General features: G+C 46.3%; 2 protein-coding genes across 5 annotated transcripts; one reads left to right on the top strand and one right to left on the bottom strand.

The window, feature by feature from the left end:
* The first annotated feature begins 19,882 nt into the window (after positions 1-19,882).
* On the top strand, positions 19,883-64,662 carry KLHDC4 (kelch domain containing 4). Of its 2 annotated transcripts, none has more exons than XM_084644320.1 (12): positions 19,883-20,068; positions 22,685-22,776; positions 23,864-23,942; positions 26,308-26,406; positions 31,446-31,582; positions 42,710-42,802; positions 43,697-43,856; positions 52,660-52,762; positions 55,505-55,713; positions 56,776-57,184; positions 63,101-63,217; positions 64,063-64,662. In XM_084644320.1, the coding sequence occupies exons 1-12, from the start codon at positions 19,970-19,972 to the stop codon at positions 64,233-64,235; spliced, it is 1,770 nt and encodes a 589-aa protein (XP_084500446.1). In that variant the 5' UTR covers positions 19,883-19,969; the 3' UTR covers positions 64,236-64,662. The 2 variants fall into 2 exon arrangements, with proteins under 2 accessions (XP_084500446.1, XP_084500445.1); XM_084644319.1 differs by having other exon boundaries at positions 64,060-64,662.
* JPH3 (junctophilin 3) lies at positions 57,195-191,995 on the bottom strand. 3 transcript variants are annotated; one of them, XM_084644317.1, is made up of 5 exons: positions 191,284-191,994; positions 159,489-160,266; positions 106,588-106,712; positions 89,602-90,521; positions 57,195-58,976 (listed from the first exon to the last, which is right to left on the bottom strand). In XM_084644317.1, the coding sequence occupies exons 1-5, from the start codon at positions 191,663-191,665 to the stop codon at positions 58,953-58,955; spliced, it is 2,229 nt and encodes a 742-aa protein (XP_084500443.1). In that variant the 5' UTR covers positions 191,666-191,994; the 3' UTR covers positions 57,195-58,952. The 3 variants fall into 3 exon arrangements, with proteins under 3 accessions (XP_084500443.1, XP_084500441.1, XP_084500442.1); XM_084644315.1 differs by lacking the exon at positions 57,195-58,976 and adding an exon at positions 72,777-76,050 and having other exon boundaries at positions 191,284-191,995; XM_084644316.1 differs by lacking the exon at positions 57,195-58,976 and adding an exon at positions 76,142-78,618 and having other exon boundaries at positions 191,284-191,992.
* Positions 191,996-231,997: the final 40,002 nt, after the last annotated feature.

Genomic DNA, 231,997 nt, shown 5'->3' with positions numbered 1-231,997 from the left:
GATGATGACTTTATGCCACCACCAATTTTGGCCACATTTGTTCCAGTGCCCTGCAGGTTAAGGGCTCGCGATCCTATGGCTGATTTTCAAGCTTTATTATGGCGTTTTTCTTTTGGTTTGCTTCAAGACGGTTGTTCTTGTTCTGGGGAATGAACAAGGTGTTGCTGTCGTATGCAGCCTAATGAGAAATCATCAAGCCTCCACCAAAGATACAGAAGGGTTGGATAATTCAAATGATAGCGAAGCAACATTTGTCAGGGAGGCATCAGCAGAGTTCTTTGCAAAGCAAATCTCTGCCTGAGGCAAGATGTCAGACTCTCCTTGCAGCTATTGTACACTTCAGAGCTACCACTTTTTTTGGTTTGTTTGCACCAAAAAGAAGCCATAATACAATTAATGTGAGCAAACAGCTCTGTGTAGAAGAAATAACCGTCAAGGCAGATCGCTATGCTGGTAATTATATATCAGCCTGGTATTTCAAGAAGGGAAGCAGATAAGTGCCTTTTGATTTCGGTGAAGTCAGATGCCGCCTGGGAACACAGTTGAACGGGGAAAGAGGCTTCCTTGGCACTTCTGCCCTTCGTTTATTTTTCAGAAATGTGAAACCTATTCTGCTCTGACAGGTGGCAGCTGAGTCAAGATCAGCTCTTTACAACCACATCTCGGCATTAGCTCAGGTTATTCAGAGTCACAGTAACCCATAGTGGTTGCTCTCCATCTCAATTCTATTCTTGGAGAAGGTGGAGGGAGCAAGTGGAGGAGCAGGTTTTGAGCTGACCACTAGTTCTGGATAGAGGTGCTTGTACGGTCATGCAAAGAAATGGGGTTCAACTCCTGAGAGAAGGCTCCTCTTTCCTAGACAAGCAGGGTCTGCGGGCACTGCAGAGTCAGGGCATTCAGCTCCAGGAGAAAGCACCTCACCTTGTTCAATAGCGAATCCCTCTGGCTGGTTAAGATGAAGCACTGTTGGACTTTGCTCCAGCCCACATCAGTCAAAAGGGAGGTCGCTGCATTGCGAGGCCTCCAGGATATGGGCTCTTCAGCATCCTTATTTCCAAAGGATGTCAAAGTGCTTTAGAAACTATTGTATTCAGACTGTACAAAGCACAAGGAAGATGCCACTCGGCACTCCAAACATGGGGGCTCCTTCTCAGTGGGCATGAATCTGAGGCAGTAGTGAATGGCAGTCACTTTGGAGAGAGCGGTGTTTTTGTTGAGAGAGCCTGTGTGTGTGTGTGTGTTAGGGAAGTGTGAGAGACAGTGAGTGCACTGTCACTTTAAGCCCCCCCTCCCCCCACATTCAGACCCACCCCCACCCCAACTCACATGGAAGTTTTGCTCCTCCTGTCCTGGCCCCGACCCAGCCCACGCCGGAGACCGAGTGGCGCAGGCAGGCAGGGTCCAGGGAGGGACTCCGCTCTAGGCAGCGGTGGGCTGGGACGCTGCACCGCCAGTGACCGGCCGTGCCACTCTGGGATCCCCAGGGCTGGGGCCTTCAGCCAGCTGGCTGAGAAGGGAGGGAGGGGCCGGGGTTAGGGGTGGAGACGAGAGGATTCCAGCCCTGGCCAGCGAGGGGAATGGTGCCCCAAATTTTCGGGTGCCCTATGCAGCCGCCTATGCTGCATATGCCTAAGGACGGGCCTGGCTGGGATGGTCTTGGGCCAGGAGAGTACATGTTGGCATTGTAACAGTGCTTTGTGTCGGTGTGCTCAGGATAGAGTATTTGGTAAAACCGAGGCAGTAGGTGATGATCTTGTCCTCAGAGGCCTGAACAGCTGATACTTTCTCTGATACTCAGGTACTTATCTGAATACCAGGAACTCCTGAGTACTAATTACAGCTCTGACACTGAGTCCTTCTGTGCCCATGGGGAAATCATAGAACCTACATGCCTCAGTTTCCCAATCTGTAACTCTGGGATAAAATTGCTTGCATACAGAGTCTCCAAAGGGCAAAATGCCAGATATGTTTACATTGCTCCCAAGGTGAAAAGTACTGAGAAGGATTGTCCTACAGTCCAAGTGGCTCTGGTACAGCTACCCTCCTCAGCTGATATGAAAGCTAGGATGTTTCCAGACAGCCACACCACGACATCATAATTTATCTCCTGGGAAATTGAGAAGCTGTGTTGAATTTGAACGGCCACTATGGAAAGCTGAATCATACATCTGATCCCTGGTACACACTGTGACACAACAAACGGCAGGTAGCCGAGTAAATAGTTATTTCTGAATGGAATGTAATTCTCAGCTCTTTTATTAATAAAATGGACAGTTTGTGTGGCGTGCGTGATTGAATCTTGTGTGGTTGCTTTAATAATGAAGCAAGTAATGCTCATTTCGGTCCCACTGACAGTTGTTGTAATTAGCCAGAGGCAGAATAGAAAGAGCCGTGACGTTAGCACCACGATCTGCCTATGTACTTATTGTGTTTCTGCCTTTCCAATAAGGTGAATGAGATCACAGGTCGGAAACACGAGATGCCGGGCATTTCTGAAAAGGGCAACGTGGTCTGTGATGTGGGCAATCTGTTGACAGGCATTAATGCAGAACTGCTGTTGCAGCTTGTGATCCTAAAACAAAAGCCTTCCATGCTAAAGATTAATTAGTGGCTGATACACAGATATGGTGCATCATCTCTGTACAAACACCCCGAGACAGATTAAAAAACAGTGTATTCTAGAAATGTGATGCTATCGTTTTAGAGATGAGTCAGAGTAACAGGTAGTCCAAGTTAGGGCATATGCAAGGATATGGACTCCAGAATCAGCCAAAGCATGGACTGCTGCACCAGAAGGGAGAGGAGAAAACAAGGTCCAGCTGGGGCCACCCCTCCCCCCAGCACCTTCCTCGACCCAAGTACTGTCCCGAGGGGCCCCCTCACAGGTGGTGTCTCCCCTCCCCCTGCACCATGTGAGCTTGGCCAAAAGCTGCAGAGGAGCTAGCCAGAGACCCCAGCCAGTACGAACAGAAACAGCCACAGCAGGGACTTTGGGTCCTTCAATTTTCTGCAGTGTTGACTGGACTTTCTCTGCTCTGTGCTGGGCTAATTGGCTGCTTGCTTCTACCCTCCTTCACAATCTCTTCACCCCAACCTCACTCCTCTGACCCTCTTCCCTGCTCCCCTACCTCCTTCCCTTCAATGCCTCTTCCCTTTAGCCGATCCCCTCCTTCCTAAACACACCAAAACAGAAAAAAATCATGGAACTACCATGATTTTGCTACCATCATGTTGTTCACTCTGCTTGGATGTGATGCCCCTTCCCCCATCCTGTGTCTGTCCTGTCTAGTGAGATTAGAAGCACCTCAGGGCAGGGATTGTCATTTTGTTCTGTGTTTGTACAGCTCCTGGCGCAATGGGGTCCCGGTCCATGACTTGAGCTCCTAGGCTCTACCATAACACAAATAATAATAATACTTAACTAAGGGGTATGGTATTGTGGTAAACTAGCAAGTGTGAGTACGTATGACAGTTTTACTGGATGGAATGAGAACTTTTCAGCTGTGTGTCATAGACTCTATATTGTTAACAATAAATGGCGAATATCCTTTAGCTAGAATTGGAGATGCCATCTATGCAAAAAGAACCCAATTACTAATGATCACCATCATCAAGCATCAGAAAATGATGGGCTCAGATTCATTATTAACCTGTGCCATTCACCATTAAACACGCATCTTTTATGCAAGCTGGTCTACAGCATGTTTCTTACCATTAACCAATATGAGCCAATTCAATCTTCACATATGTGCAGTAAGAGAGAAATGAATATAGGCAAATCCTGTAAGATAAATTCCTTTTCCCCCATTCAAATATTCTAATATTCCAGAGAAACACAAATTCCTATTGATCAAGAAGTGCATGGTACACACAAGTCCACCTATTGAGATTTATAAGAATAAATAAGTAATTCATGTTTATTTTGCAAAGACACAGGAAATCTTGCAGGGCTAATCATTTCACTGGGGACAAAGGTTTATGGTCTGCAGCATGATAAGAGCACATATGGGGGTTATCCTATTATTTGTACGGCCAAAGAGAACCAGATTGAATTTGTGTGTGACAACAGACTAAATCCCTCAGTAATTTATTGCACAGACTAGTAAACCTTGCTCAAACCATGCTGACTGAAGCAAAGAAGGCATTAACCAGCTGATCTTACTCTGATATCTGTCATAGTGTTACCCACAGAAAAAATGGAAGTAATTCAGCCCACTCTATGGCGGCCAATAATGATTACTATTTTTATTGTGGCAGCAGGCAAAATGAGCTCAGCTGTATACAAACAAATGTGAAGAGACATTCTGTCCTAAACTGCTTTCACCACAAAGGTGAGCAAGTAGATTTTGTGCCTGGGCTAGTAAATGTTCATGATGATTTTGCAAGGCTGAGGTATCTGTCAATTTTTTAAATACCTAACAAATTAGGCCCCCGCAGCTCAGAAGACTGGTAATAGGATTAAGGTCCCTTTTTTAGGTCATCAGTTCAGATTTGTCCCACATGGGTAGTGACCAAAATCTGCTTCCAGCTGATGGCTGTTTGGTAGCTATCTGAAATGAGTTCATGGGCTTTGTCCATTTTGCAGCGTGCAAGTATGCAAATTCCAAAACCACCTTCATAACTGGTACTGACGGATGCCCTTATTGACAGTCTCTGCAGAGCACAATAATGCGCTTTCATGTGGGTGTTAGCTTGCCCATGCGGTACCTCTTCTGTGGATGAGAAAACACTGGTTACTTACAATTCCAATTCCGATGAAGTGAGCTGTAGCTCACAAAAGCTTATGCTCAAATAAATTTGTTAGTCTCTAAGGTGCCACAAGTCCTCCTTTTCTTTTTGCGAATACAGACTAACACGGCTGCTATTCTGAAACCTCTAAATTCCAACAGTGAATCCCAAATAAGCATTCTGGCTAGGTGAATTGTGCAGCTGTTAATTAAGCTGTGAATGAGAAGGCTCTTCATAACAGAGAGGTAAACAGTTTGGCTTGGAGCAGGACTGGGTGGGAAACTAACATTTTTGCAAAAACAAATTTTGGTTTCTCATTGAAAATTGAGAATGTCAGTATTCTGCCCAGCCCCAGAACAGAGGGGAGGGGATCTTTGCAGATGTGATTGAGTTTGAGAGCAAGGTGGGTAAGAAACCAGTTTCAGAATGCCCTCTTCCTGAATGGACTATCAAACTATTCCGAACTTTAGAAGGGGCTGTATTTGTGCTCACCATATGGTGTGCTGATTATAGCAGCGGAGTAGAAACCAGCATGCCAAGGTTCTAGACGTAGCTCTCCCATTGCCTTGCTTTGTGATGTTGGGCAAGTCACTCACCCTTCCATGCCTCAGCCCGTTTGTTAAAGCCGGTAAAGCACCCACCTGTGTAAAGCATTTTGAGATCCGGAGATGAACCAGGCTACAATAAGCTCTAAGCACAGTATTATAATGTATTAATGGAACTCCAATCAATGTTAACTAGTGAAACTTATATATCAAATGGAGACTAGGCCCCTAAAACTGCATTTATAACCCTGTTCTTTGTGATGAAGAGAACCCACCACCTTCTTGATTTTAGTGAAAAGCCTCAAAAGCAGAATGTGAAACCCACTCTGCATTACTCTTGCCTCTGGAGACTGGTAAGCTTGCAGTTGAGCATGGACTCTTCAGGTGGTTAATTGAATAATTGGCTTCCCTGGTTAACAGAGCAAGAAGTAAACACAGGATTAATATTTTTGTCCTGGCTGGAACCATCTCATTTGTGTTCTATATGGATTTAGGGCAAGGAGGCCCTGACTGCAAGTCAATGAAGTTTGGAGATCCTGAAACAGTTAAAATGGATTTTTTAACCGACATGAACTCTTCTTCACTGGTTTCAGAATAACAGCCGTGTTAGTCTGTCTTTGCAAAAAGAAAAGGAGGACTTGTGGCACCTTAGAGACTAACCAATTTATTTGAGCATAAGCTTTCGTGAGCTACAGCTCACTTCATCGGATCCTGCGCCTGATCATTTAACACCAAGGAAGAATAAACCCACCAATTTTGCAACATGATGCAATGTCTCAGCATTTGTTGCACCACGTGCCGGGGGGGGTCCTAAAGAGGATGTGGCTGCGTTTGTGGCTCTTCTCTGCTGAAGTGCTGACACCTCGTGGGCTGTGGAGGCCATGGCAGCTTGTCAGGTCTCACCACATTCCAGTCTTGATTGCATCAGCCTAAGAACCTGACTCATCAGGACAAATCGGGTGGTGTCTCATTAGGTGCCTCTGGCTGGTGTGTCCTTATGAGCAATACGTCCTTTTCTTTCACTTGATCATTTCCCAGACAGCGTTCCCTTCAGTCAGCCTTGAAACTGGGGTTTATTTTCTAATGAGTGCACTGACATTTTTTTACAGTTTTATTTTTAAATGACAAAGTGGATTCAAAGACAGTGTATAAATTGGAAATGGGCCCAAGCCCCTGATTTTGAATGTGGATCTGATCTTCTGCAAAGTCCAGATTCAGGGTTTTTGTTCAGTGGATTGTAGAGATGTGAATTGGATGTGAAACAAAGCTCCAGATCTGAAAAAGGATCAGAGGTGTTTTGTTGCAGGCCCATCTCTAATAGAAACATTCAGCTCACTAAGCTTCCCTGTGCCCCCATTGTGAGCTGTTATGTGCTAGAAACTCCTGTGTTTCTCAGACTGTTCTGCAGAGACACATGATGTGATGTTACCTAATGGGTAGGACAGTGCTGTTGCAAATTCAGGAAACTGGGGGGTAGCAGAGATATTTGCAAGTCACCCCCATGCTGTCAATTGCTGGGTTTTAATAAATTATTGGAACAAGGAAACCCATCGCAAACGCTCATGTTAATGAAGAAAGACAGGCTTATTCGATCTGATTGTAGTATTGTCAATGTTACAACACATTGCCCAGAGGAGTGTGGTTTGAATGCTTCCTGCTTTTTAAACTTTCCACGTAGTGAGTTTTCCCCCCCAACTCACACAACTGATGATAATCCATCGTATGACTGCCAAAATGTATGTATAAGGAGGGAGTGAAAGGCAGAATGAGATGAAATCAAGACTAACAAAAGAGGAAAGTAGGCAACTGCTTTATCTAAGGCCCTGTCCACACTGTGGTAGAACAGTACAAGTAAAGCCCATGTTTAAGCATGGTTCTTGCTAGAGGGCTTCTGTCAGGGTCTTGCTCATCTTTGGGACAGATATATTTTATCTTTTTACATGCCAAGAGAAGTCACATGGTTTGAATCGTACTTGGCACAGGGCCAAAGGCAAGAGTCAGAACAAAGATACCATATACTAGACAGAACCCTTGGGAAGTTTTGCTAGTTCCAGATTGATATACTGGATACATTACTGTACATCTATATTCAGCAATATGGCCCACAAAACTGATAACTCCCTGCTCTAATACCTAGCTTGTATTAATTAAAGACTTCCTAGGCTGCAGCATACAAGTGTACACAGTGGGCCAAATTTATCTGTGGCGCACTGATAATAATAGAGTTGCATCAGGCATTAATTTGGCCCAATGAGTACTACACTAACGAGAGACAGGTCTGAGCCAAAACCCCAGACTCACACTTTGGGGAAACTTGAGTCCAGCTGTGGACTTCATGTGTAGCCCTGTGATATATAATGGACCGGTACCAAACCCCTGCTGTTGAATGTCCACATCCAAATGTTGCAGGTTCTGCCTATCTTTAATGCCATCCCTTACAAAAGACCATCACTGAACTCAGGCATTCACGTTAGGGCAAACGGGCATGAAGTAGCCATGGACTAGGGCACATCTGGACCCACAGCCCCCAGATTCTGGGCACAGAACCCATTAGCAAAGCCCCACATATTTGGTATTTACAAGAGGCAGGACAACCTGCTTCAGTTGGAAGCAAGAATTTTACATGAGCATTTTGCAGCCCTGTATTAATTGAGTCAGTTGGGCTGATGCAATAGGACAGTGATGTATGTCCCCACTGCTCTTTGGAGAAATGACAGGGAAGGCTTTAGATGATTCTACTGGGTGAGGTACCACTAATGTTAATGGTTTCCACTAGCAAGGAGATCAAGACATTCCCATCGTTGCCGGCACCCAGTGCCAGAGGCAAGCAACAGCGGGAGGCGGGGGGGGGGGGAGGTGTTGGGGTTCGCTGCCCGGTATGCATCACCCAGTAATCACAACAGGGTGGAGAAGCAGAAAAGTTTATTTGAAGCTTCAAAGAAGGTACAGGGAGATTAGAATCTCAAATCCTGCACACAGAGCAGGAAGTTACACAGGCTTTTATACATCCTTTCTTCAGCATACTTATCCAATAGCAAGCTGCCCTAAGTATCCATATAGCCAGCCAATCCAGTTCCCAGCTAGTTCCCTGATTCTCTGTACCAGCTGTTAAATTATACATAAAGCTGCTTTATTCAGCATTGTTCCTCCATATCTGTCTTGTTTGGCCTTGTTTAGTTTCAGGCAGTCTGACTCTGCAACATATTGTTGCAGATCCTCAGCATAGCTGCTGTGAGTGCCTCCAGACGGGGGGGGGGGGGCAAGGACAGTTGGGCCTAATGCGCATAACTGCTGCGAGTGCCTCCAGGTGTGTGGGGGGGCAAGGACACTTGGGCCTAGTGCGAGGGGGGCTTCATCGACACTCGTGGTCTTCCATCCCCTCGAGTTACCTAGTGGCCATGCCCAGTGTCCCCAACACCATCTTCTGAAGGCCTGTGGGGAATTTGCCACTCCAGGCCCCTACAAATGGCTCCTTTTATAGGCTGTTGTTTCATATGCCATGGCAAGAAAACTGGAAACATTCCTAGTTGTATGTGCCATCATATTAGCAACTTGCAGTTTTATTGTAGCTGTGTGGGTCCCAGAATATTAGGGAGACAAGATGGATGAGGTAATATCTTTTCTTGGATCGATTTCTCTTGGTGAGAAAGACAAGCTTTTAAACGTACCCAGAACTCTTCTTTAGGTCAGTGTAAGCTAGAAAGCTTGTCTCTTTCAGCCTTTTTCAAATGGTGTTTTGCTTAGAAATTTAGCTAACTTTAAAACAAAAACAACTAAACAAAAAATAACAAAAATAAAACAAAGGGTGAAAAACACCCCAAAATGACTTGAAACAAAACAAAAAAATCAGTTTTAGGTTGTATTGAATTAAATGTTTTTATGTGTAGATATTTCCCCTAAATTATTTGCTCAGTTCTAGTAATAAGGACTTTTACTGCAAAGATAATTCCCTCCTTCAGCCATGCACTAGAGTTACATGAAATTGCACAGAGATTTTTGGACAAATACAGGCCTGGTCTGTAAAATACTTAGACCTCCAGACCCCACCATCTCCAGTTGGCATGGAGACTCCATCCCATCCTGGCAAATAATGACCTGGCCTCAGTTATTCACAGCTTAATCACCCCTTGCCTGTACTACAGCAGTGCAATATACCTGGTCTTGAACTCTTCAACACTTAGCCAACAAACTCAGGACACTGCAGCACATTATATACATAGTCATATATAAAGTACAGCCTTCTGCACAGCCAACCCATACACACTAGTGACGTCAAGGTAAACTGTAGCATTTTAGACTTTTGGCCCAAGATTTTCAAAGACAGAAGACTAAAGCTAGGCTCCTAAATCCTGCTTTAAGCACCTCAATAAATGGACTGGTTTTCAAAAGTGTTAGGTACCCAGAGAAAGTGCTGAGCATGCCTTGGGCAACTGGTATCATTAGGAACAAATGACTGCTCAGCACTCTTGAAATTCCAGCCATTTGGTTAGGTACCTAGATACGGATTTAGGAGTCTAACTTCAGGCTCCTACTTCTGACAATCTTACTCACACTATATGTTTGAAATGGTGCCTCTGATTCATTGTTTTACATTTTGTGAATAAAATGTGCATCAGTAATAACAACAACAACCCCCCCAACCAATTATTTAAAAATGAAAATGACTTTCATTTGATATCAGCCTGGTTGTGCCCCAGGATATTCTGAACCTTAATACTTTATACAGTGAAGATTAAATGTCTCTAAAGAATCTTAGGTAGCCTAGTTAGTGGATCACGAGCCTGATTAATGAAGAACTTGGAGTGATTTCCCTAGAGATCCAAGCAAGTGCACTTCAGTACCTAGCCCTTTCTTTAAGATGTAACAGAACGTGCATTACAGATATGAGTCTCTTTATAATATCTGGTTTCAGAGTAACAGCCGTGTTAGTCTGTATTCGTAAAAAGAAAAGGAGTACTTGTGGCACCTTAGAGACTAACCAATTTATTTGAGCATAAGCTTTCGTGAGCTACAGCTCACTTCATCGGATGCATAAAAGTGGAAAATGCAGTGAGGATGCTTTTTTATATTTATATGTTTTTATATGTTTTTCTCTCCCCCCACCCCACTCTCCTGCTCGTAATAGCTTATCTAAAGTGATCACTCTTCTTACAATGTGTATGATAATCAAGGTGGGCCATTTCCAGCACAAATCCAAGGTTTAACAAGAACGTCTGGGGCGGGGGGGGGGGGAACTAGGGGAAATAGGTTACCTTGCATAATGACTTAGCCACTCCCAGTCTCTATTCAAGCCTAAGTTAATTGTATCCAGCAGTCTCTCGCTGGAATCTGGTTTTGAAGTTTTTCTGTTGTAATATCGCAACTTTCATGTCTGTAATCGCGTGACCAGAGAGATTGAAGTATTCGCCGACTGGTTTATGAATGTTATAATTCTTGACATCTGATTTGTGTCCATTTATTTTTTTACGTAGAGACTGTCCAGTTTGAGCAATGTACATGGCAGAGGGGCATTGCTTGCACATGATGGAATATATCACATTGGTAGATGTGCAGGTGAACGAGCCTCTGATGGTGTGGCTGATGTTATTAGGCCCTGTGATGGTGTCCCCTGAATAAAGATGTGGGCACAGTTGGCAACGGGCTTTGTTGCAAGGATAGGTTCCTGGGTTAGTGGTTCTGTTGTGTGGTATGTAGTTGCTGGTGAATATTTGCTTCAGGTTGGGGGGCTGTCTGTAGGCAAGGACTGGCCTGTTTCCCAAGATTTGTGAGAGTGATGGGTCGTCCTTCAGGATAGGTTGTAGATCCTTAATAATGCGTTGGAGAGGTTTTAGTTGGGGGCTGAAGGTGACAGCTAGTGGTGTTCTGTTATTTTCTTTGTTAGGCCGGTCCTGTAGTAGGTGACTTCTGGGTACTCTTCTGGCTCTGTCAATCTGTTTCTTCACTTCAGCAGGTGGGTATTGTAGTTGTAAAAATGCTTGATAGAGATCTTGTAGGTGTTTGTCTCTGTCTGAGCGGTTGGAGCAAATGTGGTTGTATCGTAGAGCTTGGCTGTAGACAATGGACCGTGTGGTGTGGTCTGGGTGAAAGCTGGAGGCATGTAGGTAGGAATAGCGGTCAGTAGGTTTCCGGTAAAGGGTGGTGTTTATGTGACCATCACTTATTAGCACCGTAGTGTCCAGGAAGTGCTATATTGATGACATCTTCATCATCTGGACCCATGGAAAAGAAGCCCTTGAGGAATTCCACCATGATTTCAACAATTTCCATCCCACCATCAACCTCAGCCTGGACCAGTCCACACAAAAGATCCACTTCCTGGACACTACGGTGCTAATAAGCAATGGTCACATAAACACCACCCTATACCAGAAACCTCCGGGACCGCTGCTCCCGCCCCCACCCCCCCTGGTTCCTCAGACGTTCTTGTTAAACCCTGGATTTTTGCTGGAAATGGCCCACCTTGATTATCATACACATTGTAAGGAGAGTGATTACTTTAGATAAGCTATTACCAGCAGGAGAGTGGGGTGGGAGGAGAGAAAACCTTTTGAAGTGATAAACACCCATTTTTTCATGATCTGTGTGTATAAAAACATCTTCACTGCATTTTCCATTTTTATGCATCCGATGAAGTGAGCTGTAGCTCACGAAAGCTTATGCTCAAATAAATTGGTTAGTTTCTAAGGTGCCACAAGTACTCCTTTTCTTTTTATATATAGGTGAGCTCACTTTAAGATAGTAATGCCTGCCTTTGAAATGGAATTGCTGGATTCAGGTGCTTATCACCTTGGAGCCAAGTTCAAATATCAGTGCAATCTGCAGAGATGAAAAGTCATTCCCATCTGACAGCTGGATTTAATTGCTCAGCTGAAATAAGCTGCTGGCTTCCCCCGACCTTTTAGAGGAGAGGTCTGCTTCATGAAAACTGCCTTGTCAAGGCCCCTTTATTGTTCGCCTCAGCAGAAAGGTCAAGGATTAAAAGGGCTATGGAAACCCAGGCTGGATGGAGGAGTTTTGCTGCCTTAGACAAACCTAAAACCATAAACTCTATCTGCAGTCCCCCTTACAAACAATTACCAGGCCTTTTGTTGCCCCTAACGCTTTCCTGCCCTGCGTGACCAGCTGTTCCACCTTCTATGCTAGAGATGGTGCAGATGGAAAATGAAACTCCTGCTCAGCCTTAAATTATATGTGGTCTTTTCAGACTGGAGTGAAGAGATATTGCAGAGGTTATATAAGGGCCGCACAGGGAAATTTGTATTGGTGTTGCCCATGCAGAACCTGTTCTGTGGATAAAGAAAACACTTCAGATTCTAGCACCTTCCACATGCACTAAATTAATTTTAAAATTCACAAAATAGGGCCATTTTGAGACAGATTAGATTTTTCAGAATTATAGAAATTAGAGGCTCAATTTTCAAATTTTGAGGCCAAAAGACACTTAAATCCCTTTTGTAGGCATGTGACGGGCATGCATGCCCTGCATCCAACTGCGGGGATTAACCCCTCACTGTGGTTAATTGCCTATTGGGCATGCTCAAAGTGCAACACCAGTATAAGAGGGAGCAGCGTGGCTCAGTCTGGGTGGACTGCTGTAGGGGAAAGAGGTGTGCTGTTCGCCCCCTGCTGAAGGGTTGCAGCCACTTCACAACACGAAGGCCAGCCAGCTGACAGCAACCCTCAACCCCCAGGCGCTGGATGCGACTGAGGGAACTAGGAAACCACAAGAAGCGGGTAGCAAGTAACCCTGGGAGTCTTTGTGGGGAGTTGGCTGGACAACCGGAGGCTAGCTCGGTGTGTTATGGCCGGATCCCCGCCATGCTGGTGGCAGGCAACCCTGCCACTGAGGGGGCCCTGGATTGGGACCCAGTGGAGAGGGAGGGCCTGGGTCTCTCATCCTGGCCTCTGCCCCCCCACTGAGGTGGCAGCCCATCCTGACAGTGACTGACTCTGGCAGCTAGGCCACACAGCCCCAAGCCTGGGGGTGTGCAGGTGCGACTGCAGGCCTGACCCGTGACAAGGCACCTAACGCTTAGTTTGGTGCCTATACTAAAACATCCAAATTTGAAAACTGGTCCCATTGGACCCTTACGGATGGAAAAGACTCTCTGAGGTAACTTATCTGTCTCCCATTTTGTAGACTGCTGTGGAATTCAGCTGGTATTTTATTTCATTATATCTACTGCCTATCTCCAAATGTCTTGGTCCATCCGTCATCCTAAACTGCTCCATCCTCAGCTACAACCTCCTAAAATGTCTGCAACATCGCTGGAAACCATACATAATATGTTTGTTAAAGCCACTCTGTTTGATTCCTTTTCTTGCATTTCAGTCTCTCCTCTGAAGTCTAATTAGATTGCAAAGCACTAAAGAAGCCATGAAATTACCTTGAAATTGAGAGTTAAAGGGCTTTTGCTGATTCATTAAAGAGGATTTGTGAGCCTAGACACTGGACCAAATTTGCTAATGGACCTAAATGGGGTTTTTTTGTGGGTTACATGCCTGTAAAAAGGTTCGTGCTTTTCTCCGTGGAAAAAGTCCTCGTTGCTTTGAAACTACTAAAACTTTGTTTCAAAGTGCAGAAATTATGAGGCAAATGAAATGGCGGCTGTAATGGTGTGAGACGTTATCAGCCATCAATTGTATTACTCAGTTTGAATGAAACAAACTGTTGTCATTGCATTAGGAGCGGGCCAGCTAGTTGAATTGAGTCGTCTCATCCTGGTTAGCTGGTGCTGGGGGGGTCCCCTTCTGGATAGGGAGGGCGTATAGGGACGTATGGGCGTATAGGGACAAATCCTGTCGTTTTTATGTAATCAAAACTCCCCTGAAAGATTTGTCTAGGTTAGGAATTTTTAGAAAGTGCCTAAGATGCACAAGTTCCATTAACCTGGCCTCATAACTCAGACACTTCTGGAAAAACCTCCCCTATGAGCCTGATCCTGAAAAGTGTGGTCATTAAGAGCTCAGGGCACTTGGCAATCTGTTGGATCAAGCACTGATTAAGGCCTGCAGGGTTCAGATGGGGTAAGTGAGGCACTGACTGGGAAAATTACACAGAGTCTACGATAGTCAGGAATAGAGCCCTTGACACCTGACTCCCTGTCCGTTGCCTTAACCCCGTGACTGCCCTATCTCCCTGAGGGATAGGGAACCTGATACATTAGAAGAGAGCATCTAAGGCGTTATATGACGTTACTGGCATTTCACAATGCACATATTGTAATTAGGTCTGAGCCCTTATTGGAACCCTGTCTCCAATCCTCAGCTACTGGAACAATGAGGATTTTCTCCAGCCACATCAGAATATTGTGGTATTAATGTGCAGGGACTTTGTATTGCTCTGCAGTTGTGTTCACTGGTTCTCTAGCTCTGCAAGGACATTGTTCTTTGTTTATACCAAAATAAATGACATTATCCGGGTTCCTAAAAAAACCCTAAGCTTCCCCCACTCATCAGTCCCAATTCACTCCTGTTTATTGGCTCTATCGTCATCCCCACCTTTCCCTAAAATAAACTCTAGGAAACCCTGATTAGAATGTATTTCTCTTCAATCCACCCGTTCAGGTGTGGGAAGGTGGGGCTAGTTTTGTTACACTCATTGCACCACCCTGGTGTCAGTCTTAAACGTCGTACAGTCCTTCTGCTTCCTTGGTGACATAAATTTCTTCCTTGCCTACATGCTCTAGGAAGCTTTAATAAAGGAAAATAAGCCAAGTGTTAGTGCACACAAAGGTGACTTGTGGGGGAACAAGGTATTGCATCCCCTCTGATCTTCAGTGCAGTTATGAAAAACGTTCCAGGCATGAAGGCTCCATGTGGGTTATTCTTTGCTTTGCTGATGCAGCAGCGTTTACCATCCCGTTGAATGAACATGTCCCAGACAGTAAAAAATAACAAAGTGAAAGGGCAAGTTCTTTCTACAGGCCAGTCTGGGCCAGGCTGCCAGATATGATAGTACAGAGCGTCTCACATCATAAAAGGAAATCTGCAAACACTGGCAAACTGAAGCCTCTGTAATGTTCCCTGTCAGCAGATTGTCAACTAAACAAAGGCGATGGGGTGGGAATCTATGCAAGGGAACATCTGTGAGTCATGTCTGTGTCTGGCAGTGTTTATGCATGCACATCTGGCTGCCGTGTGTGTGTGTGTGTGTATGTTTGAGTGAACGCTTGGTGTATGTGTGTGTGGAGGGTGTGACTGCTCAAGCACGTGTTTGGGGTGCACGAGAGTGGGCCTGTTTGTGCAAAGAACTTATCTCATCCCAAGACAGTTCCAGAGAGCCTGGGCTCTTAGCACAGGAACACTGGAATTCTTGTCTCCTATCTCCAGATGTGGCCTTTAACAGACACTTTCAAGGAAGGCAAATCCTATACTGCCACCATCATTATTGCACTTGGAGTTTTGTGCAATTTAATATAACATGGGAGTTGTTCTCCTTGATCCCCAGCTGGTGATCAGCTTATGCTAGGGTTGCCAACTTTCTAATTGCACAAAACCGAACACCCTAGCCCTGCCCCTTCCCCGAGGCCCCAGCCCCTTCCCCGGCCCTTCCCCCAGGCCTGACCTCCATTCACTACATTCCCCCTCAGTCAGTGGCTTGCTCTCCCCCACCCTCACTCACTTTCACTGGGCTGGGGCAGTGAGTTGGGATGTGGGAGGGAGTGACAGCCCTAACTGGGGGTGTGGGCTCTGGGGTGGGGCCAGAAATGAGGGGTTCAGGGTCCAGGGGGTTGGGGTCCAGTGGGGGTGAGGGCTCTGGAATGGGGCTGCGGGCTCTGGGGTGGGGCTGGGGATGAGGGGTTTGGGGTGCAGGAGGGGGGTCCAAATTTTAGGGGGGCTCAGGGCTGGGGCAGGGGATTGGGGCACAGCATTGGGGTGTGGGCTTACTTTGAGCGGCTCCCAGTCAGCTGCACAGCCGGGGTGCTAAGGCAGGCTTCCTGCCTGTCCTGGCATCGCGGACTGCACTGTGCCCCGGAAGCGGCCAGCAGCAGGCCCGGCTCCTAGGCGGAGGTGCGCAGGCTGCTCTTGCCCGCAGGCAATCCCTTCCCCTAGCACCAACCAGCCAATGGGAGTGCGGAGCTGGCGCTCGGGGCAGGGCAGTGTGTGGAGCCCTTTGGCCACCCCACCTAGGAGCCAGACCTTTTGGCTGCTTCCGGGGCACAGCGTGGTGTCAGAACAGGTAGGGACTAGCCTACCTTAGCCAGGCAGCACCACTCACCGGACTTTTAATGGCCCGGTCGGCAGTGCTGATCGGAGCCACCAGCGTCCCTTTTCGACTTGGTGTTCCAGTCTAAAACCAGACGCTTGGTCACCCTAGCTTATGCCTTGAAGCAGATGACTGATAAAACCATTCAGCTCTTGCATAGCTTTGCATTTTCAAAAAACAATAAGATTTTTTTTTTTATAAACCTGTGTCCTATATGGAATCAGAATTGTAGGACTGGAAGGGACCTTGAGAGGTCATCTAGTTCAGTCCCCTGCACTCATGGCAGGACTAAGTATTATTTAGACCATCCCTGACAGGTGTTTGTCTAACCTGCTCTTAAAGATCTCCAATGATGGAGATTCCACAACCTCCCTGAGCAACTTATTCCACTGCTTAACCACCCGGACAGTTAGGAAATTTTTCCTAATGTCCAACCTAAACTGCTCTTGCTGAAATTTAAGCCCATTGCTTCTTGTCCTATCCTCAGAGGTTAAGAAGAACAATTTTTCTCCCTCCTCCTTGTAAACAACCTTTTACATACTTGAAAATGGTTATCATGTCCCCTTTCAGTCTTCTCTTCTCCAGACTAAACAAACCCAATTTTTCAGTCTTCTCTCATAGGTCATGTTTTCTAGACCTTTAATCATTTTCATCACTCTTCTCTGGACTTTCTCCAATTTGTCCACATCTTTCCTGAAATGTGGCGCCCAGAACTGGACACAGTACTCCAGTTGGAGGCCTAATCAGCGCGGAGCAGAGCTGAAGATTACTTCTTGTATCTTACTTACAACACGATATCAGATATAGGAGAGTTTGCACCTTGACTGTTCTACCCACCATAGTTCCCCCTGTGGTGGCTAATTTCAAATGACCCGTGAATCCTCATCTCAACCTATGAAGCTACTACAGAAATTAAATATGGACAAAAAGGTGCTGAGAATGCCATTTCAAGTTGTGGATGATAAAGATCTCCTTAGACCTTGCAACAGGCTGGCTGGCCCATGGGCTGGAGGGCCTGAGGCTAAGCCAACCCTGATCACCGGATGAGCCACACTGGAGGGGAATCAGGTGCTCCCTGTACAAAAGGAGCAGGTAGTTAAGGTGAAGAAAGGAAGCCCAGGAAACTTCAGCTATGGCTGTAGCTGTTGTAGGGAGTAAGAAGGTTCTGCAGGGCCCTGAGTCAACAGGGGAAAAAACTCAAGAAGTAGGAAAGTGTGAGCAGAACTCTCCAGGCAGGGTGGCCTGGGAGAGACCCTGCTCATGCAGGGGAGAGAATGCAGGGGCCCCAGGTGGGAAGGCCTGTGAGGAAGAAAAGAAACATTGGGTTGTGGGGACTTATGAATGGACTTTGTTTTGTGATTGAGTTTTATTTGCTGTTTATTTTGTAGTAATAAGCCTAGTCCCCAAGGAGGGGGACTTTGTTGACCAAGAAAAAGCCTGAAGTTAAGTTTTTGAGTAGCCTAAGAGGGGAAATCGAGGCTGGTTGCCTGGAGAGCAACCTATGGCCACAAGGGGGCTCTGGAGAGTCAGCTGCCTGTCTTACACTACCTCAAAGATTTAAATACCTCAAGCCTTTCTTCCCTTCAAAATCTCCCTAAAATATATTAGGTGAAAGTCTGACTGCAGTAAATTGAGGGGCAAAGCTCTCATTGACTTCAGTGGGGCCCGGATTTCACCCACGGGTTTCTTTCTGAGAGAAAGAAAAGTCCCTGTGTCTGAGCTATTGATTTACACCCGCTGAGGATTTGCCCCATTCATTCCATCTAAACTCTCCTAAGTTCTCGGTTCACTTTCCTGGTATAAACTTATTGATGACTCATTCTAGCCTTAATTATAACCCTGGCATTTTCAAGACTGCCAGCCAAACAAATGTTTAGTGGGATGTGTATTGTCTGCAGCGCTAAAGATTTTTTACAGTTCTCGCTCTGTTTTTTTTATTATCTTGAAAAAGCTGAGATTCAGATTTTAGGGAGATATTCAAAAAATCTGAATGATCCTGCAGTTTCTAGGGTATGGGCTTAAAGTATTTAGCTTATTAGCTGTGTCAGCATTTAGATGTAACCGTGACAGGTACTATGGAAAAACACTGGCAGACAGATTAGGCATTGGTGGAAGACAGCCCGGCCTCACATTCTTGGAGGGTTTTTTATTTATTTTCAGTGAAAATATAATAATTCTACTTTTTTTCTGGAAGTGGAAAAACAATTACACAAGCATATTTTACAGTGGAACCTAATGAAAAGAATCATGCCTCCTTGGATTTAAACTCAGACTGATTTTTACAGTGTTCAAAACCAGTTTAATTTAAAAAAATATACTCTCAAAGTCAAAATGATCACTTTTTCCAATTACAGTTTGACGAGATTCTAACGGGGGCTCAATATCAGTGTGAAACACATAGTTAATAGCAATCCTAATAATTACTAGTTGGTCCTTAGCACCAAAGGGACGTTTATAGAGCATTGGAGTATCGCCAACCCCAAGTTTTCAAAAATCATAAGTCAGGTCCCCCAAAATCATGAGACTGGCTTAGAAAAAGTGAGTTTCTAGCCCTCATGGTTGTAGAGAACAGCTCAAAACCTGACCTGAGTTCCCCCTAAAGAAACAGGAAGGCAAATGAAAAGAACCCCACATTTCTTATTTTTATTAAATCTCATAATTTTTAAGCAAGTCTAATAATTTGTTGAGGCCTGGGTCATGATTCCTGAATGGCTGGGGTTGGCAAACTACACCTCCTAACATTTCAAGTAGCTAATGTGGGTCATGGTGCCATTCAGGTTTGGCCCGTTCCCTCCTCATCTATGGAGGGGCAAACAAGGGCAAACCTGAGTGGTGTTGCGACCCCCATGTGCCAGATCACAACATCACTTGGTTTGGGGGCCCTCCCAACTGGAGTGCCTGGGGCAAACTGCCCTTCTTTCCAGACCAGTGGTTTTGGAGCTCAAAGCTAGGGCTTCCATTACAGGGGAGTTTTTTTGGGGGGGCCCTTATTACTTTTTGGGGCTACCTGCCTTTTGTCTTACATCACACGACTGTTCAAATTAAAGTAAGCCACTTGACAGTCAGGGCCCCCCTGACTTTTTCCCCGTAATTTGGGTACTGGTCAAAGTGGGCTCACAGTAAGCTAGTGGGTGGGTGAACCCCTGGGTGCATTCGGGTGTGCTCAAAGTGACCCTCCCTCCCCCTAGCATGGGGTGCAGTTCTTTGCACAAGCCTCGGGCTGGCCTTGTACCTCTCCCTTTGGGACAGGAAGCAAAGCCTGTTCCTAGCACAGCTGCACCATGGCTTTGCCCAGCAAGGCAGCAAGCTGGTGTGAGAAGCCATCCAGCCCAGCAGATGGCATTCACAACAGCACTTGGCGAGCTCCTTCCTGTCCACCCCAGGCAGGAAATCACCCCTGACTGCCTAGGAAGTGATTGTGCTCAGCTGGGTCGCTCTGCAGGAGCCTCCTGCACAGTGCATCCTGGCAGTGACCCAGGCTGAAAGCATGGGTAAGAAAAGCAAGAAGGAGAAGAAGGTGAAAGGGGCAGAGAAAACAGCTGCTAAGATGGAGAAAAAAGTCTCCAAGAGAGCTAAGAAGGAGGAGGTGAGTGGTGGTGCTGGGGCAGGTCAGGTAGCAGGGGATTGCTTCCCCCACCCAGCAGAGTGTACAGGCGGCTAGTGCAGCAAACACACACACACACACACTGTGCCATAGCTCCTGGTCGTGACTAACTAAAAGACTTCCTTCCCCCATGGTGTTTTATTAGAGCTGCCTTCCCCTGAAGAGCTCACTGCTGCCAATCTCCTCCCGCCCGGGGTGTGTGTGTGTGAGACGCTTAACCCTTTGGCTTGCAGATGCAATATGTATTCATCGTCCCCATGGATTTCTCTGAGGAGACAGCAAGCAACACACACACAAGTGAAATTCAACACAGAACCGTCGCATTTATCCTCATTCTGTCTGGGCTCTTTTTCCTATAACGTGAGCTTCAAACAAGCCATGCCTAAGGGAAAAGTTTCTCTTGAAAGCTAAAGGCCTCTCTTGTTCATGTTATCGCAGATGTCCTAGCGTGCATTCCTCCACACAGTGTCCTGTGTTTGTGAAAGCAAGCTGTGGATATTAAGCTGTCAGTGCACTTCTTGAAAACTCTTCTTGGAAGCTGTGGCTGCCACAGACTTGACAAATTTTGCTAATCTAGCCCTTAAAGTTAAATCTCAGTGGTAGCAATGCTGCAAAAAAGGGATTTTTTAAAAGACATTGCCAGGTTTAAAAAATGTATTGGGAAATGATGCGTTTTACTTAGTGATGTCACAAAAAGCAATGTGCATTTCTAAAGTCTGAAAGAATCCTGCAAATCTGAGGTCCCTAGTCCTGCAATTCACTGCACACAGACGGACAGCTGTGCCTATACTCTGCCTCACTGTTTTCTTGTGCCTGTGTGCAGGGTCAGCAGGCTGCAGGCATACAGCGAATTGCAGGATCTGGGCCGCCCGCCATGCTGTTTGTTTGCTATCTGCACTGCTCTCAGTCTAGACAATAAAAGAAGTTTAGTACGTGCAGGTCCTTGTGGAGTGCTGCAAGGATTGAGCTGCAAATGCCATGGGGAGGTTTTTTTTGTTTTTTTTTTTTTTTTAAATGTTTCAATTTGAATTGACTAATGGAGCAATAAAGAAGAGCAATAAATAAAAATAGTTGGGGTCAGAAAGGCTGAGTTACAGGGTCAGATAAAAAAACCCTAGATTTTATTTAGATTCTATTTATGAAAGAGCTTATCCAAGACCTAAATAAGTAAAACTTGGCTAAATCACGAGTAAGTAAGTGGCGTAACCCTCTACAAATATTTGCAGGGTGTAAACCCCAACCAGGGAGAGGAGTTATGGGCTCAGTCTTGCAAAGTACGGTGCACTCTCATCTGATCCAGTGAAAGATGTAAGCCTGTGTTTAAGGCTAAGCAAGTAGACACTCCTAATGAAGTCAGTGAGACTGTTCACATGCTTAAAGTTAAACATGTGTTTAAGTGTTTCACTAGAGAGCTCTCCTTTTTCAAACAATGCAATTGGCTTATTTGGAAGAGAGAGATGCTGGTATTGAGAGGTACAGATGGTTTTGCCCATGTGGGTCTGGCCAGACTAAAGATTGGCCAGGTTGAAGATTTGCCACGTTACCTGGTTTTTTATAATTTGTATAATTTCTCAAATGGCAATCTCAAATCTTGACCCAAAAGTCTTTTGCCTCATAGGCTCAAAACTTAGAATATTTATTCTGTAGTGGTAATGTTTCACTTGTATGAGCAATTGTCTTATTTGCCTGGTTGGTGGCAAAAACAAGAAAGGGATTGTATGAAATCTATTTTATTTATGGTTAAACATTTCTATTGCTCTTTGAATTTGTCAAATTGATTTTTTTATTTAAAAAAAAATTAAATTTGACCGGAGACAAATTTGACTCCCAGCCACCCTGCTGCTGCAGAATGAGAAAGTTTAAACTAATTGATTCGAGTGTCTTACCAAGGGATCGCAAGTATAGCAAAAAAAGAAAGTTGGACCAAGAAAGAATGAACAGTCCTAGTACTGTTAGGGCACATGGATGGTTATAACTTTCCAACTCTTATCTAAAGAGGAAGGGGGAGTGGGGAAGAGATTTTCTTTGACTCTTGCATAATTCGGGGGCTTTGGTGTTGCGTGCTCTGTTTTTTACTTTACAGAAACTGAAGGAGAATAAAAGATAACACATGAAGTTGTCTCTTCAGATGAAGTATAAATTTGAAATAGCAAACACATTTATCTTTCTGCTTGCACAGGAGTCAGGCCTAGAAAGAACAACAGTGGATTTTAACATCTGTCCGATTAGATCCGCACATCAGTTTCACAAATGCTGAAACAGCTGCCCTGTGCTAAGACTTGTGTTTCAACTACCAGTTGTGCTACAGAACTGCTTACCAGTAAAGGTGAAACACCTCTGTAGGGGTAGGAACTGTGCACTAGCCATGGCATTGTGGTATAACCTGCTTACAAATTCAGCAATATACAGCAGGGAGGACCAGCCTTTAGTGTAGGAGGAAAAAATATATAACCTTCGTACCTCATAGTTTAATGAGGTGAATCTAATCAAATGTAAGGAAAATAGGAAAATCGAACTAGTGGCTAGGGTAGGTTTTCATGGTATGTGGATGACAGTATGTGCCAAAAAAATCATGCCCAACTGGCTGTTTACTTTCAGGAGGATCTTGAAGCCCTGATAGCAGAATTCCAGACATTAGATGCTAAAAAGACCCAGATAATTGAGACAGCCTGTCCCCCACCCTCACCAAGGTAAGAGATCACCGGGAACCTTGACTGTTGTTCTTCAGCAAGTGGTGGCATCAATGAAACTTAAGTTTAAGTTATATCCTGAGAGTGGAGGATGTAGTATCAGGCAAAAACACTTTTATGGAGGGATAAAAATGTATAGGGTATTCAGTCCTCAGAGCATCAAAGGGACCAGTAACACCTCTCTGCTAACAGCTGCTTTTTATCTTCCCTTCAGCCTGCTAAAAAGAGCCAAAGTGGGGAATCTTATCGAAGCTGGTGGTTAGATCTGAGGGCTTTGGGCGGTATAACATAGATTAATGAAGGGGAACCTTATGACTTGGGCTGGAAAGCTGAGGGCATGCTACCCTAAAATTGTTGGTAAAATTGTTATGAGAATGCCTTGTGAGATACAAGATACAGTGGGCTAGTGGCCGGAGCACAGGATCGGTATCCTGGCACTGCAAGGTTCTAGACCTGTAGCTGCCACTGATTCAGTGCCTTGAACGACACTTGACCTTTCTGTATCTGTACCCCCTCTGTAAGGAGGAGATAATGATACTTGCCTACCTCAGAAAGCAGTTGGGCGGATCAGTTAACAAGGAGCTTCTTTGAGGTCTGATCCCGTGAAGTGCTAGATGCTGTCAAACTCCTGTTACATACAGGTGTGGGAATCTGAAGCGAACAGCGGTATCTATGGAAGAATGGTGCAGATAACTTAAAATGAGACAGCCCAATTAGAGCCGTAGCTGCGTGTCATGACAAAGCTAATCTTTGCTCCTTATTCATCAGCATTAAAATTAAAATCATGTCAAAGGCCGTGGTAAATGACAATGTAATGTGTGTTCCTAAAATAGGAGAGGATTTCAGATTAGCCTTTCTGGAAGTTTCCAAAAAGTTAATTTCTTCAGAAAGTTTTTGGCTTGGAAATAAAAAAAAATGATCAGGAACTCGTAGCTGTGTGGGTGATGGAGAGGCACTTTGGCCTAGAGGGGAGACGTGCTAGGGCTTGTTAAATTATGCATCCAGAACTGTAGCGAGTAGCCTCTGAGCTGAGTTACAAATGGTTCTGTTATGTGCTGATGTCTGCCCATCTCTCTTTCTGATGCAGGCTGAACGCCTCCTTGTCTGCTCATCCCGAGAGAGACGAATTGATCCTTTTTGGAGGTGAATATTTCAATGGCCAAAAAGTAAAGTATTCTTCCATTTATCTATCCTTCCCCTCCCTCCCCCATTGCCTTGACTGTAATTTGTACGGGTTTCATCTGGAGCAAAAATTCCAAGCGGAGGTCATCAAATATACATTTTTCTCAGAATAAGAGCAAAATAGCCTTTAATTCCATGCTAATACTGTCTCACACCTAAGCTGAGCTGTGTCGGCAGGATCAAGGAGCACTGGGGTCCATTAAGGGGTCAGAGTGATTGCATAAGCAACAATATTGCAGGGCGTCATAATTTCTCTAGGCTTGATATGGACCATATTTACCCCTCATCTTTGGTTCCTGTTGTACTGTGTGTTTGCCCCGCTTGCCCCACCATGAAAGTGAGATGCTTCTGTTAGCCCAGAAGGGGTAAGCACTGGTGGTCCCTCAACAGTTCCTGCCTCCAAATCTTGAACTTACTTACCATATTCCTGGAGGTGGGAAGCTCCTTGTGCTTCCTGGAAGCTCAAGTCTGTTTATAGTCATCGGGCTTTGATTCAGTGCTACCCTAGCCTGCGTTGGCTGTTAACAAGCTCCACTCACGTCAGTCATTTCCCCTTGCTTTCAATCTGTCATAGCTGAGCACCACCTTTATAGTACTCATCAGAACGGCCAGACTGGGTGAGACCAATGGTCCATCTAGCCCAGTATCCTGTCATCTGACAGTGGCCAGATGCTTCAGAGGGAATGAACAGAACAAGGCAATTATCGAATGATCCATCTCCTGTCATCAACTCCCAGCTTCTGGTAATCAGAGGTTCAGGGACACCCAGAGCATGGTTCTCTATCCCTGCCCATCCTGGCTAATAGCTATTGATGGACCTATCCTCTAGGAACTTATCTAGTTCTTTTTTGAACCCTCTTAAGTTTTGGGCTTCACAACATCCTCCAGCAATGAGTTCCACAGGTTGACTGTGTGTTATGTGAAGAAATACTTCCTTATCTTTGTTTTAAACCCGCTGCCTATTAATTTCATTGGATGACCCCTAGTTCTTGTGTTATGTGAAGGAGTAAATGACACTTTCTTATTTACTTTCTCGACACCAGTAAAGATTTTATAGATTCTATCATATCCCCTCTTAGTCTTCTCTTTTCCAAGCTGAAAAGTCCCAGTCTTTTTAATCTCTCCTCATATGGAAGCTGTTCCAGACCCCTAATAATTTTTGTTGCCCTTCTCTGTACCTTTTCCAATTCTAATACATCTTTTCAGAGATGGAGCGACCACATCTCCCCACAGTATTCAAAGTGTGGGCATACCCGGGATTTATATAAAGGCATTAGGATATTTTTTGTCTTATTAGATATCCCTTTCCTAATGGTTCCTAACATTACCATGCATTTATCAACATTGAATTTCATCTGTCGTTTTGTTGCCTCGTCACCCAGTTCTGTGAGATCCCTTTGTAACTCTTCGCAGTCTGCTTTGGACTTAACTATTTTGAGTAATTCTGTATTGTCTGCAAATTTTGACACCTCACTGTTTACCCCTTTTTTCAGATCATTTATGAATATGTTGAACAGCAGTGGTCCCAGTATAGACCTCTGGGGGACCCCACTATTTACCTCTCTTCATTCTGAAAACTGACCATTTATTCCTCCCCTTTGTTTTCTATCTTTTAACTGGTTACAGATCCATGGGAGAACCTTCCCTCTTATTGCTGGACTGCTTACTTTGCATAAGAGCCTTTGCTGAGGCACCTTGTCAAAGGCTTGCTGAAAGTCCAAGTGGATATATCCACTGGATAACCCTTGTCCCCATGTTTGTTGACCCCCTTATCATGGGCAGCCTTAGGCTGTGCAGCTGTGTTGGGCTCCATCTTTCAGGAGCTTCACATCTCAAACATGCACCCAATCCACCAGCCAGGGAGCCATCCCTGATTTTCCCCACAGTGGTACCATTTTGCCCAGGCACCAGCAGGTTGTGCTGCAGACTGACTTCCCTAAATAGTATCCTTGACATAGAAAGCTGTTCCTCAGCCACATCTCCTGGCTTCTTGGCCCATGTAAGCTGTGTGTGGAGGCTTTTTGCTGTCTGAGGTGACTGCCAGCAGGGAGATGGTGGTTGGACCTTCTCACAAATGGGGTGGGAACAGGATGGTTCCGTCCGCGTATTTGCATAGGGCCCGGCAAGCCGCAAACCCAATCCTGCCTATGGCACTCTGATCCCCTAGCATGAGAGCAGAGTGATGCCATGGACCCAGCAGGCTGGCCTTGTCTTGTTCTTGCTTAGTAGAAAAGGACTGTTGCATTCTTTCAGCCTCTGGTAGAGGCAGGTTGAGAATTTGACATGCTTCTGTTGGGTAAAGTTAAATGGTGAGTTCTGGTGATACCATTTTCCTTTTCCCTCCCACAGACGTTCCTGTATAATGAGCTGTACATTTACAACATCCGGAAGAACAGCTGGAGTAAAGTAGATATCCCAAATCCTCCTCCCAGGCGCTGTGCCCATCAGGTAAAGCACTTAGAATTACTCTTGATGTTGTTTCAGAGTAGCAGCCGTGTTAGTCTGTATTCGCAAAAAGAAAAGGAGGACTTGTGGCACCTTAGACACGAACCCATTTATTTGAGCATGAGCTTTCGTGAGCTACAGCTCACTTCTGTAGCTCACGAAAGCTCATGCTCAAATAAATTGGTTAGTCTCTAAGGTGCCACAAGTACTCCTTTTCTTGATGTTGTATTTCAAGATGCTATGGTAATAGACAGCTGTGTTTCCAAGGGGTTAGGACTTCTTAGTATCCTAGTCACAATGCGATGCCAACATTGTGATCAAGCTGTGGCTCATTGTGCTGAGAAATTAGAGGGATGATCCTTCACTGTGACTTAAATGAGTCAAAGTGTACCATAGAATCTCTATGATAATAAGAGTATAGCAGTAGAAATAGGCTACTGATCACCTGACCGGCATGGTGATGGTGATTGTCACCTCTCTGGGGTGGAGACGCATGTCTCTCTCCCTCCTGACCAGGGGGTTTTAAGGCTGTACAGCTCCCTGCCTTTCACTGTGATATTCCCAGCAAGCCAGACTGCTGAAAATGGCCAGTATCTGCTCCTTGCTTTGTTTCCGAGGGCTAGGACCAGTGTATTGCTTGCAGTTTACAAGTTACCACACAGCTCCTTCTAATGCTACAGTAACAGCATTAGGAGGCCAAAGTCTTTCTAACCTTCCGCAAGAGTTGGGGCCCGCTTGGGCAGATAGTCCTGTGCATTCGCTGGATCAGGAAGAAGAGCCCCAAGTCAGTTTAAGATGAGTCTGTTTATTCAAAAATCCTTTTGGTCCCTTGGTCTCTGGAGAATCCAGTTGGAATGAGTACATGCATGCCTTCCCAGGACATGGTACTTCTCTGGGGGTTGCAATCTGGGTGATTTGCCTTCAGCACCACCCATGGTTTTGGTTCCTGGAGGAGCTGTGGCAGCCCTCCCCCATGGAGCAGGACACAGTCGAACATAAACCATGCAATTAATACAGTGGACCCCAAAGATACTTCAACTTAATTCAATAAAATCTCCCAAGGATGTGGCAGGAAGCTGCCATATCTGTCCCAAACAATTTCCCCACATTCTGCAGAGGCAGCTGATGCCTGTGCAAAGGAAATTATTTTGCAGTTTCCGAGGTACTCCGACCATCAGGCTTCTGTTGTTCCTTCGAGGATGTGCAGCCCTTCACCTCTGAGTTACCAGCTCAAGTTAGGTGAGGGAGCAGTTCGGTCTTCCTCTCCTCTGGCACATTTGCCAATATGGTTGCTTGTCAGTGCCAGTTGTGGAGATGGTTTTTATTACGCAAACAGCGGTGCCCTGCGAATTAGGCCGAGTCCTCTCCCAACTCATTTCACACAGGCCAGCTGTATTAGCTGCCTTCTGTAGAGGGTGGATCTTGGTGCAGGAGGTAATCTGGCCCTGTAGGTTTAAAAAGTTGCCTTAGGAACACGGTATTTGTCAAACAGGATCAGAACATTGGTTCCTCAACCTGCAGTAACATACAGAGACAGTTGTCCAGTGACATGCATGCTCTGGGGTGGGGATCCAACTTTCATTTACCCTCGTGACAGCTAACCTAAACTTCAGACTTGCTCCACGTTGTCCATGTCTCTCCTCTGGTACTTTTACATTCTCCCAGTTAAGCGTGATGAGGCGGACTAAAGCCCCAATCCTCTGCTTGTGCTGCGTGAGTCACCCCTTCACAGACCCCCACTGATTTCAGTCGCGGGCTGCTGGTGCGGTGCACAGTGTGGAACTGGGGGCATAGCTGTGGGATGATTAGCATGGGTTAGGTTTTTTTTGTAGCAATTAGAAAAGTAATATCTTTTTTCTCTTCTAACCCAGCCTCCTCTGATGTTCTCTTCCCCCTATTGGCAAAGACAGAATCACCCTGACGCTCTGATACACCACGAGGGATCTTAGGGGAGGGGCTTTTCAACGAGTACTACTTGGTTTAAAGAACCCAAAGTTGCTTAATAAAACCTTGCCCTTCTGTAGCGCCCTTCAGCTGGATCTCAAAGTGATTTTCAAGCTAGGTAAAGGGCCTGCAATGTCACTGAAATGCATCCACTGCGTTGGCGGGGCAGTTTTTTACATGCGCAGAGCAGTGTAGGACAGGAAAGGAAAACAATATGGAATTCAGAGAGGAGCAGCGTTACTGCTCTGTGTGAAATGTGGCAGGACACCAGGTAAAATACCTGATTTTACCAAAACAAACAAACAAGGGATCTCTGATTGCCACAAGAGGTCAGGATCTTGGCTGTGTGTCTCATCTGAAAGACAGCAGCACAGTACCGCTGGCATCATGTTGGATCAGGTATTCTTATTTGTAGTATAGAATCACCTAGGAGCTCCAGTCATGGACCGGAGGCCTTTCGTGCTCGGTGCTATGCAAACACAGAAGAAAGATAATCCCTCTCCCAAAATGCTTAGAATCTGGGCATAAGAGAAGAGACAACAGATGGAGGCACGCAGACCTAGGGGAGAGTACAAGGAAACCATGAGGCAATATTGGTCAGCATGACAGGCTGTGGTCTCAGCAGGCCGGCAGCTTGAACGATGGTCACATTTCTGTTAGGTTTCACAGCAGACTCAGCTACTGATTCGGAAGGAACAGCGCCACTTGCTGAATCAGCAACTCCATTTCCCGCAGTGCCTGGGTTCCTTATTCAAGTCTTCACCTCGTCCAACTTTGCAAAGCTTGTGAAATTCTTATTATTTAATATTTATATGACTGTAGGGCCCAAAGGCTCCAATCAGGATCAGGCCTCTTTGTGCTGGTTGTGGTACGAATATAGAGGTAGACTTGATCCTTGCCTCAAGAGTTTGTGATGAAATTACACCACCAGGTGAAAGAGCTGCAGGGAAACAGGATTCTAAAACATGGATTCATTTCCCATTTTGCACTGTGATGAGTACCTGAGCATTTTCTGCAGGCAGAAGTATCAAGGATGGGTGACCCTAGAAGGAAGATTCATATCAGTCTTCAGGTTTCTTGGAAGTTTCCTTTCACATATAATGGTCCTATCTGTAAATGCTCACTCCTAAGCGTGGTAATACTTACTACGGTGAGTTGTCCCAGCAACTTCAAATGGACTACTCATGGTAGTAAGTACTACACCCAGGAGTAAGTGCTTGCAGGATTGGGCCCTTTGATTTCCCAGAATCTTTGCACTATACAGACAGCTGTTCGTAGCGAATTATATTTACATAACTTTAAAATCTCCTAAGAAAAATCTTAAAATAGATGATGTTGTTGTGAAACCTTGAGGTACGGTATTGGAGCATTTAAGATTGTATATTCCAGATGGTAGATGTGACAAGTATTAACTAGGGAGTACATAAAATTGTTAATCAAACACAGGCAGGCAAAGCATTTACTTTTCCAAATGGGCTAGGATCTAAATTAATGCATCGTTCATGTGCGTGGTATTAATCCTAGTTACAAGCTGGTGCATTTTTGATAAACCACGAGATAAGTCTGGGAAAGTAACTTCAAATAATACTTTTAAATAGGCATGGAATATGATGTCGTAGAACAAATGCATTAAATTGCCAGAAGCTAGGGTTTTCTTTTGTTGAAAGGAGATCCTTTTTGCTTATACAAGCACTGCTAATCCTGGCTGTTTGAAGTGACAATATCCAGCAGGCATCCGATGAAGTGAGCTGTAGCTCACGAAAGCTCATGCTCAAATAAATTGGTTAGTCTCTAAGGTGCCACAAGGAAACCTTTTCTTTTTGTCCAGCAGGTGGCACTCTCACAATTAAATCTTACTACCAGGCTGACTACCAGGGAATTGCAAGAGACAACTAACTGCTCATGTCATTTTTTGTTTTAATTTTACCTGGAGCGCTTTGTGGTGTATTTTCTGTTTGATACTTAATTACTGTTACATGGGAGAAAATTCAGCCCAGTTAACTGACTAATCTCTTGCCTTCCCTGCAACTTTGTTTGTAAAGCTGGTCCCTCATTAGCTAGCAGTTAAACAGAAGTGCGTCTCTGGATCATCTGTGCATACCTGCAGCCTCGTTTGTTAGCTCTAGCCTCTGACACAGAATCTCCCCTTGGCATGACATCCTGCTGTTCTACCTTACAGCCAATAGGCTTTGGGTGAGAATGGCCACAAACAAATGCTACCAAGTATTTGTGAATCTGGGATCTTGGCTTTGCAATTGATTTGGAGCCATATCTTCAAAGTGGTGCACACAATGACATACATGCTTTTGTACTTGCCCAACTTCTGTTTGCAAATACCAGATCCCCCGTGGAAATCATGTGTTTGTACAAGCACGGAGCCAGGTAGGTATCTACATTACAACATACTTGCCTGCAAATCCATGATGTTCATATGCATTATCTCTCAGCGAGTATAAATTAGGCTTATGCCCAAATCTTGGGAGACCCAGGGCAAGGAGTTGAGCCTGAGTCTCCCAAGTCATAGGCTGGTGCTCAGACTACTGGACCATCTTTCCTGTCATGGTGGTTCCTCTCATGAGGTCGCCTGCCCTTTTGTGGCACATTATCTACAAGTAAGAAGGCAGGAACTTCCCCTTTCTGTATGCCACTGTGTCTTCCCCAGCCAACCTGTGTGTTGTCTATGGGATGCATGGCGAGAGCTGAACGATCGGAGAGCTGCTACCAAACCCCAGTCTCTGGCACGATAGTCTAGAGAGCTTCTCCTCTTGCTGCGGGGGAGAGACTTTAAACATTTCTTTTGAAAGATAAATCCCAATGAATTTTCCCAATGTGAGCCAGATTAACAGACCTGGCAGCATGATGCTGCAGCGAAGGATGCACCAGAAATCTACTGTAGACAATAAGCGATTTTTGAATTTCATCTCCAGATTTCTTGTCCTTCCATCCCTTAAGAGCGACCGTAGCTAAGCGATGCCGCAACAGTTGCTGCTATTTGTCTGCAATGTCGTGTTCCAGAAGCGGCTGCATGTTTGACTGACGAAATTCCTGAGCCCCTGATTTTTTAAAGGCAATATGACGTGTTCTTTCTCTTCTGGCAGGCTGCAGTGGTGCCCCAGGGGGGTGGACAGCTGTGGGTATTCGGTGGAGAGTTTGCTTCTCCTGACGGAGAGCAGTTTTACCACTACAAGGATCTCTGGGTTCTGCATTTGGCCACCAAGACTTGGGAGCACATCAAGTAAGTGAGATGTTCTGAAATTAACCCTGTTGACTTCAGTGGGAGCTGCATTTGCTCAGGCCCCTGTGTGGCTGCATGATTTTCCAGCTGTCTTCAGGTCTACCTTTGTGGGCTCTGATTATTTCTCATGGTGCATGTGCTAGAAAAGGTGGAGATGCTCTGTGACTCCCATGGGGCCTGCATCCAGGAATCAACAGAAAATGAGAGACACGCTCTCAGTGGGCAAAACTGTAGCCCTTTGTTATCGAACAAGTTCTGCAGCACAGCTGGTTTTCTGCATTGTCATTCTCTGCCATGACCAGCACTGTTGTGTGGCTTATTCTCCCCTCCCACTCTGGACAGCGACATCTATCCTATTTTAATGCAATTCCCTTTCATTGCTCCATCCATCTAGGCTCTTAGAGAGGCTTCGCCTTGGTTAAGAGTTTGCTTGGAGGGATGGTACAGCCCTGGGAGGAGCAGGCCTCCTTGCTTAGCCACATGACTACGCCAGAGGGGAACTGAAGGGAATCAACTCTACCTCTCTATTTTGAGTTTAAAAACATGTTTAAATACCTGGCCACAGAGCAAAGTTCTTGCATACAGTTAGCAATCACTGCCCCAGAGAGGCCCAGTGGTGGAATAGCTGAGGTCTTATGCATATGAGCACCTCCCTGCACTTTGGCTACTAGCTTTTATTATTTATAAAATTAATATATATATATAAAGATGCGTTTACAAGAGAGGGTGAGGGTGGCTTTGAGGATAAGGTTATGGACTGAGGTAGAGCAGCTCTGGGTTCAATCCTTGGCTCTACTACTGACCCTCTCTGTGACCCTGAGCAAGTCACTTAAATTTCTCTTTGTCTCAGATCCCCATCTATAAAATGGGGATGATAGTCCTTACTGTGTCTGTCTTGTCTGCTTTGAGTGTGAGATCCTCAGGGCAAGGATTGTCTCTTACAATATCTTTGCATGTATAGTAGGACAGTGGTCAGGGAGTTAAGCCACAGGACTGGGAATCTGGAGACTGTTTCTCTCCTGATTTTACAGCTGACTTGCTGGGTAACCGTCCCTGTTTTACCTATCTGTAAAATGGGAGTAAGAATACTTCCCTGCTTCTCAAGAGGATGTCAGAGGCCTAAGTTGCTAGTATTAATGTCGCCCTTAGAAACCCTGGGATGGAAGGTGCGTGACATGCAGAGGCTGTCAATGACAATGCAAAGAAACAGTTATGGGGGATTCCCGGCATGGGCTTCGGACATTTGACCACTCGATCAGAATCCAACTGATTCTCATTTTCAACAGCCCACTGGAGGCTGAGAGGGAGTTAGTCCTTGATCTACCTATCTTGCTCTTATGAGTTTGGAAAAATCTATGCACGTGTATTGCCCTGCAGGTGACACCCCCCCCCCCCAAATCCACACACACACCCCCCAAATCCAGGTGCTTCTGTGCGTTACTGTTCCGGTAGGATGAAATCAGTGGCAGCAGCCTGGGGTTCCTAAGTAACTTGTGTGGACAGCCCCAGGACAACCCTGCAGTACCCAACAAGTGTATCTGACTCTGCCACAGGAGGTACCCAGCATGAGCTTCTGCACACTGCTGAGATGAATTTAAAGTTTGCATTTCATTAGGGGCCCAGTCCTGCCAGATGTACATGCCCTCAATTCTCATTGACTTCAGGAGGTCCTCAGCACCTTGCCGGGTCAGACCCTACTCTTGTATTTACTTTACCTTTTGATGTTTAGCTTCACAATGATAAACCCACGTGCACTGCACATAGAATAGAATTTAGAATATCAGGGTTGGAAGGGACCTCAGGAGGTCATCTAGTCCAACCCCCTGCTCAAAGCAGGACCAATCCCCAACTAAATCATCCAATGGAAAGAGATCTTGGTTTCAAACTTCCAGTGCATGGTTATCATCAACAAACATGGCAAGGGGGGGAAATATAGTTTTTGCATAACGATAAATACATTACCCTTGAAGTCAATGGAAGTTGAGGGCACTCAGCACTGTGTAGGATTGGGCCCGCATTGAAATACCAGCTTTCAGGGTTAATGAGCAGAAGTACTAGGTACCTCTTCTTGCTGGGAGAGCGTAATACCTCCCCCATGAAAAACTGTCACATAAGAACAGAACAGCTGGTCAGACCATGGTCTGTCTTGCCCAGTTTCCTGTCTCTGTGGCCTGTACTCATGCTTCAGGGGGAGTGTACTGATCAGGGACATTAAGAGTGATCACCCCAAATGACCCCAAGTATGGGCTTGCATCCCTGACCATCATGGCTAATAGCCATTGATGGACCTGTCCTCCATGAACTTGCCCAGTTCTCTTTTGAACCCAGTTGTACTTTGGGCCATCGCACCATCCTATGGCAATGAGTTCCACAGGGTGAGCTGTGCGTTGTGTGAAAAAGTACTTCCTCTTGTTTGTTGCTTGTGGTGATGCCATGCTGCAGTTCACTTGGTTGTGATTATGTTTTGTTGCCCTCAAATATATGATTATAATTAGAGATGTAACTATTTCATAATTAAACCAATGTTCCTGTTTCTATGCATGGGGCTAATCATTGCATCCTATTAACATTTAACAACCCTGAAACTTTTAACATTCAGGATACCTTTTCCCTGGGATCTTATGTCGTCATGGCCACATGGCTTGCAATCCTGTGTCCATTTGTTCCCTTGTTTTGCAGGCAATTTGCTTGCTGGAAGCCTGTCTTTCAGTTTGGTCTGCATTTCATGATAGCACATGTGCTATGCTCCTGATGTTAAAATAAAAACAAAGTGCATCTCTGCCTCCTCTTTGGGAAGAGGTCCAAGATCTGTGTTAATGAGAGATTTCGCAGAGGAGGCTGGGATGGGGGGGAAGATGTCTTTGTTTTAATGCTAACCTGACCAAGTGTGAAAATCAAGTTTCTGCTGTCTTTGTGTTGTTTCATGTGGCATCTTGATTACAGTCTGCAAGGGAAGTGGGGAAGCACGGACAAAGCAGATCAAATTTGCTGTATTACGTTTTTGTCGGAGGTGTGAAACATGGTGCACTTGCTTTCTTTGGAACTTTTGTCTGCTCTCTCAGGCCCTGATCCTGCATGTGTGTAGCTTTATTCATGAGAGTATTTCCACTGACGTTTATGGGAAAGCTGCTGTGAATAAAGTTATACACCTGCTTAAGCGGTTGCCAGACGGAGGCCTAGATGCTGGCTACCTGTTGGGATTATTGTTCCCATGGGGATGGGTGATGCCGGGCATAACCAATCCATTGTTACTAGAAGCCGGTACCTGAATACCTGCTGGAGTGGCATGTCAAAAACCAGAATGAGTGTAGTGGTTGTGGAGTTGCTGGACCAGTGCGGCTACATGGGAGTCATGTTGCATTATCAACTCTCGTGTTATGAGGCTTCAGTTAGCAGTTGCAACATCAGCTTAACACACCCACTGTATAGCCTGCATGGAGATGAATACATGCGGTGGGCAAATTTATCCAGTGAAACAGCAGAGCCCAGCGTATGGGAGATTACAAGTTCGCCTTCTGCCAGCACCTTGACACTGTTGATTTGATTAATCTGTGCCACTGGGATAGCAGGTGGCATTGCGAGAGCACTGCTGTGAAAAAGCATTGAGCAACAAACCACCCCTGTTCTGAACAGCTGTTTCTCCAGCCTTTCGGTGTATTCCTCTTAAAACAAAAACAAAGAAATGGCTGGAAAAATGGAAGACAATTTCCAAATGGTGCCAGAAATTGATTTATTGAGATTACCCTGCTGTGGGCTCTGAAATGTGGAGTGGTTTCAGGTGTCGCAAGCGCACACTGACGGTTCAGTCCATTGTGCGTGAGGTGCGTTCAGTATGTGTTGGACTGCATGGCTTCCTGGAACCATCTTGGAGCACCTGATTTCTACCCTTTCCATCCTTCTCAATAATAGTCTTTTATATAATGCCCCTGGGGCTAAAGTATCCTGAGTTCAATTCCTGGCTATGTCACAAACTTCCTGTCTGACCCTGGGTGTCACTCAGTCTCCTTGTACTTCAGTTCCCCATCTGTAAAATGCAGATAATGCTGCTCTTTTTCTTTCACTTTCCCCTGTCCTGGCTTTGGGGCAGGGACTGTCTTTAGCACAATGGGGCCCTGAATTTGATTTAGGTCTTGCGAATAATAATAAGAGCTTGTGTGGGATTTGTGTTTAGAGTCCTAATAATTTCTTACATATATTTATTTCAAAGCTTCCTTGAAATTCCAAACTGGAATATTTACTTCTGAGTGAATAAAGTGTAATGATTACACAGACTTCATCTGTGACCATAGGCATGTCTCTCAATCTGTGAGTCGGTTTCCCATGTGGAAAATGTGGATAATATTACCTGTCTCTGCTCTTTTTCTGTGTTGTCTATTTAGATTGCAAGCTTTTTGAGGTTCTCTCACTATGTGTAGGTACAGCGCCTAGCACCGTGGGGCTCCAGTCTCTGCTCTTAGATTCTAGGTGCGACTGTAATACAAATCGTAACAAATAATCCCAAAGCCCTTCACTTACTACAATATACATGCCGCACTATTGAATGCAGCCACCTCTGGGGTGGAGACTGATGCATGGTAAATTAGCCACCAGTGGCGAGGGAGATGAAATTTTAGCCAAGGTTACATGGTAACACCATTACCCTCTCTTCGGTGCCTCAGATTCCCCATCAGTAAGATGGGGATAATGATACTGATGTCATCTGCAATGCACTTTGAGATCTCTGGATGAAATGCGCTAGATAAGAGTCAGATGTTATAAGACTGTGACCCAGGTCCCGGGGGAGCCATACTGAGGTTACTTAATTTGGGCAAACGGCAAAGAATGGGGCAGACAATCGCCAAAGCTGGTGTCATTCCAGTATTTAGATCCACCAAGTTAGCCTCATAATAGCTTCTATAATACCTTACTGGTTGGTTACCCAGAAGCCAAAACACAGGTCCCTTGAAGTAACCCAGCCTTAGATCTCCACTCAAGTCATATATGATGAGGGTTACTGAAAATCTTATTAATCGTATCAGAAAGTTCTACCAATCCCAAAGGATCGGACACATTACCTTCCAGGTTAATGAATATTCCAGATCTTACCCAAATACGCATTTACAGCCAATTCTTATTAACTAAACTAAAATTTATTAAAATAGAAAAGAGAGAGAGTATTGGTTAGAGATCACTATACATACCGTCTGTAAGCGAGGACTGGCCTGTCTCCCAAGATCTGTGAGAGTGAAGGATCATTCTTCAGGATAGGTTGTAGATCCTTGATGGTGCGTTGGAGAGGTTTTAGTTGGGGGCTGAAGGTGATGGCTAGTGGCGTTCTGTTACTTTCTTTGTTGGGCCTGTCCTGTAGTAGGTGACTTCTGGGTACTCTTCTGGCTCTGTCAATCTGTTTCTTCACTTCAGCAGGTGGGTATTGTAGTTGTAAAAATGCTTGATAGAGATCTTGTAGGTGTTTGTCTCTGTCTGAGCGGTTGGAGCAAATGTGGTTGTATCGTAGAGCTTGGCTGTAGACAATGGATCGTGTGATGTGGTCTGGATGAAAGCTGGAGGCATGTAGGTAGGAATAGCAGTCAGTAGGTTTCCGGTATAGGGTGGTGTTTATGTGGCCATCGCTTATTAGCACTGTAGTGTCCAGGAAGTGGATCTCTTGTGTGGACTGTCCAGGCTGAGGTTGATGATGGGATGGAAATTGTTGAAATCATGGTGGAATTCCTCAAGGGCTTCTTTTCCATGGGTCCAGATGATGAAGATGTCATCAGTGTAGCGTAAGTAGAGTAGGGGCATTAGGGGACGAGTGCTGAGGAAGCATTGTTCTAAGTCAGCCATAAAAATGTTGGCATACTGTGGGGCCATGTGAGATGGTGAGCTTTGTAGTTGCAAAGAGTTCTTTTGGAATTAGTCCATAGTCCAAAATTGATATTCAGGGTGATCCAGGTGGGACTGGAGATCTCAGTCTTATGACTCAAGCTTCCCTTGCATAAAGCATCAAGCAGATCTGACATGAAAATGGATCAGGACCCAAGCCACCTTCATACAGTTCCAGGCCTTCTTTTGACAGCTTGGATAGGCCTTAGGCGAACAATAGGCAATCATCAAGACTTTGAAGTAGACCTGTTTCCTAAACATCACCAGTAATTAGCTACGTGGATTAACAAAAGGCAATTGCCTGTTTTCCACCTTTCGCGGGTGATTTGCAATATGCTTCAAAGAGAGCTCAATACAGTGATATCCCTATATTTCCAGTTCATTAACTGAATACAGCACAGACAGGAACTGTTTGATTACATTGTTAACTTCTAACAATATATATGTAAACACACAAAAACACAAACATCTGCCAGTATGTCTCTAAAATTTGAATTTGGGTCATTTATCCTGCAGGATGTTTAACCTTTCTGGCATGTGTCACAAAGACATATTTGGGCATCTGGTACAGAGGCAGTGTAGGCAAGACTGTAGTCTTTTAAGTCCCCACTGAAAGAACCACTAGGTTTTGAATGTGTGAACCTGTGTAGGGTGAACAGTTGACATCATCCTGCTGGGATTTGAACTTATGCTTCTAGGAAATCTAGTTATTTCAGTCCTGGAGCTTAGGCCAGAAAGGATGGCTTAGTGATTTAAAACCTAACAGTTCGTGCTACTGGACCTTTAGCAACGTCACAGGAAGCTTGAGACGTGTGGTCTAATCTACACTCTGATCGTTTTGAAATAAGCAAAGACAGAGCCCCACTGCTTTGCGAAGGCTGAGGGATAAATGGAGCCCATGATCCTAATGCCATTGCTGTGTGTGTCACCACACAGATCAAAGCAGCAATATTCACTACCGGACACGTGACTAAGTATAATTATTGCAGCCATTTTTACTTGTTTGCATTTTGCACACACATTTTAAAATTCCAGCAGCTATTTTGAAACCACCTTGTTTGTTTTGTTTGTTTGTTTGTGTTACAGCAGTGCCCAGAGGCCCCAATCCAATCCAGACCTCCCAAGAAGTCATCGTCATTCGTCTAATAGAAACATGTTGTTCAAGATTTATCTGTCAGTTTCTGAGGGAAGGAGTAAGATTAGCCAGTGGTGTTCCTCTGAATTTGCACTGGTGTAACTCAGTTAGAATCATTTATTTGTTGCCCACTCTACAGCAGAACAAAGTTTTAATCAGTTTGCACCTTTCCTTCCTGGAGAGAGCATTCATTTCTAGGCAGACAGCTCTCTATGTGTGGCCCAGTTCACACCCCAAAGTGAGCCAACGAACCCCCAAAAGCCGGGCTGGTATTTCCCTGTATGGCAATCTGTCTAAGCTGTGGCCCCCTTCACTAGAGCACCTGAGCGCTAACAAGCACTGTGATATGTCTCGGTCAGTTTTGTGAAATATGATGCTTTAAATATTTCAGGACAGCATTTTAGGAGCGATTGCTTAACACCCTTTACAAAGCAATCTGGAGCAGTCCCTAGTGGTGCAGCTGCTGCTGGAAGGTTGGGTTTAGTTCAGGTGCCTGCAATCCAAGGATGTTGATACGTTGGCAAAGGTTTAGAGAAGAGCCACGAGAATGATTAAAGGATTAGAGAAATGCCGTATAGTGGTCGACTCCAAGAGCTCCATTGTTTTAGCTTAACAAACAGCTTAATCAAGGGTTCACTTGATTAGTCTGTAAGAATATATGCAGGGAACGAATATTTAATAATGGGCTCTTCAATCTAGCAGAGAAAGGCCTAACATGATCCAATGGCTGGAAGTTTGAAGCTAGACAAATTCAGACTGGAAATAAGGTGTGCATTTTTGACAGTGAGAGTAATTAATCATTGGAACAATTTCCTAAGGGTCGTGGTGGATTCTCCATCACTGACCATTTTAAAATCAAGACTGGATGTTTTTTTTCTAAAAGATCTGCTCTAGGAATTTTTGGGGGGAAATTCTATGGCCTGTGTTATACAGCCGGTCAGACCAGATGATCACGATTCTGGCCTTGAGATCTATGAATCAGTCATTGTGGTTTAGGATGTATTTCAGTGTGGCATTGTCTGAATGACAGCTCTCCTTGCTTATGCGCCCCTCTGCGGGATTGCAGCCAGAAGGCCCAGTTCCCACAAGGATAGGTGGAAGGATGGTTTTGTGGTGAAGGTGCAGACTGGAAGCCAGGCTGTCTCTACCTCTCCACAGATGTCTTTTGTGAGCACAAGCAAGTCACTTGAGGGGCTGATTTTCAATAGAGTAAGCGCACAAATATGCACCTAATTTGTGTGTGCAAATGTTGTGATTTTGTGCATCAGTGTGGTAATTGCATGTGCAAATTATAAATTAGATACTTAACGGATTACTTGTGCATTCAATAGCTGTGGATGTGAACACAGTTATGGTATTTGTGTGTGAAAATGAACAGGCCTTTTGTGCACATATTTGCAATATAAACCTTTGAAAATCAGGCCCTGAATGGCTGTGCCTCAATTTTCCCCTTATGTAAATTGAGGTAAATATCTCCTACCGCATAGGGTAGTTGTGAAACTAGGTTCATTAGTGTTTAAAATCTCTCTGAGATCTTCTGGATGGGAGGTATATAGACCTCCCAAGAAGTCATCGTCATTCGTCTAATAGAAACATGTTGTTCAAGATTTATCTGTCAGTTTCTGAGAGAAGGAGTAAGATTAGCCAGTGGTGTTCCTCTGAATTTGCACTGGTGTAACTCAGTTAGAATCATATTCTCCTTGTCTAGATTAGGTCCTGTTCTGATAAAAGCATTGAGAATTTACAGCATTCTGATATCTGCGCCCATGAAACAAAGCATTAATCATAGACTTGCTCAGCCTGTCTCTGAAATGCGTTTCTGGGCCACGAATAGGGTACAATATTTTACATTATTGCCAGGGTTGCTTGACCAGATGATGAAGTTTCCTGTTTGGTGGTGTGGGTCGTGTTAAACTTTCTGCCTCTACAGACAGGTACATTTTTAGGTGATTCTGAGCTTTTTCTTTTTGATCTTTCCAGGGTTTTATCTGAAAATGATTAAAATGGATAAAAACTGAAAGTTAATCATGAGCTAAGAGCTGAGTGGGATTTTCCTGCTCTTTATTTGTGTGTTGCCTTATTTAGATTATAAACTCTTCAGACAAGAGCGTTTTCTTCCTATGATGCACTACGTTTTCTAGCAAAAAATTCCCAGTATGGGCTGTAGTTGTACCAGTGTCGACAAGACTTCCATAGCAACTGATGGTTTTAACGTTGCCCTGTCCAGACCTTCTCTGGGCAGGGCTAGATGACACAGTGGTTAAAACACCAGTGGCTCATCTGCACAAGTGCTCTCACTTGGGAGCTGCTCTGGTGTTCGCAATGGTGGGAAACTTAGGTTAAAAAAAACCCATAGACTAGAGAGATCCCATATGTCAGTGAAGTTTATAGAACATTATTGGGCTTTATATAAATATGACTGGTCTAGGGCTTAGGGGGGTGTTTGTGCTTATTCAAAGTGCTATTTAACCCTGACAAAATATAAAAGATGGGTGAAATTTTCAATTTAAACCAATAAATTTTGCTCCACTGGGGTTACATCTTGTTAAATAAAACTGAATCTCGCTGAGCATGGGAGAGATCTTAGCTCGGAGAGATCTCGACTCCTAAATGCAGAAATCCATGTGGGGACCAATTTATTTGAAAATCTCTCTGCAGTGCTGTTCTCCCTTGGGATCTGCCTCTGATTTTGCAGATTCCCTTTGCAATTTAAATGGAAGAGAATGGTTTGTTTTGTTTTTATTTCATCCCTCACTTTCTCCAGTGCCATGTTTTGAGGTTGAGGAGGCGGTATTTGGACCCACACATGAAGTTTCAGGATAAAAGTATTTTTTAAAATAAGGATTATATCTTGGGAGTATTTCTGTTTTAAATTAAATGTTATAGAGTAGACATTCATTTAAGGCTCATTCCAACAAGGTGTCTGCTAATTCCAGTAACCACATTTTAGCATCTGTTTTGCATTCTAAATTGCAACTTTTAGGGAGGGGATGAAAAATCTTCTGATCCAAAGCACAGTGAAGGTCAATGGGAGTCTTTCAGTTGACTTCACTGGGTTTTGGGTCAGGCCCCCAGCTGGTATATTAATTGTTTGGAAAACATGGAGTTGATAGCACAGTTGCGTGTGCTTGTTTATTAAGAACAGTCATGAAAATCAGTGAATAAGCTTTTTATCATTCAGAAATGGCAATCGGCTTCAGAGAGAACACTGACAGTAGAAACGTAGAATATCTATGGGACCAAAATTGCCTTGAAAGCAGGGTTTTATTTTATTGTAAACATTGATTTAAAACCCCCCTTTAAAAATAAATAAATAAATTGCACCATGCTCTGGGGAAATCTACTGGCAATTTCGTTATAAGAGAGAAAGAAAATAGTGATTTTTAATGCATGATCAAATGGAAGATGCCTTTAAGAACAAAAGCCTAGAAAACTGCACCTCCTCCTGCTAGAATAAAATACATGAGAGCAATTTTAATTCATTTCTTACCTACATGCTACTCCTCTGGTTGGGTTTTTTATTATGACTAGTGTGAAATTGTCATTGTGCGGGGAATTTGAGGCTAATTTGCTCTTGTCTGTGGAAATCTACCTTGGCTCTTTATAGCTATATAATGCCAATTAAAGGATAGCAATGGTAAATTGAGGCAGAGAGGATAAGTGACTTGCCCAAGGCCTCAGAGAGGAGTTAGTGTCAGAACCAGGACTAACATTCAGGAGTTTCTGGCTCCCAGTCCTTCAGTCAGATCATTAGACCATGTTGTTTTCTCTGTCTTTATCTCAATCGTGGGAGTTAGCTGCTATTCATTAAACTCTCCTGGAAAATTAGCTGCTTGAGTCATAACTGAGAAGGCTTCTAGATCTTGGGTAGCACAGAGACTAGATGACTTAATCATGAGGAATGAAACGATTACTGCAAAATACCTATTATGCAAACACTGAACGGTGCAAGAACACACATTTTTGCAAGAAAATGTACATTTTATTAAGGTAGCGAAATTCTCCGTGCTCTCCTTGCCGTTAGAAGCTGAACGAGCTGAGCCAATTGTTGCCAATATCTTTAAATAAGAACGAACTCTGAAATCAGTAAAAGGAACCCTCACTGATCAGTGCAATCACTTGCTTTTCAGGGTAACAGGGGGGCCCTCGGGAAGAAGTGGACACCGAATGGTAGCCTGCAAGAGACAGTTAATCGTCTTTGGAGGATTCCACGAGAGTGCCAGGTTGGTTGCTCCAGGATTCATAGATTTTTTTTTTTTTTTTTAAGGTCAGAGGCATCATGACTGGATGATCTCCTGAGGTCCCTTCCAACCCTGATATTCTCTGATTCGATGACAATCACCTAGTCTGACCTCCAGCATGACACAGGCCAGAGAATTTCCCCTATTCATTCCTGTATCAAGCCCAACGGTTTGTCATTGAGCTAGAACATATCTTTTAGATATCCAGTCCTGTTTTGAAGATACCATGTGATCGAGAGTCTATCGCATTCCGCGGTCAATTATTTGGTTGGTTAATTACCGTCACGGTTCAAGATTAAGACCGTATTTCCATTTGCCAAGTCTCAGCTGCTGGATCTTGTTATGCCTTTGCCTGCTAGATTACAGAGCCCTTTACCGTCGGAAATCTTCTGCCCAAGCAGGTACTTATAGACCATGATCAACCTCCTCTTCGATCAGCTAGATACATTAAATGAAGAATAGGGTGTTTTGAGTGTTGCACTCTTTTTTGTTGGTTCAGGTGATCTCAAAAAATAGTTAGATCTTTTGTTGCCCACCTTCTTTCTGGTTTAAATAGTTGGGATTCTACTATGTGCCTGGAGCTGCTGGGACTAGTTTGGAAGTAATGATTAATACAGAACAGAGAATCTGGAAGAAGTTTTTGCCACCTGCTAAAGTAGCTTTGTCAGCTGTACATTGATGCTGTGCACTTGTAATTTTTGCCCTTGCAAATTCAAATTTTACACTGTACGTCATGTCATAAATTCATCGGCTGCAGAGGAAATGAACCTGCCTTGTGTGGCCCACAAGGGGCTAAATCTTCAGAGCATCCCCATTGTGTCCCTGAAGTAACATTTTACCCTGTACTAACTGGCAGTCTTTGTGTGCCCTAACTAGAGATTACGTGTATTACAACGATGTGTATGCCTTCAACTTGGATACTTTCACATGGACCAAGCTGTCTCCATCAGGGACTGGCCCTGTTCCAAGGTCTGGCTGCCAAATGGCTACCACTCCAGAGGGCAATATAATCGTCTATGGTGGCTACTCCAAACAGGTAAGAGGCTCCTCTTGGTGAACTGGGGCAGTCAGAGGAAGGATAGCCCACTGGCTAGGGCCCTAGCCTAGAACTTGGGAGACCTGGGTTAATTCCCTGCTCTGCCTGTGTAGCCTTAAACTCTGTGTGCGTGAGTTCCCCATCTGTAAAGTGGGGGTCATAGCGCTGCCCTGGGGTGTTCAGTCGAAATACATTAGAAATTGTGAGGTACTCAGATATTACACTAATGACGCTCAGATAAGGACCTACAATAGGTAGATAAAATATTGGAGATAAAATCTCCGAGCATATGCCAACCACTCACAGGCCTGAGTTCAGAAGAGACCTCCCCAACAGGCAGGTTATCCCATAATTGTCTACTGTAGGGTTTTTTCCACCTCCCTCTGAAGGGTGTGGTACTGGCCACTGTTGGAGACAGGACACTGGAGTGGCTGGGGTCTGACGGTCTGGCAGCTCCTGTGGTGTTTTCTGTAAATAAATGATGTGTTTTTCTGAGACCAGGTTTGCTGGGCCTGGAGCCGTAGGATTCCAGAACCAAAGTTTGCTGGCGGTGTCTAATAAATTCCAGTGTATTATCATTAAATAGAGTGTCATCAGTGGCTGTTGGCCAGCTGGCCAGTGTCTGATAAATGGCCTTTTCCTACCTTGTACTGGTAACAACCAGCATCTGGGAGTTCACTGGCCCTCAACAGGTCATGTCTCAATCACACTGAAGGCCCCAGCTGCCAAAATTGGAGTTGGGGGAGTTAGTAGCAGGCCACAGGGCAGAACATAGGAGGCATCAATACCAATATTTCCCATGATTTTTCAGCTTGTGGCAGATGGGCTGTCCTTTCTTGATAATACCCTCCTGCCCCATCATGCCACCCCAAAGCGAATATAAATGCTCAGTCTGTGCCCAAGAATGTCTTGCCCTCCTGAACCCAGATAGGAAAGTGTTTCTGCTCGGCCCCATTGCCACTAAGGCAGCTACATTCCAATACTCATGGCAATAAGGCAGTAGCTGCCAGCATGCATGTACTTTCTCACAATACTGAAGGGGTTAAGGGAGCACAGCTAGTCTGCAAACTCAGTCAGCCAAAAGGAGACCTTTGATCAGCACCAGGCTTCCTTTGCACGGCTTCTTGCCTTGTTAATCAAGGTAATTTATACAAGCCAGCCCTTTTGACCATATGTTCTCATTGACCAAGTGTCCCTGTCTCCATGCTGGGAGGCAGGAAGTAAACATTTCATTGGCAGCAGTAGCAAAAGGCTCCTGCAAACGCTTTTAATGTTTATAGTGCAGACCGTAGCAGCAGGGTTTGGGTTTTATATCTCAGCAGAAAGGCATCTCTTCCAGCAGTGCAGCGTCGGGGGAGGAGGATGCACTGTTCTTCCAATCTGAATAAATGAACGAAGAAGAGAGGAAAAATATTCCATCTTTATATTTAGAAACATTTGTGCCTCCTCACAGCCCTGCGCTCATGGCTGTGTCTTCTTGGACACACATTTGTTTAAGTGGTAATAGCAATATGGCAGATTTTCCACCTGAATAGGCTTTGTCCTGCTCCTTGCTTTTCTTCCCCAATTGCTCTGAAGACTGGAGAGCAGAAAAACCTGCTTGTCAGATGTGGTTCTGCAGACCACCGAAGGCAGCTGGGATTGGGTTGTGTGCTGCAGCCCATGGAAATTAAAACTTGTGCGTTTTGTTTTGTTTTTGGCTGCTGTACCAATCTGAGCTGCATTGCAATGTTCTCGGGTTACTTTTCTTTTAGGAATTTGGGAAATGAATAGTGTTAGGAGCTGAGAGAGAATGTCTGGCTGAAATTCAACCTTCCTGGTTAAAGCCCAAACAGCTGGCCTTTGTGCAGGGCGCTAAGCAGGGATTAGATTAGAGTGCAGTTCATCATGGACCCAAAGGACAGCTTTTAGACTAAAACAGTGGCAACTGCTGCTCTGTGAACTATCTGTGAGGTACTGGGCTGGTAAATCCAGAGGCCTCTCACGGCACACACGGCCCTGTTCATGACTGTCATGTCCCTTTCTGTATAGTCCAGATGGGAGCAGAGACTATCCCTCTACATTAAGTGATACCTGGGGCCTTGCATGTGTCCCCCACAGCGTGGGTAAACCCAAAGACCTGTTGTATCTTATCCGCAAAATGTGACCCAATGCACTGAACAGAATTAATTTGTGTGGCCTGTAGCTGCCAGCAGATGTCACAGTGACAATTCTTAGAGCTGTCCTGATCGTTTCATTTGCTAAGATGAGGTAAAATAACAGCGAATGGTTGTTTAGTACTTGATGTCTCTGCTGACAGCTGATTATGGAGTTGAGTCTCTAGATGTAGTGCGAAGTCAATCAGCAAACTGTGTATTGTTTAGAATAATTTGAGTATAGGCTCCCAGAGACAATGAGAGGGGTGCAGTTTTGGGCGGGGAAATGCTGTACTGAGAACCAGTGGCTTACTTGAAGCTGGACAAGCACTGAGCAAGACACGGTTCCTGCCTCAGCCACTGAACAAGAGAGACTGCAGTGAAAAGAGCTATGAAAAAACTTAAGCTAGACAGAATGAGGCTCTGCAGCCTGCATGTGTGACAAGCCAAGTGACCAAATGAAGCTCCATTCACAAAGTCAGCAGGAGATTTTTCTTGGGGCCAAGGTCAGAGCTGGTGTAAATGGGTGCAATTTGCATGGAGTTCTCTGGGTCCAGTTCCAATGTGGAGGTTACATATCATGTTTAAAGAAAGCAAGTATCAATTGTAACAGCTTCTCCTTATTAGTGCTGTCTCCGAACAGCTCAGCCATGCGGCTTAGTCGGCATTGCTGGGGGGAAAATGATCTGACTCAAAACCAGGACGTTCACTGTTAAGGTTGGAGCTCCAGCCTTCCAGCGAAGTCACCTCATCTTTCATTTTCCCACGTTGATCAGGAACATTTCTCTCCCCAGAAGATCCTTTTCTCCCCTCAGCCCGTCCACTTGTCCCACCCAGCCTGCCACGTGAGCTGGAAGGGCAGGCATTGGAGGCAGGAAGCAAGGGAGGGGAGGGAATTTGGTCTATGCCGTGTGTTGCTGGTGTTAGCATTAGATGGCATTTGGGTTGGAGGGCCAGGAGTGTATATTCTGCAGGGCCCTGGGATAGTATAGGGCCTGTGGGTTTAAAGCTGCCCCTACAGTGCAGGGAGCTGACCACATAGCTTTAGCCTTGATGATGGATCCTGTTGCTGTTTTGATTCTAGCTGCAGCTTAAATGTTGTTTGCTGTGGTGTGTATATGATGCACAGCATCTGAAATGCACCTGTTGATTCACACGACCAGTCTGTCAGGTAGCTAACCAGTAAGTATTATGGGGACACTGAGATAAAGAGGATGAAGTGACTTGTCCGAGGCCACGTAGGAGCTCAGTGGCAGAGTCAGGACTCGAACCCAAGGCTCTTGACTCTTAGCCCGCTGCTCCAACCCTTTGGCTCCTTCACTCCTGTTCCAAGACGAGTGAAGTGCAGATTGCAAATGGCCAGCAGGTAAAAAGTGAAAAGTAAATATGAATCTCAAAATTCTTTGAGCCTTACTAATCTACGATGTTCCCAGTGTTATTGATAACAATATACCTACTATCTTGCATATGTACTATAGATCTTCATGGTGTCCCTCTATTCAGGTGTATTCTAGCAAATGTTCTCTTTCATTTTCATGCAGGCTGAAAATAGCAGGGGCTACTTCTTTGGCTGCTGTCATCCTCATGCCTCGAAAAGTAACTTAAGGGGATCTTATCAGCTATTTCTGGTTATACAAAAAAAATCCCGTTGGATAATTTATATTCATTCTTCACCCACTGATATTAGTTTTAAGACATTCCCATTTTTTGGGCTTTCTTTTTTTTGTGTGTCAGAGAACAAGAGCTCTGCAGCTCCCGCAACTTGGGCTGTTTAAAGTAATGAGAGTGTGCTATTGCTAGGCAACCTTAGCAGAGTGTGCCTGACTAGAACTCTGAATGCAGCTGGGGGACATCAGGAAGCTATATTGCTACACCTCGCCTGTGAAAATTGGCTAGAAACCGCATTAGGGCATCTTGTGGGGGAGATTTTTTGAATGCACCAAAGTGTGCCATAGGGCATTTTAAGGGGTAGCTTTTTAATGCCTCTTTTTAAAAAGCAGATTTGGTTAGGCTCTCACTTGCTGAAATGCTTACAGGGATGAAATGTGATTGTCATCAGTTGCTGAGTCTCATGAATATCAAAAGGTTCTGTCCCACATCCTGGCCAAGACTCCTGTGGGTTGAACTTTCAACAATGGTCTTTGATTTTCCCCTTGAAATCAATTAAGACAGAGCTGAGTTTCAGTGAGTTCACTGTAGAGTGCCCTGAATTCTTATCCCGGCTGTAAACACTGTGACCAAGCCACTTAATCACTCTGTGCCTCAGTTTCCCCTTCTGTCAAAGGGAGATGAAACTCTTACATTAGGGCTGAGGTGAGTATTCATTAGTGAAAGCTTGCAAAGAACTTAGAATTTGGAAAGGGCTCATATTTATGAATTGTAGATGCAAACAATATAAGGTAGAGATCTAACACTCTGAGTTGTGCTTGCAAAACAAGGAATTGGATGTCAACATTATCTAATGGTGTGGGTGGGAAATTAGAGTGAGTGTGGAAGCCCCTTTAAAAATGTTGACCTCTGTGTGATAAGGAAGGTGCTTAATATTGCCAGGTCAGAGGGTAACTGTATGTTTCTCTTGAATGATAGTGCTTTGGAATCTTGCTTGGTCTCTGTGCATTTAAACAGCGATTTGAAATTGTGTATGTGTGAGAGAGAGGCATCTCTTTAAAAACAAGGAATTGTAACTCCCACTCCACCTCATCGATTTTTTTCAGTCCATGAAGCATTATCATGTTTCATACACAGTGTGTTTACTACAGGGAGCCACATGGTTTTCAGATGAGAAATAATGCAATTCTTCCTCATGGCCCTTATGATATTGGAGCAGACAGCACTCGGAACACGTAATTTCCCTCCGCCCCTCTCCCCCCGCACTGTTCAGATTGTTGTGCTTAACAGCTGTGCTGTTAGCAGATCTACACCCCTCATCATTATGTGCCCCCTACACACACGCGCACACACTCTTGTGCTCCTATGTGAAAAAAACAGCCAGAATATAGCTTGGATTGTAGGGAAAACAACAACATGAATGCTTTATTGTAATTAGATGCTGATGTGGACACATACAGTGTTAATTGAATTGGTATTTGCAGGGTGTTTCCTTGAAGGGAACATTTTCTCTCTCTTTTTTGGGGGGGGTTTGTTTTTCCACTGGAAGCTCCTCCCAGGGAGATGGTTACTAGACTGTCCAAAGCAGGATGCTCCCAGCTTTCTGCATGCTGATACCTGCAGCACAGAGCTCCTCTAATTGCACTCAAGAAATATACACCAAGTCAGAAATGTGCTATGTTGCTTGTTTTTGTTTTGTTTTTTTTTTGTCTTAATAAGAGCCGATGTGGACATAAAGAGCTCGTGCTGTTTCCCTCTTTCTCCCACGATACAAATGTCATCGATGTTTGTTCTTACAGAGTTTCTGCCCTCAGCATCCCAAAGCTCCTACCTGGCTCAGCTCAAGTTCTGCAGCAGGATTAATGACTACTGTGTTTGGGGCTGGATGTTTGTTGTATATAGAGCACTGCAGCCAACAGGGCACCACCCTGAAGGAGGAGAATACTTCCAGGGCAGTGTTTCCATTCAGTGCACCAACAAAATGCGGCACTTCTGGCAAATGATACAATTTCTGGTGTGCTGTCCGAGCACCAGGGCATGTGGTAGGCAAGAAGAGGTTCGGATGCCAAGTGTACACCTGTATTTCTTGGGAGACTTCTACTGTTGTGCTGAAATTCAGGGTAGGGGACATTAAGGCCTTCTGAATCCAGAGCATAATGAATTTCTTGGACAGGAATTCTGAAACACCTGGGAGCGACCAATTTCTTTATTCTCATGCAGTTATTCAGGCACAGGGGATGTAGTAGCAGACAAAATACTTGCTGTTCAGCACCTGGAATCAAGGCTCAAATCTGTCTTGAGGATCTGCATGAGTTTGCGGACAGGAGCTTATGCCCCATAACCACCCTGGATGGGATTTTTCAAATCACTAATTCTGCTCCCATTGACATCAGTGGTAAAACTCTCACCACAGAGTTCAGCCTGTGCTGAGTGCTTTGAAAATCCCAGCCCATGTGTAAATTGACACTGCCTGCTCTGAAGAGGCCAGGGGCTAAGTTGGGGCTGGAGACTGATCTACTCCTTGCTGTTGGAGGGAGTGCCTCCTCTGGCCTTTGGGCCGAGGTTCAGCTGGCCACTGCTGTGAGACTGTAATGTGTGTGTAACAAAGCCGGATTGCAGTGCGCATTGCTGTCTTTCCGTTCACCCTTAGGGACACTAATACTCACCCATAGTTTAAAAAAATACAGACCCTGTTCAGAAATCAAGGCAGCAGCGCTGTTCCCACTGGAGTCAGTGGGAGCCGAATCATGATCAAAGGCGGTTAGCACTCTTCTGCATCCCAGGGACTCCTCTGGGCCTCTTCGGTGGGGTGGGATGGGATGCCATTTCCAACAAAAGTGCTCTTGGGAGTCTCTTGCGGTAGAGGGAGAGGTGGCAAAATCCCAATATCCCAACAGTGGCGAGAATTCTGAGGACAGGAGCTAAAACGGTGATTCTCTCACCCACATGCAAAATGCTTTTCTCTAATACTTCAGGGGAAGAACAGGGATGCATTGGGCTAAGATACCACAGTTCAAGCTGTCCTCTTGGTCTAGAGCTGATTGATGTCAATGGAAAGACTTTCATTCCTTTCAGTGGCATTCGCATCGGCCCCTTAGAGTCAAATTCCGCCTACGGATATGTGTGAGGCTCCCACTGAATTCAGCGGGAGCTGGTGTGGATAGACCTGAGGGCAGAATTTGGCATTTTGGTTTTTAAAAACTGTCCTCCATCTTCCTTCAAACAACCTGCCAGAGCTCATCCCACTTCTCCCACCAGCTGCCCTGAATCTCTCCACACCATCCTTGCAGCCTCCCTGTGCACTCCATCTCCCATTTCAAACCTCATCTGGAAACATGTCCTGCCTCCCTTTCCTCTGTCTCTTCCTTTCTCTTTCCTCTCTCCCATTAGTTTAACATTTGACCCTATAACAATAATCATACTATAATATACTATTATGAATGTATTATTGTTGTTGTAACTGTCTCATTGAACTCACGTACGTACCTGTGTGAGGAACAAATATTTGATACTGGGCTTTTCAGTAGAAAGGGGTAGCATAATCCAATGGCTGGAAATTGAAGCTGGACAAATTCAGACTGGAAATAAGGTGTACTTTTTACAGTGAGGGTAATTAACCATTAGAACAATTTACCAAGGGTCGTGGTGGATTTTCCATCGCTGACAATTTTACAATCAAGATTGGATGTTTTTCTAAAAGATCTGCTGTAAGAGTTATTTGGGGGAAGTTCTCTTTCCCATGTTCTACACAAAGTCAGACTACGATCACAGTGGTCCCTCCTGTCCTTGGGATTCTATGAATCGGAGTATGTTTTGTATGCAAGATGCAGTATGAGATGGAGTTGTGTTGTGTTCTCTGAGACGGGCCTGAGTCAACATCCTGTATCTGAACACTCCTGAATTTTAGACCAGACCATCCTGGCGTGGGCCCACTTCCCATTGCGCTCCATGGATCCAGTTTGCAGAATTAATCTGTTGCGTGCAGAATGTTGAATGCCACCACTGCTGGGGGGACGAGAAGTGGGAGCTCAAACTGAGGGATGGGTGGCTAATGACATTATTAAGAGATCTCCCACGGTGGCATTGCATACTGCTACCTTCAAATAACACATGGTGCTATGAGCACTGAAGTACAGGAATTCATAGGATAAGAAACAAAAGTGGGGGAGTAGAATGGCATTTAAAACCTTGCATCTAATTACATCTGCTGAGGCCTGGTCCTGCTCCCACTGTAGTTGGTGGGAGTTTTGCTGTTGTCTTCAGTGAGACCGGGATTGGGCCCCTTGTTTTATTCTGTTTAACAGAGAAAGCCAAAGGCTCCCAGGACCTCTGAACGCTTACAGTGACAAACGTAGTCAAGGTGCAGCACGCAGAAGGCTGTCCTCACATCAGGTCCTGTTATAACTGGCCGTGGCCATGTAGGGGATCTGAATGATCATGTGGCAGCTGTAATTAAGCATGACCCGGGAGAGCAATAATGGAAGTTCAGGAGAACTTGAACCATAAAGTGATAATACTTTCAGCTTCTGCTGAGTCTTCTGACTCAGAATCCCAAAACACCTTACAAATGCTGGTGAATTTAGGGTCATGACACCCCTGTGCAATAGGTGTCATTGTCCCAATTTCACAGATGGGGACACTGAGGCACGGAGCTTGTAACTTGCCTGAGAGTCTCTCAGGAAGTCTGTGGAAATATTAGGGAATAGATCTTGGGTTTCTTGATGCCACAGTAATGCCCTTCCTTCTCTCTTTATAAAATTTGTCACTACCACTTAAAGCTACTTCCTTCTTGTTGTCTCTGACTTGCATGACAAGTGCCTCCCTGGGAAGGAAGTCATTGAAGTTATTGAGCAAGTTAGTTAAAGGCTGGGATGCACGGATACTGGGCCTGATTGGCTACTGCCTTGGCCCTTGTGTTGTCAGTTGCAGCTGTGCAAACTGGGTGTAAAGTGCTACTGGTCTGGTGCAGATGACTGCCAGGTGCAAGGCCACGGAGAATCAGGTTTGCTGGGCCATTGCAATGTGTTTCATTTTGTTTTTTATCCTTCTCCTCTTTGCAGAGAATTAAGAAAGATGTTGACAAAGGCACCCTGCACACTGACATGTTCCTGCTGAAGGCTGAAAGCGTGGGCAAGGAGGAAGGTGGATTGCCACACAGTGACTGTAAGAGGGAACAGGGCTGGGTTGTGGTTGATGCTGAGACACTTTAATACGCCAATCCTCTTTCCTTCTGCATGATAATTTAAAGAAAAAAAGAAAATTACCCAGAATGAAATTTCACCAATTATGAAAACCACCACGTCGCTAGATCTGCCTTGATGCTAAGCGGACCAGATGGACCGCTTCCCCAGGACAAGTTGATTTGAATTTCTCTTCTTTCCAGGAGCAGCTAGAGGATTTGTATCAGGATTCTTGCTTAAAAATGGAAAATACAAGTTGAATGGGAAGATGAGATGAATTGCTCCCCTTCCTTGGGTGATACGTGGGGCTTTTAGGGACAAACCTTTCCCCCACCCGTGCATGCAGGCAGCCTTGTAGAGGACAATGGAAAAGGAATTCTTATGCTGAATAGCCATGGGTGCCTCTGTTCCTGGGGCCCCAAAGCTGCAGTAGATTCCAAAACTGCTGTGCCCCCTCTCTGTAAGGGATTGATCCTATGGCAGGCTTGCCCTCCCCTATGCCTGTTACCCCACATGCCAGTGGCATGGCAGTCCTTGCAGGGATGGGATCTCTGGCACAGAGAGGACGTGTGATCTTTGTGCAGGTTCCTCCAATGCTGCCCATCTCCAAGCAGTGGAACCAGACTGGGTCACTAATGTTCACAGACTTGCAGGACCGTAGGAGCAGTACAGGATTTACTCCTTTTAAAGCACGTTGTTGACATACAGGACAGAAACAGAGTAACTTAGTCAGTGAAATAGCAAAGCTGGGATTGGAGCAGAGAAAGGGTCAAATGATGCTAGGGCTGCTGGTTTCCAGTTCAGCTGAGGAAGGGGAATGCAGTAGGGTGTGTCATTGCTACTCCTTGCTGCGGTGCCTCTGCGCACAACCCAAGCCAAATACTAATAAAGGTTTTGGAGCTGTGATTAGTACTAGCTGTGAAGTGTATGTAGTGTATGGGTTAGGACGAGGGCTGAGTTTGAGATCTGGCTCAGATCTGAGTTTAGGACTGAATCCAAAGTTCTCCAGTGTTCTGTGACATACAGATTTGGTTCTGACTCAGCTCCAGGTAGCAATGTTTGCCTTCAGATCTGGCTCTGGATCCAGCCTCCATCACAATGGGGCAGGGAGGTCCATTGCTATGGTTCAAGCCTGCCTCTGGTTAGGCCACACTTTCAAGTTCTGGAGACCAAAATGTAAATGCTAGCTCTTGTCCTCATGCTGTTGGGTTCGGTGATTGCTCATCTGAGTTTTCATTTGTGCACGCAGTAAAACCCCTGTGCAGTTTTTCCCAGTTGTCATTCTCTGCCGACAGGGAGGCTTAGGCCTAGACTAGTTGAGGGGAAGGGAAGGGCTGTGTTCGAGTTAGAACTGGCATGCATGTGCTCCCAGGCTGCCCACCTCACAGGCTGCTGGGGTTCGGGGCAGCTCTGAGCCTCTGAAAAGTTTCGTTCAGGTCAAACCAAAATGTTGTTGGGATTTTTTTTCTGAAAACAAAATTTTGGAATGTCCGTTCCCCAGAACAGTATATGTACAGCTCTGAAAACCTGGCCCTCGCTTGTTTTCTTGTTGATACAGAATCTGTGTCCTGTGCATACAGGGTGAATGACTCATGTATCTAGTAGGTGTTTCCCATCTCTACCTACTATGATCTTTCCTGTTTAATATCCACTAGCCACTGTGTTTATAACCAAATGAGTAAGCTGGATAGCGTTGTCAGTTTGACAAGTCAAGGCTTAATTCTTCCTCTGCGCATCTTTCAGCAACTGTCAGCTTGCCGGTCCCAGTGTGAACCCTGTTCTCTCCCCAAACACACAGATTAGGCATGTTACTCTTCAGTGACCCACGGCTGTATTCTGTTTTGCATGGCTACCAATGCCCACTCAATCCTATATAGGCTATGGCATTTGCGTCTTGCATTTCAGAGCTGGAATGGAGCTGCTAAAAATTTGGGTTAGAAAGGTTTGGAGGGGGAGGACTTGGAATGCAGGCTATTTTCCACCCTGGGGTACTGCTTTTAAGTGTGACCTGAAGTCTCTGTTGAGTGAGCCTGGTATTCTTTCCTGGAGGACTAGAGCACTTAAAAGGCAACATAGACTCTGGCAACATAGGCCCTGTCTGCTGGGAGAAGAGACCCGGGAAAGGTACCAGAATGAGGCATGCTTCCCAATCATCCCTAGAGACAGCTTTTTTTGTATTCCATGGCTAATCCCCTACTTGCTATGCACTCTGTGGGGTAAAGTTTGCATTGTGGCCGCTTATGGCATTCTAGGCCTGCAAATAAACAGAGGAATTAAGTCCGACCTTGCCAATGTATTACCTGTGCTATGAACAGAAATATGAGCTCCTCCCTTCGTTAAACACACTCGTGCTTTTCATGATTTCCGTCTTCCTCCCGCCCCTCTCTGAAAAGCATATCTCAAAGATGGCTTTCTGTATTAAAGAGCAGATGTACAATTTTTATTTGCACACACAATTGCTTTCTAAGGGTAAAGAGTGGAAAATGGAACATATGGATTAGCTGGGTGATTAAACTGGCAAATGCAAATCGTTATGATTAACATTATTTAAAGAAATTGTTGAAGACGCTGTGAAATATCTAAGGAAACCAAAATAGGTCAATGAGATTCTTGCTGATATTGCTATAGAATTGAAGGGCCTTTGACGTTTTGAAGCAGCTGGAATTTTCAGCCACCCACTGTGTGAATTGACTTTCTTTGTTTCCTTCTCTTTTTCCATTACCAGACAAGTGGGTATGGAATCGGCTTAGCCCATCAGGTGTGAAACCCACTCCCAGGTCTGGCTTCTCTGTGGCAATAGGCCCCAATAACCGGTCCCTTATCTTCGGAGGTGTGCATGATGAAGAAGAGGAAGAGTGCATTGAAGGAGACTTCTTCAGTGATATTTATTTCTATGATATGGGAAAAAACCGCTGGTTTCCTGGACAACTAAAGGTATTGGAAAAATATATACAATAAATCCTCCCTTTTTATCTTAGGCCATGGAATCTGAAGCTTCTCTGATTTATGACTTTGTTATGGTTTTAAATCTAATTCTGTTCAGAGTATAGCTACACATCACAACTTCTTTGCATATTTGTTACACTGAGAGAGCTATCTCATTATAGCATCCTTGTGGAAACAAAGCACTGTGGCTTTTATCTCAATGTAGCTAGTCAAGGTGAACTCCAGGGTATAGAGAGATACGGTTGAGCTGGACTAGTTACATTGAGGTAAAAACCACAATGGTGGATTTCACAGTGAGATAGCTAACCTGATATAAAAACATGCCTCTTTTTGCAGTGAAAACATAGTGTTTAGCTGGCTGATGAAGGGGGAGATTGAATGTCAAACCTTCAGAGTTGTCGCCCCAGATTTTTGGCATTACTCCAACTGTTTTCAAGGAGTAAACGAGGCCAGATGACCTGAGTCAACTTCCTTCCCCTGACCCCAGTGCTTCTTAGTCTGTTCTGAAAGAGGGAAAATCAGTCACTTAACAACAGGCAAAGCTTCATGAGAAAGTTTGCTTCTGATTTCCTGGCAAACTGTTTTCCAGCCCTTTGGTACAGCACTCTGAAAGACCTGGAGTTCTTCCCACTAATGTGCTGTAATTTAGCACTCAGTAACTGTGTTTTGATTTCTCACAGTGGTGGGTCAATGCCATTTTGTGCCAACCACAAACTAGTGAGGTCTCTGTGTGTATGTGTGAGTGAGTGTGCTATGTTTTTCCTGCCCCAGCATACACTTCTGTATTAATAGAAGCAACAATTGCACTCCACAGATATTCCTATTGGTCATTTCACAGCTAGTAGAGCAGTCACTGTTTGGTTGAAGCATGTGCCCATCTTCTGAGAATTATGGCACCAACAAACCTTAACTGAATCCCCAAATTGCATTTAAGTGCAATGTGTTCACCACTGTATGGCATGTTAGCCATGCTGTACATCAGTGTTGTTCAGATTCACAGTTGTGTACAGTATTCTCTGACTGCTTTTCTAATGTGCTTCCTATCAATAGGGACCTAAATCTGAAAAGAAGAAACGTAGGCGAGGCAAAAAGGCTGAGGCAGAGGATGCTGGGGATGGAGAGGCAGAGGGCCAGGACCCTCAGGGTCCCGTGGAGATCGTCAAAGAAGTGGTGGCAGAGGATGGGACCGTCATGACGATCAAGCAGGTGGTCTCTGCCCCTGAAGTGGAGCTGGAGAGGTCCGAATCGGAAGACGAAGAGGAGGCCGGTGATGAAGCCTCCGGCCAGCAGGTGGAGCCATGCCCACGTTCGAACGCTATGCTGGCAGTGAAGCACGGAGTTCTCTACGTCTACGGGGGGATGTTCGAGGTGGGGGACCGCCAGTTCACCCTCAACGACCTCTATAGCATCGACCTCCACAAGATGGAGGAATGGAAGGTGCTGGTGGAGATGGATCCAAGTAAGTTCCGGCCGCGGGTTAATCCTTTCCTTTGCATTTCAGGCAGTTAGAATACTCAGCGCGGGCATCCACTCGGCATGCCCAGCCCTATAAGCACCATCTCCAGCAGGTACGGCACCTGCACCTCCCAAGAGGGCGACTGGGCAGGTGGGGTTTTCAGCAGCACCATGAAAAAATGGAGTGGCTTTCTCCATAGCTGAAATTAACCCTTCGAATGCTGGCATTTTCCAGAGAGACAGTAGCTTGGGAGGGTACAAATCCATGGGCACCAAGGTACTTCACAGTTATTGCCATGCTGCATGCTTGGGCTGCTCAGGACTTTGTGGTGAGGGTAGGGAGAGAACTCGGATCCTCCTGCTTTGAAAACGCATGCCCATAATATTTAAACTGAAGGAGAATCCCTGTTAGCTGGGATCAATACAAGTCCTTTGGTGCATGGGTATGTAGTTCTGATTCTATCCAGCAGAGGGCAGTGGTTTGCAAACACATACGTAATTGTGCGCACACACCAGTTAATTACAATATTTATACCACAGACAGTAGGTAGTGGTGATAGCCAGATGACTAACTGCATTTATCTTGCTCCTTTAATCCCACCTGCACTCTTGCCCCTTACTTCATCTCCCGAAAGACACATTCTAAAGTTCTAAACCTCTGAGCAGTTCTCAGATCGCTGCCATCTGCCGCCCACAGAACATTTCTTTCTCAGCCTCCCTCCCAAATATGTGCTGTTTAAGGGTGCCGGACGGACAAAACTCATTCCTGGACTAGCTGCTAGTTTAAGATCCAATATCCCATGAAGCATCAGAGCAAAAAAAGAAGGGGAATTGTGAATAATCTCACTGTCCAACATGATATACTTCACTTTAGTAGACAGCAGGATATCGCACCTTAAAATCACAGCATTATCATGTGCAAATAATGCTATTTTAGATCATGTTGTAGAGGTTTCTAAACTGTTTTATTGAAAGTTTTTTCTCTCCTCTCGTGGGCTGTACAGCTGGACTTCTGAAACTAGGGAGCTGATCTTTGGAGGGCTACAAACAATATCAGTTAAAAAGAAGTGTTCAAATTCTTGAAACCACTGTAGAAATAGTTCTTAAGTCAGATATTGTGGCATGAACAGAACGCATGGTGCTGTGTGCTATATGGATTCCATTGGCGTGGGTGTGGAATGGCTGTATTGCTCATGAGTAGAGAAGTCCGGAGTAAAACCTTTACCCCATAGCTCATCGTTCTGTCTAGGGTACTTATACCAGCCCATTGTATTAATATAGATGGAATAAGTGGTCCTACGGTGTTAACGGAACCTAATCACTGTCCAACATTAAATGGCCTTAAACAAAGTTCAGGGTTTGCTATACACAGACTTCAGCCTCCTTAGGACCATGGCAAACAAATCCTTTTAACCTCTTATTAAAGATACAGAAAAGACAGAAAAAGAGTTAAAGCTTTTAAAATGTAAAGTGTTCACTAAGGCTTTCATTTTAATAACATCCCTTGTTCCTTTTGCCTTTAGCTGGAGAGAGTTTTAAAAGGAAAAAAAACCCCTTGTCTGACAGTCTCTTAGATGGGATCAAAGATAGTAATAACTGTCCGATGGGGGAAAAAGAGAAGTTAGTTGAGTGGAGCTGGAGCTGTTGCTGCTGTTGTTAAAGTCTGATCCCGTTTCATCCCAGGTGGTGTCTGGGATTCAGCTATAGCCAGGAAAGGTGGTGTCACCTCGGTTTTTCTCTCTGGCCTGGTCTGGTCAGAGCATCTCTCAGGATTAGGAGAAGGAAGGTCCGGGGTCCTAGGAGACAGTGGGGGTAGCAGCCATAATAGTGAAGCTCCCTCCAGTAGTCAGTTTTTCTCCCAAAGTCTCCTTCTTCAAGGACCCCCAAAAGGAGTGGTGGGTGAAATAGCCCATACCCCTCATCATTTTGTCCACCAGTTAGGCCTCGTTTCCAAAATACCAATTTTGGTTCACTGATTTCCAGTCTTTCACTTCCCTTGTTCACCAGGCATGATCTTAACACAGCCCTTGTGGTCTTTTTGTTTGGACTAGTGCAGTTCTTCTGTCTCCCATTCATGCCTTTTCCCATCAACATCTCTCGTTAGATGATAAAAAACTTCTGTTTTACTGACTTTCACATACATTTTACGGTTGAACTCACAATTAGAATCAATTTTTAGGCCCAGTTATCACAACAGGCTCCCAAGGCCATAATATGTGAGCGCTTCACGGTCTTTTAATATGTTGGTCCGCACAGCACCCGGGAGGCAGAGCAGGGCTACCATCTCCATTTTATAGGTGGGGTACCAAGGCACAGAGGGTACACCTCCACAGCGAAAAACCCCCACGGCAGCGAGTCTCCGAGCCCAGGTCTACAGAGTCAGGCCTCCGAGGCTTGCACTACGGTGCTAAAAATAGCTATTAGATGTTCTGCTTCACGGTTTGAAACCCACCCCTCTCCCCAGGCTTCAGAGCCCAGAGGTCCAGCCTGAACCAGAATGTTCACAAGTGTATTTTTAGCGCTGTAGCATGATCCCCGTGAGCCCGAGTCTGTAGACCCAGGCTATGGGACTCGCTGCTATGGGGGTTTTTTGGCTGTGAAGACGTACCCTGAGGGTATGTCTACACTGCAATTACACATCCACTGCTGGCCCATGCCAGCTGACTCAGGCTAAGAGGCTCAGGCTAACAGGCTGTTTAATTGTGGTATAGAGGCTGCGACCCTCCCACCTCGCAGGGCCCTAGAGCCCAGATTCTAGCCTGAGCCTGGACATCTACACTGCAGTTAAACAGCCTGAGCCTGCGAGCCTGAGGTCAGCTGACACAGGCCAGCAGAGGGTTTTTAATTGCAGCGTGGACATACCCTGAGAGGCTAAGTGACTTGCCCAAGGTCACACAGGAAGACTGTGGTGGATCATGGACTGGAACCAAGTTTTCCCAAGTCCTAACTACTACATTATCCTTCCTCTCACTCATTGTGTATTCACATGCAGTCTTCAAACTAGCCATTTGTCATTCCTGTCTTTGGAGGGAAGTGAGTGGGGCGAGAGAGGAAACAGCATCCTCGCTTCACAAATGAAGAAATTAAGTCAGTTCAGGTTAAGTGATTTGCCTAAGTCCACCGTGAAAGTCTGTGGCACACATAGGGTTTAGAATTCAAGGGTTCCTGACTCCCTCTCCTGTGCTCCGGCCACTATGCTGTGCACCAATCATGATGATGATAGAGCAGGTTTGTTTTTTTCTCCCAGACAGGCAGACTGGAACAGCTCTGACATAAAATCCTGTTCTCAGCCACAGTCTGAGTTCATGCACATGGCATGGGTCTCTGCATCCAGTGTCCTGCCTGCTTTCAATCTCAACCTAGAGTTCACCTGCACAGCACCTGATACTTTAAGGACAGTCAGAGTTAGCCTTTTTCCAGCACTAATGGTAACTGGGGACAAATCTCACCTAAGCCTACAGTCTTTCAGTAATGGTCTATTTCGGGCCACACGGAAACAAGTGAATCATTGCAGAGCAGATTTCAGGCGGGGCCATATCCTTTAGATTGCTGGCAGCAGGCTCCCTTTACACGCAGCAGAACTAAATTTGGCATAGATTAATCCATACAAGAACCTTCCCTGGCCTCATGACCTCCAGTCGACTGGCCTTATTTATTGTGGGATCACAAATTCTTCCCTTAATCCCCTCTAAAGGAATCAGGTGACCCCCTGGCCCGGGAAAGGGACAAAGCCCAGAGGAGGAGGGGCTGGAGGGAGTTTCAGTTTGGGGCTGGCTGGGACATGGAGTGAAGTGCAGACGTGGTTGTCTGGCTCACTGGCCCCAAAATGGACCAGCTGAGGGGTCCGGTTCTCTGCACCTACAAGCTCTGTGTTAGACCATGTTCCTGTCATCTAATAAACTTCTGTTTTACTGGCTGGCTGAGAGTCACGTCTGACTGTGGAGTTGGGGGGGCAGGACCCTCTGGCTTCCCCAGGAGCCCCACCTGAGCGGACTCGCTGTGGGAAGCGCACGGAGGGGCAGAGGATGCTGAATGCTCCGAGGTCAGACCCAGGAAGGTGGAAGCTGTGTGAGCTTTGTGTCCTGCAGACAGTCTGCTCACAGAAAGGAGACTTCCCCAGAGTCCTGACTGGCTTCATGGGGAGCAGCTCCAGAGCATTGCCCAGGGACTCCCTGACAACTGGTTTACTGCCTCTCCTAATGGTACTGCATTGTGCCCTGAGTGTTTTTTGTGTAAAAGCAGATTTTGCCTGGGGTGAATGCAGGGAGGATAAAGAATTTGGGAAATCTTATGACCCAAGTCTGCTCGCTTTCTATTGGAAGTGGTACCCCACAGCCAGAAATAAAGGGGCTTCCACTTCAAGTGAGCTGTGAGGAGGTGATAAAATCATCAGTGGGGTCACTTTGAAGTCAGTAGAAAGGACAAGAATTGAGCACATTTCAGTATACAGATGTGGTGTAGAGGCTGTGACCCTCCCACCTCACAGGGAGTATACCTTTCAGATGTGTCACAATGACCAGCGTGAAGCAGGGTATTCCACACCTGATTGTCTGACACCCTAGCCTAGACACCCCCCTCTCTTTCAGAGCTCATTGCTGCTTGCTTTCCCTGCCACTAACCATGGCATCTCCTGCGCACCACCAAAGGGATCTGGAAGTCCAGATTTTCAGGGTAGCTTTGCAAGCATGTTGTCTGTCGGTTATTCTCTAGGAGTGGGGCAGTGTCTGGCAGGCGATACTGACTGAGGCTTCTCTGCATGGTGTCTGGAAAGTCAATCCAGGTCTTTCCCCTAATGAATCCACCTACAGCATGTTCACTCCGAGCTTTCACTTAAATCCACCTCAGTACCCACGGCCCTCAGAGAGGCCAGAACCACTGATGATGCTTCCCTGTGCTCCCAGTCAAATGGATTCAGAAATGCTCCCGAGGGTAAAGCTTTAAAAGCCAGGTCCTTGGTTCTCACTGAATATCTTTGGCATGTGATTTTGAGGTGAGTTTAGAGAACAGGTTCTCTGGTAATGCTGTCTCTTCACCCCCCTCCCATTTTCACATCTGTATAACGAGATAATCTTCCCCCACCCCTCTCTCTCTCCTCTCCCTCAGTGGCCTTGTTGTGCAGCTCCATAGCTTCCTGTGTTCGCTCAGTGCCTCTTTGTGCTGCTCTTGTGTGGACGAGGACGGGAAATAGGCTGTAGGAGGGAAACTGGGAGCATGGAAGCTGAGCCCTTGTATTCCCATCCCACGTGGCATTGCACAGTATTGTCAGCATTCTCATTTATTCATATGCATTTATTATTGGTAGAGCAGCCAGCATTGTTTGAGGTGCATTTGTGAAGGCAAGCCTCATGCCCTGAGGAGCTAAATGAGACTGTGGGGCAGGTGCCTATCGTATTTCTTCTTATTATTTTTTATTACTTGTACTATGGTAGCATTTAGAACTTCCAACCAGGATTGAGGCCCCATTGTACTAGGTGCTGTACAGGCATAGCAGAAGACTGTCCATACTCTGAAGAATTCATGGTTTAAATAGACAAGACAAACAAAGGGTGAGAGGGGAAACTGAGGCACAGATGGAAGAAATGACTCGCCCAAGGTCACACGACAGATGGCAGAGTGGGAATTGAACATAGGTGTCCTCATTCTTGGTCAACCCAGGCTCTGAACCATGCTGTCTTCCATAGCTGTTATCTGTCATTTTTTTCCCCTTCTGTTTCATGCATGCTTATAAACACTAAACAATAGTTCAGAACTTGGTCTCTCATGGTGGCTGAGCTGCAGAGTGGCTATGTGACGACTGCTCGGTTCAGAAAGATGGGGCACCTGTCTGACTATCTCATTTTCCCCGTAACAATTCCCGCCACCTTAAGAGGGCTTACTGTGTTTTGTTTTTTCATTGTATATGTTTGTTTTACTGTTGAAGAAACTCAAGAGTGGCTGGAAGAGTCTGACTCCGATGAGGAGGGGGATGATGTGGAAGGTGCAGAGGGAGGTGAAGAGGAGGAGGAGGACTCTGATGAAGAAAGTGAAGATGATGAAGGTAATTATGCTAAAAGGAGTGAGAAGAACACATGGATTGGTAGTTGTTTGGGGTGCTTTTAGCCCCACATCTGCAATTTTGGCTGCCTTGCTCCAGTTTGTGATGTTTTCTAGAGGTTTCAGCCTTGTATCTGATTTTATAAAGTGGCTTTAGAAGTTGAAACTGTTGTGCTTTATTAGTAACCCAAGCCAGCTTTTAATGACAGCTTGAGCCCACTGGGATTTTCCAGCAATAAAAAGCTACAGGGAATTTAGGAACAGATAGTGGCTCAGTGCTTTTCACCTTCAGGGTACGTTTACAAGTGTCAGTCCTCACTAAACCCTCAGGGAGTGAGGTGGTGTCAGGGGTCAGAAATCCGCCGGCTTTGTTGTCCTGTGCTCGGACCACTAATTCCCACCTCTATCTCAGAAAAAGATGCAGGGAGTTTTGCAGGTTAGGGCTGAGGTTCATTGACACAGCTACGCATGGGCTCAGGGTGGGGAGAGGGCATGTTTCAGATCTGAACGGAGGTATTGGAGATAGCATGTTTGCACTCCACATAAGTCTGTTTGCCTTTCCAACCAGCACTATTAGTCTTTTAATTTAAAAAGGTAAAAATCCAGTGGCAAGTTGAGCTTTCCAAAAGAAGTCATATTTCCATAGGTACATTCTGTTCCATGTTTGCCTGTGTCCTGAGGAGAAAAACCATTTTCCCTAGCTATCGATAGTCTTTAAACTATTGCATTAAAATATGTTCGCTGCAGCATCGTCTCAACCGGCCTGGCACATGGGCAAGCAGATTGCTTTCATCAGCTGTTTGTGACCTCTCTCTTCCTTTCTGTTTCCCTCCCATCATGCGCTAGAAGAGGAGCGGCACCCATCTGTTCAGCTTGATGAGAAATACACAGACTATCTGCCCAGGACTGAGCAATACTGGATTAAACTAGCCCGCCACAATATGGGCCCTGATGCAAAGGAGAAGAAGGTGGCGAAATTGGCACACGCGATGGCAAAGACTTTTTATGAAGATTCGGTCTAGATACGCGTGCTGCTGAGAATGAGCAGTGTGGGTGCAAACACCTCACTGGGACAACAGCCAGTTGAACCAGCCATCTAAACCTGATGTACCTCTTACCTGGTATGTACTGTAGGTTCCAAAGGCCCTTGGCTGCTACACACTAATGTCTTGGGCAGTCCAAGGTTGGCGTGCCTATCTGCTCACAGTATATTTCTGCCATTATCACCCTGTAAACGGGCCTTAGAAAACAGGATTGCTGGCCGGGAATGTGTTCTGCTGAGATTGGAATATACATTGTAATTTTGTTGACAGCTGTTTAAGTTGGCTGCAGACAGACTGCTTAATAGAATCAAAACATCACTTGAGGTTCCTAATGTCCTTCATCTGGCCAGGGGCTGGATATGATTTTTTCTCAGTGCTTTCGTAATAAAGTTGTTTGGTTGAGTTATTTTGTGTTTTCCTTAATTAACCCTCCTAAAATTTAATTCCTTTGCACTTGCCTTGCAAAAGAAATTTTGGGAGGCCCTCTTGGGATCCACCAGAATCCCCTTAATCACCCCACTGATATCATTGGTTTTTCTTACTGGGAAAACTGTCTATAGATCCAATTAAGGCTCAAAAGCAAAGCAGTTCCATTTAGGACCCCCGCAAGTTCACTCCTCTTCAGTTTTAACTAAGATCTCTTTCCTGGTGTGAGTCTCTTGTCCCCAAGTGCTCGGACAGTGTGAAGTGGAAAGCCTCCTGATGGCTAGACTGCTTAGTCACTAATAGTCCTGTTTCTGTACTGGGTTGGCAGTTCTCTTGGTGTCGACAAGAGCTGACCAGGTGGATTGAGGACAGAGGTGGGGCAGTTTTACAAGCCTACAGTTTCTTGGAGGGATCCTCTCTGGAAGGCACCCTCCCTTTCTTTCCTCCTGTTTCTGAGTATTGTTTTTATGGAGTCCTGCTGTGACCTGCAGCTCTTTATTGTGCAGCCTGTTTTCCTGCTGGGCTGCAGACTCACCTAGCCACATTTAACTTTTTCTCAGCATCTATTTCCGGAAGAGATTTGAATCTCGAGGGACACTGGGTTATAAATAAAACATAGTATAGAACAGGGAGCTGTATTTTCCAGGGTCTCTCTCTTGCATATGCTCATTTCTAAGGACCTTTCTCCAGCTCTTGCATTTGCATCCATCTCTGAAGGTTTTATTTTAATTCAGAAATATCAACATAAAAATGCCCCAGCATCCCTGGGAGGTTTTTTGAAGGGGGGATCCTTCATCTACCTCTTGATGGGTGCCCTGTGTCATTCACACCACCACGACTTTATAGCAAGGGGACATTCTATCCAGGAAAGACCTGATGAGAGTAACTATGGAGATGATGCCATCTCTTAATTATCAGCAGTGTCTACCTCCCCACAGAGGATTGAATACACAAGCAAATTCACATCTAGCATAAGCCTTTGGCTCCCCTGAATCTGGCCCTGCTGCCTCGGAAAACTGCCAGCTCTAGTAGCTCCACCCACATTTCGTCATGGCAGGGTAAAGGAAGCGGGGTTGAGCTATACGTCTTGGTGTAGTCCGCTCCTCAATACCCTAAAGCACAATCCAGGCCAGCTCAGCAGAAGGGGCACGTTGTATGCAGGCCCTTGTCAGTGGCTTGTCAGCTTGGAATGACATTAGCTCTTTGATATGTAATCGGTTGCTTGGTGGCATTACGACTTTATCTGCGACAGCAACGTGTACCAGTGGTAGCTGCCTTGCAGGGTCACTTTTTTGGCTTAATGGTAGCCCTCCCCGTGGCGTGAGTGGAGGAGGCCTTGTTTGAAAACCAAAGGAGAGTTAGCCTGGCTCTTGCTTATGGTGCCAGAGGTACAGGCCCAAATCTTGAGGTAGCATGTGGGGTGGAAGCCAAAATTATACACTGGTGGAGATTATATGGCCTATGTTATGCAGGTGGGCAGGCTAGATATTCATAATTGTCCCTTCTAGTCTTAATGTCTATGAGTGAACCAAATGTGTCCTCAGAAACTGTCCAACATACAGTTCCCATCACAGGAATGCCCCATGGAGGGAACAGTGGCTGGGCTCTAGGGTCCTGTTTGGAAGAGCTGCTCAAGCTTGGGTGAGAAACATCAACCACTGAGTGGAGGTGCAGAGTTCTCTGCTGACTCTCACAAGCAGCGGGACTTAGGTGGGTCTCATTCAGTTGCTCACCTTCAGCAGCACTGCACAGCTTAGACCCAGGTCCTCCACGGTATTTAGGCTCCTAACTTCCATTGATTTCACCTTTTGAGATGAAATACCTCTGAGAAGCTGAGCCTTAGAGCTGATCTGAAGTGAAAGCTCTGGACGTAGCCAGCTCAGGTGGGAATTAGGGCCAAGTTTAGGTCGACCTGTTTTCAAGCATGATGAAGTACGGCAATGAGAGTGGCTGACTGGCTTATGAGATGGGAGATGTGGGAGTAAATGCTAAGCCCAGAAGGGGAGAGTACTCAGCGGGCTGAGCCAGCTGTCAGTGGGAGGCTGATAGAGAGAGCCAGTGTTTTGATGCTGGGGCCTATCCACGACCCAAAATCCCCCAGCCTGCTGAGTAGTTAAGACAGAAGCATTTTACAGTGGCTACCATCTGCCAGTGGTGGCATCATGCCAGCCACCCCCATGTCTCTCCAGCTGGGAGGCCAAATGGAACGAGTGGTTGCCGGGAGTTCCAAGAAGGCCTCTGCTACTCTTCTGAGGGGAGGGAGCTACAAATGTCAGTGGCGGCCTGGGTACTGGTGGCTGCAGGGCCCATTGCCAAGGGTCTGCTCCCCCGCATCTTTTGAGCAGGCGTAAAAGCTGCACTTGGCACTGGGGAGAGGACCTTTGTACGCAGTGTTGTCGTCACATTAACCCCTTGCTCCTGCCTCCCTGTTAGACACCACCCACTGCCGACGTCCTTGGTGTGGAAGCAGATCTGTAACTAGACATTTTAGTGGCCGGGGTGAGCATACATATTTTTGCCCCCTGCCATTTTTGGGGGGGGGCATTTCTCCACCCCATTTTTCTGCCTTTGTGGCTTTGCACCCTGAGTGGCTGCCCTGCCCTGGTTATGGCCCCATGTGGAAGGATTAGTTCTGAGATGATGATCAGCCTGAAGCCGTACTTGTGACCTGGTTTGTATTGTTTTGTTTTATTTCTGAGCAACTTGCAAGATGGCCTGAATTTGTGGCTTTCAGTCAGGAATCGCATGTATTCCACAGCAATCCTCTTATTTATTCCTTTAAAAGCTTTTATGAAATCGATACCCAAGACACAGACAGACTCGCCGCTAGAAGGATAATGGAAAACATGATTACCCACTTAGCAGCATGTTGGGGCCAGGAACTGAAACGAGAATGTTGCAAAGTATTTCTAGCAAGGATTGGCTGATGGCAGCAGGAGCGATAGGCACAAGCTATGATCCCTTGACGCAGAATTGCTCCTTTTTCCAACAGGAGGAGGATGGGTGTAAAACAGGGTGCTCGAATTTTGCCCGACTAAAGGATACATTGGCAACTTTTCAGGTGCTACATCTAATTTGAAAAAAGTATAGAGCAGATTTTGCCCATCTTTAATTAGGTGCAACCTGTAGAGACTACAAAGGGCAGTGCTTCAGTTACCCAGAGCAAGCGGAGCATTGTAAGCTATGGTGTGTAGACTCTGTGGGCTTCAGCTGCATGTTGCAATTGATAGTGGCTTGGCTTAAAACATCAGGTTACTTAATGTGCTGGGGGAATTGTGGTTGCTGTTGTCCTAACGGTTCCTGACTTGGCTGCTGTGGATGTTGGGGGTGTGAAGTGCTCAAAACTCCCAAGACCCTCAGGCCAAAAATTCTTTGCTCTTCATCCATAGACTGTGAGGGAAGGTCATCATCACTGCCCCTGTTGGACACAGCAAGGGGAAGTGAGGCGCTTACAGTCAGTAGAAGTGCTGGAACTCGAACTCAGCTTGCCCGGCTGCCCAGCTGAACTGTGTTGCCTCCTGCTTTCTTGAAAGGGAAAATGTCTAACTGCACCCTCTGTGGTAGCCCTCCAGGGCGGCGACCATATTACAGCTGGCTTGGGCCAGCATATACCCCCCATCAGGAGTGGGGGGCGGCACTGTGCTATCAGCCCAGAGGCAACCAGACTGCCTATGATGGTGGTGGGGGGCAGCAGTAAAAAAGGGAAGCACATTGGCAGCTGTATCAGGGAGGGTTCTTTCTCTCCTACATCATGCACTCCCTCCAGCCATATCCCTTTAAAAGGGAAGGGCCATGGTGATACCGCTGCCAGCAGGAGGGTGAGGGCCACCACCCCTGTGAGGTGTCTAGTAACTAACAGTGCTGTACACCCAGAGCCCTGGGAGCCTGGCTGTTCCAAGAGCAGGGGTGTGGGGAAAGTGATCCCTCTGCATCTCTGCATCCCTCTGCATCATCCACGTGAGAGCAACCAGGCCTGTTTTGCATGTCAAAATGTTGTACCCTGGGAAACTGTTACCTCTTGGGTTTGGGGAGGGGGACAGGGGCATGAGCATTTTGAATTACTCGCCTGCGCCCTTGCTCCCCGAAACAGCCACTGTGCCCAGAGCGTTGCTGTCACCCACAGGGATAACGGAGGGCGTGCGGGCGTCTCAGTTACAGCAAAAAGCAATGACTCGACTCAACACTGTAAGGAGCCAGTGCCCCTGGTGCAGAGAAACCCTAGACTGTTTTGTGTATCGCTTCTGCGGGGATGTCACCAGGGAATGTGGCTCTCAGGAGAGTGGCATTAGGTTCCTTGAGGCTAATTAGAACAAAATGGAGATTAAATAAACAAGGTTCCATAAAACAAGCTGCCCATAGTATTTAATTGTTAAGATAAAAACATAGCTGATAAGGAAGCACCTTGCATGCAAAATTGCAGGGGAGAGGTGAAAACACAGTGTTCGTGGATACCCAGGGAAGGAATCTACAAGCACTCGCTCCATTAAAAGTATCAGGCGGTGTGTTGTCTTGTCAGTGGGGTTATTAGTTCACAAGGCTTCATCTCACTGCCATTTGGTCCGTTTTGTGTCCCATCCATGGTCGTGCGTAAAGATTCATAGAACCTGCAGTTTTGCTATGTTGCTGATTTTATTGTCAGAAAGTAGCAATTAAAAAATGGCAGGGTCTGGAAGCAGGGCTCCATTTCAGAGTTCCCTTCCGGATTTCGAAACAGATTGGATAGCATGCTTTTTTTTTTTTTTTTCTCCAAGTTTATTTTATTATTTTTGCATCTTTCTGTAGCCTTTGGTTCCTTAGCTGATGAGCAAAAAAATCAGATAAAAAAGGGAAGCCCATTAGCAGCTGTATCAGGGAGGGTTCTTTCTCTCTTTCTCATACTGCCTGGGTAAGACTGCTGAGAGAGCCTTATGCAGCAGATGCGCTAGAGAGTGTGCGACAGTGGTTTGAATTTTTCCTTTTTCCCCTTTATTCTTCTTCAAAGGCTGAATCTGAAATGTGGTTGTGTGTGTTTGTGCCAAGCTAGCTTTTCACTGGAATGGAGGGGGTGGGAGTGGGGGGTGTGAGATGGGAATGGCTCCCTCTTTATGCCTTTACGTTTTTTCTTATGGGAATAAATATATGGAGCAATTCTGTCCTGGGAGAGAAATATTCTGTAAAGGAGAGTTTGCTGAGATTCACTTAAAACAAAACCCACAATGAAGCTCAAATTAGAACCTGTGTGTGTGTGCGCACGAGTGTGCCAGCCAGCCAGAAGGAAAATCTAACCGTGTTGACGCATTTGGAATACTTGTGGGGAGCCCCTGGACCATGAGAATACCTTGCTGCTGCTGGTATTAAAAGGGTGCTTTTGCAAAACTGGGCCTTAATCCTGCTATTGGTACCCCATGGCTAGAGCCTTAAACCACATGGAATCCCATGAAAAGTTCTGCTTCAACCACAGCTTTTGGCCTTGAAGCAGGAATTAATGCAGGGATGTCCTATGGTTTGTGTTATGCAGGTGATTACACTAGAGAATTGCAATGGTTCCTTCTGGCCTTAAAATCTATGAAATCAGTGAAGCTCTGCAGTGGAGCAAGGATCTGTCCATATGGGCCTAACTGGGATCAGGACCCTGAAATGGACTGAAAAGCTTTAATGTGTTTTTATTATTTAAATGAAAGCTTTTAAAAAAAATATAAACAGTCTCCTGCCAAGTTGGAATCCCAACCTCAGCTGCACAGATAATGAGCAACATATAGAAGGGTTGTGCCTTTTTTAGTGTGTATATGTTTTATGTGATTTTTATCTTGGCAGTGTCCCTTTAAATGTATTATGTTGCTCATTTTGCAAAAAGGCTAGAATTTAAACATTTACATTCAGGAAAGAATTTTTTTATTTTTATTTTTTGTAAATAATAAAGCTGCTTTCACCCCCCTCTCCAAAATAAAATAAAGAGAAAAGGCCAAGGCAATTCTTTTTCGCCACTGCATGTATGAGAAAGATAAGACTATATTCAGCATTCCCTTTCCTTTTTAGTCCACACACACAATAATTGCACTGTAACCAGAAAACAGTTGGCATGCACCAGGCGGGGGGAAATGGAGAATAAATGAAGATGCTGACTGAAAACTCACATTTACTTCAGGATTCAGACAAAAGGCAACAATGTAAAGATTAGTGGTTTCATGTCTAGTTGAAGGTTCACATGGGTCGTAGCCCACAACAACATAAGAGATTGTTCATCCTTATTAATTGAGATGCGAATCTCTTTGTGGGTGGGTGGTTAATCGGTAGAAATGAACAAGACTTGACATAAGAGCTTATTGGATATCAGCTGGGATAATGAAGTGCACTGGCTAATCCAGAAACGAACCAGCTCCGTGTGTACTGGCAGAAAGCTATGTTGTTCTGTGACTGGGTCCCTTCTGCAGCTTTGAACAACTGCCCAGTCATTTCTGATTCTCGCGGGTGTTCTTGGGAAAGGTCAGGTGCCAGCTTGAGAAACCTAGAGGCTGAAGTTTACCCCCAGGACAAGTATGGGTAACATGTGGCTCTCTCACACGCGTGCCGCCCAACCAACATGCCTCAGCCCTTCCTCAGGGGACCTCCTCTAACTATGAAGACCTCATTTGATCTTTATGGCACTGTGATGATGGTGTTTACAGACCCCGCACAGAGCCTAAGGAAGGAAAGGAGCTGTACTGGGCAGAAGGGCCCCACCCCTCAGCAGCTGCAGAGCATGTGTCAAATGGAGGACCTGCTCCAAGGTGGACTTAACAGTCAGGCCCGAGGTGAGTGAAGGAGAGGCTGTCCAAAGAGAGGAAGCCAATTCGCAGCCTCTGGAGGCAAGGCAATCCAGAGGAGAAGTGTCTGGACTTTGGGTCAGACCCCAACCAGGAGGGTAAGGGCCTGACCCTTTTCCGTCCCCCATTCCCTGCTGAGGGAAAACAGCGGTCTTCCGAGCATCCAGTTAAAGCGTGAGCTGCTGGGACTGATTGGGATCTCTGTGCTAGGGGTGAGGGGGCTGCCACCACACCTCCAAGCCAAAGAGAGCAGGGAGGTGGGAAGCAGCCCACAGGAGGCCTGCCAGGTGCACCACAAAGAGGTGACCAAGAAACTCTCTCTCTGCCTTGGGCCCTGGGCTGGGACCTGTTGGAGAGGGAGGATCTGGGTCCCCCTACAGCCCTGCCCAGGACTTTGTGGGGGCAGAAGAACTATCGAGCCACAGCTTGCCCACTAATCCTGCTGACCCCTGAGTGAAACACACTACAGGCATGCCGGGTCCTTGGTCTCTCTGGTGAAGCTGCCAGTAGTGGTGGTTTACTGGGCCCGGTTGGAACTGGACTGAGACCCACCAATCTGTGTTGCATAGGCCCTCAAGCTGCCATCAGATAACCGCTTTCAGTCACAAATGACCTGACCTGGATTTGAACTAGTGACCTAGCACTAAACACCTCACATCCCAGTACTCGCAGGTGCTATCCACTCCTCATTTTAAACTAGCAAAGGCACTGCCTGTATCTGCCTTGTCATCAGGCGCTCTTGGCACTGGAGAAATTAAGTGTAGTGAAAGTTTGATCGGATGACCATCTAAAGCCCTTCCTCATAAAACAGGGTCCATTTTAGATACCTGGTTTCCCCAAGTGGCTTTAGGTTCCAGAGGTCAGATAGTAGAGGTGTCAGCAGCAGGGCAGATATCAGTGTGAGGGAGTGGCAGTTAAACTAATCAAGCCATTAAGTCCAGCAGGGATGACAGAAGTATTTGATTTCTGTTCATGGATGAGCAGCAAGAGGTCTGCATGTCTCCAGCCGTGTGTGTCCCAGCTCGCTACCCATGTACTCTCCCTCCTGCTTGGCCGTGCCATGCATGATGACAGCAGAAGAGACGTGTATCTCATAGCACTAGAGCTGGGCAGGACCTGGTTTTCCTGTCCCACCCAAATTTAGAGAGAGTGAGCATTTTTTTTTTCGTTCCAGGATCATGAAAAAAAATTAATCTAGAAAATTTTCACAAAGCCATAATCTGAACAAAAGTTTGGATAAGGTCAGTTGACATGTTTTGCTTCAGTCATTTCAAAAGTTTTCACTTTGAAAATGTCAAAATATGCCATTTTGACCACTCTGAAACCAAAATTTCTTCCAGTTGGAAGACTTTTCTGGCAAACAGTTTCAGTTTTGACAAATCGGCATTTTCTTATGGACAAAACAAAGTCTCAGTGGAGAATTCCCAACTAGCTCAATTCAACAGGTGTTTCCTTCCCTCTGTGTGGTGTTTCCTGCAGAGGGACATTGTTGGCATTTCCTGGCGCCAGGGGCTGGATTGCTCTGGTTCTCACCCACCTCGTCTGGGCTGAATCTGGACATATTTTCCACGTGCAGGCTTTTGAGAAGTGACCTCCATCCTGCCTGCACTGAGTACCATTGATGGGCCCTGCTGGTATGTGTCAAATGGAGAAAACCTTGAGCTGCCAGGCCTCTCAGCAAGAAGGGAAGGACAAGAACACAAAGGTTTTCACAAATGCAGGCCTTGGGCTGCAGAAGCTCATCAACTATTTTAGTTCATGTCAAGAAGCTCTGCTTATTATCAACCTGTTAGGTGGAGATGGGCCCAGTGGCTGCCCTGACCCCCATCTCTAGAGCAGAATGCCTCAGCGTTACAGCTAACCAAGAGAATTGCATTCTGAGATGCTGTCAGGATGCGGAGAGGCGGGGAGGCTGGCGTGCAACAGTGGAATTACTGGTGCCATCAATTCTGATTCGCTGGTGCCTTTCCGAAGCCTCAAACTGCTTTTCCCTATAGTCTCAGCAGGATCACTTTACCTGGCACCAACATGCAGCCACTTCTGGGACAAGACACCGCTTCCTGTCTCTATCCTGCTGCATAATGGCTGCTAAGAAGAAAACCAGATCCGGTTAAAACAAGTCAATCTAGGGGGATCAGTGCTTTGATAAGCCACTGGTGCTTACACACCTGAAAATGGGGCCAAAGGATTTTTAATGACAAGTGATCGGGACCTTGGCTCTGTGTTTCATCCAAATTGGGAGATAAAAGTAATCAGGTAGATGCATCTGTATTGAAATGTATTGATGGAGCTTATACACCCACGCTCTCTCTTGGATGTATGGAAGATGTGTAAGTGAGTGAGGCACACAGCATCATCCTCGCAGTCAGAGGCGTGTGTGTGTGAGAGACAGACAGATCGACAATCTTCATGGCAATGTAAACCACCCAGACCAGAACCTCTCAGAGTGATGGGTCCCCAACAGCTTCTGCCACATTGTAGGTGTCAGATTACACGTCATGGCGAAGTCCTGCGGATCATTTCTCCTCGCAGTCCTTCCTTCCTTCCTGATCTCTCTCCGTCATCACCTTCCTACAAACCCTGCATGCTAAGGAAGGGCCTGATTTTTCATGCGGCACCATTTGACTTCACGCTGACAATCAGCCCCCGATAATGCCTTGGCAAGTGGCATCCTGGGGTCACGGGTGCTGGAGCGAGCGCTCAGCGCGTGATCAGGCATGCGCCTCCTGCCACCGAGGCTGCACTGCTGGAGTGCGCTTAGCTTCCCTGTAACTTAGGTCATTGACAGCAAGGCTTGCCCCCGCGATCCCACATGTACCTCCATGATGCTCAGTGCTCTTTCTGAATGTCTCAAGCACCACGTAAAGTTTATCTCCTCAGCTTGTCTGGATACCTTGCTGACTCACCTGTGCTTCCTTCCTCAGATCTGAATGAGATCTCTTCTTCCACCTGTGCTGTTAGCACTTCCTTTTCACAAGTGTTTATTGGCTGCAAACCAAATGCTGCTTTCTGGCCCCCTGACTTATCCTTGTGTCTGCTCTTTTTGGGCCACACTGTGCATTCCAGTCCCGCTCCAACTCTGATATGTGCCTTCATTGCATGTCACATGGCTGTGGTGCAGGGATTTCACGCATCTGCTTTTGCGGCTGCGCTTAGGGATGGTACCTTTCTTGCAGTAAACCAGCATTAGCTGCGCGTCTCAGCATCTCTGTCCTTATGCCAAGTAATCTACTCCTTGTGTTTGATTTCAAGTGTCTCCAGACAGCATCCCCTCGACAACAACACAAGGCAAGAAACCAGAGCTAAAGGATAACACTGCAATGTCCGCTTCCTTGGAAGGCCAAACCTTCTGACTTCAGTGCTATGGAGCTCCTTAACTCAATGTCAGCTTGTCCTTGAGAAAGTGTAGCGTAGTCCTGCATTCCATACTATCTGCACAACAGAAGTCCATTCCATACAGATCGAGGGTAGCACCCGGAAAAGAGTGAGCGTGTGCATGTGTATATTTGACATTGACAAAGAAGATCCTGTTCAGAGACTTGCAGGCCGGAAGGGACCATTGCGATCTCTCGTCTGGGTTATGCAGGAGGTCAGACCAGATGAACGTCCCCCAGAGCTTTTAACAAAACATCCAATCGTGATTTAAAAATTGCCCGTGGTGTTAAAACACTTGACAGATACAGGAAGTAACCAATTATCCTCTAACACAGGGGTTCTCAAACTGGGGGTTGTGACCACTGAGGGGATCATGAGGTTATTACGTGGGGGGTCATGAGCTGTCAGCCTCCACCCCAAACCCTGCTTCACCTCCAGCATTTATACTGTTAAATATAAAAAAAGGGTTTTAATTTATAAGGGTGGGTGGGGGCTGTCGCACCAGAGGCTTGCTGTGTGAAAGGGGGTCACCAGTACAACACACATGGAACCAGCCCTCAGGACATGAGGTTGGATTGGTTATAAATAGCTGCAACTTTCTCCTTAGGAAAATGAGAAGATCCCTAAGACTGAAAAGCAAAGTCAATTGTCTTCAGAATCGCACAGCTGCTTGCATGCATCTGTCTAGCTACACATTTGAGTATACATGTAAAACAGCATGGAGAGAGAGTATATGTGGATGTGGTGTCTAGATACTATGGTGCTGCATGTCTTAGACATGCCGAAGAGAGAGAGAGGGCCGTGAACACAGTACTTATGAGGTACAATGAGTACAATGGGCTACTTGTCAATAATATTTTTGGCTCTGGGTGGATGTGAAAGCACAGAGCTAAGACAAATTGCTCAACTCACTTTGATTAATCAAGGGATCATTATTTTTAATCACATTGTTTGGGAACCAATTAATATTACTCTTCAGATGTCTTTCAGACCCACTGAATCTTAGACACTTTGCTTGACTGAATTTTTAGTCCCATGGAAACTAGAACATAAGAACAGCCATAGTGGGTAAGACCAATGGTCCATCTAACTCAGCATCCTGTCTTCTGACAGTGGCCGAGGCCGGGTGCTTCAAAGGGAGAAACCAAGAGATGAAAGACAAATGGAGTTAGGTTGAATTTGGGGTAGCCGTATATCGATTCCTTGGAAGTCTGCAAGAAAAGCAGTAATAACTAGTCAGTCACCAGTGTGAGAAACCTAGTCATGAAACCACTAGTACTTTTATTTGATAATGATATGCATTTTTGTGCTGTTTTATACATATCTAAATATTGTACTGTGTTTGCATTTAAATATGTAACCTACTTCTGTAGGTATCTGTGTGTCATGCACTTACTGGAATGTACAAAAAAAGTTCTCTAGAATCTTTACAAAGAGTTGCAAACAGAATTACAAAACACATATCGCAGCATGTATGATTTCCTAGGGCTGCAATTACATTATGTCGTTATTTGGTTCACTTAAGGTCTGCAGCAACCGTTCAATATTAAAAAAGATGAATGGGGAAAAAAATGAAGATGGACCAAAAAGATGGACTGTTCCCCTGGAAACAAAATTATCAGAAAGGTTACTAGGCTTGCATTATCTGCCTTTCATTCCTTCCATCCCACACCCTCAACCCAGAAAGGAAAACAAAAAAAAAAAAAAGGAAAGAAAACGGTAAGAGAGAATGAGCGTGGCAGTTTAAGGAAAAGAACTGAATTTAACTGGCACATGCACTAATCTTTAGTTTATTTCTGGTTAAAAATATAGCAATCCAGTGCAGTGTAATAAAGAAATCTGCTGAAAAGGTAGCAGAGAAACAGATAAAATGTAAGCAAAGCAAAGCCAAGTCCACAAGTCAGGGTTGTGCCCAACACTCTGTATGTAAAATGATGAGACGGATTTGGTCACAGATAAAATCTAGAGGATTGTATACGGGCCATATCTGACCCTCATGACCCCCCTTTATCCAATGGATTTGCAGTGGGTGTAATTGTGGGTCAGATAGGGTTCCAATATGTACTGTATCAGAGAGAGGCAGTTAACTTTTTTGAAGTGCACAGCTGACTTATCCGGCAAGGACAGACTGCATGTGGTCTTGGGGATGGAGGTGGGCAGGGAAAACAGTTAAATTGTTTTTGGGATGTAACAGGACTTCAGGAATTTCCAAGCAACTGAGCTAAAACCATGCTCTTGTCATTGCGACCATAACAGCTCAGGACTGGGGTACTGCATCTTTAATGAATGTGTATTATCGGGGAGGAAGGGGTGGGGGAAAAATCAAGGCAGGCATAGACTCATAGAAGGGTAGGACAGGAAGGCACCTCAGTAGGCCACTTCCATTACGAAGATGTTAAAACAAACAAAATTAAGTGACGTATAGAAAAGAATACATCCTTAGAGGCTGCTGTTGCCAATGACATTTTTTTACAGGGACATGTCGGAAGCTGGAATATATATCCTGCATACAAAGTGCAAAAATACGACATGCTCAGAGCCCAAGCATGATGTCTGAAGCGGTCCATGGCAAGATGTAACAAGCATACCCAGCTGCTCTCCTCCGCTCCTGCAGCTGTTCCAGTGCTCCTCCCCAGATGTCCTTTGCTAGATCAGAATCAAATCTCCCACGGGACAGCTTCCTTGCATTCTCTGTAAGCGCTGGTGTGTTTGTGTAGGGGTGTTGCAGTTCAGGATGGGATAGCTGGTGATTGTTTTAGTATCACCACTCCTGGGGGGATGTGTGGGTGTTTGGGGGGCGGAATTTGGGCTGTAATAAGCTACCAGGCAATTTATGGGGTGAGGAGGGGTGGAGGGAGGGCAGATTTGTAGCTAGGAGAAATCAGCTTTGAACGGAAAGAGGGTGGCTTTGGGCAGTTTTGCTCTGGCTGAGTGAGGACGGGAGGGTGCCAGCAGGTATGATATTTACACCTTGTAATTCCCACCACCACCACACCAGAACTGAGCAAAATGCTGATTGCTTCAGAATTTTTTTAAACTGTAACAAAAATGGGCCACTTTCCTTTCATCCTCTGTACTCAGGGGGGGGGTCTCTTCCCCTTCCCCAAGCACCTCTTTTTCTCCTCCTCATTCCTGCTTTTTTTTTTTTCTGGTAGCAGAGAAGGGAAGAAAAATGTGAGGGTTTTTTTTTTTTGTGGCAGGGGGGTTAGAAGAGGATGGGTGAAAGGGGATTCCCCCCCATCAACTTCACAACAATGGGGTTGAGTGTTTACACCAGAGACTCATTCAACCCCCTTTGCGTCCCTGTTCCATCTGCCCACCCTCTTACCTCCATTTTGCCAGTTTTGTTCTTTATTTACTTTGGAGGGGAAAAAATAACTGACTCTTATTTTGCTGGGATCCTGTCTCATCCTTTCTGGTGCTGGGAGGGTCATAGAGTTGTTAGCATTCTGCCATGCCACACAGCATAGTGTTGTACAAGCAAAGAATTTTGGCTAAAATCCAAAAAACATTACCCAGGAAAAAAAGGCAAACTGTGAGTGAGACTCAATCATTTGTTGTTCTTCTGTGAAAAGACTTGGAAGTTGTCACAGGATGGTTCAAGTCATGATCTTTCACTTTTTTTGATTTGTTTTTGTTTGGTTTTTTTCCCCCGTTCGTACACGTAACTCTTATTTTTTCAAACAAGACAGTCTCAATTAGATGAAAAAGTTAATAAACAAAATGGCGACGCCAATGTTCAGTAAGATCACCATGACTACCAGAATGGGAGCCGAGCCCTGGAACAGAGAAAGAGAAGGAAAGGAGTTACAAACCATGTCGAAATTTGGTGGTTAGCCAACTGTTGGTAGGAAGGGTCAGAATCTGTAATTATACCATAACCCGGCAAGGCATGGTTTGTTGAGGTGCAGAGCACCAGTAACTTCCACTGAAGCTATGGGCACCTCTATGCATGAGACAAAACAGGTTGAGGGAGGGGTAAGTAGTACTTAAGTAGCACCTTCCATCCAAGAATTTCAAAGCACTTTGCAACTGTTAGTGAATTTTGCTTCACTGTCACCTTTTTGAGGCCGGTAAGGATTCTACACTGAGGAAACAGAGACACACAGCAGGTTTTGTGGCAGAGCCAGGAAATGACCCCAGATGTCCTGACTCCTAGGACTTTGTTTTAACCATAGGATCTCTACCTCACCTGGCTTTTGTCCGTGTACAATTCAGTGCAAAAGCAGCTTCTGAGACCTCAGAGGAGCTCGTTGTCATTGTCTTCGTGAAATAAACCAATTATGTTCAGTTAGGGGCAAGTGCTGTGCACCCCACGGGCCAAATGCAGCCCCCGGCAGTCCTATCCTTGTTACGGTGGAGTGAGGACAAAGCTGATGGACTAAAGATAGAGCACGACACACCTCATTCGGTTCTCAAAGGGGGGCATTGGAGCAATCCAGTGCATTGGTGCCAAGTTGTGACCATGATGGGAGGTTGACCGAGAAAGCATATACCTGGTGGATCAATAAGTGAGGATAGCACCTGAGCTTGGATTCCCTCCTGTCATGTACACAGTGAGTCTTGCCTTAAGGGACCAGCTAAAACCAGGTGCCTATCTGAGGTGACGATGGGGAAAAAAGATGGTGCAGAATGGTACTCACTACGCTTTGGGGCACTTTGGGGTGGTCTCTTCGGAGAGTCGGTTGTCTAATAAGTGTGAGCTCCCGTGCAGGGTGCAACACACCCTAGAGGTGGGCCAGCGCTGGGACATCAGTCTTCTGTGCTTGGCACGCTAGGCTGCTGCTCCCTCTTTGAATGCTAAGCCTCTGAGTGGGACTGCTGCTTGCCTCGACCAACATGGTTCGGAAGAATCCAAGTACTGGGGCAGGCTAGAATGCAAAACTGAATGGGAGGGGGCGGGCACTGGATGGAATAGCCGGCACCTTTGTCTCAGCTGCTGCAGTTGGGTAGCACAGGGAATGAGATACACAGTAGGACAGCCAGAGGCCCTGAATGGCCCCCACTCATAGTCATTTTTAATTATACAGATTTGTTTATTTCATGAAATGGCGCAATTAGTTCCCTGCTTCTCCCTCCTTCCCTTCCTTCTTCATTATAACAAGGCTCATCTGCCCATTCCGGTTGGAACAAGGCAGGGGTGGATGCCCTCATTAAGCCAGTCTTCATACCACAGTGCAGATCTATTTAAAAACCTCCTTGCGAGACAGAGATCATTTCTCCTCTGGAGCTGCTTGATTCATTTCACATCTGGGGAGGCGGGGGCCCAGGGGAAGGAGGACAGGGAGGATGGGGCTCTGCCTTTGAAAAGCTCAAGCTTGCTGGAAAGGCATATGCTGTTGCGTAGCAACGAGGTCAAAGGAAGCCAACCAAATGGAAGGATTTCTGAGGGAGCCTCCTGGCAGCCAGGTAGCTGCTCTGGACTGGTTTGTGCAAATCTCTTTGCCTGTAGCCAACCCTTTTGGGTGCCGAATTCCTTCTCTGCTTGCTGCCAAGTTGGAGCGAGGCTAAATACTGTGATGCAGATTGTTATTCACAGTGCTAGCTCCATTTCAAAAGATGATTGGGTTTCACATGCTTTCCCCTTGGATCAACAGGATAATAGGTTGCTGATGGGTATCAGTTTGGTTGTTTCTGCTGGCAGGGTAGCACAGTGATGCAAAAACCCACTGGGTCTCAGCCACTCATCAGCCAGTGCAGGATGGCTCCCTAGAGCACGTTCTCTAGCCTTTGGTCCAGTCACCGTTTAAATGTCCCAAGTGACAGTGTTTCTGCCCCTTTTCCTATTCATGTGCTCAATCTAGTAGATCAAATTAACCACATACAAGAGGCAAACTTACATGCCAGCCAGCCTGAATGCTGCTCAGGCAGATGGCATGTGGTACCCTCTCTGTGCTTCTGTCTCATTGCTGAACAGAGTTGTAGAACAGGACCAGATGTGGCTAGCCTCAGCATTTCTTAATTCTCTGGTCACTACAACTTTCCCCTCTTAAATGCGAGAAAATGTAACCCTGCAATCCTTCCTGAGACCAAACTCCCATGGCAATCATGGAGTTCAATGGAAAGTCGACTGGAATTTTACCCGAGTAGAGGCTGCAGGATTAGGCCCTTAACGTGTGTGCTGGGATACCAAAGTCATGCCCGTGAGAGGTCTGTCAGCTTGTGAAACAGGTGAGCTGAGTTTAAAAATTACCTCTGCGTGTGCAGTTGTCTCTGGGGATTCCTTGCAAAGGGGGGCAGCTGATGTCTGACATTCTTTCAGCCTACAGCTTCTCTTTGCTTTTCACATTTGCCCTTTCTCTACCCCTCCTGAGCTAACTCCAAGGAGGACTATGCATGTAGTGATCTCTCCGCTGGGAATGGCCCACCCATTGTAAAGGCGTTGGAATGTCTTAGCAGAGGGGCCAGATTTCTGATAATATGCTAGCTAATCGAATAAAAAGTTTTGTGACCTTTCAGAGCTTTTGCTTCAACTCCAATTGTAAACTTTTAAATGCTGCTTATGCCTGGGCTTCTGATGCGACAGCATTGTGCTTGAACTTCCACTAAAGGTCTACGTATCCCCTTCCTGTCCCCTGCAGTCACAGGAAGCTGACTGTCCTGGGATATGTGTCATCTTTTCCTGATTCCTCTTTGGTGCCCTGGAGGAAGATGAAACACTCTGAGGCAAGTGAGCCCTGGAGGAAATTCAGGCCTGTCCTCAAGCTGGCAACAGGTTGGTAAACTCCCGTGAACGTTTTAGAACCAGCAGATAAAGTGACTTCACTGTACTGTAGACCATGCTGGACCTTTAACAAGGGAAACCCATATTGAGACAAAAGAAAAAATCCCTTTTACTTTGAGGCCCTGTGATTTGAGATGCCACACACAGCTCTAGCCGTTCAGTGGCATTTTATTTAATTCTTGCCCCACTTTAGCTATCTGGTAACTGATCATTCGATTCAGAGAGAAGCCCAAATCAAAACCTGGGACTGACACGCCTGCAGACTTCGGGGGGGATGGGCCTTCAGAGCCTGAGCTGTTTTGTAGCTAGGGCTCACATGTCATTTGAGGGCAGAGTACTTTATCCCAGCACCTACAAAGAGCCACTGCGCAGAACGGTAAAGAGAGATGTGCTGGTTCTAGGCAGTGACACCAGGAGCTGCAAGGGGTTGTTTTATAATTTCCAGTCCCAATCCCTTGTAAAGTCAGGGCACAGTTTCAAAATTTCACTCCGCAGCCCAGCATCAATGCACAGATTTCCAGACTCTGCTCTACCACGAAGCAGCAGTGTAACTACATGCAGGGTGAATAGCTGGCTGACCACATCCTCAGAAGGGAATTATTATATGGATCCTTCTTTCACTCACTCGCCTTTCCACACTGGGGATGGTAAATTTCAGCAAGAAGATGAAGCAGCTGAGCAGCTCAGGGGCCTGATTCGCTCTTATATGAAGGCCTCTTTACTTCTCCCTGGCAGTGTAAAGGGGCATGGAAGGAGGGGTAAATTATATTGTTGCCAGAGAGGTGTAAATGGGCTTTAGTGAGAATCAGGTCCTTGGCTTTTAAATTCATGACTTCCTGGGCACTGGGGATGTGGATCAAGAGTGATGCTCTGTAAGAAATAAAATGGACCCCTGCTATGAAATAATAATTAATCATAAATATTTTGGGAAGTCTTTATGTTTTGAATGTAGTTTCCAATCTGTCTCTAGCATCAATGTAGTAATAATCTCATCACTGTAGTATCTAAGCACCATAATTTCTGTCTCATTATCCTGTTTGTGTCTAACTGTTATACAGCAACCCAAGTGTCTTACTGGGAATATGGGGGGCCAGGGAGGTGTACCTCACAAATAAAACCACAGCATTGTTAATTAAAATATGAACAATCCATTGTTGTTTGTTATCACAGAGTCCAACCTTTGTTATCTCTGCCATGGAAACTGTAGTGTGGTTACCTAGGAATCCTTCTGGGATCTCTTTAGTGTAATTATCAAGGATGCTGCTCAGCAGAAAGCCTCAGCACTGGGAAAATGCTGAAAAATCAGCAGCTGGATGTCGTTGTTGCTGAATAGTAGCCCCCATGCAATCTATAGGAACATGTCACTGCTAAATAGTTAAAGAGCATTTACCAAGTAAAACATGGGGGTAAATTCTCATTGACACCTGTGCAAAGAGGGACCCCAGTAAGTGAGCACAGGAGTAACCAAGAAGAGAATCTGGCCCCCAATGTAGTTACATAAAAGAAGCAGTCACTTGGTACCAGTGCACAATAAAATAGGGCATTACTGAAAAGCCATATAATACTGCAGCAGGGCGTAGTTAGATGGCAAGTGGATCCATTGTGGTTTATGGTCTCGGTAAGAAACACTGTCTGCTGTTCTATGGGATCTGTACTGATGCCCATCACCTTAGTGTCTGAGCACCTCCCAGACTAATAGCTTGGCATAGCAAGATCTCTTGCGTATTTCTTGGAGCCTCTGCATCATCTCTCTTGCCTGGTTACAGGAAGGGCTGTATGTGAAGGCTGGGGTATGGTGAATCGGTGTGCTTCTCCAGAAGTAACGGGTGCTGTGTAAGTAGTAGACACTGATAGTCAGAATGTAGAGATAATAGAAATTTGATCCTCAGTCCTCAGTCAGAAAAAATTCCCGTGGACTTTCATCAGCCCTTAGGGATTAAGCCCTGGAGCCATGACAGCTATTTATTTGTGTGTGTGTGTTTGTGGGGACCCATCCTGCAAGGTGCTGAGTACCCTCAAGTCCCAATGAAGTCAGCACATCACAGGACAAGGGCCTTACATAATATGCATTTTTGTGTGTGTGAGAATACATTTTATTTACATAGTGCCTAGCTAAAGAAAACCAGCTTGGAGATTTTACAATAAAACAAGAACCGATTAAGGGGCTACATTTTCAAACACGCATTCCTAAATTGTACCTGTGAATTTTGTGTGTCTGTGTGTTTGCAGACGTAATGTAATTCCATCCTACTTATGAGGGTTATATGTATTAGTGCACCTGCACATTCTGCCAGCGTGACTTATGGGCCCATGTTATGGCGAGCTGTAGAGCTGGGTGTGAGTTGCAGGTTCTAGATCCAAATGCCAATGTTTCCGAAGTTTGGGGGTGATCCAGGATTTTAGTTGGCTGAATTATCAGGAGAGGGAGCCAGCCACAAAGCTGAGATCCAGATTTTGATCCTAATTATTGCGTAGTTGCAGTGGTGGTGGGAGTATTCATAGTTCGGGGGTTGGGTGAGGCCCATCTTTAAATATTCACTTCAAAAAGACTAAAACACATACAGGATGACAATAAAAATGAGGCTAAATCCTTCAGCTACATCAAAGGCCTCCTGATATCAAAAGGGTTTTGAAAGGACAATGTCAAGTTGAACATAACACTTCTGTCTGAAAACTATTTACCAAGAGTTGTTAAAGTAATCCCTGAGATGGCTGTACATGAAAGAGATTAGAGGAAAAAATAGTATTTCCTTGCCACCCACCCACCCCCAAATGTGTTTGCTCTGTGCATTTGACAGCACTTTATGCAGAGGCAGTTTATGGATAATTTTATGGATAATTCTCCATGCCTACTGACGAGAGAACAAGAAGTAATGAGCTTAATTTGCAGCAAGGAAGACTTAAGTTCGGTATTAGGAAAAACTTTCTAACTCTAAGGACAGTTAAGCAGTGAAAGAAGTTAAGTGTGGACTCCCCATCAATGGAGGTTTTTAAGAACAAGTTGGGCAGATGCGTCAGGGATGTCTAAATAACCTTAGTCCTACCTCAACATATGGGGATGGACTAGATGACCTCTTGAGGTCCCTCCCTACGTTTCTGTGATTTTATAATTTTACAGTTTGTTGTGTATAGTCACTGTGACATAGTTATCCACTGGCTTTAAAGGGAGGTGATAGGCAAGCATGGACCAGTCCTGGCTCAGCCCTAAACCAGGGCATTCTGGGGGATGTCATCTAACGGGACTAATACGTGGTCGTCTCAGGAACAGATGACAGGAATCAAGTGGCTGCCGGACTATATATATATGGTCAGTAAAGAGAGTGCTTAGGGAGACATTGGACCTGTTGTGAGTGTCTCTAGGGAGGGAGACCTCAGACATGAAGTGTGGTGCTGTGGAAGTAGCCTTGAGAGAGGGCTGTGGCAAAAGGCTGTGGTGAGACAGGAGGTCTTGGAAGGCTAAGATCAAGGCCTGAATGTGGAAAGACCCCAGGAACCCCATTGCCCAGATATGCAGATAAGCCCCATTCACACCAGTGTAAAGCAGAAAAGGGGCCTAAGCCAACGGCCTGGAAGACAGTGGAAGTCTTTCCCTAGACTTCAAAGGGCATTGGATCAGGCCCAGGCAGAGAGACAAATGTGGGTGAACTGAACAGCCATTCAGAGTCCAAACAATGTTCGCGTTGACCAGCCCAACCTGCCAAATGACAGCGGGAGCTGGGGGTGGGAAGAGACCTTTACAAGCAGCCGCTAGGAGAGATTCACTCTCAGTCGCCCGTCTTCCTAAACGTCAGGTGGAAAGAGTCTCTGTTGGCGCAGGGAGTGGGTGTTAGTTCATTACGGAGGCAGCAACCGGTCGCTATTTTTATCACTTGTTTTGTATTCTTTGGGACTCAAGGTGACTACATTTTCTCCATCCTGAGGTGCAATCCCTTTAAAATGCTTTGAAAGCCTCTGAAAGAGCTGAGAAAGGAACATTTGTCACCTACGTAGGCTGGGAGGTTCTATTTCTGGGGAAAGCTGCTGGATTTCATCCGCCCTGCTTCCTTCCCCCTTTAAGCATTGACTCATATCACCTTCTTCTCTCAGGTATCCTCCCCCTGGCTCAATACCTGGCCAAGCAGCCTTCGCTGACACCCTCATCACTTCCACTGTGATACCTCAGCAGAGGCGTGCTAATTACAGGCTGGCTGGCTCCCTTTCACTTTCCCTGATGACAGTGAAACATGCTTAGGATATCTCAATAGAGAATGAGCCTCTTAAAAAAACAAAACCCGGCGGCCACTGGAATTTTTCTCTTTCTGTTTATAATGCCTTGCCGGTCGTTGAAATTGAACAGGGACATTTCTGTGGTCTAATCAAACAAAGCTCCCATAACAAGAGTTGTCCTTGAGTTGTTTGAAATAAGACAGGATTTTAGCGAATAACTGAGAAAACCAAAGCTGCATCTGACAACATCTGGGGGTGAGGGGAAATGTGTTAGAGGTGAACACAGATTTTTGGTAGCATGGATTGTACCCAAAAGTGGACAGGGCTTTTCTAATGAACATCTGTGAAAGGAGAACGTCAAAGGACCAATTGTTCGTCCTGCTGAAATCAAGAGGTGGTTTGTCATAGACTTCATTGAGACCGGAATTTGTCCCTGTAATCGCTTCATCTAAATAAATGTGATCATAAAATATCAGCTTTGGAAGGGACCTCAGGAGGTCATCTTAATCCAACCCCCTGCTCAAAGTAGGACCAATCCCCATTTTTGGCCCCAGATCCCTAAATGGCCCCCTCAAGGCTTGAACTCACAACCCTGGGTTTAAGCAGGCCAATGCTCAAAGCCCTGAGCTATCCCCTCCCTCTGCTAGCACTCCTGCTAAATTACGATAATCTAATGAAACTGTCTGGTATCAGTTCATGTCTGAATTCTGGCCTGACTGAGGTCCCACAACACTCATTAGCTTGCCTGGGAGATGCAGCTGTTTAGCCCCTTTGCAACTCAAGTCATGTATTTATTCTCCCCTCCCTAAAAACATGATGAATTTTGTGCTGATGAGTAAAAGGGCTGCTGGCATTTTAAAGACTCTGTTCCTCCATACCTCCCCAAAGATTAGTTCTCTTTTTCAAAGACTGGTCCAGAGGCTACAGAAAGCGATGGACCACTCAAACGTAGGACAGATTTCTGCATCATACAGTCCCCGCAACCTGACAATACAGGAGCCAGTACACGCCCATCCATGTCCAAATGGTGGCAAGCCGCTGCATGTTGATGTGAGTTTGTTCTGGGTGTGCAGGTCCACACACACACAGAAACATCAAGGTTTGGGGTTTTTTTACTTTTTCTTTTAAATTTTTCATATGAACTGAGTACTGGCTTGAGAGCCCTGAAGACTGAAATCCCCTGACTACTCACAGAAAGCACATGCCAAAGCAGCGCATGCTGCCCAACCTCTTCCTCCCCTCGCCGGTTGTTCAGCCCTGGCCTGGAGGGATCACATCTAGAGGGAAGGCACCGCCTCCACAGCATTTCAACGCCTTGGGCGCTCCTATAATGCTAATAACAAGGGGTGGGACTAGTGCCAGCTGTGATAATGGCTTCGCTGGGAACTGACCTGAACCCACCCTGTTCACTTCACATAGGGCACATAATCACTATTGGATGGTCATTACTTGTGGTCGTTACTGCGCTGGGGCTGGATTTGGACTGATCACCCAGAGGAGAGAAGCTACTGCAACTAGGAGCCAGTATTCTGGTTTCAATAGTGGCTCCTGTTGAGCTGGTTTATGGTCGATTATTTTTAAAACCGCTTGTCCTGCAAGAGTGATGCTCAAGGATGTTCTAGGTAGGTCAAAAATAGACCTGCCCAGCTAACAGCCTCCCTTTCTTCCACTTTCGGAAGCAACCCAGTTGTCTTTGAGATGAGAAATGTCTTTTTCAGCAAACAGCTTCACAAACGACAACGCTGGGCATGGCAGAAAAGCAGGGCCGCTGTGCAAGCTGTCCGCTGTGTGGGAGCGCACGGACTTTTGCAGGAGCTGTGGTTTGCGTTCTGCAAAACCTCTCTGCCAGGAGGCTCTGCATCAGGACTGCCCACGTGCTGGAGGCAGCCTGCTGGAAATAGGAAGGCTTGTCTAAAACTGGCATTCTAAGTTGTGCTCTGGGGAGGCTGGATGGACTTAAAGCTGCTTTGAAAAACTTAATGCCTGTCTGGGAAGTCCAGAGTGGCAATGCTTTGCACAGGTTTGGGGTTCCCACTCATGAACCCTGTGGCTCTGACGGCACAGAGCTAAAAGGTGCTATGTCCTTTTCCTGGTTCTGATACTGCTTCACTGTGTGATCTTGGACAAGGGGCTTAACTGCTCTGTGCCTCAGTTTTCCCATCTGTAAAATGGAGCTAATCACACACGGCTACCTTTGGGTATAGTGAGGCTAAACTCACTAATGTTGGTGAAGTGTTTGGAGATCCTTGAAGGTGCAACATGCTATATGTATGCAACATTGTCTTGTTGTTATGCTGTGGATGGGTGATGCTTTGTGTCCTAGATATACTCGCTCAACAAGCTCTTTCTGATTACTCCCTCCCTGTCCATGCCACTGGAACCAAACCCTGTTAATGCAGAAAACTCTTTCTAGAACAAAGAGTCACCAGCAACATGGGTTATTTAAATCCACATATCATCTATCACTCTGTATTTCATTAACTTCAACTCAAACCTTCGCCATCTGTTCCACCCTTGGTTATGAATGTGAGAAAACCAAACATGGTGCTTCACAGTTATAGCACTTAGAAATATGATGTGCATTCGAATGGCTTGTCTGTGCATCTTTACATGCAGGCTGTGCCTGCTAGTTAGTCAGTAATAACTGTCTTGTATTAATGTTTGTTTAGATCTGAAGCCAGGGTTTGAGCGCCAGTTCCCTGTGTGTGTGATCTATATCGTAACTATGTCTCCAGCACATAGGTTGGGTTCAACTCCTGTGAACTGCAGAAGCTTGTCTAACTCTGGGGGAGTATATGATGTACTGAGTTTGTGTGCATAAGTAACGTCACCTGCTAGATCCTAGCCCACAACAAGGGCTGGATTTCACCTTTAGCTCCTGTGACAGAGCCCTGTGCATTGGTGCTAACAGATCAGTTGTTTAGGCCCTGCTCCCTGCAGATATTTAGGGCCAGACAAAGCACCTACACGCTCCCAGTGGCTTCCATAGTGTTTAGTGCTATGCAGCTCACTCCCAGGAGTTAAACTAGAATCTGGATCATCCCTTATCCAGAAATTCAGAGAACAGTCCTAATTTTCTTGGGCCTCTTCCATGACTGTCGTATAGCACAATTAAAGGATCCCATTCGTTTCAGGCTTTGCAATGCAACATCACTATGGCACAAGAACATTGCATCACACTTGGTGATACACTGTGCTGCAGTGACATAACATCACGGTACACTGTTGCAGTGGCATGAGGTAAAGATTCAAATACAGAGATGTTGCAACTGGGTTATTTCATATTGTTGGACCAAAACAAGGCTTTGCCAGGCCTAGCGATAAAATGGTATCAACAAGAGCTGCATGGACCTGCACTTTTTTGCTGGGTGAATTTTCATATAGGCAGGAACCTGATAATTATTTTGTCCTTTCTGAGGGTGCTGGGTTTTTATTGGGTGGAGGGAGGGTGGTTTGCAACGATTCATACATTTGATCAAGTCTGAGTCCTGCTGGGATTTAATTGTCACAAAATTTTATCTTGTAATAAATCACATTTCCCTGCTTATACCCTCCCACACCTAATGTGGAAAACTTGCCATTTCCCCAGAGACATTTTGCCAGTAAAGCAAGCTGCAAAAACCACCTTTCAATGTACTTGATACCTTGTGTAGAATGGGAGGTGGGGGGAATTTAAGGTACTAAAGGTGGTTGGTTGGGGGGGGGCAGTTTTTCTCATGGTGTAAATTTTCTTCCACACCTTTCTAACATTGCAACAGTTCTGAACCAGCTCAGGTTTGCCTTGGCATCTGCTTCCTGAGTCAAGTTCAGTGACACAAGTTTGTCTACTTACCGTACTGGACTTGAGCTCATCCCCATTTTCCTCCTCGGATTCTAGTGCAACAGGTAAGGATTTCTGTGGCGGGGAGAAGGTTAAGTCCCACCTTAATAGCCGGGGTTCCGCTTTGTCCCCGAACCTCAGATTTTCCAGTTTCTGCACTGTGGGCTCAGCAGAGGAAGCTGGCCTGAAATTCTCTTTGTTCTGGGACTTAGACCTCAGTCTCTGAACCCGAAAGCCCCGGTCTTCCCCACGGTGTTCCTCAGCCAGGCTCCTGCAGGCGCCTGCTTTACTATAGTGTCTTTTTTGGGTGTGAAACTCTTGCATGTAAGAATCCATCCTCATGAGGGGTTTCATTTCCATCTCGTAATTGCTCAGTTTCTCCTCATCCAGCTCAAGCAGCTTGGCACTCCCTGAGCTGTGGTTGTGGGACCTGTGGTGGGAAGTCCAAGAAACTGCAGCTGGGGAATCTGTCCACCTCTCTCTTTGCTTGTGGTTGGAGGCCTTATGTTTGTGCCCTCCACTCCGGCCTCCGTAATCTTCAGGGATGGAGGCAGACCCCAAATGACTGCTGCGCAGGGTCCCGCTTCTAACGCCACGCGTCCCGCCTGCTTGGTCTTCGCTCCAGCTGTTGGGTCTCAAGTAGTCTCCGCCTCGTCCCTCCAGCAACATCTGGATCTCCCCACCCCTCTCTTCGTCCACCGACACCTGCCTGGAGAAATGGGCGCTCTTGGTCCTGCAGGTGGGGCCCAACGGCGGAGTGGAGGAGGGGCTGGCAGGGAAGCTTTGCAGGGGGCTGTCGTCGGGAGTGAGGTCAGAAGGGGTGGTGCCTTTCCTGTACAGCTCTGGGCTTTCTTGCTGGAGCGGGGTCCCTGTGGAGAGGACCTCGATGTCGTCGCTTGAGTTCTGACGCTTTGGCCTCTGGCACTCGAGCCCTTTTAAATGAGGAGAGAGAGAGAAAGAGAGAGAGAGAGAGACAGGGTTACTGCTATTCTGTGAGAGCATCACAGGGCCTTTCAGGGTAAAGAACAGGACTGACCGTATCGGACACCAGAGGTCAGGCCCATGACAACAACCTTCTCCCTGCTCCAAGACCGACAGAATAGACTTGGCTGGTTTCAGACTGTGCCTGATACTGCCCACAGCATCCAAAGTGCTGTACGTTATGACGAGCTGGAGCCTGGCAGGGCAGGGATCATGCAGACAGGCCCAGCAGGCACCACACATGTTCTGCAGTGGCTCACATCATAGCCTGGTGTGGGGCAAGGGAGTGCTGGCTGGGGCGCTCGGGTGATCTGCCAGGCATTTCAAAATACCTTCTTCTGTCTGGCCAACTCACCTGTGATGTGCAGATGGGCCCTGGAACAACACTGATGCTTTGTCCTTGTTCTCTTCCCTTTGAGGTCCTTAAGGCACAGAGAGGCCAACGGTGTTCATAAGGCCCCCCAGGGAAAAGCTGTGGCTGGATCCCCGATCCTAGTCCTGGGCACTAGCCACGTGGCCATTCTCTGCCCATACCACTGAGCATCTCATTCACAGTATGTACGTGAAACCCCTTTCTCTTCCCTACTACCGCACGTCCAGCAGTGGGACTGAAGTCCACTAGACAAGTGGGCTACCCATCTGAATTGGTTTGACAATGCAAAGGTCATTTTGTCTGGAACTGGCAGGACTAGAGATGAGCTTGAATCAAACCCCCAGATTGAAACAGCAAGGAACTTAGGGAAAGTTCAGAGCCAGATCTGAACTTGACAGTTGTCCCCTGTCTCTACAATGGGTCCAAACATCCCTGCACTTTGAGAGCATTAGGGTCAGGATTCTGAGCTGAACTTTACTCTGAAGATAATCTAAAGTTGCAGGCTTCTGGAGCCAAATGTAATAAATTTGTTAGTCTCTAAGGTGCCACAAGTACTCCTTTTCTTTTGACTGAGGCAAGACTCTGATTGAGAACTGGCCCCCCGGAACTGGCCCCAGTTTTTTTGAAGGGCTGGATGATGTTATAGACTTATAGGCAGGGCAGTAGTTCATGACTAGCATACTGTGCTTTCAAAGCAATGCACCATGGTGGCCCTGAGTGCCTAGGAGACTTGAGACTCACTAGGATGAAATGCCTGTTCACGTTCCATGAGAATCCCTCTGAGTCTCCATTATTGCTGAATCTAGTTTATGAGGAAGTAAGCAGAATGCACCCTGATGCCACCCCACACAGTGTACCCTGCAGAGTGCATTTCTGCATGGCATCTGCATCCTACACACATCCTCATCAGCCAATCAGCATTCAGATTCCCTCCCCATTCCAAATTTTCAAACCCTACTATTTGCTGTTGGAAGGATGTGGTGTCTTCGATTTAAGCTGTTTGGATGAACCAGTACTCTGGCCAGTTATATTAAAAATAATACTTTGTAGTCACATGTAAGGATCTCAAAGCCCCTCACAAATTAGTTAACTCAGCCTCATAACTCCTCTGAAGTGCCCAGTTTTATTATACTAATTCTGCAGTAGCGGAAACTGAGACAAAGAGATTAAGTGACTTGGCCAAGGTCATGCTGTGAGTCAGTGGCAGAACTAAGACTAGAACCCAGGCATCCTGCCTCCCCATCTCCTGCTCTACCAATGTCACTTTGCTGCCTCCATTGTTTACAGACACATTTGCACTCTGCTTGCTCTCACAGTGGGCTTCTCAGAAAAACCAACTCCATCGCACAGTACAGCAAGAGGGAAAATGTGACTTTGCCATGCTTGGGCTATGCTGGTGACTGCATTTTCCAGTAGGACCTAGTCAAGTGTGATGGGACAGCAAGATAAATTTCACATGTCAGCCTGATTACTCGGCTATGAAAGCAGCATTTTATTAATCCCTTAACAAACACCAGTGAGTCCAAGGAAGCAGTGAAAGCCAAAGGTTCTTAATGCTCGTTTAACACACCAAAAGCATATTTGTTCCCAGCTAAAGCCATGCTAAGTTACATGAAAGACTTGATATCTGTATTAACTGCCTTACACCCCTCAAATACACCTAATTGCAATTGCTATGGCTAGATGAGAAATGAGTCTCAAAAAGGAAGAACTCAATTTTCTTGCCATGGTTTAAAAATAAACGCTATGAAATGCCTGCTTTAATTTCTGCCTGATCCTGCTGGATAATTTGCTTTGTGTCATCTTGTTCCTCCTCAAGCACACAAGAGAGACTCTAGCTCAAGAAGGCAAGCCAGGAAAGAAATTATGGTCAGGAAATAGCAGAAGTCTGTTTGCTGTCTCTGAAGTAGTACTGGACTAGACTCAAGCCATACCTCAGATTCAAGTTATCTCCTTGAAAGATGTCTCCAAGCAGAGGTTACTTCCAGAGCAGAACCTTTAGCCAGGTTCTTGGGAATATTAACCTGAGCCTAGATAAGTGATGTAGTATGTTAACATTTTATTGTAACCTTGTCTTAATGAAAAGTTTAAAAAAAAACAAAAAAAGTGCAGTGTGAGTTCACCCGAACAAAAGGAAAGCACTCTTATTTCGTAGCTTAGACTTGGCAGAAGAATCAAGTGGTCTCTAGCTCAACTCAAAGCAAACAATCTGTGAGCCCATGGTTCCCCTTTTAGCACAGACCTGAATCCACAACGTACCCAGATCCAAATCATGATGATGCTTAGATCTTATTTTTATTATTATTATTGCAATAGCACCTAGAGGCCTCAACTGCAACTAGGGCTCGATTGTGCGAGGCGCTGTACGGACACAAAGTCAGAGACAGTCCCTACCTCAAAGAGCTTGCAATCTAAACAGACAAGACAAAGGAAGGCTCATTATGAGAGCTAGTCAAAAATTTTCTGTTGAAATCGGTTTGCAATGGAAACCTGGGTTTTCAATTCAATGATGCCTTTGTGAAAAGTGTCCACTTTCCACAGAAAATTGTTTTTTTTTGAAAAATGGCTGAAAACTGAAATATTTCAGCTGAAAATGGGAGCTGTAATGTCTTATAGGGGTTGCAGTTTGCTCCTCTTGCCCCCGTTCTCCTCTAGGAGCTGGGATCCCCAGTTGGACTACATCTCCCATAATGCACCATGAACAGGGACTCCTATGCACTGCTTCCCCCAGTGAAGAGGGGGGAACCATGATGCATTATGGGAGATATAGTCAAGCTGGGGATCTCAGCCCTCAGAAGGGAACTGGGACAAGAGGAGTGAACGACAATTCCCATGTTCTCTGAAATAATTTGATTTAAGAGTTTTCATTGAAAGTTGCCAGCTCAAATTATTACTCCTGTTTGCCATATGGGGAACTGAGGCACCGACAGATTTAAGTGACCCCACAAGAAGGCCGTGCCAGAATCAGGAATTGGATCCAGTTCTCCTAAATTCTAGTCCAGGGCATTAACCTCCCTTTGATATCCTTCCTTCTTACTCTGTCTCATGAGAATTCAGTGAGAATTTGCTTGAGTTAAAACTAAGTGGGGAGCTCAGGGTTGGCCCCATATGCAGTGAGAGTGAGGATGTACATCTCACATAGGAGTCCCTTCAGATTGCTGTTAGGAATTGTCAGACTGGATGAGACCGAAGGTCCATCTAATCCAGGATCCTGTTGCTGAAATGCACCAGCACCAGATGCTTCAGAAGAAGGTGTAAGAACCCTGCAGTAGCAGGTAGGTCTCATCCTGGTCTCTAATAGTTAGACATTGGCTTAAGCCCTGAAGCAGGAGATTTACTATTCCTCCCAGAATTTTTATTTATTAATTATTCCGGCTCTGGATATTCTTGTTGTCTGTATAAATATCCAGCCCCTTTTTGAATCGTGCTAAGTTCTCGGCCTCAACAATTTGCTGTGGCGGTGAGTTCCAGACTAGTAATGTGTTAAGTGAAAAAGTATTTCCTTTTATCGGTTTTGCATTTGCTACTTTTTAATTTTGTAGAATCTCCCCTTGTTGGCCTCCAAAGGGTACAGCTCCTGAGAATAGTCTGGGCATCTCCCTCACCAAACTGAATTTACCATGGGTGCATCTACAGCATAGAAATGGGGTTCCTCCACTTCAGGGACAGAGGCCAGTCTGTGTGTGTGGAATGAACTTTTACCCTAACCTCTTTGTTCTTCCTGACTAAACTCTAAAGCACCCCTTACCTCCCCCACCCCCGCAGGGTGCTTCTTGAACATCCTTTCCTAGAGAAAGCTTAAAACCAGGGGCAAGATTTCTAGAATCCAGCAGCTCCCATTGCGCTCAGTGGAGGAGTGGGGGATGGGAATTTCCCAGTGTTCTCCAGGAGAGTCAAGGGTGGGAATTCCCCAATGTTCTCAAAGGGGGGCAAGGAGGGGGCAGGAATTCCTCATTGTTTCTCAAGGGGGGGAGTCGGGGATGGGAATTCCCCATTGTTCTCAATGAGAGCTGCTGAGTGCTAAGCACTTTTTAAATTTGTCCCAAATAAGTTTCCTTTGAGAGCCTTACTGCTTCTTTGCATCTTTTAAGGACAGGTGATCAGTGTGGCAGAAAGACGTAATCTTGGGCCTTCTTACACTTTGAGCTTGTACCCACCTCAGTCTGCCAAGCCACTGAGCCAGCTCTCCCCCCCCCCCCAAAGTGTCCAGATTAATTTGTTTAGATGAGGTTGGGGGTTATCTGGCCAAGCCTAAACAATGTTCTCCATATTGCACATCCAGGCTGCCTGGTTATTGCCGCCCCTTGCGGGAGGTTTAGGTGGACTTTAAACTTCCTTGTAAAGTTGGAGGTCCATTTGGGAAATCCATGCCTGCTGCATTGGGGTAAATAGTGGCTTTCACCCTGTAATGGGGTCGACTAGGTGTGGAGGCCCCCTACTGGAGGCCTCACGGCTCTGCATCACCCTGCCCCAGAATAGAGTAGCGGAGAAGTCCTCCAGGCAGCCTAGAATGGCTGCAGAGAACCAACCAATTGGAGGGGCTACTGGAGCGACCAGTCAGGGGCCAGAAGGGCCATATAAAAGTCAAACAGGTGTGGTGACAGTGTAGTTTCTGCCTGGAGCTTGAAGAGGGAGGACCAGGTGCACTGTTGGCTGGTTGACAGGACTGTGGACAAGTCAGTGTGGACAGGCTGAGCCCAGAACTTGGCCTGACCAGCTGAGGGCAGTAAGACTGAGCCAATGGAGGGCTGCTGAAAGCACACCAGCTGTGGGTACCAAGATGTGTCCCAGCTGGATTGTTGAAGAAGGCAGGGACTCTGGGAAGAACCCTTAGAGCTATGGCCCCTTACCAGGGCTGGGGAAAAAACCTGAGACTATACCCTGGAAGGGGGGGACAATGAATGCACCCATGAAAAACTATGCAAGGGATGCTTAATAAGCAATGTCCTGTTCTAGGAGACCTCCTTAATATATCTTTTCCTGTACTGAGTATAATTCTGCTGCCCTTTTATTAGCTCAGTTAAGCCACTGCTCTTTCTCAGTCCCTTGATTAGTGGTTTAAGACAGGTCTCTTTTCTTAATGTGATATTCTCATCTTTAGCCCTTATGTAATATACAGCATGCCAGACGGCTGCACTTTGTGTCCATATTAACCCACCACCCTGGGTAAAAGCATTCAGTTGTTCTCTGAAACATGGGTGTTGCCTTTAAAAGAAACTTGACAGCAGCGCTGTACAATCTTGCCGGCTTGCAGCATCCAAGAATGTTCAACAATTATTATAAGCTAAAATTAGCATTGGAGCATGTGGTATTCCTAGAAGAACCACTGTGAAATTGCAAAAGAGAACACACAACATTCATGTCTGGATTTCAATGAGCTAGCGGACTTGAAGCATCCTTAGCTGGCATTGATCTCTAAAGCCAATGAGCAAAGCACTGAAACGTGCTATGGCCATCTCCTATCGGGTGACATTTAACCCTTTGGTTGTTGCAGTTTCAGCAGAGAGGTTATGGGTCCTGGAGAGGCCAGGCCTTGATGAAGGGAGGTTGGCAAGGGGGCAGCATGGCAAAATCTTGTGCTGCCATTGCCTGTGCTGTACCCATTCTGGGAATACAGTGGGATCAGACGGAAACTCAGAATCCCTGGTTCAATTCCTCGCTCTGCCACAGACTTCCTGTGTGACCTTGGGCAAGTCACTTAGGCCCAGATCCTCCAAGGTATTTAGGCTCCTGATTTCAATGGAAGTTAGGAGCCTACATACCTTTGGAGGATCTGAGCCTTGATCTCTGTGTCTCAAGGCTTGACTATACCAGCATAGCTGTGCCAGGATAACCCATGCAGTGGAGATGCAGCTGCTACCGATGGCAGGGGTTTTTCTGTCCATATAGGAACACCATCTTTCTGAACAACAGGAGCTAGGTTGACAGAAGCATTCCTCCATGGATCTAGCTGCGTCTGCGCTGGGGGTTAAGTCGGCAGAGGTATGTCATCCAGTGGGGTGGATTTTTCATACTCCTGAGCCACATTGCGACGTTGACCTAAATTTTAAGGGTAGACCTGGCCTGAGTTCTCCATGGGTAAAAAGGGGTTAATAGCATTTTCCTGCCTGACAGGAGGACTGGGAGGATACATGTAGGAGGTGTTTAGGTACTATCAAGATTCCTTCCGCACTCTCAACTCTAGGGTACAGATGTGGGGACCTGCATGAAAGACCCCCTAAGCTTATTCTTACCAGCTTAGGTTAAAAACTTTCCCAAGGTACAAACTTTGCCTTCTCCTTGAACCCTATGCTGCCACCACCAAGCGTGTTAAACAAAGAACAGGGAAAGAGACCACTTGGAGATGTCTTCCCCCAAGCCCATCACCTCCTTTTTTGGGAAAGGCTTGATAAAAATCCTCATCAATTTGTTCAGGTGAACACAGACCCAACTCTTGGATTTTAAGAACAATGAAAAATTAATCAAGTTCTTAAAAGAAGAATTTTAATTAAAGAAAAGGTAAAAGAATCCCCTCTGTAAAATCAGGATAGTAAATATCCTTACAGGGTAATCAGATTCAAAACACAGAGAATCCCTCTCGGCAAAACCTTAAGTTACAAAAAGACACAAAACCAGGAATATACATCCCATTCAGCACAGCTATTTTACCAGCCATTAAACAAAAGGAAATCTAACGCATTTCTAGCTAGATTACTTACTAACTAACAGAAGTTCTGAGACTGCATTCCTGATCTGTTCCCAGCAAAAGCATCACACAGACAGACAGACCCTTTGTCGTCCACCTCCACACACATCCCCCCCCCAGCTTTGAAAGTATCTTGTCGTCTCATTGGTCATTTTGGTCAGGTGCCAATGAGGTTATCTTAGCTTCTTAACCCTTTACAGGTGAAAGGGTTTTGCCTCTGGCCAGGAAGGATTTTATAGCACTGTATGCAGAAAAGTGGTTACTCTTTCCTTTATATTTATGACAGGTACCATTGTGATGGGACATGCATACAAAGCTGTCCACCTGGCACCTTTGACCAGCACTGCTTTCACTTTTTAATAAAATGATGCCCTCCACAGTTCCTAATGGTTGCTGATCAAGTATCCTGAGGGATGCTAACTACACTGAAAGGAATTCCACCATGGGGACTGAATGCTGGCCTACAAGAACAAAAGGGCATTTCACCTCAAGTTCACTAGCTCAGTCCCAGCTGGCCTAGATCAGGGAGGTATAATAAAGCCCTGTGTAGTTTGGGTCTTAGCACTAGCCAGGTCACTCACAACTTCCAGTAACAGCAGAGAGAGAGCGCCATGGGGCAATGGAAGAGACTACCAAACGGACGGGGAGGGGAGCATGCTGTTGGGTGGAGACAGGGCATCCCCTCCTGTGCAGGCTGCAGGGATGTATTTGTTTAACATTCTGTGATACTTTACAGAGCTTTAACTAGACAGGAGCCTGCGGCCTCCTCTCTCAAGGAAGCACCACGGCACGTTCTAGGCTGCTGTAGCAGACTATGTGCCCGTCTGTCAAGCGCCTGTGTCTGACTGGAAGACGCTGCAGTTAAGTTGCATTACATCAAGTCACATGCTGGGACTTCACAATCCTGAGAGGTGGCCAGGTGTCCTGCCGCACCAGCAATGCAGTGCGTAGCAGCTGGGCTTTGAGGGAGGGGCAAGCAAGGGACCCGGGTCCCACACCAATGCTTGGAGGCATAAGTGAGAAGTTGGTACCATTCCACAGCCTTGTCTCTGGAGGTTTCACAGCCCAGGAATGTCCCCTTCACTTCCATGTCTCTTTACATCAGTAGATCTAGTGAGAGGCTAACCTTGGGTGGCTCTCAAGGGTGGGAACTTCCTTCCCCCCCATCCCCAAATTCAATCTTAATCCCAAATTCTAGGGCTTCCTCCAGCCCCAGTTGTGTCCTCTTTGTTGCCTAAACCTAAACCAAACCCCTCATCCATGCCCACATCATCCCCTGTCTTGGCTCTTGCCCCATCCTTGGCTCTGGCAACCCCATAGCCTCCTCCAGTTCATTCAAAACCCAGCTGTTGAGATCATCACTTCGTTACCCCCCTGAATCCCTCCACTGGCTCCCCCTTTTCCCACCGTATCTAGCTCAAGTTTCTTGCCCTTACCCTTGGCCCCTCTCTGTGTATCTGCTCTTGTGGCTCATTGAGTTGTCCCTGCCCAGCCTCCCCGACCCTCTCATCTGCTTCACCCACAAGCGTCTTGGCACCTTCTTTCCCACCACCGCTGAAATGTTGAACATCCTCACCCAGCTGCTCTGTCCTTTAAATCCCTTCCCAGAGCCACCGCTCCTGTGGCGTCTGCAGCTTCCTATGGACCCATATGACATTTTCATCATCACCCTTATCTCCCTTTCCTCCATCCCTTCTCCTGCTTGTCACACTCGCTTGTCCCACAGTGGACTGTAAGCTCTCCCATTCTCCTATGTGCAGGTGCAGAACCCTTCACTTCAAGGTCCTGATTGGTTCATTTGATGCTACCACAATACAGATTCCTGACCTCCTCGCTAAATCCAACCTACCCAGATAACAATTGCCATGATCTGCTTTCCCATAGAAACTCTTATTCCATGCCAGCTCTCCTCCCCAGCCCTATATAGCACCCCCATGAGACAACTGCAGCCTGCCAGTCTCCCATCCATTCACCTGCTAGGGACCTTTGCTGCAATTCCCCCTCTCCCCAAGCCAACTGCTTCATTCTGCCCCCATGGCTGGTTCCTACATCACACCCCAATGCTGTGACCCCACATTTCCGTGGGTGCCTGCAAACAGCAAGGCAGGGCTCTAGTGTTGGGTTAAGTGACAGTGATTTTGGACTTTTAAGGGAAAGAAGAGGGGAAATGTAAGAAGAGGCAATCAGGCTAGCTGTAGAAAGGGGAGGGAAGCCTTTTACAGATATTTTGTTTTGTATTTAAAAAGTTCAGTTCAGACAATAACAAATAATATCACACATTTCTGTAGCACATTTCACCTTAAAGAATCCCAAAGCCCTGGGTAAATAGAGGGATCACCTCATCACTGGAATGCAGCCACCTCTGAGGTAGAATGTGGTAGCTGTTTCACAGTGGCTTTGTTACACAACATGTTACACAACCAACTGAGAACACAAAGTGGAGTAGAATGCCAGCTCCCTCTGTAAGTGCAGGGGGACTTCTCGGGAGAATGTAATGTAAGTTAGAAGTAGGCCAGGGCACTGCCTGCCTGCTCTTTCGAAAAGGGCAGAAGGCTCTTTAATGAGCACTCCTGTAAGGGACCTTCCATTTTATGTTTTTTCCAATATTACAGGACCAAGAAACCCTACCAACATCCCCTCCTGCATCACCTCGCTTTCTCTTGAGGACTCCCATCCAATGCCTGACCCCGCTCAGCTTGTGAATGCTGACCAGTTCACACCCGGAGGTTACAGAGCTGCAGGTAGGACAAGTAGCCAGACTGAGATGCACACTCCTAGTTTTTATCTGCCTGAATTGTTCAGCAGACACTTCCAGGTTTCATACCATATAGTTCATGGCATGAACTTGGCTGGGGTGTGTGGTTTTTTAATGCGTTCTAAGTGGAAACTAACACACACACACCCACCAATAGCAGACACACAACCCCCAGCACAAATCAAACAGCAGATCCCTGCTAAGAAACTAATAAAAAAATCTATTACCTAAAAAGTCTTTTTTCAAGAGGCAATGTTAAAAAGGAAATGTCTCTTAGCAATAGGAGATGTAGATACTGAATATCTCAGGGTTGAAAAAGCCCCTGGGAGTGGGAAGACCTGTTAAAAAGCTCAGCTCTCTGATAGACGAATTGCAACTTTGAAAGGAAGTGATAACCCGGAGGGATATTTCAGTCAGATCCGCATTTCTCGCAAAACAGATATGGTCCCTTTATTGAGTTTTCTTGCTTACTTTCTAAGTGGTTCTGTCCACAATGCAAGCCCCTCTCTGGCTAGCAAAGGGAAATACACCACAGTAAATATTCAGGGTGCAGGCATGCGTGTGTTTGTGTCAGGGTGGGTCTGGCCTATAACCCCAGCACACAGAACTGGAAGGGACCTCTTAGGTCCTCCAATCAAGGCCCTGCTATCCCAGGCAACCCTCTCCTATAATCCCACTCATAAATGTATCAAGCTCCATCTTAAAACGAGTTTGGTTGTTTGCCCCCACTCCTGTTGGAAGGATGTTCCAGAACCTCACTCCTCTGATGGATAGCAAGGGACACAGATCCAGAACCCATCTTACTGATGGATTAAAACTAAACACATTCTGATTTTGGGACCAGTCAGATTTATATCCAGATTTCAAACCCCACCTCCCACATTCAGGGGCATTCATATGAGCTCATTACAGACACTCAGATTGGCATCCATAATTAAGGTCTAGGAGGTTATTTCATGCTCCTTGCCATTTGGAAGTGCATGGAATGTACAGAATGGATACATGGAGAGGGGTACAGATGTCAAGGATGCTGGCTTGACATCGTGTAAACCTGGGGTAGTGGGGGAGGTTCCTGGAAAGACAGAGAGGAAAATGGTCAGAAATGTTTCAGGGCAAAGACAGACAGATGCATACAGTAAGAACAAAGGAACGACAGTGAGGAGTGAATAATCAAACGCCTGCTGTACTTAAGTGAGGAGCAGATGCTGAATGCCAGCCCCATCCTACAAACTACAAATGTGTCTGAGCCAAACCCACTGCTCAGTAAATCTGACAGATGAACCAATTGGGGGGGGGGGCAGGAGGAGGGGTGTTTTTTAATAGCACGAAAATAAAGCGTTTGAACTTGAAAAGCAGGGACAGTGAGGAGACCACGAGTAGCGTCTCAGAGCAGCCAGTCACTTGGAGGGGAAAAAATTCTTATACCTCTAGGGTCAGGTTCTCGAAACAGCTCTATCCCCTCTGTGCCATTCTGGTGGCACAAAGGACTCGGAACCTGTCTGCATCTCTCCAACCATGGATCCCCTCCCTTCTCCTCCCTAGAGTATCTGGGTCCCATGCCAGCCTTTCTGTGGTGCCTAGTGTAGGGGGCATGCTGGGCTTGGGAAGGGGGCAGGAGAAGGCTGTGGCTGGAGCACATCGTGCTTCAGCAATTCCCAGCTAGCAGATGGCTCCCAGGGGTTCACGCCAGCCAGCATATATTACAGGAGCCCCTCTGGGCCATGGCTGGCATAGAACAGCCCCAGGTTTAGGGAGCCACAACTGGCCCCCTTATGGTCTCCTTTCCCCTTTGCTGCTCTCAGTGGAAACCAGGCAAAGCAGACAGCCATCCTTAGACCTACAGCACCAGCTGAATACTCCATGCTGCATGAGAGTACAGGAGATGTGGCTCCGGAGGCACTGAACAGGTCCTTTTCTTCCCCTCCTTTTCCAGTTCCAGACTAACCTACTCCGAAGGGACACTCCAATATCCACCCTGCTGGTATCACCACGCCAAACAAAGAATCTCACTGGAATATGGGAGTCTCATACAGGGGCAGGGTAAGGCCAGAGACTCTTTTTTAATCATACTGCATAGGTTTGTGAAGCTTTAAATCTGTATAGTTATTTTATAACCAATGGGGTCTGGAAACAACCTGAGACTTAACCTTGTCATGTGATGGAAGGAAGACAGAGCATAATGTGGGAATGTTTAACGGGGAGGAGGGAACGGGGGGCTGTAGGTCTCTCTGTGTATTTCTCCTGATCCCTTACGGGGAACTCTGAAAATGACAATCGGGTTTTTAAATCCTCCATTCGAATTTGGTAGAGAACTATATCCCTATCTAACAGATGGCCTACCCCTTTAAGGTCTGTTAGTCCTGCCCTGCTACACCTGTGCAGGGTGGGACTTAAAAGGAAGCCCAGCAGTGGCCAGCTGGCTAAAAAGAGGAGCAGATGGTGGTGAGAGGGTCAGAGGCAAACACAAGCCAGGCAGAGAGAGGCATGTGGAGGACTCTAGGCAGGAAAACCTGGGAGGGGTTGCTTGTGAGAGAGAGCGCAACCCCAAGGGGTTGAGGGGAGGATGAAAAGGACAGGATGTAAACTGAGTCCAAAGTGTGCTCAGGGGAGTGCTTGAATTAGAGAAGAGAAGACAGCCCCCTTGGGGAAGAGGAGCTGGGCCTTGCTGGAGATGGGCAAAAAGTTTGTGTTTTGTTTTTGGAACTGGATACCCTGGAAGGGGTGGAATTTTGTTAATACCTTAGCTGAACGGCCAAGTCATTGTGGGGAAACTGAGGCAGAGATGCTGTAGGGCCACCCCAGGCCATGGGGGGGGGGACTCTGGAGGTGGTAACCCTGTTGCACCCTGCCATATGGGTTGGCTATGGTTATTCTCTCTATAAAAGCGACACAGTCAACCTGAAATATATCTATTAAGAAAAGTAGTACAAATCGCTATCAGAGACCCCTGACAACTTTTGTGGGTTTACAACCCCATTTGCCTGCTTTTAAAAATGTCTCCATCTCCCTTGTTGCTGTGTGAAACAACAGAGTGACTAAAGAAATGGACTATGTACAAATGCCCAGTGTGACAACATTAAAAATACAGAAAATATTTTCTTGCTCTAATTTCTTTTGGTTATGGTCATTTGAGAGGTTAGCAGGCAGAAACGTTTTCAGGCCAGCACTGTGATTTTAAGTTGATGGTGCCCCTTTAAATTCAGTTGGGGTTCTATAGAAATTTCTCTAGAGGCCTAAAGTCCCATCTTAATTTCTATAGAATTTTCCACATAACGAGTGCATTAAGCTAATGCTTAGCCCCAAAGCAATGGAGAAATCTCAGATCTGGGCACCTTAATGTTTATGTCTATATAACCCTTGGGTTATGTAACATTTCCATTGTCACCTTGCCCTCAACCAGCAAGCATCATGCCTGTGAATATATTTCTATCCTCAGCTGGAAAAGTCCTCCTGGGGTCATTCCTAGTCCATCTTCCTGCCATACAAGGATTTTCCAATATACTAATCTTTGAAATGTTTTATGTAATGTCCTTCTAACAGACTGATGCATGATAGCACTGGGAAGGGCTTCCTGGGGCCATCTAAGGTAGCCAAACGTGATCTCAAGGAGCGCTCATCAGGGCGGTTTCCCTGCAGAAAAGGACTGTGGCTGTTGATTGTTACTAGTATAATAACAAGGATAATATCGTACATTTATATGGTGTAGCTCATGCTTAAGCATGCCAAAGAAGTCACAACTTTTACCTAGTGTGGGCAAAAGACACTCCCAGTGTAACTCTGTGGAATCACACGAGGGATGAATTCAGCTTTCTCTCTCTAGATGAGAATCATGTCAGGCACCAGTGAAATGCAGCCACCTCTCGAGTGGCACAGGTAAGCGGTTCTACCGCTCGCAGCAACAATGGAAAGTGAAGATGAATTTCACATCCAGCTGAAACAATGTGAGAACATAGGAAAATATATGTACTCAAATTTGAATTTGGCCAGGCCGCAACAGCTAGCCGTCCCAACACTTATGAAAAGCACCATGGATCCTTGATGACTCCAACAAGTGGATGGAACATGTTGTCCTAAAGAAGGCACAGCCCCTTAATGCCACACTGGGGCACAGACTCAGGGAGACTAGTACCAACGTAATGAGTCACCAACATCAGACACTGAAGCAATTAGGATGCATGAGTAACCTCCGATTGAAGAGCTTGAGAAAAACTGGTGGTAGCAGCCTTCTCATGAGAGTGTAGTCTGCTAAAATGTTTGAATAATACCATTCACCTATGTTAATCAATGCAGTTTAGTCTTAGATCTTCCCAACTACCCTCACTTATACCTGTCCCCCTCCTACTCTCTGATGCGCATGCACACACATTTGAAGGGAATGATCTGCCTCTGGAACTTTTGTGGCCTAATATGGCCCTGCCTGGCTTTATTTTTATTTGGGGCTTGGCTTTGCTTTCTCATGAGCCTTACATGAGATCAACCCTGTTGTCCATAAATACCCTGCAGTTTCACAGCCCTGACAAATTTCATACTACAATGGGTAAAACTTTGGACAAAACATCAAGCAGCAAAGTAGTGCCCAGAGGAAAACAAGCTGCTTTCAAGCCTGGTTTTACAGTAAGCTGAGCTGATGCTCCCTCATCATGCTGGCTGCTGAACTGCCTCTGACAGAACTTCTGCTCCTAGCCTCAGACCAGGCACCAAATGAGGAACCACATTCCATGCACATACAGACCTATATGCACAAACCCTCTCTTTGCTGTGTCTGATACACAAACCCCCTTTCACAGATTCAAACACACAATTACACATAGTCACCAATGGACACACACATGCAATACTACTATCTAATCCTTTTATAATGCTTCTCATCAGTAAATATCAAAGCACTTTTCAAACGAGGTCAGTATCCTTATTCCCATTTGATGGATGGGAAAACTGAGGCACAGAGCAGTGAGTTGCCTAAGCTCACCCAGCTGGTCAGGGACAGAGCCAGGAATATAATCCAGGTTTCCTAGTCCCACTCCAATGCCTCTATCCACTAGACTACACTACTTACGATGCACATGATCATTCACCTGTGAACCCAACCATCCTCCAACTCATATATTTATAGGGAAAGGAGGAAGAAGTTAAACAAAACAGCAACGTTCCCAACCCCTTATGAGTCAGGTTCAAGAAACATGAGCTTGGCTTAAAAATCAGAAGATTTTAAAAAAATAAAATAAAAAATAAATGTTGAGCTAGAAACTTACTTTTTTTTAAATGAAAGTTGAGATTTTCATATGACTCCAAAAGCTGGAGTTTTAAGTAAAATTATTGCAAGACTCATGATAAAATTGTGAGTTGGTAACACAAAAGTGGCACCCCACTGAATGCAGGTGGAGAACAGCTGCATCCTCACAAGAGCATTGAAATTCACGCATCAATGATGGGGTGGGGTTGAAGTCTAAGGCCATGGGTGGGTCTTCCTAGCTGATCTGTTTCTCTACGGCTTTATCATTTTAGAGCCTGCTTTGACTGGGTGACTCTCAAAGGGCTGGGAGGGGCAGACAGCCCCAGAGCCAGGTGCTGCACAAGTCTAATGTCTTTGAAAAAGCTGTATCTGTTCTTGGCTGTCCTCACATTGGATCACAATCTGAGCTGAGCAGGGTTGGGTGGAACAATATTTTGGAAAGCCTAAAGAGGCAGGTCAGGTTCAAGGAGTTGAAAGGAGAAAGCATGTAAGGATTGGCTCAGTGATGAAACAGGAGCATGGGAGTAAGATCAATAATTGACATAGACCCAGGTGCAGGGCTGGTTCTAGAATCCCAGTCTGTGGGGGCAAGTGGGTATTTTGGGGGCCCAGGATGTTGCAATTTAAAAAACAACCAACGTTCCAGGAGTCGGTGGGACTAGTTAGACCCCTGAAAAATCTTGCATTATAAGAGTTTTAAAAAGTAAAATTTGGCTACTGTGTCAGTATTTTGTCACTGTCACTTCTACTACTTAATGCTGACTAACTTTGTACAAATTTTGGCTAGTTTGGGGGCCCTTGAAGATTATTGGGGTGGGGGCAAACTTCCTCTTTGTCCCCCTGTAGCTCCAGGCCGCCCTGTCTCTGAGAACCCCCAAAATGCCCCTATGCATTGTACCATTCAACACATGCACGCACACACACAATGAAGTCATCTAGGGAGACTGGCCGGCTCTGCAGTGCAGACTGACCGTTTTCCCTGTGTTGGAAGGAAGGCGAAAACTCTTTGGCAGTGATCCTGGCAATCCGAGCTTCCTCCTGAGCTTTCTGCGCTGCTGTCACAGCTGCGTCTGCTTTAGCCCTGGAGTGGGAAGTCCTGCAAGAGAATGAGCGACAAAGACTAATTAGGTACCTCAGTTATTCAAGTGGGAAAGAGGTGTCATTCAAAGAGCTGCAGCAGTAGCAATGATCATTGCCATTCTAGCTCAGAGCCCCCTTCCTCCCTACCCCGACTAGTTACCTAGCTAAACACAGAGCTTTTCTTCTGGTCTAGGCACCAGCTCTGGGACTGTTCAGTGCCCTGCGGGTGTCCAATGTTCTTGAACCTGTTTCTTCAAGAGAGACCTCACACGGCAAACAGATCAGCCCCGTTTGGAGCTACAAAAGCCACGCTTTAATGGGAACCTCTCCCCCTTAGACAGCCCCTACTGTAACCTTTTGTCAGGGTTTTGCTGTGGCAGTTGTTTGCAGCAAAGGAATTAGTCTGTTTGAAAATATTGGGTATTAAATGTGCACTAAGAACTCGGTCCTTTGAAGTGCTGAGGAACTCCAGGCCATGCAAAGAGCCTTCAGCTTGCCCGGAAAAGACGGGCATGCTCAGCCTCTCCAGGAGGCACTCAGTGCTTGCCACCCCTAAAACAGATGGGCTGATGCTGAGTTGGGAAACAGACAATCAACTGGCTAATGAGCATTCTGAGCAGTAACACTGATGCACAAACCTGACCAAACCTCCTTCATCTCCGAATCAAAACCCATGGGTCACCTCAGCCTGAGCAGAATTATCCCCTGAAGTCACTAGTTAGAAAACAGGTGCTTTCTGTGGGAAACTTTGACTTTATTGCAAAAGGTTGTCAGCTGAAAACTTTTAGTGGAAAAGCCAAAGTTTCAGTTGGCGATGCCACCATGGTGCTTCGTGGGAGCTGTAGCTGGAGGGTGGGGGCACGACAACAGCTAGGTGAAGTTTTTTGGACAAATATATTTCACCAAAAAATTCAGTTTAGGTCACAGGTAGTTTTGCTCGAATTTGGGTTGAATTTGCCAAATAGTTTCAGCTGGGGGAGAAAAAAAGAAAGTTGTTTTGGGTCAAACAAAAGACAACACCGACCCAAAATGAACTTTTTCCCAATTTCTATTTTGTTTCATTTAGGGTTGTTGGTTTTTTGTTTTTGTTTTTTTTGCAGTGGGGGCAGGAAAGCGTTAAGCCTCTTTAAAAAATAATTATTATTCATTCACTGTACTCAGGATCCCATTCTCTATAGGCTGAGCTCTCTAGCTGGAGTACATCTCCCATGGTCTCTTCTCTTGAGCCAATATGGAGTCCTTGGCCATGGTGCACCATGGGAAATGTAGTCTGGCTGGGGAATCTCACCCATAAAAAAGATTAGGGGCAGCAGGCACACAAACTACAGCTCCCATGAGGCACCAAGGCAGCATTTCTGAATCAATTTTTTTTTTTTTTTTTGTTTTTGGCCAAAAAGATCAAAAAGTTCACTTTTGATTGAAAAATTGAAATTTTCCATGAAAAGCAGTTTTCACAAAATCTTGTATTTCATCAAACACAGATCTCCACTGAAAGGCAGTTGGCAGTGAGTTTTCAACCAGCCCTACCTACTGTACCTTTTTATAGGTTATTATTAATCCATGTTTTTAAAGTCTCAAGTCCTGGACATAACACTCCTTCCCTTGGGGGACTTTTCTACTGACTAATTGTTCTTGCAGTGTTCCCGGTAGCCTACATTTTTCTTAATTTCATCCCATTGCTTGGAGTTGCTTGCCCTTCTACAATCCCTCCTTGTCCTTGCTGTATGCATCCTTTGACTAATGGTAAACCATTATCCTACCACGCCCCACTCAGCCAAGCTATAGATGTACCCTTAAAAAATGTTAGTGCCTAGACACTCGGGTAAAGGGAGCACTGCCAATAGACTGACTCTTCTTCACACCCCAGTCAGTCCCTCCAGCTCCTTCAATCATTTTTGTTGCTGATCTCTGAATTCCCTCTAAGTTTTCCAAATCTGTCACTGCAAGTGCCCAGAACTGAGTGCAGTGCTCTGACAAACTCATTTACATAGAAAATAAGAATATAGAATCCTAGAATATCAGGGTTGGAAGGGACCTCAGGAGGTCATCTAGTCCAACCCCCTGCTCAAAGCAGGACCAATCCCCAACTAAATGGCAATAGGATACATTCTACACAATATAGTTTAAAAAAACAAGTACTAAGTGTACTCAAAATAAATGTCTGGGTTTTTTTGTGTGTGGTCAGTTATTTGAGTCCAGGCTAGAAGGTACTATTGCTATGCACCTACATCTGCAATCATTCTGTCACAGCAGGGTACTGTGTAATAATATCAGCATGATGCATAACTGCAGAAAGCAGTACAGACCTGTCGCTTGTTGACACGTTCTGTTTCTTTCACAGGTGCCAGGTTTAGATAAATTGGCTCCACTGGAGTAGCTGATGGCATTGATATGACTAGTTCCTAAAGTGTTATTTAAGGTGGCAGTGCGAGAGTAGTGGAGATGACACTGATATAGGGAGACCAGATGTCCCGATTATTATCAGGACCAGCCCGATAGCAGGGGCTTTGTCTTCTATACACACTATAGCCCCCCCTCCCAAAAGCCCTGGTGTATGGAGGGCATCACTATGGCCAGTTCCTTAAGGGCTATTTTCCACAGATTCATAAATTAAAAGGCAAGAAGGGACCACCGTTGTCTGGTCTGACACAGGCATAGGACTTCCCTGAGCTAATTCCTGTTTGAACTAGTGCATAGATTGTTTAAGAAAAAAGAAAATCCAATCTTGATTTAAAAACTCTCTGTAATGGAGAATCCACCATAACCCTTGGTAAACAGTGAGGGTAATTAACCATTGGAACAAACTTGTGGTTTATTTCCAGCCTGAATTTGTCTAGCTTCAACTTCCACCCACTGGATCTTCTTGGACCTTTTGTCTGCTATATGAAAGAGCCCATTACCACAATTTTGTACCCTGTGTAGGCGCTTATAGATTGTGATCAAGGCACCCAATATAAGGCGTGTATTTGAATCCTTAGGTCATTCTTGTGGCTCTTCTCTGACCCCTCTCCAATTTAAGGTGCTGCAGCGGCAGTAGTTCTGATAATATGTATATGGCCAATTCCCATACAGTTTCTCAAATATATAAACTCCTTTTTAAAAGTGCTGTAGAAGAAAACAAACGTTCTTGGCCTTTGGTCTCTGGAAGAGCGATTAAAACACTTGCTTTGACGAGTGCAGCATTTTACACTCTGCCTCCTACAACATTCTTCAGAGAGCAAGCAAGACACCCAAAGAATGACTCTGTTCTTGGTGCCTGTTAGTGATGGTGCATGAAACAGACAGGGGACAGTTTGACTTCATCAGCTAGTTTGACCTCAGGGTGCAAGGAGGCAAAACCAATGCAATCAACTGAGTAAAGATGACACAGACAGAATGTGTGCAAAGATCACCAACGTTCTGCTTTCCCTTCCAAAGGGATTGCGCCAGAGAAGTTCAGAGTGCAGAGCTCAGCAGATGCTGGGCTCCTGTCTGTCTCAGAGCTCAACATTGGCAAGATTACCATTTTTAACTCCACACACAGCCTAATTCAGCAGGGCACTGCCAGCCGAGGTCTTGCTCCAGAAACTGCAGGGCACAATGAGCAAGCTTTCTCCTTCACTGGTGCCAGGCCTTAGAAGGAAGCCGGCTCCAGGCTGTGCCCAGCCACCTGCTGGAAAACTAGAACTCAGCAGGAATCCAGTTCAGCACACTGGAGAAATTTAGAGTCCAAAAACATGCAAACTGTGTAATCACACGCTATTTGGATGGGTCCCTTTGGGGTTTCATACATGCCTATAGCAAGGCTTGGAAGGATTAGCTTTTTCTCAGTAAATGTTGCTAAATGGTGATTTTGCTGTACACACACAAACTGAGAAAAAACATTTCCATCTATACTAATAGACATTGACAGGAAAATTAAGAAAAATGCTACTTGAGAACTTATCCTTAAATCAGACTCAATATTTACTTTGTATATTTTTGACATGTGATGTTGACAAGTAGTGTTTTAATCATTAAAAGGCGTTAACTGTTTGAATCACAATATCTACTGTTACTAAAGATTGTCTGACCCCCCCTCATAATTTCCTGCAACTGTGAAATTTAAATTTAAAAAAGCTAAAATATAAGCCTCAATATTAGCTGCTAGATTCACCAGAAATAAAAATTCTAGATCTAGCTTACAGTCAGGATACTGGTCAGCTCTGGGTAGCTGCCTGGGTAGGGAAACTCCCAGGTGCCATTGCCTGATATACGTGGTGGTGGTGTTTCATTTGGGGGCTTTTCCATCTGTGTCAGTATTGAACCAGTACTCCATAATGTCCTGGTCCAAAAGTGTGGACTGAGCTTCTGGAGGACCACCACAGACACCTCCACTTTGCATTCCAAGTGTAAAGTGCACATCTTGAATAAAAACACACAGCGCATCATCCCCAAAAGTATCCACACAGGCTCTCCCTGGAGGAAGGACTGCATGTGACAGAGGCTTGTGTTTACCAAACCCCTGAGATGAAGAGTGCATCTACATTGTGATAAAAACCCCACGGCACCAAGCCACAGAGCCCAGGTCAGCTGACTTTGGCTTAGGCTGCAGGGTTAAAAATTGCAGTGTAGATGTTCAGACTGAAGCCTGGGCTCTGAGAGTCTCCTCCCCAAAGGGGTCTCAGAGCCCAGGTGCCAGGCCAAGCCTGGATGTCTACACTGCAATTTAATAGCCTTGCAGCCTGAGTCCCACAGCTAACTTGGGCTCTGAGACTCAGTGCCATGGATTTTTTTTTAATCAGTGTATATGTACCTCAAGAGTCTCCTAGAATTGTAGGACTGGAAGGGAACTCGAGAGGTCATCTGGTCCAGTCCCCTGCACTCCTGGCAGTGGTAGATGAAGGGTATAATGTGCATATTGGGTGGTTTACATTTGGGATTCCTTTGGAGTGAGATATAAATATATCAACTTACACTATTATGTTAGAAAATAAGGACTAGAGACCAGTCTTTGATTGTAAGTAAAGTTCATCATTTTAACTTTTATTATTACAGTACTGACTAGAGTCCATGATCAGGATCCTGTTGTGCTAGGCACTGTACTTATAACGTATGTACATATTGGTCCCAGCCCAAAAGAGCTACCATATAAGTAACAGACCTATAGCATACAAAGGGTTGGAGCCTCAGCTGATCCAAATTCATATACCTCCACAAAGGATCTGTTTGAATTCACGCTGGGTGAGGATCAGCCCTGTAGTCGATTGTCATATCACCCTGAGGGCTGATGGTGTCTGGCTAGCCTTGGGATAAAATGCCTGTAGTTGCACTGACAACTGGAGGCTGATTTTCAGTCCAAGGTGCAGTCGTTTTCCTTATGCCCTAAAACCTTGGCTGCTATTTATTAATCATATTTATTTATTAAATCATTATTAGTTCTATAGCACCAGCTGTGAGCCAACCACTGTTGAGACAAGTCTGAAGACATGGCTATTCCCTCAAAGATCTCGTAGTGCAGATGTGATGTTACCAAAGAAAGATGATTCAGCCAGGAAGTTTAACAAGGCACTTGTTAGTTCCATTATATTTGTCCAGAGTGTTGATGTTCTTTAAATATATATACTCGCCTCTCTTCTAACTCTTCTTAGAGGCGAGGACTAAGGTTTGTAGAATTTATGCCTGCCTGCCACACACAATTGTCAATATACAGTTTGCGGCTCTATTGCATCTCTTGAGAGAACTGTTGCACTTTACTTGCAGATGTTTTCAGAGCACATGCTGTTTTATTGTTTGCCCCCTGAATCTTTTGAGACTAAAAACCCCCCAAAAGGCCTCTCCTCTTGTCCTGCTGTTGTGTCCTTCATAATTGTCTAAATTAGGAGAGGGTAGTTTTACAGAGCAGTAAGTTAAAGGCGGGATCGAGAGCCATGAGAATCTATTCTGGGCCCTGATCTTGCTTCCATTCATTCTTCGCAATCACACCTATATTATTGTCAAGCAAACACCCAGGCACAACAATGGGTTTAAGTAACATTACATGGTGTCTGCAATTAGCTACTGCCAGGGAATGCAGGGTCTTGGACCAGTGCTGCGTGATGTCCATTGACATCAGAGCACTCGGGAACTCCCATTCACTCCAAGGGGACCCCACAGAATGGAAGGGGAGACTCATGGAGGACTGCAGACTTGGGGCTCTGCTTGGTGCACCTGGGGTGGGGTTCAGAGGTCGCAATATGGTAAATTTCTGCTCCCCTGACCCTACAGGCCAAACCAATGCCAGTCAAAGTGGACACTGAGGGCATGTCTACACTGCAATTAAAAACCTGCAACTGGCCCATGCCAGCTGACTTGGGCTCGGGCTGTGGGCCTGTTTAATTGCGGTGTAAACACTCAGGGTGGAGCCAGGGCTCTAGGACCCTGCAAGGTGGGAGGGCTGCAGCCTGAGCCTGAACGTCTACACTGCAACTAACCAGCCCCTTAGCCCAAGTCTCAGGAGCTTGAGTCAGCTGACACGGGCCAGCCACAGGTGTCTAACTGCAGCGTAGACATACGTTGGGATGCTCTAATGTCAGGTGGAAAGCCCTCAAGGCTGCCACCAGCCAGAATCCCAAGTGCACAATGTGGTCCAGCTATTCCCCTGACATGCCCCACAACACATCCTTCATAGAAGAGAGGATGGAGAATGGGTGGCATAGAACCAGCTACACCAGCTTTATGTCACTGTGGGATTCCCCTCCATCAGGGAAATCACAGGTCCAGGGCCTCAATCTGGGCTGAGGACCTGGCCCCTCTGTCTGTGGTAACCTGTACTGCTTTGACCTGAGGGTTTGGGTGGGAGAATGCAGCACAGCCTGGTCCCCCTTACATCCCTCTCAACCCACAGAGCTGGACTACTGCAGAACCCCCTATGGGAAGAAGGGCAGCACTTCCCTGTTCTATACATTACTCCCCCCTCAGAGATCCACATGCTCAGGCTTCCCTCTGTTCACGGAAGCGGATGGGAATGTCTGGCCATGAGGGTTGAATACAAGACCCACCAAAGTCAACAGGAGTTTGCCCATTGAGTACAATGAGCTTTGGATGATAACTTGACTGTGGGCATCCGGGGTGGGCCTGAGGCAGCTGTGGTTGCTTAGCCGCTTTTGGGATTTGCCCCTGGTATAGTAAAAATAAATGATATTAATTAAGTGATCTCCATTATAAAATATACCCAATTCCCGCAAAACGGATACAATGCACACCGCTGCACAAAGGCGTGGGTGGGCTTAATTGTTTGTAATGCGCTCTAAGATGCTTGGAAGGAAGGCGGCATTGAAGTGAAAAGTAGAATTATGGTGATCCATACGTTGTATAATAAAATACATAAGTATTCCCAAATAAGTGCAAGTAATCCAGTTAGTGCTAGCCTGAGTATCTCAGGCACTATATTTAACAGCTGTCTCCTTTTTATATGCATGCTGTCTATAGCGTGCACTAGATCTTAATTCCCCAGTTAATTGCTTGATTTTTATTTCCTTGTAAAGCAAGTCCGCCTACATGACACACACATTTTAATTGCTCTTCTCCTGCCTCACGTGGCTGAGTCTAACTTTAAGTAACCTGGGGCTAGCTGCGTGTAAAAAGATGAACTCTGGATATATTACAAAGAACACATGGTCCCCAGCTGAACAGCAAAGCAGCAGTTTCAGCATCGCGTTCTGCTTTTTTGTGAATGGGACTCGCTGAGTTACAAGACTGCAGTGACTTTGGAATGTGCTCGGGAATAGCCGTACTGCCACCCTGTAACCTCCTAGAAACCACTATAAAACTAAGGTTTAAGCTTTCCCTTTGGTATAACCATAACTCTGAGAGCAGCTGCTGTGTTGGGCTGGAGCTGCTGGCATCAGGTATTCAGGGAATTGTTTTTAAAAATAAAGGACTGGGGACAGATCTAAGTGTGGGATGTGGTAGCTGAGTGAGAAAGACATAGGGGGCAGCAGGGGAGGAATGGTCATATAAATGGACAGAGATGAAAATATAGAAATTCCTAACCATGAATAGTTCCTGTTTATTTATATCTTTAACTCCGATCAAAAAGCTGCTGATCACGCATATAGCTAGGTTACGTGACCCTGTGTTCCGATGAGCATTGGCTACCATTGCTCTTCCTCCTCCATTTGTTATCCCCACTTGTGGCCTCTTCTTCCTACTTGGTCCCTAAGTTCTTCTGGACAGGTTTTCAGACAGTGCCTTAGTAGGTTTTCAGACAGTGCCAAGCACCACGGGACCCTGACTTCTGTTGGGCCTCCAAGGTGCTACCATAATATTAACATGACAAATAAAAAATAAGATAACACTATAGTAATGACAGGTTTCAGAGTAACAGCCGTGTTAGTCTGTATTCGCAAAAAGAAAAGGAGTACTTGTGGCACCTTAGAGACTAACCAATTTATTTGAGCATGAGCTTTCGTGAGCTACAGCTCACTTCATCGGATAAATTGGTTAGTCTCTAAGGTGCCACAAGTACTCCTTTTCTTTTTACTATAGTAATGGCTCCAAATATTAAAGCTAATTGTAGAATATCAGGCCATTCGTCTGTAGTAGGGATTTTGGCTGGGGCAGAGCTGGCAAGGGCAGCGGGGGTTGGAGGTCCAGGTCATCCCGCATCTGAATGCTCACAATTGGGTGGAGTGACAGCTCTGGTTTGGTTGAGGTGGACAGGGGAGCCAAATTTGGGGCTGGTTCTGATTCTTCTCCCCTCCCTCCCCTGAACCAATTCACTTATTTCTGATTACTGGGCAACTTGTCAAATTGGAAGGCAGAACTGGCAGTGGGAAAAATAACAACCAAACAGATTTCTGCAGATCTTTTCAGATCTGTTGTGATTTGGCTGACGCTAACAGTGGTGAAGGGATACTAACTAAGAATGGACTGTAATGCCAAGCTTATCTGTTCTGTCTAAGCTATAAGAAGATGGAATAAACTGATTTGAAAGGAAGAGTCTGGCTTTCAGGAATGCCAACAGGTCAGTCGGGGCTTTGTTTGGGGAAAGAGCCAGTCAAGATGTTCATTATATATCTGAAACTCTGCCCTGGCTTTGTGTGAAAGGATTAGGGTATCTGTCAGCCGAGGCTGATTTTATAGCAGCTCTGGAGTTTTGACTTGGTTTGAATTGAAGGGCAAAAGCAGAGTTTGGGGAGGGAGAATGGTAAGCATGCAAAAGACTTGTACTCTGGTTTCTTTGCATTTTGTTACCAAATGGAAAATAGATCTGTCTCCAAATTTTTTTTTGCAAAGGTAACACATTATCTGAGCAAAAATGGGTCTGTGTTCAAATGAGTTGGCTCTATGCTAAAAGTAGGAAGTAAGATGTATTTTTCCCACTTTTGATGTGAGGAAAAAGCCATTTGGTCAAATATTTTGCATTGGGTGAAACACTGTTTTGCAAAATCACATGACATTAAAGGACCATGCTTCTCATGTGATTCTGCACCTCCCAGGCAAACAAACATTTTTATTTTTTCCTTAACCCTAAGGTGAACCCATGCAAACCCAAAGCAAAAGTACATATGGGTGTTATCAGACAGACCCTCCATAAAGACACCGAGGCTTGCAAACAAGGTCCAAAACTCTGAGCTTTATTGGTCATGTATATCTGGAGTCAGTGCTGTGTGAATACTCCTGCAGTAAATACTCCCAACGTGTATTGAGATCAGTCTAGAACCTGCTAAAGAGTAAAGAGGGGATAGACTCTTTGGGGTCCCAAAACCTCACCTCTAACTTTCACACAATTCTCTGTGCTTCGCTGAGTCCTGGGGTTCACCACAGCTGCAGGACCAGGCCCTAATGACCAGATTCTCAAAGACATTTAGGTGCCTACAGCCCATTCCTGCTCCCTGTGGAGTCAATAGCTAAATTCCCATCGACTTCAATGAGGGTGTGATGCTTTCTCAGGGCATGTAGGACTGGAAATCACCTTGTTACCCTCCAGTGTGAGGGAGACTTTCTCAGGGTAGCTGGATGCCAGCTCTTTGACATTGCCAGCCTGTCAGCCACTCAAGCACTCTCCTCAGGGCTCTGCCAGTCCCTGCTTACTACCACAGCAGCGAGATGCATTTATAATAAAAACAAGAAGTTTATTAGTGAAGAATAGAGATGCAAATGGATAGTGAGTAAGAATACTGGAAGTAGAACTGGTTACATACCCGAAACGCAATCCTAAGTCTAGAGGCCTTACTGGTTTTCAGTCCTAACCACGTTCCTGGTTATTTCATGAACACAACACCCACTTTAAGAGGTTTCCTCAGTAAATGGCTGCTAAATTGTCTTCTTGCTTTTCATTGCTTTGTTCCCCAAAGACAGGATGTCCCTGGCGTCTGGTTGCCGGGTGTCTGGTTTTTGACTGGAATGCCCAGTCGAAAAGGGGCCCTAGCAGCTCCGGTCAGCACTGCTGACTGGGCCATTAAAAGTCCAGTTGGCAGCACAGCGGGGCTAAGGCAGGCTCCCTGTCTGCCCTGGCTCTGCGCAGCTCCCCGGGCGCAGCCGGCATATCTGACCCCTAGGTGCAGGGGTGGTCGTGGAAGCTCCGTGTGCTGCCCCCCGCGCCTAGGCACAGTGCCAAGACACCTGGCCACGCGTCCGCCTAGGGGCTAGACTTGCTGGCCGCTTCCGGGAGCAGCGTGGAGCCAGTGCAGGCAGGGAGTCCGCCTTAGCCCCACTGCACCACGGACCATGAACCGCCTGAGGTAAGCACTGCCCAGCCGGAGCCTGCACCCCGAACCTCCTGTCTGAAGTCAGAACTCCCTCCCACATCCTAACTCCCTCCCAGAGCCCACACCCCTCCCCCTCCCCCAGCCTAACTCCCTCCCAGAACCCACATCCCCACCCTCACCCAAACTCCCTCCTGGAGTCTGCACCCTCTCCCACACTCCAACCCCCTGCCCCATCCCGGAGCCCCCTCCTGCACCCCAAAACCCTCGTCCCCGGCCCTACCCCAGAGCCCACACCCCCAGCTGGAGCCTGCACCCCCTCCCGCACCTCAACCTCCTGCCACAGCCCTGAGCCCACTTCCGCACTCCAAACCCCTTGGCCCCAGGCCAGAGCCCCCTCATTCACCCAAAACCCCTCATCCCCAGAGCCTACACCCCAGCCGGAGCCTGCCCCCCCGCCCCCGCACCCTAACCCTCTTCCCCAGCCTGGTGAAAGTGAGTGAGGGTGGGGGAGAATGAGGGATGGAGGAAGTGGGGGCTGGAGTGAGTGGGGGGGGCGGAGGCTCAGAGAAGGGGTGGGGCAGGAATGGGGCCTCGGGGAACAGGGCGGGGAAAAGGTGTTTGCTTTTGTGCAGTTAGACAGTTGGCAATTTAAAACTGTATCCATTATTTAAGAGTTGTGATGCCCAGCCAGGATCACTGTGCAAGGTGCTGTACAAAGACACGGTCCCAGCCATGAAAAGCTGCTGGTTTAATTAAACCTTGAGGCAAAGATGCAAGAAGTGACTGTGACCTACCAAGAACTCAGGCTGGTGCATTTAGCAGCACAGTGGGACTATTCACTGATACGGCAAGTGCATTCTGCCAGCATGTACGTGGGACATTAAGTAATATGACTGATGCATTCTGTCTGGCTTAGACTGTAACTGGCATTTTCAGCAGCATGCCCGAGTCTCCTGCTTGTTCAGACCTGCAACATTCACCAGCAATGAAGCAGTTAAGGAACAAGTGGCTTCATCATGGCAGATGAGGAACTGTCTCAAGTTTTCCTAAGGGGCCAAGGCTGGCTCCGCTGGATTCATTTAATCTATTAGGTCAATATGTAATCAGGCCATTTTTTTTAAATGCATGTTTATCATCCTGGGGGAGGAGAATATCTTCTCTCTCCATTCCATAGCTCTTTGTGTGCTTTTCTAATTAAAAAAAAAACAAAAACAAAGCAGGAATATTCACTTAGATATGAACTGTAAGAAATGTTTTTAAGGAAATTTAAGAAGCAGCATTTTTCAGGGCTTTTAATATCTATACCTTTCCCCTGGAAATACCACAAAGTAATCCTAGCACATGGCTGGATTTCATATTTTAAGATCAGTGCTAGTTTTAGGTGTCCTAGCTACACAAAAGAGTAGAAACAGCCATAAACCCTTTGTGTATGGAATGCTTGGATAGAAGTTCTACCACATTTATCAACTCTCTGGGGGAACTGTGGGGGAAAAAATCCATATCCAAGAGGTTCTAGCTGAGTAAACCTGCGCTCCAAACCAGGAAATCTCTGCTAATGTGACAGTGAGGATGCCATTTTGTAGCAGCGTTTGGAAGTGGTGTATTCTCCTGCTGTTGGTTCATTATTGGTAATTGATTATGCAGACTTTTCTATGGTGTAGCTCCTGAGTGACTGTCAGATACAAATAACACTTAGCTCTGATACAGAGCTTTTCCCCGAGAGATCTCAAAGTGCTTTCCAAAGGAGGATCACTATGATTATCCAAATTTTACAGATGGGGAAACTGAGTCACCAACAAGGATGTGACTTGCCCAAGGCTACATAAGAGACCAGTGGCAGAGCTGGGAATAGAAAGCAGATCTCCTGAATTCCTTAACCGCAGGAACATCAGGGGATCATCCCCATGTCTAACTCCTAGGGGCCAAACACTCCCAAACTTTGGGGAAGTTAAGATTTTGGCCCAGGTCTGAATTTTGCATCTATCTCTATTGGTTTGTCCATGAAAATAGTTTTGTTCCTTCAAGTTCATCTGATCCTGTTGCTTAAAACTTGACATTTATGTAGTGCTTTTCATCGTCAGTGTGATTTCAAATATTGACAAACTCTTGATGTCCGGTGAGGAAGGGGAATCCCATTTTACAGATGGGAAAATTGACCCAGAGCTGTGAAATGACTTGTCCAAGGCTACAGACAGGACTCATTGCAAGAGCCAGGGTTGTTAGTGTTATTTATTAAGCCCTGACTGTGTGCTTAGTGCTGTTCATAAAAGAAGATACAATCCCTTCTTTGAGAAACTGACAATCTTGAGACAATTTAGACAAGATTCCTGATTCCCAGTCCTGTGTGCAGGCCACTATTCCATGCCTCAGTCAGTAGGCCACTCCCCTTTCACTCGACAACCCCCTTCCCTTTTGAAGTCATAATCATCTGTAGGATATCACAGTTTGTTGCCATGAGATAACAGCGATGCCTTCGGGAGGGAAGAAGCAAGAGGTTCAGAGAAGCTTGTAGGATCCAAACCCAAAGCCAGTTTTCCTGCAGTTATCTCTTGAAAATAAACAATGAGAGGGGGAAGACGAGGAGGAAATATCTAACTTCTGTGGCGTTAGTCCAGATTTATACTGGTGTACGCTGAGAGCAGAACCCAACTCCTACTCCCTTGACTTCAGTGGATTTCTCCAGATTTACATTAGTGTAACTGAGAGGACAATCTAACTATTAGGGCTCATCTATATGGAGAAGCTATTCTGGATTAAGGTAGAGTGTAAACCTAAAGTGCAATAGCTATTACGGAATAACTCTCCATGGGAACAATCTTATTCTGGAGTAAGAGTTTCCACATAGGGATCTGCTCTGAAATAGACATTCTGGTCAATCGTCCAATATAGACAAGTCCTTACCCCATTAACTTCAGAGGGGCTACTCTGTATTTACACCAGTGTACGTGAGAGCAGAATCTGGCCATAAATGCATCAAACCTACAAGCCCCAAAAAATGAAAAGCAAAAGTCTCTGCTCAGAGCTGGTAAATGAATCCCTCAGCAGAAGGGAGTAGGGTGAAGGCTGTGTACATGACGTAACGCTCTCCAAAGAGGGATTATCCAAGAAACCAGCTAATGAAGGAGAAACACTGCAGCAGGTACCTGCTTAGAATCAATAGGTCCAGACAGCCATTGGGAAGGCTTTTGCCTGCCTACGGCAATGCTCAGTAGCAGCCCTTCTGTTCTCAGGTTCTGTCTGGAAGCGACTGAGGACTGATTGAGATGGCAGCTTTATCATCTCCGCACTCGCACTAGAGGGTGCAAACTGGAACTGAATTATTAATAGCCACTGCAGACTGCCTGGCTTCCATCTCCAGCCATCTGGATTCCTCTGGCTGCAGGAGCAGCTAATTCAAATACACCTTTGCAGGGAGGGGAAGGAGAAAGCAGGAAGCTCCCTAGCCTGGTCACACCACCCTGCCCTGCAGATACCTGCCAGGGCTATGCAATGTGCTTCTGTCCCCTAGTGCATGCCCAGTCCCTGCAGCCATCTCATGGGTACCTTCAAATGAGCAGGCCGTCATCAGCCAAATGCCCGTACCCCTCTTCAGCCCTTTTGATGAATAACTGTAGTTCATTCCTTCTATTTACAGCATCCCCTGCCTCTGGGGCTGGAAGGGAGATTCCATGAAGGGAAAAAGTACATGCTACCATTATAGACTGTGCTATAGATATAGGGTCAGATCTATCCCTGGTGTAACTCCATTGAAGTCAAGGCACTTGCCCCATTCAGCTCAGCACTGTTGACAATCTCCCTGCAGTGGCTTTAGGGTAGTGTGTGAACTCATCTGGGAGTCCACCCGCCCTTCTATGACTGAGGACACTGGATGCTTCTTCCTCTAGCACTGGCTTGCACTGTTCTTGGCTCAGCTGGAGGACGTTCTCCAGAGCAACATGAGCTACTCTCTCCACTTCAGAAGCAATCTAGGACTCAGCATGCCACCTTCCTAATACTCCCAGAGCCTACTGACCCTGGGGAAGCGGTTATGGGGTGGGGATACGAATTCAGACCCCTTGCACTGAGCTGCCAGTGGGCCCATCAGACCATCCAGCCTTCTTCCATTTTACTCCTGCCATCCCTCCCTGTTTCCTCCTGATCTTCTTCACAGCTGTTCTTCTCCCCCATGACTCCTGTGCTGTGAACATTTCCCAGCTGCTCCCAGAGGCTCACACCCTGCAAACCACCCAGAGATCGGCAAGCCTTTCAGGGAATAACTGTTAGAGGGAGGAGGAGCTAATGGGCATTAATTCACAGCACAGGCAGAGTCTATTCCAGAAAAGCTTGCAGCTTTACAGCCAGGGGAATGGGCAGAGTGGACACGGGGCGGGGGTGTGTGTGTGCTTCCTGGATAGAGCTGTTGGGTGACCGCAACCAGTTCTCAACCCTTTTCCTCCTCTGGTGCTACAGTACAGATCCAAGGGATGCTATCACCTCCTCCCCTGCCCTGAGGATCCTGTCTGCTCAGTCCAGTTCTAATGCCTTGGACAGAAAGATCATGCCTCTCTTTACAAAGGCTCATCATGAAAAATGCAATGGCTAACACCCTGGCCCAGCTGAGGGACATGCCTCATATGAAGTGTAAACTGCAAGTGGAATGTAATTCTTACAGTAAGAATTGTTCCTAAAAATGCAGCTCAGGCTTGCAGTCCACTCTGACTGCACCTCAAAACCTCATCCACAGCTCAGTCTTTATCTCTGGCGGCAGGACCATAAGTGGGAGGAACGATGGCTTTGAGTTGAAGGCGTGGGACCAGGATTAGGAGTTAAAAGGTGTGGGTCTGCCCTGGCTCCCTGGGAGACCTAAAGCCAGTCACCTGATCTCCTGCTGTGACAGAGGCGAGGCGTGGGGGAGCATCTGGAGTTACATGCCCCCCACCCCAATTTGCTGCTTAGCTTATACTGAGCATGCTCAGTAACACTACTGAAGCCAGCTGCCCTCACTCTGCACCCCACCCCGCCCCACCCTGCTATCGGCAGTCAAGGGTCATCTCTGTCTCGCGCTGCCTCAGTTTTGCTGTCTGTCCAAAGGCCATTCGCTGACAGGGTCAGTGTGAGGTCAAGCAAGGAGGGGCCAAGGGAGGGAATGTGCTGGAAGGTTTGACACTAAGGACCTGATTCTCCGTGGCCTTATTTCATTGCTTACAGGTGTGTAAAAATAGGATTGCCAGGTGGCCGGTTTTCGACCAGAACATCCAGTTGAAAAAGGAACCTAGCAGCATCGACCGGATGCCAAAAGTCCAGTTGTCTGCAGTAACCGGCCTCTGGCCAGGGATAGGGGGAGGCGGGAAGATCAGCAGCTGTTGCTGGAGCCACATGGAGGAGCTGCTCTCTGCTCAGCTGCTGACGCCTGACAGAGAGCAGTGGCTGCCAAGAGGTAGGTGGTGCCGCCCCCGCTTTCTGCCACAGCCCCTGTCTGCGCCGGGAACCAGAGCCTCCTTGGGCCCGCTTGAACCCCGGCGACAGGAGGAGCCACAGAAGGCGACCGGCACAATAGACCACAGAGAATCCAAAGCCTTAGCGGAGACCTCAATGCAGAGAGTGGTAGGAAAAGACTTAGGGAGGGTGATGGAGTGGTACCTCCCACCCGGGAAACCTCAGCGTGTTTCGGTAGGACCCCCCCGCTGAGTCAGTAGCAAATTGCTCCGTCACTGTTAGGGCCCTGGGTCGGGGCCCGGTGGAGTCGAGTGGGCCTGGGCCTCTCTACCGGGGTTGCCACACCCCTTGGTGGGCACCCCCCGCCCTTGAACTCTGGCCGCTAGGCCACGCTGCCGTGTGTCCCAAGGGTGGCTCTGTTGAATTCTGGCTGCTAGACCACGCTGCCCTGCGTCCCAAGGGTGGCTCTGTTGAACTCTGGCCGCTAAGCCACGCTGCTCTGCGTCCCAAGGGTGGCTCTGTTGAATTCCGGCGGCTAGGCCACGCTGCCCTGTGTCCCAAGGGCGGCTCTATTGAACTCTGGCTGCCAGGCTGCGTTGCAGTGATTTATGAAGGCAGTAATACAGTGCCTGTACTCAGGCGCGAACTGTTTACCACAGCAATTAACTAGCTGTGGATAAATTCCAGGTTCCTGCTTGTCACATAAGTTTGACTCACCTGTTACCTCTGTGCTATTCCCTCCCCATCCCCAGATCAGGCACTTTTCCTAATTAAGAAGAAAAAGCAGCTACTGTGACCTGACATGATGTTATTCAAGAGGAAGACACTTGCTCTGGTTCTTTGCAGCGAGAGTAAAAACAGGTGCCATGAATAACAAAGAGGAAGCCTCACTTTCTGCTGCTGGTGATTTCCAAGCCCTAGCTCAGTTGACTTACTGGCCTAGTGGATGGGAGGAAGCAGTAGATGTGACAAGATGTGACAGATCTTTGTTTAGTATGGCTTTTGACCCGTCCCACATGACATTCTCATAAGCAAATGCAGGAAATTTGGATCTAGATGAAATTACTATCAGGTGGGTGCACAACTGGTTGGAAGACTGTACTCAAAGAGTAATTATCAATGGTTCAGTCTCAAACTGGGAAGGCGTATCTAGTAGGATCCCACATCGGTCAGCCCTGGGCCTGGTACTATACAATGTTTTCATTAATGACTTGGATCCTGGAGTGGAGAGTATGCTTATAAAATTTGCAGATGACATCAAGCTGTGTGGGATTGCAAGCACTTTGGAGGACAGGATTAGCATTAAAAATGACCTTGACAAATTAGAAAATTGGTCTGATATCAACAAGATGAAAGTCAATAAAGATAAGTGCAAAGTGTTACACTTAGGAAGGAAAACTCAAGTGCACAGTTACAAAATGGGGAATAACCAGTACTGCTGAGATGGTTCTGGGGGTTATAGTGGATCCTAAATTGAATATGAGTCCACAATATGATACAACTGCGAAAAAGGCTAATACAGTATCCTGCTGGAAGGTGTTAACAGGAGTGCTGTCGGGAAGACAAGGGAGGTAATTGTCCCACTTTATTCAGCAGTGGTGTGGCCTCAGCTGGAGCACTGTGTCCAATTCTGGATGCCACACTTTAGGAAAGATGTGGACAAATTGAAGAGAGTCCAGAGGAGAGCAACTAATATGATAAAAGATTTAGAAAACCGGCTCTATAAGGAAAGGTTAAAAAACTGGGCATGTTTAGTCTTGAGAAAAGAAAACTGAGGAGGAACCTAAGAACAGTCTTCCAATATGTTAATGGCAGTTATAAAGAGGACTGGCATCAGTTGTTCTCCATGTCCACTGAAGATAGGATAAGAAGTTATGGGCTTAATCTGCAGCAAGGGAGATTTAGATATTAGAAAATATTCTAACTATCCGAGTAGTTAACTTTGGAGTAGGCTTCCAAGGGAAGTTGTAGAATCCTCATCTTTGGAGGTTTTTAAGAACAAGCTGGACAAACAACTGTCAGGGATGGTCTAGGTTTACTTGGCCCTGCCTCAGCGTAAGAGGCTGGACTTGATGACTTCTCAAGGTCCCTTCCAGCCTGACTTTTCTATGGTTCCATGATAAATTTCCTGTCTAAGTTCTGTCCACACCCGTCTGAAATAGTGGAACCCATTCCTCAACTCACAAGTCAGGATGGTGAGTGGGCCTGGGCAGACTCCCATCGGTAAGCATTTGATACGCTGGAACAAATGATAACCAGTGCTGCTGTCCTGAAGCACTGCAGCCAGGAGAGCCACTTGCATCAGAGAAAGGACTGGCTGTAGTTCTTGCAGGATCAGCCAGCTACTTTTCAAATTCAAGATGAGCTGAGTGTGCAGGATTGAGCTGTTGTTCCTGCCTCATTCCATAGGCATGCCATGCAAAAAAAGACATGCTTCACACCTGAACATTGACAGTTGTCTTAGACAGGCTCAAGAGGGTGTTGACTGGCCAGGAATGAATACACAGCTCCACTCCTAGATAGAAGGGTGGGACACCTGCTAGATGTGTGATAACTGCCAGCAGAAAGAAACTGTTTTCCATGAGCTGCCCACCTGTTCATGGGGAAAGGTGGGAGTGGACTTATTTACCTTCAATATAAAAAGCAGTACTTGATTACAGTGGATGACTCTTCAAATTTTGGGGAGGTTGATGCCGCGGCACAAAATGAGATCAAACAAGCTAGAGACATAAAGGATAACAATAAACATTCTACAAATACATTAGAAGCAAGAGGAAGACCAAGGACAGGGTAGGCCCATTACTCATTGAGGGGGGCGGGGAATAATAATGGAAAATGTGGAAATGGCAGAGGTGCTTAATGACTTCTTTGTTTCAGTTTTCACCAAGAAAGTTGGTGGCGATTGGATGTCTAACGTAGTGAATGCCAGTGAAAATGAGGTAGGATTAGAGACTAAAACAGGAAAAGAACAAGTTAAAAATTACTTAGACAAATCAGATGTCTTCAAGTCACCAGGGCCTGATGTAATGCATCCTAGAATACTCAAGGAGCTGACTGAGGAGATATCTGAGCCATTAGCAATTATCTTTGATAAGTCATGGAAGATGGGAGAGATTCCAGAAGACTGGAAAAGGACAAATATAGTGTCCATCTATATAAAGGGAAATAAGAACAACCCAGGGAATTACAGACCAGTCAGTTTAACTTCTGTATCCGGAAAGATAATGGAGCAAATAATTAAGCAATCAATTTGCAAACATCTAGAAGGTAATAAGGTGATAACTAACAGTCAGCATGGATATGTCAAAAACAAATCATGTCAGACCAACCTGATAGCTTTCTCTGACAGGGTAACAAGCCTTGTGGATACGGGGGAAGCAGTAGACATCTTGAATTTAGTAAAGCTTTTGATACTGTCCCGCTTGACCTTCTCGTAAATAAACTATGGAAATGCAACCTAGATGCAGCTACTATAAGGTGGGTGCATAACTGGTTGGAAAACCATTCCCAGAGAGTAGTTATCAGTGGTTCATGGTCATGCTGGAAGGGCATAACAAGAGGGGTCCCACAGTTCTGGGTCCGGTTCTGTTCAATATCTTCATCAATGATTTAGATAATGGCATAGAGAGTACATTTATAAAGTTTGAGGACGATACCAAGATGGGAGGGGTTACAAGTGCTTTGGAGGATAGGATTAAAATTCAAAATGATCTGGACAAACTGGAGAAATGGTCTGAAGTAAACAGGATGAAATTCAATAAGGACAAATGCAAAGTATTCCATTTAGGAAGAAACAATCAGTTGCATGCATACAAAATGGGAAATGACTGCCTCGGAAGGAGTCCTGCAGAAAGGGATCTGGAGGTCATATTGGACCACAAGCTAAATATGCGTCAACAGTGTAACACTGTTGCAAAAAAAGCAAACATCATTCTGGGATGTATGAGCTGGAGTGTTGTAAGCAAGACCTGAGAAGTAATTCTTCCGCTCTACTCTGCTCTGATTAGGCCTCAACTGGAGTATCGTGTCCAGTTCTGGGCACCACATTTCAGGAAGGATGTGCACAAATTGGAGAGAGTCCAGAGAAGAGCAACAAAAATGATTAAAGGTCTAGAAAACATCACCTTTGAGGGAAGATTGAAAAAATTGGGTTTGTTTAGTCTTGAAAAGAGAAGATGGAGAGGGGATATGATAACAGTTTTCAAGTATGTGAAAGGTTGTTACAAGGAGGTGGAAGAAAAATTGTTTTTCTTAACCTCTGAGGATAGGACAAGAAGCAGTGGACTTAAATTGCAGCAAGGGAGGTTTAGGTTGGACATTAGGAAAAACTTCCTAACTGTCAGGATGGTTAAGCATGGGAATAAATTGCCTAGGAAGGTTGTGGAATCTCCACCATTGGGGATTTTTAAGAGCAGGTTAGACAAACACCTGTCAGGGATGGTCTAGATAATTAGTCCTGCCACGAGTGCAGGGGACCAGATTAGATGACCTCTCGAGGTCCCTTCCAGTTTTTGATTCTATAATTAGATACCAGAAGAAGTGGACTAAAGGACTGCTGAGGGGTGCAGTGGCACCTAAATCATATAAGGTGACTACGCCAGAAGGACAGGTGATCCAAAGGAACAGGAGGGACTTATGAGCCAACAGACACAGCATCTGGAGAGTCTACAGAGATCACCACGGATCAGAGAGACAGAACCATCTGGAGGCCAACCCCACAGGGAGGGAGCAGATTTCACAAGATTTCTAGACTTGGTGACAGGGAGACAGAGATCCTGACTTGTGCTGTGGTTGGCTGTTGAGGAGACCAATCTAGCTCAAAGACTATGTGACCAGCTGAGTCTGTGGTAAAGATGAGCCTCCAGCTCAGCTATCTAGCAACCTGAGGCCGAAGGAACTCGGGATGGGGGTCTGGCTGCCAATTCTTTGTTTTTAATGTTGGAAAAATAGGGGCAACATATCACGATCAGTGGAACTGGAATCAGAGGGCCCATGTTCCCTGGAAGGTCTGTTATTGAGGAGACAGCAGCAAAACAGGGAATGTGGAGAATTGGGCAGGAAGCAACTCTGGGATGTGGACGGAGCAGTCCACAGGATTTACTAAAGTTCCACTTGTTCAACTTAACCTGCATTCAGCTTCCCTCTTTGCTCATGAAACAATGCTGATCTCCTCTCCCAGGGGTTTCATTTCTTTGCCCCCTTAGTGCAAAGAGGATGGAGGTAAGCAGCACTGAAATGTTATTTACCAACTGCAACGTAATTAACGTCTGAAGAGGGAGACGTGTTTCCAGCCACCTGTCACTTCTAATGAAGCTATTGAGGGCACCAGGCAAGCAGGCAACTGATTAAGACGCCTTGTGTCACCCGCCTTGTCTCTCTAAGACAACGCAGACAGGAAATACTTGGCTACAGGAAATCAAGATGCTTAGCCTATATCCAAGTTCCTTCTGTCTCCTCCCCATCCCCCAGTCGACTTTCAGGAGCATTACAAGCCCAAAAGAACTGCTGGCAGGGTGGGGGTGGCATGCCCTACTAGAACATCCCTTTGCACACACTCTTCTCCTCCTCCTTCATCCCACAGACAGCACAATTAACAGCGCAACAGCTAGAGCTCTGAGGGGAAGAGAAAACCCTGTGCTTCCAGATGGGCTCTTGCAGGCAATGCAGTCTGCTGCAAGGTGCCTTCGCTAGCTGCTCTGTTGCTCACCCATACACCCAGAGCCTCCCAGGCCAATAAGAGATGTGACCCCCCACATGCACTGACCCCAGAGGTTACAGCAAATCCCAACAGCACATGACCGGATGGGCACCTGGGGGGCGGTGCCAGCAGCCAAAGGGTTACAGAGAGCTGGGCATTGGACTATGGAGTCCATGGCAGCTGCGCAGCCTCTGGATGGGCTCTGGTTTCACTCCCAGGAGGCTGTAATTGATTGGAAGGAGCCAGAGATGCCAACCCTGTCCCGCCACCCCCACAATTAGCAGCATAACAACTCCAGCAGGCTGCAGCCTCTATGTAGCAGAAGTGGCAGCTTGTTACAGGGAGGGGGAAGGGGAGATGCCTGTGCTCATGGCAGCAGCCCAGGATGCTGTGTAGTGTTAACAGAGCACTTTAAGGAGAGGCTGTTGTATCTGGAAAGCAGCCTCCTCTGTATGCTCCCCAAAGCCCTCACAGAATAAACAGGAGAGGAAGATGGGGAGAACCGTTGTTCTCAACAGCATGCCGCTCCCTTTCACCCCTAAACCCCTGCTCACCAAAATATCTGCCCTGCGAGCAGAGGTTAGACCCCGAAGAGGGAGAAGTGCCAGTGGTGTCATGAAATGCACCAGAGACTTTGCTGTTGATTTCACCGTAAAGGTGCTCAGATACCACAGTGATGGGTGGCAGGATAGAACCCTAAGGTAGATAGAGGGGATATAAAGTGTCTGGGGATATAAAGTGTCTGGGGATATAAAGAGAAAAGGTTTAGCAGGAACCTTCCAGGCAGTGGAGGGGTGAAAATACCCAACTCACATGGGAGTGTGGTGAGTCTGTAAAGCAAGGGCTGGCAATGTACAGCCTTACCTGGAGCAGTAAGTATTATTATTCACAATGACACTGTGGGGACTGCATTGGAACAGGGCAACAAACACATCCTGCCGTGCTGCAGATTCAGTGCACCAGACAGCAATGCCCCAGTGCTTTGTTTGGAAGTCTGAACAGGAACTGGAAAGAGGTGGCCTGTGTCTTACTTTCTGACTCGCTCTTGTGGTTTGGAGAGAGCAGGTTTCCGTGACACTACTGGCTGTTCGTTGTGCACACAATGGTCGGCTCGGATACTTAAAGAGTAAATGTGAAATACAGGCATTCCACCTGCTTCCTACTCACAGCCTTTTGCAGAGGGGGTGTGGAGAGCCCTACACACGCATACCGCTTGCATGCACACCCCTTTCAAATACACCCCTTCCATACGTGCTTCCACAACTACGTGCAAAGGCAGCATGTTACAAAGCGCCTGTAAGCAGGAGGCAAAACGTTGGCGAAGGAATCCCAAGCAATCCTAAAAAAGAGGAGCCTGAGCAGTGGAGAATGTGCCATCTGCTGAAGATCTACATCGTCTATATTAAATACACCCCACCTCTCTCCCCCCGCCCCACTTCAGTGCAGCATTACGGTAGAGATTTTAAATGCACAAAAAGACGGAGTTATAGTTCCCAGAGCAGTCATAACTCTGCCTGTTTGGACATGTGTAGCATTTAGTTTGGCTGCATATGCTGCCGACTTTAATGATTTAGGGTTGGATCCTGAATTCTTTTCACATTCCAAAACTCCCACTGGCTCCAAGCAAGCCTGGTGTAGGCTTTGAATGAGCCCATGGCCCTGCGTGTGCTTTCACATCAAAACCACACAAAGTGCATAGCTTCACCTTTACGATTTTGTAACAAAACCAGCTGAACTGTCGCTCTTTTGACTGAAGGCCCCGTGCAGGGGATATTGAAACCCATAATGCTAAGCCAACGTAGATACATTGCACCAGTGGAACATGCAGCATTCCCCAATTTGAAAGCAGAGGTACAAATAGCCCTAATATAGATAGGCCTTGACTTCGTGGGTTTTTTTGTTTTTTTTTAAATTCTTTCAAACCTGAACCTGGAAGGAGATCTCAATGGAAAACATCCAAAGAATCACAGCAACCCCAAGCAGCAACAGTCACTAAACAGCCTCTGTTTGTACAGCATTACATTCTAACGCAGGCACTGATGCACCTGCCACTTGTCTTTGCAGCTCCCGATGCAAGGAAGGCAGCTCCTTGCGGGAAGCGTGGATTGCTGTTCTCAGGTTTGCCTAACTTTCTGAGCCCCAATTGAAGGCTGAGCCAGCCCCAGGGGCAAACTGCCATATCATTGTCAGAGACACAAATATTCCCAGCTGGATTCAGCAGGAGGAAGAGGGAGCGGGGAACCAGCATGCTGTTCCCCCAAGCCCGAAGACAAAGGCTGGTATGTACCTTTTGGCTCCCATGCTGTGATCTCTCCTAGGCATGGAGACAGGGTTGGCCAGAGCCCCCTTGAGTTAAAGTGCTGGTCCATAGCCAGCCTCAGTGTGGAAGATCATCACTGTTGCCATGGCAACCAACAGGCTCATTGGCTGCTTAAAACTTCAGGCCCCTTCCAGAAGGAGTCAGTTTTCCCATATCTGTTTATCTGGGTCCTTCCCTTCCGGCTGTGTTTAAAACAGAGGCGGCAGGGGGCAGACCCCATCAGCCCAAACACAGCCCCAAACGCCCTCTTACAAAAACAATCCTGGCATTTTGACTGGGCAACCAGCGTGTAACTGGAAGGCAGCCCCTTCTGGCCTGGCAAACACTGTCTGTGTTGGTCTCTGATTGTACATGTGTAAAAGGTGAGAAGGGAGGAAAGGAAGAGGGAGGGAAAGACTGGGTCATTCTTTAAATCCAGGTGAAAGGAAATTGAAGAAGATTGGATCACCGCTGCTGTACTTCCCAGGGGCTCCAGGAACAGGTTCAGTGGATAGGATGTTGGTGCTGGGACTGGTTCTTTACACCCCAGAGCCTTTCCCATGCTGTTTCCAGCATTCTTTCAGAACCCTGGTATGGAAGACAGGCGCAGAGAAGTGGGAAAGCAGCCCTCGATACCTAATCTCCAGTTAATGTTCTCGGTGACCCTCGTGCCAGAGTCCAGCATCTGTCACTTGTTCTCAACAGAATCAGGGCACTGTTTAAAGCCTTCAATGAACAAGGCTCTGGATTCCTAAGGGGTGGACCCTCCCTTCTAAACTGGCCCAGCAGCTGCTCTGACACTATGATACCAAGGGAAATGCAGTGTTGGGGGCACAGTGTTTTCAGCGGAAGGCCGCTTGGCTGCAGAACTGTCTGGCTGCAGGACAGCCAGAACTGACCAGGCTGAGCCCAAGTCTTCCCACTGGCCACTGATTTTTGGGTGCCACTTTTCCAATTCCACGCAAAACCTATCACCTTGCACAGTGACAAAGGCTGCAGTGTGGTGGAGGCTGCTCTGCCCGCTGAGGCAGAACCAAGGAAAACTTCCATGCAGAGAGCCAGCCCCGCAGCAAAGGAGAGGTGTGGAATCTGGTCCTTCCAGAGAAAATCTGTGCTTTTAATTAGGGATCCTTTCACCCCCGTGCTATGCTGATGAGAGACAGATCAAAGAGCGGTGACTGACCGACAGACTGACAGATAATGGAAGAAGCGGAAAAATCATGGAGCAGGTCCTCAAAGAATCAATCCTGAAGCACTTACATGAGAGGAAAGTGATCAGGAACAGTCAGCATGGATTCACCAAGGGAAGGTCATGCCTGACTAATCTAATCGCCTTCTATGATGAGATTACTGGTTCTGTGGATGAAGGGAAAGCAGTGGATGTATTGTTTCTTGACTTTAGCAAAGCTTTTGACACGGTCTCCCACAGTATTCTTGTCAGCAAGTTAAAGAAGTATGGGCTGGATGAATGCACTATAAGGTGGGTAGAAAGTTGGCTAGATTGTTGGGCTCAACGGGTAGTGATCAATGGCTCCATGTCTAGTTGGCAGCCGGTGTCAAGTGGAGTGCCCCAGGGGTCGGTCCTGGGGCCGGTTTTGTTCAATATCTTCATAAATGGTCTGGAGGATGGTGTGGATTGCACTCTCAGCAAATTTGCGGATGATACTAAACTGGGAGGAGTGGTAGATACGCTGGAGGGCAGGGATAGGATACAGAGGGACCTAGACAAATTGGAGGATTGGGCCAAAAGAAATCTGATGAGGTTCAACACGGACAAGTGCAGGGTTCTGCACTTAGGACGGAAGAACCCAATGCACAGCTACAGACTAGGGACCGAATGGCTAGGCAGCAGTTCTGCGGAAAAGGGTGACAGTGGACGAGAAGCTGGATATGAGACAACAGTATGCCCTTGTTGCCAAGAAGGCCAATGGCATTTTGGGATGTATAAGTAGGGGCATAGCGAGCAGATCGAGGGACGTGATCGTCCCCCTCTATTCGACATTGGTGAGGCCTCATCTGGAGTACTGTGTCCAGTTTTGGGCCCCACACTACAAGAAGGATGTGGATAAATTGGAGAGAGTCCAGCAAAGGGCAACAAAAATGATTAGGGGTCTGGAACACATGACTTATGAGGAGAGGCTGAGGGAACTGGGATTGTTTAGTCTGCAGAAGAGAAGAATGAGGGGAGATTTGATAGCTGCTTTCAACTACCTGAGAGGTGGTTCCAGAGAGGATGGTTCTAGACTATTCTCAGTGGTAGAAGAGGACAGGACAAGGAGTAATGGTCTCAAGTTGCAGTGGGGGAGGTTTAGGTTGGATATTAGGAAAAACTTTTTCACTAGGAGGGTGGTGAAACACTGGAATGCATTGCCTAGGGAGGTGGTGGAATCTCCTTCCTTAGAAGTTTTTAAGGTCAGGCTTGACAAAGCCCTGCCTGGGATGATTTAATTGGGGATTGGTCCTGCTTTGAGCAGGGGGTTGGACTAGATGAACTCCTGAGGTCCCTTCCAACCCTGATATTCTATGATTCTAAGCCTGCAGCCTGTCTCCCTAGGGCGGTCATTTATGCAACTCAGGCCACAGAGACACCGCCCCAGCATGTGTCCCATCAGATGTCCTTGCCAGGGCTCCCTGCTTTCCGTCCTTTGCCCAAACCTTCTGCTCGGTCACAGCTTTCCCCTCAGGTTCTTCCTGCTGCCACTCCCTGTGGCAGAAGCCTAGTGGGTGGAACTGCTGGGAAAAAGCCTTTCTGCACATTCAGATAAACAGTGTCGCCAGGGCAGGTGTCATTATCTTGGTTTCTGTCCTCTTTCCCCTGTTCTTAATACTAACAGGGTAACCCATCCATGGCTACCTAGCTTCCGCGCATGCCCCTATGTTACCAGCCACAGCCACTTGAACCCCACAGTGATTTTAGGGGTAACAACTCAGATTCCCCTGCTCTCCAGGCAAAGGCCCCTGCCACTGGCTGGGTCTACCACTGCCAAGGCAATCACACTGACACCTACTGCCCCTGACCAAAGTAGAGAGGGGCTTCCATATGCTCAGTGCTTCATCCAGCTTAGAAGAGAGGTTCTATTACCCCTCTATTTGGCACTGGTATGATGACTGCTGGAATGCTGTGTCTAGTTTTGGTCAAGAATTCAAGAAGGATCTTGAAAAACTGAGTCAGAGAAGTCAGGAGAATGATTAAAGGATTGGAAAATGTGCCTTATAGCGACAGATTGAAGGAGTGCAATCTATTGAGCTGAACAAAGAGATGATCGAGAGGTGACTTGATCACAGTCTATAAGTACCTATCTGGCAATAGAAATTTAACAACAGCGGGATCTTCAGTCTAGCAGACAATGGTATAACAAAATCCAATGGCAGGAAGTTGAAATTAGACAAATTCAGACTAGAAATAAGGCACAAATTTTTTAAGGGTGAGGGTGAGTAACCACTGAAACAGTTTACCAAGGGTGGTGTCAGATTCTCCATCCCTGGAAACGTTTAATGTTCTTCTAAAAGATATGCTCTAGTTCAAACAGGAATTAATTCAAGGATGTCTTGTGGTTTGTGTTATGCAGGGGGTCAGGCTGGGTGGTCCCGTCTGGTGTTTTAATCTATGAATCTAAATCCAAACACCACACTGTCAAATTCCAGTTTTAGAACTTTTCATGTTGGCTCATTACTTCTTCTATTTGAAGCAACCTCTCAGGAGCTTGAAAATAACATTTCTTCCCCTACCAAATGTTCTTGCTCTCCCTATGGCAAACGTTAATTTCTTTGCCTATGTTTTTGATGGCGCCTGGCTGCCTTCAGCTTTCTTACTTTCTTGTCTATCTAACAGCATCACTAATGATAGCAGCACAGCTCTGGGAAAGGAGACTGACGGTTCACGTGTGCTTCTTTTGCCAGCTGGCTCTGTAGGAGCAGAGCAGAAAACACTGAAATACTGTAGGGTCTATATAAACACACACATATATATTTCCAGTCTAACAAAATGGTAGATTAAAAGAATATGGATTTTAGAGAACATAACATAAGAACGGCCCGACTGGGTCAGACCAAAGGGCCATCTAGCCCAGTATCCTGTCTGCCAACAGTGGCCAGTGCCAGGTGCCCCAAAGGGAATGAACAGAACAGGTAATCATCAAGTGAGCCATCCCCTGTGCTCATTCCCAGCTGCTGGCAAACAGAGGCTAGGGACACCATCCCTGCCCATCCTGGCTCGGAGCGATTGATGGACCTATCCTCCATGAATTTATCTAGTTCTTTTTTGAAACCTGTTATGGTCTTGGCCTTCACAACATCCTCTGGCAAGGAGTTCCACAGGTTGACTGTGTGTTCTGTGAAGAAATACTTCCTTTTATTTCTTTTAAACCTGCTGCCTATTAGTTTCATTTGGTGACCCCTAGTTCTTGTGTTATGAGAAGTAGTAAATGACACTTCCTTATCTACTTTCTCTACACCAGGCATGATTTTATAGACCTCAATCATATCTCCCCTTAGCCATCTCTTTTCCAAGCTGAAAAGTCCCAGTCTTATTAATGTCTCCTCATATGGAAACTGTTCCATACCCCTAATAATTTTTGTTGCCCTTCTCTGAACCTTTTCCAATTCCAATATATCTTTTTTTGAGATGGGGCGACCACATTTGCACACAGTATTCAAGATGTGGGTGTACCATGGATTTATATAGAGACAACATGACAGACAATTTTCTGTCCTATTATCTATCCCTTTCTTAATTATTCCCAGGGTTCTGTTTGCTTTTTTGACTGCTGCTGCACATTGAGTGGATGTTTTCAGAGAACTACCCACAATGACTCCAAGATCTCTTGCTTGAGTGGTAACAGCAAATTTAAACCCCATCATTTTATATGTATAGTTGGGATTATGCTTTCCAATGTGCATTACTTTGCATTTATGAACATTAAATTTCATCTGCCATTTTGTTGCCCAGTCACCCTGTTTTGAGAGATCTTTTGTAGGTCTTCACAGTCTGCCTGGGTCTTAACTATCTTTAGTAATTTTGTATCATCTGCAAATTTTGCCACCTCACTGTTTACCCCTTTTTCCAGATCGTTTATGAACATGTTGAATAAGACCGGTCCCAGAACAGACTCCTGGGGGACACCACTATTTACCTCTCTCCATTCTGAATACCTACCATTTTCCTATCTTTTAACCAGTTACCAATCCATGAGAGCGCCTTCCCTCTTATCCCATGGCAGCTTACTTTGTGTAAGAGCCTTTGGTGAGGGACCTTGTCAAAAGCTTTCTGAAAATCTAAGTACACTATATCCATTGGATCCCCTTGGTCCACACGCTTGTTAACCCCCTAGTAGATTGGTGAGACACGATTTCCCTTTACTAAAACCATGTTGACTCTTCCTCAGAGGGAATGCTTCCCTCCTGTACCAGATTCAAGCCAATTTAAAGGAGATCAGCTTTTGGATGCACACTGCGTGACAGCACTATTTTGATTTTGATAGGGATTGAGGATATGATTAAATGATTAAAGGTCTAGAAAACATGACCTATGAGTTAGGCTAAGTTTTAGTCACGGGTATTTTTAGTAAAAATCACAGACAGATCAAGGGCAACAAACAAAAAGTCACGGCCCTGTGACCTTTCCAAGAGTTTTACTAAAAATAGCTGTGACTAAATCTTACCTGCTTGGAGGGGGCGTGCCCCTGAAGACTGCTGCTGGGGGCGGGAGGAGAGTGCAGGCGACACTTCTGCTGCGGGGGCAGCCCGGGGCCCCCTGCCACTGGAGCAGGGAACCGCTCATGGCTCTGCCACCACTGCCATTCTGAGTTTGGGGCGGCCCAGGGCCCCACCACCGCTGGCCCCGGCTGCTGCTCCAGGACAGCGCCAGGGACTAGCTGCCTGGGGCTGCCAGAGCAGCGGTCAGTGCGGCTGGCCATGAGGCTTCCCCAGTTGCTAGGGTGGTCCTGGGGTCAGCCGCACCAGGGCTGCAAAATTCATGGAGGTCACGGAAAGTCACGGAAGCTGTGACCTCTGTGAATGATTCGCAGGCTTACCTATGAGGGAAGACTGAAAAAATTTGGTTTGTTTAGGCTGGGAAAGAGAAGACTGAGGGGAGGAGGACACGATAACAGTGTTTAAGTACACAAAAGGTTGTTACAAGGAGGAGGCAGAAAAATTGTTCTCTTTAACCTCTGGGCAAGAAGCAATGGGCTTAAATTGCAGCAGTTTAGGTTGGACATCAGGAATAACTTCCTGACTGTCAGGGTAGTTAAGCACTGGAACAAATTGCCCAGGGAGGTTGTGGAATCTCTATCATTGGAGATTTTTAAGAGCAGGTTAGACAATCACCTGTCAGGGATGGTCTAGATAATATTTAGTCCTGCCTTGAGTTCAGGAGACTGGACTAGATGACCTCTTGCGATCCCTTTCAGTCCTACAGTTCTATGATTCTGTATGTTCACTAGTGAATACTGATCTGCAATTACTTGGTTCAGCCACTACGTGAGCATTCTGAATCTGCATACCTGCCCCACAAAGAACTTTATTCTGGCAGCTAAGAACTCCTTGGGGGAACCATGGCAATTAACTAATTTGCTAATCTAATAACCCACTTCAAAACAACCTGATTCAGGGGCAGACTCCAGCAAAATGAGGCATTCTGCTGCCAGTGCAAACACCTTCAGTGTCTCACTTGCGTAAATCATGCGTGCTCAGCCTGAGGGTTACGAATAGGTCCAAGGTGGATCATGACCACCCTCTCTTTTCTAATGGCTAGAAGGGAGGTTGGCATGTGACAGGATGTAGAAACCCCCAACCAGGAAAGGAAAGGTTAAAACAGCTTTGGGCTCTGGCAGCCCTGCCCTGCCACACCTACTAGGCATTCCAGTCTTGAAGGAGGAGACTTAAAAGAGAGAAGCTAAATCCAGAAGGGCCCAGCCTGGGAGGTGGACAGACCTCTCCCTGTTAGCTCCCAGACAGGAGTGCTGCGGAGGGCAGAGCTGCCTGGGGGTCCTGCACAATAGCCCTGAGACACTTGAGCTGGGCTATGGCTCGTCTCGTATCTCCCAACAGGAGAAGCTCAAGAAAGGACATGTTTGGACTATTTTGATATTGTGCTTTTCCTTTGGTGCCTTTCCTCCAAGGCCTGCAGGGGGCTGGGAAAGAAGGCCTGAGGTAGGCTGCAGAAGGACATAGGCCAGGGAAGAAGCAGAGGAAGAAACCGACCTTCATCACCTGCTACAGAGGCCCTGGGCTGGAACCCAGGGTAGAGGGAGGTGTTGGGTTCCCCTGCAGGCCACCAGGGAATGGTCTGAAGAAAGCCCCAGACAATGGTTATAAGGACTAGCCGGCCTAGGGTTAGGCTGGTGACCAGGCTGCTAGACTGTTACTGGGCTGGACTGGACTCTGACGTACCCCAAAAGGGGTGAATATAAAATGTGAGCTGGCCGGAGAAATTGAAAGTTCACAGACTGTCACAAAAACCTATAACAATGGATGTACGTGGGAAAAGGTGAAGTAGGGTGACCATATTTTCCCAAAGGGAAAATGGTACACTGCATGGGGCTGGCACAAGGCCTTGCCTCCCACCCCCCATGCAAGACCCCCAACCCTCCCTGCCTCTTGTCCTCCCAGGGCTGGCTAGAGGTTCCCCTCTTCCTCCCCATGTGCGGGATCGGCCCGAAGCCCTCCTCCCTCCCACCGCCTGCCTGCGCGGGGTTGCCCCAGACCAAGCTGCTCTCCTGAGCCCTTCCTCCGATGCAGGGCAGGCGTTGCTGCTTGCCCCCCCCCCCACATGTTCCTCCATGCACCACTAGGGGTCGCACCCCCCCCCTTTTTTTTTTGACAAAACTGCATTTGTCCAGTTTGTTTTTGCCAGCTGGGGATCAAATGCCCAGTTGTTTTTTTGTTTTTTTGGGGGGGGGGGTCAGGTTGTCGGGGACAGGGCTTAAAAAAGAGACTGTCCCGGCCAAAACGGGATGTACGGTCACCCTGACTTCATACAAACAAAAGGGTCTCCAGATATAATTCAAAGACTGTGTTAAGATCATGTCTGGTAAACAAGAGACGTGTGGAACCGGACAACAGTGAACCAAAATTGGTGTGCTGGAAATGAGGCCCATTCAGTGGACAAAATAACAAAGGGATGGGCTATTCTTCCCATTACTCTCTTTTGCGGCACTTAAAAAAACAGACTGTGGAGGGGAAAAGATGGATGGACAGCTGGATGTGAACGCGGCTGACAGGCAAGAGAAGGGGAAGGAGCAAGCATCATTCTCGTGGCTGCTACCCCCACCATCTCCTGGGACCTCAGACCTTCTTCACGCTAATCCTGAGAGATGTTCTGACCAGACTGGGCCAGTGAGTGGGAGCCAGATGACCTCACCACCAGCGCCAGCTAAATCCCAAATACCACGTGGGATGTGAGATCTATAGTCTCCCACCCTCTAATGTGTCCTTTTCCTTCCCTACCTTATTTCTTACTTTCCTAACTCTCTCCTTTTTCCTTCTGTTTAATAAGAGTCTGACTTAGCCAGCCAAGGCTGTATTTTGCAACACTGCTGTGAGCCTGTGGCCAGAAAGACCGCTAAAAGCAATGCTCTACATAGCCCGATGCTGGTACAAGTTTGCCAGGTCTCGGAGGGTACGTCTACACTGCAATTAGACACCTGCACTGCAGCTGGCCTGTGCCAGCTGACTTGGACTCCCAGGGCTCAGGCTGTGGGTCTGTTTAATTGCGGTGGAGACATTCTGGCTCCGGCTGCAGCCCGAACTCTATAACCCTCCCACCTTGCAGGGCCCTAGAGCCTGGGCTCCAGCCTGAGCCCAAACGTCTGCACTGCAATTGAACAATCCCTTCGCCCGAGCCAGCTGGCACAGGCCAGCCACATGTTTTTAATTGCAGTGTAGACATGCCCAGAGTAGCTAAATAAGACCCTGTGATGGGCCTGTGTTTTCTCCACCAGAGACAGAAGCTGCATTTTCTATCTTTGCTGTTCTTTTCCTTCCCCTTTTGTTTGTCTTGTTTTGTTTTCTAGGAAACAGGATCAAACTTTAACAATCGCAGCAACGACAACAGCTCCAGCGCCTCTCAACTAACTTCTCTTTCTCCCAAAAGGGCAGTTATGACCAGCTAAGAGACTGTCAAACAAGAGAGATTTTCTTTCTAAAAACTCACCCGTTAAAGGGAAACAGAAAAGCCTTATTTGAAGGACAGCCTTATTTCATACTTTCGCTTTCAAATGCTTTAACTGCTTTTCCTATTTTTCTCCTGTATCTTTAATAAGAGTTTAAAAGGATTTATGTGTTTGCCATGGGCTGGGGTCTCTATAAACCAAATTCCAAAAAGCTGTTTGGTGTTGCACAAGATACAGCGTCATGTAAAGACCTTTGACTCTTTGAGCCCACATATTCCATAATCTAAATTAATACAACAGGTGACAGTACAAAAAATTTTAAGAAACACAGGTGTCAGTCAAAGGAGTTTATTCCCCCCATATGCTAGGGCTGAATTTGGTCTATTTTTGGCAAATTTGCACATCTGATTTGTATTCACTACCCCTAAAAACAACGCTTTTTTTTGAAGAATTCTGACATGGTTTCCACCAACTTCTAGTAAATAAATAGCCTCTCAACAGGACAATAATAACGAAGAACAGAGAAAAAACATAATGATCATCCTGGTCTCACTAATCACCGAAGAAACTAATTTTCTAAAGATAAAAAGCGTGAAACTATCTTTCAGAAGAAAGTGAGCAGCAGCCCGGATGCTAGGTTCTGACCTGACAATGTCAATGTTATTTCACATGCTGGAAAGAAAATCCCATCAGGTTAGACTCGGGATTGATAATGTTCTACAAAATCCATGGCCACCTGGACCTTCAACCAAGAGAGAACCGTGATCTTCCTGCTCCAATAGCACATCTATGGCTGGAACCAAAGAAGAAGCTGCAAGAGCAATTAGCAGTAAAGGGCTTATAACTCATAATTTAGCCGTTCTGATTCTACCCAGTAGAGGTTAGTAGTTTGCAGACACAAACAGGACAAGCAATATTTGTTTGTGCATCTGCAAACTAGGCATAACCTGTGAAAACAGACACCGGTGAAGTTCAGCTTCTCAAATTTGAGTGAGCTGGTGAGTGCAATAGGCTTGATTCTCCCCACCAGACAGTCACTGACGTGAGTGCAAAGTGGGTGTAAAACTACTGAGTGCATTAATAACATTCTAGCCCAAAACACAAACACGGATGTGGTGCCTGTGTGGAAACATTAACACTGAAGACAGAGGCTGCACATGAGAGTTGGCCATGAAATGACCTTTCCAGTCCAGAACTAGAAACTCCTAAAAGCCTGGGAGCTGTGGTCAGATCTGATCATTTGGATGGGGGGAGAGGCCAATTTATATTCAGGATGGAAAAGATTTCGACTTTTGTTACAATAAGAAGCTCACATCCTAACTGGCAGCAGGTGAGTACTTCTGGTTGCTGCATACCCCATGATAAGGATTAGGGGATGAGACCCATCTGCCCACATGCAAGGTTCTGAACACTGCTTCTCCCCTAACTTCAATGGGAATTGAGGGTGCTCAGCACCTTGGGACTTTTCTTAGTCACAACATTAGAGGGATAATCAGTCAGATCCATGGGTAAATCCCCCCGGGATTTTCTGGGGGATTTGTTGAGCTGGGTCTATAGACAAAACCTCTCATTTCCTGGATTATGAAGTCACAACGACTGGTCGTTTGTCCTTTAAGGAGGTGGCAGAAGCCTCATCACTCAAGCCATTTAAAATTAAACAAGACAAGGCACTGGAAAAATTGGAGCTGCTTAGATTCCACCTCCCTCCAAGCCCTACAAAAATCCACCTATAACAACGCAGGAGGCCAGACCAGGCTGTGAAAATGGTCCCTTCTGGCTTGAAGATCTAGAAATCTATGACTATGGGGATTCCTGGCAAGCAAAATATTTTTGCCCAGACACTGTGAAAACACCCCTGCATTTTCATCTATATTGTGCTTCTTATATTCCTTCTCCTCCTCTCTGGGTGTGAAATAAATCAAGCGGGTCCAGAGTCATCAGTGTATTTGGGTTGTTATTGTAGGAAAGAAGGTGGGTGGGGGATTTAGGGAGGGGAACAGTACTGCAGAGAGCAAAACATGGCAGGGAATAAGAAAGGAAGCAGGAAAAGAAAGAAGCATCTCTGGATCTCTTAGGATGGGAGGGCAGAGTAAATCATAATAGCCTTCTGTACCCTATCCCCGCCAAAGTTCTTCACCAACTGTCAGTGACTCCCTCCTCTCACCACCCAAATGCATCCCTTTCTGGGGTGTAGTGTGGCAGCTGTTTGACAGCACTCAGCAACACAGCTGAGAACAGGAATCCTGCATCTACTGGAAACTGCAGGGGGAATTTAGGGTGTCTGAATATGGTTGCTCCAATTGGAAATTGGCCAGGACACTGAGGTTAATATGCCTATGATCATGAAAAGTGTCCTGTCTGGGATTTTTAATGCACAAAAGAGATAAGGTCCTCAATGAGACGAGCCTTCTCCCCCCCCTCCCCCCCCGGTTTCTAGTACTTCACAGTAGGCTCTTTCCCTGACCCTGTTGTGAAGAGGAAGAATGGGGACAGTCGGACGTGGAGGCATATACACCATTGCCATGAGGCCTGAAAACCAGCCGCACTGGGTGTGGGAGGTTCTCTCTCTCTCTCTCCTCTAGATCACAAAGAAAAGCAGCTCCGCAGTCTCTGTTCTTTGCACAGGAAAACCTTTAGCAGTGGGAAGCTGGGGAGTCATGTGAGGAACTTCTGCTACAAGAAGCCACCTGAGAGATACGAGCAGTGTGCCAACGAACACAGCACAATGCAGCTGCAGTGCCTGATCTTGCTCCCACAGGAGGAGGAACTGGTCCTTCTGTCACATAAGGCCCATAGCTCAAAATGCTTTAGAGAGGTAGATAATAACGTGCAGAAACAACAGGCATTCCCAGCACTGAGGCATGGTCCAGAGAGAGAAAATTGGTGAGTCGATAAGGCAGAAAGAAAAAGAGGCTTTTCCAGGAGCTGTGGAAGAGAAGGTTCACACTCCAACAATGGCAGGTCTATGGACCAATATGGCCCACAAGGAGGTCCTGGATCACCATGTCTATGCATCTTCCCCCTGGGGTGTGCCTAACTCCACAAGCTATTAGAGCCTCACTCATTGCCCCAGAAGGGTGTATATGAAACCTGCTCTGCAGAGACTGGGGGGAAGCCGGAGACCTCAGGTGAGGTGAACAGAGATGATCCCTGTCTCAAGGATGCCTGAGAAGTTGAAAACTTCCCAGGGGAGGCAGGGCGAGGTGGCTGCTATTTGCCCAGTGTGTTTTGGCCACGTTGGAAGTCAGTTGTGTGTTTGTGAGGCACAGCCTGGAGTCAGAGGAGACATGCTTGTATCACACACACCCTGCCTCCTTTTCCCTCCGCACCAGCAGGGGAGCCACAAAGGCCACTGTAAAATGTCTCCAAGTAGCTGTCACATGATGACAGGGAGTGTTACTGCTTTAAAGGAACAAGGAGAGGACAGCTGGAGACATCTGTGGTCCCTTACTCATGGGAGTGACACTCACTCATACAGGTAGTCCCACTGATTGCACTTGGGGACTGAGGGTTGCAGGATGGGAACTTCTGAGCTATCACTGATCTGTGTTGTCTATATACTGAGTGGGCCAAATTCATCTCTGGTGTAAGCCCACTGATGTCAATGGAGTTACACTAGGGAGGTGTTTGTCCCAGTAGGCTGGAAGTTATTGTGTTCCTAATGCCGTCCCTGCACTCCTTGCCTTATCCTGCCAAGCCATGTAGCCACGCCACGGAGGTGATAACCTGTCAGGCTGCCCCACTGGGTGAGAGGAGGAGGCTACAGTGATTTTGCAAATTCCAATTGGAAGGGTCGATTCTGCAATGGAGCTGGTCCCCAGCAGAACAGCGGTGGTGTTAGCTCAATACGTGCTGTAAGCCTGTCACGGGCTCGGATTAGAAATCAGACATAGCATCTGGTCTGGGATGGACTGCAGTGTCTCTGTCAGGCAAGAGCAGCAGGTGGTGATGAGGAGGAAGGACATACAGCTGGCTCCAGCAGCTTTTCATGCAGGATAAGGTATTATATTTCTCTCTAAAAGCTGGCAACTGAACCCCACATGCTGCCAATATCCTCATGTTGTTTCCTAGTCCCTTGAAAGTGGTAAGTGCCAGGAATGAATCACCCTCAGATTCTTCCTGTCTCACTACCGTGCTGTGTCATTTCTGCCTGTTCCCAGCTGGCCCCAGTGTAAAGAAGACTGCCGCACAGGGACAGAACGTTCAGCTTCCGACTATTCCTTCTTCACCAACCAGGCCTTGCCCACACATCCACTCTGCGATCCCTGACTACATGCACCACTAACCAGTCTCCACCCTTGCATTAGCTTCACCCTCACAACACTCCTCCGGGGCTTTTAACTCCTTACTGTGCTTTCATTACACCTCTGCTGCTTGGCTGTAAGGTGAAAATGGCATTTCCAGTGTGTATCACTGTCAGGCATGCTGAGATATAACAGCACAGGGCCTCCTCAGAGCTCATGTACTCCAAACTGGTGCCTATGTTAGGAGATACTGGTACCAGATAACTGTGATAGGAGGTAATCAACCCACTTCCTTTATTTATATATCACTGGCACAGTAAAAAACATTGAAAGGATGACTGGAATGATGGTTCCACTGAATAACATAGGACAAGTCAGCTTGAAAAAGGAAAGGACGAGGCACACAGACACATCAATGTACAGGATACTGAATGGGACAGTGGCAGTGCCTGATTCAATAGGATAGTGATTTCTGACCTCACAATGTTATTTCAATGAGCAATGATCGGACAAACACCTGTTTATTATAAACCAATGCTACGTATCTTGAGTGTGTAAGTTCACGTTCTACTTAGTGGGTGCAAAACATTTCACAGGTGGAAAACGCCAAGTCAGAAGAAGAGGAGTTTAGCTGTAGAAAGACATGATAGCCATAAAAGAAAAAAAGAAAGATACCACTAGGTTGCCCTCTCAGGAACAAGATAACAGCTGTTTAAACAGCCAAGTTAAATAAGATATAGCCAAAGAGAACTGGAGGCATTTAGTTTCCTATTGGAGGTTGTTTTTTTTTAACAATATCATTTGATGTAAAACTTCCTGAGGATTTTCCAGCAGATTCATTTCTGAGCATATACGCAAAGCAATTTTGTATTGTGCAGCCATCAAAATGTATTGCCCTGCACTCCATCCCCACCAAGAAGGTGGAATAAAACTCTGCCCTTATGCAGATTGCTAAGTGCGTGGAAGTCCGAGGGGCCATGACTCGAGATGGCTGGTCTGGGCCTCACCATGCGACTGATGGGGGCATTCTGCAGCAGTAATTCTGTATTCTATGTAGATGGCTTGTAAACACAAGGGCTTAGGGTAGGAGGATGGCTGTATCTCTGCATAAGAGCAACAGCTAGTACAGTGCTGCTCTGTTTTGATGGGTCCTTGTACACAGAGCCCATCACCGCGGAATCTGAGCATTTCCACTAAGATCCCACACAGAATACAGTCTCTAAGTCTGGTCTGAGCAGGAAGTTATCAGCCTTGCCGTGCAGAGGAACTCAAACAGATGCTGACCAGAGAGGGCAGACCTTGAGTGCCAACAATCGCTGATTATGTAATTGTTCCATCAGGGATCCCTTAAATGCTCATGGAATCCAGCTGGAGATCTTTGCCTTTCTGTGCCATTCATCCAACTTTCTGGCCCGGAGGTGGACATGCTGGCTGCACAATGAGTCAGAAGGCACCCATGTTATCCAGCCTGACAGCTGCACAGTTTGTTATAAGGACAAGAGAGGAATAACAGCTGATCCTAATCACATCCGACTGCGGTATCTTCTGACCCCCTGTCAGTAGGAGGTGGGCTGTGATGCAGGGAGGGAGGAGAGAAAGATAGCAGAGTATAGAAAGGAGACAGCACTGAATGACTTCCTGTGCTTGGCATTTGCCTGAACACAGCTCTTCCATTTGTAACCAAACACACAGTGACCCCCTCACCTGAAACTGACAAGCAGCATGAGGGCCGGGTCTGAAAGCAGGATAGGTATTGCTGTCTGCAGTAAATGCTCATTGTTCTGGATGGAGGGTGGCAGTTAAATGTAAAATAGTAAGGTGCAGAGAACCACTCTTCCCTCCCCCAACTAAAATTAGCCTTCCTCTCCAAGCGACCTGCTTCCCACTCCCCTCCAAAGTGCTGCAACAAAAATTCCTGATTTCCCTGTCACTTGGGCCATGATGTCGCTTCTCTTGTCTGATCCTTCCCCTGGTGCCTCTGTCCTTCTGTGTTTAGTTTGAGCTTTTCAGGCTTGCCTGCAAGGCCTTACAGAATCCTGCATCTGCCTGCCATCTCCTCCAGCCCCCTCTGTGATCTTCTCCAGGGAGTCGACCATCAGGAAAGCCTCTTTAGCCTTCTCCCTACATGTCATCTTAAAAGGGGCATGGGGCTGGAGGGAACTGGCGGGGAGGGGATGTTACTGTTTGGGTGCAGTGAGTGAGATTCACCAAGAGTAAGGGAACTGGAGCAGTGGTCCCCAAACTTTTTCCATCACGCTCCCCCTTACCTGTAATGGAACCAGCCCGTGTCTCCCCTTCCGCCCCCCAGGAGCCATGGTCAGGAGCTGTGGATGGGAGTGGCGCTGAAGCCGGGAGTAGGGCTGAGGCGGGGCCCAAGAACCATGGCCGAGACCAGGAACGGAGCCACGGCCGGGAGTGGGGCCACAGCTGGGGCTGGGCCAAAGTGGAGCTGGGGGCTGGGTGGCACTCCCTCCCTGTCCCCCATGGGGACTGGCCTGGAGTCGGACCCCTCTTTGGGAAGGTGCCTGGTTGGTGGTTTTACTCTCTTTTCCCCCCTGCAGTAAGGGGCTGCAAAGGAAGGATTTAGCTGAGAAGCGGAGAATGCCACAGGAAGCATCAGACAAAAAACTCCCCACAATGGTGCTATTTTGTTGGCTCTTTATTTCCTCTTGGAATCTCTCTGGAGACTCCTGCAGTATCTCAGACTTTGTGAGGGCTGGACAGAGGCTGCGGAGGGCTGGAAATCGGAGGTATTTGAGGAAATGAGAAGGAACTGGGATCACACATGCCCTCATGTTCTGGGCCTTTTGGGTGCTGACTGAAGAGAGGGGGAAATGGGTCTCCTATGAGGGTTTGGAACCCAAAGCCATTTCCCCTGAGCTTTTGGACTGGAGAGATCCTTGAGACAGAGAAGCAGCTGTGGTTTTAGAACAACGTGGAAGACAAAGCTGCCCTTAAGATGAAAACCCCTGACTGATTCCCTAAGGCAAGTGAGTGGGTGGGCAGAAGGCCCAAACTGGAGCAAGGACCAGGCCCTTTCTGATATATTGGGGTCCAAGTGAGCTGTCACCACGGCAGGCTTGGGGGAGGAGGTTGTCCCCCACCATGGACATTTCCTTCCCCTCTAACTTGAATCCTAGAGCCCCAGTCACAGTGGATAGAAGCATTACTGGCTGAGGAAAAAGCCAGGCTCTGCCTCAGAAACCTGCCCCCAAAATGGCCATTTCCAGAGCTGCTGCAGAGTGGGGGAAAGGCAGCATAATTCCCACTCTCCTGGCACAGGGCCCACCCCTATGATTACATGGCTCCCTTTGCTGGGGTGTCCACCCCTCACTTGCCCTGAAGGGGTTAACATAGGCTAAGGAGAGGGCCAATTAACCAGGCCAAAGCTGAGGGGAATAGGTGGCTTACGTAATCCTCTGACTGAATAATGTGGGAGCCCAGCTGAGGAAGGAGCTAGATGGGCTGGGTTTATAAGGGCAGAAAGTTGGCAGCAGAGAAGGGGCTGCAGGGAAGGGGTCTGCAGTCACTTCCTGGGAAAAGAGAGGGGTGTTTGGGGGCTACAGAGCCCAAGTAGCCTGCAGTTACTCCCTGGGAGGAGGGAGTTTTGGGGCTGGCAAACCCAGAGAAGGGGGAGAACGAGAAGGTGAGGAAAGGCTCAGGGAAAAGGCAGCAAAGTTTAAAATGATGCAGACTTTGCCTGCTGATTAGAGGGTCCCTGAGCTGGAACCTGGAGTAGAGGGTGGGGCTGGCTTCTCCTACCTGGAGGGTTGGCAACCCTCCAGGTTTGGCCTGGCGTCTCCAGGAATTAAAAATTATCTTTAATTAAAGATTATGCCATGTGAAGAAACCTCCAGGAATACATCCAACCAAAAGTGGCATCCCTACCTGCCAGGGGGGAAGTGGCACTGGCTGGGCAGTGAATGGGAAGAGTGCCTGAGCCTGTTCCTAAGAAGAGACTTGGATACGCCAGAAAGGGAGGACACATGTGACTTGATGAGAGGGCTAAGCTATGAACACAGCGCATCTTGCCTTGCTGACAGCCGGGAGAGAAGACAGGGCATGTGATGAGGGGCAGAAAGATGGCTTTGGACCTGGAATCAGCTAATCTCAAGAGCGACCAGCAGGAGGTGCACTAGTGGTGAGCAAACCCTGTGACACTCCCCCTTGCACAGGCCCCATCCTTAGGAAAACCTGGCTCCCTGCGTGCTTTCCACAGGCATCCCTGTACAGCATCACACGGTTAGCCCCCCTCTCATGGTTCCCTCACGGCTCAGGCCCCATTCTCTAAGAACGCACCTCTCCCCTACTCACTCAGGCTCTGTCCCAGTGTCAGGTGGTTCCCAGTCCCTTTCCACAGGCTGTGTGCCATTAACATATGTCTGTCCACTCAGGTCATTTCCCAGGACAATGCCATGCCCTCTAGTTTGTGCCCCTCCCTCCACAATTCCCAAGCTCAGGAGACAATTACAGCATGAATTATGAATGGCTGCGTTTCTCGTGCTCACTGCTTTCGGTAATAGCTGCTCTCACTGTTTAAAATAGGTCAGCGCGGGACACGGCTCATTGCTGCTGCTCCTCAAAGTTGAACTTTCACGCTCAGTCAGCCTCCAACATCATATTTAACCATGACCCATTTCAGCGTAAATCTGTGAGCAACGAATTCCCCTTCACCCTGGCCCCAAATGGTTCCTCACCGAAGACAGGAAGCAGGAAACCCAGCTGTACGTGGACCATTGCTTCCTACCACCAGTTCAGATTCCTCACTGCTCTGCCATCATCTGTTACAAAGACACTTCTGATGACACACACACAAGGGAGTAGGAATAAACTCAAGAAAGAGCCCCATAGATAGCTCCCTGAGGCATCAAAAAAGCCAGCAGAAACCTTAAGTGCAAGTGTAACCACAGCTAAGTACAAATATAAGACGCTGTGCATAAGCTTTACAAAGAACTAGAGTAGCATTGTTATAACTCAGTGTACTGCCTGTAGTAACTTTATTGTAGCTTTAGAATGTTTTGGACCGTAAGTGTTCTGTTCCGTTGGTTTCATTCGGGCTGGATTTTTGAAGGAGACCTGTATGGCTCAAATAACCTTTTGCACCTTGCCATTTAATCTCTCATCTATAGAGAGATTTTTCTTGCCTTCCGGCTTCCTTTTTTCTGTTGGAGCATGCAGGCCTTCTTTGGCTCTGTTATGGCACTCTGAAGTAGCAGTCATGCCGAATCTAAGGATTTTAATAGTCCCATCTTTGTCCGGTTCTTTTTGACTATCGTGTTCTTTTTAAAAAAAAAAAAAATTTTCAAGTTCCCCTTTCTAAAGTTGAATGTCACTATTACAGATTTTGGCCCAATTCATCCGCTGTGGACGGCAAACTTAATTATATTTTTCTCGTCATTTTCTTAGTGGCTCAACTGTAATACATCTTGAACCAATTCCTGTGCTGTACTTGGGACTAACCTGGGAGTAGCATCACCTATTGAGTGGTTTAGAAGCTGTTCTTCCGAGGAGCAGCTGGTTAAGGTATTGACAAAATTATTTCCGTAAGACATGTCCTGACATGTGACCAGTTTATATGCTGAATATCCCCAGTCTTTGAAGGGATTAGGACCTGTAGTGTAGTCAGTGGTCCCTTCCATGACTGCGTGGTCCATTCCAGGAATTAGGGAGACCCTGACTGGTGACAGTGGGCAGCAAAGGGTGTGTTGTTCATGCTACAAAATAGTCAAGGAGAACTACAGGGCCTATGGGCATGCAGTAACCCCAGCAAAGAATTCCCACCCATTACAATCAAGTCCTGTATCTTTTCAGCAATGAGGGACACTACATGACCCAGCTCTAAATCTTGTTTGCTTGGGCCACCTGTACACTTAACCTATTGGAGTCCATCCATCACTAGGTGACAGAGGGTCTGGTGTCTAGTTCTGCTTCCTTCTAGGCTATGGAACTGTGGAGTAAAGCTAAGTAGCGAAATGTGAATGAAACATCCCATAATACAAACAGAAGTTTCTTCTGGGCACCATGGAAATACATTCTAAGTAGGCTTGGAGGGATTCCACGTTTATTTTTTTAAAAATGAAATTCAATGGATAATGTCAGTGTTAATTTCCAAACACATAAGACCTGATCCCTTGCTCTGGTACCCCATTGACTTCACTGGAGCTACACCAGCATATAATAGATGTAAGAGAGTGGCGAATTAGAACCATATTCTTTCATTTTAATTGCATTAAAAGAAATCTGGAAAAACTCCATCCCTAATTCTTATTTATCCAAAGTTTAAGTTAAAAACATTTTAAACAAACTTCCTTTCCTATGTTACCACTAACTCCGGTTTGTTAAAACTGAAACAATGTTGAGAATCCAATTGACCTGTCACTTAGTTATGCTGCATTTTTACCTTTTTTTTTTTTTTTTTAATTTCTCTCCATTTGGACAGTGAAATTCAGTGAAGAGATTTTCATTTTTGGTGACAGTTGGTTTCCCTTTCAGGTTCCACTCACTAACATTGCAGTGTCTGAGCTGCAGATGCTGCAGGGGAATGCTGATGATTTTAACAAAATTGTAATAAATAGAGACATTTAAATAGATAAAAACATGAAAACATAGAATCATAGAATCATAGAATATCAGGGTTGGAAGGGACCCCAGAAGGTCATCTAGTCCAACCCCCTGCTCAAAGCAGGACCAATTCCCAGTTAAATCATCCCAGCCAGGGCATTTCTAATTGCTCTTAGGTTTTGTAAACTGTTGTTCGCAGACTCTAAATTTTGGACCATCTTGGAGTTGAGTGGCCTTGTAAAGACTGTAGAAGCTGAGAATCATAACATTCAGAAATGAAATCATACAGGGCTAGATTCTTAGCTGGTGAAAATTGGCATAGCTCCAGTGTACTTCAGTGGAATGACACTGATTTACATGGAGCTGAGAATTTAGCCCATAACATTTCAAAGGAAACTTACAAGTACTATCTGCTTACAAAGGAATGAATGTACGCTGGGCTAAATAATCTTCAAGGGTCTTTTCAATAGACAAGCCGTCTTCACACACCGGAAACAGTGTTTGCAAAATAAAAAGAACACAGCTTTCAGTTCTGCGTGAGACCATGCTCTCTTTCTTTCTTAGGGGCCTACTGAAGAGAAGGCTAGATAACAGCTGACTGGGAAAGGTATAGGGAGCAGTCCTACAGAATGCAGAGATCAGACTACCCATGGCCTCCTGGTAGTGTTACTGTTTGCTGGCTCTAAAGGGAGTAGGGGGAGTAAGCGGTCATTAAAAGTACTCTATCAACTGGAATCTCTTAAAAAATTGACTATACCAGTTTCTGATAGACCTTGGCGTGTCCTGGTTTGTTAAAATTCCTTTATAAATGCAAAGGCTTGTGTTTACTCCTTTTTGTGATGGTTGGAAGTGTCTTTTGGGGTGCACTCAAAAGCAACACTCCCAGCAATATTCTGGCTCCTTTCTCTCTGTCTGTGTGCATACTTGCTGGCTGCCAGTTCACTTTCAGTTTTGAGTTTGATGCTGCCACTGTTCCTTTTGCAGAGCATGGGAAAGGGCATGCACTGTCAAATAAATAGTGAAACTGACTGCATGCAAAGTGCTGTCAAAATGCACAAAGTAAACCAGAAATAGAGAAAACGGTGTTTTCCCTCATCTCTTTCAGTTATAGAAATCCTAGGCATTAAGTGCAACAATAATGGGTACAAGATTTTCAGATGGGAAAATGATTTTTAAGTTAATGGTGTCTCTTTAAACAGCTAAAAGATATATAGCCACTGTCCTCCAAAGATCTCAGTACGCATAACAAACTTTACAAGTGGAGTGTTTACACAAGCTATAGTATATACTGGGTTCCCTTGACCCATTACTGAAATGCAGCCACCTCTGGGATGGCATGCATCAGCCATTTAACAATACACAGCAACAACAGCACAGTTCTGCACAAAAAATAAGTACCATACCCAAGTTGGGAGCCAGAATGTGGTTACTGAAGTTGGGATTTGGCCAGGATGCTAGAGTTAACCCCCCTACTGTTAGGGAAAATACTATGGGATCTATTAATGACCAAGACAGGTCAGGTTTCAGAGTAGCAGCCGTGTTAGTCTGTATTCGCAAAAAGAAAAGCTTTCGTGAGCTTACATGCATCTGATTAAGTGAGCTGTAGCTCACGAAAGCTTATGCTCAAATAAATTGGTTAGTCTCTAAGGTGCCACAAGTACTCCTTTTCTCTTTTCAAGACAGGTCAGGAACTCAGTTTTGCATCTCATCTGAAAGCAGGGGTGAAAGCAACTTAAAGGACTTACCAGTATTTCATAGTCCTGAGCAGGGGTGTGTGGCCTCAACCAGAAGAGGCATGGCCTTTAAATACCTGGGCCCTTTAAATCAAGATTTAAAGGCCCCGGGGCTCCAGCTGTGGCTGGGAGGCCCAGGGCCTTTAAATCACCCGCAGAGCTACCAGCTGCAGAGGTGGCTGGGAGCCCTGGGGCAATTTAAAGGGCCCAGGGCTCTGGCCGCCGCTACCGCAGCAGAGCTCCAGGGTCTTTAAATCACCGCCAGAGCCCTGCTGACGCTAGCCCGGGGCTCCCTGCAGCGCCCAGAGCCCCTGGCCCTTTAAATCACCGCCAGAGCCCTGCTGCCACTACTCTGGGGCTCCGGCAGCCAGGCTTGGGTGGCGATTTAAAGGGCCACAGGCTCTGGCCACTGCAGGGAGTCCCAGGCCCTTTAAATCGCCAGCCTAGGGAAGCCAGTCCAGTCTGGCACAGCGTACTGGCTCTTGCCGGTATGTCATACCAGACTGTACCGACTTACTTTCACCTCTGTCTGAAAGATACAGGGCCCCATAGTGAAGGGCGTTGGTTCAGTACTAGGAGATGGGGTCACCTATGGAGTCACCAGCAGCCCTTCCTCCACTGCCCTGGGTTTCCCTTGCAAGCCTCCAAGCTAAGCACTGACCAGGGCTGATTCAACTCATTTTGCAAGATCTGATGAGATAACCACCTGTGGCTACTACAGCTTCAGATGCCATGCACTCACAAGGAGCTTGTTCCCCAGAGGGGCGTGCTCCTCCGGGGGCAGAGCTCAGTGCAAGCTTCCTTCCATCCCCCATTTTCTTGGCCCTGGATTTCTGCTGCATTGAGTGTTTTGGGGTGGGGGAGAGCTAATTACAAACACAAGCACACTTGTCCAGTTTGATATTTTCCTTCCTTTTAAAAAAAAACAAACAAATAGAAGCTATAACTTTAAATGCCACAAGCTAATTGAAGCATCGCCATTTCTGAATTATGTCTCCTCCAGCACTCCTGCGTTATTGGTCTTTCAGGACAGATCAATCACACGCCCCGCTCCTCTATTATGAGTGAGTTACCACCATGGGATGAAGAATTCACGGGTGCTCAGATAAGGCACCTCCTATCAGAACAAAAGGCACAGCTTTTGCACTGCAGCCAATACTCGTGGCAATAGTTCATGATATTGCAGGAGACCTGGGGGTGGATCAGATCAGCCAGGCCCCCAAAACCACGCTGCCTGATCTGGACTTGCTTGTGTTCTACCGTTATTTTCTCTTTTCTTTTCTAAACTTTGACAATAATTTGATACAACACCAGTTAGAAAGTATCATCAAATGCAAATATGCTCAAAAAATAAGCCCAGGAGGCTCATTCACACTCAGATAAGAGATCCAGCCCACTTTCTGATAAAGGTTTTTAAGTGTCACTTTGAATACGGGTGATTGAAACTTACAGTTTGTCTTATCCGGTTAGAGCTGGGTGGCACCAGACTTCTTTTCTTTTTCTCCCCCCTTTCCTTTCTAATTAATTTCATCTCACTCAGAAAACAGAGAGGAAATGCTATGCTGTAATAAACCATCTCTGCACTGCAGCCTTAAGGCACTGAGCAGTAATATTAAGGGACATTTAATCAACAGAGGAGCCTTTTCTCCCCAGCCCTCCTCTCTTGCCTGGAGTAGGTTCTGAGTCATTAGGCTCTCAGGTAGATTTTGGGAACCAGTGAGTTAGCTGTGTATATCTGTCATGCGCATTTGTATAAATCTAGCTAGCTGGCTACAAAGAGAGAATAGTTTAATCTGTCTCTGGATCACATTGTTCTGAACACATCATTAGCACATGTCCCTCCCTACTCCCCACCACTGCTCCACAACCAAGCTTCCATAAGTCTAAAGATTTCTATTAAGAATGGAATGGGAGAGGGGACACTGGCACAAGGAAAGGAATAAATGGAACTTCTCGTGGGACAAACATAGGATTGGAACAGTGCCTACTTAGCAAGGCTTTTCAAACAGTGAGGAGCCTGGGTAATGGGAGGTGTTGGATAACACTCCCCCATGCTTTTGCCTGGTCACTGGGCTGCTGAATGGGCTGGGAATCAATGCCATTATTACTTTATTTAAATTTGCAGTGTCCATTGAAAGGAAAGCTGGCACTAGAATATCAGAAGGGGTGGCAGGTCAGGATGCAGAAATATCAGCAGAGAAAATGGAGGGAGCCCAAAAGACTAGAATAGTATGGGGAGTGGCAGATCGGGACTGAGGGGCACAGGAGAGCTCAGGACTGGATCAGCAAGGGGGTGGAGTGGGTCAGGAATGAGGGACATTGGAGGATCTTTATGGGGATCCCACATCTGGAATAGCCAGGGGGCTGTAGGTCAGAACTAGGGTTCATTAGCACAGCTGTGTGTTGGAGCTGGAAGAGCACAGGTGCGACATAGGTCTGGATTGTGGGACATTAGCAGAGCTGGGTGGGCATGCTTGCACAATACCCCCACAGCAACTGCTCATCTCCAGCCAGCTCTACCACCCCTATGCTCACTGCCAAGAGCTCTAAAATTCACCCCTCTTTGATATACACAAGCATTAATGCCTTAATGAAAAAATGCAGGTCATGGTGGAGTAGCCAAGACCTGAAATCCAACCCACTGTCAAACTATTCTAACTTGTGGGGAAAGTGTGTCCACTGAATTTGAAGGGTCACAGCCTCCCCAGTGAATTCTCTAGGGTTGCACAGGGGACATGGGGCAGAAGGATGTTTTTTTGCAGAAGGCACGGGACTGGTACTGAGCAGCTCTGCGTTCGATTGTGACTTCTACTGCAGACTTCCTGTGTGACCTTGTCACTTCCTCTCTGTTTTTCAGTTCCCCAGCTGTAAAATGGGTATAATGATTCTTCCATTCCCCTGCCCTTTGACTGTGTTGTCTATTTAGACGGTAAACCCTTTGGTCGCGGGAACTGACTCTTCCTGTATGTATGGACAGCACCTTGCACAATGGAGCCCAGATTTCAACTGGGGCCTCTATGTGCTACTGTAATACAAGCAGTTTACAATAATAATAATAGAATTTGGCTCTAAATATTTAAAGAAAGAGAAGGAAAGAGGGAGAGAGAGGACTCTTTTTTTCCCCCAACCCCAGCATTCCCAAGGCTTTTACAGAGATCTGAAAATAGGATCATTTTTTTCATATAAAGCTGAAGTGTTTTTTGTTTGGTTTGTTTTTTGGCAACACGTGTATTTCTTATTCTAGCCCTGGGATGGATATTTTCCAGGTGGGGGCTTTAGGGGAGGCACATAGGCCCAGATGAGATTTCCTCAGCCAAGTGACTGCAAGGCCATCGTCCCTGCATTCCAGCAGCTTCTCAGGTGGGCGACGCTGCATTTCCGCCTCACCCTGATGAATGGGTTTTCCCTTGATTGACAGGAATTCTCTGGATCTTGCTAAAAGTCTCGTGGGCGGCACAGAACAGGCACAGAGCATAGCAGCGCTACGAGAAGTGTGAGATAAGGCACACGCAGCTCCCATACCTGAGAGGCCAGCACTATGCCACCCAGGTGAGCCATGCAGAGGGAAATAGGATGAGAGTGGGTAGGAGGGAAAGTGGGTCACAGTGAGGCCTTCCCCCTGCGCAGCCCACCTGCCCTAGCTTTGATGGAAATGTCCCTGCCGCTGAATCACGGAAAGCATTGTGACCATCAGTGAGTGGCATAGCGTGCTGGTCTTCCAGGGGCTCTGCATTTAATCACACAGCCTAGCAAGCATCTGCCAATATGTACCCAAGAGCAGGTCAGCACTGGGAAAGAGAGAGAGAACAGGAAAACAAAGTCCAAGAGAGAGAGAGACACACATACACAAAGGCCCAGAGAGAAAGAGTGGAAAAGGATGGATGGATGGATAGATAGATTAGATAGAACAAACACAGGCCCAAAGAGAGAAAAATTTCCAAGTGTAATTAAAAACTAAAACTGGGTCTTTCCCTCAGGTCCCTTGCGCTGCTCTGTGGTTAATAAGAAGAGCTTCAGGAAGACATCTCTAGGCTGAGTGCCTGGTTTCCTGGGACATGCAGGAATTCCTTGGGTACACGCAGTGATGAGCTGCCAAAATCTTAACAACCGGTTCCCACGAGGGGGTCGTGGCCCACCCCCGCCCGCCGGGGACTCCTGCCCCATCCACCCCCCTCCCCTGACTGCCCCCAGAACTGGGCAGGAGGGTCTTGTGGGCCACCGTAGTGGGTGCCCACCCCGCCCCGAAGAGCCAGAGGGACCTGCCGGGGGGCGAGGTGGGGAGTCCCGGTGGTGCTTAGCTGGGACAGCTCCCAGGAAGCATCCGGCAGGTCCCTCTGGCTCCTAGGGGCAGGAGAGCATAGCTGGGGAGGAGCATGGGGAGCGGCTGCTCCCCCCACTGATCACATCAAAAGTGGCGCCTTAGGTGCCGACTCTGTGGGTGCTCCGGGGCTGGAGCACCCATGGGGAAAATTTGGTGGCTGCAGAGCACCCACCGGCAGCTCCCCACCCCGCCTCCGGCCCCAGCTTACCTCCGCTCTGCCTCCGCGCCTGAACGCTCCGCCCCGCTCTGCTTCTCCACCCCCCCAGCTTCCTGTGAATTTCGCAGGGGGAAGCCAGGGAGGGCGGAGAAGCAAATGGCAGCTTTGCGCTCAGGCCCAGGGAGGCGGAGGTGAGCTGGGGAGGGGAGCAGTTCCCCTGCGCACTTCCCGGGTTACCTGCAGCAGTGTGGGTGGCCCCCTCACACCCCCCCTGCCCCAGCTCACCTCCGCCTCCCTGGGCCTGAGCACAAAGCCGCTGCCTGCTTCTCACCCCCTCCCCCCCGCCGGCTTCCCATGCAAACAGCTGATTCGCGGGAAGTGGAGAGGAGCTGAGAAGCAGAGCGGGGCAGCGCATTCAGGGGAGGAGGTGGAGGCGGAGTGGAGGTGAGCTGGGGCCGGGCGGGGCAGGGAGCTGCTGGTGGGTGCTCTGCACCCATCAAATTTTCCCTGTGGGTGCTCCAGCCCCAGAACAACAAGTTCTAAAAGGGCTTCTAAATTTAACAACCAGTTCTAGAGAACCGGCTCCAGCTCACCACTGGGTACACGGAGCCCCTGCTCTCTAAGCAGAGAAGAATAAAAGAGCCTAGCAAAGGGCAAACCCTTCCCGGAGCTGCAGCTGTAATTAGGGATCTGTCTCTTCTTCCCTTTGAAATCTTATTTATTATTTATAAGCATCGGCTCGGACCCACGAGGTTTCTCTGAGCTATAGACCAGCAAGAAAATACTAGGGGAGTAACCTCTAGAGAACCCTTCTGTCTGGCATTAGAGATATGGTCCCCATTAATGCAGGGCTTCAAAACAGGATGCAGAGGGGTTAATGACACACAGCACCTCCTAAGTGACAGCTGTGTTGTCACTGTGTCCCATACAAGTGATGCCACCGGTAAAGAAATAGGGAGAGGAAATTAAACACCAAGGCCATGCCACAATATTGACAGTGAGGGGCATAGTTCACATGCAGTACCTGGAGACCAAGCTGCTTGGCTCCTGCTAAGCTTTAATGGTTGTTGCACAGCTAAATCTCTGCATACCAGGCTGAAAGAGTCACCGGCTAAGAGGGTGCTGAGCCAGGAAACCGTGAATCACAGCTGATGCCCAGTTCCTTGACAAACAGGGCTGCAGCTTCTCAGCCTTTGTCCTGCAGCAGGCGATGCAATGCTGCAAAACAGGGTCATGAGCTTTGACCCCCTGTGTAGGTATTGCTATAGATATTGCTCATTGGGTATTGGCGTGAGGTTGCCACCAAATGAACCTGGGGTTCTGCCACTGTCCTGGCTGCCACAGGGGAAGATGGTGCCACCAGCGTCACATGGGACAACAGTAGCACATGCTCCCTGGGGCTCGCATATTAATTGAGATTTTGTTTTGCTTTCTTCACTTAATTCGACACCCAGCACCAGTTTTCTGGACGTGAGAACATCCTTTGAACGTGCCTCTGGTGTGGCTGAGCTGCTGTGACTTTGACCTTTCACCTCAGGGCACAGTTGGCTTCAGATGAGAATCGTCTATCCCGTGAGTTCAGCACAAACAATTGCCACCCTTAGCAAACAGAGGGCTGGTGAGATCTATGCAGAGCCAAATTCTAGGCTGATTTAATGCAACCAGCTTATCACATTTGTTCACCTTCATAGCTTTAGTGCCCTGAAAGTTCCTCTCCCTACACCTGACCAGGACTTTGGAACAAGTAATGTTGAGACAGCCCTTGAAGAATCCATCCCTGGTTTTATATGAGACCCAGTTTATGCAGGGACAGGATATCTGGGAACATATGTGAGGTTTCCAAGCTGGTTGCATGTGGCCAATAAAACTATTACTTCTTTACCTTAATAATACTGGCCCAGATTTGCAGTCACATCCCAACCTGTCCACTTTGGCACAGACAGTTTTGTACAGAAACTGTCACCAATGCATGCAGCAAACTGCACACATCAGTGTGGTGGTGCAAAATTGCAGTGGGAAGCCAGGGACTGAAAATCAGGCACATTGAGCTTTGTGGCCTAACCCTGCAGCACGTAAATCCTGACATCCAGACGAGCGTTGCCTGCATTTGGATTGAAGAACTGAGCCCTTTTTGTGCAAATTAAAGGCTCCCAGTTACAAAGCACTGTGCTGGGGAATGGAGATCACGCGGCAAACGTGATGGTTCAGATGGGTGGGGGAGCCCTCATTTGTTGCTTAGAATAAGGTAGCGCAGTCAGACAGTCAATTCCATTATTGCAAAGTCCAGCCCAGGATACAAGGAGCCCTGGGTGACACTGAGCAGCTCAGGTTGTGACTATCAGCCCGTGAGAGCTGGAGAGCCAGAGAGAACCACAGGCTCTGTCTGTGTCCATCAGCCCCAATAAAGAATCCCTGTTCTATTCATTAAGGCCAAACCTTGTCTCTCCTCCACCATGAGGGACACCACAGGTCACACAGAATACCATAGAGATCAGAGTCACAGCAACGTGATGGGCTCTCGGCTACTCTGCCAGCCGACATCTCCCCTGACATCCCCTCCTCTCTGTAATGACCAGACATAACAACGGGGCTGCCTTACCTGGAAGCCGCAATCTCCGCTTTCTGCTTGGCGATGGTGGCTGCCCTCTCTGCCGCCTCGGTGGCCCGATCCACCTTCTCGCGGATCTTGCTGGCCCTCAGCGGGATGAGGTTCTTCCGCTTGCCGCTCACCAGGACGTTCTGTTTGTACTTCCCCTCCTCCTTGGTGCCGTCCGGGAAGGTCATGCAGCCGTAGCCGTGGCGCTTGTTGTTGGCCCACTCTCCCTCGTACTTCAGGCCATCCGAGCGCTGGCTGACCCCGAAGCCTGAGCGCTTGTCGTTCTTCCACTCACCCACGTAGATCTCGGTGGTGGTGGCGTCGATGTCATCCTCGATGACGGACAGCTCGGCCTCCCCCTCCCCCAAGCTGATGGTGGAGTTGATGTCGCTGGCGGTGGAGCTGACGGTGCTCATGCCCGCCTCGCTCCGGAAGGAGCTCTGCTTGCTGCGCTGGCTGGCGAGGGAGCTCTTGGACTCAGACTTGCGCAGCTTGAGCCCGCTCAGCAGGGACCGCCGGAAGAGCCCCTTCTTCTTGCTTTTGAGGATCTCGGCATCGCTGTGGGCCATGAGGACGAAGCCGCCCCTGGAGACAGCGGGGCTGCCGGCCACGGCGGGCGAGGAGTCAGGGTGCAGCGCCGTGCCGTTGGTGTGCTCACTGCGCAGCGAGTTAATGGATGTCCTCAGGGGCGACCTGATAACAGCAGCCATGCCATAGGGGACGCTCTGCCGGACGCCATAGCCTTGGCGCATGCCACCAGCCCACTGGCCCTGGTACGTCCCTGTGAACAGAGATGCCGGAGGAAAAAACCAGAGAGAGCTTGATTTATGCACTGCACAGAGCCCTGCCTGGTGGGTTGTATACAGGAGCATAGCAATCTCTGAGTGATTCATTACTGGGAGGATGGGAACCCAGCAAAGGGCAGATCCAGATCCAACCCCCCCTCCCAAGCCTGGAGGTGTTCTTAGTCCAGGCCTATCTCATTTCTGGGGGCAGCCAGTGTGCTGGTGGGGGAAGGAGGAAGAAATATCTTAGCAAGTTTTCAGGAATGCATTTCAGCTCCCTTGGGAATCGGCTCGGAAATAATAGGAAACAGCCAAGGCACCACATCACATGGGCCTATCCTTCCAGGAATTGCCTATCACACCCACGCCCTAACCTGAAAGGAAAGAGAGCAGGGAGACAGAGCCCAGGAACTCTTATCCTAGAGCAGACTGAAATCCCATCTATTTTGGTCACTGGCCTCCGACAGTGATCAAAGCTGGCTGGTACATTACAAAAGATTTATTTCTATACATACCGCCTTCCATCCAAAGAGCAGTGGAAGGAAGCAGCAATAGAGAAATAAAGGCCACATGCCTAGAGACCCCTCTGTATATTACATTCAGAAACATGCACCCACCTGCACTCCTACGTTTGCATGGGCATTTACCTGGGTTACTTTACAGATATTTAGGAGTCTACATGTATACATGGGCGCTTGCAGTAATTGTGGGTGCAAAGGTATGTGCAGTTTTGAGGGCTATAAGTAACAGTCCATGGGAAGGCATAACATCCTTATTACATTTGTAAGTGTGCAGTACTCAGTGTGGGGGTGGGGGGGTAGGACTGTCTTCCCGCCCTGAGCTGATGTTCATTCGTATCCTGAACCACCGGGATCAACGTCCTTTGTAATTTTATCCCAGGCATTTTAACTGCAGATCTTAGTCTTAATAGTGGCTTAATCCTTTCTGGGCCCAGAGGGCCCAGAGTTTCCAAGTTGACTGAGTGCACAATGAGGTATTTATGAACACTAGTAAACACTCCTTGCTTTGCCAGCCATGAAGTGATAATGTGCGTTGGGCAGGAGTTAAGTTTTTGCTAAGAAGCCATCTACCTTATTTCATAGAAATTTGAATTATGACTTGAAGGGACCTCAAGAGGTCTCATGTCCAGTCCCCTGCACTCATGGCAGGACTAAGTATTATCTAGACCATCTCTGACAGGTGTTTGTCTAACCTGCTCTTAAAAATCTCCAATGATGGAGATTCCACAACCTCCCTGGGCAAATCCCTTCTCTCAGGCCTGATCCATCAATGTGCTGACAGCCTCCTGCAAAGTGCTCTGCTCCCTGCACTCCCTCTAACACCAACGGGCTCTGCCTAGCACCACCCTGGGTACACTCAGCACCTTCCAAAACTGGGCCCTTCCTTTGTACCATACTGACTCCGACACCGCAAGGGCTTCAGAAAATAGACTTGCTGGAACAGTGACTCCTCTCTGAACCAAAATGAAACTAAACCTTGATAAAAATGGCCCCGGTAAAGCCCAGATTATGACCTCGGACTTAGTCTGATAAAGTCTTTCTATCCTCTCTGCGTACAGCATGACACTTTCTTTGCCCTTGCTAATAATCATGCAGACATTAGTGACCTGTTAGGTTTTTCCAAGCCCATCCCTGTGTCTGGTGGAAGGTTGTTCCCTGCAGTGTTTTCCAGTGCTAAGTGTCCTGAGCAATAGGGCTTCTACTGCTTCCTTTGCAAGACTCTTGTACAGCCTGATAGGTCATAGCTGTTAAGGTCAGAAGAGCTAATTAGGAGAATCTAATCTGACCTTCTGTATATCACAGGCCATAGAACTTCCCCCAGCTCACACCACTAGGATATATTTCCTAAAATGCAATCTAAATTTCCCTTTATTCCCTGTTATTGGAAATTCAGTACATAATCCTGCTCCCTCCTTGAAATCTATGCTGGTCAGACACTTCTGTGCAGTTATGGTTATCACCTTCTCTTGCTCATCTTTTGGCCAAGCCTTACAGTCCGAATATTGTTTGCCATCGGTTACATCAATTGTTTTTTAAATAGTCCTGTCCTACTGTATTTGTCCGCCTGAGTTAAAAAATGGAGTGGGGGAAGCCAGGTCTCTTATTTGCATTGCCTACTTGGTGTGTTTTAGATGAGAAAAACAGAAAGCCCAGCCTGCCTCAAACAGTTCAAACCGAAACCCTATCATTTTGGTCTTCTTGACGGTATTATTAATTTGTGGCACATTCAAATTGTGAAAAACTCTTGACCTGGGCTCTAGGGGCCAGACTGTCCAAGGGATTCAGGCACCTAAGGATGCTGCTAGGCACCTACAGGGATTTTCAAAGCACCTCAGTGTGTTAAGTGTCTAACTCCCATTGGCATCAATGGGAGTTAGACACCTGACCTGCTTAGGCCTTGCCAGCTAATCAAAAATACAATCCAAATGAATAACAAAAAACAAAACAGGAGATCACAGAATAACAGCCAGTCACGTCCCCACACCTGAGTCTCCCAAAGGAATGCCCCCACGCTCTCACAAGCACCTCAGTTCTCTTCAAACACATTTCGAAAGGCCGCAGATCCGAAGCTACTTGGGACTGAGAGGAAGTGAATTCCAAAATGGAGGGGCCCGCATAAGAAACAACCTGCCAGCAGTCCCCTCCCTTACAGGGCTTGTCTACATGGGAACATCCAGGAATATTAATCTGAATTAAGTGAAGGTGTGAATTTGAAGTGAATTAGTTAACCACATTAACCACAGTGTGAACAACCTTCATTCAGAATTAAAGTGGCCTTAATTCACTTTATCTTAATTCACTTCCAAATTAAGTCCGCTTTAATTCTAAATAGCAGCATCCACACAGGGATTGAATGCAGTTTAATTAAGCCCCTTCAAATTCACACTTGTAGTTAATTCAGATTAATTTTCCTGCATGTCCCCATGTAGACAAGCCCATAAACCAAAGCGGGGCTCCAACATGAGCACCTCCGCGCTGGTCACAATTGAGGCAATATGGCACAGGGAGAGAGGTGTCTCAGGTCGGATGGTCCCAGGCAATTTAGGGCTTGATAGGTCAAAACCAATACCTTAAACGGCAGCCAGCGACGATCACAGAGCACTGGTGCGGTGTGATTGGGATGAGCGATGGCATTTAACAAATGAGCTGATGTGTTCTGCACTAGCATTAGCCTGTGAGTGGATTTCGGGGTAGCCCCAATTAGAGCACATTGCAGTTGTCCAATCCAGAGGCAATGAGTGGATTTCAGCAATGAGATTCCCACATATGAAAGAAAAGGACACAGTGCTGTAACCAGATACAAACGGGAAACAGCCACCCTGGCTACTAAGGCTATTCGTTCATCTGGGAGCCACTGGGAATGTAACCAGCCCCCCAGACTGTGAACGTCAGTTACAAGCGAGGGACATAAACCTCCGCCAAATTCTCTGCTTGCTTCCTCCCAGCACATCATCATCACCTCCCTTTTATCTCGATTCTCAGAAGCACTCTGTGAGCTGGGCGAGACAGAGATATTAGACTGAATGTCATCAGCACACTAAAAGCATTGCAGCTGTACCATATCTCTTGCTAAAGCCCCAAGCCAGCAGAGCACTTAAGCATGTGTGTAACTTTAAACACCTGAGTCGTCCCAATGACTTGACTTAAAGCTGGATCAGGATCTTACTTTCCTTAAGAGCCCGTAAGGACACTGAGGAAGAGGGATGACAGTAGTGCATCCTGTGGTATGTCTCAAAGTCGCCAGAGAAGTTGGATACACTTTTTGCTTCTGCTTTCCTGAGCCAAAGGTAACAGGTTTGTGCTCTGAGCTTCCACAGGCTGATTTATCCGAAACAACTGGGACTTGGGAGATCTGGATTCTAGTCCCAGCTCTGTTGCTGGGCTGTTGGGTCACTACCCTGCTCTGTGCCTCAGTTTCCCCATCTGTACAATGGGGCTAATGATTCTGATGTGCTTTTTAAAGTGCTTTGAGATCGACTGTTGAAAAGTGTGAGAGAAGGGCTAGGTGGTATTATTACCCTGACGTGTGAGGATCAACAGTCCTTGTAATTTCACATTGCTCATCCTTTCTAAAAGACCTTACTAGGCTATTTGCCGCATAGAACTTCAAGATGGGAAAGTCTGGTCGGTTCTCTCTAGTCCTCCCCCTAGAGCCAGTGCTATCTGTTTTCTACAATAAGCTAAATAATATGTAATAATAATAATTGGTACCTTCTATCTAAGGATTTCAAAGCATTTGGTCCCTGGACTAAGGCACAAATAGGTTTGTTGTAGAAAGAAAGAGCCTGAGACATGAGGCCTGGTATAAGGGGCCTGGTATGAGGCCAAAGGCCTGAACGGAAGTAATCAGGCTCTGCTGATATAAAGGAAAGTTAGCGAGAGTCAAGCTATGAGCAAAAGTCAGGCCCTGTTACAACGCAGACCTACTTGCAAGCTCACAGAACTTGGCAAGAACAGGGCTAGTATTGCAAAAATGCAAACCCTCCTAAGAAGTGCTAGGCACAGGACACTCACGTAAACCCATTGCAGAACACCCCGATACAAGATTATGATATAAACACACTCTCCCAAGATGGTTCAGGGACACACTGACCCTTCTGAAAGGTAAGGTCAGGATGACAGGGTGCTGGCTAGAGATGTTTTGATCAAACCTACTTATACAAGATAAAGGGTGGTAACTAACCATGTCAGAGAGGCAATATATAACTTGTTTGTATCAGTATGTAAAAGAGTGGTCACAGGTGTCTTTGTCCACCCAAGGCGGGGAATGGAAAGTCCCGTCATTCACTGAACCACATCCATTGTCACAAGCATACATGTGCTAGTGTAATTGTAGATATTGATCCGGGGAGCTAAGACCGTGCTTCATGGTCAATAAACCTGGCTGAGTGTCTTCACTGTACAAACCAAGTCTGTGGTTTTCGGGAGAGTTCGATTGGAACCTGCTGTACAGGCTCTCTGGCCAGAGCCAGCGCAGCACGCAGAGAGAACACACACACAGCCAAAAACTGAATACAAGGTTAATGCTAATTTTTTTCCAACACTGACGAGCTGCTCCAGCCATTTGTGCCTCCAGTTAGAGGTTTCAACTGGAGATGAGCCTGCAAGGGCTTTTCAAAGCTAGTATCTGGTTACACCCAAGTTGTCAGGGCACCAAGGCAGTGTGATGTGGGGGGATGTGCATCCAAATGGCATTTTCAGAAGGCCTCCACTGGGGCACATGGACTGCTCCAGGGGCTCAAACATTAGTTGTTGCAGAGGCATGCCTGAGCCAGGAGCAAAACTGTAGCAATGCAAGCAGCAGCCCCTCACCAGCTGCACTGGAGTCCGAGAGAGAGGATCCCGCCCAGACTTACTCCAAGAAGGAACAGGGAAAGAGCCAGCGGCAGACAGAGGATTTACTGAGGGTTTATTGGATTAGTATAGGACAGGAGGGAGGGGAGTCCGGATTATGGGTTCAGGGAGAGGTGGGAGGGAGAAAGTGGAAAGGTCAGGAACTCATGTTGGCATTTGGGGCTGGGGGGGTTCAATGAACAGAGAGAGAGAGGCTGCATGTCAGGGCCATACACCATGGGTATGTCGACACTGCCATAAAAGACCTGTGACAAGTCAGCTGACTCGGGCTTTCAGGACCCGGGCTGCAGGGCTATAAAACTGCAGTGTAGACCTTTCCCCCCCTCACGGGGGTCTAGATCTGAACCCCCTCAGTTGGGCTCTGAGACACACTGCCGCAGGCTTTTTATTGCAATGTAGACATACCCCAGGAAACAGCTGAAGAAAAGAAGGCCAGTGCTCTGAGCAGGAGATTAGGAGCCTCAGGCCCCAGTTCATCTCTCTCACACTCTTCTTACCAAGGCTTCGCGTGGGCCCTGAGATGCAGAGAACAGCCAGTGTCCTCTGGCCATGTCTCCTCCTCAGTCCTGACGTGACCCTTACCACAGGGGCTGGCACAGGGCCATTTTGGCTGTTCACCACTGATGGGAAAGGTCCCTCATGCAGGGGGTATTCTTGGGGCCTGTCTGCCCTTTACAGGTGCCTTTATGGCACCAGTATTATGTAAAGGGGCCTTAGCACAACAGAGATTGGCCTCTTGGGGTCAGTAGCAGAGTCAGGAAAAGACCCTACCTCTTACTGCTCGCCCTTGGCCGCATCCACAGGACCACACTGCCTCCGGAACATCCTTGCTATCAAGGAATGCTCCTTACTTCAGTATCAGTGGTAGATCCAAGAAGCCTAATGTCAATTCTGTTCATAGTTACAGCTGAACAGATACCATGCAGTCGCGCTCTCTCCTGCATAGCTGTCTTGCCAGTGAATTCCTCCCTGGGGTTGTCCCTGTGAGAGAAAACTTTGGGGAACATGATCAGGGAACACCCTAAGGAAAAAGGATTCAACTCTCCCCAAGCCCTCTTCCCCAAGCCTCAAACTCCCTTCTTTCAACCCTAAGGACCATAACCCAGCCACATAGCCTCTGGTCCCTGCTTCCTCCTAGAAGCAGGATTGAGAGCAAAATGAGATCCTAATTTCTCCGCATTCCAGGCTGCCTGCTCCCGGGTACCGGTCTAGACCCATCTTTGCTTCCTTCCTACATTCTCAACTGCAGGAGCAGGTGCAGAGGAGGGGATACACACTGTCAGTGCAGAGAGGGGGGACGGAGGAATAAGGCACTGCCTAGCACAGCTACACAAGCTGTAGGCTTCTCTGCTCAAGTTCTGAACTCTCCCCCTCCCATCTGAGTCACTTGACTCAGTTTCCAACCCCACACAAGTCACTTGACCTCTCTGTATCTCAGTCAATCCCCAGCTGAAAAATTGGATTAAGCCAGATAATAATAAAAAAAATCCAGGTCTTTCCTGAAAACCAGAGGCTGCACAGAAGAGCAGAATGAAAAACTATCAGGGAGAGACAGAGCAAATCTCTGAGGGCCCTCAGGGAGCAAATTGGTTGCCCCAAGTTATAGCAGAAGCAATTGTCTGTGTATTTCTTTATCAACGTGAAGGACACAGTGAGACTGCAGCCTCTTTTGCCAGAGATGACCTAGCCAATGTGTGGCCTTAAAACCCATTTTCAGAACTGCATGTGGCCAGGAACAATTGTTCTCTGCTCCTTAGCAGGTTTGGTTCGGCTTTTTTAACCAAACCCCGAGACCAGTGTGTCCCAAACTAGGGCCGCTGCTTGTGCAGGGAAAGCCCCTGGTGGGCCGGGCCGGTTTGTTTACCTGCCGCGTCCGCAGGTTCGGCTGATTACAGCTCCCACTGGCCGCGGTTCGCTGTGCCCGGCCAATGGGGGCTGCGGGAAGCCGTGCGGGCCGAGGGACGTGCTGGCTGCCCTTCCTGCAGCCCCCATTGGCCTGGAACAGCGAACCGCGGCCAGTGGGAGCCGCGATCGGTCGAACCTGTGGACGCGGCAGGTAAACAAACTGGCCTGGCCCACCAGGGGCTTTCCCTGAACAAGCGGCGGCCATAGTTTGGGAAACACTGCCGAAGAGAATGGGAAGACACAAGGCCAGGTTTCCCACCCAGCGGTTTCCTTCTGTCACGCCATTCCTGGTGCAACAGAGAGTAAAACACAAGCCATATCACCCTTCCCCCGGAGGGTAGCTTAAATGTATATTGTTCCATGGTTGTTTCCTTTCCCGTCGGACACAGACACGCTGGATTTTGCTACTGGGGATTGGCTAGAAAGCACAGCTGCCAGCATCTCAATCAGCCTGGTGGGTGGGAACGCGTAATGGCACTAATGAAAAAGAGCAAAGAAATCAACTGAGGCCTGGCGTGTGTTTTGGGGGAGCTGAGCTGCCCCTCTAAATGAACATTCATTTCTTTGTTCAGATTCTAAGCCTTTTAGAACAGCTAAACATTCCAACGTCTGGGCACGAACAGAGGAAAAAACTGCTATGCCACGCCCAGCACTGAGCGAGAGCGTCATCAGTGAGTGAGGGCTTCTACACCCTATGTATAAGATGCCAGATCATTCCTACTGCCATGCAGTCCCCTCTAGGGTGGAACATGCCCTCCATCTGACAGCGCACAACAATGCTGCCCAACAGATTAGGGCAGGAAGTGGAGAAGAAGCCAGTGGGATTTGGGCCGGGGCTGGACCCAGTCTCTCAACAATGCAAGATGCTCCGGCCCTCTAGAGAATTTGGGTCCATGCTGCCCACCCAACGTGCCTGCCTTCTGGGGCAGAAAGGCCAATTGGAGCTGCTGTAGGCAGAGCTCTCTCTCCCTCTCTCTCCCCATAGCCACCAGGAGGGGAGGGGGAAGTAAAGAGCCCAACAGCTTAGCATGGGTCTGCCCCCTCCTCCCCTCTGCCCTCCTGTGGGCAAGGGGGTCAGGACAGTCCCTCTGCTCCTCCCCTCTCCCTCCCTGCAGCTCCTGGCCTGGGAAGGGGCAGAGGGAGATGAAGAACACTTGGAGCTGCCCCCCGAGCCTGGAGGGGGTGGGGGGACCCTGCTGCCCCCCCAGCCTGGAAAGGGGGGTGGAGAGCCCCAGGAGGAGCAGAGGGGAGGTAGGGGGCTGAACTGATGGGGGCAGAATTAATGGGATGGGGATTGGGGGAGCTGAACTGATGGGGGGGGTTGAACTGATGGATGTGGGGGCAAAGGAGGAGCAGAATTAATAGTTGGGCAGGGGACTGGCAGACATGAGGGTGAGAGCTCCGTCCGCTGGGGCCAGAATCACCTTATTCAATAAACCTGGGAGAGTGGGAAACACGGATTGTCTCATATACTTGTCTCTTGCGCTGGGGATGGGCAGGGACCAAAAAACACAACATGGTCTTTAAAAAAAAAAACCCTTATGATTTTGGGGGGTCCAGCTCCTCATTTTTGATCTTTTGAAGTCAGCAGGACTGAGGATCCTATATCCAAATGAAACTGCATGGGGAATTTTAGGTATGCTGAACGTGCTGTCATTACCCAGGACTGGAATAAAGGCAGGACACCTGGGATGATCCCTTTACCCCACTATTGCAAAATGTGCCATGGGATTATTTCAGGGCCTTGTAGGGCCCCCTATTGCCATGCTGAGATAATGGCTCAATATTAATAAAGGATAAACCACCACCCACTGAATTACTGGCAACTCTTCCTGCAGCTCCCAGGTAATTTGTGATGGTCTTTCATTGACCTAGCCTAATCCCGCTCATATTTCATGAGAACTGACATGATTACAACCCAGGGCAGTAAGGGAAACCGTTCCGAACCAACACTGCTAGCAGGCTATCGGACATGCCAATGGCACAGAATAACCGGAGAGTAAGAATGCTCCAGCTGCCCTCTCTTGCACGGGGGTCTCCTGCTAGAAGGGTTGCTCTGGGGTTGCTCTGCCAGCACTGTGGTTCCCACAGACATGCTCTTGTGCCAGGAATTATTCATTTGCAGGTGGCTGCTTTGTGGTCTCTTTGCACTGGCATAGCCAATGCAAAAGAGCAATGGAGCAACTATGAGCCAGCCCTGTGGGCTAGAATGCTGAAAGGAAATGCTTTCTTGCTATATTTTTTGTCAAAAGTCCAGTACTTACTTTGATAATACAACTAGAGCAACAGCCATTTGCTGTGTAGCACTTTCTGCGTAATCAATCAACGCAAAGTGCTACCCGAAGCATGAACGGCATGAGAGTAATGGTGTGAGTGCATTTAGGAAAATGCAGCGTCCATTATGCGGTCAGCAGCATCCCACAGGCTGCCGTGGACATGGACACCAGGGCCATGTGGTTGGGGCTAATGCTTGATGGCAGTTGCTGAAAGAACAAATGCAAGGAAAGAAGGTGAAAGTTGGGAATCCAAGCCTTGGAATCCCAACCACCGCCCTTGTGAAAAGAGCCATGGGAGTCAATGGGACTTTTGCCATTCACTTCAGGGGGAGCAGACGCAGGGCCAGAATGAATAACTAAGCGGGCCTGATTCTAATTTCACACATGCTGGTTTTCCAGGAGAGAGAGAGAGAGTGTGTGTGTAAAAGCTTTTGCATTCCACTTCTTGGTTGCTGCCCCTCCCAGTGCTCTGCTTCTTGACATGACTGGAGTGTCAGAAAGTTGGTGCGGGGTCTCTGCACTGGGGTGAACATCACCCTGGCTAACAGCATCAAAATGGAGGAAGGGGTCATTTTTTTCCCACTAGACCATCATAACCTTATATCCCTTTTCTGCAGTCCCCTCTAACTCTTTCCCTCTGACATCTGAGTAATCCTGGCTTGTGCAATCTCTGTTCCTGTGTCAACAAGCGACAGGCTTCTGAGAATCACAAACTAGCCAACAAGGAGATCTCACATGCGCGCACACACATACATGAACCAAAATAATTTGGAAAGATAATTGGAGGTGGGGGAAAAAATTGACATGCTGAAAGATGGATTGCTGAGAATATTCCTCCTGACGATAGCAAAATCTTCAGCTGCATCCGTACCAGATGGAGTGCAAGAGAGGAAACTGACTCACCAGAAGTAAAAAAAGAAAAGATTGTGGGCCAACAGGGTGGGGGGAGAGAAGAAAATGGCTGATTCTTTTGCTTTTCTTTTTATCAAGGAGGGGAAGGATGGTGAACTGCCCGCAGCAGAGATCCTAATTCCTGCTCTGGGAAGGAAAGAATTAGACGGTGTGCATCGAAGATGCAGGAAATAACAGAGATCAGCTGCTCCCAAGGCAAAGGCCAGATAACAGCCTTTGCCAAAGGTTAAAGAGGCACTGTCACCTTGGGATCTGCTCCAGAGTCAGGCAAAATTTTTTAATCTAGTGAAACCTGGGAGCAAACCCTTAGTAGTCACACACTGTGAACAAACGCTCTTCCCACATTATTAACAAAAACAGCAATGGGGAGAATCGTAAAAAGTCAAATGACTTCCCTCCCTTTGTGCTCTATTCTCTCAGCTTCGGCTGTTACAGTCGATGAGGTCAGTTTCATTGTTGTTTATAGTCTTTGGTTGTTTGGGTTGCCAAACCCTTAGGGGAAGGTTTTATTTATTTCACAACTGGTTCCAGAGTTGTTGGGGTTTGTTTTGTTTTTTTTTTAACTCTAGAAACATTTCTATTGGCCTTTAGGTTTTGTAAAATCTTTTCACACAAATCCATATTTGAATGGACAGTGTCTCTTTGCAGGCAGCTAAGAGGGAAGAAATGAGTGGAGTCTGACAGGTGATTTTTGGTTGAAGTTCTAGGATAAAAGGTTCCACATGCCGGAGAATTGGAAAGTCGCAAAGGTAACATCGCTGGGCCTCATTATTCAGCTCTTTCCTGGCACCTGACCTGACCTGCTAATCGGGAACTCACCCCTGGAAGAGAGATTTGTGAGGCCACAACTCCCACACTAGAGCTAGATGGAAAAAGGACAAAAACTATTGTCATAAAAAATTCCATTCACTATTTTCCCCAGCCTTTCATCAAAATTTTGAAAGATTTCAATGCACTTGGCCCATCACCTTCCAAGCAAAATGCAAAACCCTCTTCCCTGAGCTGGCCTACCTGTCAGAACAGCAAACACTAAATAAATAACATGCCAAACTGCAGGCCCTGCTCGTTGGGGTGTGTGTGGGGGAAGCAAGAGAGAAGCTATCGCTTTGTACCCACTTCATACTTTTCAGAGAACCTTACATAGTAGGGTGATGGATGTCATATAAGATTTGTAACAGAGTGGCTTGTCTCCTATGAGCTCGAGCTAGCCAACCCTGATTACAGAATGCACCACACCTGAAAGGGCTCAGGTGATCCTCCTATGAAAAGCTGCCGTGCGGTAGGAGGAGAAGCTCTGGAATCCATAGCAGAGTTTGGAAAGGCTCCTGTAAGGAAGACCCTGAGACCAGGCGAGGATGCCTGGGAAAGACCCTGTCCAGCCAAAAGAGGGATTGCAGAGACCCTGGGCAGGAAGGTCTGAGAGGAGGAAGAGAAATCTTGTGTTGTGTGGATTTAGGGATGGACTTGTTTTGGGATGTTGAGTTTCATTTGCTGTTCATTTTATATTAATAACCCTAGTCCTCAAAGAGGGGTATTGTTGACCAAGAAAAGGTCTGAAGGGACATTTTATTTGAACAGCCCAAGTGGGGAGACTGAGGCAGACAGCCTGTAGCATGACCCTAGGCTGTGAGGGGTTGCATGGGAGGCAGTTGACCCCAGTTACACGATTATTCAAAATGGCCAAGAGAGGGAGAGCAACAAGTGTTTCCGGGGGGGTGAGCCCCACATCCTTGATGGGGAAGATACTGGTGATGTATTCTGCATACTGCCGTAGTGGCCACAGAATGGCTTCATACTGCCTGCTGGTGAAGGGGGAGGATTCTTTTACCTCCAGCACCACCGGACACTCCTGAATGCAGGCCCAGAGCTGGGCAGGGGCAGAGGATTTACCCCTGACATAGCTGTTGATGGCAGTAATAAATCAGTTGGGTGCTGGTGGGGGTCTAGCAGCAAGTTCAGCCCAGCTGATGGGTTTGACCCTGGGTGAAGCTGGAAGTTAAGTGCTAGCTGTATCGAGTGCGATAACATGGTGGGGCTCATTGTGACACTAATGGGCAGAAATGTCTGGTGGGCTGAAGGCTGGTGAATAGTTTTTGTCTCATTCCTCTGCCACAGCATCTTATGTGTTTGTTGCTACAAACACTCCCAGCACCCCCTTGTGAGGAGCTGGGAACAAGTGTATGAAAGGCAGAGTTGGCTGCTTTGGAACTGAACCACCCAAGGGAACAGCTGGGGTCCAATCTGACCCCCGAAGTGTCGCGTCCATTGAGCACGGTTCTGAAAGCAGGGATCAGAATGGATCTCTAGGTGATGATCCTGCCAGCAGATCCCCATGGGTGCAGGGGTCACCTTGCACAGAGCTGGTTACAGAAGTGAGCGTAAACCTGGGCTCTAGAGCACTAATCCTTGGGGAGGCAGTGTGACCTAGTGAACAGAGCACTAGATTGCAACACTAGAGATCTGGGTTCCATTCCCAGTTCTGCCGCTGGCCAGCTGGGTGACCTTGGACAAGTCACTTACCCCCATTTTACAGCTAGGGAAACTGAGGCACCGGAAAGGGACCAATACTGACCTCCTTTTTAAAGTGATGAGATCTCCTGATGAAGAGTTAGGCATTATTATAATTATTCTGCTGCCTTGTGCCAGTCATGGGTGAACAATCTCTCTGTGCCCCAACTTTCCCATCTGAAAAGCAGGGATAATATTGTGAATACCTGAGCAATTCATACAGGTGTTAGGAGCTAATCAATCTTCCCCTTTCCAAAGTGCTTGAAAGATCTGGAGTGTTACGGACTTAATAAGAATTATGATGTTCTATTCGTTTTGTTTTACTTAGTGCTCAAGTGAAGGTGCTCTTGTGTCGATGGGAGAGCTTCTTTCATCGGCATAGTTAATCCACATTCCGGAGAGGCTGTAGCTGTGTTGACGGGAGACGCTGTCCCATGGACATAGCGCTGTCTGCACTACGGGGTTAGGTCAGTATAACTGTGTCACTTAGGGGTGTGAATTTTTCACACTCACGAGCGACATTGTTATACTGATATAAATCTGTAGGGTAGATCTGGCTTTAGGAAAGGTATTTTTACAGCTTATCCCAGGGCAGTGTGACAGCAGGGAAATAAAGGGCACCTGCTTTCTGTCCTCGTGCCTCTCATTTCAGAAACAATCCCTGCCCTTCCGTCCCACTTATCCGAACCATACATTCCTCCTTCCACTTGAGTGGATGGGAGAAGCAACCTTCTCAAATGCCCCTCCTTCAGCACTGCTACCTAGAGATTGTACTCCTTTGACCTCCAAAGACTCCAAACTATGGGAAGTGGTAATGGTGACTTAGTGGTGGTGTCTTTCTCCCAGAACCAGTCTTGCACCAGTGCCCCAGCTTGGTGCTAAGAGGTGCTGTACTACCTTTCAGGTGAGACTTAAAACCTGAGGTCTAGACTACATGTAGTTATGGAAGATCCCATCACAACTTAGTAAGTGAAGGGAAGTTAAAAGCCCTGGCCAGGTTCCAAATGGGGCACTAATTATTGGTATAATGCCCACTATGCACTAAGCAGTTTACAGGCAGATATGAAGACAAGGGGCCAGATTTTCAAAGGTATTTAGGTACCTAAAGATGCAGTTAGGTGCCTAGTGGGATTTTTGAAAGCAGCTAAATGCCCATACCTTTAAAATTGTGGCCTAAGGTGCCTACCCCAAGAGCTTAGCATATAAGTAGACAACATACAGGGAAGGTGCAGGGGAAGTTGAATAGCTAACTAGCCAAAAGCATTCCCATGGCTGTGCACACATCGATAGGAACTACATGTGTAAATGACAAGCTCCATATCACCTGTACAATTTCAAAAATCTGAGGCACAGTTTAAAAAGTTATTCAATTGATTTAATTCCTGTAAATGAGTGTAAAGAGATGTACTCTAGGCTCATTTTATCAACTGGAAAACAAGAGACGGAGAACATTTTGGAAAAGAGGTTCAACTATTCAAAAAAAAATGCATATCCCTCCCCTCCCCCGCTGAAGAGACGTGTCAGATTCATTTATAATAACCGATACCATACTCGGCACATGAAAGAAACTATAGCCACGTGACCTGCAATGCTGCAATGACTGTTCAGTGTGCTGTCTGCTACTTCAGGTTGAGTGGCCTGCTTTCTATTGTTTGTTTTGGTACTGGAGTAAGATGGTATGAATGGCATCCCCTGGGAAACTCGCAAAAACAAGTTCTTGCTCCCTGGAGGATATCCCAGTGAGCCTGAGTTTCAAATCAATAAACAGCGCCCAGAAGGTTCTGTATCATAGAGAGTATAAGAGCAAAATGCCAGGTCTGGCACATTAAATTGATACACTAGCATTGCTCATCTATTATACCCAATCAAAAGTTTAGAACCAGCCTTTCTATCCCTCAGCATACACAATTCTTGTGGATTTCATTCACCAAATGCAGTGTCATTTATTTGACTATAAAATCTGGCATTTCCTGTCTACACCATCAGACGGACAAAAGAGATCAGGGGTTTTTTGAATGGCTGAACCGTTCTTCCATCAAATTTTTCCTTCTATGGAACGGGCTCATCAAACATCTCTAAAAGCTTGCAAGTTGCTGAGCTCTTTGGCCTTGATCCAGTGAGTAGAGCACTTAAGTGCATGCTGTACTTTAAGCACATGGGACTACTTACATGCATGCTTAACTTTAAGCGTATAAGTGCTTGTCCTGGTTTGAGGCCAGCATGTTCCTCACCTTCTAGGGATAGTGTCTGAAACACTCAGATAGGAATAAAACACACTGATTGGTTTGTGGACCTAGCACTTGCCCTCAAAGGTCCTTAGCCTAGCTCTGCCAGTCTCCAGATCTCTAAAATGGAGATAGATACCTTCATAAAGTGCTTTGACGTGTATGGCTGCAGAGTGGCACCCGAGTGCTAAGTGTTGTTGTTCTGACACTGTCAGGTCAAAAGAATCATGCATTTAGAAAAATATTCCTTCCCTATGTTACAAAAATTGAGTTGAAGAAATAAATAAAAATAGCCCCCAGTTAAGTGCCAGTTGTTTTTTAGTGCATGTAATAGGGTGGCCTGCCCCTTTAAGGACCTGGGGCCAGCCAGCCCTGTTCACTATTTAGATAAAGCTGAGAAGGGGGCCAGGTGTTCCCTCATAAAGAGCTGCAGGAAAGAAGGGACAGCCAGGAACTGGTGCAGTGAGAGAGCAGGCTTGGCTTGTTCCCCAGTTATCCGAGAGCAGGAAGAGATAGTTGGTTAGGGAGGAGAGGTTGGGCCCAGCCTGAGAATGGGGTGAAAGTTCCCCTTCTAGGGGAAGGGTGTTACGGGGATTTGTACAGCCCAGGGGAGAAGAACTGTGGTGTTTCTTGGAAAGGAGAGCTGATGGAGAAGAACAGATCCTGAGGTAGGAGGAACTGGGTCTGACTGAAAGTGGGTTGGGGGGGGAAGATTTTTACTGTTTTTTTGGGGGGGGGGAAATGTATTAGAGTAGAACCCCCAGCCTGGGAATTTTGTCACATAGCTTTTGGACTGTGTGGAATCCCTAAGTGGCTCTGAGACAAGGGGAAACTGAGGCAGGGTGCTGTAGTGCCACCCCAGGCCATGGTGGGGTGCAGGGAAGGCCTACACTGTCACCGTGCATGCCAGGTTAGCAAGGCTATGTCTGTGCAAGGTACTACAATTCTGGCTGTTTTTCAGGTTGCCTAAAATAGATAAGACAGATAGATATAGGTACCTGGCCCTTTGCAGAGGTTGTGAGTGGCAGGCTTCAAAAACTCAGTTTCTTTGTTGTTCCATGTGCTATTTGAAGCATGTCCAGATTTGCATGGTGTGAGGACAATATCAGACCAAGGCAGCAATCCAAAATGTGGACACCTCACTATAGCACTCAGGGGGGCTTTGCAATTAGGTCTGAAGGGCCCAAACTGCCTGTCCACATTGCAAAACCAGATGGAATGAATTGTACCTTGCAAATTGTTAGTTTATTTCATTATTAATCCTGCTGGTGAGTTCACCTTCTTTCTTATCTGTAGAGTCTGTAGTATACTAATTAAAGGAGTCTAACGACAATAATTGGGCAGATCTCTCTGCCCTATCTTCTTCTAAGAGATCTTCTGAATTGTGACACAAGAAAGCGTGTTGTACAGATATCACTTGCCAGCAATTCAGTATCAGAGAGGCCTGGGGAGCTGTATCTATGGTAATATTCATGCAGTTGTTTAAAAAGCATATTTAGCATCTCAAAAAATATGTCCCAAGGAAACTGAAGTGTGAGAGGCAAAAGGAGACTGCATGGCCCAGTTTCAGGACCCAGAGCCTTTTCCCCCTCATTCATTAGTTCAAATTCAGCTCAGGCTGACAGTAAACAGAAAACATTACTTGCTGATGGTTGGGTGACTTATGTGAGATGGGGGCGGGGGGGTCTCAGCTCAGGTGCTGGTGTCCTTGTCACAGAACCCACCTCACTATTTATAACTGGCATTAATTGGTCTCCATATTGGCAGTCTCAGCAGAGGGGCCAAGGAGTGACTGAGCCATGGAGATTGCATTCCCCTCGCCCTTGCAAGTGGCTCTTCTAGAGCAGCTGGCAGTGGGGCTGAGGTTGCATGGATGCTACCCAGGCTGTGGCTACATACAGGCCCCTGCTCTCCCATGCTGCCAGCCCAACAGCTTTCATGAGCATCATCTCCATTTTAATATACAATTCAAACATCCCAAGAGATGCCTCTGTTCATCACTGGTGGGAAACGCTTGGGCTGATTCTTCTCTTACTCATGGAGGCATGAATCAGGAAGGTGATAGAACTTCTCCAGGCCAAAAGCAGTGCCAGGGAGAGGGAAACCAGGCCCTGAGATTCCCAATGTGCTTGCAAGCAGGTGGCGAGACCTTCTTTTTAAAAAGGAGCTTGTGACAGGGTGTGTAATGAAAGAGTTAACTGGAGATAGAGGAAGGAGTGCTCCTGGTTGCACCTGGAGGGTGGGCCAGGCCCAAATGAAGATGAAGCTCAGGCCAGGGAGGTGCTGGGTGGTGACCATAAAGGGAGGAAGCTCAGAGGAAAAGTCAACTGGGAAAGGGAAAAACTCTTGTAGTTCTCTCAGGAGACTAGAGTGGAAAAAAAGCCTAGGGGGGCAGAGGTACCGGAAGCTCAGGGAGGGGTTGTTGGTAAAGGCCTGAAGGAAGGCCAAGCTAGGAAGAAGTCCAGGGAAGCAGTCCAGGGAAGCAGCAAAGCATATGAGGAAGCAGACCTTAGCTGCCTGCCACAGGGTCCCTGGACTGGAGCCCAGAGAAGGAGGGCCTGGGTCCCCTCACCTGGTGTGGAACCATGCTGACACAAGGGGAGAGAGAACTGTTGAGTTTGGCGCTGGGCTGCCAGGAAGAAAGCCCTGGGAGGCATCCCTCTGCACAACAGCAGAACAACCACCCTGCAGAGCCCAGGAGGAGTGAGTCAGAGTAGGGGGGAAGAGTTAAGTTTGCTTGAATTTACTTCATTGGGCTCTTTGTTTGCTCCAGAAGTGGCGGGAACTGAATGTGACCTGGCTAGAAAGGCAAGTCACAAGCAGAGAATTGCAGGGCAGAAGCCGGTCAGCTGAGGATGCTAGCAAGGGAAAGCTGGCCATTTCCAACCCTGAGGGGGTGCATCAGCAGTGAGTCAACTCCCAGACAGCCCTAGAGAACAAGGACATCACAAGCAGTGACAGAATGATGGTTCCTTGCTCCACGTCCTCAGCCACCATGTCTCGGCGCTGACTCAGTGATCATCCTACAGGCAAAAGGGGTAGTTCAGTCACCACATCCACCCATCGGGTCCAGTCTCTGCTAACGCTGCTGACCAAGGCGCCAGCTGATGCGGGCGTTGGGCACTGCACTAAGATGACGGGGCCTGATTGTCAAGGTGCTGGACTGGGAGCTGTGGGTGCCTGGCCCTTCTGAAGTTTAGACCCATTTTCTTTGGAAAAAGTAAATGCTGACTTTTCCCAAGATTGCAAGGGGCACCCCAAACTGGGGTGGTCATGTAGCAGCCTCCCCCATGGCTGGGCAGAGGTATTCTGTTTTTAGACAGAGTACCAGTGTTTATTAAATACAAAAATGGGAACGGGATTCTGAGTTGCAGGACCAGTGTTGATGGACAGGTGAACAGAGATGGGAAGCATTTTGAAATGTTGTCTATTTTGGATAGTTTTTAATTGTCTTCATAGTCATACACACATACGTGTAATTACTCATCCATGGATGGATGTGCACATATACACGTGTGTGTGTGCCAGAAGCAGAAAGCATCAAGTGGCCACCTTATTTGGACTGTGGCTCAAATAGTGTGATGCCCCATTCATCTTTGTGTGTGTGTGTGGGGGGGGTATTTGGCTTGTGTGTTTAAGCTGCTGTTTGCCCCCAGGGGCACCCTTCCCCTTGTGGTCCCACCACTGTCACTTTAACCCAAGAAGAGTTTCCCTGTGTCAGGGCACAGGGAGCTTTGCTCCACTCTAAAAAGTGAGAAAATGACACCAGTCAATTGCTGGTACCTTCCGCCCAATATCTGCACCAATGACAACTGCTGATTTGACACAAAGATCTTTGATCTTTCTGCTCATAGATCCACTTGCAGTCACTCCAGTGCCTGAAGCTGCACTAGAAATTCTACCAGTGGAGAACCTGACCTGCAATAAACAGCCCAGTAGCTGCAACAGAGGACTAATGGGATGCTTCTGAACTGCCCATGGCTAACAACACACGGGCAGCTAAGGAGGGCTGCAGAGCTCCACCTAAAATGGTGATCTAAACCTATTACTGGAGTCACATAGAGGTCTAGGAAGAGCTGCAAGTGATGCTTGAGGCACTGGATGAGGTTCAGTGACAGTACAGTGCATGCAATGCCAAGGAGACATGGAGCCAGCTGCAGACTAACCTCCTCCCAGCCCTTCCTTTGATTATATATGTTCAGACCATGACTAGATTTTACTAAATATGGCCACAGTTGGGAAGAGATTTCCCAACACATCATGGTATTAAGTCACTATCCATGTGGGCTAACCAGGTTGAGTATATTCCCCCCAGGAATATTTGGCAGAAGTCAAACCAGAAAATGACACACACATTTAGCTAGGCTCACATCTGTAACGGAGGAATCCCTGCAAACTAATGTATACATTTTAGAGCATTCCTGACAATGGCTTCTAAGGCATTTAGGCTACATGCTTTGAGAGGCAAAAACTCAATTTGCTCCCCACCGTGTACTGTAAAATACAAATACATTCTTAGCCTTTCTGCCCACCCCACTAACCCTGTATCTATATCCCATCCTCCCCCATGAATCTTGTGTGTGTTTCATTCGTAACTTCCTTTTCCAGCCAGTGTTTAGAGGAGAATAACTTTAAAAAAAATTGTGGTTGCTAGCTCTAGTGAGTTGCTGCGTTTCTTAAAGTCTCAGTTCCTGGAGTCGTGAGAATCTCAGCTTTCATTTTATAAAGGGAAATCTCTAGCCCTCTATTTGCAGAGCAAAGGTGGAGGAAAATGATCCCCCTAAAGGCAAATCAAGCCTATTTATGGGGAGAGGGGAACTATCATGATTTTAAAGCCAATCTCACAATTCTGGGGGCCTGACCGGGGTTTGCAATGATTGTTGAATGCTTAAGGTTGACAGCACTGGACTGCTCAGTTGTGCTAACTCCATGTGAAGCTAGTGGGAATTGAGCGAGTTAGGCAGCTTGCAGAAATAAGACCCATAACTGTCCCCAGGAACAGACTGACTGCTCTGGAGGGAGCTCACATGCATGCTTCAATCCAGGCTTCCTAACAAAGCAAAGCAACAGCCCTACAATCAGAGCTATGCAGGTGAACCCTCATGGACCTGTCTGCATGATGCGGGAGGGAGGAACATATTGGGCTTTAGCATGTAAGATGCTAACTGCATTAAAATACATTCAGCCTCCTTAATATTTCTAATATGCTTCTCTCACAAAATACAGTCGAATCTGGCTAATTCTCACTCTGCTAATCCTCCAACCCTATAATCTTCCTCAAAACTCTGTGATCTTGCCACACTTTGCAGCAAAGCTTTCACAGCAGCTCATTGTAGTAAAGTCTCATGTTGCTAAGGGCTTGTCTAAATGCAAAAGTGGTACCGCTTTAACTATACGGGCACACTCCCCCTTAGTACGGCTGCAGATATATCAAAATAAAGGTGCTTTACACCAGTATAGCAGAGGTCCCCAAACGGTGGGGCATGCCTCCCCCTAGGGGGTGAGGAGGACCATTTGGAGGGGTGCAGCTTGGACCTGGGCCAACCCCCACAGGGATGGAGAGGGGGTGCCACCTAGCTTGGCTTCTGGCCCTGGCCATGGCCTCAGCCCCCTTACCCCTGTCTCCCCTTCCTCCAAGCTGCAGCCCTGTACCTGGCCCCAGTTCGGGGAGGGGGTGGCATGAATAGGGCAAGGGTGGGGGTCCAACCCTGAAAAGTTTGGGGACCACTGCATTAGGGCCAGAAGTGCCAGTCCTCCCACTAATTTCAGCATTGCTTGGGGGTAAGGGGGAACAATTGGCTGCCATCCCCACCTGCTCACCTCCTGGGAAAGAGCAGCCAATCAGGAGACAGGCAGAGCTCTTCCCTCTCCCCTCAGGAGCTGCGAGGATTTTTGGGGGGCAAGGAAGGAGGGAGCAGAAAGAACGCAGCAGCTCTACTTCCCTTTGCCCCGCTGTGAACAATGGGTCCGTCTGCTTCCTGCCCTTACCAGGCCTGGGAAGGGGGAGTGGGGTTAAGAATCCTGGGAATTGCAGCGGGGCACCTGAGGGAAGGGCTAGAACAGATGTAGAGGCTGAATAATGAATGGCTGGGGCTGGAGAAAGGGCAGGGATGTGTGGTGATGGGGGCGGCAATTAATTAATGAGACGTTTGGGGAGAAGCTGGGAGCTCTGCACCCTCAGGCAGCCACGAGATTCTGCAGCGAGGGCCAGACTCACACAGTGCAATTGGGGTTGCACTGGCGACACCAATTGGCACACCACTCCACGTGGGGGTGGGGCAGGGGAGTTCAATCAAAAGACACACCAAACCCCACAATCCCCCCCTTTTTTAAACTCCTTATTTTGGGGCCAATCCCATGACATTTTGGAGGAGGAATTTGTTGTTTTTAACTTGGGGGATGGCAATCCTGAAGACTTAAGAACATGCTTAACTGACTGGGGCTACTCCTGTTTTAAAGCTAAGCACATCCTTATGCCTTTGCAGGATCTGGGCCTTCTACCTCCTGATTTATGCCTACTGCCCAAGGCTGAAAAAGAGAGTAGCTGGGAAGAGAAAGCACAGTAATAAAATTCTAGACTCTGGGGATGAAAATAACCCCCTTGGTCTATCTCCTTGCCAGTGCCCAGGGCCGTTGTCTGTGTCCACATTTGCTAGGGCTTAATTTGGTCCAGCTTTAAATAAACCAAGAGACAGGAGCTTCCACCACTTCCAGCCTCAAAACTTCCTGCTTATCCTTGCTGGATCCAGTGGCTGGAAGTTGAAACTAGACATTTTCAGACTGGAAATGACACACAATTTTTTTAGCAGGCAGTGAGTAAATGAACACTGGAACAATTTATGAAGGGTCTTGATGGATTTTCCATCGCTGGCAATTCTTAAATCAAGAGTGGATGTTTTTCATAAAGCTCTGCTCTGGGAATGATTTGGGGGGCCGGTCTCTGGCCTGTGCTATGCAGGAGGTTGGAGCTGATGATCACAGTGGTCCCTTCTGGCCTTGGGATCTATGAATCCCTCTCCATCATCGTAATCTCTTTTACGCTGTCCTGCAGGCATGGACTGACTTTCTCATTCCAGTGCATCAAACCCCTCACTCCCCATTCAATTCCACCTACAGAGACCCCCAGTTCTTGTACACACTAGCCCACCTCAGTGTAATACCCTCTCCAGCACAGCATGGACACTATAAACACATAATGTCTGTGTCTCATGTTATCTACATCTCGTTGTTACGCTGTAAGCTCTTCCAGACTGAGCCAGACCCTTAGCTGGTGTAAATTTGCATGACACCATTGGAGTCAGCTGCGGAGCAGGCTCCATCTCCTTATTTTTGTGGTTTGTACAATTCCAAGCATGTCAACATTCAATTAACTAATAATAATTCTACACATTAATATATCTCAGTATCAGAAAGTATTATTTTCCCCCAGTAGTCAGTTACCATTTCCTCTTTCTTAGTTTCCTCCCATTATTCCATTGTCCAATCCTGAATAATTCCTCTGCCTCCCTGGTGTTTACACCATTCTGATATTTTTCTTCAGTCATGTCAAGGGTAAAGCAGAACATAAATGTTTATCATGAATGCTAATCCCAAACATTCAAAAATCATGAGATGGGTTCCTGCTTGCTTTCTTCCTCCCCACCCCTGCCAAATCATGAGATTTGAATTAAAAACCATACCATTTTTAAAAATAATACATATTGGGTTCTTTTTAGTTGGTTTCTGAGCCTTTAATGGCCACCTTTTCAAGCATTTCTCTACAAACTTACTTTAGAAAAAAAAACAAATGAAGCTGAGAATCTCACAGAATCACCTGATTCCAGAAGTTGGGGCTTTGAGGAAAAACACCAAAGATCCCAAGAGTCACAATAAACAAGTGATGGCAAGGCTGTTTTATAAGGATGTTCCAATCTTCCCATTTCAGTTGTTCCTATGATAGATTATTTTTTGCGTGAGTTTTGGTGCTGGCAGGAGGTGCCAGATGACAGCCCTGTACGCTGAAGGTCTCTCTGGGTACAGCGCTGGGTGTGGTAGCTTAAGCAACATCCTGCTTCTGCAGAACACCCTGTGCTCATGTGCTTTGACCCTGGTTTGAAGGGATAACCTCTAGGAGTAAGAGATGAGTTCCGTTTCCAGATCTCTTCTATCCTTGTGAAAAGCCTCCCCTAAAAAAGGAGCCACGAAGCCCCACTAATGATATATATTTACAATCGGAGCAGGGCTGGGCCCTTAGAGGACAATGGCAAAGCTCCCACTGACTTAAATGAGGCAGGATCAGGCCTGACATTCTGCGGGAAAATGTGCCCTAAGGTAAACATATCTGGTCCTTTTAGACGAAGCTCAGCTGAGCTGCTCAGTTAATAATGGACTTCAGTGTTTAAAATCTAAAACCCCCTGAATGAAATTGGCAAGAAATACTTGGAAGCAGCATGGAAAGGAGAGTACCAGCTTCTCTAAAATGCCTGTAATCTCCTCCTTGCTTCTTCTGAGTTTTGGCGGAGAGCAAGTGCAGCATCAATTTAACATCTGATACAGTCTGTGTCAGGGGACTGTCTCCTGCCCTTGCAAGAGCAGACTCAATGATCTAATAGGTCTTTTTCTGTCTCTAATAGCTGTGGTGCTGTATGAGATGGCAGCACTCCTTGGCCCTGATATTGCAGACAGGGAGGTGGTCTGGCTAGTACTTTTAGCACAAGAAACCTGCCTTCTAGTTTTATGCTACAGTCTTGACTCTGACACTAGCTCATTATGGCTCCAATCCTGGACCACTGAAACGTGACTAGTCCCGCTATAGTCTGGGGTCTCTGTGACCTTAGGCAATTCACTCCTCATCTATTTGTGACTTTGTTTCCACCACCCCTTGTAAAATGGAAATAATATTTCCCAACCTTGGTAAAGCACTTTGTCTTGTGTTTCTAAATGGTCATGCTGCAGGGTTCCAGCCGAGCTCCTGCAGGGGTCAGCAAGGGTTTCCTCCACCCCACATGTCTTGCGGTGTTGCCATAATTTTTTTTAATCTCCTTCCACTGAAGCATCAGGGATGGCCATGGCCAGAGACAGGTCATTGGATTGTGAGGTGGCACTGTGCATTCTTTCTCTCGGGTGCTTGGCTGGTTGGTTCTTGCACACATACAGAGTCTAACCAATCACCATATGTGGGGTCGGAAAGGAATTTCCCCCACGTCAGATTGGCAGTGAGCATGAGTTTGATTTTTGCCTTCCTCTGCAGCATGTGGTGCAGGTTACTTGCCAGGATTATCTAGGTATATCTCACTTCATCATTTCCCTGCTGTTGTAGGGGTCTCGCGTGCCTCTGTCCTGCCCATTCTCTGCCTATGGCACACAATAGTCTAGTTTCCTTTGGGCTGTAATACTTGGGTCTAGTTTCAGATGCTGGGTTTAGTGTGTGGGTGCTGGCCTGTGCTATACAGGAGATCAGACCAGATGATCTGCTGGTTCCTTCCAGCCTTGAACTCTGACTCTCTGACTTTGAGATCTTCTGAATAAAAGCTTCAGTCTCTGCTATAATAATAATCATTAATAATAAATATTCAAAAAGGGATTGGATACTTCTGTGGATATCTACAATACCCAGAGTTAAACAATTAACAATGACAGATTTTGGAAGCAATATTAAACAGTGTGCTTCAGGCCCCAAGTTTGTCTCTGACTGTTAGGTCTCATTCTGGTCTCTGTGTGGGGCAAATTATCCCACGTCTGCCTAATGCAGGATTCTTAAACCTTCCTCTGACGCATCTGGGGTTACTCCTTGTCAGAGACAGGACACTGGACTAGTCTGATCCTGTCTGCAAATTCCTGTGTTTGTTTGTTATTACCTGGGCCAGACTCCTATTACTTGAGTACCTCTCTGTGCTTTGAATGAAGTAACATGTTATGTGTGTCATTTAGTATTTTGATCATTTTTCTGTTCTGTTTTAATTATTGTTCACTTCTTATCATTCTTGTATTTTAAGCATGAACCATACCCAGTAAACTTCTAGGCAGCTGGGTGCTTTATAAATAAAGCTATTATTGTAATGAAATTAACAATAATTATTTTAAAATCAGCTTATTAGCAGCAATTAGGTCTTCGCCTTTGGATTCTGTAGGAACCTGAATATTTAAAGAACACTCAGTATTTGTGTTTGTTTCCCACTGACTTTTTAAAATGCTACAACAAGCCATTTATGGGAACAAAATAACTTGAGAGCTGACACTTCCATGGCACTTCTGCCATCCAGGATATGAACAGCTCTCATGTAAATTTGTCCTTGTGGGTGGTTGGCTCCTTGCAGCATTAAGAAAACCTGTGGAAAAACATCAATGCAAATAGCAATACAACACAGACACTAGATTCTGCAAGCACCCTTAATGACAATATGCAGCGTTAGTTTAAAACAGATTGCCTCTACATTAAGGAAAATGGGTCACATCCTCTTCTCTGTTGCATTAACTTCAGGAGGGTTTGAATGGACGTAACTGAGAGCAGAAATTGGCCCTAAATTTGTAGACATACAAGGTAAATGTGGGCCCTCCACCCAACATTCCTGTTCCATCTCTACTGCACCCACCCATTTACACCTTTAGTTCATAGGATTTACAGGGCAAGGACTTAATTTCATTCTCTGGCTTTTGGGGGTGGGGGGTAGGTATTTTGTATTTTCTTATAACAACACTTAAAACGTTTTGTTTGTAGATCTCCGAGCATTCGACAAAAGCAGCATTATAAGTATCACTATCTCCATTTCATAGATGAGGAAACTGAGTCATGGAGATGTTAAGGGTCTTAAGCCAGGCTAAACATGGCAGAGTCAAGTATTGAATCCAAGCCTCCTGACTCCAAGCCTCATCTCCCATCCACTGAACCAATCTGCCCCTTGGGTGGTGATGAGTCACTCCTGTGCTAGGCTCCAGCCAATCCAAAAGCCAGGAACTGGTCTTGTGACGCCCAGACCAGGTATTGAAGCCTCACAGGAGGATCAGCTGCTCAGTCTGCTCAACACCACTCTGGGGCTTGGAACTCATTCCTGCCTGATAGTGGCAACAGACTCCCCAAACCTTAGTCCTGCTCCAGCCTTGCACCAACCCCACCCTCGCCTCCTAGGCCTGAGCATACCCAGGACAGTTTCCGACACCTCCATCTTTTTTCTTACTGGTTGCAAAGCACTCTAGACCTCTATGGCAGTCTTCCAAAACAGTCATGAAAATTTGCTAGTCCAGGCACAAAATCAAATTGCTCACCCGTGCTTAGTGAAAATACAAATGATATTGCACTTACCCATCAAATAAATTATTCACCCCAGGCATGTGGACAAGGAGAACTTTGGAAGACTGATATTGAGGATAATCCTTTTGGTTTGGGATGGCTGTGTGGATGTAAGTGGTTTATAAGACATACAAATTATTGGGGCCCAAACAACCTCAGATGTTTGCCCCGAGACTTCAAATACCAGACTCCCATATAAATCCTGCTAAAATCACCTACGTATGGCACATAAGCATTCTTGCAGTTAGCCTTTGGTCTTCTTTTGGTCATTTATCCTGCCCTAGTGTTTGTGGTATGATAACAAATGGAGAGAGAATACACTGAGAAACATTTCTTATTGCATGAAGCATCCTACACAGCGTTTATGATGGAGCACGTTCTCTGGAGTTAAAAGAATGTTCACTTGATTTATGCAAACTATTCACCCCCAGGTTGTTGGCTTGTATGGGGTTTGTTAAAGAGAGACCTGGAAGAGCTACACGGACCCTTTTGTAAGTGTCCTGCTAAGAATGGAGGAGTAGATATTCTCAGCATGGGCTTGGTGAGACATGCCCATTCAGCACAGTGCTACTGTCTCTCTCCAAGGTCCTGAAGAGAGACAAGCCAGTCTTCAGAGACTAGATTGATTGAGCTGTGGGTTTTTTCCCCTTGAGGTTTGGCGAGGGTAATTCAAATTGTGAACGTCAGTCAGGCCTAATCACTACTGTATCACTTAGCTATTTTAAGAGGGTGCTGTTTCTTGGTATTCTTTACCCAACGCTGCCTCAATTTCCAAATATAAAGTAGCTAAAATCGAGATGGGTAGGAAAGAAAATAGCTTTTAAGGCTATTTTTTTAGCAGCCATTTTTAGGCCTGAGATTAGCAACATTAAATTTGATATTTGCTTAATTTCCCTAACCCCACCTCTTAGTAACCATTGTTTTAGCAACTAAGAAAGAATCTGCTTCAAAATACAAAGCTTTTCCTGCTAGTTGGTGTGTGTTTGTTTTTAAAGGATTTCTGTACTTTATTTTCTACTTGATTTGTGGTTTGGTTCTTTTTTATAATTTCTCTTCCTCCCCCCTGCTCCCCTCCCCAGTTCAACTTGCGGGAAATTGTTTCACATTTTAACCAAGCTGTACTGAGGTTTCAATTCAGTAAAGAACTCAATGGAACAATTCACTTGCTTCAAGTTGTGCCTACAGTAATGTTCCTTGATGAATCAGGGCCTATGCCTTCAAAAGATTTCTGGTCGGTAGCTCCGTAAACAGCAGATCTGATTCACATCTCCATTAATCCAGTTGTATGGTAGTATAACTCCAGTGAAGTGACACTGGTGTAAAACTGGAGTAACCCAGTGGTAAATCAGGCCCAGTATCAGAATTCGACATAAAGCAAACAGTAAATCATTCATTTGAAGCCTGTTTATGAATGGGCATAAGTAGGAGTCTGGGCTAGAGGGCAGGAAGGGTTTTGAGTCAGAGGAGTTGGGGTGTGATATCTTTGCAAAATATGGTTTGTGTGGGAGTTATATCTATGGGACTGTGCATGGAAGTGAGTGTATCTGTATGCAGCAGGGGTGTGTGTGTGTGTAAATGTCAGTGTGATATGGGGAAGGGTGTGTTTGCAATGCTCATGGTGGGTGCATGTTACATGCATGTGGTTCTTTGTTTGTGGGACATAATTATGTGGTCTGAGTGGATGTGTCAGGGAGACTGTGAGCATCTGTATGGGGCTGAGGGACTATGTGGGTATGTATGGCAAGACTGAGCATGTGCCTGGTGATGAGTGTGTCTGTGGGAGGTGTGAGAGTCTGCGATCTGCATACGGGGGATGTGTGTGAGAGACAGGTGTGAGAACAATGTGTGTGTTGGGCAGGGGGAAGACACACATGTCTGTGAGCAGGACAGGAAGAGTGACTGGTGGAAACAAAACTGAATTCTTTGCATGCCATATCCTAAATCCAAGCAAAATGCACAATACGTTTGTGCATTATTCCATGCAAAATACGGCTTCCCAAAGTCAGCATTGGCAGGGATCGCTGTAGCTGTGAGACTTTTGCTGATTCTTTGCTGCTTTTCTATCTACTGTTGAAGAAGTAAAATTTTGAGTCAAAACCCCTCATTCACTAGCATCCTGTTTTCAAATCCCTGCTACCCATTTGGTGATCCCTCATTTAGCACCAGTTGATTTACCATACAATGCAAGGGACTGAAGTTTAGTATTGGTGGCAAGCAACAGATGATGGGACAATGATTGCAATGCACCAGAAAGTGACTAAACTAATAATTTGGCTAGATTAATGAGATGCACATAATTTCCAATAGCTGTCTCTTTCTTATGATAGCCAGACAATTATTCTTTCAATATAATGACTGCACACATCTGGACCCAATTATCCAAATGCATGGTGATCATTTAGATTTAGCGCCAGGAAGCCGGGAGATGCCAGATCTGGCCTTTTTGCCCAGACAAAGTGGCGACATCCATTCAGGAAGGGACCATGGCTTCTTGGTACCCAGGGATGCTGGAGCAGAGTTCACCTAAGTGCGATTTCTATTGGGTTCAGTTGTCCCAAGGTGAGCATCAGAATGAGATGTTATGAGGAGCTGTGCTTTGAAAAGAGTACAACCAGTTCACTGGAGTATACATTTTGTGCTTTGTAGTTTTTCTTGGTAATTGCAGGCCTAACCATAGGTACCACTTTATGTAGTTATCTATCACATCCTTTTCCCTACCCTTATACTTGAAATAATTTTGCTACAGATGCCATCCTTCTTTTTAACCTAGCAATTTTCTTAACCCTTCCTAAAATAAGACACTTTTTTTTTAAATCCCAAGCACAGACTAGATGGGGATGAAAGCTTTGTTTCCGGCAGGTTCTTGAGAACTAAGAATTGCTCCTAGTCTGCCCCCAATTTGGCTCTGGTGCCCTTACTTCTCAAAGAACTGTTCCGCTGCAACTAGTCACGGGCATGCATTGCTGGTGACTGCGTATTCTGCATGCATGCATGCTCGGCCAGTCTGGTGACATGCAGTTCGCAGAGCCATGTAGTTTGAGACTTTTACAGCCTGACTTCAGTCTGTCTCTACTGAAAATATTGTTTATCAGGGCCTAGATGTCACGAGGGGCATAGAAAGGCAGTACTGTGGTCAGGTGCATACCGAAGCTGTCCAGATCCTGTCCTAGCATTTCAAGTGCATAAGAAAAAAATCATTTCCAAACCTAGATTACCTCTGCACAGAAGATTATCAGTATTTAAAGATTGCTTCACAACACAAACAAAACAGATTTAAAATGGGCTCCTGATTCTTTCCCAGCTATGTGAAGCAGAAGGCTGCAATTGTATTTTCTTTTGGGGAAAACCCTAGCAGTGCAAAATTATTACTTTTTTAAATGGATCATTCTGTTTCTTTTTGGAAAAACTAAAAGCTGTTTCAGGTAACATTTAATGTTGCCTTCTTATCTTCTCATAAAGCAGTGAGCTGTGTTTTCCAGAGACATATCTTGCAAGAAGAGCTTTTTCCCAGCTTCCAGGAAGACACAAAATTGCAATGTTTATGAGACCTATCTCAGTCTGAGAGTTCTGGAAAAGAACACCATTGGAAAGCCCAGTTTTGATAGACACACACCCAACAAAAACAACAGGCCAGCCTTGTTAATTCCATTGGCTTCTAGCAGATAGGCCTGATTATTCTTATGGTGGCAGTTTAGATTAGATGGAATGATACAGCCACTTGCAGCAGAAATACAGCTGTTCGGCTTTAAAGCCTGTTAGTCTGACAATTTTTGATCACCCTCACTGAGTTTTCTTGTTTTTATTTAATCCACATTTCCCCTCAACATTTTATTAAGCCATGCTGAGAGAAGAGCTCTTTCTATCCCTCTGAGCCCCTACAAAATGCATTAAGCTGTAGTGAAATAGGAGCATAAGAACCCTGTTTGAATGAAATTATCTTGCCCAGTATTATCAAGTGTAGGTTTGCATTTGGAGGGGACAGGAAGGTGATACATGGATGTAAAGATCTGACGCTTGCTGAGAGCATTTGCCATCTGTTTCTTATAGCTAGAGTTTCAAATATCTGTACAAGATCTCGCAGCAGTGCAATGTCCATTCTATCCATGGCTGCTTTGCAGGCTTGGTGGAGATCCTACAGGTTATGGTGGTGCAGTAATGACTCTGAATCCAACTTGGCCTATCTCCTTTCAACTTGGCTACGCTGCCTCCTGCTTTCCCGCATTAGATCTTTCTCCCTCTTGCTCCCATACACTCCTCTGAAAAGCTCTGGTCATCTAAGTAGGGAGAAAAAGCTTAGAGCCCCATTGAACATATGAGGCAGCTTGTGGCAAACGCTGGGATAATGCCATGCTGGGTTGGTTTTCCTGTACCCTGTAGGAAACTGGTATGATCATCACTTGCTCCCAACTAGCAGGCTGCAAACTCTGAGAGTTCAGCCCAGGCAAAGGGTCCCTCTTATGGGGGAGGCAGGGGAGATTTCTTCTAACCTCTTATTTCCTTTTATCACGGCTTGAGCCAGCTCAGAAGATACTAACACATCACCTACCTCCATCCGAGTAGGTCTCTGTCCCGTAGCCGTCCTGTAATCCATTGCTCCAGGTGCCTTCATATTTGGCCCCATTGCCAGTGCATTCACGGACCCCGTACCGTCCCTTAAATCCATGAGTCCACTCTCCTTTGTACACCCACTTCCCCTTGCTCTCCACACCGATGCCATGGCGCTTGCCCTGTGCCCAGGTGCCCTGGTAAGTGTTGCCACTGGGCCAGGTGTAGACCCCCAGCACCTCAAAGCCGTGACTCCAGGAGCCGGTATACTCGCCTTGACCCTTCGGGCCGGTACAGATTCCGTGGCCGTGAGCCTTTCCGTCCTCCCAGCCTCCACAGTAGGAGCCTCCATCATCAAAATTAAACCTTCCCCCACTGGACATGCATGTAATTCGGTTTGCAAAGCCCCCAGAAGGTGAAAAAAGAAAATGGCAAAAAAACCTGAATTATTTCATCAAATCTGAATGGTGCACCAGGTCCAGCGTGCTGCTTCAGTCAATGTCTTGGGGTTATTCATCCTCTAGGAGGATCCTCAGGATCAGTCCCTTCTTCTCCTGCTGTGGAAACAGTATCACACCAAAAAAAAAAGGGGGAGGGAGAGGGCGTGGGGGGAAATAGCAGCAAAAGCAGCAGCAGCTGAAGGGTTTTGGTGCAAACGACTCCACCTAAAAATCATCCAAGGCAGAGCCCAGGAAAGGGAAATAACGGGGGAGGGGGAGAAGAAAGTGTGGGGGGGGGATGGGGAGGGGGAGACGAACTGCCAACAATTTTTTTTTTTTAAAGAATCCCTCTCAAATCAGAAGACACCCAGGGTCTCAGCCCCACGCCTGTGACCTCCACCGGGGGCTGCCCGCTGCTGATGCTGACTCGCGCGCCCCAGCCCCGGCAGAAGCGGCGGCAGCATAGTGGAGGCTCGTGGCTCAGCAGCAATGCAGTGTCTGTGTCTCCCCGCCTCGCGCTCGCGCTCACACACACACACACGCGCTTCACACACGCGCGCGCTCTCTCTCCTCACCCTAGGAAACAACGGGAGCTGCTCTGATTCCTTCCCCCTGCAAGCCTCACTCCGCCCGGCCTCCGCTCGGCTTTTGCAATAAGTCCCGCATCTTGGTGCAAAGATGCTTTCAGCAGTGGGAAGGATGGGGTGGGGGGAGAAGGATCTGGAGGGAGGGGGGGGGTGTCTCTTGTTTTTGTATCTCCAGTCTGGGGGGGAGCGGGGGGGGGAAGAGGGGTCGCCTTGCTTCCTTCGGTCCCCTTCTTCCCGTCTTCCCAGTGGTTATAAATCTTGCTTATTAAGGAGAACAGCTCCTAGGCGGGCTGCTCTCGATTCCATGCTCAGCCCGGATTTAAAGAGACAGGAACTGCGTAATGTGGAGACTCCCAGAAGAGAGCTCTCCCACCAGATGCTTAACCCACTACCTCCTTGGGCACAGCGGGCTTATCTCAGACAAAACAGGCTGCGGGGTTAGCCTGCGGCGGGGTGATGATTAATGGCAGGCTGGAATCTGCCAGCCCAGTACCTAGAGGAAAAACAAACCCTCTGCCTTGTCTCCTTTATTTATTGCTGCCTCTCCATTCCTCACCTACCCCTCTCCCCATATTTAATTGCTGGCTAGTCTGTGCTTCTGGACCCTGCTTAAAAGAAAGGAGAGTCGATTTATCTTAATGTTATGGGGCCAAACATATTGTTAACCCCCCCCCCCCGCCAAGCCTTGGGGCAAAAACTGCCTTTGGTACAGGGCCAAGCACACGGATGGTGCAAAAAGACATTATTAATTAACTATAGGTGGCGGTGGTTGTTTAATGCATACACCAGAGTCTGAGCTGTGTTCATAAACCATCTGCCATTCTGTCCAATTCCTATTAAAGTTGTCTCACTCCTAAACCCCATTTTACTTCACGACCATCCTTCCCCCACAAAGACAGGCAAGAGAGCAAAGAGCCAGCAACAAACACACACCAGGATGCTTCAGGCACTCCTGGAATGATTTTACAGGCTAGAAAATGATAAACATACTGAAGCTACTCAAGAGGATGCTGCTGTGGAGCTGTAGTCACAGCAGCAGTGAATTCCGACCGCATAAGGCTCCAATCCTGAAAAAGCATGTGCTTAATTTAAGCACCTGAATATTCCCACTGGAGATATATGTGTTGAAGTGTTGGCAGGATCAAGGTTTATGTTTTCATGGATTAAAAGCGGGGCTTTGAATTTCAGAAAAAAAATTTTTTTTAATATCGTTCACATGAGCTGGACCCTGGAATCCTGGGGTGGGAGGGAGGGGATCAGCCTCCTTCAGAAAATGTTTGAGATTTTGACTCCTAGCCACCTGTTTGGGTAACTGCATAGTCTTTCCACTTTATTTAATTTATTTATTTATTGTTAATTAGTGATGGACTCGAGGCAAGATTATGTTTGGATCTGGACTCAGATCTGAGGCCCCAGTTCAGCAAAAAAAAATAAGCAATCTGCTTAACTTTAAGCAAGTGCTTAAGTTCCATTCAAATCCATAGGACTAAGGGGCACATGGTCAAAGACAAATAAATGCTTAAGTGCTCTGCTGAACAGAGATGGATTACTGAACTGAGACCTGAGTCTGTATTTGCCCAGGGGGAGGATTCAGATGTAGGATTCCCATTTGGGTCCATCTCTATTAGTAATTTTGCACCCTATCCAGTAGAGTAATATATTTTAATGTTTATTACATTCCAGTCTGTAAGAATATATTTGCTTGGTAACCTTTAGCCTCTCATTCCTAATTATTCTAAGTTACTGTATTAGAGTAGCATTTAGAGGTCCCAACTAAGATCAAGGGCCCATTGTGTTGGGCACTGTACAGTCACACAGCAAGCGACGGTCCCTGGGGCAAAGAACTTGGAACCTAAATAGACAAAGGAGAAAGAGATGCAACCAGTGCAGATTGAACAGTTTCCATTGAAACAGTTTTTCAATGGACAATGTTCAGCACAGTGGAAATTTTCACAAAAGAAATGCCTATTTTCATCAACACTCTTTGGGTTTCCATCAGAAACACAGAACCTGGAAAATTTTTCAGTTTTTTGGCAACCAAAAGATCACTTTTTGTTTTATTTCCAACAAAAACCCCCAAACAATTCCAAGACAATTTTTGAGGAAAATAGAAATTGGTTTAGACTTTGTCACAAATTTTCAAGGGGAAAAAGGAATTTCCTTGCCAGCTCCAGATACAATATAAAAGCAGAGAGATCAGAGTGATGCCCGGCATGCATCACGTCACTTCCATTTTTCCCTCAGCCACTTTAAAGTATCCTCTGTGTATTTTCACGTTAGCCATCTTCTTTTTAAATGTGAGCAGCCACCATTCTACTCCACCAGCTGATTCTAATGAGTCCCATACTCTGTAGAAATCACCTACCAGTGCGTATGCTCATCTGCACCAAAAGCCATGCGTAGCACAACCACTGGCTAAATTCACTCCAAACAACATGTACATAAGAACGGCCATACTGGGTCGGTCCATCGAGCCCAGTATCCTGTCTTCCAACAGTGGCCAGTGCCAGGTGCCCCAGAGGGAATGGACAGAACAGGTAATCATCAAGTGGTCCGTCCCCTGTCATCCATTCCCAGCTTCTGGCAAACAGAGGCTAGGGACCCCATCCCTGCCCATCCTGGCTAATAGCCATTGGTGGACCTATCCTCCGTTAACTTATCTAGTTCATTTTTTTTTTAAACCTTGTTGTAGTCTTGGCCTTCACAACATGCGGGGAGGGATAGCTCAGTGGTTTGAGCTTTGGCCTGCTTAAACCCAGAGTTGCGAGTTCAATTTTTGAGGGGGCCATTTAGGGATCTGGGGCAAAAATTGGGGATTGGTCCTGCTTTGAGCAGGGGGTTGGACTAGATGACCTCCTGAGGTCCCTTCCAACTCTGATATTCTATGATCCTCTGGCAAGGAGTTCCACAGGTTGACTACATTGTGTGGAAAAAATACTTCCTTTTGTTTGTTTTTAAACCTGCTGCCTATTAATTTCATTTGGTGACCCCAGTTCTTGTGTTACAAGAAGGAGTAAATAACACTTCCTTATTTACTTCCTCTACACCAATCATGATTTTATAGACCTCTATCATATCCCCCCTTAGCTGTTTATTTTCTAAGCTGAAAAGTCCCAGTCTTATTAAGCTCTCGTTATATGGCAGCCGTTCCATACCCCTAATCATTTTTGTTGCCCTTTTCTGAACCTTTTCCAATTCAAACAGATCTTTTTTGGAGATGGGACGACCACATCTGCACGCAGTATTCAAGATGTGGCTGCACCATGGATTTATATAGGGGCAATATATTTTGTCTTTTTATCTGTCCCTTTCTTAATGATTCTCAACACTGTTTGCTTTTTTGACTGTTGCTGCACATTGAATCGATGTTTTCAGAGAACTCTCTACAATGACTCCAAGATCTCTTTCTTGAATGGTAACAGCTAATTTAGACCCCATCATTTTATATGTATAGTTGGGATTAAAAAACATTTAATGAAACCTTGTTTAAAAAAATCAAGATGGAATCGCATTTCAAAAGCAATCAGTAATCTATTAATACTGCACTCAGACAAATTTAGGCCAAATAGATATTGCAGGGAGTTTATAGGTGTGAGGTTTAGTGATGGGCTTGTTCCTGTAGCTAGGCCATTCGGCATGCTTTCTGATTTTAAAACTGAGTATTATTTTAGGTGCAGCACCTCAGTGGCCTCAGTGCTAGGGGCAATTTCTACCTTCGTTTCTTTCCCTGTCATTCTCAATCTATAGTTGCAGAAGATGAGGCCAATGGGAAGGGCATTGGGTAAATGTTTTATTTCCATATTTTGACATCGCTGGTCATTGTTTTTACTTGTTGTTGTTGGTGCCCTTGGATGAGCAGCACATAGTGCACCGTAGTTGCTTTTGGGGCGAGGCATCATTAAAGAATGACGAATGCTCACTTCATGGCTATTTCTGCCCCTCATCTGTTAGCACATCACTCTGTAGCTGGTGAAGATCAGTTACACATCTACACAACAAAACTTCTCTTGCTCATTAACCCCGTGAGGGATTTAGACTAAATGAAGTCCAGATCCAGTCCAAGGAAAGCTCGCCCCCTTGCAACCAATGCCCCTTGCTAAATTGCTTGCAACACTCCTGACTCCCTATCCTGTGCATGCTGCCTCTGGCTCCCCCTCCTTTGACTCTGTGGGTCTCAATGCCCCATCCCAGTCCCAGGCCCTGATCTGTGGAGACTTCCTTAATCCATCCCCAGCCTTATCCTGAAGCTAGCAGAAGAGCAGCAGAAAGCCTGGAAGGCAGTGTAACCATGGGGGCGGGGGCCGCTGGTTGGAAGGCAGGGGTTCCACCAATGGGGAGATGGCCTCTTTGCAAATTTGTTGTGGAGCAGTGCTCTCTGGTGACTTTCTTCACAGCTCTGCCCGAGGAGCTGGGGAGACGTGGCTGGTGTGGGAGCATTACTGCATGGGTCTGTTGGCCAAAAACACATGAGGGCAGGGCACAGATGCTGTTTGTGGCCCTGAGTCTCTGTGACCTGGGAGGAGTCATTGAAGCCTCTTTCTGTTAGATCACTTCCCACTCCCAGCAATCCACAGGCCATGTAAGATGATGACTGATCCGGCCATCTTGCCGGGGGTGGGGGTAGCAAAACTACCGATTAAGTTAATTAGAGAGACAAGGTGAGTGAGATACAACTTCTGCTGGTGAGAGAGAGAAGCTTTCAAGCCATAGCTCTGTGTAAGCTCAAAAACTGTCTCTCTCACCAACAGAAGTTGGTCCAATAAAATATATTACTTCACCCACCTTGTCTCTCTAATATCCTGGGACCGACACAGCTGTAACTACACTGCAGGCTGAAGTCAACATCCATTTCACCTGCCTAAATGCTGCAATATCAGCCCCAGAGTGGGTGTATTTCTTGAATGCCGGGAATTATTTATTGGATCAACTTCTGTTTGTGAGAGGGACATGCTTTTGAACTCCACAGAGCTTTTCTTCAGGTCTGGGAAAGGTACTCAGAGTGTAACTTGAAAGCTCGTCTCTTTCACCAACAGAAGTTGGTCCAATAAAAAATATTTACCTCACTCACCTTGTGTCTCTGGGACCAACAGAGCTGCAGCAACACTGCAAACAGGAATTATTTTGGCATTCATTTGGTCAAATCTTGACACATTTCCCCAGTATATTAAAGGGGACAGTTATTAACTCAAGGTAGTGGGTTTCCACTTACACTAATCATCTTATCTTGGATTAATTAAATAGTAAATAGATAAATTAAAAAAATGAAATAGAATAATACAATACAACAAAAAGCCAACAAGCATGTGATAACCAGCTTCCAATGGATCAACCAGCTGAGCAGGTGTAAGGGGAGACTACCCAATGCTCAGGCAGGATATAAAATGCAAAAAGCAAAACCCACAGTGGTAAAGGATCACCTGCTTCTGTTGTGCCATGCTTACAAATGACCAGGGGTTCCTGTTGTGCTGGGAGGAGACATGTTTCACATCATTTCAGTGCTGTTCTTTGTGTGTCTGGAGCCAGCATGGCCTCTGTCAATAACAACATGTGAACAGAGGAGAAGTCACTCTGCAGTTTGCTCTTGCTTTTGGCAAACAGGTTTTGTGGCATGGGGGTTGGGGCTCACCTGTCATTACTAGCTTTCTGGTACAAATCAGTTCAAGGTAATGCAGTTACACCTCTGCAAATGGGAAAATACCTTTAATTTAATTTAATTTAATTTAATTTCATGTGAGCAATAGCCAGTGTGATGTCATATTGACTGAATACTGGGGTTTTTTTTTAGCAGTTTTATTTATTCAGACTCATAAATTCTAAATCCAGAAGGGACCACTGAGAAAATCTATTCTGACTCCTGCATAACACTAACCGTAGAACTTCCTCAAATTTAACTAGAGCAGATCTTTCAGAAGGACGTCTAATCTAGATTTTCAGATCGCCAATGCCAGAGAAACTTTCTAATATCTGTTTCTTCCCTGGTATCTTCAAACCATTAGCATCATTTATGCCTTGTGGAAAATATTAGAAGACATGTTTTAGAAACAGATCCTCAGATGTATTATATTTTCTGTGTTTTCTTGTGTCCCCGACAACTGGGAAATCTTTAGTGTGTGGTCCTATACTTAAAAGTGACTCTGTAAAGACAGAATTGTGAGGATCCATGTTGGTTGTGTCTCAAATGCTTTAGATCAGATGAGCTGCCCTTAAAAGTGAAAGTGTTTTTTCTAACTTCAGGCTCCTGCTGGGATCTGAAAGTCAAGCTGGGGTCTTTCCTTCTCACTCCCTGAAATAAAGATTCTGTGAGCCAAACTCTGTTCTCAGTTATCCCTGTGGAACTCCATTGTCTTCAGATTGCACCCTCTGCTATGTGTGTGCAACACTAGTATATTTAGTGGGGTTACACAGTTGTAACTAATTGTAAACAAGGTCCTCATTCACTTTCAGGGTATGTTTATGTGGGAACAATGGGGTGTGCTTGCAGCTCAAGTAGTCATACCTGAGCTAGCTTTCATCCAACTAGCTCAGGTACTGGAGCAGAGAAGCCGTTGCAATGCATACTCCAGCATGGGCTGTACAAGCCCACCTGGAACCCTAGGTGATGATTTGTGGGACAGGCCCACACTGAAGCTCGCTGCTGCAGCTTTGCTGTTCAGGTAGCTGTGCTAGCTAAATTAAAGCTAGCATGGGTATGGCTACTCGAGCTGCAGCCACACCCTATCACTGCAGTATAGACTGACTCTGATTTGGTAACCCTTCACACTTACTGCTTTTTAAGCCACAGTGTGCAGATCTCTATAGTATATTAAGCCTTTGCTCTGCATGTGAAGTTCCCACTAATGTCTACGACCCAAGTGCATGGAATGGGCATTAGATATACACACTGTGGATCAGAGCTATCCATGGGGGAAAAAGGCAGATAATTTTGCTCTTTACATTCAAGGCAAAGTTCTGTCCGTGGGCACTCTCTCTTTAAAAACAAAAAACCCAAACCCAACCTTCCCCAGCAGCAGGGACACCGAGTAGAAGTTAGTTGCCCCTCTTCTGCTCACCCCAGATCTTCAGGGAGGTTGTTCTGTTGACCTTCAGCCATAGGAGCTATGGGGAAGCATTCGGGAATGAGATCAGGCAGGACATGTGTGTTTATGCACTTGCACACAATCGCAGACAGATTGTGAATACCCCTGTCTGCATGGGGGGATCCACGCGTGGACTGCTGCCACTCACAAGACAGGTGTCTATTAAAGTTACTTAGCAGCATACAGGCCTGATTCCTTTCATTTACGCCATAATCAGGAGTAACACTAGTGAAGCCAATGAAGCTACACCAGTGTCAAACAGATGTCAGTGGGGCCTCTGGCCCCTGTGTGCATCCTTTTGAGGACTGCTCAGGCTACATATCCCACCCTGGCTTGAATGTGTTGATCAATCTGAATTGCCTACGTTTTACCAGTTCTAATAACATCAGACTGAAAAATACCTCTCCGGAGACTTGATTGCTTTTCATTTCTCCCCTCTTTTCCTGTCCCCAGTTGATCATGTTTCATTAGAATAAAGTCAGCTGCAGTAGTCCCCAAGCTTTCCCTTATCTCTCTGGTCTCTAACTAATCTACCCAAAAGACAACAGGACGATATTGTAACAAGAAGGATTGTTGCTAATCTCCCAGTAGATTACAGGTTAGGAAAGCGATTTGAAATGGTTGGACATTTTATTACTTGAAGGAGGTCCACCTGTGAGTCACAAGTAGCATGTGTCTGTCTTAATGTGTAACCACTTCAGTGCTAGTAATCTCTCAAGACCTGGGTTAACCAGAAAGAGAAACTCTTGCATGTATTTGGGTTTAATACTGCTTTTCTATGAGCTTTACAGAAAATGGGGGAACGTTTTACACTCCTTGTATCTCCCCCACCCCCCAAGGAAATATGTTTGGGGATAGAGGGTTAATGGCCATGATACATGTGTACAATAAATTAGCTTGATTGTTTTCTTTGTGCTGGGCCTGAGCTAAATGCATTTGCTGGTCACTGAATGTATCCCATTAACTTGCTGTGTACAGTGTGTGTCTGTTTATCCAGCCAATTACTTCAAATCTGATCTGCTTTATCCGGGTAAAAATAGAGCCAGTTTCTGTGTAGAAATCAAGAGGCACAAAAACAGCCGCAAAGAAGCTGATCCTGATCAGCTGAGTGCAGAGAGGGCAGGAAGCTTTCTGCTGCTAATTGGAAGTATTTTATAAGGTTGTTTTTTTTAACATATGGCAGAATGAATTGGTTTTTTCTTAGGTCTTTGCTCAATCCAGCACCCTTCAGGCACACTTTGATAAATTGAGTAGGAGAGAGTTGGGAATGGAATGCGGAGCAGTAGAGACCTCATCTGGGCGCTGATGTTTCATGCACTTTCAGAAGTGCCTCGTTTCATTGCAAGCGCTTGCCCTGGGTGAATGCCAGGCCAGTATAAAAAGCTAGTGGCTGTATTAGTTGTAAGAGGAAGCATAGCCTTGACGTTAAGGCACTAGACTGGGACTCCAGAGATCTCTATTCAGTTCCTGGCTCTTCCACAAACTCACTGTGTGACCTTGGGCAAATTACTTAATCTCTCTGTGACTCAGTTCCTTACTCTGTATACTGGGAATAATAGCAATTTTCTGCCTCATAGGGGTGGGGTGAGGATAAATTCATTGTAGACTAGGAGGTGCCCGTGTGCTCTGTTGATGTGCTCCCTATAAATACCAAGATGGGCAGCGGTGTCTTGTAAGGAAAGTAGGAGGTAGGATGGGTGCATTTGCATAGTTATACCCAGAATGCCCTTTCAGCTCCTAGCTATTGCATTGAACTGTATGAACCAGCCAAAAGGTTTGAGGGGCAGCATATGCAATGACTCTTTATTTTGTGTGGCCAACAATTTACTAAGCAACAGGTTTCAGAGTAGCAGCCCTGTTAGTCTGTATCTGCAAAAAGAACAGAAGGACTTGTGGCACCTTAGAGACTAACACATTTATTTGAGCATAAGCTTTCATGGGCTACAGCTCACTTCATCAGATGCACAGAATGGAACATATAGTAAGAAGATAGATATACATACAGAGAACATGAAAAGGTGGAAGTTGCCATACCAACTCTAAGAGGCTAATTAATTAAGATGAGCTATTATCATCAGGAGAAAAAAAACCAGAGACTGGGAGTGGCTGGGTCATCAAACATATTGAATCTATTTTCCCCATGTTAAGTATCCTCACACCTTCTTGTCAGCTGTCTGAAATGGGCCATCTTGATTATCACTACAAAAATTTTTTTCCCTCCTGCTGATAATAGCTCATCTTAATTAATTAGCCTCTTAGAGTTAGTATGGCAGCTTCCACCTTTTCATATTCTCTGTATGTGTATATATATATCTTCTTACTGTATGTTCCATTCTATGCATCTGATGAAGTGGGCCGTAGCCCACAAAAGCTTATGCTCAAATAAATTTGTTAGTCTTTGCCACAAGTCCTCCTGTTCAATTTACCAAGCAGCTCCTGAATGTGAAGTGATTCATATGAATTGTATGCCACCATCACTGGAGAGAGACTTAAAGGACGATAGTCAAGTTGTTTAAGGCAAAAATTCACGTCTTCTTTCACAAAACTCGTCTAAAGAGCGATTGGAATGACTTTAAAGAGAGAAGATTTTAAAGGACAGTTTTTCATAGGCGTCGTTTGATTTCTATCTATGTGGGGAGGTGCTCCAATCAGGCTAATAGGCCAAGTGTGTGTGGGGGGGCAAATTTCACACCTGTCTGAGGCTTGTAGTTTGTGGGGGCCACACCCTCTTCCCCCCCACCCAAAGTATGTCCATATTTTCCATTTAAATGCTCTCTTGTGGCATTGATCTTCAACCCATCAGAACAGTGCTGGTGCAAGACACCAAGTGCCCGGGTGTCCAGACTTAGGTTCCCCCTGCTCTAACCATTAGACCAAACCACTTCTCTGTCTTGGCTGCCAGCAGGGAATAATGGGGACTGAGGTTCCCGTCCTCTGTGGAGGGAGAGCAGCATTGCTTTTACAGCAGTTTCTGATCAATGCATTGATCCCAGACAGCGAAGCCTTTCCACCATTCAGGAGTAAAGCATCCGATACCGACAGCATCTAGTAGGGGAGGGGATAGAACACAAGGACTGCATCAGCAGGAGAGAACTGGAGGAAAGCTTAGTGCCTGATTATGTGAGCCAGATCTATGATTTTTTGCAGGTAACAGGTGGATTTTTTTTTTTTAAGGAGGCCACCCCTCCCTCAAACCTTCCCTGATCAAAGCATTCACAGAAAACCCTATACTCCCATATTAAGTGACTGATTCTGCAGTCTTTGCATGGGAAATGTTCCCCGTGAATGTAGGATGGAGACGCGCATTTAGGACTGGCTCCCAAAGTGGCCGCTGATGCCTGCATGCTGGACATGGGTGTCATGCCTCCAAAGCTGATCAGGGTATTACTGAACTGCTTTGCATCTTGGGGAGGGAAAACTGAAAAGGTGTGCGGGTTGGTTACATTCAAGTCACCATCTGAAATATTAACCTACTGCAGCCACCGTCTTTCTCCAGTACCCTTTAGCTGGTTTAGTTTATGTGGATATCAGACTCCCAGCACTAAATGGGAGCACATGCCCCCTCTCTTTCCCCTCAAGCCAGGCATCACCACCCCTTGGGATATAGGGCATCATTTCTCTCCCTTTCGCTTCCCCTCTCCTGTCTGTGATGTAGAAATGTTACTTCTGCTGATCCTACAATGCTGGGTCTATTTCTCTCCTGATCCAGGCCACCATCCCCGGCCTGGCCTACCACGTGGGCAGAACAGGGAGAGGAGCCCAAGATGGGATTCAGGTGCAGTACAACAGGGCATGGCCTGGGAATTAGCTCCAAGGTGTAGAATGTCTTGGGAGTTGTGGATATGGCTGGTCAGGGGGAGATCTGTTACAGTACCTGTCTCTCTTCCACCCCTTATGACCTTTGCTAGGAATTGTCCCTTCAGGGCCCATTTGGACAGACTTAGGGCCCAGAGTGCATGCCACAGGTTGCGGGGGGGGGGGGGGCCTGAAAGCCTGCAGCGAAGGGCTGTTACCAGCTTTATATCCCTGCTTCCCTCTTTTGTGACCCTTCCTTGGGGCATCCAGAACCGTAAGTCAAGCCTTAGCATAAGAAGGGTGTCTTGATGCTATACTGTGTGGCAGCTCCCTGCCAGCCAAAGAAACCACTTAGAATTCTTTCAGTCTTGACTTTGCCTTGCAGATTAACCCTTGGTGTATGTGATGGACTGTCCACCCCACTCTCGCCCTGAAGGGGTTAACAGAGGCCAGATGGGCCAAATAACCTATTAGACTGAAGGCTGAGAGGAAAGCCGTAATTAGGGGAAGCTCACCTATACAGGAACAGGTGGGGCTTCTGTAAAGCCAGGGAGCTGCTAGCAGAAAGGAGGGAGGTGTGTTTGGGACTATGGAGGGTAGTCCACAGTTACTCCCTGAGAGGAGGGAGTTGGGAGGCTGGCAAACCCAGAGAGTGGGAGAGAGTCAGAAAGGTAGGAAGAAAGAAAAGGAGTACTTGTGGCACCTTAGAGACTAACATTTATTTGAGCATAAGCTTTCGTGAGCTACGTAGCTCACGAAAGCTTATGCTCAAATAAATTGGTTAGTCTCTAAGGTGCTACAAGTCCTCCTTTTCTTTTTGCGAATACCGACTAACACGGCTGCTACTCTGAGAAAGGTAGGAAAGGCTCAGGGGAACAGCAGCAAGGTAGGACAGTGCAGGCCTTGGCTGATGATTAGAGGGCCCGTGAGCTGGAACCTGGAGTAGAGGGTGGGCCTGGGTTCCCCTGCCAGCCATTGAGGACATGGCATAGACCACACAGAGGACTGCTTGGGACGATTTGTTCCAGAAAGTCTTTATTCCCCACCCCACCCCCCCCGCCAGCCCCCCAAAGGGGGAACAATATAGAGACCCAGCCAGAGGGCCAAGTCACAAAGAGGAGGCTGCAGTTCCTGGGGAGAGAGGGGCCCGTGGGTGAGAAAGGACAATGGGTAGGGACACTGCCAGAGGAGGGCAGCACCTCGCAGAGCTAATCCCCAGGATGGCCAGGAGGAGGCACCACTAACTGTTTCATATATCTGCATGGAGATGAATTGATAATAAAACAAGAAGATGTTTATTAATAAAGAACAGAGATTTAAATGATACCAAGCAGAGACAGCAGAAGGCAAAAATGGTTACAAATAAAACAAAAGAATAACAATCCCAAGAGTCGACACAGAAACTTAGCAGGCTCCCAGTTTTGTCTAAAGCAGTTTTCTCACCTACAGCTGCTTCTTAGCGTCACCAACCCACATGGCTGGGGATCTACCATTCATAGATGCAAAGAGCACTGACTTCTCTGTTCCCTTAGGGATGGATAACCAAAACATCTCTTGCTTCTCCTTATATTCCCCAAAGTTTGTTGTCTGTCACCAGAGTCAGGATGACTCCCTCACATTCACGCTCCTGTTTCTTCCCATGCTGATTTCACATCCTCATGCTAATTTGCTGCTCCTGTTTACTGCCTGTGCAAATGAACTGGCCCTTGTCCCTGGGATCACCAGGCTCAATTTACATTAGAGACTAGGGGAATAACTGTCTGCCCTCTTGTCTGGAAGAAAACTTTGTTTCTTCTTTTGTTTGGTTACAGTCTTTAAAGAGTAATATTAGTGAGTATCCATAATTCTTCAGATTCTGTTAATACATCCATTCTGTGACAATATTAATGACCAGTTTGTCACCAGCTTTCATGTGATATCTCGCACAACATTCCTTACAGATAAACACTATTACAGCAATGTGTTAAGTGTAGTGAGTTTGTCAGGCCTGACAAGAGTGGCTGACACAGGGAGATGAACCACAACCCAGCTTCTGTGTCACAGCTTTATCTTCCAAACACTCTCTCTGGCTCACCAGGTCAGAAAGCAAACAAGCAGCATCTGTTTCACATGACTCCAGGCTTCAGCAGGCTGAAGAGATGCATCAGCCTCCTGAAATCTTGTGGCCTGAAATGTTTTTATCTCTGCTCCTAGGCTTTCCCCTGACTTTGGGCTTTGAGACCGGTTTCTAAAATAGAAGTGATTAAAAAGCATAGAGCTGCCACAAGCATTTAATGAGTTATTACCTGTTTTTGGTAGGTCACTAAGTCAGCAGGAAAAGAGGGGAAGAGTTGAAAATCTTACTCAGGGTAGAATATCACAGCCCCTTCAAGTGGCAAAGAACATCATATTATTTAGGGCAGTTGAAAGATGTGTGAGGGGAAAAGACTGGGATTTGCAAAATCCTTCACAGTATTAGCTGCAGCGATTGTAATGCCAAAGGAAAATATGTTTGCACAGATAAGAGGTTTCTTTGCAGCTGGTGAAACTTTCTGCTATTCTCCTTATGCCATTGTTCTCCTCCTCCTCCACCTTAATAAGTTGTGGGGTGAAAACACAGTTGTAGACTCCTATCTATATCTGCCTATCCACCCACCCACCCACGTCACTACAGAATCTGAGTGCCTTAATTGGTGCTGAATGTACCTGCTAAAGTGCACCCAGGATGCACCCTCCGTGCCGATGAATATAGCAAGTACACATTTAAAAAATAAAAATGACTGACTGAATTCCATACTGGTGAAAGGTGTCAGCTTAAGAGGCCTGGAAACTGCAACAGGTCCGAAATGAGTAATGGACATGCAAATTCCCCTCCCCTGTTCCCTTTCGTTGTCCTGTTAGTGGGCTGCAACCCTTCCTGAACGTGTTTTCTGGAGGGGTGAAGGAGTTAGGTGTCAGATTGTAGGGGAAGTGGTGTTTCTCTACTCAAGTTTGGTAAAATAAGCGTCATTATCCCCATAATCCCAGAGGAGCTGGTCATTTCTGCTAAAATGATCAGGGGTTAAAGTTGCCAATTGCAGCACCATTAGGCTTCAGAGTTAATGCCCAATGAAGAGAAATGGGGGCAGTTTACACCCCTCACAAGCAACTGGTGATGCCCACTTCCTCCTTCCATCCTTCTCCATGCAAAGCCCAGCTGCTGAAGGGAGAGGGCAGCCCCTGCCCATACTGCTCTCAGACCTCTGATCTTGTAAGCCCTACAAATAAAGACAGGGCAAAGGAGTATAGGGTCTTGGGAAAGTACTACCATTTCCCCCCCAAGACACTCTACCTGCTGCTGTTTCCTGTTCTCAGCTCGTGAAGGTTTTACTGGTATCCTGATGCTACAAAAAGCAAGAGTAATATTTCTCTGAAGATGAGAGATTCCAGGAAATAATACCCAGGTATCCAGTCTTAGCCAAATGGATCGTGGCCTGCATGTCAAGCTTTAGCATTCTCCTTTGAGTTTGTCTGAGACCCAGGAGAGGGAATGCTGGGATAATTAAGGGTGACATCTGTCACTTGTATGTGAGGCTATGTGGCTGACCAAGTGTGAAGAGAAGAATCTTTCTCTGGAAAATGTACTTGGACTTCATCGGTTACGTGTTCAAAACCTGTTCACAACCAGAGCTACTCAGGGCTTGGCTACACTTGCGAGTTACAGTGCATTAAAGTAGCCCCAGGCACCCTAGCTCACTACCCATCCACACTGGCACGGCTCTTAGAGCGCTCTGACTCTGCGGCTACAGCACGGCTGGTACTCCACCTCGGCGAGAAGATTAACGCTTGCTGCCTCTTGGATGAAATGCCCGGGCGTCAGTGTGAACGAGGTGTTGCATGACTGCGCTCTGATCAGCCTCCGGAAATGTCCCATAATTCCCTTAAGTCAAGTGGCCACTCTTGTCATTGTTTTTTGAATCACTGTAGGAATGCAGATATGCCCTTTGAAAGCTCCATTTCTGACACCTGGCTGCTTATCTGCTCAGAGACAAAGCGACCATTACTGTGGAATGCTGTGTGTGAGAGAGGGAGGCGAGGAGGGGGGTCTGCTGCTGTCTGAACTTACAAGACAGCATGCTGACCTGCTCTCAGCCCCCAAAAACCCACTCTCTCTCTCCCCACATACACACAACACACTCCCTGTCACACTCCACCTCCCCCCCCATTTGAAAAGCATGTTGCAGTCACTTTTATGCTGAGATAGCTGCCCATAATGCACTGCTCCTAATGCCGCTGCAAGTGCCACAAATGTGGCCATGCCAGTGTGCTTGAAGCTGTCAGTGTGGACAGACTGCAGCGCTTTCCCTACTGCACTCTCCGAAGGCTGGTTTAACTCAAAGCGCCCTACATCTGCAAGCGTAGCCATGCCCTCAGTCCTGACTTGAGTGCAGGGGACTGAACTAGAAGACCTCTTGAGGTCCCTTCCAGTCCTATGATTCTATGGTAGAAAGTACCAACAAACGGTAAACCCAGCATAAGCAACTTTATTGTATTATAATATTTAGCATTTTACCACCTTGTCAGTCCCATGTGATCAAAAATCATGTGTCAGGCCCCTAAAATCATGAAGTGTTTTGTTTTTCTTTTTTAATAAATTAACACATTTTGAGTTCTCTTTCTTTACTTTTGGGGTTTTTTTAGCCTTTAGTGGTCAAGTTTGCAAGAAACTTACTTTTTTTTTTTTTTTTCATATATCAAAAGCTGAAATTCTCTCATAACCCCATTAATCCCAGAGCTGGGGCTTTAGGAAAAACAGCAGAAATCAGGACACTCAATAAAATTGTGAGAATTGGCAATGCTGGTTTTTTTTTTTTTTTTAATATCCTTCCCCTGGAAAGATGCCAGGGGGGGCAAGTATGAGTATTCCATTTTACATCATAGTAAAACACATTTTGTTTGAATGGGCCCAGCTTACCAAGTGATCCGGATTGCCCTGTATAACTGCCCTGTCCTCCTTCTCATTGACCACTCTGCCAAACTTTGAGTCACCTGCAAATTTTATCAGCCGTGATTGCATATTTATCTCCAGATCATTGATTAAAATGTTGAATAGTGACTTGCTAGTACTGATCCCTGTGGAAACCCACTAGAAACACCCTGTTCGGGCATCGTGGCAAAGGACAGTCTGAAGGAGGGATCTGCAGGTGGATAATGAGGTAGCTTCTCAGATGTTTAAAGGGAGCTCTGCTGAAGTGTGAGGGGCAGGTCACGAGAGAACACAAAGGTGATTGTTTGAAAATGTAACACAGTTAAATCCATTTAACATGTGCTCTATGATTAGAATCGCAGGACTGGAAGAGACCTCGAGACGTCTTCTAGTCCAGTCCTCTGCACTCATGTCCGGACTAAGTATTCGCTAGACCATCCCTGACAGGAGTTTCTCTTACCTGCTCTTAAAACGATGGAGATTGATATCGAGTTGTACTGTATAGAGCTTTTTTTTTTTTTAAAATCAGACTGTTGTGCGGTACTAAGCCAAACACCTTGTAAAAGTCTATATTACCTCTAGGCAGTCACCTTTATCAGCCGAACTTGTCATCTCCTCAAAGAATGAACTCAGGTTCATTGACAAGACCTGTTTTCCGTAAAACCATGCTTCTGGCATTTAATTATATCCCCATCCTTTAATTCCACATTGGTTGAATCCCGTATCAGTTATTTTTGCCCAGGATTGATGTCCGGCTAACCAGCCTCTAATTACCTGGATCATCCCACTTGTCCATTGGGAATATTAGCAGAATATTAGCACTCTTCCAGTCTTCTGGAATTCTCCAATATGCCAAGATTTATTAAAAATAACAAAACACTGTGCCAAGCAGGACCAAGCATTTTCAGCCATCCGTGTTGTCTATTTGGTCCAGATAATGTACTTTGACTGCGCTAACTTCTCATGATGCCCTCCAACTAATGTCATGGTTAAAAATAAAAAAGGAAGGCCATTTATAAGTGTTATGTCTCCCCATATGGCAACCTTTATAACAGTGTTTCCCAGAGGGTGGTTTTAGATTGATCGCCATATTCAGGGCCAGATTAACCCATCACGGAGCCCTGGCGTAGGCAAACATACACTTCTCCTGGGTTGATGCTTCCATTCCTGACTGGGCCGGGCCTAACTCAATTGGCACAGCAACCTTGTGCACCAGGTTGCAATGCCTGGAGCAGGATGCTGGACCCAGTCCCATGGGACAGAAGCTGCCACTTTGGGGTGAGTGTGTGGTGGGCTCACTCTCCAACCCCCTCCCTCGCACCCTGGAGCCTCCTCACCATACCAGGCTGGGATTATGGTTGTGGGGTCAGGGTGGAGGGTACATACATGTAATGGTGGGTTACCAAAAAAGATAAAAAGCAATTGGTGGGTCACACCAGGAAAAAGTTTGGGGACTGCAGCTTTACAATGATTCACATGGCCTCTCTTGGAGGGAGGGCAGTAGAATGTTAAAAGCTATATTTTTGTCACATTCTGGAAAAGAACCTTAGCACAATCTCAGGCCTAGAAAGCTGACCCCAGGACCGAACTGCAAGGCCAATTAGCAGCGTAAGGATTTGAACTGTGGCCTTTGGGAGGAACAGGTCTGAAACTGCAGCTTTAACCTTTAACAATTCACTGACCCATCAGCCAGCTGGAAGATTGCTGAGCAGATGTAAAGCATAGCAGTCTACACCAGCATCCCACAGTAACAGGATGTGCTGCAGTGAAATCTTCCAGCAGGTTGCATACCCGGCATTGTGATGTTATTACAAGTCTTTAGTATGAGTCTTGCACTCCCTCTGGTGCTTTCCATAGGAGGATCTCAAAGTGCTTTGCAATCATTAAGTAACTATGAGGTGGGTCACTATTATTATCCCCATGTTACGTATGGGGAAACCGAGGCACAGAGAACTGGAGTAACTTGCCCCAGTGCTGCCTTTGACCTTGAACAAGAAGCCACATCTGCTTCCCAACACTGTGCTTTAACCACCAGCCAGCCTGCCTCTAGATGAACTTCCAAGAGGTCTTTTTATACATTGGAGTGGCATCAATCTATTTTATGTGCTGCTACCTGTAGTTACTCTGCATGTCAAGTTGTAGTTCTCTATCACAGTGTCCAGACTGTTACAGAGTGTTTGTGTGTTTAGCTGCTTGTACCTTTTCGCCTCCTTGGAAACGATATAAGGGCTGTTATTCTCAGTACACAATAATTATGGGAAAATCGAAGTCTGCCTGTTTCCATCAAGTGAAGAAAATACAAATGAATTGACTGTAAATTCTATTTGTTAAACACCATTTGTCTCCATGTATGGCTTTGCTAAGGACCCTGGCGTTTGTGACTTTGACTGAGGCATGGCACATCCAGGCTGGCTAACCAGGAAGATAGTTGTTTTGATGGACAGACTGGTGCATGAGCAGCATGTTAGGTCTCTGCAGCAATTAAAATCTGCATATTTACCGATGCACTGTATCTGTTCAAAGGGTTTTAAATCAATTTTGCTACTCGCTTTCATAATGCCTGCTAATTATAGGGTGCTTTTCATGTTCAAGGTGCTATACAGACACTATCTAATTAATCCTCAGAACAGCACAGCAATGTAGGTATTAACCTCTCTGCTTCAGTTTCCCCATCTATAGCACAACCAGGCCCATGGAGACCTATGTGTGGAGGCAGCTTTTCAGTGCTGGGATCAGAACTCAGGCATTGCTGATTCCCGCTCCTGTGTCCAAACTGATAGACCATGCCTCTCGTTCAGTTCTCACTGCGTCTCAATGTTTTGTTTAGTTCTCTTAACAGGAGCCTGAGGAAATAGGCTCCCTTCGTTAGAAAAAACTCCTGCAGTATTGCTTGCAATAGAGGAGCTACGTTTTGTCACTGCAGCATACTGTAATATTTGTAATAAGTGTTCCAACCCAAACTGCAATCTCCTAGATTGAAGGGATGTCTCTCGCTTATTGCAAAGTGTGTGGTGTTCGGGAACCATCCTGGGCCCAACGTACTTGCAAGAGATTCTCTTTAGTCAATGAGTAGTTCCAACTGCTTCTGCATAACTCATGAAAAAAGAGCTACTGCAGCACCTCTTCCTGTCTCTGAAGCTAAACCACTTAAAGGTCCAATTCCCAAAACCACACCCAGGCAACACTACGGGTGCTCAGAAAATCAGGAACATGGATAACCAGGTGTCAATAGACCAACAAGGCATGCTGACACTCGGTTAGAAAGAGAGGACTGCAGGTTCAGTTAATTGGGATCCTAGTGTAACTATCTCTGTCCAGTCAATCGATCGATTTTTGGAAAGTGTTTTGAGGATGGAAAGTGCCGAGTGCTGTTGTTGTAACATTTTACAGAGTTCGTAAAACCAACGCCAGGAGTTTCCCAGAAGTGTTTGGACAGTGGCAAAGTGACTGGATAACTCAGGACTGTCTTTTTACTTATTTGTTTGAGCAACTGGAAAACTGAAAAAGTATATTAACTTGTTATTACTAATATGATTGGGTTTATTATTTAAGTGCACAACAGTGAACCCATAATCTGGATTCTGATCGCAAGATGTCATTGAATAAACACATTTATTACGATAAATGACATTTACACTAGGTTTACTAGCTATTTTTATGAAATTATATCAAGCAAGAACAATCAAGAATCTTTTTTTCTAAACAGATCAATGGCTATATGGAGATTTCTTCCATACCTTGATGTACTTTCCCAAACAAAGTTTTCTTTTTTAAGGCCTCAGTTCAGAAGGAATTTAAGCATGTGCTTAATATTAAGCATATGAGTAATCCCACTGAGGTCAATGTGACTATTCAAATACTTAAATTTAGGCATTTGCATAAATGCCTTACAGAATCAGAGCATTTGATAACTAAGATAAATTTGACTGACCCTTAGTCTATATGAAATCTGTTTAAGATATCTTACATTTAAAAAAATTGGAGCAGAGAACAGCCTTAGCTGCAAGAAACCCAATACTTTGCTGGTTTCCCTTAATCTATCAAAAATGTTTCTTCAAAGTTTACCACAAATTCAGTATCAAATCATCATCATGATCACTTGCTGTTCAATAGAATAAACAGCAACCAGAGAGAGATGAGCTCTGGTAAGATTTGGAAATCTACACGTCAGATGTGTTTGGGGAACAAGGTTTGAGGGAACAGCAAAAATCGCTCTTGGCTAGATTTTGTCACCCTTAGGTAGTAGCCCCAATGGGACTACCCTCAGAGTGAAGGACGACTCACATAAATAATAGTGGCCCGAATACTGATTTGTTAGGCAAATAAATCCTGAAGCTTATGCCTTATGTCACAATTCAGGGCAACTACACCTATATTCCCCTTCTACGTCTAGCAAGGGCACCTACTCTCAGCTTCTGGCTCCCCACCCATCACCTCTCTTAAGCAGAGACGTGTGTCTTTCTCCCTCCTGAGCAGGGTATTTCCAGTCTACGCAGCTCCCTGCCTGTACTGTAAATTCCCTACATAAGACAGACTGTCTAAGCAGGCCTGCTTTCATTTTCTTCTCAGAGATGGTGCACTGTGTAATTGCTCACAGCTGGCTTACCACGTAGCTCCTTCTCAGCGACCACATTCATTTTTAAGGTAAAAGCATTACAGAGAAATCATATTAGAAACACCAACAACAACCAAAACAAACCCTACGCTTAGGCTGATAAGTTTACCAGAGATCATCGCAACTCCAGCACTGACTCAGTGACCCAATGAACAGTCCTAGCCTCACCAAGAGGGTTTTCTGTGGTCAGAAATTCGTAACAGCTGTTAGCTCAGAACAAGCACCCCCATGAATCTGTGAGTGCCTTCCTTTTGTTTTTTTGATCTGTCCTCATGAAACAGATGATCAGCAGATAAAAGGTTGTCTCCACACCCGTCAGGGCAAAGCTTCAGAAGACTGTATTCTCATAGATTCATAGACTTTAAGGCCAGAAGGGACCATCGTGATCATCTAGTCCGACCTCTTGCACATTGCAGGCCACAAACCTTACCCACCCACTCCTGTAATAGACCCCTAACCTCTGGCTGAATTACTGAAGTCCTCAAATCATGGTTTAGTGCAAGTTACAGAGAATTCACCATTTACACTAGTTTAAACCTGCAAGTGACCCGTATCCCATGCTGCAGAGGAAGATGAAAACCCCCCAGGGTCTCTGCCAATCTGACCCAGGGGAAAATTCCTTCCTGATCCCAAATTCCATACCTCTCCTCCTAGAGATTTCCTAGGAAACCTTCTTTACTTTAAAAGTTCATTCATGCCTTGACTGTTTCAAATAGCCCTTTAAAGCTCATAACACTTCCCAATGTTAGACTTACATACGATCCCACAACAATACAGAAACATTTGCATTTTTAAAGCAATGAACTCCTAAAATACTGAATCTTAATTCATCTAAATTTGTCCAGGAAATTGCTATTTCTGTCACACCTTTTGCCAAGAGGCAGTATGGTGTGGTGGATACTGAACAAGTCTGAGTTGTAAGCCCAGCTCTGCCCTTGTCCTGCTGTGTGATCTTGGGCACACTTGGCTTCTACACGCCCCTGTTTTCCTTCCCACCCGTTCTCTCTCTTGTTTGGTTAGATCGTAAACCCTTTGGGGCAGGGACTTCTTACTCCATGTTTGTACAGTGCCACAATGGGGGCCCCATTTCAGTTGGGGCATCTGGGCTGGACTATAAGATGAATTTAATATAATCTCTTTAAATAATTTTGACTGGTGTGTGACAATGATCTGCGTAGAATAACTGTGCACATTCGCAGAGGAGATGCCATGTGGACTAGAATCTCCATTTCAGAAAACAAACATACCTCTACAGAAACAAACAAAGCAAAATAGTATCAAATTTACTCTGCAGACACGGAATGGCAGTCCCAGGACCCAATACTACAAACAGGGCTTGCCACGTATGAGGATATTGCCGTACACGATGCAATACGGCCTGACTCTGCAAACTGAAAATAATCCAATGGCTGCCAGTAGTGTTTGTGCTTAGCTAAAGGAGGCACTGAAAACCCTAGGCCAAGAGCGCTTTCTATTTGATTCACTTTTGCAAAGAGATTGGTCAGATTTTTTGCATTTTTCCCATCTGCCCTGTTTCAGGATTGTTGCTGGATGCAAGCAAAACCGTTCTCAAGCCCTGCTCTCTGTACTGCTGATACCTTTTGTCTCAGGCATTGCTGCTTCAAGTATGTTGTGTGAGATGATATGCACCATAAAGCACGTTTCCCTGACCTGGTGTGGCTAATTTATTAGCTCCTATTTCCCCTCCCCCACCTCCACCCCCTTTTTTAGGTTTGGATACTACAGCTAATGCTGGACCTACTCATGCGGGGATGGAGGAGAACGGACATCCCTCCACTCCTCTCCTCCAGTCCGACATTGGGGTCAGGTATGAAATTAAACTGTTCTGCAAACATATTCTCCGGGCTTCCGTGCTGTCTCTGCAACACGTGAACAAGGCTTTACCCACGGAAAACCATGACACATAATTCCTCGCCACTGTCGCCCCACTGGCATTAACTGGGGGCAGGTTTCATTCCTTTGGGGTTAATGAACCAGAGGGGAAAATTCGGAGCATCAGGGCACTTGGATTTGGGGAGACTCAGGACTGGAAGGGCCGTTGAGGTCACCCAACAAGGAGTCACTAGGTTGGTGGAAGCCAGGGTGAGACCTTGATGCTTGTAGGCAGGTTAGTAGACTGGGAAGGTTAACCCATTAGTGCTAGGAAAGAACTTTTAAGATCCTTAGATGAACATGCTTAGTAGTAAATACTCTGCTTTTCTAAAAGTCTAGTTAATTTTTTTTAATAACTCATACCGCCCCCCCCCCCCGAAACGGTTTTGTTTAAGTTGCTGTACTCTTCCAGCTTTAGAAAGAGACTTTGTACAATAGGGGCACGGGAGGCTAGTCATCCCATCAGCACATCCTAAGAGATCTTTGCCTGTGCCTCCGTGCTGACAACTCCTTTACAAGGGATTTATTGTGTTATATCCACTCTCATTACTTTCTGCACTGGTCTTCCTTTTAAAGGGGGCATCATCAAGTTAAGTCAAACACTGGAAATAAAATCCTTACCTCTGCTAATGATACCTAAGATATGAAAATGTAATTTAAAAAAACCCCAAAACTGTATTTTTCACTGTTTATGCTGCTTTGTTTACTATTTTGCACTTCCATCAGCTCAGAGTATGAAACTGGACTGGTCAGTTTCACTTTTGTTTATATTCAGTTTTGCTTCCTGTTTTGCAAACCCTATCACATACACCTAAATATAGAGATATATAAGTTGTTTCACTGAAAATATTAATTCTCTTTGTATTAGATTTGATCAACCAAGCTCTTTTTTGTTTTGTTTTTCAAACAAAACCTAAATGTTAGATGTAAACTATTCAGCAGAGTCCCCTTATTTATTTATTTTCTGGGTGGGGAGGGGAGAGCCATGAATGAGGGCCAGATTGTGCGATGTTATTCACTTGGGTAATACTTACACAAGTAGTCCCGTGAAGTCAGAAACTGGCCCTGAATTTATTACTTTCAGCTAGATAAAATAAGAAGGCTGCTTCCCATAACTGTGTCTCCTCTGTACATGTTTGTGTTTTCAAGAGTTGGCATAAGTCTTTGGACCACTGGAAGGCATTCTTCAGCTGTCTACACGTGCAGTATGAATACTCTGTACTATCACAACACAGGAGTTGTCTAGACTGTGTGGACGCATTAAAACCCTTTGCTTCCAAAACGTTTTAGTGGAAGAGCTGTCGTGCACGTTCCAGAGTTTGCCTTCGAAACAAGTTCAGAATCAGCAAGCCGGAAGAGGCTCGCAAAACATGGTATTGCACAGGCTCTCATACAAGTATGAGCCTTGTATAAGTGCCAACACAATACCACGTTTTGCTCGCCTGTGGAAGTAGGAGGGCACAATCACAGAACAGCACGCTATCTAGAAATCAAAGTAGGGGAATCCTAAATCATCAGCTTCTATTAGCTGCTACAGTCACCTGAAACCACGCGTATGGAGCATATTAGATATTGGGGATGAGGAAGAGTGGTGGTTTGGAGAGGATTAAGCTTGGGGGGTATTTGTGTACCTAAGCCCAGACCTCTCTGTTTCCCAATGCTGCAGTGGGATGCTGACCCTGGAAATGTTGGACAGTATTAGAGTTGGATCCAAACTAAAACCTTGATCTGAACACCCCTGAACTTTGGGGAAAATTTGGATCTGGGCCTGAGCAGCAAAGTTTGGATCCATCCCTGGGCGTGATGGGACACAGACATCATTTCTCCCTTCTCTGTTCCTTGTCTCTTCCTCCTCCCTGTTCTTTTCTTATCCCTCCTTCATTTCCAGCCTGGTGTACAGGAGCTAGGCTCTCATTTACCCATCTGCGAGTGCTATTAGCAAATTTCTCCAGTGACCAGACATGGATGGGAGGGCTCTGAATTACTACAGAGAATTCTTTCCCAGGTGTCTGGCTGGTGGGTCTTGCCCACATGCTCAGGGTCTAACAGATCACCATATTTGAGGTAGAGAAGGAATTTTCCCCTGGGTCAGATTGGCAGAGACTCTGGGGGGTTTTCATGCCGCATGCTGCAAAGGGAGGCGGGTCACTTACTGGTTTGAACTAGTGTAAATGGTGGATTCTCTGTCACTTGAAACCAAGATTTGAGGACTTCAGTAACTCAGCCAGAGATTATGGGCCTATTACAGGAGTGGGTGGGTGAGGTCCTGTGGCCTGCGAGGTGCAGGAGAGCAGACTAGATGATTATGATGGTCCCTTTTGGCCTTAGTCTATGAGTCTATTGATCTCCCACACTCTTTGGAGAAATGCTCCTCTCCAGATCTGCACAAATCTCTGACTTCTCTTAACCCCCACTGTAGAGAGAACGTTTTCTTTATTGGCTGTTGTTTGTAGTGTAGCTAACATAGTCTGCGACTAAGCATAGTGACTAAGGCCAAAAAATTTGTAAGTGCCCCCCCCAATTATCTGGGGGAGCCCAACTTGAGACACCAGGCATCTCAGATTGGGTGCCCCCAAATCAGAGACATTCAGAATGAATGGCCTGTGGAATCTTTTGGCTATAGTGTAATATTAATGATATGTCATCACAGGCTTATAATTACAGGAACAGCACGCTTGGCTCAAGATTTTTAAAATAAAATAGAGGAGCCTAAAGTTAATCTCTGAAGCTCTGTTTTGGCACCTGACTGATTTTCAAAATTGCTGAGCACCCAGATGCTCCCATGCAGGCCCATAGCTCTGAGCCCAACAATTGTCCATGCTTCTGAGCGCCTCCGCCACTGTGCAGAGCATCCTTAACGCTCGCTGGAGGCACTCAGCACCTCTCAGGATCTGGCCCTAAGTCTATAACTCAAGCTCCAAAGCACAGCTGCAATAGGCTGTCCTTCGTCATAGGGAGGGAGGAACAAGGAGTGTTCCCCATAAAGGGTTAATCTAGCGAGGTGGAAAAACAAAATATCTGGGATGAAATCCTGGGCTTACTGAAGTCCATGAGAGTTTTATCATTGATTTCACTGAGGTCAGGATTTCACCCCCTAGACTGTCAGTGACAAGATGCTTGTTTCATTGTCCTAAGCAGAACAGGTTGTTGCATGTTGGCCATAGCTTTCATCAGTCTCGAGTATTTAAGTTTTTTTAGTTTCCTGGGAAAGTCCCAGATTTGTTAATTATTGTACAGTGTACTCTGCTGACCTAAATTCCCCCAGCAGTTTCAGTTGGACGAACTGTAACATTCTTTTTCATTTCCTGTCCTAAATGGTGGCGCTGTGCTCTTGTGTACCATTGACCAGCTGTCATCACGTTCCACCCCTCCCGTGGGCAAAATGACCCCAGTTTATATATAGTTCCTAACACGCTTTGGGATCCTTTGGGATGAGAGGGCGATTCAGAATGGTAAGATGACACCATCAGTCATGTCAGTGGCAGTTTGCATAAGGAGAGGACGACAACCTGGCAATTTTCTATTCCTGTCATATGAAATCAGAGAGCTCAGAAGATATGATGTGAATGGGAGACTCAGATTAGAGCATGGCTTCTTCTTGTCCCCAAAGTAGGGCAACGAGATAACACCAAGAGACGTTATGGTGTCAGTGGAACTGCTCCATCTGGATCAGATGCAAACTGAACAGAAGTAACATTTCATCAATACAGAGTGTTCTCGCTATGCAAAAACCACAGCAGAAGGTCTGGAGCAGTTAGATCCCAGTGAAAGTGCCAGAGAGAGGAAGGATGGCGTTGTGCTTAACGTACAGCCCCAGGAGTCAGGGGAGCTGGGTTTTATTGTTGGCTTGGTTGCAGAATTGTGGTGTGACCTTGGGCAACTCACTTGCCCCTCTGTTCTTCAGTTTCCTCGCCTGTAAAATAGGGATAATTCTCACTACCCAGAATCTAATCCTCAATGTCAATAAAAAACAACAGTCTCTCCAGGCACTGAGGGGGCGGGGAAAACTTTAGGCTTTTGGGCTTCACAGCCTTTCCAATCTGAGGCTGTGAGCTGCTGCTGTTCCTTCTCACTAACACATTGTAGACAGCTGGCTTGTAGCTTGCCTGCCTCTTGCACGCCGTCTGATCCCTCTCACTTGCTTTTGGCACACAGCGTTCTGTTATTTCTGCTCTGGGCTAGGGCCGTTTCCTGCCTGACTCCACAGTAGCACAAAACAAGGATGAATTACAATTCAGACTGTACGGAGACTGCAAGTTGTAACACGCACCGCAATTTGTTGTTGTTGCCACAAATTTGAATGGCATTGTGACCCCATGCGCCAGGTCACAACACCTCTCTCTCAACTTTGTCCCAGCTGCCACTCCATCATGGTGGAGGGGATTTGGTGTACAGGGAGCATGGAGGGCTCTGGGTGGTGAAAGAAATAAGACGGAGGTAGGCCATGGTGGTATTCAGAGAGCTGGAAAATTGCGTGTGGCCCTCAGGTCACACCTTGGCCGTGTCTGACAATAGATCTGAAGAAGTAATGTTAAAATAATTCTTTGCACTTATATGAGAAGTCTTTCCATCCATGGGCCTCGGGGTCTTTTATAAACATGAATTTAACACTTTGTGAGGCAGGGAAGCATTATTAGACTCATTTTGCACAAGGGGTAATCTAAGGTATACTGTGGTTAAGAGATTTCCCCAAGATCTCGCAGCGAGTCATTGGCAGAGCCATGGATAGAACACACGAGTCCTGCTTTCATATCCTCTGCTCTAAGCTCTCTAGTCTAGTCCAAACTCTTAGAGAAGTAGTTACCTTGTGAACTCCAATGCCCAGAATGCACTGCATGCAGTAGTTACTAGCCCATTATTTACTGTTGTTGTGAACAGTAGTATTTTATTATTATTTCAGATTTATGTTAAAACAGTGTCCAGAGGCCCAGTCAGGATGAGGGACCCATTCCACTAGGCATGGTACATATCGAAAACACAGTCCAGGCCCTAAAGAGATTATAGGCTAAGACCAAAAGGTGAAGCGAGATACTGGCAATGGAGTTGTACTTAGCAGCAAGTTGGGCCTGGTAGGGGTGTGTGTGTGTGAGAGAGACGGGGGGTGTACATGAAATGAAGCAGTCCCAGTCAGCCCCTGGAATACACCTGGCTAGTCTACAGTCGGAGCGCTACAGCGACGCAGCTGCACCCATGCCGTAGACTGCTGTAGCACAGTCTGGTGAAGACGCTCAGTGCCGACGGGAGAGAGCTCTCCCGATGGCATAATAAAACCACCTCTCTGAGCAGTGGTGTCAGTATCGGCACTTAAGTCTGTGTACCTTACATCACTCAGGGGGTGGCTTATTCACACCCCGGAGCGACATGAGTTGTACTGACATAACCTGCAGTGTAGACAAGCCCTTATTAAAGTTCTTGTGAACTCTGGGCTCTGTAGCAACTTCTCTGCAACAGCAGCTTCCTGGCACCCTCTAATGGAAAAAAAGAGTCACTGAACCCCCCCACTTCACGGACGACTTTTCATTTCTGCACTTCTATTTTTAATCGACTATCACAGTAATAACTTCCAGGTAGATGAGGGATGCCCGGTGCCAACACACGCCCAAAAGAATGTGCTGAACCAATGTCAAGGCCTCACTGGAGAATTGAGGATGTCTGGCCAGACTTGCTCAGCTCTGGAAATTAGCACATAAACAGATTGCTGCCTTGAGTTATTTAAATGAAAAAAAACTAAATCAGCTCTGCCTTTTGAGTCTTTATCATGAATTAAATACATACGCAAGGGACTAACTGTGTAACGTTTGTCTTTAATGCAGCCCTTTTCTTTCCTTACTCTTTGCACAAATGAATACGACAGTATTCTGTGGATGTGGCCCAAAGGCTGTACTTGTAACCAACGGTTTCAAACACAAGTGCTGAAAGCTATGCTCTGAAGCTCATATTTAGGCTCCTTAAAAAAGAAGGCTTTTTTTTCAAAAGTGCAGGGTACCAAGCAGCTCCTAATGAATTCATTGTTGAAAAAACAGGTCACTTATTTAGGAGCCCAAATTTAGTCTCCTGTTTTAAAAAATCTCAGCCTTTGTTGGTGATTCTGCTGTAGTTTGGGTTGTTTCTGTAGATACAGCAGTTTGTTTTAAGAAGAGATGCCACTTTAATTATGAAATGCTTTGTGCAGCTGATTTAGCTCATCGCTCATAGGAAACTAATGCTATCAGCAAAGAAGTTCTGCACACAGACCTTTGCAACATATAGTTGTCTAAGATTTGTTACCAGGGATTATACAGGGCATTCAGAGAGAGACAGAAAAACTGGGCTGGTGGCATATACAATAATCATGTGATGACCGAGCTGTCTAATATAATGTATTAGATCTATGATCTAATAAGTGATATTAGACAGTCTCTTCATTGCTGCACTGCACCCAGAGATAGCACAATAAGCACTTGGCATTGTAGAAAACATTGCCAAAGCAGAGAATGACTAGGGCTATTCTAGTAGCTGACTGCAGTTTGGTGCTATCTTCCATTACATCTTGCTGTGAGTAACTCTGGCTTGATACAGGGGAACATAAAAAGGTACTGAAGTATTTCAATGAGTCCTCTAAGGCATTTAACAATTCAATATTGTAATGAACTGGCTTGTGAGTGTGTGTGAACACTACTTTTCTCTGATGGACAGAATTTTTGAACGTATGTGTCATAGGCTCTATATTGCCAACAGCAAAGAGAGATTCTCCTTCAGCTCAGGTGGTAGAATTATGTGCATTTAGAGGAGAAGGTTCAGAGTCATAGCCTTCTGATCACCGTGAAGTTCCAGGGGCTACAAATGCGTTATCATGATAATTACAAAATTCTAGGTGCCTGTGGATTTGCCGCAGTATCCAGGAGTTTGCAGTCTGAATTGCAACGAATACGGATATTTCACTTGACAAAAAATAAGTAAATAAAAACGTCAATTTGGCAAATGTATTGTGTTGAAACTGGGAGTTCAATAACTCCAACTTAATCCAGGAATTTGCAGGCAAATATTTGTCATACTAGTTCTGTCAGTGCAGTTCAGCCTTGTTCTTCTCCAAGCCTCTCCTCAGAATCCACCCCTTCCGTAATGTATGGAGTATGGTTGTACTGATCTCAAGGACCAAAAGAATTAAAGGTGGTTATAAACTCTTTCACTGTTTCAATGTTCAGTGTTGAACATTAAAACAGTGATACTTAGGTTTGGAATTTTTTTTTACAGAGGGCCTGGCGTTTTGGCAAACACTCCAAAGCATTCATTCTAAAGTTGAAAGGTTATTGATCAAACACAAGCAAGAACCAAAAAATTAAAACAAGCATTTATACTGCAATTGAGTGATGATACAAAACAAAGTTAATTAAAACCTATTAAAGTCTCTCTCATTTTGGAGGCAATATATCAAAGTGTCTTATTTTTATTAACCACCTTTCTTTGAATCAAAGGCAAGGGTTAATTTTACTGCCTGTCCTGATGCATGAAGGGTATTCACTTCTCCTGTTTTTAACAAACAGACACAAAGTGGTGGAGAGACAGGATAGAAAATGTGGGGAAAATATGGCTTTTGTTGAGGTTTTAGGAACACTGGGCGGCTGATGCTTTGGCAGCAGCTGTGGCCAATGCTTTGGCAGCAGCTGTTTCATGGCTGTTCAAAGCATTTACCCATTGCTGTGATTGCTGCTGCTTCCACCTTGTTACAGTCTGCTCCTGCGTTGGTCCCAGCCTTGCCCCTGACTTGCCTCACCGCAGGTAAACCTAGTTCTGACCCTTGGCTCTGATTCCTGACTCCAGCTCTGGCCCCTTACGCTGGCTCTGATCATGAGCTCCTATTGCTGGCTACCGACTCCTGCTCCAACCACTAAGCCGGACAGCCCACATCCTGGTCCCTGACAGCTCCCCTCAATCTCACCAGCCTGTTATATCTTCTCTTTTAGACTGGAAGCTCTTTGGGGCAAGGAGTGCCAGTTATTGTGTGTTTGTACAGTGCCAAGCACAACGAGGCCCAGCTTGGCCTATCGGTGGTGCCACAATATAAATATTCAACAGTAATGAGAAGAACCAACCATGGGTCTCACTATCCCCTTGGGCTTCTGTACTTCATCCAATAGCAAAATCATGAAAGCGGGGACGGTGTTAGTCACCATCGTGATTCCTGCTCCTTACCACTGACTGTCTGTTTCTTTTGTTGTCCCCATTCCATCCTGAATGTGGCTTTTGCTCTGCTTTTGTTTTCAGGCCAGTGTTCCAGTTTCAAGCTGTGTTGAGACTTCTATTCTAGCCCCTTCCCGAGTCCAAAGGCAGCTACTGATCCAAAGCAAACACTGCAAGATAGAGATTTGGTGTGTCAGCCTCTTCCCCTCCTCCACTCTACACACATTTGGCATCTCAGTTAGCATCCATTTCCCCCTCCTCCACGTCAAGATTAGCCAGCAACTACCCCCGCTATTCCAGTCTCAGAGCACAGAGTGACAACCATGCTGAAATCAATGTGTCAGAATGCATGAAGTGGTTTTGGGCTGTAGACCAGTGTCCCCTAGGGACTTGGCTGAGACCACCAGCCTCATTTCACGGGAAACCTTAAGGCACAGTTGCACCCAGCTCTCTGGAAGTGGAAGACTAGTGCATTAATCCAGCATGTCCCTTTAAAACTCTGATTGGAAACCTTTTACTTTTAGAATCCCCGTTTCCACAGCAACAACAGACCCAGTGCTCTCTGCAGAATTTGGGGTCTATAAATACATTCTAGATCTATAGTTGTGATATTAGCTATGACGACTACAAAATTGCATGTAGTAATGAAGTAAAAAGATCAGTACTTTTAGATGAAACAAATTAGATGAGGTTCACAACTTGGTTCAGATTGTAACCTGAAAAAAGAACAACTGAAAAATAATGCACAATACCTAATAAGATCCTGCATCTTAATTAGGATCGTTTTATATTTATTTTAATTATAATTTTTGGAAATTATGAACTGGAGTCTAAATCTCTCTCTCCCTCTCTATGTATTTTAACTAGTTATTTATTTAGGAAGTTTTAACAGGTTTACAGATGTCTGGCCATGCAACTATATGACAAAATAATAATCATTACAACAGTGAGCTTTTATTTAGCTATACGTTATACAGTCTTATAGTCATCAGATCTCTCTATTTAACAGGGTGTTACTATATTACACAATGAGTGGCTTTACACTACCCACGAAATGTTTTGGTTATTTTATTAATTTGAGTGAAATCTCTGATTAGGCTTTGTATATTTTAAACACATTACTCTGTGGTTGTTTATGTAAATGGTTTTCTTTTTTAAAAATAGCCATTTTTGTGGAACCCACTTGAAAACACTGTGTGAACACTTGCTGCTTGTGGAAAAGCAGCTAACTAGCTAACAATGAGCTAGATTTCAATATACTTATTCCTATTGCTTCATGAGTGGTCCCTCTGGGTCTGATTCAGCACAGTATCCCTATCCCTTAAGTGCATGCTAACTTTAAGTGAATTTAAGTTCCAACTGCTTTTCTGAATTGGGATCACTAACTTCAATGGGCCCACTTGTGTAGGAAGATTCTGTTCAGTGTGTCAGGATACCAAAATTTGGCCCATGGTATCTAGAGATGTGTTGATGTTGTTCATGACACCAGAACACAAAGAAGGATGCAATTGAAACAGGGCAGATTAATATTAACTGCATTAAAAACAAAGGGGAAATAAATGACTGCCATATGGAAAAAGATCAGACTTGGCAGGAAAGAAATAAATGTTATTTTCAAGGTTCTGACACAGATTTGTAATACAGTGGTGAGAGAGGAAAGAAAAGAAACAGAAACACATATCAACAAGTTTCAGAGTAGCAGCTGTGTTAGTCTGTATTCGCAAAAAGAAAAGGAGGACTTGTGACGCCTTAGAGACTAACCAATTTATTTGAGCATAAGCTTATGAAAGCTTATGCTCAAATAAATTGGTTAGTCTCTAAGGCGCCACAAGTCCTCCTTTTCTGTTTACATATCAACAAGTTATTTGCCGTTTCCACCTTTAAAAAGAGAAGCTCTATGTTATTCAAAGTACACTTTGTCATGCAATCAGTTTTCGTTTGTTTGTTAATGATGGTCTTAGAATGAAAATAAATTCCATCCTGTGGCTCCTCTGGGGGCCTGATCCTAGTGGCTAGGGGGTCCATGTTACAAAAGCAGCACCACAGTTGTTGATACTAGTTATTGGCAGCCTGCACAGAGATGTCCAGGAATGAATGGGCCATGGGCCATGAATTCATTCCATAGCAGTGATTCCTCCTGCTCAGGATTGAGGGCACAGCTCCCACTGGATCTTCTTGTCAAGGTAGATGGGCCCCCACTGTCCACACACATCTGCCTGAATCTAGAGTGGTGAGGTATTTGTGTAAGTTAATGTGGGGATTTGGACTCAGTACCTGAATAAAAGACTCTGGTACCTCTGCCTAAGTGTGCACACACACCTATTACAGCTGTCAGCTAACCAGACACATGTGGCACAGAATTTGCAACTTTTGGCTCCAAAAATACCTGGCATCTCTACTCGGAGAACAGCTGCACTAGCTCAACAAGAGGAGAAGGGTGTTACGAACACTTACAAAACAAACACATATCGTATAGTGTCACCTAAAATATTTCCCAGAGTTAGATTGATAAAGGGCACTGAAGTAGAGAGAAATTCAGAGCTGAAACCCTAAGAAAATTTGCAGCACACAGGATGGGACAATGAGATAGAGGAAGACTTTTTCCAGCAGCAGTAACTGCAGAGGAGAAGTTTTTTGCACTAATACTGATGACACTGTTAAAGGACAGAGGCCAGAGCAGGGTATAGATGAGGTCCATAGGTAGGCTGGAGCAAGGCCATGAACATTATGGAGGACCTTTTGGATTGGATCCTGAGAAAATTGTATTGGGAAAGGGAGCTCGTGGAAGTGTTTGAAGTTGGTGTTGATGTGGCTGTTTCTTTACACTAAGGCAAGACACAAGTGACATTTTGCACAGGACAAAGAGAAAGGAAGAGTATAGTCAAGGCAAGAAGCAATAGATGATTTCAGCAGAAGCGGGGCAGAGTTGTGAAAGTGGGGATGAGGAGCTTTGTTGACATAGGAAATCTGGGAGGGGGAGAGTTTAGGGTTAACACTCAATCAAGGAGGGAGATGGATGAGATGGAGCTGTGTGTTGAGGCTGCTTCTGCCAGTGAGAAGCACTTCTGTGCGTGACATTTACCTAAAGCAAATTAAAAGGAATCCAAAAGTTTAAAGACATGAGCAGGTCTGACATTGTCCATCCACTGGAGGGCAGTAGCACACATGTACTCAAACCCCAACACATAAAAGTACTGTTAATTAGCCTTTTTCAGCTTCAGCCTGGTGTTTTATATTGCAAAACTGCACACACTGTAACTGCTCCTTCTGCCACATCAACTCTGGCTCAAATGGAGTTTTTTAAATCTTAAAGGGACATTGTCACAACTGGAGGCCCAATATTTGGCCTAACTTTCTTTGTAAAATCCTTTAGTTTTTTTGCATGTGCTTCAAAAGCGTTTTTTTTTTTTTTTTTTTAAAACAGCCAGCAACCACGAGCAGTCCTATAATAAATAACCAGTGTATGTATGAATAATGAGGCAAACATAGTATAACATTAATTTCTTCTCTACAGCGATTTTAACAGCTTAGATTGTACAGTGATGCCTATTATAATTATTATTAAACATACCTGAATAGAAAACAAAAGGGAATTTGTGGGAGGGAAAATGCTAGGATCAAAGGATTTCATAGCAGTCAGGATTGGGCAGTTGGGAATGGCTGCTGGAACTGGGTAGCTGGGAATCAGGACAGGTTGGAATTGGGGGTCTGGGGTAATGCAGTGTTAGCTGGCCAATTGGCGGTGCCTGATTTACACCTTACGTGCCCCTAGGCACTGCATCTTCAGCTGCCCCCTGCCTACAGCTGACCTTTGTGTTGCACACAGTTTTAAAGAGGTATGGCGCCCCAGGCACATGCCTTCAGTGCCTAATTGGAAATCCAGCCCTGCCAACTGGGAGTGGTATTTGGAATTGGGCGACTGGAACTAGGCATCAAGTCTTAGCAAACATTTTTATAGGTACAGAGCATACATTTAGACATTACCTTATAACACAGAATACAGATATTTTAACTAGGATTAATACATTCAGCATCCTACAAGCATCTCATAAAGTGTAAACACATTCTTCAGGTATGTTGGCAACAAGAAGAAAGCCAAGGAAAGTGTGGGCCCCTTACTGAATGAGGGAGGCAACCTAGTGACAGAGGATGTGGAAAAAGCTAATGTACTCAATGCTTTTTTTGCCTCTGTCTTCACGAACAAGGTCAGCTCCCAGACTGCTGCGCTGGGCATCACAAAATGGAGAAGAGATGGCCAGCCCTCTGTGGAGATAGAGGTGGTTAGGGACTATTTAGAAAAGCTGGACGTGCACAAGTCCATGGGGCCGGACGAGTTGCATCCGAGAGTGCTGAAGGAATTGGCGGCTGTGATTGCAGAGCCATTGGCCATTATCTTTGAAAACTCGTGGCGAACGGGGGAAGTCCCGGATGACTGGAAAAAGGCTAATGTAGTGCCAATCTTTAAAAAAGGGAAGAAGGAGGATCCAGGGAACTACAGGCCAGTCAGCCTCACCTCAGTCCCTGGAAAAATCATGGAGCAGGTCCTCAGAGAATCAATCCTGAAGCACTTGCATGAGAGGAAAGTGATCAGGAACAGCCAGCATGGATTCACCAAGGGAAGGTCATGCCTGACTAATCTAATTGCCTTTTATGATGAGATTACTGGTTCTGTGGATGAAGGGAAAACAGTGGATGTATTGTTTCTTGACTTTAGCAAAGCTTTTGACACGGTCTCCCACAATATTCTTGTCAGCAAGTTAAGGAAGTATGGGCTGGATGAATGCACTATAAGGTGGGTAGAAAGCTGGCTAGATTGTCGGGCTCAACGGGTAGTGATCAATGGCTCCATGTCTAGTTGGCAGCCGGTATCAAGTGGAGTGCCCCAAGGGTCGGTCCTGGGGCCGGTTTTGTTCAATATCTTCATAAATGGTCTGGAGGATGGTGTGGATTGCACTCTCAGCAAATTTGCGGATGATACTAAACTGGGAGGAGTGGTAGATACGCTGGAGGGGAGGGATAGGATACAGAAGGACCTAGACAAATTGGAGGATTGGGCCAAAAGAAATCTGATGAGGTTCAATAAGGATAAGTGCAGGGTCCTGCACTTAGGATGGAAGAATCCAATTCACTGCTACAGACTAGGGACCGAATGGCTAGGCAGCAGTTCTGCGGAAAAGGACCTAGGGGTGACAGTGGACGAGAAGCTGGATATGAGTCAGCAGTGTGCCCTTGTTGCCAAGAAGGCCAATGGCATTTTGGGATGTATAAGTAGGGGCATAGTGAGCGGATCGAGGGACGTGATCGTCCCCCTCTATTCGACATTGGTGAGGCCTCATCTGGAGTACTGTGTCCAGTTTTGGGCCCCACACTACAAGAAGGATGTGGAAAAATTGGAAAGAGTCCAGCGAAGGGCAACAAAAATGATTAGGGGTCTGGAACACATGACTTATGAGGAGAGGCTGAGGGAACTGGGATTGTTTAGTCTGCAGAAGAGAAGAATGAGAGGGGATTTGATAGCTGCTTTCAACTACCTAAAAGGGGGTTCCAAAGAGGATGGCTCTGGACTGTTCTCAATGGTAGCAGATGACAGAACGAGGAGTAATGGTCTCAAGTTGCAGTGGGGGAGGTTTAGATTGGATATTAGGAAAAACTTTTTCACTAAGAGGGTGGTGAAACACTGGAATGCGTTACCTAGGGAGGTGGTAGAATCTCCTTCCTTAGAGGTTTTTAAGGTCAGGCTTGACAAAGCCCTGGCTGGGATGATTTAACTGGGAATTGGTCCTGCTTCGAGCAGGGGGTTGGACTAGATGACCTTCAGGGGTCCCTTCCAACCCTGATATTCTATGATTCTATAATTCTATGATTCTTATAACTCTAATATCTATTTTAACAATACTAACACACAGGTGAGCCAAACTGGTTTCCAGCTATGTGTTTGTCAGTACAGAGTCAGGACTGGGGCCTTGGCAGGAACTGGTACCAGGTCATAGGGACCATGTTTTTATATGTTTCATAGCACCACGCACCATGGGGCCCCAATCCTGTTTGTGAGCTCTGGGTACTATTTTAATATAAATATAGTCACAGATTATGAGTATGTTGACAACAAGATGAGAGAGAACTATCTTTTAGTTTAGTTACTGTTTATTGACTACTCCAATAAAAAGAAAAGGAGTACTTGTGGCACCTTAGAGACTAACCAATTTATTTGAGCATAAGCTTTCGTGAGCTACAGCTCACTTCATCGGTTGTATCTGAGATGAGAGAAACCGATGAAGTGAGCTGTAGCTCACGAAAGCTTATGCTCAAATAAATTGGTTAGTCTCTCAGGTGCCACAAGTACTCCTTTTCTTTTTGTGGATACAGACTAACACGGCTGCTACTCTGAAACCTATTGCAATAAAACCATCCAAGCTGTGCCTTCCAAACATGCACACTCATCATCCAGATAATTAACATTGGGCAAGAGAGAGAATGCAGGAAATAGGACAGTCTGGAAAAATATGGTTTTGGCATCTAGAGAACTCAGCTTTCACAAAGAAACCCCCTCCCCCTCATACATACACACACCATTTGCTCCTCTGAATGACCTTTAGCCTGCCGCCTGTTCTCTTGTGCAAGTTGTAATATGAACTGTTATAACTATGATTTATCTCTCTCGGTGTGGTTCTTTGCATTTTCTCATAGGCCAGCCATGGATTCTTGGTACCATGTTTCTGCTACAACAGAATTCCTTTTAGTTTTTTAGGACCTCATCCAAAGCCCTAAAGTCAAAGAAGAAAAGGAGTCCTTGTGGCACCTTAGAGACTAACAAATTTATTTATTTGAGCATAAGCTTTCGGTTGCATCTGATGAAGTGAGCTGTAGCTCATGAAAGCTTATGCTCAAATAAATTTGTTAGTCTAAGGTGCCACAAGTCCTCCTTTTCTTTTTGTGGATACAGACTAACACAGCTGCTACTCTAAAAGTCAAAGACGACTCTCATTGACTTTAGATCAGGTGAGAGGCTTTTCTCCATCATCTATTAGGTGCTTAAAAGGCTTAAGCGTGTCAGTCCAAGGGCAAGTATTCCTCTCATTGTTCTAGGGATTGGGAATGCTACAGAAGCAGCACACACCTTCCTCGGGGAAGACAGCACTTCATCTCTTTTCTACTGAGCTCCCCACCAGTATGGGGGTTCTTACTCTTCCATTAAGAGACAAATAAAGACAAGGTCCCTGATCCAAGGAGATCATAATGTATAAGAATCAGTGATGGAAAACCCTTACTCTTACCTTGGGCCAAGAATAAAGTTGCTGGTTCCTGGCCTGCTCCATGGAGGGCAAGAAGTAAAAAAAAAAAGTGCATCATCACCCCTATCCTTACCTAATTGATCACATCACAAAACACATAATTAAGCTACATGGAAAAGCATCATCAAAATATCACATCTCTCTTGGCTGCTCGATGTTGTCCATAAAACCCACAGGTAAATCCAGCTCTGAAATCTCAAATTGTTTCAAAATCTGTAACATACACATTTAAGTCACCATGACAGGGAACCGCAGTTCAGAATGAAGTTGTTTGTGGAGGGAAGGGGGGGGAGGCGTGGAAATTATCACTATACGAGGGCTTCACTGTCAGTTATGTTTTCACACTACATTTAAAGACACGCCAGGATCAAATGCCAAAATGTCTTTGACCATGGAGAGCTGGCTAATCTGGTAGAGATGTTGTCAAGGTTAACATTAATGGCAGTAGCTTTATTTCATTTACGAGTTCATGCTATGCTATCTTTCTGATCTCACCTGTTCCATATATGCTTTGAACTTTGTATATTTCTCCATACCTAGAATATCAGGGTTGGAAGGGACCTCAGGAGGTCATCTAGTCCAACCCCCTGCTCAAAGCAGGGCCAATCCTTGCTATCTAAAACAAATAAAGCATGTAGGCAACTACAAAGAAATGGTGCCCCATAACCGTACCCTCCCTCTAACTCCTTTGCAGAACCACACTATTTTCCATGCTGCTGGATGGCCCCCTCGTCAGAAATAAGAGGAGATAAGACAAGTTAGAAACCCAGGGAATGACTTCCCAATCCATACACCACAGAAAATATTGAAACTGGAAGACGCCGTCTACTCCAATGTTCAGGAGATAAGGAAATGTCAGAAAGAGACTTTTTCAGCTTAACTGACAATAAGAGAAGACTCCCCTCAAAAAGCAAAGAAAGAAAAGGAGGCATCATTTTGGGAGATGATGTACAGCGGGAGTTATAGCCCACTACAGGGCCAGCTGACACTAGATTAAAAAGACAACACTAATATTGAACAGCTCCATGCCATGAAAATCCACTCCTGCAGCAAACCCTCTCCTGAGCCGATGCTGGACTGTACAGGATTTGAGTTGGACGCAGCAGCCGCCCTGTTTCCTTAGCATTTATTGAAGGGGAGCAGCCACCTGTGAAAAGCCACATGCTCCCAGCTCCACAGCCAGCCTGCAGAACCGGGCTGGCCAGGGCTCCTTGCCTCACCGCCTCCCCCAAGACAACGGGCTTCTGCTGTGCAGCACCAGCCCAGGGCCAGGCCCTCCAGCGGGGCAGCCCCTTGCCCCAGATCCCCGAGAGAGGCAGGGATCCAGACAGGGCTGCCTTCCGCAAGCCCAAATTCCCCCCCACCCCCCCGAACCAGCCTGGCCTCCCCTGGCCGCAGCAAACCCCCCGAGCCAGCCTCACCCCCCGGTCCCAGCAGACCCCCCCAGCCAGCCTGCCCGCCCCATCCCAGCAGACCCCCCCCGAGCCAGCCTGCCCCCCTCGGTCCCAGCAGACCCCCCCCAGCCAGCCTGCCCCCCCCCGAGCCAGCCTGCCCCCCCCAGTCCCAGCAGACCCCCCCAGCCAGCCTACCCCCCCCAGTCCCAGCAGACCCCCCCCGAGCCAGCCTGTCCCCCTCTGGTCCCAGCAGACCCCCCCCCAGCCAGCCTGCCCCCCTCCGGTCCCAGCAGACCCCCCCCGAGTCAGCCTGCTCCCCCCCGGTCCCAGCAGACCCCCCCCGAGCCAGCCTGCCCCCCTCCGGTCCCAGCAGACCCCCCCCGAGCCAGCCTGCCCCCCTCCGGTCCCAGCAGACCCCCCCCGAGCCAGCCTGCCCCCCTCCGGTCCCAGCAGACCCCCCCCAGCCAGCCTACCCCCCTCCGGTCCCAGCAGACCCCCCCCGAGCCAGCCTGCCCCCC

The sequence above is a fragment of the Lepidochelys olivacea genome, assembly GCF_965140295.1.
Source record: "Lepidochelys olivacea isolate rLepOli2 genome assembly, chromosome: 12".
Taxonomy (NCBI): Eukaryota; Metazoa; Chordata; order Testudines; family Cheloniidae; genus Lepidochelys; species Lepidochelys olivacea.
This window is presented reverse-complemented; position numbering and strand designations above follow the sequence as displayed.

What these genes read in the sequence shown, in the direction of transcription:
- KLHDC4 (XM_084644319.1), top strand. Translation starts at nt 19,970, where the DNA reads ATGGGTAAGAAAAGCAAGAAGGAGAAGAAGGTGAAAGGGGCAGAGAAA. An exon ending in TGGATTGCCACACAGTGACT is followed by an intron (nt 52,763 to 55,504) that starts GTAAGAGGGAAC and finishes TTCCATTACCAG; the next exon opens with ACAAGTGGGTATGGAATCGG. An exon ending in GCTGGTGGAGATGGATCCAA is followed by an intron (nt 57,185 to 63,100) that starts GTAAGTTCCGGC and finishes TTACTGTTGAAG; the next exon opens with AAACTCAAGAGTGGCTGGAA.
- JPH3 (XM_084644315.1), bottom strand. Translation starts at nt 191,665, where the DNA reads ATGTCCAGTGGGGGAAGGTTTAATTTTGATGATGGAGGCTCCTACTGT. An exon ending in GCGGAGATTGCGGCTTCCAG is followed by an intron (nt 106,713 to 159,488) that starts GTAAGGCAGCCC and finishes ATTCTCTTGCAG; the next exon opens with GACTTCCCACTCCAGGGCTA. An exon ending in ATGAGCTCAAGTCCAGTACG is followed by an intron (nt 76,051 to 89,601) that starts GTAAGTAGACAA and finishes CTTTTCTTGCAG; the next exon opens with ACTTCCAAGGAATCGATATA.